The 288,358-nt window shown below is 47.4% G+C and overlaps 2 protein-coding genes across 2 annotated transcripts in view; both read left to right on the plus strand.

Annotated features, from left to right (window-relative positions):
- Window positions 1–56,569: 56,569 nt before the first annotated feature.
- On the plus strand, window positions 56,570–196,295 carry IQCA1 (IQ motif containing with AAA domain 1). Its single transcript, XM_039228605.1, has 18 exons — window positions 56,570–56,893; window positions 60,685–60,804; window positions 64,065–64,256; window positions 66,830–66,901; window positions 82,295–82,500; window positions 112,113–112,197; window positions 124,521–124,649; window positions 134,099–134,174; window positions 140,092–140,198; window positions 140,367–140,465; window positions 144,239–144,297; window positions 147,771–147,853; window positions 154,827–154,934; window positions 159,240–159,439; window positions 172,257–172,343; window positions 183,094–183,271; window positions 189,938–190,176; window positions 195,771–196,295. The coding sequence occupies exons 1-18, from the start codon at window positions 56,570–56,572 to the stop codon at window positions 195,897–195,899; spliced, it is 2,493 nt and encodes an 830-aa protein (XP_039084536.1). The 3' UTR covers window positions 195,900–196,295.
- Window positions 196,296–234,370: 38,075 nt separating this feature from the next.
- Window positions 234,371–288,358, plus strand: part of ASB18 (ankyrin repeat and SOCS box containing 18) — a 62,009-nt gene continuing 8,021 nt past the window's right edge. Inside the window, exons 1-5 of the mRNA XM_039228509.1 lie at window positions 234,371–234,575; window positions 237,762–237,771; window positions 253,276–253,388; window positions 257,059–257,326; window positions 275,787–276,291. Coding sequence (XP_039084440.1) covers window positions 234,371–234,575; window positions 237,762–237,771; window positions 253,276–253,388; window positions 257,059–257,326; window positions 275,787–276,291 — 1,101 coding nt within the window. The remainder of the gene's footprint in view (window positions 234,576–237,761; window positions 237,772–253,275; window positions 253,389–257,058; window positions 257,327–275,786; window positions 276,292–288,358) is intronic.

The raw sequence follows: 288,358 nt of genomic DNA on the forward strand, positions 1-288,358 counted from the left end.
GAGCCTGCTTCAGATTCTGTCTCCCTCTCCTCTCTGCCCCTCCTCCACTCACACTCTGTTCTCTCTGTCTCTCAAAAATGAATAAACATAAAAAAATTTTTTAAAAGAAAGTTGCAGACATAAAGCAACACCATTTATTTAAAGTCTTAAAGCACTCAAAGTCCTTATTATGTATGGAAATATACAAAAAGCCTACCTAGAGGTAAGAAAGGCTATAAACCAACTTGAAGGCAGGAGTTACCTCTGAGGAGGGAGAAGAGAAAGGTGATGGAGCAAGACACACAGGAGTATCTACACGGCCTCTACGGTATTTTTATTTCTTTAGGGAAAATATCTACATTTGTTAGGTGTTATTGATTGAGCACACGGATATACTTTATTTTACTTGCTGCTCTCTGTGTTTGAAATGTTTCATTCCAGCTTTTAAATTTTAAGAAAAGGGGGGGAAATTTTGAAAGTTCTGAGTGAAGCATTGCTTTCTCTCTGCTTCATTGTGAAGTTGGACACAGGAAAGAATGTTTTCTGATCTCTGAGTGAGTCCAGGAAACTTCTTCCCCAAGAGTCTATCAAAGCCCGGAGGGGCCTAATGAGACAGACACCAAGCATGATGGCTCAAACCTAAGTCTCATTTTCCTGAAACTCTGGCAACATCCTCAAGTACTGTGATTTCACACTCCTCAAACTTCAAGATATAGATTTTAGCTTCAAAGCCTAAAAATGATTCAGCCCAAAAATTTCTAACCTGAAGATGATGAAGAAATATCTGAACACAGCTAAGAAAATTACTTCAGCTGATGTGGGTTTTGAAACCACAAATTTCATATAGAGTTACACATTTTCATTTCCACCTCTGTCTATGTTTGAAGATATATCTAAAGACTTTAAAACACCACGTAAGGTCAAACTAGTAAGGGAGACTCTTCTATTTTCCTCCTTTCCTCCCTTCCTTCTTCTTTCCTTCTTTTTATTTTTAAATACTTGTAAAATCTCCAAGTGAAGCACAAACCCCTTTTTACCCCCTCTGAGCCAACTGAAAGTTGTTGGCATGATGCTCTATCACCCTTAAATACTCAAGTGTGTGTCTCACAAACAGGAATATTCTCTATCTTCACCCAAATGCAGCCACCAAAATCAGGCCTCCGAGCCACAGATCCCATTCAGGTTTTGCCAGTTATCCCAATAACACCTTTTGCAGAGAAAGGATCCTCTGAATCGTGTGCCACATTGAGCTGCTACATCGCTTCCATTTCTTCCACACTTTCTCAGCCTTTCCTTGACATTTATAACCCGGGACTGTTTGAAAATAACAGGTTGGTTGTTTTATAGCTTGTCCTTTCTTTGGAGTTTTTCTGGTGGTTCCTTTTGATTAGACTCAAGCTGTATGTTTTTGATGAGAATTTCCAGAGGTGGAGGTGTTTTTTCATTGCGAGCCATCAAATGGTGAACGATGTCGATCTGTTCCATTACCACCAGTGTTCGCTCTGATCTCTTGATTAAGAACCATCTGTCAGGTTTTTCCACTATAGTTACTCTTTTCTCCTATTTGATTTTTCAATGAGATCGTTTGAATCTGTGCAAATATTTCATTCTTCCTCAAACTTTCCATGTCTCGTTTACTTATATCTGCATGATCTTGTGGTTTCCTGTCTTATTTAGTAAGTTATAATTCCTTACTCTGAGCACTTATTTTGCAGCTCAGATTTTCCCTGATTTGGCCAGTGGTAGCTAGCTTTTGCATCCTTTTAATATGCCCTCATCATTTTTTGAAACTTCTGTTGTTTCCTGGCACAAGAATATGGTCCAGACTCATCTTGCACTTCCTCTACCCCAGCTTGGACTCACCCTTCCAAGGAGCCTTAGTAAACTGTGGTATTTAGAAGCCAAGATCTGGGTGCCAAGTGTGCTTATAGTTAATGGGTATTGCAACTCTGAGGCTCACTCAGTGGTCCAAGCTAAGACACGTATGCATGCACGTGCACACATATGTATAACAGTGGGTTCACACCAGCACCTCTGATTCCAATCCCATAGACAGATTTCATCCAAGTGTTCTCACTTTCCATATTTGTACTCCTTTCTCCTTAGTGACGATTTTAGCCTCCATTAACCTTATTCCAGCAGTGTATTTGACCACTTCCCTTGTATTAGTTTCCTGTTGCTGCTGTAACAAATAGCCTTTTCTTTTCTTTTTTTCTAATGTTTTTTATTTATTTCTGAGAGCGAGAGACAGAGAGACAGCATAAGCAGGGGAGGGTCAGAGAGAGAGGGAGACACCGAATCTGAAACAGGCTCCAGGCTCTGAGCTGGCTGTCAGCACAGAGCCCAACATGGGGCTCAAACCCACTAGCCATAAGCTGAAGTCAGACGCTTAATCGACTCAGCCACCCAGGTGCCCCTGCATCCCTCTCATCCTAAATGCATTCCCTCTAGCAAGCGCCAGGGTCGGAGACAGCCTTTAGAGCTCATAAGGTCTTCGCTCCATCACCGGATGTGAACAGAGACTTGTCTTTCCTACCACCATTTTGAGAAGTCCCATTTCTGACATAGGTCAGGCGTCACTCCTTCGATCAGTCACTGTAGCCAAGGCAAGGTCAGTTACAGGTGCTCCATTCTGTACTATCAGAGCACACTTGGAACCCGTTTGGGGGCAGATATTACTGAGTATTGAAAAGAGACCCAGACACACGGAAGTGCATTCACCCCTTTCTAGGTAGGGTGAAAAGGCTCCGAATTCTCAGGAAGGTCATCAAATGTACAGTTGACGAGAGACAGAAGCGTGGGGGAAGAAGCAAAGCAGAAGGACCAAGTTCATGTATTAGAAGAACTTCTCTCAGTCAGGGGTGGATGTAAGGTAATGCAGAACCAGAGGCAGAGATGCAAGAGGGCTCATCCTTCTGACCACCCCGGGGGGCGGTAAGCGCCTTGCTGTGGACGTCTCACAAGCTTGGCCACCACTCCATGGGGATGTGAGGACCGGGATGCAGTAGGGCTTTAAAAGCCCTTCCGAACTTGACATTCGGTGAAGCCCTGCTGTACATTTACTGACATACAGCCTCTCAGCTACAAATTCACTTTTTTTTTTTTTTTACTGTTTTGTGAAAATGGGTATGAGCTCCTTAAATATCTCACTGTGCCAGTTGGCATGATGTTTAGTTTTGGAAGTGGAGGGGACCAGAGGGGCGTGGCAGAAGGAAGCCTTTCGCTTCCTATTTTGGGTATGCCAGTTACAGATTTCCCTGTGTGCCTGGCACCCGGCAGCTTCCCCCCAGCACCCTGCATGGTTTTGTAGCAGAAACTTGGGTGGTTTTTTGTACAAAATCCATGTTGCCTCTAATGAGACATTTCAAGAACACCTTTCCCCAGTGGTCTGGAGGACAGAGTTCTGGTAAGTCCTGACCGTGAGTCACCACAGCAGCATCTCTGGCGTCCTGGAAGCCATGGCCATGCCCTGTGCCAGGAGGCCTGGGTCTCAGCCCAGCAATGACGGCTGCCTCTCTGTCTCCCGGTTCTGTGTTCCTTAGAGTTCTCCTCACTTCCTGCTGACTGTCCCCTCCCTACTCTAACCCTCCGTTACAGTGCGTGATGTTTTACGTCAGAACTTCGCTGTTCAGGTTACCGTGTGCTTTCTCTCCTGTTAGACTCTGATGGATGCGTCTGCCTCGTTCCTTGTGTTGTCTTCCCTCTCCCTCCCCTTCAGAGTGTATCACACCCTCGTGGATCCAACCTTTGCTGTAGATCTGTGGGCACAAGCCTTCATCATAACTCATATTATTTATGTAAAATGCACAACCGATTAATAACCCTTCAAGGGTAAGAGACTGTGTCTGAATCACCTGTTTTCCCAGAATGGAAGAAAGGAGAAGGGGCAGGTACCAGAATGACCTGGAAGCTTTTCCCAACTACGCTTTCCTCCCAGAGAATAAGTCGCACTGAAGATGAAGTGCGTCTCAGACTCCCAGCTGTGGCTCAGAGCTGCTCTTTCAGGGCATGGTGTCCTGCTCTTCAGAAACGAAAACACCTTGTGAGCCTCTGCACCAGACCCTGTCTAGCAACGGTGCAGAGGGCAGGCATGAAAGAATCTTCTGACCAAAGATCCGTACAAATGGGATAATGATGCAGGACAAATCTCCCCGAATGGCTGGAACAAGTTGAGATGAAATAATTAAAATATCACCAAAGAGGGGCGCCTGGGTGGCTTAGTCGGTTAAGCGTCCGACTTTCGCTTAGGTCACGATCTCGCGGTTCGTGGGTTCGAGCCCCACGTCGGGCCCTGTGCTGACTGCCAGCTCAGAGCCTGGAGCCTGTTTCAGTCTGTGACTCCCTCTCTCTCTGACCCTCCCCTGCTCATGCTGTCTCTCTCTCTCTCTCTAGAAATAAATAAAAACCTTTAAAAAAAATTAAAATATCACCAAAGAAATCACTTTCTTTTTCTGAGGGTCGTATCCTTTTTTGAGGCTCTTCCCACTCCCTTTACCATTACAGGTGCTTGCAAAGCAAACCAGCTCACTCCACAAGCCCAGCCCAGGCTCCTTCAAAACTGCTCTGAACACGGGCCTCCCAGGGCCCCCAAGACGAGCTTGTCCCTCAGCCCTCCAACCATCCGAGCCTCACGCGCTGGCCGCATAAGTGCTCACAACCATGTGCACAGATGAGGGGTTTCCTTATCCATCTCAGAGTTTAACCAGGTGCTTCTCTATCTGTGCCTTAGTTTACTGAACTTGCAATTGCGTTCCCAGCTACTGAGCCATATTTCAGCTTAGCCAGTGCTCCCTGGACTGAGACCCTCTGGAACCTGTCCTCTCAGATCTGGCTCACCTTTCCTGGTGTCTCCAGGTCTCGGTCTTTTCCACATCTACAGAGCTCTCTGTAAAGGATCGAAAGCATAAATATGCCCAAATGTCGCCAGTGGCCTTCTCTATGTGGGGGATTTAGCTCCACGCCCCTCCCTCCTCCACCTGCTCCCAGCCTGAGAGGCTGAGCCACTGGACATGTCCACAGGCTCCAGGGCACTCTGGTTTCCAGTGGGATTTTGCAGTAAATAGGAGGGGAAGGTCACCCTGCTCTCCACCCTCACCCCAGCGTGCCTCACAGAGCCACCAACTCCACGCAACTCTGTCCCCTCTGTAATGGTGGGCCCAGGTGCTATGGGCTGATACAATTGTGGCGGGGGGGAGGGCCCTTTCAGAAAAAGATTACAAGGGACACCAGTTGAGTGTCCGGCTCTTGATTTCAGCTCAGGCCATGATCTCATGCTTTGTGGGTTCAAGCCCCACATCAGGCTCGGCACTGACAGCACAGAGACTGCTTGGAATTCCCTCTCTCTCTCTCTCTCTCTCTCTCTCCCCCCTCCCCCCACCCACACTCAAGCGCTTACTGTCTCTCTTTCTCAAAAATAATAAGGAAACATTTTTTAAGAAAAGGAATAGAAAGCTATGAATAGAAAACACTGTGCCCCGTGGGGGATGGAATATACCAAGGGGAACTTGAAATTGTAATGGAAAGAGACATATGTTTATCTGATGGCGGTTAAAATGTGTTACTTCTACAAACGTTCCAAACAGTGGGATGCTGTGAGCACACCGTGAGAGCCTCCCCTCTCCCCTAGCCTGGGAATAGTCTGTGAAGTCTCATTGACTTTATTGTGACCCCCTCCTTCTGGCTCTGGGGGCCACACAGCGCTGTCTGCTCCATGTCACCCACTACTTTGCCTCATATGCCCTTTGTGGGCAAATATGCTTCCTCTAGTGTCGTCGCAGCATACATTTTCTTTTTTTTTAATGTTTCTTTATTTATTTTGAGAGAGAGAGAGCATGAGCAGGGGAGGGGCAGAGAGAGAGGGGGAGAAAGAATCCCAAGCAGGCTCCCCACTGTCAGCACAGAGCCTAATGCAGGGATCAATCCCATGAACCGTGAGATCATCACCTGAGCCGAAATCAAGAGTCAGACGCTTCACTGACTGAGTCCCCCAGGTGCCCTTCACAGTATACATTTTCTAATTTATTTTTTTGACAAGAGCAGACATCTACGACTTTTTCCCAAATAAAATCACCCTTCCACCACCAGAAGGAAAGTTGTTTTGAGTCACAGCAGCCCGCGGAGGTCCCCACTGTGAACAGAATAAAACAGAGGAGGAGAAATCTGGGAAAACACCCCAAAACTCTCAAGGTGGTTTTCTTTGAGAGGTGGGGCCAATGTTGGTGCTCCCTTACTTCTGATTTTAGTAATTTCCCCAATTGTTCACCGTGTGAAACAGAAACGACGTGAATGAACAGAATGGACAACAGAGAGGTGGAGAGAGGCCCTCCCGCTCCTGCATCCGTCCCCGTCACCTCCTCCACACTAGAGGACATGGTCGGCGGCGGCACCTACCAGGAAGCTGTCCCTCCCTCCTCGCCCCTCCCCCTCGGGGTTTTGCTTGCTCTGGGAAATTCCCCTGACTTCCCTACAAAAATGTAAATACTGAATCAGGGTATCAGCCAGGAAACCCACAGAAAGTCCCACCAGGGGAAAGGACCAGGTCCAGTTACTCACATGGGGATAGAAAGAGGTGTTTGATATAAGAATCAAGGCCAGAGTCCAAATACTGGTACCTGAGTCCCAGGGCAGGTGGGACCCGCGGCCTCTCCCAGACACCGGCCTGGGCGCCCCAAGGTGGCAGGAAGGGCAGGCTGGCCAGAGCCAGGTGGGCACTAGCCTCCCTTCGGGCCTCAGCGGCACAAATCAGAGGACCTGAGCCACAGGATCCAAGCAGACGGAGGTCTTGGAGATCTGTGCTCAAATATACACCCGCATCTGTGGACTCGGAAAATGAAGGGACCATAATTTCCAACGATGCAAAGCACATTTTCTTGTTTGCAAATATCCCATTTTGGCCTCTTAGAAGCCATTGTTCTGTGGATGAAGGTTGGGGAGGAAGAGCAGGCGGGCACCGGCCTGTGTTGGTGTTGGGGTCGGTTAGTACATGAATGGGCGGTGGCTGGATCCACTGTCCCACGGAGATCGTGCGCTTTGGGAGCTCAGCTCGCCGGGCAGCCCCTACTGTCGCCCGGGCCCTGCATGCCTGAGTTTCACGGGGCGATGCTTTCTGAGTTCCTCCTGGAGGGGGCGGGGGGGGGGGCAGAAGCACACTTTCCATCCTGCAACCACAAGGCTGGCCTCAGGAGCAGCCACCGTCAGCTCAAACGTCACCAACAGGGGCTCCAGATACCTGAGCAGGGACGTCAGCCGGCCAGGCGGCAGGAAGGGCGCAAGGGCGCCAGGCAAAGGGGTCGGCATCCTGGCTGGAGCCCCGGCTGGAGGCCTGACTGCCGAGGGGATGAAGGAGAAGCAGGGAGCTGGCCATGAAGCCCGGCTTCGGGGACCCAGGCTCCTCTGAGACCAGCCTTCTGGTGAGATACGAGATGGTGGGTGCCCCACCCCCACCCCCAGCAAGAGACCCGGAGAGCAGGTGCACGTACAGTGCCGGGAAGGGGGCGACCAGGGCGGGACAAGACACTGCGTCTGCAGCAGGACTGAAGTTCAAGGGAAGGCTTAGCGATAAGACATCAGAAGCACAGGGCACAGGCTTCCGGCCACGGCCGTGGGCAGGTGCCGATCATTTCAGTCACCCACTAGGACAGCCAGATACGGGCGCACATCACATGTCAAATGGTTTTATTCACAATAAATGCAACGACAGCAACAATCAATAAATATTGACGCAAGTAGTTACTCCTTGACAAAGACTGCATTTACCTTTGAACGTGGTAACTGTCGGGCAGAGAATATTAATCTGAATATTAACCATTTTACAGATGAGTGACCTGAGGCTCAGGGAGGGTCTTTGCCTTGCCCAAAGCCGTGCACAACTGTTAGGTGTCATTCAGCCCCCAGCCTGCTACGGGAGGCTGGGCACCTCGTTGTGGGAGGACGGACCCTGCCTGGAGCGGGTCTGGGGCTGCGGGCTCACCTTCAGCTTCACCCCTGGCAGGTGGCACTTTCCTGAAACACAACAAAGCAGTCACAGTGGCACGGATTTCCTCAGAAGGTGACGCCATGAAGCCATGCACATCTCACTGCCCGGTGACACGGAGAATGCCAGCTCTCCCCTGGAAACAGAGACGTCAACCTGGCTCCGCCACACCGTGGCCAGACAGGTGCAGAGGCGGCGGGCGCCCACCCCGCCCCCACGGCTGCTGCCAGGACCTCGTCTGGCAAAGATGCGTCCTGGCGATCCAGGGCCACGAGGGGATGTTATGGATTTCTCCCCATCACCCCTCCATCGCCGGGGGAAGGCCAGCCCCTCCCATGACCACGGGGATGAGAAAAAGACAGTGTAGGAAGGAGGAATCCACACCGCTGTGCTTTGGCGCCTGCCGCAAAGCTGGAGCCCTTGGTCAGCCACGGTCAGCCACGGTCAGCCACAGTCAGCCACGGTCAGCCACGGTCAGCCACGGTCAAGGAGCGCTTGCCGAAAGGCCAGTAAGCCTCCCCGGCAGACAGTGCTTCCTGCGCAACAGCCGGTCCTTCCGGCCACACGTGCAGGATTACATCAGGAAGGCCAGGGAGGAGGGAGCGTCTCAGTCCCACGAGGGAAATCGGTGGTTCGCAAATGCTATTTATTTACCCATTGATCTTCTGGAATTCGAGTTGATCAGGACATGGCTCACAGCCAATTTTCTTCTACCAAATATAAGACACGGTGTCCATATTCCCAAAGCCCTCCTCGCCCCCGGGGAAGTACTGGGGACTGTGGGAACTGTAGCTGCCATTACACGGGGGCACCGCAGAGGAGCCCCCTTGCAGACGCAGCATCGGGACCACGAACCGTGCACCCATCTCCCGGCCGCAGCTTAGACCCTGCCTCTGTCCTTAACCCAGAAACGCCGCCAAGCGGGAGGATGCTGCCATGTTGAACATCTTCCCTCTGTTATAATTTAGCTAAACATGATGACACCTGTCGGGGCGCCTGGGGGGCTCAGTCGGTTGAGCGTCCGACTTGGGCTCAGGTCATGATCTCAGGGTTCGTGTGTTCGAGTCCCGCGTCGGGCTCTGTGCTGACAGCTCGGAGCCTGGAGCTGCTTCGGATTCTGTGTGTCTCTCTCTCTCTCTGCCACTCAGGCTCTGTTTTTCTCTCTCTCTCAAAACTAAATGTTAAAACAAAAAGAACGCCTGAGGACCTACCAGCAACATGCCCCCCCCGCGATCCAGATCCAACAGTTGGTCAAGACACCCGTGGAGACAAGCCCTTAGGGGGAGGGACATGCCAGTGTGCTGTGTGGGGACCTCAAGGGTGCCCACATGTAACAAGGTGTTACAGCGACCATTCAAGAGGAGCTTAGGCCGGTGAGAAGGAGCTGGTAAAATGGTAATGTCCACGGTATGAATCAAGGAGAAATTTCGGCCCTAAATGAATGCAATGTTAATTGAGACCAACCCTTCTGACTCAGGGGCTGCTGCACCCTCTGCACTTGTCTGAGACTCCAGCCCTTTGTCACACTGGTATCCCCCGGGGCCTGGAGGGTAGAAAGTTCCGTGTAAGGATTTGTTTGCCAAGCTCAAGCAGGCTTTAATCCATCTTTTATTTGAAAAGAATTTTGAACTCACACAATGGATGCAAGAAAAAGTACAGAGAACACCTGTATACTCTGGACTCTGATTCACCCATTTGTTGGCATTTGCTTCACCCGGGCCTCTCTCTACCCTTCCCCTCCTCCTCTCTGTACTCCTAATATTGTTTTTGTCCTGAATCAACTGAGAATAGGTGTTCTGTGTCACGGCCATGTTCCTCCTTCTCACTGAGGAGGATCACAAGGTACCTGGAGTCATCACCCTCCTGACAACTCGCCCAGAAAGGTGGCCGAGCAGGGACCCATGTAAAACCAAGGGCAGCCTTACAGAGACCAAGCAGGGGAGGCAGGGCAGGGATGAGGGGAGACGCTGAGCCCAGCGGAGCTAAACCCACAGGAGAAGCTTGCTCTGTCGGCGCTGTGGGCTCAGACAAAGCCCCATCAGACACGGAGAGAACCGAGGAAGAAACACCCCACCCTCTGGAAACATCTCCGCTCAATCTTGCTGGAAAAGGGAAGAGCTTATCTCATTTTATACAAACAAAATTTACCAGTTTGTCGTGGGTTCTGAGTAACTCACTGAAGCAGTCTCAAATTCCCCTCCAAACAGAACTTAGATAACTAAGGTTCTGTGTTTAAATGATTCTAATTTTTCACCAAGAGATGCTCAAATTGAAGCCTTAAGAATAGCAGAAAAGTCTGTGCCCTTGTGTTCGTTCAGAAAGTATGTTCCAGAATGATAATGTATCCTCTTTAGATGCATGTAAATGAGCTTTTAATAAGCTACTGGCAAGAAACTTATCCAGTAAGTATAATTATAATTAAATAAATACTGACTGTGCTGATGTGAGTTTTCGTTGGCTGTGATGTCAGAGAAAGCTGACGTCCGCAGTTCTCAACGGCTCTCCCTGATCTTCCCGCTCACGCGTCGCACGGGCCCCCCTTCCCAAGCCGAGCAATCGCTCCTGCCCAGAGTTAGGCAGTGTCCCCTCATCTGTCCTCTAGCTCGATTGGTTTGTTCACGAGAGATAGGACAAGGGCCAGAGCCGAGAGGTCAGAGCGAGTCCTGCACACACAGCGCCCCCCCCCCCCACATGGGAAGGTGGACACAGATGGTGAAGAATCTCGGTCCTGGTTAAAGGGAGAAAAAATATTCGCTGACAATTCGTCATAACGGGCCAGACCTTATGCAGGTTTGGGGACTAATTTCAATCCACTCCGTGGTCCACAAACATCTTGGCTGAGAATTTGGTAGAAAGCAGACCTTCCTGCAGCCGGCGGACTGAAGCACGGACACGTGGTCCCCGGAAGAACGCAGGTGCAGGGCTTCCTGAGATGAGGGGCACCGGCATGAGTTCACCATCAAAATAAACTTAGAAAAATCACAAAGCTCGTGAGGATACAAGGTATCATGAACATTGATTGAGTCAGCGGAAAAAACCAAACCCGCTAAGACACAGATACTGGAGCTATTGGATATAGACTAGGAAATAAGATGTAGAAAACCCCAGACATGGGAAACGGGAATGACAGGTGCTCCTGGGGGGCTCAGTCGGTTGCCCGTCTGACTTCAGCTCAGGTCATGATCTCACAGTTCGTGAGTTTGAGCCTCGAGTCGGGCTCCGTGCTGACAGCTCGGAGCCTGGAGCCTGTTTCAGATTCTGTGTCTCCCTCTCTCTCTCTGACCCTCCCTGACTCATTACCTCTCTCTCTCTCTCTCTTTCCCTCCCTCTCTCTCTATATATATATTTATAGTTCAAAAATAAACAAATTTTTTTTTTTTACAAATAGTTTATTGTCAAATTAGTTTCCACATAACACTCAGTGCTCATTCCCACAAGTGCCCTCCTCCATGCCCATCCCCCCTCCCCCCCACACCCATCAGTCCTCAGTTTTTGTCAGCATTCAAGAGTCTCTCATGGTTTGCCTCTCTCCCTTTCCCCCACCATTTCCGCCCTTCTTCTCCCCCTTGTTCCTCCGTCAAGTTCCTCCTAATCCTCCTATACGTGCAAACATATGATATTTGTCCTTCTCTGCCTGACTTATTTCGCTCAGCATAACACCCTCAAGGTCCATCCATGTTGCTACACAGGCCAGATTGCATTCTTTCTCATTGCCATGTAGTATTCCATGGTATAGATAAACCACATCTTCTTGATCCATTCATCTGTTGATGGACACTTAGGCTCTTTCCATGTTTTAGCTATTGTGGAGAGTGCTGCTATGAACATTGGGGTACACGTGCCCCTATGCATCAGCACTCCCGTGTCCCTTGGGTAAATTCCTAGCAGTGCTATTGCTGGGTCATAGGGGAGTTCTATCGTTAGTTTCCTGAGGAACCTCCACACTGTTTTCCAGAGGGGCTGTACCAGTTTACATTCCCACCAACAGTGTGGGAGGGTGCCCGTTTCTCCACATCCTCACCAGCATCTCGAGTTCTCTGATTTGCTCATTTTAGCCACTCTGACTGGTGTGAGGTGGTATCTCAGTGTGGTTTTGATTTGTATTTCCCTGATGAGGAGGGATGCTGAGCATCGTTTCATGTGTCTGTTGGCCATCTGGATGTCCTCTTTGGAGAAGTGTCTGTTCATGTCTTCTGCCCATTTCTTCACTGGGTTGTTTGTTTTTCGGGCGTGGAGTTTGGTGAGTTCCTTATAGATTCTGGATATTAACCCTTTATCTGATATGTCATTTGCAACTATCTTTTCCCATTCCGTTGGTTGCCTATTAATTTTCTGGGTTGTTTCCTTTGCTGTGCAGAAGCTTTTAATCTTGATGAGGTCCCAACAGTTTATGTTTGCTCTTGATTCCCTTGCTTTTGGGGATGTGTCAAGTAAGAAGTTGCTGCGGTGGAGGTCAAGGAGGTTGTTTCCTGCTTTCTCCTCTAGGGTGTTGATAGTTTCCTGTCTCACGTTCAGGTCCTTTATCCATTTTGAATTGATTTTTGTGCATGGTGTGAGAAAATGATCTAGTTTCATTCTTCTGCATGTTGCTGTCCAGTTCTCCCAACACCATCTGTTCAAAAGGCTGTCTTTTTTCCATTGGATATTCTTTCCTGCTTTGTCAAAGATCAGTTGGCTGTATACTTTTGGGTCCACTTCTGAGTTCTCAATTCTGTTCCATTGGTCTATGTGTCTGTTTTTGTGCCAATACCATACTGTCTTGATGATGACAGCTTTGTAGTAGAGGCTGAAGTCTGGGATGGTAATACCTCCCGTTTTGGTTTTATTTTTCAGGATTACTTTGGCTATTCGGGGTCTTTTGTGGTTCCATACAAATTTTTGGATAGTTTGTTCTAGTTTTGAGAAGTATGCTGGTGCAATTTTGATTGGAATTGCATTGAATGTGTAGAGTGCTTTGGGTAGTAATGACATCTTAACTATATTTATTCTTCCTATCCATGAGCATGGAATGTTTTTCCATTTCTTTGTGTCTTCTTCAATTTCCTTCATAAGTTTTCTATAGTTTTCATCATACAGATCTCTTGTATCCTTGGTTAGGTTTATTCCGAGGTATTTTATGGTTTTTTGTGCAATTGTGAATGGGATCAGTTTCCTGATTTCTCTTTCTGTTGCTTCATCGTTGGTGTATAAAAATGCAACCGATTTCTGTACGTTGATTTTGTACCCTGCAACTTGGCTGAATTCTTGGATCAGTTCTAGTAGGCTTCTGGTGGAGTCTGTCGGGTTTTCGATGTAGAGTATCATGTCATCTGCGAAGAGTGAAAGTTTGACTTCCTCTTTGCCAATTCTGATGCCTTTGATTTCCTTTTGTTGTCTGATGGCTGATGCTAGGACTTCCAGCACTATGTTAAACAACAGTGGTGAGAGTGGACATCCCTGTCGTGTTCCTGATCTCAGGGGGAAAGCTCTCAGTTTTTCCCTGTTGAGGATGATGTTAGCTGAAGGCTTCTCATAGATGGCTTTGATGATGTTTAAGTAGGTTCCTTCGATCCCAACTTTCTCTAGAGTCTTTATTAAGAAGGGATGCTGTATTTTGTCAAATGCTTTTTCTGCATCTATTGACAGGATCATATGGTTTTTATCTTTTCTTTTATTGATATGATGGATCACATTGATTGTTTTGCGAATGTTGAACCAGCCCTGTAACCCAGGAATGAATCCCACTTGATCTTGGTGGATGATTCTTTTGATATGCTGCTGGATTCGATTTGCAAGGATCTTGTTGAGGATTTTTGCATCCGTATTCATCAAGGATATTGGCCTGTAGTTCTCTTTTTTTGCTGGATCTCTGTCTGGCTTGGGAATCAGAGTGATGCTGGCTTCATAAAATGAATCCAGGAGTTTTCCTTCGATTTCTATTTTTTGGAATAGCTTGAGAAGAATTGGGATTAATTCTGTTTTAAATGTCTGGTAGAATTCCCCAGGGAAGCCATCAGGTCCAGGGCTCTTATTTGTTGGGAGATTTTTGATCACTGATTCGATTTCTTCACTCATAAACAAACTTTTTAAAAAAAATTTATGTCTTTATTTTATTGTAAGAGACAGAGACAAAGAGCAAGCAGGGGAGAGGCAGAGAGAGAGGGAGACAGAATCTGAAGCAGGCTCCAGGCTCTGAGCTGTCAGCACAGAGCCCGACACAGGGCTTGAACCCACAGACCGGGAGATCATGACCTGAACCGAAGTCGGATGCTCAACTGACTGAGCCACCCAGGTGCCCCCAAAATAAACAAATATTTTAAAAATTAAAAAAAAAATAACAATGACAGATGAAAACCCAAGAGGGCCAGGGGAAGTGACTGTCACAGGTCTACTGGAAAATCCAGGAGACACAGAAGAAAATGGAGATGGCACAATAATTGGGGGAAACAGTTCTGAGTTTTCCAGAGCTGATGAAAGACTCGAATCCTCAGGGTCAGGAAGCACAACGAACCTCAAGTAGAACACACACAAAAAGCTCAACACCAACTACATTCTGAAGAAATTTCAGAGCATGAAAGTCAAAAGTGAAGATCTTCAAGGTGGCCCCAGAGAAAAAACAGACGAGCACAAAGAAAGGGCAGTCGGGCTGAAATCTGACTTTTCAGACGCCAGAGGAATGGAAGCCAGAAGTCAGGGGAATAATACCTTTAACATGATGAAAGAAAAGAGCTGTGGATCTAGAATTGTAAATGATCATCTATTAAGAATGAGTGCAAACCTGGGACACCTGGGTGGCTGGTTGGTTGAGTGTCCGACTTCAGCTCAGGTCACGATCTTGTGGTTCGTGAGCTCAAGCCCCACATCAGGCTCACCACTGTCAGTACAGAGTCTACTCAAGGTCCTCTGTCCCTCTGTCTCTCAGCCCTTCTTCCGCTTGTGTTCTTTCTCTCAAAAATAAGTAAGACATTAAAAACTTTTTAAAAGAATGAGTCCAAAAATAAAGCTTCCTTGAATTACATAAAGTTCATCTATTTAAGTATACAGTTCATGATCTCTAATGCATTTATAAAGCTTCAAAACAATCACCAAAATCCAATTTCAGAATATTCCCATCATCCCAAAAGATGCATTGAATTTTAAAAATTGGTTTCAAGTACTCATTTTCCAAAGAATACTTTGACAATAGCATATCATATATACATACCATCTAAAAAGTCTTTGGAGGGGCGCCTGGGTGGCCCAGTCGGTTAAGCGTCCGACTTTCGCTTAGGTCATGTTCTCACGGTTCGTGGGTTCGGGCCCTGCATCGGGCTCTGTGCTGACTGTCAACTCAGAGCCTGGAGCCTGTTTCAGTCTGTGGCTCCCTCTCTCTCTGACCCTCCCCTGCTCACGCTGTCTCTCTCTCTCTCTCTCCTAGAAATAAATAAAATAAAATAAAATAAAATAAAATAAAATAAAATGTCTTTGGAGCCATCAAAAACTGAGTTTTTTAACCAACAAATAAATCTTTCTTAAAAGATGAAATAAAATTGTCCCAGAAAAACAAACAAACAAAAAAGATCTGATATACAAGAAGAAAGGATGAGCAAGAAAATAATAAACAGATGGGTAAATCTATTCCATTTCTGATCGTGTATTTGTGGAACTTATTCTTCATAGATGAGGGTATATATTCCTTTGTAGGTAAACACAGAGATACACTGCTTCCCTTCAGAGCACCTATCATTTAAGGCCAGAACTTTAGTAACTGTATTTATATGTTTACAGCCAATGATTTGAAATGTGGTAAAGAGGGGGGTGAAATGTATTTTTAAAGAGTCATTATCTCGATATGGAGATGCTGTCAGAAATCTTTACTTCCTTATTTACACTTTAGTAGTTTTCCCATGTTTTCTAGAATCATCATTGCTGGGGGGTGAAATAATGAAAGTAGACATCCCTGACAGTGGGTGTCTGCAGCCGGGGACAAGGGATTCTCCCTAAGGGAGGGAGAGCACCACGTGTCTGCCAACCCCAACTTTCAGGCTCCAGAAGCTGTACCCCCAGAACCATGGCAATGGTGGGCCCACACTTCTGGGGCCAGGCTCGTACATGAAAAGCCAAGAGGGAACTGATGCGATATTAATTTACAGTGAGAATAACCAGCTCCGGGGCAGAGCGCTTTCTCTCCCTGTAAGCAACTGGTGGAGAGAAGCCAAAACGTAATGAGAGGGTTGCCCTGTGAGGGAGGATCGAAAGCAAAGGGACACTGAGTGAGCCAGCAGACTGCGTGTGTGACTTGCTCGCCATAGGATGAGGTGCCCCAAAGTGTCCCATCCAGGGCTCCCTGCCCCCAGCACAGTGTCTGCACGGCCACTGCAGGTCTGCCCCTGGACCCCCACGCCCCCGGGCTGACCAGTGTCCCCTCTCCCTTGAGTGTGTGTAATCCTGACTCAGGACGGGGCCACGCCAGTGGTCCAGGGCGCCCTCTCCAGGGTCAATGGTATCTGCCCAGCTTCGCACATTACACCTTAGATCTAAAGGCACACTTACTCCCTTAACTCCAGGACTGACTCGTTTTATTACATGTACAGTGGAGAAGTAGCTGTGTATTAATCAACAGACGAATGGATCAAGAAGATGTGGTTTATCAGGGTGCCTGGGTGGCTCAGTTGGTTAAGCATCCAACTTCGGCTCAGGTCATGATCTCACAGTCCGTGGGTTCAGGGCCCGCATCAGGCTCTGTGCTGACAGCTCAGAGCCTGGAGCCTGCTTCAGATTCTGTGTGTCTCTCTCTCACTCTGTCCCTCCCCCGCTCGCTCTCTGTCTCTGTCTCTCAAAATAAAATAAAAAGACATTTAAAAAAAAAAAGAAGAAGAAGATGTGGTTTATCTACACGATGGAATACTACATGGCAATGAGAAAGAATGCAATCTGGCCTGTGTAGCAACATGGATGGACCTTGAGGGTGTTATGCTGAGCGAAATAAGTCAGGCAGAGAAGGACAAATATCATATGTTTGCACGTATAGGAGGATTAGGAGGAACTTAACAGAGGACCGTGGGGAAGAAGAAGGGGGGAAATGGTGGGGGAGAGGGAGGGAGGCAAAACAGGAGAGACTCTTGAATGCTGAGAACAAACTCAGGGCTGATGGGGGTGGGGGGAAGAGGGGTGATGGGCAGGGAGGAGGGCACTTGTGGGATGAGCACTGGGTGTTATATGGAAACCAACTTGACAATAAACTATTTGTAAAAAAAAATTAAAAATAATTTTTAAAAAATAACATGAGGGATCGCCCCACCCGTGCACACAGACACTTAGAGACAGAGAGGATATCGCTGTCTCCTGAAGCCAAGGGGCCTCGACAGATCAGCCCTGAAGGCCATCCTTCCAGAATGAGCCACAGGTGGAGTCCCATGGTGCCCATGCCAGTTATCAGAGCACCCGTTTTGCCTGTGGCTCGGCTAGAAGCCGTCTTCACATCACCAATTCCCTAGTTTCTCCTGAGACCAATGACAATTCTCCCGTAACAACAAAACATCTCCGTTGTCTGACGCTTCACAATTCACAGAGCGCCGCCATGGATTTTCTCGAGTTTTCTCCAGCCACACGCGCAGTGCGCCTCTGAAAAGGAAGCAGAACTCTTGTGGTCAAAGTACAGCTCCCCGCTTTGTAGTCACGCTGAAAAATAACCCAGAGAACAGCTGTTCCAGAACCTCGTTTCCGTTCTCACACACTCTAAACCTGGGGCTTCTCAGTTCTCCTAACACTGTGAGTTCAAGGCATGTGAAGTTCAACAAGGAGAGACTACGCCATGCAAATAGCTTCATAAATAAACATGACTTCTCTTTCTAGTAATAAAAACGTATTTGGCTGGGAAAACACCATGAACTTATAAAAAATGTATTCCCACGGGTTTTACTTTCCATCCTCTGAGAGAGGAGATTCCATATTACATGCCACGAAATCTGCCTGTTTGATAACCAAGTAGTAAAGCGGAGCATGAAGAAGTTGCTGGCCTGAGACGCAAGTCCATAGGGAATCCCCCCCCCCCCCCCCGTCCCCTGTGCACCGGTGGAGACAAACCTCAGGAGGAAAGGGAAGTAGAAGATCAGGCCCCGCTGAACTTCCTGACCTTGAATGGTTTTGAACCACACTCAGAAGAGAAATGTATTGTTTCGGTTTGCCACCATTTTCCCGTAGGGACACTTTGCACGGATTCCTCATATTCTGTCCATCTTACTACCGTACCTTGAACATCATTCTCAAACTACTTAGTATATGCCCACAGCACCCCGGCTTTACAATCGTGGGGTGTCAACTACATTAAGTAGCCTCTTCCTCTTTACTTACAGCACTGGTGGGGGGTTCCAAGGACCTAAAGACATGCGCAAAATGTTAAAGAAATACGACATAGAAACGCTGAGTATCGGTAAGACCACGAGATGGTGCATAAAGTGGAAAACACGGTGGTCGTGTTTCTGGGCAGGGTGAGGAGTGGGAGGCTGTGAGCAGCCAGCATGGTGGGCATTCTGGATTTGTGAGTGGCTACACAGCAATCCCTAACTTGTGGGGTGGCGCCAGAGCCCCTGCAGGTAAGGGTCTTTCTCTTACATCCTTTAGTTGCAAGAAATGAAGGCTCTCTCCCCATCGCTTACGCTTCCATCAGTGAAGAGTGTATGGAAAGGACCCAGGGGGCCCACGGACTTCACGGGAGGCAAAGACGGGCATCCCGAGGGACTGCGGAGAGTAAGGAACGTGGGCCCCTGAGGGGCTGGGCTTCGCAGAGGTCGTATGTGTCCCCTCCTCTCGGCTCTGGTGGCCTGCCACCATCTGTACACCAGACTCTTCTTCTTTGGGGTGAAAACCAGTGTCCCCATTCCCCTGTAAGTATGTCCCAATGTCTCCAATTAAAATAATGCAAGATCCACATTGTGTCTTGTAGATTTCTGCCATGATTTCTAAGTTCCTTAAAGTAATTGCCTACACTCTGTGCCTCTACTTTCTCCCAAATCCAGCCCAGCCCTCTCTCCTGAGCATCAAGCCTATTTACCCCTTTCTCGATGTACCTCAGATCCCTGTGTTGAGACAACCATCTTCCCCTTAAAATCTGCTGCTCCTGCTCAGTCATAAGCCCATAGTCCATCCGTCCAGACACAAAACCCACCCACTGGAAGTCACCTTCACCCCAGTCTCTTTGACATTCAATGTCTGCGCAGACCCTCTTCCCATCCATCCGTCCTTCCCTATGTCTCCCTTATCTGCCCTCAGCTCTACACCCCCAGTGGCAAGTGGTCCTCACTGCGGGGCCCTGAAGCAGCCTCCTCACTGATCTGCCTGCCTCCAGACAGCCGCCCTGGCAACAAAGGAAGCCATCAAAATGACAAAGCTCTCCTGTGATGGCTCATAACACACCTGGGTGACTTCCAGTATCCACAGGTGAAAACCTCTCTGAATCCTGGGGCCCCTGTGTCTATATGAAGCTATAGACCTTTCCCCCAGAGTCCAAAAAATCATACATAACCTGTAACCGTTAAGTTGAACTAACACAATTCATAGATAGAATAACACGGCATTTTTATTTTGGGTGCCACCGCCCCTTCAAATTTGCCTTGCCCTTGGATGGAATTTAGGTCGTAAAAATTTAGAACAATCACTATTCTGGTCACTTCCGACCAATACAAGTGCCCATACCAGTCAGTAATTAAAATGCCCAGTGTAGCGATTTAATCACATGTGGGATTTCATTGAACGTTACCCCTCCTCGCCAGCCTGCACCGGCCCCTGGCTGGGCACCTACCTACCTGGGAGGCTGGGGGCTTCATCCCTCTTTCCACACAGTGTGTATTTGCCCATCCCTCCCCCAGCGGTGCAGTGAGGACACGCAACACATTAATAGCCCCAAAGCCTTCTTCTCTTCATCTCCAACTCCTTGGCGGTAACCTCAGTGCGGCTGAAGAGGTGAGAGAAGTAAGCCAGCTTTCGTCTTCGCTACCTCCGCACGCAGGCCTCAGACACCGCTTTCAAAATAAGCCATCTGTTTTTGGGTCATCATTGAATCTGAGCCAAAGTGTTTCCATCCATCTCTGAGGGTCCACGTCTTCCAGACGGGTCCCTGCCACGCTCCAAGTCTGGGGCCCTGGTGAGATCCCTGAAAACACGAGGCTCTTCCTGTGCACTTTCACTCCCTCTACCCGAGCAATTCCCTTTCTTATCCACCGGAATAACTGCCATCCACCGTTTTCCCCTCCAATCAGCAGCTGATGCAGAAAGACCTCCTGGCCAATCTGTTGCTTCGGTAAAGCATTGCTCTTTAGAGCAATAGACTATAATGGCTTTATCTCTCTCCCTCCTATAAGAGACGTGTATTCCCCGAGGCCAAGAACCAACTTCTCCATAGCCTCCACGGTTATCACCAGGTGTTCACAAGGGGTCTCGACTGGATAACTCAGGGACAGAAACTGTGGCCAAGAGGGCGAAGCTCTATGGCCTCCTCTGGGTTTTTACAGGACTCTCGCAAGACGCAGGGGAAGAAATTCCACGCCGGATTCTCACACACGAGTCCTGTCCCAGATCAATGCTGGTTTCCTTTCGGGGATGCACTCTGTCTAAGAAGTTTTGCGTACTTGTTCACTTACGTGTAAACTTGACCCAAGCTGAACGATACTTCTCTTAAAGCACCACAATGCTTCTCGGGACAGAACCCAGGCTACTCCTTCCTGTCCCAAACTCTGTAAATAGGATTACAAGTCTCTTACCGTAGATTTGCTTCCATGACGTGGGAGACCCGAGAGATGGTCCAAACGCTACGAGGTAATTATTGAACTACAGCAGAGTGGGGAGTTTTCCAACACTTCTTTACAGTGTGTCTCTGCGTAAACAGACTTAGTAATTTTGAAAGCAGGGGACCCTTACCTTTTGCAATTGCTGGAGGAAATGAGTGGCGTGAAGGTGGGCGTGGACAGAGACGCAGAGCCAGACGGTGGCCCTGTTGATCACGCCCACTGATTAGACACCAGGTCCAGCGGAGCCCCCTCTGCAGACTGGCTCCAAGGTTGTTCTGGGGCGGGTGCAAATTATTACGGCGCACTCCATTCGCACGGTGTGTGTGGGCAACCCTGTCTAAAGCAGAAGATTCCTGTCCCTAAGACAAGTGCCCAAGGCGATGGGGGCCTTTCCTCACCCCACGTGGACAGCATGTGTGAAAACTCAGTCGCTGCCTTGTCTCCCCACCGGCAGGAAGTTTGAACCCAATGATGTGCTGGTAAATGTTGAACCACTTTAGTAAGAGAGTCCTGATTTGAAGCTCTTGCCCGTTTCCAGGATGCAGATGCCCCCATCCCTGCTGACTGCAAGCTGCTAACCCGAGGTCACCAAATGTGGAACCAGAAAAAGATGAGGAGAAGCCACGGTGGGCGGGCTGGGCAACACTGGATGGGTCCTAAATTGTCATCACCAAGAGGTACCAAGGACTGGCCTGTCACTCGTTTGTGTCCTCTGAGAGCACCATGTTCTCGGTGTGCTCCTGGTACCGAACTGAGTCTCACGAAAGACAAAGCAGCAGATCTTCAACGGGTGATGAGACACAAGCAATCTCTCACTCATGATGAAGTATCAAGGTTTTCAAGGATTGACCATAGAAAAATAGAGACTTTCCCTATGATAAGAGGAGTCTGTCGTTTTCATCCAGACACACATTTCTGAGCAGGAGAAACCAGGTTGGAATCCGAGCCAGTGCAGAGATGTGGCTCGGAAGGCGAACAGGACTATGGAAGACAAGGGCACCATTTGCTCTGGCGCTCTGACCACACGCTCCAGAAAAAGAAAACAAGGCTGAAAACTGCTGGGTTGACAAAAATCACTGGCATTTGTCTGTTGTGGTGATATTTTTGCAGCAAAAATTAGAGAAGACTGGAAGGTAAGAAGTTAAAAACGCCAAGTAAATTTTACTCGTAAGAACTTTCAACAACTCTTATTTTTATATCATGTAAAGAAAAAAAACTATTGCAGGAAGGAAGGGTAAAGAACTTAGTGATCTTGAATGACCTGTCTAAACACGGCCAAAGTCAGTGCTTGGTACGTTACCAGTCCGAGGTCTATGCAGGAGAAGATGCAGGTTTCAATAAAGGTGTAGACGAAACCAGAGGTAGACGCACCAACAAAGACTTGGGCGGAAGGTGTCCCCCAGCCATCCTGCTTGGCTTCCCCCAGAAGGCAGAGTCATCAGTGATCGCAACTCGGGCCCCGGTGACCTCAGGACTCACTGTAAAGCTACAGTAATAGGGACAGCGTGGCATCCTGGTAAAGATAGACATGTAACGCAGACAAGCAGAATGTGCTAGAAACACACACATGCTCAATTAATTTTCAGCCAAGACACCAATGTGATCCACTGGGGAAAGGGAAGTCTTTTCAGTAAAACATTGCTGAAGAATGGATGATCGCATGGGACAGAAGGATGCTCCCCCCTTAGGTTAGACCATAACACAAAAGTTAATTCGAAACGGGGCATGGGCTTAAACCTAAAGGCTTTTATGTTATATATTATTTTATATATACAAGTTGTATAAGAAAATAGGAGGGAAATTATGTGACTCTGAAGCAGGCACAGATTTCTTTTTTTTTTTTTTAATGTTTTTTTATTTATTTCTAGGAGAGAGAGAGAGAGAGACAGCGTGAGCAGGGGAGGGTCAGAGAGAGAGGGAGTCACAGACTGAAACAGGCTCCAGGCTCTGAGCCGGCAGTCAGCACAGAGCCCGATGTGGGGCTCGAACTCACGAACCGCGAGGTCACGACCTAAGCGAAAGTCGGACGCTTAACCGACTAAGCCACCCAGGCGCCCCTGAAGCAGGCACAGATTTCTGAGGAAAAAAAAACACCATGAAAATAGTCGATAAAGTGGATTTAATCGGAAGTAGAGCCTCTTGCTTTTCCGAGGACGTCATTGAGGAAATGAGAGGCAAGCCCTACATGGGGAGCAAGTATCTAAAAAAGACTGTGCCCAGAATGTATAAATAATTAATAACTCAGTAAGAGGACAAATGGGCAAAAGAATTGGACAATTCTTTGAGAGACAGGAATGGCCAGTAAGCATTTTAGAAGACGCTCTACCAAATTATCACCAGAGAATTACAAATCAGAACCACAATAAAATACTATTTTACAACTACTAGAATAACTCAAGTTTTATAAAGACAGTTTCAAGTGTTGGCAAGGATGTGGAACAGGTGCACTTCTCACAGGCTGCTGGTGCTGTGGTCTGAGTGTGTCCACCCTGGGACTCGTGCTCAAGCCCTAACACCTGGCGTGATGGTGTTAGGCGGTGGGGTGGTTGGGAGGTGAGCAGGACATGAAGGCACAGCCCTTCTCATTAGTGCTCTGATAAAAGAGTGCTCACCAAGCCGCCTGGGTGGTTCAGTCGGTTAAGCGTCCGACTTCAGCTCAGGTCATGATCTCACGGTTCATGAGTTCAAGCCCCGTGTCAGGTTCTGCTGACAGCTCAGAGCCCGGAGGCTGGTTTGGATTCTGTGTCTCCTCTCTCTTTGCCCCTCTCCCGCTCATGCTCTGTCTCTGTCTCTCTCAAAAATAAATAAACATTTAAAAATTTTTAGTAAAACAATAGTATAAATGAAGAGACTTCTCAGGCTTCCCTAGCCCTTTCTGTTCGGTGAGGACACAGAGAAAGAGAAGGGCCCGGCTATGAACCATTATAAGAATGCTCACCAGCATGGGGCCATCTTGGCCTTCCAGCCTCCAGAACTGGGAGGAAGGAAAAAATCCATTGTGTATAAGCCACCCAGTCTGTGATATCTTGTTACAGCGGCTGAACGGACCCAGGCAGTTGGTCCACGTATAAAATGGTACAGTCATTTTGGAAAACAGTTTGGCATTTTCTTATATAGTTAAACATACACTTAGCAAAAGGTCCAGCAATTCCACTCTTAGAGTTTTGCCTGAGAGAAATCAGAGTATTTATGTCCACAAAACAATTTTGCACATCAAAACACACACACCCAGCTCTACTCACAATAGATGAGAAATGGAAACAACTCAAAGGTCCTTCTCTCCGAGAGAGAGAAGACATAAGACATACTGCCCGATTCCATCTATGCAAGGTTCTAGAACCCGAAAGCTTACTAAAATAGATATGATCAATCAGGAAAACCGGCAGAGCCTGTCTGGGCCTCCTTTGCCCTGAGTGAGGGTTGCCTGAATCAGCAAGTAAAAATATAGGACACTTAGTCAAGCTTCAGCCTCAGATAAACCACGAATAATTTGTTAGCATAAGTATGTCCCGTGCACTGTTTGGGATATACATGGCACACACATGCACTGGACATACTTATACTAAAAAAGTATTCATTGTTCTTCTGCAAAATCTAAATTAACTAGACATCCTGTTTTATCTGGCAACTCCACACTGTCGTTTCCTGTGGCCTTTCTAAGGGCAAGGCCTCTGCTGACGGAGAAATCCACAGGCCAGGTCTTACCGCCCATCACTTCTCAGAGAGGGGGACAGATAGAAACCCAGGCTGCCCCAGGCCCCTGTCACACTGCACCGGTCTTGACCTTGATTTCTCAAGGTGCAGGAACCCAAGACTAGGGGCTACAAGGCGGGGGGGGGGGGGGGCACACCCCAGCGAGGGCTCAGAGCTACTCCCACTGGGTGGGGCAGAGCCCAATCTCGGGCTTAAATGAATCCTTTTGACCACATTTTCTTTCTTTTTTTTTTTAAATATTTTTTAATTATTTCTGAGAGAGCGAGACAGCATGAGCAGGGGAGGGGCAGAGGGAGAGAGAGACACAGAATCCAAAGCAGCTCCAGGCTCCGAGCTGTCAGCACAGAGCCCGACGCGGGGCTCAAACCCACGAACCGTGAGATCATGACCTGAGCCGAAATCAGAGGCTTAACCGACTGAGCCACCCAGGCGCCCCCCTTTTGACCACATTTTCATTATTTCATACTGTGAAAATGTGTCATTACTGGGTCGCCGTCTTATTTGGGTTATTTGTGTCCTGCTTTTCCTCTCTAGCCACGTCTGCAGCTCCGCACAGAACACGCTCAAACACAGCTCTTCAAAGAGGGGATTACAGCACACACGATTTTTAGCCAGTTTCCAAGAAGTCAAACCCCAGGTGTGACAGCCCTGATATTAACAAGCAAAGGGAAGCCTGATCTGTTTATGCTCCTTTTCACACTAGTTACAAAAAGAGCTTTTTGAAGGGAAACCTGTTAAGAGTTGTTCGGGGAATTATTTTTTAAAGAACCATTTTTTTTTAGAATGCCTACTTTGAACATAAACGCTTTCTGAATAGGGTTTTTCCCCCCTAGCCTGGCAGCAAAAAGAGGGTGTAATTTGCAAGAGTGAATTCCCTGAAAGAAGCACATTCACTTGCTTGAAAGAACATGAATATATATCAGCAAGAGAAACTGAATTTGACAAGAAAATTACACCTTTTAGGGAATGTGCAAAAAAATAATAAAGGTGGTGGAAGGGAACATTTGGATCGTAAAATTAATATGCATTTTTCCCTCCCTGCACTTCTCTGTGAAAAAGAGCTAACTCGGGCTTATAAATAGTACAGCATAAAAGAGAAAAACCTTAAATGGGAAAGTAGAAGGTGTGTGCATTGAAAAGCAAAAGGAGGAATTTAACCTGCTGTACAGGACGCTCGGCCGAGCTCGCCGTGCCCTCGCCCCGGACGCTCCGGGACCTTCACAATCACCAGGATGGCCCGGCTGAAGTCGTTCTAGGAGGTCGGGGTCATGGACCATTAAGAGCCTCCTAAAAATTATAAACCCGCTTCCTGCGACGCGCACATATCCCCGTGTGCACACGGCTTTACAGACCCCTGCCAGAGCTTCAGACAACGCCCCCCGGTCCCCTCGCCAAGCCCGGGTCAGGAGGCCCTGAGCTAAGCACCACCAGCGGCCTTCGAGCTGCCTGCGCCCTGGGACGGGCCCCTCTGGTCTCTCGCTCTTGGAGCCGAGGCGGGCTGCTGGCGCAGGGCCGCTGGCGCCTGTCCCCCCACGCAGCAGCCGGCAGCTTCAGCGACCCACCCATTGCTTCTAGTCGGATCCGATGAATCCTAGGATGCCGGTCCCGGTGTCACACGCCGGGCGACACCACGCGGTGAGAGATTTGGGGCAGGAGGCAGAGACTGGACGGCAGAGCCTGGCTGTGAGCTCACCGTGTCTCTCTGAGCTTCTGCGTCCTCGCCTGTAAATGGGGATGATAGTAACCACGACCTTGACCTCACGGGCTGCAGTGAGGACTGAATGTTCACTATGTATATGCTGCCTGGCCTGTAGCGGGCGCTCCGGAAAGCTGAAGCAGTCTATTCCAACTGCCAGCCCAGACACATCGAAGCGTGTCTGTGACTCTCAGTGCTGTTTTACACTTGGACACTGATTTGTGAAGTGCAAAGCATCTCCGTTGGAAACTCATTATTGGGAATTTATTATTACCCCACAATACCCTGGATGTAGGAACATCAAAGTTATTGCTCCCATTTTACAGGTGAGAAAACTAAGCCTCGGGTTAAGAGGGCTGCTTTTCTTAATTCCCAAGCCCAGTACATTCCTCTAGAACCAGACCCCTGAGCAAAAAACCCCAGGACTGAAGGTCACCACGCTCACCTAGATGAAAAGGCACAGGCCACCCACAGCTGCTAATGAACTTCACGGCGGCCCAGGAGGCTTCTCTGTCCTGATACCAAAGGCCTGGCTTGGGGTCAGGCCCTGGAGCTGCATCAAGGCCCCTCACTGAACCCATCTCACATCCTCCTCACCCACCTTCTACTGTAGCCATTCCAGCAGTCCGGCTTCCGGCAGGTTCTAGCTGTGCCTACGCACCTGCCTGTCGCCCACTCGCAAAGGCTTGGGGGTACAAGGCAGTGATGCCCGTGCAGTGGTCTCTGACCTTGGGGAAAGATAACTGCCCTTCTCCTGTGCCCAGGGAAGACCATCCTCGAAGGCAGACTCTGTGCGGCTCCCGAGAGGGTCCCAGTGAACGGAATCCCACAGCCCACGATGGCAGCCGCGGTGAGGAAACACCTTCTGTAACTTTCTTGCCCTCCCTCCCGTGTCGGTCTCCACGCACCCCCCCCCCCCCGGCCTTGCTGCTGCTCTGTGCCCACCTCCTCCCAGCAGCCTCCGGGCCACCATGCAGTACCTGCTCCCGCAGAGGCTGCCGTGACTCAGGACTTAGAAGATCGCCCTCCAAAGGGCTTGGATTCCAACATGGAGATCCAGGACCCCCGACTGCGGGAGATGGCATGTCAGCCTCCCTTCGCCCACAACGTCCCAGCCGAGGCTGGGCTTTCCTCAGTCGTGGCCGATCCAGTGCTGGAGAACGAAAACGCTGCCTCTCAGCCGCATCCCAAGACTGTGCGAGGAGGGTGCCGGGAAGCCAGCAGCCTCCGATGGCTTCTACTCGTGTCTGTCTTTCCGTGCCTTGACCATTGGTGGGTCCCCTGGGAGGGTGTCGAGTGGGGACAGCACAAGGAGAGAGCATCACTACCCCCTCAGGAGATGCTTTTCCACTTTATCATCTCGTCTGGTTCCAAGAAAAGGTAGTGGCTGCCACGGCCCCTGTCCACAGCTGGAACCTGGGCATCTGGATGAAGCTTTGTAGGGCTTCAGAAGAGGAGGGGGAAGGGGGAAGATCTCTTTGACTTCACAGAAGGGAGACAGCGCTGTAAGGAAGTGCAATAGGAAGCCATTTGTGGTCTGGGAGTGGGGACAGGTGACTCGATCTCAGCCGGGGACAGCAGCTGCCCCTGCCTTTGGGCTAACCCTCCTGAAGGAGCCGGAGCTGTGGCAGACACCTGTCCCAAGCAGACGAGAGAGGAGCACATCAGGGTGCCCACGGAAGCCTTTCTTCCCGGCTCCATCCTTCCAAAATGGATGCGAAAATTTTATAAAGGGCAGGGGGGTTCCTGGGTGGCTCAGTTGGCTAGCTGACTTTGGCTCAGGTCATGATCTCACAGTCGGTGAGTTCAAGCCCCGCGTCGGGCTCTGTGCTGACAGCTCAGAGCCTGGAGCCTGCTTTGGATTCTGTGTCTCCCTCTTTTTCTGCCCCTCCCTGTCTCGTGTTCTATCTCTCTGTCTCTCAAAAATGAATAAACATTAAAAAATGTTTTAAAGAAAAACTTTGAGTAATGCAGATGGCAATGTATACACACAATTTGGTATGAAGCACTGGGTGAAAAACAATTTCATCTTGTTGAAAAATGATCAGTAATTTAAACTTAACATATATTAATTTCCGTTTCATATTATAGACTTGTGTCGTTCTTTAGTGCATAACACATTAGAATGTATATTGTGTTTTATCTTGCATGGATTCACTTGTGAAAAGACTTGAAGTGTGACAGAAGAGAACAGAGGGAGGGACAGAACAGATTGGCAGAGGAAATCATCTCCATGGAAAAACCGAGCCGGATGGAGAATCCAGTGGTCCTTGTTGCTGGAAGTTTCTAGAACTTTGGCCCTTGTAAGGTCCAGCTACCTTTGAGTTCTGGGGATGTCCCTAAATCTTCTCACCAAATCCCTCTTTCTGTGTAAGTTAATTTGATGGGATTCTTTTGCTTCTATAATGTGGTTCCAGTGGGAACTGAACCAGGCTTTCTCAAATTCAGAGACTAACGTGTGTGTGTGTGTATAAGTGCAGAGTGCTTATCAACTATAAAATACCACAAATAAGGGCACCTGGGTGGCTCAGTTGGTTAAGCATATGACTTCGGCTCAGGTCATAATCTCGCGGTTCATGAGTTCAAGCCCCACATCGGGCTCTGTGCTGACAGCTCAGAGCTTCGAGCCTGCTTCAGATTCTGTCTCCTCTCTCTGACCCTCCCCCACTTTCACTCTGTCTCTCTCTGTCAAAAATAAATAAAACATTTAAAAAAGGTTTTTTAATAGAAAGATAAATAAAATACTACAAATAGCTTTTTTTGATATTATTTTGTCCACAAAACAACCCTGAATGTTTTGTAAGGAAAATACCATCACAGCTATTTTCTGGATGAGGACTCGAGTGGCGTGGAGCAGGGAGGCACTGAGCCCTGGCCTAGTTCACAGCTCGGTCCACCAAAGGGTGGCCCGGCCCAGATGCAGGCTATTTCTACACACCCACATTGGTGGGATTAGAAGGGCAATGGAGACGCTGAGAGGTCTGAGAAGTCATTTGGGGCTTTCCTTTCTGGAGAAAATACAAACAAAACAGTGGTTGTAGGCATGGCCCCAGATTCCCACATCGGACTCTTCCAGATGGAGATTCAAGGCATTCCAAGGCACTTCTCGCCTATCCCTGGCCTGGGCATTTAGACTATTTGCGTTTAGTGCAATTATCCATATGGTTGGCTTGGGGTCCGCCATCTTGTTCTGTGTTTTCTGTGTTCTCTACTTTGTCCTTCCCTTCTCTTCTTGGAGACCTATAAACACCAGTAGCAGAATCACCTCCAACATGGAGGTGCCCTGTGAAGAGGTCCCATCTCAAGAAAGGAAGACCATGAAGGGTTGGTGCACCTTCAGAATCTTAGGACTCAAGCAAAACACAGAACACCTGCACTCTGCCTTTTGCCACCCAAACGAAGTTTATTTGATAAAACTAAAAAAGATACTTTTCACTTTAGTAAAAAAAAAAAAAAAAAAAAAAAAGAATGGTTTTAATTATGGGGAATTTTTCTGGTTGCATGGGGAAAATGTTTCATTGGCAAATGCCTTGAGGTCATTTCATTCAAGTAAATATTTATAAAAATTCAAAAGAGTGAATTGTTTCTTCCTTGTAAAGTGGAAAAAAGACAGGCTATCATCAGCACAGGTCAGGTGCTATCATGTGAATACGTGAAAACACCACACTTTGCAGGTTTTGAACGGACCCGGCGCCTGGGGATTTGAAAACTCCAGCCCAGCTCATGTTTGTGCATTTCAGAGTGTTTTGCAGTGAGGTCGTCACACTCACATTTGTGAAGGACGCTGTGCCTGTGAGCAGGCTTGGAAGACTCAGGGACAAGGCGTACAAACCACACTCCTGTTGTGCCGACTCAGGTCAGTAAGAGACTGGAGCCTCTCAACGAAATGTAACGATAACTTTAAAGTAAGGCACGTCCATTAGCCACAAGTACTAACGTAAAGCAGTGAAGCTGTCAGTCAGTAGTAACATAAGTCACTAGTGCGTGTCCCCGGGCGAAAAGAAGCAGGAAAGGGTCTCTAGCACTCACACCTACTAATCACACATGGGGCAAGATGTGCGCATTCACACACAGACACAGAAATAAGTCAGAAGACACAGATAAGTACGACAGTGATCCAAAGGAAAACAATATGGGTCCTGGAACCCTCCAAATTATTTGAGTTGGGCAGAAACGTGGCCAAGGAAGAGTCTTCTCCGTGCACCACCACGCAGGGACTGAGGACATGGTCCAGAGGCTGGGACACCAGCACGTGCGACAAAGAGCACACGGCCAGGCTGGCTTTGCACGAAGTCGCCGCTGACCCCCACCTCTTCAGTTGGCGGGCAGGTACGCATCCCTTTCCGGAAAGCCGATTTGAGTTGGTTTTCAGCCATTTACAACCAAAAAATAAATAAATACACAGCAGCCCTGCAGGGGTGCAGATGAGGGAGGGATGGCTGGGACAGGGCCGGGCAGAGGGGGGCTCTGGGACACCTGAGGGATCCACGGGGTCCCCTGTGGCGGAGATGGGCGGAGGGAGGAAGCAGGGAGGGGGCAGCCGCTCTCAGCTTCGAAGCTGCCAGCAATCCAACGTGCGGTTATAAAATAAGCCAGTCATGGGCATGAAAAGCCCCGTAGGGAGAAGATAGTCGATAACGTCGTGATGACGTCAAATGGGGACGTGTGGGACCACACTCGCCTGGGGAGCAGCGAGGACTGCAGATTGTATGTCAACTGGGGCACCCGGGTGGCTCAGTCGGTTAGGCGTCCGACTTTCGCTTAGGTCATGATCTCGCGGTTCGTGGGTTCGAGCCCCGCGTCGGGCTCTGTGCTGACTGCCAGCTCAGAGCCTGGAGCCTGTTTCAGTCTGTGACTCCCTCTCTCTCTGACCCTTCCCTGCTCATGCTGTCTCTCTCTCTCTCCTAGAAATAAATAAAAATATTAAAAAAAAAAAAAAGATTGTATGTCAACTATACTTTGATTAAAAATTTGAAAAAAAAAAATTAAACGCAACAAATCGTTTATGACCCTGGTCTGTTGTGTGTCCCTCAGGAAAAGGTAGTTTGGTGAAGATGAAACAGAACGAAATTTTTATTTTCTGGGAAGGAGGCGTCAGTATCGAGAAAGAGAACGCGGTGTATTGGCTAAGCGTTCAGTGAGGAGGTTACAGGAAGCCCTAGTCTGATAAACAGCTTGAGATCCACGTGTGCCATATTGCAGGAATTCTTGGTATAAATTTAGTTTTAATCATTGCATCAAACAACCCAACCAAGCGGGAGATTTGAGCCTCGGCTGAGACATGGTTGGCAGTTGTTATTAGAAGCGTTCCTAGAATGTTTACGTTTCAGTAAAAGGTAACCCTCTCTGAGCCTGGAGAACGAGGAGAGCCATCAATAACACCTCTTAACTCGCGGCAAGTTCATACCAGGTCAATGTGCCGCTAATAATTCCTTCACCCCTGATTTATGTTTCCACCTCCACTCATGTGTATCGTGAGCCCTAACTCTACCTGCCAGCTCGCTGAGCAGGGCAAGTGGCCTCTGCTCTGCTCATGGTCTCTGTACCCCACGCCACCTGCTTCTGGAAAGCACCATCGCAACCCTAGATTTACCGGCAAGCCCAAGGCAGCTCTGCTTGTGAAGTCCGCAGCTAAGGGCGCATGCCGCTCACCCTAAAGGTCACTGGTTACTACCGTGCACTTTTAAAGTCTGTCTGATCTCAGTATCTTCCTTTCTTACAGTAAAGCAAATGTAATTCAAAGTGGTATTTTGGGCCATTATGAAGACCTCATGCCCTGCTACTCAGGGTGTTTTGTTTTGTTTTGTTTTGTTTTGTTTTGTTTTGTTTTGTTTTGTTTTAATGGCGAAGTGGCTCTGGGAAGCCAGAACCCCTGGAGGGCAGCCCCACTTCAGCGACGTTTTTCCTGGTTGACCGCAGGCACTCAGTCGACGCTCGATCGAGGACTCTGGCCTTGATCTGCTTATAAGGGCTCCTTGCTGCACGAAGACCACGCTTAGCCTTATAATAGGTCATGTTCATGACGGATTGTTTTCACCTTAGTTTTTGGTGACACGGAAGTGAAACACAAAGGTGAGCAGAAGACAAACTCTCCAGCAGGAAACTTTCTAAAGTGGCCGGAGCCGCTACAAAGCGCAAAAGGAATTGCAAGGCAAGCTGGAAGGCGTCAACCTCCTAAAAGAAGCGAAGGTGGAAAGGTGATGGATTCATCTCCAGTGAGGAAGAAGGAGGCAGCTGATGTTTTACTGCACGCATGTGCGCGCACGCGCACACACACACACACGCACATTCTCACACTAATGCTATCACACTCCCAGAGCAGTGTCCATTCTACAGAAGCTTTAGACATATGCCTAAGGCCCACGTGACCAATCCTGCATCAACCCCAAATACGGCATGGATTCGGCATAGTATCTTCATGTTTTGAGGCTGGACATTAAGAGGCCCATCTCAATTAATGTCTATTGATTATTTTCTCTATTAGCAGAAGTGGGATTTTTTCCTAACCACCTGATTTCATAGCCTACAGGGGCTAGAATTTCATAAGAAGGTTCCAGAGATGCCCAGCCCTTGGCAGATATGCCTGCATCCTCCCCTCCCCTGGAGTGAGGGTGAATCTACACCGGAGATGGGTAAGTGGCTGTGTTGATTGACTTGCAGGCTATAAGCTCGTCCACTGCAGCCCCCGAGCGAGCTCTCGGGCTGGCTTTGCAGAGGGGATTTGCAGTGTGCATTGAGAAAGCCGCAGAGCTAGGACCTCAGCCCTGCTACCAGAAGCTGAGTCCTGGGGGCCTCAGTCCCACACCATGGGAGCTGAATTCTGTCAGCCGCCTGAATGAGCTTGCTGGAGGAGGAAATCCAGAAGGGAATGCAGCCCAGCCGGCATTCAATGTCAGCTCTGCAAGCCCCCCGAGCGGAGAACCCAGCAGAGCTGCGCTGGGATTTCTGACCGACAGAAACTGCGTGATACTAGGGGGCTGTGCTCTAAGCCACTCAGTTTACAATGAGTTACAAAACAATAGAAAATTAATACAGACTCATCTTCTCGGATTATAAAAAAATTTTAGTGTTTATTTATTTTTGAGAGAGAGAGAGAGAGAGAATGAGTGGGGGAAGGGCAGGAAGAGATAGAGACACAGAATCCAAAGCAGGCTCCAGGCTCTGAGCTGTCAGCATAGAGTCTGATGCTGGGCTTGAACCCACAAATGGTGAGATCACGACCTGAGCTGAGGTCGGAAGCTTAACCGACTGAGCCACCCAAGCGCCCCATCATCTTCTAGGATTTTTGTCTCTTTCTCTCTCTCTCTCTCGTTTTTTTTTTTTTTTTTTTTTGCCTTTCCTTCACGTCTGATCGTTTCTCTTCTCCTGTTACCTCTGCCTGAATTCTGCACCCAATATATTTTTTAATGGCAATATAGCCTCCAAGTCACAATAAAAAGGGAAAGAGGATCTAAATTCAGCTCCTTGCCAACTCATCCAGGCCTTCCAAGCAAGCAGAAATAGAGGCAACCCCACTCTCACTGCTGGTTCCGTGGAACTTCTTCCTCCCCAGAGACCCCTTCATTGCTCAGCAGATGAGCTTACAGAATTGGGTTTGGCAAGCGATTGTTCCAGGCTAGCACATGGGCCAGTGTGAGAATGAGGACAAGGCCATCATGCTAGACTCTGACCATGAAGAAGCCAGAGCCACTTTCAGAGCCTGAAGACATTGAGCAGTGATATCTAGGTTATAGGCAATTATTTATTAAAATAAAAATAAGTCTAGTTCTGTCCGGCCCTGATGAATGAACCAGTACTATGCCAGCCCTCCCGCCATAAACAGCTACACAGTTGGATAAAAATAGTGCATTAACATCTTTCGGGCATTTTTAAACAATGGGCAGTGTAGAACCCAAGAGAAGACAGAAGCATAAGTGATGCAATCATTTGCGAGATTAGGGTGAAGAAAGACTTTGGCTGCTGTCTTGCCCATCCTCTCTCACTTGCTCACTCTGGTGGAGTTGGGCTTCCGTTCTGTGAGTCACCCTACGAAGAGGCTCATATGGGAAAGAGCTGAGGGAGGCCATCAGACGACAGTCAACCCAGAATGGAATTCCCCAGTCCAACAGCTCATGATGATTTTAGTCTTGCCAAAAATGTCCCAAGTAAGCTGGATGCCAACTCCCCCCCAGCCAAGCCTTCAGATGAGACCATAGCACAGCTGCCCCCATGAGTGTAGCCTGCGTTGAGCCTGAGGATAGAGGCACCACTGTGCTGTGAGCAGATTTTGGATCCATACAGACACTGAGACAATAAATATATATTGTTGTAAGTCACTAAGTCTTGGGATAATTTGTTATGCAGTAATAGAAAGCAATTATAGAAAAGAAATAACAAAGATATATTATTATATTATTGTATTATGTATTATATAACTAATTATTAAAACCAAAGTTTGCCTCTTTGACTATATTAATAAAAATAATAAACCTCTAGGCAAGACTAATCAAGGAAAAAGAGAAAACACAAATTACAAATATTAAGAACGACAAAAAAAAATACCATCACCAATCACACATATTAAAAGGATGGTATAGGAATATTACAACCAATTTACTATCATAAATTCCACAAGTTACATAAAATGATCAAGTGGCCTGAAACACACAACTTACGAAAACTAAGAAGAAATTGAAAATCCACACTGTATCTATTAGAGACATTGAGTTCTTAATTTTCAAAGTCTTCTCACAAAGACTCAGGTCCAGATCACATCCATCGAGCATTGCAGAAAGAAATAAAAGCTGTCTTATACAAACTTTTAAAAAAAAGGGGCGCCTGGGTGGCTTAGTCGGTTAAGCGTCCGACTTTCGCTTAGGTCATGATCTCGCAGTTCGTGGGTTCGAGCCCCGCGTCGGGCTCTGTGCTGACTGCCAGCTCAGAGCCTGGAGCCTATTTCAGTCAATGACTCCCTCTCTCTCTGACCCTCCCCTGCTCATGCTGTCTCTCTCTCTCTCTCTCCTAGAAATAAATAAAACATTAAAAAAAAATTTTTTTTTTAAATACAGAAGAAAGGAACATTTCTCACCTTATTTTGTGAAACTAACATAACCATGAGAGCAAAATCTCACACAGCTGTCAAATAAAATCACAGACTCCCATCCTTCATGAAGGCAGGTGCAAGCACCTTCAACAATATCTAATATATAAAGAGCAGCACTGCATGTTATGGATAATCTATCAGGGGAGGGAGGTTCCCAGCGATGCATTCAAAAACCAAACAATGTACTTCCCTGCATTAACAGAATAAAGGGGGAAATCATATGATTGTCCCAATGATTCAAAAAACATCCAACAAAGGTCCACACCCTTTCAGAAGGACATCTACACTTGTACAGACCCTGGGTGCAAGAGAGAGGTGCCACGGAAGACGGGGGAAAGGACTTCTTCTTGTGAACAGGGCTGGTAGATTTGGATGTTCCTACAGAAAAAAAGAGAGAGAGAGAGAGAGAGAGACAGAGTGGGAGTGGGAGAGGGGCAGAGAGAGGGAGACACAGAATCTGAAACAGGCTCCAGGCCCTGAGCTGTCAGCACAGACCCCAAAGTGGGGCTCAAACTCAAGAGCTGTGAGATCATGACCTGAGCCAAAATGAAAATCTTAATTTTTAAAAAAATTTTTTAAATGTTTATTTATTTTTGAGAGAGAGACAGAGTGCGAGCAGGAGAGGGCCAGAGAGAAAAGGAGACACAGAATCTGAAGCAGCTTCAGGCTCTGAGCTGTCAGCATGGAGCTCAATGCAGGGCTTGAACCCACAAATGGTGAGATCATGACCTGTTCCAAGGTCAGATGCTTAACCGACTGAGCCACCCAGGTGCCCCAAAAAACTAATTCTAGATAAATTATAGATCTAAATGTGAAAAGTAAAATCGTACAGCATCTGGTAGACAACATAGCGGATATTTCATGACCTTAAAGTAGGCAAAAAGAAAGTTCTTAAACAGAACACAAAAAAGCACAAATCATAGAGAAATAGATGGATATATTAGGCTTTATTAAAATTAGGAAATTCATCAGAAGACATCAGCAAGAGAGCGAAAAAGCAAACCATGGGGTAAGAGGAGGTATTCTCCATAAGTATATTTAACATGGACTGATGGCAAAATGTGCAAATATCTACTAAAAATGAGTAAGGAAAAGACAGGAATTTTCATGGAAGTTTGGTCAATGATTTCCACCGGTGTTTCACAAAAAACAAACAAACAAAGGATATCCAAATCGCCAGGCAGGCACGTGAAAAGGTTCTCAGCACCATTACCCATCCGAGAAACGCCAATCAAAACCACAAAGAGATGATAACACCCCAGTTTCAAAGAAAAAGACAGAAAATTGCAAGTGTTGGTAAGCACGTAGAACAACAAAAACTGCTATTAGAAAAGCTGAATAAAATGCTAGTACAACCCCATAGAGTCTTCCTTACAAGGGAAAAGGCAATTTTGGAGTCAGTGGGGTACTGGGTGTCTTTAGGATAAAGACACAAGATGAGATTAGGAAGGGCTCAGAGGAGCTTGGGGATTCTGCTTTACTGTGTCTTGATCTACGTATTTATAATAAGAGTGTTTGCAGACTGAGAGAACTCCTTGAGCAATATGCTGAAGAGATGCACCCTCTTTTGGACTTACTCTAATAAAAGGTAATCTTATGTTATTTTAAGTTTATTTTATTTATTTTGAGAGAGAGAGAGAAAGAGCTCGTGAGGAGGACAGGGGCAGAGAGAGAGGGAGAGAGAGAAACCCAAGCAGACTCCGCACTGTCAGCACAGAGCCGGACGCGGGGTTCGAACCTTCGAACCGCGAGATCATGACCTGAGCAGAAGTTGGACGCCTGACCGACTGAACCACCCAGGTGCCCCATAAAAAGTAATTTTAAAGGTTGTAGCTCTCACCATGTTTATCTGCATTTCATGTGTTAGACAACTAAAAAGCCTGAAATAGTATCCGTAGCGTAGAAACGGGGAAGCCACAACACACTGAGTAGACGAGAGACGGGCCCCTTCCCTGGGGTGGCTTTGCCACTTAGGCTCAGCACAGCATCAACAGGCTGCGCTGGGTGCTTGAACCAGGAAGGTGCCTCGTGGGGTCTGCCGGATGACACCATCCTGAGCTGTGAGGTCCCTGGTACCCTGTCCTGGTGCAAGGCAGCACCCTCCTCAGTGATGCCCCATTTGTAGGGAGAAGGGGTAAACAGAAGACAGGCAGAGAGGTGGCTGGAAGACAGATGGAGTTCGAATGTGCCTGTGAACATCTTATGAGGCTTCTGCCTGATTTTTAAATTTTTTTTTAATGTTTTATTTATTTCTAGGCGAGAAAGAGAGACAGCGTGAGCAGGGGAGGGTCAGAGAGAGAGGGAGTCACAGACTCTGAAACAGGCTCCAGGCTCCGAGCTGGCAGTCAGCACAGAGCCCGACGCGGGGCTCGAACCCACGAACCGCGAGATCATGACCTAAGCGAAAGTCGGACGCTTAACTGACTAAGCCACCCAGGCGCCCCCTGCCTGATTTTTTTACATGGAGATTATATTTCTCTTAAGTCCAGCCTTGGAGTATGATAAATGAACAGATTAACTAAATATTTTCTCTGCTGTTAAACTGCATCTTACTGATGCAGTCAGGGCCACGGGCATTTTAAGTCTCCAACTACCTCGCATTAATGCAATCACTTGTTTTATGAACAATGCAGCTGTTATTTGCAATTAGCTTTCCACCCTGGGTATCAAGAACTATTGTGTTACTGTGAGCATTGTGAAAATCTCACAAGAGGAGGGAAATGGTTTGAGAGTCAAACAGACACAAAACAAAACAAAGCAAGTTGGATGAACACGTGCTAGTTATTCAGAAGTAGTATCAAAATACAAGTCATTTCTGAGGTGGTTTTAAGACTGAAATTATCAATGGCTTGTGGAAATCGTGTTCATTTTAAAAGACAGCAGGTGTTAAAACAATGAGAAGTGACCTCCTTTGCACCTGGGTTACAAAAGTTGCCTCAGGGTTTGTGAAAAAAACAAACAAACAGGATAATAATAATAATAATAATGAAAAACATCCTGTCTTTGGCTAGTTCCTTTTCATTTTTTTCTCACGCTGGACAGTTTTATTTATAGAAAATAAAGCAGCTTGTAAGAAACACACACACACATGCACACGCACACACACTCATTTCCCAGTGGAAGTGATGCTTATTTGACGTAAAATAGCTTTGCTGTTTGTATCGTCCCGTTATCTTTGGAATTCCATCCAGACTATAATGTTCGGATTACTAATATCCATTTTAAATCTGTTTATTAGCATATGCTCAACAAAATCCATCAAATAAGACTCATTTCCAGTCCCATGTCCTTTGATAGGTTACTATAATAGACTGGAGAGAAGCCAAGATTCACAGCTAAATGTTCTGCTGTGTTTGGGCATGTAGATTTCAGCTGTCAGAGTCGAGTTTTTACCTTTCCCTGTTATTAAGCCAGTATCTATGCTACGAGCACTCCAGTGAATGCCCCGTATGGAAACAGCTCCTTGACATCTGGGGTTTCTCCCACGATCACTGCAAACCCCCAAATCAGGAACACTGCTAATTGAGATGTGGATTTTGAGCAGACACCTTGGCAACTCCAGTAGCTTAAGAGATTAGCTGCCACATAACAGCAGGTGGGTCCTAACGTGTGCCAAGTGCCCTACATCCATTATTCATTGAATTCTTATAATAGCCCTTTGAGGTAAGTAGAATTGCCCCTGTTATAAATTATAACATGTCGCTGACACTGGAGGTTGGTCAGGAAGAGTGAAGGGTATCAATGGCAGGTCTTGGGGCGCCAAGGGTCTGCCAACATTTACTTTCATAACTATGGACAGAAGAAAGGAATGCCCTATTCATTTCCAGCTCTGTATGCGAATGTAAAAAGCTCGGTGTGCCACCCATTAGCTTTTGTACAGACATACGGACAGACATAAAAGGCGGCATGTCACGGCAGAGAGCTTAGCATCCGACACGTCAAGCTACGCCTCTTCTGCAGAATGACATTTTATACTTAGAAGCCTAGAAAACGTGTCTTCACATTTGAGAGAAGTCCTTCAAATGCAGTTTGAGCCTTACACCTTTCCATTCTTATCTGGCCTGCCTTCGTTCGCCTCCCGCGGGCCCGCCGGTCTCCCCAGACGCCTACGGGAGCTGAGCAGAGGCCGGTGCTTCCTGTGCCCCGGCCGTGAAGTCCCATGCGGCGAAAGCGAGTCTTTGGGGGACGCGACTCCTCTGCCGGTGCCGGTGGGGAAAAGACAACTGCCACCAATGCTCAACTGCTGAGCTGGCAGAAAAACGCCTCGGGAACTAAGTGTGAGCACACGGCCACGTACCACCAGTTTTCTAGCGCGTGGCAATGTAGGGCCACTCAAGGAGCCACACCACGCTCTGAGCATGGGGGGGAGGGGAGGGAAGTGGCATCCTCACGCTGGGGCGATTTCAGGAAATCTGTAATTGGGTGCAGAAGGGTTCCTGGACCCAGTGACACCGCGTGGCTCCCTGCTGGAGGAACACACGCGTGCTGGTCAGTAAGCGGCAGATGCGCTGCCTTCCATGGGGCCCCGGGGGTGTCCCGGAGAACCTTCCCAGACTTACCCAAGCTGTGCCCTGCTGCGGGCTCCGCCGCTCCGGTAAAGGCCACAATCTGCCGCCCTGGGGCTCAGGCAGGGTCCCGTGTGCTGTGAGGTCGGAGGAAGACGACGGTGACCCAGAAGAGAAGGAAAGACGGCGGCACACAGAGCCGTCATGCACAGCGTCGGGGAGAGGTGCTTCCAGACCAGGGCTGAGAGATCAAGTGCATTTGGCTGAGGAATAACGGCGTCTGGTTCTTTCTTTCCATGCCTCCTAAACGTGAGCTCACGCCTCCCTAACTCTACAAGCTTGCGTGTCCCCAGGGCCACTCTGGGGCTGCTGTTCTGTCCTGTCTTGTTCACTAAGCTCTGCCTGTAGTCACACTTGGCCACGCGTGCCCTCTCCTCTAGTCATGCATGTACCCCCAGCACCCCGCGTGAAGCAGGCTCGCCACCTCCCGTCGGCCGGCAGCCCGGCCTTCCTTCCCATCACAGGCACTGAGCCTTCAGCGTCATCTCAGGTGTTCCCTCAGGGCCACACCACGCCTCCTGTGACTTATGCTTCCTCAGTGCCTCACATCTTCTCCTCCGCTCTCGGCCTTCTGCTCAAAGTCCAGGTCCTCATTGGTATATATGACATAAAACGTGCCATTTTAAGTGTGCGGTCGGGTGGCATTGACTATACCCAGAATGCAATGCGACCATCAGCACTGTCTCCAAAATCTTCCATCACCCCAACAGGAAACTCCAAACCCTTCGGCACGAACACCCTATGCCCTCCTTCCCCAGCCCCTGCTAACCTCAAGTCTACCTCTGTCTCTCTAACTTTGTCCGGATACGTAATTCATATGAAGGGACACCACGTGGCATTTGTCCTTCGGCACCTGACCTGCTTCCCTAAGGTCCTCAGGGTTCCAACACGTTGCTGAAGGTGTCAGACACTCGTTCCTTCGTGTGGCTGAGTGTCACTCCCTGCTATGGACACCCTGCACCTCGTTTATCTGTTCACCTGTGCTCCCCGGCTCTCAGAGTCTCTGTGCTCAATAATGAGACCGGCTCTCCTGCCCAACTAAACCTCAGCAGCTCCGGAACAGCCGTCTAATCTTCTGTCTAATCTTCTCTGCCCGCCATCGAGCACACACGGCACTGGCCCCCATCTGTGCTGCCAAACCCGTCCCGGGTCAGACAGAAATACCAATTATCGATTATCAAATGAATGTGTCTCCACACTTCTGCTCGGATGCTTCTCCTCTGCCTGGAATGTTCTCCTTCTATCTCCTCAGGCCACGGCCCTGCTTGTCCGCGGCATGGCCAGCTCGGGTCCCACCTTCCACTCCCCCAAGGGCCCCTGGACCCTCTCCGTTCTAAACCCACAGTCGACCCGACGCTGCGGCATTGGGCCACCTCTGACCTATACCTCCTCTGCTCTACTCTTTGAAGGCAGAATTCGTATCCCAGTCGTCTGTTTCCACGGCACAGTGTCAAGTACGGGGCTGTGTACAGAACTAGCACCAGTAAACATTTGCCCGACGGACTTCGTACATGTCAAGACCGCTGGGAACGTGGACTTGGCCAGAGGCCTAGTAGTTAGACTATGAGGCTATGTCGAAAGCCATTTACATTTTAAATGGAATCAAAGATCAATGATTAGGACAAAACACAGTAGCTGTGGAAAAGATAGCGATCAGCTTAGAGGAAATTACTGGAAAGGTGAGTCAGCCTTGGGCCTCAGATGTCTAGCAAAGCATAGAGTATACTCACTAAACAAAATAAAGGAAGTATTTTCATGGAGAAGAGAAGAGAACGTGAGACGATGGAGGCAGGTGGGACGCTGGGATGGGGCGGGGCAGACAGAGCCCGGAAAGGGGTGGGGGGGGGCAGGACAGGGAGCTAACTCCTGGGGGCAATGTTGCCACATCTGTCCCCTGCCCGTGCCGCCAGGCTGGGAGCTCAGAGCCTCCCCGGGCAGGGCGCTGGGCCCGCTGTGTTTGGTGCGGACAGCTGGGTCTTAGGGTACAGTGCACGCTTATCTTGTGTTTTCATCTTGCTGTCACTGGAAAGGGTGAGGGGGTCATAGGGGAAGGAGGAGGGCGGGGGTTTGGGTCCCTGAGAAGGTGGGTCCGAGAAGCGTTAAGTGGCGCCCCAACTTGGTCAAGCGGCTTGCACGCCACCCTCTCCTAGGAAAAGGCGGAGCTCAATCCTGCAGCCGGGCGAGCTGCTGCTCCAGTAAACCCAGCACCGGACCTTCAGGGAGACTCAGGTGCCAGTGAGGACCCAAGCCCCCACCCCCGCCCCCCGCCCCCTGGTCTGGTTGAGCTGTCACCAGCCGTCACCGTTCAGGGGCGAGGCTCCAAGTGGCAGGTGACTCCAAAAAAGAAAAGCAGCTCAGGCACGGATCCAGTGAACTTGAACTTCATGTGGAGCCAGAACAGATCATTAAAAGGGTGTGTGAGTTCTTAGGAAAGGAAGCGGAGATCGCAAGCGTTCTCTTGGGTTCCCTAAAAACAAGGCGCAGCCGCCGAGGCTGGTTCTAACCCCCCAGAGTCACTCGCCTGGCACACGAGGCCGATGCTGCAGGTGCCACAGAGCTGCATGTTACAATGCACGGGGCCGGATCCCTATTCACGAGGACGAGGAGCAATGAGAGCCCGAGGCCGGGGTGGCCCAGCAGGTCCGTAGCTTGTCGGCTCATAACGCAGACGCGTTTCCCGAGCTGCGCTCAGGGTCCCCGGCGTCCGGGAAATGGATGGGGCGGCAAACAGGCTGAGAGACCCGGTGGGCTCGGCGGGAGACAGCGGAGGGAGAGTTGCAGGCTTGGTCGACGGCGAGCGCTGCCTGAATCAGCAGCGTGACGCTGATGAGGTGCTTCCCAGCCTGGGAGGCTCTGCTTCACGCGGTTAAGTCTGGAGGACACCGGCGGGAACAGCGCGGCAGAGACAAGGGTCGCGAGGGAGCTTACCACCTTGCCGTGGCAAAGAACTTGAGCGTGCGCGCCCTGGAATCAGGGAGACCAGGCCGCGGGTACAGGGGCTTAACATGTCACAAGGCTAATCCCACGGGGAAGCGTCGCTCTGCTTGGCCTGGAGCCTCGATAACGGTGAGCGGCGCAGAACCAGAATGGACCGGGCGGTCCCCCTCTCTGCCAGTGTGTGGGCCGAGCAGGGACACTGCAGAGACAGGGATGTCCCGCGGCTTGAAGCATCCGACAGGGTCGAGCGGACACTGCCTGAGGGCTCTTGCGGATCTGCCATTCCTCCAGGAAACGAGTCTGTGAGAAGGAAGCCTGAGCCCTTCTAGAAGGTTATCACCTCTCTCCCTTGAAGGCAGAACACAGCCAGATCAGTCATCTTTTTCAGCTGCACAGGGGACAATCGTGCTCTGCTCAGAAGGCGCATCAGTGAATTATTTGCCCAAATGACTGCATATGTGAGAAGATACTTTTTCCCAGAGACCATGAAGCCCCATAAATTATCTACTACTGAGGACAAAGTCACCTTCTCCACTGTATCTACCTGATGAGACAGCAATGATTTTTTTTTTCCTTAAAGGATAAATGATTTGAGAACCACTATTTTTAATAACAGAAAACAACTTTTTGACAACTATTCATTGAGAGTTGTTGCTACCAACAAACGATAACAGTCAACGGCATAGCCTTTGAAGCGAGGTTATCAGGTGGTTTGAAGACAACTCCGCCATCTATGCGGTGTGGCCTTGGACGTGCTTAACCTCTCAGACTCAGTTTTCACATGTGTAAAATGGGGATGAAACTGTTACCCACTTCATGACGTAAATGGGAAGGCTAAATGAGTGAATGTATGTCAGGTCCTAAACAGCCTCTGTCAGAGAGTTACGTGGTCAGTAAGGGGTCTGCAAAGCTCGTGGGATATAATCGGAGAATAAATGTATCTGGTCTCCTGCTACGCAGACTTTGAGAGACCTTTTCCACCGCCTTCCCACACTGAGTACTTGTTCGTCCTTGGAACGTGACTTCTACCTTTGGATTGCTGGATTTCCTCATCAAGTGGTTTATTTTCTAGAAGAGCCCGAGTTATGTTGCTGAATGTTGCCGCCACAACAGCCCATACTGCCTGCTTCCAGGCCAGCAGGATCCCGATTTGGTTCTTTTATCCACTTCCCTGTCTCTCATAATGCAGGTAAATCCTGATTTCTCTAAGTAACGATGGTCACATTTCCCAGCCGGTCCTCTTTCCATTTCGAGATGCCACAGAGTGAGGTTGCAATGTCTGGAGCTGCTGCAGACATTTTATGACCATCAGGAAAGTCATCCAACATCTTAAGGATGACAGCTCCAAAAGATGGAAAGACCGTCAGAGACTGATGATGACACTGAGTCACTGAAATAGCTACACTCTCACCTGTATTCTTGTTAAGGGAGACTATAAATCCTCTTATTATTTTTAAGTGTATTTATTTATTTTGAAAGAGGCTGAGGCAGAGCAAGTGGAGGAGGGGCAGGGAGAGAGGGCGACAGAGAATCCCAAGCAGGCTTCACACTGCCGGCACAGAGCCTGATGTGGGGCTCGAACTCACGGAACCCGGAGATCATGACCTGAGCTGAAACCAAGAATTGGACGCTTAACCGACTGAGCCACCCAGGTGCCCCGAAATCCTCTTATCATCTAAGCCATTAGACATTGGGTTTTCTGTTACTTGTGTTTGAAAACATGCCAGTTCACACATGAGTGCTCTATTTCCTGCGGAGTTGCATGTTTGGGAATATCAGCTTCAGTGAGGAGAAATATCTTGGGTCACATTTTCCCCCAAAACCTTTGTAAATGTTGCTACCTTTCCATCTTATAGTGAGAGCTGCTGTGGAGACATCTGAGGCCACCAGATCCCCCACCACTTCTCCTGAAGTTCAATAACATATCCAGGATATCTCTGCTGTTAGTTGTTTTATACTAGTTTTTCCTGGGACACAGTGAGAACTTTGATCTTATTTCAGATATATTTCCTTCTACCTTTGAAAAAAAAAAAACAATATTGGAAGGCTCTTTTAAAGAAATATCGACCAACCCTTTTCTAATTGCTTAAATGGTGCAGCCTTTTTTTCCCTGTACATTCACTGTAGTTGAGTCAAGCTTTTCCTGTAAGTCTCAGGTGAATTGTGCCCAGTATGTCTTGGTCTTTCTAATTTGGTTTCTCTGGCGGATGTTTCTGATTTTCATTTGGTTCCTTAGTTGTATAATCTTTCTCTTTTTGCTGTGCCGTTTTACCTTTTCTTTTAGCCCTTATCCCGTTCAGTGAATGTTCATATTAATTTCTTTTTTTTTTTTTTTTCTAGGAGAGAGAGAGAGAGAGACAGCGTGAGCAGGGGAGGGTCAGAGAGAGAGGGAGTCACAGACTGAAACAGGCTCCAGGCGCTGAGCTGGCAGTCAGCACAGAGCCCGACGCGGNGAGATAGAGAGACAGCGTGAGCAGGGGAGGGTCAGAGAGAGAGGGAGTCACAGACTGAAACAGGCTCCAGGCGCTGAGCTGGCAGTCAGCACAGAGCCCGACGCGGGGCTCGAACCCACGAACCGCGAGATCGTGACCTAAGCGAAAGTCGGACGCTTAACCCACTAAGCCACCCAGGCGCCCCCATATTAATTTGTGCTACAACATGGGACACACGTGAAGAATTTTCTTCGATTTGGTTGCATTTTCTTCCAGACGAGGTCCTTCATCTGTCTCACCCAGGCCGTAATTCCTTTTTATTCTTTTTATTCCTTCCTCCGTTACTAAAGTCTTCAATTTGGACAGCGGACATGCTTCTTCTAGCTTATTCATATTAAAATAGATTGCTCTTTGTAAATCTTCTCTTTGTTCAAATATGTGAACAAATTCTCGTTGCCTGTTTTCTCCCTCCATCTGAAGGAGTTTGAGAGCTGGAAGACTGCGTTTCTATCTACTTTTCCACGACCCGTATATGCAGGGAGGATTAGAGCTGAGCTGAGCCCCTGCACGTGTGCAAGCGTGGGCTTTGCCTTCTCCTGAGATTCCGGGAAACGATGCCACCACCCCCCACCCTTGTTAGAAGTCTACCCTGTTCCTGGGACGAAAATGTCCTTGGACTTTGGATCTTTGCTTCGACTCAGTGCAGAGTCCTACAAAGCGGCTCGGCCCTCGTGATTCTTCCTAGCTCCGGCCGGGTCCCCGGCCAGCAGGGGTTATTTTCTACTCATGATAGCTGTGTCTCGCCTGCGTTTCCCCGGTGGCTTGCGTCTGGGCTCAGGCCCTCACTTTGTGGATTCATGCCTTCTTCGTATCGACAGCATTCGTGAGAATTCTTGGTATTTTGACAACTTGGTTTCCTTCCCTAGTGGGGATTTTCTGGGGAATAGAGATGAGATTCAGACGCCACACCCCACTGCAGGCGTCTAGTTCACGGAGTACAGTTCTTGACATTTATAGCACAAAGTTGTACTTAAATGCTTAGTTCTTTCTTTCTTTTGCTGACTTTTGCTATTGATTTATTCACGTCACCAGTGGTTGTGGACAGAGGGTCTATGATCCAGGCTCAGGCTGTCATTTTTATGTGGGTCTCTTCTCCAGGCTCTTTCCACCGCACTGGTCCTGAATATATTCCTGCAGGCATTGCGGGTTATAGAGTTTGCAAATAAATCTCAACCGTTCCTAAAGAGGAAGAAAGAACGAAAGCAGACACTCATGGCGACTTGCTGAGAACTAACATCCACACAGCACGTTCCATTTACAACATACTAGCTCCTCGTCTCGTTTTCGTTCCGTCCCAGGAGGACGGGACTGCTTGCCCTGTATCCCCGGAACCTACGTCTGCGCGTGGCCCAGAGGAGCCCAGTAAAGGCTGTAAGAAATGAACGCCTGTCATCCCATTGTACAGGTGGGAGACTGAGGCTGCAGTCATCGAGGACCTTGTCCAAGGCCGCCTATCTGAAGGTGGATGAAAACGGGGCAAACAGGGAAGCGGGAAGACGACGTGGAGGGCGACGGGACGGGGGAGGGGACCTGGGTGCCCCCGGGAGACCGGCCCCCACCGCGGTCCCTGCCGGGCGGCGCCCTCCCCCCGCGGGACCCGCAGCCCTCAGCGCCGCGGCGCGGTTGCCACGGAAACCAGGCCGCAGCCGCGCAGGCGCCTGGGGCTCAGGGGGCGGGGAGCGCGCCGGGCCGGAGTGAGCCGCACTGCGCATGCGTAGCGTCTCGGTTGCTAAGTTCCGCCTCGCGGCGCGTCCAGTGGCTCCAGTGAAGTCCCGGAGCCTCAGGGAGGCGACGGGAAAGTTCGAATTCCTTTCGGTGCCCGCACGTTCTGCAGGTTGTCGCCTCTTCCTGCCCAATCCCTGTCCCTCTCCTCCAGAAGGACCTCTCCGTGGCCGCCCCGGGAGGTGTCCCGACCCCTGCAGCCAGCCGCCCTTCAGGAGAAGGAAGAGCTTCCAGGCGGGCGAGGGAAAGAGGGAAAGTAGCCAGCCATGTCGAACGCGTAAGTTATGGCCTGCCGGGTTAGAGACATGGGGTGGGCGTCTTCAGACGGAAGGACAGCTTTCTCCGCTTCTTTTCTTTTTTTCTTTTCTTCTCTCCTCCCCTCCTTATATTTTAGCAAACAGGCCCAGGATACAGTATCAGCTTCTTGTGGACAAGGGATGTCAGCCACTTAGGTGTCCCTCCTCCCGGCCCACTACCTTCTCCTCCCATGAAGATGCGCTCCCATAAGCCCATTGGCTCATGCCTGCAAAGCCCTTGCCGCTGTATTTCTGAGGAAGTAGTACCTTCAGTACGTTCAGTACATTACCTGCTTTTCCTTAATCTTGCTCAGTAGTAAATGGATTGCTTTGTGAAAACACCCAGGGCCCCGATTAAGTCAAGAAAGACGTTATGGAAGCTTTAATACCACCTTGCTTTCCACCAAGGATCCCCAGGCAGGTGGTAGGGGTGCGGAGAAGTGAATGTACCTAGCACTGTTCACACAGCACTTGCTCGGCTGTTATTTCATTCGGTCTTCATGAGGACTTGCTGATTCCACGGGCTCTAAGTGTTTGAAATATAGCAGCGCTTTGATGTTCACAACACCCCTATAATGTAGGACTTGTTACTATTGGTTTTTTTTTTTTTTTTTTTTCCATTTTACAGCGGAGGAAACAGGCACAAAGGGGCTAAGTAGTTCATACACCGCACGCAGACGATCCCAAGCCGGGTTCTATAGCTCCGGCAGGCATGCAGGCTATTTCTAGCCCTATTTTTAGGTGAGGAAGTAAGAGCACAGAGGTCAAGGGCCTGCTGAGATTTTGCGGGGGAGGAAGCTCCATTGTGGACGTGTTGAGTTTGAAGAGCCGATTGGACATCACATAAGGGTCAAGTAGGCAGTTGGAGGGTCAAGCCTTGAGTTCGGGAGAGAGGTCTGCCTTTGAAATGTAAACTCGACAGGTGTTGGTATGTAGATGGGCTTTATTAATGAGGAATGAGGGTGGACCTAGAGAGAAAGGGGCCCGAGGGCGAGGGCGAAGCCTCGATGACTCGAGCCAGCCAGTGGCAGGGGACTGGGGACCAGACACAAGCAAAGGGGTCAAAGGTGTAATCAGTGACGAAGAAGCAAAACTGCAGGGCCCCGGAAGCCATGTGAACAAAAAGTAATGTTTCTCCGAGCGGGGAGTGACAGACTGAGGCACTGCTGTGTAGTCAGAAGAGAACAAAAAGGGACCATCCATTTAGCAGCGGGTGTGTGTGTGTGTGAGTCAGGTGGTACCCCTGACCCTCAGTGGCAATGGAGCAGGAAGGTGGCCAGGAGTGGAAGAGACCAAGAGGAGAGAGTGGCAGGCAGTGAGCACCGCCAACTTTTTAAAGGAGTTTTGCCATAAGGGGCGCCTGGGGGTTGAGCATTCGACTTCGGCTCAGGTCATGATCTCACAGTTCGTGAGTTCGAGCCCCGCGTCAGGCTCCGTGCTGACAATGCAGAGCCTGGAGCCTGATTGAGATTCTGTGTCTCCCTCTCTTTTCTCCCCTTCCCCTGCTCATTCTCTGTCTCTTTCTCTCTCTCAAAATCAAATAAACATTAAAAAAAAAAAAAGGAGTTTTGCTATAAGTTGGTGCAAGGCTGTGGGGCAGGAGACAGATTTTTTTTTTTAAAGATGGGAAGCGATGGCATGTTTGGTGGCTGCAGGGACGGGGCCGGTGGTGAAGGAAACGGGATGGTGTGGAGGACGCAGAAGTGGGGTGATGTTACTGGGGGGGAGGGCATGAGCCCCAGCGGGCGGCTCAAGGTCCTGGCCTCCAGGGAGGAGTTGAGTTACTTACCACAGGGGAGTGAGGAGGGTAGAGTCCATCGCTGTTCTTGGGGCAGACGTCTGGGGCCTGAAAGATGGTGTGGGCGGCAGACCAGGGAGACACTGAGGGGCGCGGTAATACCCCCTGATGAAATGAGGTTCACAGCTGGGGAGTGGGGAGGCGGGAAGAACGGGTGAATGGTCTGGAAGTGGCAGTGAGGAGCAAGGACCTTGACCCTGTGCCCCTACTATGGTTAGAAGTCTGGGGGGAAGGGAGGGTCTCTTGTGAAGCCTGCAGGGGAGAACAGCTGGGCCTCCCTTAAGCAAGAAAGCCTAGGGAATATTCTGGAAACAGGACAAACAGAAGAATTTGAAGACTTACCCTGAATAAAATATGTTGGGGAGAATTCCCAATTTTACAAGATTTAGATTTTCCATCCAAGTACATGGTATGTCTGAATGGCCAAGTCTTCCCCTCCCCCACCCACCCAGTTACAGAAAAACTGCCGAAACCTGGAAATAACAAGCTGGTGGTTATCAACTGTCGAATTCCGTCTTCTCTACCCACAATCCTCCCGACCTCAAAATCCGTAACATTTCTTGGTCATGCGCTCAAGCCTGAAACCAATATCGCACTTAAAATTCTACATAGTCTCACGGATAAAATGCCACCTTCTCTTTACAAGGCTCCTTTTGAGCTTCCTAGAACAGCTTCACATCTGTTATCCTGGCCCACAGCAATCACTGGGGGCATCCCAGGGGAGGCATTGTTATCCATGCTGGCCACTTGAGCAAGTAAAGGCACAGGGAGGTTCAGTGACCAGCCCCCGACCAGCTACCTCAGGAGACAGATTCTGATTCTAAACTTAGGGCACTTTTACCTTGAAAACCCCGCTTGCCATGCCCAGGAGATAAAAACACTGGTCCCCACCAACACGGGGGTAGGAATGCCCTTAGTGGCATCATCCACAATAACCAAAAGACAGAAGCAGCCCCTGTGTCCATCACCTGAAGAATGGGTCAGCAGAGGGGGTGTACGTCCACCTGGAGCGTATGGGGCAGCCAAGAAGGGGGTACGATTACGTGACAGCACCCGTGAACTTGGGGAACACTGTGCTGAGGAAAAGGAGCCGGTCAGCAAGGGCCACCTACTGTGTGGGTCCATTTACATGAAGTGCCCACCCCAGCAGGCAAACAGAGACAGAAATCAGATTAATGGCCCCCCCGGGGCTGGGAGGAGGGACCGGGAGGTGACAGCTGGTGGGTACGGGGTTCCTCTTGGAGACGAAAATGTTCTCGGGGCCCCTGGGTGTCTCCGTCACTTAAGTGTCCGTCTGACTCTTGGTTTCCACTCAGGTCATGATCTCAGGGCCTCGTGGGTTCGAGCCCGTATGGGGTTCTGCGCTGACAGTGCAGAGTCTGCTTGGGACTCTCTCCCCCCCCCACCCCCCGCCCCTCCCCTGCCCGCTCTGTCTCTGTGTCTCTCAAAATACACAAACGAACTTTTAAAAAATGCTCTCAATTTAGAGGTGGTGGTTGTGAATATACCAAAAGCCACTGGCCCGTGGGCTTTAAAGGATGACTCGATGGCACGTGAATTTTAGCTCGCTGATGTTCTTATTTAAATAATCATCTTGCCACAGCCCTCACGTCACGCAATATTCCCGGGCGCTGGCTCAGCGGCAGGACGCAGGGACTGAGGGCGGCGAGGCTGGTGGGCTCCAGGGGTCGTGCGGGGTCCCCAGGCTGGCCTGGCCAAGGCGCCGAGGCCGGGCCGCTGGCAGCCCCGAGGCTGTGACCAGTCGGCCCGCGCAGGAGCGTCAGGACGGCAGGGAAACTGGGGGGCAGGGAAGCCGAGGGCGCCCTCGGGAGGAAAGGCAACGGTGCGGAGGTGGCCCGCTCCCAGGGCCACTTAGTACTTCCCAGCAGCCAGTGACCCTGCCTGGTCTCCCTGACCGGGGTCGCCTGAAAGGCGGCAGGTGACGGAGGAAGGCGATGCCGCCCAAACGGCAGGACTCGCTCGGAAGGCTCAAGAGTCTTCGGCCCAGAGTTCCACTCAGGGGTCAGCTCAGCCATGGCCTTGGAGGGAGTTCTGCCTCCTTGACCCTGGATGGAAGCCGGTGAGCGCACGGAGCTAGGGCAGCGAGGCCTCCCCGGCTGGGTCTGTCCCACAGTGGGGTCCAGGCTTGCTTACATTCCAGGCGTGGCGTCCATTAATTTAGGTGCTCTCACCCATGACGGAGGCCTCCCCACCCAACGTCCCTTGCTCACGATGGGTGATGTCTTGTGGGAGTCAGGTCACCCCACCTGCCCCCACGGAGGCAGCCTCCCTGGCGTGTTGCACGATCTTAGTGCTTACTGGCGTGTTAAGTGCTTTGAAGCCTGATGAGCGCCCCGTATCTTTTACTGCTGACCCCGCCCCCCACTTGGAAATCACCACTGCCTCTATTTGCAGAGCCTCCAGGGTCTTATTCCCAAATTCTTGGAATATTAAATCTGCATGTGAGTCTCACGAGTCTGCTTTCTTTTTGTCTGGTCTCTGCCTGTTCTGAGCCACTGCAGCTGGCCTTCTAGAATTTTCTTCGGTTACATCTTGTGTGGCTCCCACCGTATTCATTTTTAGATGTTTAATCAGTACTGGGAGTGAGGTCTCGTTTTTCATATTTTTTTCCTGCTAAACGTTTAGTTTTTGTGGCTTTTATCAATGATTTGCAACTTCATTGTACCAGTTGACATCTAATATTTTGTTACTGACTTCCTTGGATTCTGTAGCTGTGTCATTTACAAGCAGTTTCTTATATCTTTTGTGTTAATACCCTTTCATTCGGCTTTGTCCGTTTTTTACTCCTGCCTTCCGGATTTCTAGTGTGTCTCCCGAAGATAGTTTTGGTTTCTGGTGTTCAGTGTTTTCAGGGGTTTTGTTTTGTTTTGTTTTTTAATTTTAATGTTTATTTATCTTTGAGAGACAGAGAGACAAAGCATGAGCTGGGGAGGGAGATACAGAATCTGAAACGGGCTCCAGGCTCTGAGCTGTCAGCACAGAGCCCGACGCGGGGCTCGAACCCACAAGCCTTGAGATCATGACCTGAGCCGAAAGTCGGACGCTTAACTGACTGAGCCCCCCGGGCGCCCCTGGTGTTCAGCGTTTTGAAGCAGCGTCTGCTTTCTGAGTATGGGCACCATGTTTCCTAATCAGGCGTCTGCATAAATTAAATTTATTGAGCACGTTCCTGGCCTCTGTGGACATAATCTTTGGTTTGTACTGTTCTGTTGCTGTATTTAGCTCTGCTTTGCTTTTTGTGGAATTCCCGAAGATTCCGGGGGTGACTCCTCCCCTGGTCACAGGGAGCCACTCTTTTGATCCCGCGCTGGCTGCCATCCTAACTGGAATTTTAGATCTAGGTTCAAAACAAAATTAGCCTGTAATTGTCGTTGGTAATGTTGTCCAGACAGGTGTGGCCACAAAACAGACCCTGCGGTTTTCTGTTTTATGTGCACATTTGTTCTGCAGCCGCCGTCACCCGTCAAGTCAGGGGACGCGGGGATCTGCCGTCTCCCCTCGGTGACTCTGAGTCTGGGCCCTGGCCAGCTGAGAACCTGCTCGGCCTCCCGGCACCCTGCACAGCCTCACCTCCCCCCTGCACAGCCTCACCTCCCCCCTGCACAGCCTCACCTCCCCCCTGCCCCAGGAAGGCACTGGATAAGCCACCCTTGACTGTTCCACATGGTTCCCCCCTCCCCGCCACCGTCTCGTTTGCCTATTGTTTTAAGGCCCAGTGGCCACGGTGCCCGGCGCTGGGACCAGGCAGAAGGGGCCGCTGTTCTGTTATGGGGCAGCGTGTCCAACAAACAGCCACTTCTTCTGCAAGGAGCAGAATGTGCTAAAGCGGAATCTAACTTTCCCCTAAAAACATTCCTTCTTCATCGAGTCGTCCGGCAGAGCGTTCCTTACGGGCAGAATTTTTTAACGATGGCCAAGTTTGGACACGTGCGGCAGGGCAGCACTCAGTTTCAAACTTGTCGGCGTGCCGGGGAGTGTGTTTTCCACCGCAAATCCATGTTTTCTTGTGCGCCCATCAGAACTATGCCCCGTGAGGTGTCACCTCACTTGCTTCACCCCGAAGACCAGGGGGCCACAAAGTGGCTCAGAGTATGGACGCAGGAGCCACATCGCCCGGCCGTGGGCCCTGCCTTCAGCTTGCACTGCTTTGGGTGACTTCGCTGAGCCTCTGTTTGCTCATCTGCAAACCTCAGTGATGATAGTACCCGCCCCAGAGGGTTGTCGGGTTTATATGAGCAAGTGTGTGGAAAGCACTTAGGACAGTGACCAAGATGACATCCTTGTCACCATCATCATCGTCGTCATCATCATCATCATCATCATCATCATCTGAACCTGGAAGACTTCACACCAAGTGAACTTCTGACTTTTGGCCAGAAAGATGTAGGTCTCTCATCTCTGCTCCAAGAATAGAAACATAGTGGGTTAATGGAGCACCTGGGTGGCTCAGTCCGTTCAGCCTCTGACTTTGGCTCAGGTCACGATCTAGCCGTCTGATGAGCCCGAGCCCCGCGTCGGGCTCTGTGCTGACAGCTCGGAGGCTGGAGCTGCTTCAGATTCTGTGTCTCCCTCTCTCTCTGCCCATCCCCTGCTCGTGCTCTGTCTTCTCTCAAAAATAAATAAAACATTTAAAAAGGAGGATTAAAAAATGTTTTGGGGCGCCTGGGTGGCTCAGTCGGTTGAGCACCTGACTTTGGCTCAGGTCATGATCTCACAGTTCATGAGTTTGAGGCCCGCATCAGGCTCTATGCTGACAGCCTGGAGCCTGGAGCCCACTTCAGATTCTGTGTCTCTCTCTCTCCCTCTGCCCCTTCCCTACTTGTGCACATGCACACATGCATACGCACTCTCCTCTCTCTCTCTCATAAATAAACTTCAAAAGTGACCATTTCCCCATATTCTCCTTTTAAAAAAATAATAAAATAAAAAATGTTTTATTTTTAAAACATTTTTATTTTTAAAAATGTTTTCAGTTATTCTTTTAAGTTTATATGAACTGATAACATACTAATACATATTTATTTAATAGTGTAATATTACATTTTAGAATAAAATGAAGATATTTTAACTTGAAAAATCAAAGAACTGGAATTTTTTAATTCACGGTGAAAACGTGTGCGCCAGGGCCGGAGCGCACAGCGGCGGGAAGGCCAACAGGCCCCAGGGTGAGGATGGGCCCTGTGCTCGGGGACTGCCGCCCCGTGGGGCCTCGCTCCGCCCGGCAGGGACGACTGCGGGGGGCCCCCGTGAATCCTGGTGGGGTCGCCCTTCTCAGCAGGACAGAGGCGTGCGTGGTGAGGCACCCGCTTCTCTGCTGGGGGGCAAGCGGCAGAAGGCATAGACACTCAGAATGTATAAAGAACCCCCAGAAATTAATGGAAAAATAATCCAACATAAAAACAAGCAAAGCAAATGAATAAACAACCCGAGGAAGAGAACTCGCAAACGACCCACGTGCGTCGGGGTTACTCAGTCTCACCTGCAGCCAAGTAAACGGAGGTTCAAAGGGGAAGATCCGGTTTCTCCCCCGCCATCTTGGCGAGAGTTAGGGGTATGTGCTCTCTGGTGGTGGTGGTGGTGGTTCTTTTGTTTTTGGTCAACATACAGGTGGCCGCATCGTGCCGAATCCTGGTCCGGAGCTCAGACTCACGTAGCCTGGGCTCAGACACCCACCTCCCTCTCCCCCGCAGGCCGCTTCTGGCCTCACCTCACAGAGGCACGGGACCCCCATCCTGGAGTGTCCGCTGCGAGCATCACACCTATCACAGGTCACTGCCTGTGGTCACCTCCAGTGCGTGATGTTTACGTCCTCAGAGGACAGTGCAGAGCAGGGGTGACGGAGAGCAGAGAGCAGGGCCGGAGCAGAGGACGTGGAGGCGTGCCTGGGGATGACCTTGGGAAGGTCGATGAGGGGCTCCCAGGTAAACAAGGTGGACTGAATGAGCATTTCGATCTCCAGCTCTTCCCAAATCACCTCCAAAACGGGAAGAGAGGATTTCAAAAGCCGTACACGCACGAGGGCCAGGGGAACATTTGAGCACTCGGAAAAGGATGTCAGGACAACACGGAAGGAGGGAGAGCAGATGAGATGAGAGGGAAGAGGCAGCCAGAGAACTCAGTACCTGCGGGCCAGCAGGGGGTGGGGGCGGCCAGAAAAAGCCCACCTTCCAGCAGAACCCTGGGGAGAGAGAGAGCAAGGCCTGGTCCTTGTGAGTGGGGCTGACGGCTGCATGGCTGCATAAGGGGCCTTCCGCCCCAGAGAGCGGGTCCCCAGCCCCTCCCACGCTGGCAGAAGAGGCCCCGTGCTGGCAGCCCGGACCCAGGTGAGCGTGGAATTGTCCTTGCCCCGCCCCCTTGGCCCACTGGCTGCATTCTGGCAGAGATGGGAACCTTCCTGGCCAGGACAGGAAAGACCTCATGGGTCTTTCATTCCAGGGCAGGGACTTGGATCCTGCCCACCTACCCCCCACCCTCTGGGAAGCCCATCAGTTCATAAGCCTCTTCCCAGACACTGAACTTTCCGTTAGCGATTCATCTGGTTCTTGTATATAAAGAGACCTGAAGATCACTCACGCTTTCAGCAACAACAGAAGTCCGCCGTGGATGCATGGGTCAGGGTCTGGGCAGGGAAAGGATGGCACCCTCAGCACGGCAGATAATAAAGGGGCTGGTGGTCGAGATGTGGACAGAGTCTCGAAGAACCGATGAGGGACGGCGTGGTGTCCTGGGGCTCCGCAGCCCAGAGTGGCCGCCATCCTGAGCCTCTGCTACAAGCAGGCTCCCAGCCACCCGTGTGCTGAGTCGCCAGGGAGCCAGCGGGAGAAGACACAGCGCCATGTCACTCTCCTCCTGCCCCCCACCTCCTTCCATTGGCTCAGACAAGGGCGAGGAGCCTGCTGATGCCCTCGTAAGGGTCGGCCTCCCTGGCCAGCCGCACCTCACTTTTTATGCCCGACGTTACTGCTCTAAGGTTCCTAGTCGTTGCTACAAGTTGTAAATCCTTAATTCTCCACCGCTGGGCAGTAGTCTGTTGGTGAACACAGTGCAATTTATGCACCCATTCTTTTATTCATAAACTACTGGGTTATCTCCGTGTGTGGACTCTTAACGAAGTGTATTTGTTCATTCTTGATGCCGATTTACAAGAGTTTCTCTAGGGTGTAATTGTTCCTTCATAGCGTCTGCTCACGTTTGACTTTATAGGATAGTGTGGAATGGCTTTCCAAGGTGGCTATTCCAGTTTGTACCCCACCCCCAGCTGTGACAGATCAGTTGAATATTCTGGTTATCAATTTATTCATCTTTGAAATGAGTATAATAATGCAAGCTTTATGGGCATAGTGGGGAATCGCTTTGTATCATTCAGGTGAAACATCTTTTTAGCAATGGTCACGTCCAAAAATCACACGTACCTCAAAACAAGACATAAATGCCTTGTAATTACATGCCGTGTTCTTAGCTCACCTTTGATGCTGTGTTACTATTTGTTGTACCAGATGCCCGTTTTGCATGGCTTACGAAGAAATTTTTGCTTATTCTGTCTTCCCTCAGAATGTATAATAAGATGTGGCATCAGACCCAAGAGGCCCTCAATTCTTTGCTTGATAACGAATCTGAGAATGTGATAGAATCACAAAGAAATCAAGTTTTCATCTTCCAAATGTTGGCCACCTTCTACATAAAGTACGTGCAGATCTTCAGAAACCTGGAGAATGTCTACGACCAGATTGTCCACCCGCAGAAGCGACTGCTGATCCGAAAAATCCTGGACGGGGTGATGGGTCGCATCCTGGAACTGAAGAATGAGATGGTTGAATTGGAGTTAACCGAGTTTCATTATTTCGATGACATCCTTCAGGACCTAAAGTTAGCTCCTGTAAGTACTCAGCCTCTTTTCTTCTCAGTGTCTTGCTTTAAATCAGATATTTAGGCCTGTAACCAATATTCTACGGACTTCCTAGACACATTGCTGGTTGTTGTATGAAAAGGTGAAGCGTTGCCCTTCAGCGGGGCCATACTGCCCATGGACAAGGATTGGGTTCCTGTAGCCATAGGCACAGACAAATCTTTGCACAGTCCTTGGGTCCAATGTTGTGGTCTTAATTGTCATGATGGTGTCTGCCCAGGTCTGTTGGATGGAGGAAGCCAACCCTTTCACAAATACCCTGTGGCACAAAGCCTCCCTACTTTTGTTTCCAAAGGAGAGCTCCTACTGGCCTTTGTTTCTCCCCATCTTCTTCAGGGTAAGCACCCATTGGCAGCAGGTTCTTTATTTACCAGGTGGATGTGTCTCCTCCTCTCCTTTGGGTCTTTGGTGAGTTGGGTATTTATGGCAATAGGCCTCTGTGACTCAGACAGGAAAGAGAGGCATCCTCTCTCTCTCTCTCTCTCTCTCTCTCTCTCTCTCTCTCTGATGCCCTGGAGCAGAGGGCCTTCTGTCTCCCCACCACCGCTCTTCTGACCCCCACTACCAGATGCCCAGAGTCCCTTCTGACGCTCTGGCCGAGTCTGTCAGAGACCGGTGGACAGCCCATTGCAGTGTCACGGTCCTGTGAGCTCAGTCTGCATTTCGACAGGAACATTTCCCTAAAATAAAATTAGAAGGAGACAGTGTTCAATTTTCTACATGGCGTATAATATTTCTTCCTTTTGAAAACATTCGAGATTCTATAAAGGCTATGTTTCTTTCTGGAATAGGCCTTTCTAGCATTATTATTGCACGTTATTAGAAAGGACTATAAAGGATAACTAAAATGATAGAAAGTGTTGAAGATCAATCCTGAACGCTCATGTTTGCTGTATTCACTTATAAGAGCATGTCTTAAAGCACTGGATTTTTTTCAAAAGGTCAGGTGGATTTTACCTACCTGTGTGAAAATATCAGGAGTAACCGGGGATCATCATGAAATAAACAATCATTAAGTCACATCCCTACATCGAATTAGTGAAGTCATATTAAATGTATTGATTCCTAAGATATGAAATAATACGCTTGAAGTTGAGGAATAAGACATCTGTGAAATCGGTGTGGCGGGCTCCTTCAGGCTTTCCCTCCTGCTTCACGCGTCGCCTCCCTGGCTCAGCTGGTCCATCCTTTGGACGCTCGTGACCACTAAAGGGGGCGATGAATGAGCGACATCATCCAGGAAGCCTTCCTCATAGGAGACTATCAGCTGTGTTGTCCGGCAGCTCCGGAGGTACAGACTGAGCCACATGACGACGACACTAGGGTCCAGGTGGTACCAGTAGTACCACGGAGCCCAGGAGCACTGTGGGGCCAGGGGGGCACACGTAGGCCAGCTCGGGGCGCTCCCGCATGGCTCAGTTCTGCAGTCCCCATTGGAGGCCTGACCAACCGGCACACATGACGACTCTGGGCCCCTGTGGCCGCCACCCACATAGCACGCAGCTCCTCTATTTCGTTAGGCCAGCACCCAGCCACCTGTGCAACTGGCCTGCAGCCCGACCGCAGCTGATCAGACCAGGGATGGGTACTGGCGGCTGCACCAGGATACCCTCCCCTGAGAGATTCTGAAACTGAGACAGAGAGGCTGGTTTCTATCTTTGAGTCAGAACTGTGTGGCCCAAATTTGTGAGTAGTTGGAGCCTTTGTTCATCAGCTGCTCGGAAGAATGGAGAAAGCTGCTTTTCAGAGTCAGAGGGAGAGAACACGAGAGAGAGACAGAGAGAGAGAGGGAGAGAACACGAGAGAGAGAGAGAGAGAGACAGAGACAGAGAGACAGAGAGAGGGAGAGGACACTAGAGGGAGAGAGAGAGAGAGACAGAGAGAGGGAGAGAGGGGAAGAGGGGGAGAAAGAGAGAGGGAGAGAGTGAGAGAGGGGGAGAGAGGGAGAGAGAGAGAGAGGGAGAGAACAAAGAGCCCTCCCCCACAGGAACAGAGGTGAATGCAGAGCCCTTCAGGCATCTTCATCCCTGGACACAGCCCTGCTCATGACAGACTCTCAAGTGCGTTCCTCTCCTGGCCACAAAGTCCCAAACCCGTCCCTCAATGTCCCCCTTCGGCTAAACTCCCCAGAAGAGTTTCTGCTGCCTGTTATGTAAGGAGCCTTCCCAGTAGACCCCTAAGATAGAGAACATGCAGGGCAGAGAGAAGGTGTTTCTCTGCCACAAGACGTTTCCTTGATTGCACCCCTTAAAGAACGGGGAACCCCGAAGAATGTGGGGTGGATGTAAAATGTTTTGTGGACGGAGGTCTAACAGCCGCCCAAGCAACTGTATTTGTATTTCCTTCCCTTCCCTTCTCAGCTGCTCTGTTTCCTCATCCTCAGACTCTTCATAATGGACCCCATGGAGCCATGTCCATGAACAGTTGACTTTAAAGTTGGAAAAGTACAACATTTTAACACACTTAGTAATAAATAAAATCTCCATGTTAAAAGAAAGTGTAATCACTCTTCTCTGACTATCCTCCATCCCCCGACCACACTCACTCACGGGGTCCTAGAAACTCACTTTCCCCAATTTACCCCAAAATTCCATTCGTCAAAGAGAATTTTGGTTTTCAAAAGCAATTGCCGGGGCGCCTGGGTGGCTTAGTCGGTTAAGCGTCCGACTTTCACTTAGGTCATGATCTCGCGGTTCGTGGGTTCGAGCCCCGCGTCGGGCTCTATGCTGACTGTCAGCTCAGAGCCTGGAGCCTGTTTCAGTCTGTGACTCCCTCTCTCTCTGACCCTCCCCTGCTCACACTGTCTCTCTCTCTCTCTCCTAGAAATAAAAAAAAAAAAAAAAAGCAATTGCCATCTGGTATGGATTGATACCATCTCACCAAGTCCTTAAAAAGGACACTCCTTTCTGTTACAGTGCTTCTTCAAGGGAAGGCCTGGTTAGGGGAGAGGGTGTGGAGAGCCACACCAGAGTCAGGAAAAGGGGTGCTGACCCTGAGGACCGGAACCATAGCTTTGCCCAGCCAACTGGTCTACCAGAGGGCGGCCAGGAGTGTCTGAGAGAGTGACTAGCACAGTGTTTCTCATTGGGGGTGGCCAAGGGCCCACCCCATACCCCCAAATGGCACTTCTACCCTTCTGATTGGTGAACTTGGGCTGGTAAGTATTCATGTGACCTCCAGTAACTGAAATATTTGTTAATATGCACAAGCGAAAAAAAGAAGTTTATATTTTATTGCATATAAAACAAGTTTCCTAGTGAAGCAAATGAACTTTGCCAATAATTTTTGTAATTTAGGGTAGTTTAGGTAAAAGTCAAACTGAATGTGATCATTTACAGGCAAATAGTTAACAATGCTGATGATAAATTATGAGGTTTAATTCAAAGATCTCTCCATCGCAATACTTGGCTATCTTAATTTGCATTATTGTTTGAGGCAGGCTGAGATGATATTCTATTGCTTTAAAGAAATTCATTCAGTTGTCATTTGTTAATTATGAATTAATTGATGTGAATTCTTAAGTTTTACATAATGATTAAAATAAGGGCCACGGTGATTATTTTTCTATATGACTTTATTTGTGTCTCCTTAACAGTAATAAATTATCTTTATACCTCTGGCCTCATCACCTCTTAAATAAGGATGGGAGGTAAAATGTGTCTCTTTGATGTACAGTCCTTACTATATATTTTAGATGGATTTGAAATGTGTCCTTAAATTGTGACAGATTTGCCCTTTTGCTTATTTTTTCTCTTCTCTAGCAACAATTAGATATTCCCATCCCCAAGTATTTTTTGAAGGAGAAGTTGGAAGTAATCAAAGGAAGAGAGAAAATCCTTGCTCAGATATTAGCTGACTCTGGATTAGATATGGCTGAAAAGGTTTGTATACCATTTTAACCACCATCATTCCATAATCTACAAATTATGGATTTATAATTTATAAAAATTATATATAAATTTATATATAAATTATATAATTTATAAAGGAGCCTCCTTTCCCTGTGGCTCCTGATTGTGTGAGAGACAGGTTATTTTCAGTGAGAGGAAAGCAGCACCCATCCCTCATGCTATCGGGATGTAAGAAGTTGCTTACCTTCAGGATGTGTTTTTGACAATTCATAACCATTATTTTTCAAGAACTTAGAAACAGAGATCAGAACATAATGCTTTGCTGGTGGAGCCAGTATCTCTGAGATTGAGTAGATCATTGACTCTGTAATTTTGCATCTCAGGTTCCCCTAACCTAAAGTCAGAAGCTGAATGTTTTCACAGGAAATAATTGCTGAGATAACCTACTAGGCAGTCATTTCACTTTAGACCTTTCCACATGGCGTGGCCATAGCCACCTCTGGCCAGTCTGCATATGCGTTTTGGCGACCCTCGCTGCGTCCCAGATCAGGGCCTCATTACCCTGGCTGGTCACAGCCCAAGCGGGAAGGCAGCAGTTGGCTGTCCAAACTGGGACAATTCAGGGTGAAAGGGCCGCTGTCGGTAACTGTGCTGAGGCTGCAGCTTCAGCCCAAGGGCACAGGGGAAACCAGCACGTGCGGGCTCCCTACAGAGAGGCCCCATCGGGTGTGTCAGCCTGGGTCATGGCGCCACGGAAGATTCTGAGCACAACCCAACCGGGAAACAGCAGCGGGGAGACCGAAGGATGTGGCCTGTCTGCCTGCCGTGGGGAGCAGGTGGGCGACACGCACTATATGTGGCGGCTCCGTGCTGTCTGGCGTTCACGGTCGTGGTGCATGCCGCAGAGAGGGCTCGCGCTTCTCCCTCCTTCTCAGCCTGTCGAAATGGTGCTTATTCAGCTGGGCCTGGCTCGATGTAGCATCCCTCCCAAACCTGTCCTGACCCCGCAAACTCAAGACTGTCCCTCCTTCCTCCACCTCTCCCTTAAATGGCCCCCCTTCCTCTGCACTGCACATTCCTGGAGGCCGGTCCCAGGGCTTTTTAAGTGGGGGTCATCTAGCCATCCTTGCACTTGTTCGTGCCTTCAGCCCGTGCATCGTTCAGAGGGGAGCACTCAGCACCGTCCGGCTCCCACCCGAAGGAATCCCCTGGCACAGAGCACTGAGGAGCAGTGCAGAGTTCACTGAGCATTTTTTATAGGGGAAACAAGAAGAGAGATGACGTCACACAGTACAGCAGAACCCTGAAGATTCCTCTTTGCTCCTTCTCCAGCTTCTCCTCTCTCCTGTCCCTCTTCACCTGTGCGGGGTCAACAGCAGGGAATGTTCTTTCCCAGCCCCAGCCCGAGCTGGCCCACTGGATCCACTACATAGAGTCATCTGTCTCTGTCCCAACCCCTGCTTCAGATGGGCTGAATGTCAGGAAACACCGGACTCCGGGCAGCAGCCCTTGACATCCGTGTGACTTTCCCTTGGCCTTCAGTGCCTCTCTAGACCCCATTTCCACCCGAAGCTGCCTCTTTCCTGAAGATACATGTAATATACATCCCAAGAAGGATTCTGAGAGACAAACGTTACCACCCAGTCCTCCATCTTTCACACTTCGTATTCACTCTCGGGCCTCGGGCCCTCCATAAATGCTCAGAAATCTTTGTCGTATTGAATACACCACGCAGACCCTCAGAAGTATTCGTAAGGGCTGCGATGATTTTCAGAGTGATGATGCCTAAAGGAAAGAAGTACGATAATAACAAATGTGTGCTGGACACCTGCTTTCTGCTTGAGTGATTGTACAGGCCTCATCCAATTCAATACCAGAATGGCATTCATTCTACTCTCGCATGCCAAGTGCGTTATTGAAAACGTGTGCTCCCTGCACATCTCAGATGATGAGGTGTCACTGAAAACAAAACTCGGAGGGATTGGCATGTGAAAGAGCTTCCTCTAAGGGAGCCAAGGCGCCACGCTGAGGCACGGGGGATGGGCTTTGTCAGGGAGATGGCCAGTCTTGGCTCAAGTTGGCTCCACCCTTACTAACCACAGGAGGCTGTGTGAATTATTTTTCTTCCGTGGGGCTCTGCCTTCTTCTTAACTCTGAGTGGTCACAACAATACCTGTCTCAGGTTGCTTTGTGACTTTGCTGAGGATATCTAAGAAAAGCATCTGGCTTCTGTGGGGTCTCGGGGAATGGCCCTCCACACCCCTTGCTCCTTCCTGGGCAGAGCTCCCCCCACACACATACCATCATCACACAGAGAAGAGGCCATCACGGGAAACAGTGGCCCCAGGGGTGAATTGGGGCACCCCGTACTTGGGACCTCATTGCTTGGCACCGCGTCCTGGTAAGTCGGCCACACTGCCCTGACCTGAGCAAGGATTCAGCCCATGATTGGGTGTTTTTCAGATTCAAAGGGTCTCTCCCTTCTGCTTCTGTCCCTGCGTGAGGCTCCACCCAAGCCAGGCCCACGTGCCCAGCTTCTCCCTCGCCCCAAGGACAATGGAGAGCCTCACCCCTGCGCCCACTCAGAGCTGACACGGGGCTCTGGATGGCCCAGCAGCCTTGTTCTGGAAATGGCTCAGCCCCTACCCCGGCCATCCCCACCTGACATCTCCACAGACGGCATCTTCCGGCACCAGCCCTCACCTTTCTCCAGTCATAATCTTCCCATCCCATCTGGATGTTTTGAAATACAAACTTGTAGGTACTAGAAGACATTGCATGTATAAATCAAATACTCCTAAAATAATTTTACCATTACCCATATTTACTAGATCATCCTGTAATTGGTTTTGAAGTTAGCATTTTACAGCATGTGCACTTTGCATTTCAAGTTCTCGCATTCAAGATGTGTTTTTAATTTGTATGTTTCCACTATTAAGTTAATCAAACATTGATAGCGATTTTGAGTTTTATTGAATCCATTTTATTGGCATTCCTGGTATAATTTGCTGCCAACCTAAAATATTGTGGAACTAATCAGTATTTTGTTCGGAAGGGTAGAGGAAAGCTTATGAGATTCTTAAATGTGGGACCAGAGCACAAGTGTGGCGCGTTATCAAAATCCACATAATTAATGAGTACGATGATGGAATGAGACAGCTATCAGACTCTTTACCAACAGTTGGGGGATTTGCAGCGAAGCTGTGTTAGGAGTAAGCTTGTGAGGCCCCCAGGATCAACTGGTGTAGTTACCATGTTTAAACCTTGGTTTACCTTGAATGTTTTTGCAGAAATACTCTCTGAAGAATATCCCCCTGGAAGAAGCCATTAAATTAATCCAGGTCGCTGAGAGGGCGCGGCAGGGTCGCCTACGAGCCATGTTCATGAAGCAGATCTTCCTCCAAGAATACAGAGCAAAGCAAGCCAAGATCTTTAGCGAGAAAGTAGTGGATCTGGAGGTTGCCGCGCTGCAGATTCAGAAGGTGCGGGTGAGGTGCTCACGGAGCTGGGGCGGTGCCTCGACACAGCTAGAAATGCACACGGGGGTCAGGGGGAGCTCTGGAACCCCAAATTCCAAAGCCCTCCCTTGAAGAGAGCTGGATTTCAAATTCTGGAAAGGCTTATTATCTTACCCTGGGGAACCCTTGAAGTAAGCTTGGTCATGTTTTGTTTTTGTTTTGTTTTTTAATTGTACTATAAATAGTTACAACATGCAGGACATTATATTCAAATATTTTTAAAGATCACTGATCATTGTTGGAAAGAGGGTTGCTAAACATTCAGTGAGGATACGCATCCCTCATGAATTTTTAAAAGTGCGTTTACAGACAGACATGATCACAGAAGGGGAGAAAAGGTCAACCCCTCTGGCCCACGGAAACGTGTGCTGTTCACGGTGCCAATGACCAAGACATTGAGGTTCCTTTAAATGTTTATTAATTTATTGTGAGAGAGAAAGCGAGAGAGAGCAGGGGAGGGGCGGGGGGAGAGAATCCTAAGCAGGCTCTGTGTGGTCAACGCAGAGCCCAACACGGGGCTCGATCCCATGAACCATGAGATCATGACCTGAGCTGAAATCAAGAGTCAGATGCGTAACCAACTGAGCTACCCAGGCACCCCGATGTTCCTTTCTGAAGTGGGCCTGAGGTTCTCCCCCACTTTGTTGGATGCGCACCGGGGGTCTGCTCCAAATCCTTTTCCAGATAGAAGCTAAGGTTGCTTACAGTAAATGCAGAAGACGGCAGCATGAGGCAAATTGGAATGAGGAGAGACAAGGAAAGCATAAGGACACAGACCCCAGACGGAGGGTCAGGACCCCCTCTGTTCCAGGGTCTGGATGCGGGGGGAGAAGGGTGCAGGCAGACCGCTAGCATCACGTGTTCTTTATGTTTATGTGATAAAGTTCTAGACAAGCATCTGCGTTCAGAGCTTGAGTCGTATCAGCTGTGGACACATGACCGTGTTATATCTCCCCCCCGTGACAGTGGAAATTTTTCCTTTTAATACTATGAAGTGCCACCCTTCAATCTAGCCCCACACTCCTGCAATCTGGAAGTTTCTCTTGAAGAAACCCAAGATGGGGACACTCACTAATGAGAATTAGAAGCCCTTTCTTCTCTCCCTCCCCCAGCTATATTGCAGTGCGCTTGACATAAAACATTGTGTACATTTAAGCTGTACGATGTCGTGATGTGATATATATATATATTGCAAAGTGATTATCACTGTAAGGGTAATTAAAACATCCATCACCTCACATAATTACCAGTTTCCAATAGTGAGAATACTTCAGATCAACTCTTTTAGCTGCTTTCAAGGACGCATCACTGTGTTGTTGAACAAGGTGAACTCATTCATCTGATAACTGGAAGTTATCTGGCCACTTTCACCCATTTTCCTCACCTCCCAGCCCCTGGAGATCCCAAACCTACTCAGATACCCAAACCACTAGGAACCTGTTTCTGTAGGTTTGGTATTTCTAGATTGCGCGTGCAAGTGAGGTCATATAGTAGTTGTCTTTCTTTATATGTCTTCTTTCACTTAGCATGCCCTCCTCAAAATTCATGCGTGTTGTCACAAATGTCAGGATTTCCTCCTTTTTTAAAAAAAATTTTATATGTTTATTTATCTTGAAAGAGAGAGAGACAGAGCAAGAGCAGGGGAGGGGCAGAGACGGGGGAGACACAGAATCCAAAGCAGGTTCCGAGCTGTCAGCACAGAGCCTGATGCGGGGCTTGAGCCCATGAGCCATGAGATCGTGACCTGAGCTGAAGTTGGACGTTCATCCTACTAATGCACCCAGGCACCCCGGATTTCCTTATATTTTTTAGCTGAATAGTATTCCATTGTGTCTATATACCATACACCACTGTTTTTATCCATTCATCCACCAACCAACAGGTGGTTTCCGTGTCGTGTCGATTATGAATAACACTGCGATGAACATGAGCGTGTATGTCTGTCTTCGAGGCAGTGACTTCAGTTCCTTCAGATGGGTACCCAGTAGTGGTATCGCTGGGGCGTAGGGTAGTTCTGTTTTTAATTTTTTGAGGACCCCCCGTACTGTATCCCCAGTGGCTGCCCCGGTTTGCATTCCCACCAACAGGGCAGGAGGGTCCTTTCCCCCACACCCTCGCCAGCACCTGTCGTCTGTCGTCATGCGGATGACAGCCCTTCTGGGAGCTGGGAGGCTGTCTGGGCCACAGGCGGCCTCTGCGACGGGCAGGTTTGCTTCCAGGGTCTTGGGCGAGTGTGGCTCCTGTCCAGTCCATGGGCAAACAGGACTATGCCCGGCTCCTCTTGTTCAGTAGGGTGGCTCTGGGTCCACAGTCGGATGCTCAGGCAGTGAATAACCCATTTCTGTGATTTCTTCTTTCTTTAAATCTTCTGCCTATGATCACAGAAGAAAAAATATCCCATCAACATGCACACAGGCACGGCCTTGACCACATAGTCATTATACCATTTGAAATGGGAGAAAGGGTAGGGCGGCGTTTTGAGTGTTGTTTATGTTTTTTTTAATGTATTAGACAAGTAACCATTGATCTGTTTTCAGGTCTGGCGAGGTTTCCATCAATGTAAGAAAACCGAAAAACAGAGAGAGGATGAGATGATATTCCTGGGTATGGTAAGTTCTCTTAATGGCAGGATATGCATGTGGCTTTCTTGGAACTCGTGTCTTAGTGAGTTTTTGTGGGAAGAGAGGAAAGAAAAATAAATGACCAGTGACTTAAGAGAATGGAATCGCCAGTGCTGTATGGAAGCGTGCCCTGGGGATCTGGACAGAGCAGGCGCACTTACACATCCGTGGAGCATTCCAAATGTGGAAATGAGCTCTCAATTGCTCACAAATTGCCGTTCCTGCGTGATGTCTGCACTCCTCTGTTAGTATTTGTGACCAAGAGAATGGGTTTGCATCGAGCCAGCTGGCTTTGGTGGGGAGATCTCCGTGGCGATGACTGGGTATGTATTAGTCACCGACTGCTGCATAACAATATGACCACAGCTTAGCCACTTAAACACACACTCATCAGCTCGATTTCTGTGGGTCAGGAGTCTGGACTTCACTAAGTCTCCTGCTCAGGATCTCACAAGGCTGCAGGCTGTCATCTGAGGCCCACGTGGGTGAACTCCACTTCCAAGCTTGTGCGGTTGAGAGCAGGATTTACGCCAGGACCTTATATTTAATGCCGGGATAAAAACACTGCAACACTAACATTGATAGATACTGTGGCCAAGTCTTTGAAAATGCTAATCATGTACCAAGCTGTAGTGGGCTAGAAGAAGAAAAGAAATACAAACAACTACAGATACCAATTTGCTTTAAAAAAAAAAAAAAACAAACAAACCTATTAGATAGTGTCCTGAGTGACTAAGGTAATAAATTAGAAAATACTGAACAGAGAAGATGATCTAGGGAAATACAAAAATCGAAACAGACCAAAGATGTTAAAAAAAAAAAAAAAAACCTACATAAACTAATCACTGCAGTGAATGCTAGAAAGGTTTGCCAAGTCCCGGGGTCCATTTGGGCCTGTAGATGCAGGTGTGAGGATGGATGCAGTTGGACGTGTAGGACATTTACTGGGAGGAACGGAACGGAGGGCGGGGAGGCTGGGGTTGCTCCATGGGGAGGCAGGGGTGACCAGGTGGGGGCACGGGAGAGGGATGGAGAGGTAGAGCCAGCCTGGTGGTACACTTCCACCATTTTTAAAAATGTCTGCTAAGAAAAGAAAAAAGAGCTGGGAATGGCAATGCCAGGTCTGGGCAAGGACCCAGGGGCGGGGGTAGTGTGGGGACACCAGCCAGGGTTTACGTGTGCCCACCCTCCTGAGGGCAGTTGGTCTCATTATAAACAGTAAAGCACAGGAGCGCCTGGGTGGCTCAGTCGCTAAGCATCTGACTTCGGCTCAGGTCATGATCTCACAGTTTGTGAGTTCAAGCCCCACGTTGGGCTCTGTGCTGACAGCTCAGAGCCTAGAGCTGCTTCGGATTCTGTGTCTCCCTCTCTCTCTGACCCTCCCCAACTTGTGCTCGCTTTCTCTCTCTCTCTCTCAAAAATAAATAGACATTAAAAATTTTTTTAAACCACTTATGCCTATTTGCTTAGTAATCCCAACCCTTGCAATTTCTTTGCTTAAAAACTAAAGAAGGATGTGAGCAAAATTTACAATATATAGATATTCATGTCTGGGTACTCTCATACATGTAGACTGGTGCCCAGAAATAGTTCATACAGTTAGAACAGGCCATCGTGTGGCTTCACAGGTGATGGTTAGCATTTCTGTGTAACGTGCCAACTGTAAAATGTGAGCCCCGTGGTCCTCTTTTTAATGCTTTCTCTTATTCTTACATTTTTCTGTAGTAAATGTATATTTTATGTCTAAAAAATGTACAGATAAAATACACGTTCAATATTTTATCTGAGGAGAAGATGATAGGATTCATCGTTTAAACAATTTATAGCTTTTTTTTTTTTTTTTTTTTTTTTTTCCTGGGTTATTTTTTTGTTGTTGTTGTTGTTTTTGTGGTTTTTTTTTTTACAAATAGTTTATTGTCAAATTAGTTTCCACATAACACCCAGTGCTCATCCCCACAAGTGCCCTCCTCCATGCCCATCCCCCCTCCCCCCCACATCCATCAGTCCTCAGTTTTTGTCAGCATTCAGGAGTCTCTCATGGTTTATAGCTTTTTTTTTAACTGAAACTTTAAATAATACCAATTCACAAGGCATTCTCCCAGGTCTGCGTACTTCTTACCAAAGTATGTCTCAGTAGGAAAAAAATCAGGATTTATGATTTTTCTTTCTTTCTGTTTATAACAATTAATAAACTCAGAGGGGCACCTGAGTAGCTCAGTCAGCTAAGCTTCTGACTTCGCCTCAGGTCATGATCTCACAGTTGGTGGGTTTGAGCCCCAAATCGAGCTCTGTGCTGACAGCTCAGAGCCTGGAGCTGCTTCCGATTCTGCCTCCCTCTCCCTCTCTCTGCTCCTCCCCCCCTTGCACTCTATCTCTCTCTTTCAAAAATAAACATTAAAAAATTTTAAAATATAGATACACTCAGAGAATAATATAAGAAGTAAAAAAAAATAATAAAGGTTATATATACTTTTGTAACCAGTGTAAAGATGTGGGTTTCATTATATTAGTCTTTCCTTTTTGTGTTTAAGTTATATTCCCGAATACTGCACTCCACCTTCTCACTTTTAGAGAAAAGAAATCAAGTGGTGACCAGAGTGTGGTTGATACAAGAGCATGAAGCACATTCGCTCTCTCAGCTCTGGGATCAGCCACAGACGTGTTCGTTTCATCTGTGTTTCCATCAGGTCTTCTCATATAAAAACATTAGTTTTTTTCCGGGATTTTGGGATTTAAATAACTTAAAAGATCTTATCAGTGATATTATTAAATATAGAAAACAACGTAACTGAGTCCCACATTAGGGATATGGCTATATAATTTTCATCAATGTTGCGATGGCGCATTCTAAATAACCAGTGGCAGGGTAAATACACTTTGTGTTGGAATATCTTGTATCTCTGACCCTTCGGCCCCACATCGTGGACCAACCGCGCCAGCTGCCGCCATGGCCTCTGGGCACCACCTCCGTTATCAGCACAGAATTGAAAATATGAATTATTTTCCTTGAGGAAAGTATTGGTCTCCATCTTCCAGATACTTGGAAGGGAAAGTCTCCCGTGGAGGAGCCTGATACCCCTGCACGTGTTTATAAAGCCTAAATTGTGACGTCCAGCCTTTATTCTCTTAAAAAATATGGTCAGTCATCATACCTGAGTATGTACATATGATTTAAGAAATACCTTAATCTTCATCACCTAATTTCTTGATTTTCATTTGATATTAGAATTAAAAAAAAAATGATGTGTCACCCAGGTGGCTCAGCTGGTTGGGCGTCCAACTCTTGGTTTTGGCTCAGGTCATGATCTCGCCGTTTGTGGGTTCAAGCCCCACATCGGACTTCGTGCTGACAGTGCGGAGCCTGCTTGGGATTCTCTGTCTCTCTCTGCTCCCGCATCCCCTCAAAATGAATAAATAAACATTTGGAAAAAAAAGAATTGGTGAAATAGGCTAAGTTGTTTCTATCTTATAAGCAAAACAAAAAAAAGTTTTTTCAAGTTGTAATTATTGACAAGGGTGGAGGGAGACACCACGAGTTACATCGACTCCACCTTTCTAAAAGATGGTAAGCAAAGTACAAGATCGTTAGGATGTTTATATCCCACCCCTCCCCCCAAAGTTCTATCTCTGTCTTGAGGAAACCATCCGAAATAGAGATTTATGTGCATGGAAGTCTTCTCCACTGTTCTTTTTAATAATGACAAATTGGGGATAAAACTGATTCAGAGTAAGGACGTAGTGGACCTACATTAACACAGTAATATGTCACCCTTGAAAACTATGTTTATGATTAGTTTTTGATGACATGAAAACATTCAAAGTAAAAATTCAAGGTTTGGAATTACACATATAATATGATTTCAACTAAATACATGCACACATCTATGCACTTGAAAAAGAAAGAAAGAAAAGATACCGTGTTTAGTAGCATTCCTTTTTTTAATGTGGGACTTTGGAAGTTTTTTTTTTTTTTTTCTATCTGCAATTGTATTTTCCAACATGCTTAAACTTTGCTTCATTAACTGGAAAAAAGTACACATTTAAAATGAAAGCAAGTAGCCATAGAATCATATCAATTTTTTGTAAATCTGTTTCCCTCTCCCCTGCGAAGAGACACCCACATGTACAATATTGTGATAAAAATAATAGCTAACTCCAACTTTGTACTTTCCCAACTCAACTAGCAGTGAAAAGATTCAGTCTAAGACCATCTAAGTTTGACATGAAATTTTATGTTAGCAGTTTGGCTCAACCATTTCCCTTTAATATAATTCAGCACTCATGTACTCAACGTCATCTGCATGTAACACGCAGAAGCCCAGGAATAGCCGAGCCCTCTTTTTCATCCTAGAGTCTGAATTGCTTACACTGATTGCACACAAAGACAGAATTACGTGTTTATTACTCTCATTTTTCTGTTTTACTTTGGAGTGTATATCTGCTCAGTCAAATCAGAAGTCTGTATTAATTTTTCAGCAGTACAGGGTTTGAAGAATATAAAGAAAGCAACTTGTCTGTTTTGTGTTAAATGTGACTTTCTCTGGTTTGCCCTTTTTTTTTTTTTTACACTCCTCCTGGTAGGGTGTGTTCTACTGAAATTTCACACCATCGAGAAATATATGGATTCAATTTTTAAAAGAATGGTATCTTCTGTCCTCTGGCTGATAACCATGAAAATCCATTATCCCAAACCCAAGAAATGTTTTCAATTGAATATATTTTCCACTATATCGCTAATGAAGATATTGTCTTCAATAGTCTTCAAAAATTTCATTTTTCCGTTATTTCACTTCGTTATATCACACCAGCAAATAAACCATTGACTTATCTGATCAAAAACAGTATTTTTAGGTTTGGAGAAGCTTGGGCTATTTCCAGGTATTTAGTAACCGAAACCAGAATTAGAGCAAGAGACATCATTATGCCTTCCTTTCCTGACCAAATGTTTCCTTTACCATTGTCATATAAATTTTTTCTTGATATTGCCATTTTAAATATTTCTATTCTAAAATCTACAAAAGAAAATAAATAGCACTCTAAAAATTCATGCACAGTTATTTTAATTGGCAGAGCCAATGGGGTGGATCAAGTGGAAGGAAAATTAATGAATGTAATATATTTCATTCCGTGGATCCCCTTGAAATAATTTGTCCTGTGGTCGAGCCCATCATATATTTTATGTTACCCCGGAGCTAGCAATGTTTTCATTATAATAACGCTAGGGGACACATATTAAAGAGGAAGAGCCATCACTTTAAAATGAGTCAACTAAAGCCTCAAAGCACCATAAAACCCTGCTCACCTTCAGATTCTAACGTCAAATGAGCTCTATTGTAAATTATCTGTTGGTCAATTTGGTCTCCCTTAGTAGCAAATAATCCGGGACACCTGGGTGGCTCAGTCCGTTAAGCATCCGACTCTTGGTTTCAACTCTGGTCATGAACTCGCAATTTGTGAGTTCTAGACCCACATCAGGCTCTGTGCTGACAATGCGGAGCCAGCTTGGAATTCTGTCTCTCCCTCTCTCTCTGCCCCTCCCCTGCTCACTCTCTCTGTCTCCCTCTCTAAATAAATTAATAATACAACCCATAGTTGGAGCTTGGGTGCCCAGTGAGCTCCTGCAACACAGCCCCCTCAGCGGCCCCACTTGGGAAGTTGGTACTTCCGGAGCCCTCTGTGGGCCTGGGCTCTTCCTCGGGAACTGCTCTCAGAACCAAAACGAGTGAAGGATCAAAAGAAGCGCTCTTTGTGGTCACAACTTCAGTTCCAACCAAAACCCATGTCATCCAGCTTGCTCATTTTTATTATTCATTACAGTTGGCTTCAAATGACGTTTGTTTCTAGAAACCTATTCTCAGAAAGAAAAAAAAAAGATTTGTTTTGATTCGTGGGGGGTTGTTTTGCTTAGTTTTAGTTTTATTTTACTTTCTAAAGGCAAAAGAGCTGTCCCTAAGTGTCCCTGAGGGAGGCAGCATCTTAGAAATGAGTGCATGTCTCCAGGCACCAGCTTTAAAGAGTTTGCTCCGCCATATTGATGAAGACAGGTTTCTGGGGTGGCCCACTTGTGCACCCAGCTCTACCACGGGGGCCTGTGGGAGGTCTTTGAGTGACATACCCTCCCTCGCTCTGACCCTCAGTGTTTTCAGCAAGAGCAGGATACTGCTACCTATTTCACAGAGAGATTCCAGGTAAAGAGCCTGACCTACAGCTTGGGGCAGGATACGCCTTCGAGGAATGGTGGCCAACTTGAACCGTCTTGGAAAAGTACAGTACGTTGTCACGGTAACAGAATCGTGAAGACGTGTGAGAACTTGTCTCTGCAACAAAATACAGTATATTCCAAAATAAGTCGCTGCATAAAATACACACGCCACCAGTTTCAAAATACAAACTCTCTTGGCCTTTGTTTCTTGCAACTCAGATTTATGAACTTAAAATTAGTCTGTTAAAAGTGGGATCTCAGAAAGCAATGGGCTTGGAGCAGCCTAGGGGATCTGAGTCTGATCAGCGATTACACCCCCCTGCAGCCACCCCACGGAGCTGCAGGCGGAGCGCAAGTACTGCCCACACACACACACATGGTGTGTGATGCACCAGAAAAATGTTCGCAGACCAGGAAAGGCTGCGGCCCTGGGTCAGGTGTACACAAAAGGCTCTTAGGCTGAGCAGAGAGATCAGAGCTTGAGGGAGGTCACCATTTTCTGTTAAATGGCATTTTACAATCTACTTACTCAGGAGCCTGTATTTTGATATTATTACTGTTTTAATTCTGCTTTACTCTTGTTCCAGACCATCAGAAATTACATGACAAAAAGAATTCTCATCCTTATGCTTCCTTGGTTGCCTGATCCCAGGACTTCTTTTTTTTTTTTAATGTTTATTTTTAAGAGAGAAAGGGACAGAGCATGAGCGGGGCAGGACAGAGAGAGAGGGAGGCACAGAATCCAAAGAAGGCTCCAGGCTCTGAGCTGTCAGCATAAAGCCCGACTTGGGGCTCAGACTCGCGAACCGTGAGATCGTGGCCTGAGCCGAAGTTGGACACTTAAATGACTGAGCCGTCCAGGTGCCCCTGATCCCAGGATTTCTTAACCTACACCCCAGGTCAGAATGTTCGTCTTCATCTATAGATTTGGGCCCATGACCCAGTCTGTTACTGCAGCAGGTAGAACGGTGAAGGCCGTTAGCTCCAGAGCCAGCCCGCCTGCGTGCATTCAGATCCTGGTTCTACCATTTCCCGGCTACAGGGACTTCCGGGGGTGGCTTGACTTCTGGTGCCACAATTTCCACATACACAAAATGGGGATGGTCATAGCACCTCGCTTGTAGATTTGTGTTAATTCCTAAGGAACTTGCTGTCTGGAAAGCATTTAAAATAGTGTCTCACATACAGTGCACAGTAAGCACTATGTGGACGTCAGCTGTTACTTTTCTTCAGATGATTTATATCATGGGTTTAGATGTTCACGTCATTCATGATTCAAAAATGCTTGCTAAATTGACTTTTTTTTTTTTTACCTATTTAAGTTAGCCGCGATCAAAAGGGTTCAGGTCACCGTGCTGGCAAAGTATGGAAAGATGGGCTGTGTCATACACTGTTGTGGGAAGAGTAAATCTTGCAACGTCTTTGCGAGAAGGATCAGCAATATCTCCCACAATTACAAATGCACGTTTTAAAAGTGTGATCTAGCGTACCCATAAAAAAATTTTTTTTTTCAGACAAACTGGGATAAGCGGGAGGAAACCTGTGAGGGGAGAGACCTGCTAAGCATAGAGGGTACGAGCAGAGATGCCAGAAATAGGTGGCCTGGGCAAAGCTCCAGATTGCCACTTTGTGGCTGTGTGATCCTGGCCAAGCTCCCTGACCTTCCAGTGCCTCAGTTTCCTCCTATATAATGAAGACAGTAATTCCACCTACTCATAAGATTATTTAGGAGGAATAAATTAGTATTTGTAAATCACTTAAAATAGTGCCTGACAACCTGTAAGAGGCATCAAAGTGTTTATTTGAAAAACTTTCAAAGAAGGTCACCTGGGTAGTTCAATCGGTTAAGTGTCTTACTCTTGATTTCTGCTCAGGTCACAATCCCAGGGTCATGGGATTGAGCCCTGCATTGGGCTCTATGCTGAGCATGGACCCTACTTGAGATTCTCTCTCTCTGTGTTCCTCTCCCCAACCTGTGCTCTCGCTCGCTCGCTCTCTCTCTCTCTCTCAAGAAAAAAAATATATTTAAAGAAAGTAGGACATAAACGTGGCAAATTAAGCTTCTATCACTTATCAGTTGTAAACCCACTTGACTGTCTTAACCCAGCTCCTAATGAAGCAAATCTTAAATCTACTAAACAATGTTTAGAAGTTGGGCTTAACAAGCTAGAAAATTTTTTATTATCTAATAGTTTTGCATGCACTAAAATTGTGGCATCCTGAAATAAGGCCCTACGATAACTACTCGGGGCAGAGGGCGAGAGAGACCCGTTGGCTATGGGTCTGCTTAGAATTTTATTCCACTTCTTCTCCTGGGTTCATCTTTATAAGTAGGGGTATTTGTATAAATGCACACAGATAAATATAGGTCTATTACTCTGAAATGAAACGACGGAACAAAATGGCTTATTTTCATAAACTAAGGAGCACACACGCACGCACGCGTGCACATGCACACACAATCTTGAAATGGACCAGCTGAAGAGCAGTTTCCTCCCAGCGTGAAAGGGAGTGGGGAGCCGACTGAGCCCGCCTCTAGATGCTTCCTAATGAACACCAGCGCATGCTGCGTTCAGGAGGCACTGGAGCTAATTAATCTCTGCGTTGACGACAGCAAGAGATTTCACAGGATGGTCATTTGCTCAGAATGGATGCTTTCCCCAACCCCTTCCAACTTCGCCTTCAGTGACAACAAAGCACCAAAAAGCAGCGACCCCCCCCCCACCCAACGAGCTTCTGGAGAAAGTTGCCAGCATTAAATCACTTACTGCAAGTGTATTTGTGACTGATAAATTGAACAGATTTTCATTTGGACAAATGTCCATTTTATCTGACTAATTTGAAAGAGGATTTTTAAAGACAAAGCCCATCAAACATTAGATAAGCATTTTAAGTTAATGGACCGTGGAGTCCTATTTCCCCACAGACCCGGGAAGCGTCATCAGATGTCCTATGTTTACAGCAACATCAATTATTAATATGTATATTTTTGCTGACAGAGGACCTTGCTATCAATGTAGGTTTCGCTCTACTGTTCCGGGTCATTAACTGTGGAAAGCTTGTAAATATAATGGTTTATTCACATGGGAAGCCTTCATTAAGATGCATTATTCTACAGCTGATGTATTTCAATATATACCATATTATCATGTTCTCTATTTCCCTTTAATATTTGTAATTTATTTTTAAATGAGTTGCTGTTTACGCGGTGAGTTAACAAATTTGAATTCCATATGACCAAAGTTGCTAACGAGGAAAAGATGTCTTAGCCCAAAGGAAAACTGCTCATTAACATAGGACCTAAATATATTATAACCTTTAAATTCAGAAGCAACTAGAGGAAGAAGCTACAAATGACCCCAAATGTATTTTTGTCAGAGAAAGTCTATATCACGAAACATGCATGAATACACACGTATTAACGGCACAGCATGGTGTAATGGAAGGAACACAATGGAAGGAATTGGGAAACCTTCCTGCCGGCTTCTTCATTAACGTGGATGACCTGGGAAAGCCACTTAGGTATGATCCTCAGTGTCTTCATCTGTTCAATGGGTAGTCACATCCTCATATCTACCTCCAAATGGACGTGGACGCCAGGAAGGGAAAGCAGACGAAGAACTCTCAGGACCGAGCGCTTGCTACTCCCCAGTAGAAATCCAATGAGAGCTGAGAGATTTCTCTGCTTTGCTCAAAGATCCCGGAAGCGCAAGGAAGTTGGCTGAACACTTTGTAGAGTTCTAGAGCTATTGCCAAGACCCAAACCAGAGCCACCTACCATTGTTTCATTTTCAGAGACAACAGGGAAAAAGAGCAGCTAAAAATGCATTTTGCACATATGCATCTGTGAAAGAAATCTGCTGTAAATTACCAGAGGAACAATGTAATGGAGGGTAAAGCAAGATCATGTGATTGGCTGATAGAGAATCAGAAAATTAATGCAAGATTTCTGAATAATTCTACACATTGATCACAGACAAAGAAATATGGGTACAGATCTATTTTAACCTCTTCATGGAAATAGTGAACTTTAAAATAATCATTGAAGAGAGCAAATCAGAGAACTCTAGATGCTGGCGAGGATGTGGAGACACGGGCACCCTCCTACACTGTTGGTGGGAATGTAAACTGGTACAGCCCCTCTGGAAAACAGTGTGGAGGTTCCTCAGGAAACTAACAATAGAACTCCCCTATGACCCAGCAATAGCACTGCTAGGAATTTACCCAAGGGATACAGAAATGCTGAGGCATAGGAGCACATGTACCCCAATGTTCATAGCAGCACTCTCCACAATAGCTAAAACATGGAAAGAGCCTAAGTGTCCATCAACAGATGAATGGATCAAGAAGATGTGGTTTATCTATACCATGGAATACTACATGGCAATGAGAAACAATGAAATCTGGCCATGTGTAGCAACATGGATGGACCTTGAGGGTGTTATGCTGAGCGAAATAAGTCAGGCAGAGAAGGACAAATATCATATGTGTGCACGTATAGGAGGACTAGGAGGAACTTAACAGAGGACCAATCGGGAGAAGAAGGGGGGAAATGGTGGGGGAAAGGGAGAGAGGCAAACCATGAGAGACTCTTGAATGCTGACAAAAACTGAGGACTGATGGATGTGGGGGGGAGGGGGGGTGGGCATGAAGGAGGGCACTTGTGGGGATGAGCACTGGGTGTTATGTGGAAACTAATTTGACAATAAACTATTTGTAAAAAAAAAAAAAAAAAAGAATTAGCATATTTAATACTTGACATTTAACAACATAAATTAGGTAAAATACAAACTTAATAAAACCATAGTATTTCTTGTCAAAAAAAATAAAATAAAATAAAATAAAATAAAATAATCATTGAAGAGATCAGGCAAAAATTTTTATGTGAATTATAAGCTCCTACTTCATACATTGAAAATGTAAACACTAAGAATAAAAAATATTATCTGAAAGGTACAAGAATTTGGATAGTTTTTAAGATGATTAAATAAAGGAAATTTCTATCTGTTTTGGTACAAGATGCAGAATATAGAGTCAAGGCCTTTAAGCACATGCATAGCAAGGAAATTTAGATCATTTGCTTTTAACATTGTTCTTGAAAGTGATCCTATAGTTTTCATTTTAGATTCACTTTTAATGTGGTTCTAGGGTTTTTACCTACCACAAAAGTATGTTTTCATTATATGAAATTCAGACAACTAGATTATTTCCTTAGACTTTCCAATGCATATTTTTAAAGTATTGTATGTGTAATTTCTTTCATCTTTTTTCACTGACTTTGTGTTGTTAAGTAGGTGCTCTATTCTAACAGCATCTTGATTGTATTTCTCGTTGAGAAATCAGTCCTAGAGGTTCATGGGTATTTCTCAGAGACTGTGTGTGTGTGTGTGTGTGTGTGTGTGTGTGTGTGTGTGCGTGCGCATGTTTCAATTAACTATTTCATCCATTTGGAACTATTTCAATATATGGCATCAACCAAGTGCTTAAGATTATCTTTTTTTCCAACTAGTTGGTTTAAATTTATAATTTTGTTAATGTCTTTTGTAAACAAGGCAAAACTTTGTTCTGTATTTGAACTTTATCCTGTATTTGTTTTGAGGCTTTTGAAATGAACTCTAATGTTTTTCTCTTATCCCTGAAATTGTCTTTACATGGTGTCCCCCTAGCACTCCTGTATCGCACACACTGAGACCTCGGTGCACCAGATGATAGGCGACAGCCACAGGAAATGCCCCGAGGGGTCATTCGGTGCCAGGCTCTGTAGCAGGGGCTCACACAGAGCATTCCGCTCCATCTTCACAGTCTCACCCTGTGCCCATTAAAGAGGAGGAAACTAAACCTTAATGGTATCAATGGCTTTTTACAAAATATTCGAGGTAACAAGTGGCTGAGCCTCGACTTACACCCGGTCTTCTGCTGGAAACCCCCTACCAATGGCTTTGGGTCAGATAAGCCAGGGAGTGATTGTTTCCTGCCTCTGCCATTTGCCAGCTGTGTGAATTGGGGAAAGTTAATTAGCCTCTCTGGTTCATTTCTTTATATGATAAAAATACCTGCCTGGCTGGATTATGCTAAGGGTTGAGGGATTACCTTTGTAGAGTGAATGTGTACTCACTCGGGAAATGATATGTGCATCATCTTCTGTGATTCTTCTTTTACACACCCCCTCCTCCTCCGTCTCCCCCTCTCCTCCTCTCCCTCCTCCTTCTCTGTCATCATTTTAGGCTTTGCAAGGCCAGACAATGTCTGCCACAACTATTCAACATTGTCCTTGTACTCAAGCAGCCACAGACAATAGGTAAAGAAATGGGCTGGGGCGCCTGGGTGGCTTAGTCGGTTAAGCGTCCGACTTTCGCTTAGGTCATGATCTCACGGTTCGTGGGTTCGAGCCCCACGTCGGGCTCTGTGCTGACTGCCAGCTCAGAGCCTCGAGCCTGTTTCAGAGTCTGTGACTCCCTCTCTCTCTGACCCTCCCCTGCTCATGCTGTCTCTCTCCTAGAAATAAATAAAACATTAAAAAAAAAAAAAAAGAAAAAAGAAATGGGCTTGGCTGTGATGCAGGATAACTTTATTGACAAAAACATGCATTTGAACCAGGTTTGACCTGTGGGCTACAGGCTACCAAACCCTGGCCCGGATAGTTATTAGCATCACCTGAGGATTTTCCAAAACTACTAGTTTCTTGATTCTTCCTCACCTCCAGCATGAAACTGGGAATCTTTTTTTTTGTAAGCTCTCCAGAATTTTGAGGAAAGAAAAGAAAATGTGGAAAAATAACTCACCAGTAGATTTGAGGATATGTTCCAAGTAAAAACACTTCCCCAAACAAAATGACTATTAAGAAGGAGCAAATATAAAATATAAAGAAATTCTGGGAAAATAAAAGGCGTGCCCCCAAAGGCAAAATAATAATAACCCCCCCTAAAATGTTAAGTAAATCCAAATAATAGAGGTGTCTGCATGGCTCAGTCAGTTAAGCGTCTGACTCTTGGTTTTAGCTCAGGTCATGATCTCAAGCCACAAGTCTGGATCTGTGTTGCGAGCCTAGGGCCTGCTTGGGATTCTCTCTCTCCCTCTCTCTCTCTCTCTGCCCTTCCCCTGCTCTCATATGCTCTCTCTCTTCTCTAAATGAGTAAATAAACTTTTTAAAAAATAAGTATAAATAAATCCAAATTAATAAATGGACATAACTGGAAACCACATTAGTTCTGGAAGATAATGTTCAGGAAACCTCCAATAACACAGTGCAAGTAGATAAAGGGGAGATGGAACATATAGAAGAAAAGTTCAGCCTTGCAGAAGATTAATCTGGTGGTCTGGCAATTTTATCTAATATTTATTGCAGAAAGAGAAATGGGTGGGAAAGGAAATAATAGAAGGGAAATTTTCAGAGCCAAAAACACAACTTTTTATATTGAATGGACCCACCAAATGGAGAGTATGACAAATGAGTAAGTGTCCACACCTGCGCACATTTTGATACATGTTCAGAGCTCCAAGTGTACAGCCAGAGGGAGAAGACCTTATGGACGAGGAGCATCCATGTCCAACGAGCAGTCACGGGCGGCTCTGCATGCGGGAAGTCTCCTCCAAGGACACTGCCAAACTGCCATTCAGGTGGGAGGGATCCGAGAAAACACCTGCAAAGTGCAAGTACTTGGAAGATTCAAGGCCACACGTATCCAGTCTGAACGTTACGCTCGTGGGCGTGTGTCAGCAAAATGAAGAATGAACACACGAAAGAAAACAGAGAAACCAGAACAACTTATGGTTCAACTTAACTAGCGTTTGCTAATTTCCACGGTGTAACTATTCCCATCGCCCATTCAAGCTGCTAGCCGATCTAATGCAGTTGGGAATGTAGGCACCAGGGCACACCATTAAAAAGTATTTTCACCATAGAGACACAACAGATAGAAATAATGCCAAAAGCATCAATGATATAGTAAAATCCAGTCCAAAAATTAGGAAGTGATGAGTTTTGAGTATTAAGAACTTTGTGATATAATTTACTTGATTGCAAGTTTATACAAATCAGCATTTTAAAATGCTAACAATTAACAATGCATTTAACAACCAGCTTGCACAATTCTAGAAAATGTGTCAGTTGGATCTCACGAGCCATCAAGGGCTGACTGCAGCATACCACTGAATATGCTCTTTATTTGCTCAATGGCCTGGGCCGACTCTCTAAACGCCTTGGAGCTCAGATCCTCTATCTGTGAAGGAAACAGTGCTTCAGCTCACAGAGATATAATTCCAGGTTCAAACTGCCCTGTGGTGTTTTCCTTCTCCAAATCCCTCTTTAGTTAGAAATTTCCATCCAAACCCATGTTGTAAAACGTCTTTGGGTCAGCTGATATTGTTCCCTACTATGTTGTACATTACTCTCACCTTGCCAACTCCATTTTAGAGATTCTAAAGAGCAGGAATTATGTCTCAAAATATTTGGTTGGTTTTTTTTTTTTTTAAGTAAGTACTACATCCAAAGAAGAGCTTGAACTCATGATCCTGAGCTCAGGAATTGCATCCTCTATGGACTGAGCCAGCCAGGAGCCCCGCAAAATGATTGTGTATTTTCTTTCACCACGACCCCAATGATGGTGGAGCAGTGCTGAGCATTTGACTGGTACTTACTAGCCGACTTCTGTTGACTTGCTAACCAGCAGATTTTGAAGTAGAACATTATACCAAAAAGATGTAATATCAGAGTGAATGTCCGGAGTCAGCTGAGAGTTTCCTCCTTAGGAGGGGTCTTTAACAACAGAAGAGGTGTTTGTGGAATTGATTTGGGGGTAGTTTTTCTTGAAATCAAAGTGCCCAAACTTTCCACCAGTCTTGCTTCAAGTACTTTCTTCCTCTATAATCTTTGCTCTCCCATTAACGAAGATTTGGAAACATTTTACCTTCCATAGCATGAACAGTTTTTTGTAGTGTTGATTGAATATGCATTTTTCAAGCTAACTGCCCCCCAGCTGAGAAATGGTGTGAAGTGATCCCCATCTTTCCTCCCCATGGTGGTGAATCACTTCTTCAGACTCTCCTGCCAGACCTGATTCGCTCGCTCTGCATGCGTGTCTCATGAGCCTTGATAAGATGCCACTGGAGATGTTGACATACTTCATGAGTGTCTGATGATCTTTACCAGCATGAGAACGTTTATGATCTTGTGTTTTCAGAATCCACCTCCTCTGTTTAATGAAGTCAGTGCCACCGTAATCCAGGCCGAAAAGGTGACCTCCCTAAGGAACGAGGTACAGGTAAAGCATGAGAAGAAGTACAGAGAAGCCCTGGTTAAAATCAAGGATGACCTGAAATTAGTAGAAGGTCCAGATATTAAGGACAACCTACAAGACCAAATCCGGCATTGGTTCATCGAATGCAGGTAAGTGTGAGCGGCCCAGTGGTGTGTCCTGATTATCTTTTCTATAGGGATTGAGGCTCCTGTATGTTTTTAAGCACAGAACCATGTCCATATAAATAGAGTCATGTTTTTTTTTAAGTTTATTTATTTTGAGAGGCAGAGAGAGCAGAGGAGGAATGGAGAGAGATAGAGAGAGAGAGAGAGAGAGAGAGAATCCCAGACAGGCTCTGTGCTGGCTGTGTGGAGCCTGATGCAGGGCTCGAACCAAAAACCTGAGCCCAAAACCAAGAGTTGGACAGCTTAACCGACTGAGCCACCCAGGTGCCCTTGATTCATGGAGTTTCTAGGACTCATCTTAGAAAGTGAAATGTCAAGGCTAAGAATTCAGGAAGGAACTTTTTTTTTTAATGAGATTACTTTTTGTGCTGGTGTTTGGCTTGGTTTGGTTTGGTTTGGTTCAAATAAGGTCCATCTGGTACTTCTGTGACCACATGGAATTGTGCATCATGAGCAGATGACACAGCCCCACCATGGTGGACTTCCCAGGCCAACTTTGGCTGGAAGCCAAGGGATCCAGCCACAAGCAAGTCCTGGGGTCTGACCACCTCTCTACTTGCATGAGCTCGGGACTCTCAGTCTCAGCCCTTCTCTGTCACAATTCTGAGGCAGCTGCTCAATGTGCGACCTGAGACCAGGGCCCTGGGCCTCCTCGAAATGTTGGGTGGCTCACTGTTCTGGGAACCAGGCCCCAGGGTCCGCATGAACGGTCTTCCTTAATACTCTTGCATGCAATGTTAACTGACTTAAAGCTTGCTTTACAAAAGAGGGTTTTTGACAGGTATTCATTTTTACAGAATCACGCATGGCTAGAACAAACACCTGTGGAACACAGAAGTTTCAACAGCAGAACAAACACTTTGGAGGCAACCTTACGAGAGCAGTTTTAAAAATCTGTTTTATTTCGAGAGGGCAGAGAAAGAGGGCAGATTGTAGTGATCAGTCCCAGAAGCCATGGAGGCCAGACTTGGCCATCTGTTTCCTTTAATGGAGACCGTGCCATATTATATTGCATTCAGAGACGCTCAGACACCCACTTTGGTTAGCTCTTCAGAACCGGAGAATTTAACCATTGGCGATAGAAAATCAAACTTCCTCTCAAAAAAACACATTAAAAGATATTTATGTCCATGGTAGGCAGCCTCTAAGATGACCTCCAGTGACTTCACCTCTTTCTTGTCATGATGTCCTTCCCTTGACTGTGTCTAGACCAAACACTTCACTTCTAAGGGAAGAACAGAGGCAAAAGTGAGGGGGTGTCATTGCCATCCTGCCCACCTCCCTTGCCCTCTCTTCCTCTCTCCCTCGCTGCTCTGAGAAAAGCCAGCTGCCCTGTTGTGAGCTGGCCACGGGAGACTCCCACATGGGAAGGAAAGGAGGGCCTCAATCCAGCAGCCTGGGAAGAACTAACTTCCACTCACAGCCACGCGATGACCCTAGATGTGGTTTCGTCCCCGGAGAGCCTTCAGATGAGACCATAGCATGGTTTTCAGCCTGGTGGGAGACCTTGAGGCAGAGGCCCTCAGTGCAGCCACATCTGGTCCCGTCCCCACAGAAACAGTGACAACATAAACGTTGATCATTTCGATCGCCAAGTTCTGATGAAACGTTACGCAGCAGTAGATTTCACATATACATCGAGATATAGGGACATGTCGGCCATCATAAACTCCTCTTGTGTTAACTCTATGTGGCAATTCTGATACAGTTTCCTCAATACTTAAATTGTATAGCAAACTTTCTTTAAAGAAGGCAATTCAGGGGCACCTGGGGGGCTCAGTCCGTTGGGTGTCTGACTCTTAATTTCAGCTTACATCATGATCTCGTAATTTGTGAGTTCGAGCCCCATGTCAGAGTCTACGCTGATAGTGCAGAGCCTGTTTGAGATTTTTCCCTTTCCTCTCCCTCTGTCCCTCCCCCACTTTCTCTCTGTCTCTCTCTCTTAATAAACTTTAAAAAATATATTTTTTTCAAAGAAAGCAATTCACTGAGGGCCTGGGTGGCTCAGTCACTTAAGCACCTGACACTCAGTTTCAGTTCAGATCATGATCTCATGGTTCATGAGTTCGAGCCCCACATTGGGCTCTGTGCTGACAACAAGAAGACTGCTTGAGATTCTGTCTCTCTCTCTGCCCCTCCCTCCTCCTCTCCCTCCCTCACTCTCTATCTCTCTCAAAATAAATAAATTAACTTCAAAATTATTTTAATGCTCAGAACACCTGGATGGCTCAGTCAGTTGAGTATCCCACTTTGGCTCAGGTAATGATCTTGTAGTTCGTGAGTTTGAGCCCCACATTGGGCTCATTGATGTCCATGCAGAGCCCACTTCAGATCCTCTGTCCCTCTCTCTCTCTCTGCCCTTCCCCACTCGCCCTCTCTCCCTCAAAACTAAATAAAACATTTTTTAAAACAAAGAAAGAAATCGATTGCTTTTAATTGGGAAGCTCTGTCCTTTACTATGTGAATGCAATTTGAAAATACTGATGATTTTTTAAAATTCAATATCGAATAAATTTGTAAACTTTTCTTTTTATACCTTACTGATCAAGGCTATGTTATAGCAAAATGAGGTATTTTTTAAAATTTCTTAATGTTTACTTATTTTTGAGACAGACAGAGCATGAGCAGGGGAGGGGCAGAGAGAGAGGAAGACACAGAACCCGAAGCAGGCTTCAGGCTCTGAGTTGTCAGCACAGAGCCCGACATGGGGCCCGAACTCACGAACCACGAGATCATGACCTGAGCCGAAGTCAGATGCTTAACCAACTGAGCCACCCAGGCACCCCAGTGTTTTCCATTCTTAAAAAAGGCATGTCTTCTGTTCTTCAAATATCAAAACCCAGTATTCTTATCTCTAAGTTTGCCCTCGGACCCGTCTCCTGCACACAGTCTAAGCAAAGCTTAAATTTGCCAGTTGTAGGTAACTCAGAGTCTTCCAGTTTAAGAGAGCGTCCTTCAGGCTGTCTATTTTGAGCACACTTGGAGTCCGTTCAGATGCCTACCAGGAATGTTGCCCCACTTTTCTTCCCCTTATGGCCCCTAATGAGAAAGGGAAGTGAAACCTTCATGCCGACAGTTAGGGGTCGGACAGGTGTGACGACGTCTGGGCATGTGCTGTTGTCACTCCCTGACCAGGTCCCGTAGGTGAGCAGTGTACTTACCTGGTCCAACAGGAATGGCAGCCCACTCGGTCCCTGCGGCTTCCTCCTGCAGCCTGTGGTTTCTGCCATGCGCCCCCGATCACTGGGCACCTGCAGTCCTGGCCTCTCATTTCTGAGCGCACCCTCACTGCGATGCTGGTTCTCTTGGGAACTCAATGCCCCAGGGGCACAGACCCTCACCCACCAAGCCCCTCCTCCTCACTGCCACCCAACCCCTCCAACCCCATCCAACCAAGCTGCACGGGGAAGGAAGACAGACACCGCCCAGATGTTCCCAGATTCTCTTCAGCCACCTGCTGGGATCTCAGCAGTGACCCCCTCCTTCATTGACACCCTTAGAGTGTGAGGCTCAAGGACTCAGGCAGTGTCCCCATTCATGCACCTTCTGCTTCCTCCCACCCCCCTCTGCCTCACTAACTTCTCCTTCAGGTCAAGACTCTATGAAACCCCCCTGAGGGCTCTCCCTTGAGAATCCCTCCTTGTCCCCTGCTTGAGCTCCGCGTCGCCCCACACCCACCATCCCTGCCCCTGACAGCTGGCATCATGATTGAGAGCACAGACTGGACATAGCTGTGTAGGCTTCGTTCCTCTTCTCTGTGGTCAGTTTCCTCATCTATGATGTAAGGACAAGACTCAGCACCTGCTTCATGGGGTTGTTTAGACACGCGGGGTGCCTAGACCTGTATATCAGGTCATGACTGTCTCTCCCATCCTGTAACCACCTGCTCACTCACATGCCCCTCCCCCAACCACTCAGCAAGCCCCGTCAGGACCAGGCTGGCACTGAGGAGGGAGTGGCGTATGAATTCCACATGGAAGGGATGAATTGTGCAGGCGATGCTATCGCCATATTCCATTCTTAGCCAATTGCATAATTGTGTCCAGAGCAAATACACTTGGGATGATTTTGTGCAGTTGTGGACATTTAGGTAGAAAGGCATAGTTTCAAAAGAATTGAGACTTTAGATGATACCACGTTGGTTTATAATTAGAATTCTCATTTTTTACAAAATGTTTTTAGAGAGAAAGAGAGAGAATGGGGGGGGGGGGCAGAGGGAGAGAGAATCTTAAGCAGACTCCATGCTCAGTGCTGAGCCCAATACAGGGCTCGATCTCAAGACCATGAGATCATGACCTCAGCTACAATCAGAGTCCGGTGTTTGGGGCACCTGGGTGGCGCAGTTGGTTAAGCATCTGACTGGCTCAGGTCATGATCTTGCGGTTTGTGAATTTAAGCCCCACATCAGGCCATCGGGCTCTGTGCTGACAGCTCAGAGCCTGGAGCCTACTTCCGATTCTGTCTCCCTGTCTCTCTGCCCCTCTCCCACTTGTGATCTGTCTCTTTCTCTCGCTCTGTCTCAAAAATAAACAAACATTAATATAAAAATGAGTCCATTGCTTAACCTGCTGAGCCACCCAGGAGCCCCAAAACTCTCATTTTATAAAGAGAATGATATGTCCTGTGTTCACAAATCTCAGTTATCAGGAATTTTCCACCGCTTTCTCCAGGGCTGCAGAGAATGGTTTCCACAAGCCTGTCTTCTATAAATGGAATGATTCTCAATTTTTAAATAGATATTTTAAAATCCAATTTACCATTAGGCGACAAAACCAAGTTGAAAGCTCTGTGTACAGTTATAACCCAGAATAAGCTGAAACATATTAAACATACCCACACACACATATTCATACACACATTTAACTTATTAGATACGTGTCTGTACGTGCATGGAAAATTTCTGGAAGGATACACTGGAAACTGTTTGCTTGGTTATTTCTGGGGACTAGAGTGGTAATGTTATCTTTTACTTTATACCCTGTGCTGTTGGAGGTCTTTTTTTTTTTAATAAGTATTATTTTTATAACAAAAAGCCTCATTAAATATATTAGAAGACAAGGAAAGATAAGCAATAAATTTGGGATAATTCAAAATAAATATGTAAAATTCTAAAACCCTAATTTTCAAAAAGCAGGTTAACGAAATGCGTGTATGACACTCTTGGAAATCATCCTCTGGTCAAAGGATGGGGAGACACGAGACTGGCAGTAAATGTGAGTGGTCTCCCGGGAGATTCGAGGGAGACCTTGGGGGCCCCTGCTGTCTTCCTGGGAGGGGCCCCTTGCGTTGCTCCCGGGGAGGCAGGCTCCTCTGGGGACCCAGCCCTCGCTGGCCAGTCCCTGAGAGCAGTCCATCCGGGTGTCACTGGCCTGACAGTCTGGAGACCGAGTTAGGGTCCCACGGGTATGCTGAGCATCACTCACAAAGACATCAAGACTCCTCTTTTTGAAGTAATGTAAGGTCAAGGGCAAATTCATTTTCCTAATTGGATTACATGAAACTGATTGACTTTGATAAAAATCCTTTCCCTTGCTTTTTTAAAATCAAAGACAAATAAAAAGCAAATATTGTCTTTGGAAACATGAAACATGACCTGTCCTCAGGCTAAATTCCAATAAGACATAACATGTCATCTTGAAAAATTACCAGAAGTTACAATTTATATATACTCCCACGATTTGGAATACGCACTTGGAGCTCATTTAATCAATACGTATAGCTGCCAAATTATACTAGGATTTGTTTTTTTAACTCAATTTTCAAATTACTTTAAAGGAATCCTGTTTTTCCAATGTTAAATGCAACACATGCTCATGTAGAAAATGTGCAAGGTAAGGGAGGAGCTTAAAGAGGAAGATGAAAATCATTCCTGATCTTGGCACGCCAAGGTGGCTATTGTAAAAGTTCTCGGTAAATCTCCTTCTGTCTTTTTCTCTCACGCTTGTATTTAATATCAATTTTACAAATCTTTTTACATTTTTAAACGTTAACACTGGGTTTTCCATGTCCATAAAATATTTTCCAGAAGATGTTTCTAATGATTGGTTAGCCTTCTATGAGGTGGGTGCACTGGTGAAGGCAGTGATTATTACCTTTTTGATCTTTCATCAAATTGATAAAAGAAAAATGCTCTTGGTAATCTTTCCATCTGCACCTATCTCATTAATGAGGGTGGGGGTGGGTTTTGTCTGCAGCATCTCCACTGTGAACCACCCCCCACCCCCCGACTTGTATCCACTTCTCTCTGTGACATCATCTTTCTAAGTGATTTCTAAAAGGTAGTCATGTCTGTTACTGACACTAAAGCTGTTTTGGATACATTATTGCAATAATGACTTCTGAGTTACCAATTGCCTTTGATTTTTTTAGCTGGACTATAAGAAAGCTGGAAAGAGAGGAGGAAACACAGGGAATGAGAGAAATGAGAAATAATGTAACTGTTAAGAACCCATTGCTCACTTTCTGTGCCCTGGGCACCTCTGAGCCCCACCCTGGCCACCTGCACGAGGCGGACACCACACCTGCTGCCTGCGGTTGTCATGGGGGTTAATGAGGCGGTACAGATGAAATACTGGGGCCCCAGAAGTTTCTTGTCAGGGTTATGAGTATTTTAGGTATTTTTGTATTTTGTAAGATTTTCTCTAAAGAGTATTTTCTACTGTTATTGGTTGTATATTTCACTTACTGATTTATTTATTTTTCTTATTGAAGCACAGTTGACACAGAACACATTATATTAGTTTGGTGTGCAGCACAGCTGCCCGACCCGCCTGCACATCATACAGCGCTCCCCACGGGTGTCGTCCACATCCGTCCCCGCTCAGCACTGTCACAGTATTACTCACTGTTTTCTCCACGCTGTTGGTCGTGTGTTTTAGATAAGCTGCACCATTCGCTAAGTGACTCTCAGGTTATTCCTAGTAGCCCTTTCCTTGATTCTGTTGAATTTTCTTGGATGTGGAGTCATGGTCACGACGTGGCTGGTACTCTCTCCCCGACCCCAAAGTTACTGTTCTGGCTCCTTCCCCACCCAGTGGAGCAGGGGGAGGCTCGAGCCTCGCTCAGCTCACCCCAACACCTCCTCTTGTACTGTGTTCCCCTTCGCTTTATACTCGGGCTCCAGAAGCCGAGAGTCTTCTGGAAACTGAGGCAGTTGTGTTTATAATCCTTTGTACAGGCCCAACGATTCGAAATAGCTGTTTTTGTCAAATATTGCAATCCTGGAAACGCGATTTCGGTTGGCAGGTGCTTCACTTGTTCATCAAGGGAACACAGCTTCCTAAACGTCCGTCCTGCCCCAGAGCCCTGCTCAAATGTGGGCGCTCCATGTTCTAACACCACTGGCCTCCTTTGGTGACTGGATACATTAGGTGTGTATTAGTCTAAAATAATAATAATGATGATAATCAGAGACTAACATTTACTGAGCGTTTATTCGGAACCAAAAATTCCCAGTACTTTACACACTAAATAACTTAACCCATGCATTAACCTGCTATTGCTTCTGTAACAAATGATCACAAACATGGTGGCTTAAACCAATAGAAGTTTATTTTCTCCCTGTTCTGAAAGTCGGAAGTGTGAAATCAAAGGGTCCACCATCCAGAAGCTCAGGGGACAGTCTGTCGCTCGCCTCTTGCAGCTTCCGGAAGCGGCTGGCATTCCTTGGCTTGTGACTCCGTCCCTTCCCTGCTGTGTGGTCACACCACCGCCCCCCCCACACGTGTGCTTCACCTCCCTGTGCTCCTCGGTCCTGAGAACACCCCCGATAGCAGTTGGGGTCTGTCCAGATAACCAGGGTAATCTCCCTGTCTTACATCCTTGCTTTAATCACATCACACGTACGAAACCCCTTTTCCATATAAGTTAACATTTACAGGCTCCAGGGATTAGGACCCATTATCCTTGGGAACCGAGACCCAGCCCTCAACGGCTACGAGATAAGCACTGTGCTTTTCATTCACTGGTAACACCGGTAACACCCCTGATGAAGGACACGAGACCCGTGCCGTCCCCGTCAGCCTTCCTTCGGTTCTGGAGATGACCTGGATCCACACTGTCCAGGGAGGTAGCCACAAGCCGCATATGGCTCCTTGCAGGTTAATTAGGGTAACTAAGGATCTGAATTTTGAATTTTATGTATTCTAATAAATTTAGATTTTAAGTTTCAATCTCCACGTGTTCACGAGGGGCTACTCTGCTGGACAGTGCAACTGTAGGGACACTCGTCTCCAGAAAATGTCTTGCTACGGTTGATATTTCTCTTGGCTTGGGCCCTGTCCCCAGCTGTCTTGTACATTTCAAAATCCATCAATAAGCCTTACTTTAATTTTTTTTAATGTTTGTTTATTTTTGAAGGAGAGAGACAGAGTGGGGGAGGGGTAGAGAGCGAGGGAGACAGAATCCAAAGCGGGCTCCAGGCTCTGAGCTGTCAGCACAGAGCCCGACACGGGGCTCAAACTCACAAACCATGAGATCATGACCTGAGCCCCTAGGACCAGTTCTGGTTTTCAGGGGGGCTGATGCATGTGAGGGCAGTGAGGCAACAGTGCATATTCAGTGCCAGAAGCCCACGATCCCGTGGGCTGGGGGGCGGGGGGCCGGGCAGGCAGCCTGCCTGGGCTCCAGGGCTCTCTCTTATAACCCGGGGGGGGGGGGGGGGGGGGGGAGTTGGAGCAGTGTGCCACACATTACACCCTCCAAAATTATTTCAAGCATAGAGGACGGCCATCACGTTCCAGACACAAAATGTGCAGCCTTCATTCCTGAGCATGGAACCTTTGTATTCACAGCTGTAAGCATCCTTCCAACGTGCTGCATTGCGAAGCTCTAGAAAGAGAGCCTGGCTGGTGGCGGAGTGGGGGGGGAGGGGGGCAGGGCTGCGAGGGCTGGAGGGCAGGGATGAGGCTGAGGGGCTAATAACAGGGCAGACAAACAAAACTGAGACAGCGTGGAATGTGCGTCAAGCCCCCTGGGGCGCAGAGGTGACAAGCCTGCAGATCACCAGCAAGTGCGCATTCTTCCTGGAAGAGGCCTTGGAATGCTTCATTTGGGGAGACTGTTTTCTTTGTTTGCTTGTTTCATTTTTAAAATTAAGACATCATTGAAATGCAGTAAAATTCACCCTTTTGCGCACAGTTCCGCGAGTTAAGCCTGGTCCTTGGAAGCTATGTGGACGCAGAGGGACTCTTCTCTCACCACCCCTCCCCGACCAGTTTATGCCAATCCGGGCTCCGGGAACTCACCCTGGAGGGAACTCTAGGACTGGTGTGACCATACCCTCTGCCCGGCAGAGCGCTGGGCCACGAGCAGAAATTCCCTGAAGATGAGTGGTTTGGGCGGTCAGGTTCCCGGTGCCGTGGGAAAGTGAGAGTCCGGTCCACACGGAGAGGGCTGTGCGGGCCTCCAGCGGCCCCCCGCCCAGATACCCTAAGCTCCCGGGCCCACACCGTCTTCCACCAGGATTCACTCCTTCAGAAGCACGTCCTTTCTGCTTAGCCCCTGTGCTTCTCCACGGTTCCTACAAGAGAGACCACCCAGCTGCTTCCCAAGCCCCAAAAAGGCTGCAGTGGGGACCCCTGTTCGGGGCCCATGGCTCATGGAAGCAGAGCCAGAATTCATACCCCGGTCTCCCATCCCAAAAGCCATGATGCTCCCACGACACCAAGCGTGTCTCCCTGTTCTGAGCATTCCAGAAGCAAAAACCTTGCTCTGGGTCTTGACTCCGTTGTGCAGTCAAGTATCATTTTGTAGGAAAAGATGGAGGTTGTCCGAGGCCGTGTGGCTCATGAGATACCCCTGGAAACCCCAGGGCTTTCCTCGTTTCCCAACCCTTCTCTTTCTGCTCCTCCAAAACCCCTGCATGAAGAGCACAGTGACGGTTCAGTGTAGGGAGAGGGGAGCAGGAGAGGCAGGAAGCGTGGGATTCGGGAGACATGGTGTGGCCCCAGTCATTTCACAGGCTTCAGAGTGGACTCAGAGAAGTTGGCTAAAAGCTGGCTATTTGCTGGCAGAACCGAAACCCGGCTGCATCAAGACTTGCAGAAATGCAAACAAGTTGTAAAGCCAGAACAGGTTTCAGGACAGGGTTCAGAATTCGTGCCTCAGAGGACTTCTGAAGACGTCAAACCAGAAACCGCTAGAATGTGCACAGCAGATACATCTGGGTAGTGGGGCCACAGCTTGTTTTTTCCCTTCATATTCCAAGTTTTCAACCGGAAGCATGCATGCCCTTCAGAACGGAAGAAGAGGTTTCAGGAGGACGGAGAAAGGGTGGGCCTCACAGGGGGAGGTGAGTTAGGGGCTCTTGATTTGGAATTCTGTCTTGAGCAAATCCTGAAGGGCAGCTGTGGTCTGGAGACGGGCTGTGAGCACACGCAGGCTACTCATGGCAGGAGGCGAATGACTTTCCACCACCTATTTTGGTGGAAAGTATATTGGGTTGGGCACAGGGCATGAGAAGAGGTGGGATGAGAAACTGAGTGCCCAGCATTGCCCTCCGAGGCCTCGGGGACAGATGTGCCCCCATGTGACATCAGATGTTATATGCCCATCGTTAGGCTCAATCAAATTAAGAGCACCCAGCAGCCAGGGGCACCCATGGTCCATGCAGGTGCGGAGTCATGTTGAAAGATGGGCCCTGAGGCTCTTTTGTGAATATGCAGTGGACAGACTCCCTTCCCATGGGGCGCAGACTCTCCAGCTTATATTCCCGGCCCCCCCTGTGCTCCCCACTGTGCTGTCCTTCTCCATCTGTCCCGCTAGACCACAAGCTTTTGGGTGACACCGCAAGCAGTGATGTCATCCTCTGGTCCTCTCCCGACCAAGCACAGGGCCTGGGATTCAGCAGATGCAATACATGTGCTGAACTGAGCTGAGCTAATAGGCAGAGAACGGCTGAAGCTCCACCCAAACATTGTGATGGAGATCGGACCAGACCTCATTGCCTTGCACACTGGGGTCTGGGGCGCCATTAGCGGGAAAACCTGTTAAAACACACGTTGCTGGGCCTCAGTCCCAGAAGGTCTTGGGTGGGAATTGATTATGCGCATTTTTAAAAATTTTAATCACCCCCCCTTTCTACTTTATTATTTTGTATGTGTGATAAAATCACTTAAGATAGGATGTTCCCTCTTGGCAAATGTTTAAGGATACAGTGCAGCTGTGTAGGCCACGAGCTGTGTGCTGAACGGTAGATCACTCGTCTGTAGAACCAAACTCTGTGCTCTTTGGTTAATACACCTGTTTCTCCCTTACCACCCCATCCCTGACAAGCTCCATTCTCCTCTCTGCTTCTACGAGTTTGACTATTTTAGATCGCTCATACAGGTGGAATTGTGTGCTCTTTGTCCGTCTCTGCCTGGCTTATTTCACTCAGCATAGTGTCTTCCGGGTCCATCCATGTTGTTACAAATGGTAGGACTTCCTTCTTCCTTATGGCTGATTAATATTCTGCCAAATGTATATACCACCCTTTCCTTCTTTTTCCTTTAGTTTGTTTATTTTTGAGAGACAGGGAGAGAGGGAGAAAGCAAGCAGGGGAGGGGGCAGAAAGAGAGGGAGAGAGAGAATTCCAAGCAGGCTCTGCACTGTCAGCACAGAGCCCAACACGGGACTCGATCTCATGAACCATGAGATCATGATGGGAGCCGAAATCAAGAGTTGGATGCCCAACCAACTGAGCCACCCCAAGGTCCCCAACCCCTTCTTGATCCACATATCCCTTAACGGATATGTAGTCGGTTTCTATATCCTGACTACCGTAAATAATGCTGCAGTGAACACAGGTGTGGGTAAAAGAAAAACTCACTTCCTCCTGTGTGCTTCTCCCCACCACGCACTACTACCATACTCACAAGCGTTCACTTCATCAGTGACACCAGGTGTGTGGGGCTTCCACACAGGGAAGAATTTCCTCAGCGCCAGCTGGGCGCCTCACAGTTCAACGCTGTCCCGATGCTCCCCGGAGACAGCCCCAGACCCCGCAGCTCAGGGGCTACGAGAGCACTCCCCCTGCAGGCGCCAGGCACAGGACTCTGGTTCTCACCTCTACGTACTTCTGACTGATCAGCTATAAGTTGGGATTCCAAGAACTCCCCCGTCGGGTTCAGTAATTTGCTCAAAGGCTCACAGAACTCCTGAGATCTACCAGTGTGTTATGAAAGGAGACAGGTGGACGCCCAGATGGAAGAGATGCGTGGGGCAAGGGACTGGGGAAAGAAACCACTGTCCCTGGCACTTCCATATGTTCACCAGCCCGGATGATCGCCAAACCCTGTACTTTGGGGATTTCTATGGAGGCTTCATCACAGAGGCATGATTGATCATTAACTCAGTTTCCATCCCTTCTTTGCTTTCGGGAAAACAGACAGTGGGACTGAAAGTCCCAAGCTTCAAATCGTGGCTTGGCCTTCCTCCTGATGAGCCCCCATTCGGCAACCCCCAGACATGGTTTCAGTAGAACAAAAGGCACTCCTGTCACCCAGAGATTTACGAGCCCTGTGCGAGGACCTGGGGTCAAAGACCAAATATGAGAACAAAGGGTTCTCCTAGTGCTCTGATCAATTAGGAAATTACGAGGGTTTCAGGAGTCCATGCCAGGAACTGAGGGCAGAGAGCAATATATATACTTTCTATTATTTAGTGTGCATATAACTCTGCAGTCCTCAGTTTATTTCCCAAAAATGGAAAAGCGTTTTCATAATGGCCTCACCAATTTGCATCCCCACCAACAATGCACAAGGGCCCCCTTTTCTTATTATTTTTCATCTCTGATACCAGCCGTTCTGATAGGTGTGAGGTGCTATCTCATTGTGGTTCTGATTTGCGTTTCCCGGGTGATGAGTGATGGTGGGCATCTTTTCATGTACTTACTGCACATCTGTAGGTCTTGAGAAATGTCTATTCGGGTCCTTCACCCATTTTTAAAATCAAGGTTTCTGTGTGTGTGTGTGTTTTTGATATATTGAGTTTTAGGAACCTCCCCCCCCTATATTTTAGGTGTTAACCCTTTGTCAGATGGATGGCTTGCAAATATTTTCTCCCATTTTATTAGGTCAGCTTTCATTTTGTTGATTGTTTCCTTTGCTGCACAAAAGCTTTTCAGTTTAATGTCATCCCCTGTGTCTATTTTTGCTTTTGTTGCCTGCTTTTTTGGTGTAGAGTTTGAGTTTCTAACAAGCTCCAAGCAGATGCGGATAGTTCTGCCCCTGGCATGGTACTTTGAGTGGCTCTGGGCCAGTCACTGCCATCCTCTGTATGCCCTCTAGGGAGGGGGGGCGTGTAGAGAATCCCCGTAGGGAGTGGCAGAGCACCACTGAAAAAATTAAAACCAAAATTATCTTGGGAATGTGAAAGCCCCCCAGTCCACTGACTCTCCACCAACTGGGAAAGTCAGACGACTCTGGGCCATCTGCTTTAGAGTGTGCATAATACGTCGTGACAGAGGACTGGCTGATTCTTCGGACACAGAGCCTTTAGGTTTGTTTTCACTCGCCCTTCGTTTCTGAGTCTTACAGACATATGTCGACATGGATGTGTTGCTCTGGACAGAAATTATCCCGCCTTTGTGCTTCATAAATTCATATTTTCCACTCGATCCAATAAGGACAGAGAATCTTGGGAATTAACCTTTGTGCCCTAAAGCTACCCTTTTCTGCATTCTGTTGCTGTGTATCCGTGATTATTTTTAGAAGTCACACTTAAGAAGTAAGTTTACAATGCACATATGTGACTGTTTCACTAACGTACACTCTCCTTCTAAGCCTGCTTTCCCAGGCTTTCTGGATTCTTGAAATAGATAAGGGGATGCCTTACTCCTTTAAAGGAGGAGAGGTGGGTGGATGAATGATGGCCGAGGTTTCGAACCAGGAGTGCGTGAACAGAAGCCGAGGGCAGCCTCTTTGAATGTGAAATCTCTCCATTCCTTCCTCAGGTGATCTGCCCTTGCCCTTTGTCAATTGTCCTTTACAAATATTTAAGACAGAAAGGTGCAGGGGCGCCTGGGTGGCTTAGTCGGTTAAGCGTCCGACTTTCGCTTAGGTCATGATCTTGTGGTTCGTGGGTTCGAGCCCCGCGTCGGGCTCTGTGCTGACTGCCAGCCTATTTCGGAGTCTGTGTCTCCCTATCTCTCTGACCCTCCCCTGCTCGCTCTGTCTCTCTCTCTCCTAGAAATAAATAAAAATATTAAAAAAAAAAAAAGACAGAAAGGTGCAAGGAAACCACATGGGTCATTTTCCCAATGGGAGAGTTACTGAAATCAAACTGACCCACTTTGTGATCACTAATATGTTGTTTCTTTTAATAAAATAAAAGCAGGCACTGGAGGTTCCGATAGAATTCAAGCACGAGCAAAGGTATTACTTTCGAATCAGGAAGGAAGCTTCCATCTTGAGCGGTAACTGCTCATACTCTCGCACTAGTAAGGAGAAACATCGGTGAATAAATCAGATTTCGTGATGTGCCACTGTGAAATTGTGCACCACTTTTCCCTCCTCTCCTTTGAGAAATGGTGAGCCCCTCAGTTTCCCAAGGAGGGCCGTGGTAATTAAGTCCATGTGCAGCCAATTGCCTTTATTGAGTGCAAGTGAATTTATAGGCAGCAAGTGACACTTTTGGAGGCTTCTGTGCAGGGGTACAAGCCGCTTTCTTTAGAACACAGGAGAAATTTATGAGCCTGCTGACATTAATGGAGGTAGCTGGATGACTTGGGGGGGTGGGTACCGGCCGGAAACCCCTCCACCCATATATTTTTCATACTTGATGAAACACAGATAAATCTCTGCCCTGGGAGTCTGAAACAGTGGGACCTGTTGAAGCACAGTGTCAGACCTCAAGGGAAATATTTATCATTTTACTACTTCTCCTTTCTAAATCACCGCAAGCTCTCGCACTGGTCATTTTCACATTTGCGCAAGAATCTTTGACAATATGCATAAATTTTTAATAGGTCCTAACTTTACCAAATGTTCTGTACCCCCCGTTTCCTAGGCATGAGTGTTTTTCTCCCCCAGCTTCCTCCATAAAAGCACATAAAGACAGAGAGCTACGTCAAATATCTTTTTATAAGCAAGTAACGTTAATCACTGAGTAGATTCTGTAGGAAATTAACATTGTGTTTCCCCGCCAACTTCTGTCACGTATAAATCATAGAACTTCTAGACCTGAAAGCAACTTTGGAAACGGTCTAAGAGGCACACCGTACTTGTTTTTGAACAACTGAGTGGGTAAACCCACTTCGGCTACACCGTTTGGCAGAGTAAGCGAAGCCCGTTCCCACAGCGACAGAGCGCTTCCCTCACCCCTCCCGCCACACGACTAATTAGCGGCTGTGGCCCCGGCTTTCGTCATTTCCAGGAAAATACTGTTTTTGCGATACATCCAGCCACCAGATGCTTCTTTACTGGGTCTAAAGCTTTATTCTATGTTTTTTATTACCGGGACCTAAACCAACAGTTGCTTCCCGAGACCTCCCAGCCCCACGTGGCTCGCGCGTGGTGGCCTCAGTGGACCTGAGCCCGCAGGCCGTGGAGCGGATCTGCGTGGACAAGTCACTGAAAGCCTGGGTTTTCTCATCTGAAAACCACCGACAACAATGACAGTACCTACCTTGTAAGACTGTTGGAACCATTAGAAGACACAACGGTATCAAGTTCTGAGCACATAAGTGTTAATAATTCCTTTGGGGCGCCTGGGTGGCTCAGTTGGTTGAGCATCTGACTTCGGCTCAGGTCATGATCTCATGGTCTGTGAGTTCGAGCCCCACATGGGAGCCTGCTTCCGATTCTGTGTCTCCCTCTCTCTCTCTCTGGCCCTCCCCTGTTCATGCTCTGTCTCTCTCTGTCCCTCAAAAATAAATAAACATTAAAAATTTTTTAAAAATAATTCCACTACTGTAGGGGCACCTCAGTGGTCCAGTCAGTTAAGCATCCGACTCTAAGTTTCAGCTCAGGTCATGATCTCACAGTTCGTGAGTTTAAGCCCTGCCTGCATTGGGCTCTGTGCTGGCAGCACCAGGCCTGCTTGGGATTCTCTCTCCCTCCCTCTCTCTGCCTTTTCCCTGCTTGCTCTCTGTCTCTCTCCCTCAAAATGAATAAATAAATATTAAAAACAGTGAAAACTAATCATAGTAATTCCACTACTCTGGAAGGTTCATCGCAAATCATTTCAATACACTTACTGGGTCAGGTGATCCAGAAATGACACTGCATTTTCAACGACCATAGGCTGTTACGTTTAAGGCGTTCAGGGTACCGGCGAGAAGCGGCAGCCGACGTAGGGAACAGATCTGCCGCCGAGGACCAGAAATATCCATCTTTTCCTGCTGGAAAGGTCGCCTGACTTGAAGTCATCTCTGCCAGTTCCGTGAAATCATCTGCTTTGTCCAACAACCCTCCCGTCTATTGAGACTGACTTTGGTCACGATGAGTTTGCATCAGACGAATGGCAGTAGCATCATCTGACGAGAGGGGAGGATCCTGGGTGGGAAGGGCTGACCGAAGCCACCCACACGTGCTGCTCTCCCTCCTGATCCCTCGCACCTTCTCACCTCAGCACCGCAGGCTCAGAGCCCAGGCCCACGTTCCCATCCCCTCCTTGTCTCCCTCTGACATGTGGCTTTTCGTGCCATCCGAGCTGCGCTGACTCCCAAGTGTGAGTCCCCAGCCTGGAGGGACGTGGAGGTGTGGCGACCCACTCGGTATCGGCTGGCTGGGGGACCTCTCAGGTCCACATGCCCAGAACCTCCCTCCCTCAGCGCTGTCCCCACCCCGGCGGATGGAGAACCCACCCTGCCCATCCCTGAGCCACGATCCTGACGCCTCTCCTTCTCGGAGCCCAAATTCCAGTCCATCAGAAAATTCCATTGGCTTTAACTTCAGAATATGCCCCAAACCCTCCCACGTCTCAGGCCTCCGTCTTTGCTGCCAGCAGGCCTGGTCTGAGCCGTGTGAGCCCGAACCTAGACGGCCTCGTAGCTCGTTCCCACCACCACCCCTGCTCCCCCGAGTCCATTTCGGCGTGACGACAGTGGATTCGCTCTCCATTGCTGCCGAACCGTGTCACTGGCTTACAAACTCACTGGCTTCAACCCACAGCCCTTGAGGGTCTCACGGTTACGGTGGATCAGGGTGCTGGGCTTAGCTGCCTCCTCTGCTGAGGGTCCCCCAGGGCTGCCGACGGGGTCTCATCGGCTTCCAAGCTCCCGTGGCTGCTGGCGGCGGGCAGCTCCTGGGGGGCTGCCAGACCCAGGGCCCCAGGGCTTGCTGGCTGTTGGCCGGAGTCGCCCCCAGCTCTGGGATAGGGGGGCCCGTCGGTCTGGCAACTTGCCTCATCAAAGCCAGCAAGGGAGGGGGTCTGAGAGCAAGGTGGGGATCAGTCACAAGGTCACCTCCCGTGGCCGTGCTGGCTATTCCGTGGGTTACAAGGCAGCGTGGGTCCCGCCCACACTCAAGGGGAGGGAAACACACAGAGGCCTAAACACCCGCAGGCAGAGAACACAGGCTGCGCGCAGTCTGTCCGCCACACGGACGGTGAGCTGTCCTATAAAACTCTATGGCGGCCGTGACCCTGCAGGGCTCCCCAGTCCCCCCGGGCTCACTGACTGAGACCTGCCGCCCCCAGACGTCCAGATTGGCCCAGGGACCCGTCCCTCCTCAGAGCAGGTGCTGTGACCTCACGCAGGAGCCCCCTCGCCGGGAATCCCGGCCCCCAGACCTGCCCCAGGCGTGCGCTCTGTTGTGGCTGCCAGCGCGATCTGGGAGAAGGCAAGTTAGGGGATGTGATTGGGGGCTGGACCCTTATTTTGTAGGATTTTGCAAAACTTACATGTCGTGGGGCGCCTGGGGGGCTCAGTCGGTGAAGCTTCCGGTTAGGCTCAGGTCATGATCTTGCAGTTCGTGGGTTCGAGCCCCGCGTCGGGCTCTGCACTGACAGCTCAGAGCCTGGAGCCTGTTTCAGATTCTGTGTCTCCCTCTCTCTGCCCTGCTTTACTCATTCTCACTCTCCAAAATAAATAAACAGAAAAAAATAAAGACAGAAATACATAAAATAACATAAAATTTAAAAAGGGAAAGACAAGGATTAACTCTTAGCATAATAAAATGTAAGCTGAATAAAAACAGACTTTTATATGTTCTGTTTACTGCTGTCTCCCGGTGCCTCAGTGTGTCGGAGTGGAGACTCACTGAATAGGTTCTAAATGAGCGCGTGAATGAGCAAACCACCCAGGATTTTTTAAAACAAAAGAAAGCCATGCGCTTAATGAGGAAACGCTGCAGGCCTTCCCATGAAAGGGCAGTATGGATGGCTTTTGCCCCTAATATTAGTTAGTTCCATAATATAATTTATTTTCAGTATGATGACATGAAAAGGAAATAAGAATACATATTTTCAAGAAAGTGGCAAAATGTACTTTTTAAATCAACAATAGACTCAATGTGAAAGAAAAACATGTGAAAATTTAAGACGTCTATACATGTTCAAAGGAAGGGATGAAAAAAGACTTGAATAACCGGGCAGACACGCCACACTCCTGGTCAGATGGAAAGAGGGCCCGTCTGCTCTGGGTAATTTATAGAGAGAATGCAATTCCAATTAAAACCCCAACAGGATTATTTATTGAACTCGCAAACATAATTATTAAAGCCATTAGGATTAAAACAAGAGAAGAACAGCAACAGGGCAGGACAGATGGCACTGTGTTTTCAAGTATATTATAAAGAAAAATAAGGTAAATGCAGTTTACTAATCTAAAAGTATACACGTAGATCAGCGGAGCAAAGTAAAGGGCCCGGGAAGTGACAAACAGCGATGGAAATAAACAGCGTATGATAAATTAGGTAACAAGAAGTAATAAGAATGCAAACAGCGTAATTGCAAGAGCTAGGTTGATTTAGTTACTACAGCCAGCAGGGGGTGGAAAGCAGAGTGGAGAACTCCACTCTCCTAGAGATAGGTCACAATCTTCTGATTTACAGAAATAAAAATATATTCAAAGAAAATTGGATTGATGCCCTTGCAACATTTACAAAGTGTGTATCATAGCCAAACCCTAAAATAAGACATAAAAGGAAACCAACCAGGGGCACCTGGGGGCTTCAATCGGTTAAGCGTCCGACTCTTGAGTTTGGCTCAGGTCATGATCTCATGGTTTGTGAATTCAAGGCCTACGTAAGGGTCTGTGCTGACTGCTTGAGTCTGCTTGGGATTCTCTCTCTCTCTCTCTCTGTCTCTGCCCCTCCCCTGCTTGCTCGCTCTCTCTCTCTCTCTCAAAATAAATAAATAATAAAAACAACTTGAAGGGGAAAAAAGGAAACCAGCCAAATACAATATTTATTTTTATTGGAATTTATTTTCCTTTGTTGTTTTATTTAATTACCAACGTACTTCCTATATGCTGTACGAAGGGAAGCAATACTAAAATGCATAGGGAAGAACTTACTGGTCTTCCTCCACCCATTCCCGCAGCTGTGAGTGAAGCCAGGTGCACACGGGGGCACGGCCTGTCTCCACGCACCAGTCTCCACGCACCTGCACGCAGAAGCACACGCACCTGAGTCTCTCCTCCATCCCGTTTTCTTTCTATACGCCTATCACTTCCCAGCCTGGCCTTCCCCGGTGAATAGTCTACCATTAACATCCCCGCTGTTCCTTTAGAGCAGTTAGTCTTTGTGAGCGTGTCAAGCGTTTACAAAGTGCCCGTGGCGAACAGGTAAAGAAGACAGATGAAGTCAAGTCCAGAAACAGAGTTCTACCTCGAGGCTTCACCACAATTATGTAACATTCCCCAGCGGGTGCTTATTTGCAGGGTCTTATGACAGCTTTTGTTGTTTGCCGTTTTTACTAATACAAACAGTACATCACAGAGTCTCTCCGCTTTCGCTCTGTGAGGATTGCTAATAGCAGAACCAATAGGGGCAAAGGGCGTGTGGGTGCAGAAGGGCATCCGGGGCAGACGTGCACGTATTAGGAATCCATTGTCTAATCGTTCGTGCAAACACAGCAAGTGGCTGTGATGAGTGGGGGCGCCCTGGGCATCCAGACCGAAGGTCACGTTCAAGTCAGAATCCAGGCTCTTCCCCATTTGCCTTAGGATAAATCACTTAAACTCTGTCGCATTTTCAAGTTTCCTCCTTTGCAAAGTGGAGAGAAATGCTTATCTCACCGAATTTCTGCAAGGATGAAATGAGAAAGTGCTTTGTGAAGGGCAGGTGTGAAAGTGCTTTGTAAACCTCCGTGCAACATGCATCCTGTGAGCTGCTGTAACTTCTGCTACATCCGTGGATCCGAGGAAGGACGAGACACAGATGCACAGGGCGCGAGGCAAAGTGTCCACCTCAGTAGCAGCTAAAGAAATTCAAATTCACATCTGACCTCCACTCTACAAATGGTGAAGCCATCAGAGGAAGAAAAGAGCTAACGTTTCACTGCAGCAGGTGAACAGGGCTCCCGAGAAGCCGTGCCTCCCACGGGAGAAGCGGCCAGAGTCAGGCTGGGTCTCCTCTCTCGGCTCTTCGCCCAGGGCTTCCTGTAGGTCTCTACAGATCTTCCCGACAATCGGCACATGTCCAGGAGTGGAGTCCTCGCACGGACAAAGTTCAGCATGAGGAAATATTTAAAAGAATATTTGTATGATCGGTAAGCACACCTCCCACAGTTATTTCAGGTCTGGAAAAACCACATTTTCTCGCCAACAGTGCTCCGGGCGGACAAAAGATCTTTTTCCGTCTCCTGGTTTGGGAAAACAGACTGCAGAGGGAAATCGGAACCTCGTGGAGTGTCTGAGTGTGAATTCTCTTCTTTCTGGGAAATGACCAGTGCTTCTCCCAGCAAGCTGCCATGACCCTGCCTCCCCGGGGAGAGTAACCAGTTGGGGACTCGGGGTCATGGTTATAACAAATTACAATCCTTCCCATTGAAGATAACGAAACACGGGCATCCTGCGTGGAACGTCAGATTTTCCAAAACAGGTTGGGACTGTTAGCGGGAGATGCCTGTGAGCTGTGGACTTAGGTGACCTGGGCTGGGGTGGGTCACAGTGCGTGGCAGCTCTGGACAGGCCACGTCAGCACCTGGGGGTCGAGGCAAGTTCTCAGCCTCTCTCCACACTGTGGAGCCCTGGTGGGAAAATATTTCCGGCGCAATAAGGAAATGGCTGGGATGCCTGGTGGCGTCAGTTAAGTGTCTAACTCTTGATTTCATCTCAGGTTAAGATCTCACGGCTCAAGAGTTCAAGCCCCACGTCGGGCTCTGTGCTGATAGAATGGACACTGCTTGGGATTATCTCTCTCACTCTAGTCTGCCTCTCTCTCTCTCTGCGTCTCTCTCTCTCTCTCTCAAAATAAATAAATAAACTTAAAAAAATGAGGACATGCCAACACCATTGCCGGAGCCACCCTGATACCAGGCAAACACTATTTGTACAAAAGAAAATACAGGATCCTTCCCACTTCCCCTTGAGGAGATGAAGAGTGGGAAGGAAGGAGCAGTCATTCTGGGGCCAGGATGGGGCTTTGTTTCCATGTGCCTCAGGCAGGAGCCTCTGTCTTAGGTCCAGAGAAGCTGGGGGCAAAGCGTTGGGCCAAAGTCAGGGATTGCAAGCAGGGAGCATGGACCAAGGGTCTGGGTGGGGGCGGGGCAGAATTAGGTGAGAATTAAGTATTGGGTCAGGACCACACAGTGGGATGGTTTTCCACACTTGAAGCCCACGTGGGTGCTCGGTTAGGGGAGAGGGTGCGATGGGTGCAGGCCTCACTCAGGAGCCAAGGGGTTGGAGGCTGTCCCCTTAAATAACTCTGATCGTGCAAATGGAGTCAAGAGCAGGATTGATAGAAGAAGCTAGAAGAAATATCAAACTACTGCAGGTATCCAACCCCAGAACACCTACAAGACAGCATCACCTAGAAGATGAATTCCCTGCAAGGACAGGGACTGGTTGGCTCCTCGGGTTCTTTCCTTTGTGATAGTCCCAGAGTAATGTGGACTTGGTGATTCGCAGGTGCCTCTAAGGTGTGGTACGTCCTATATTGCGTGTTCAGTGTTCGCGTTCAGGTCTGTCTAAATATTTTTTAAGGAAAGGATTAAATAAATAACTTTAACCTCTGTCTTCTAGAAACTGTACTTAATTTAATATGAATTACCTTTGTTCCCCAAAGCTGAATTCTTACTTTAAAATAAACGCAGAGGCGCCTGGGTGGCTTAGTCGGTTGAGCGTCTGACTTCGGCTCAGGTCATGATCTCATGGTTCGTGGGTTCGAGCCCCGCATTGGGCTCTGTGCTGACAGCCAGCTCAGAGCCTGGAGCCTGCTTCAGATTCTGTGTGTCCCTCTCTCTCTCTGACCCTCCCCTGCTCACACTGTCTTTCTCTCAGAAAAAATAAATAAAATAAATGCAACCCCCACGGGATATGCCAGCATTTGTTTGCAGGTGACTAAATGGTAAGAGCTCAGAAACACCTAATGAATCCAGTCTTAACCAGCTCCGTGTGCCTTTCTTAAGCTTCGTGTCCTTGGATGTTTTTCTCCTTTCCTGCTTTTCCTTTTCTGTTGTGTTGTGTAGACTTGGGTGAAATGAGAGAGCCCTCATCTGCACGTTCAGGTGATCTTTCATGCCGCCCCACGACGAGTTCCATTTTCCGTATCACTTGCCCCGCTAGGTGGCCCAGGTGCCTGGCTGAAACCCCTGCTGCCACGACTGGGGGACAAATGGAAGGTGGGAGGGGGTCCGGGAACAGTGTCGAAGCACCTACAGCCAGTAACTTTGCAGATCAGCGAAATGATGAAAGATAATCAAATGTCTTTGGAATCGAGACTCAAAATCTAATTGAGGGAATGCTGTGATTTCAATCATTATGCACAGAGGTAGAGTATTTAACACAGCAATATTGCAGAGATTTTTTTGGTGCTAAAATCTAAGTAGAGAAGATTCCCGCATCTCTGAAAGGAATTTCCAAACTGTAAAGAGAAGCTGAAGTAATGATCCGAAAACAACTTTACACGCCCGTTCTTCCCTACCCCACATACACCTACTGGGCCGGGGCCGTCAGATGTTGCATAACAGGGAACATATATTTTATTTGGCTGAAGAACTTATTTTATACAAGATGGTCAGGGAAGACCTCTCTGATGCGATGCCGTTTGAGTGTATTATCTATGCGAGAGAGCTTGTCTCTCAGGAGGGAGAACCCAGCTGGAAGCAGGTGAGTAGGGGAAGGTGATGAGGGCCAAGCCAGGGAGGTAGCAGGCGAGCGTTACGAAGGCCATTGCAAGTGGAGGAACCATGGAATTTAATGTCCAAACCAGGACATGTAAGAGTGAAAGGGGCTGTCGTTACGGATTGCATGTGACGGTACCTGTAAGCAGGTACCTAAGTTCACCTGAGCCCAAGGCCATTGGTTTTCATTTTGAGTGAGAGAGTTGGCAATCTTGGAGCAGAGAAGGGGTGTGTTATGGCTTCTGTTTTAAAAGGGTCGCTCTGGCTGCTGCAAGGAGTGTAGTGAGAGCCTGAGCAGCGGAGCAGCAAGCGCCCGGCGCCTTATAGAGAGGTGAGTTGCAGGGATGACGGTGGCTGGGCCAGCGCGGGAGTGACAGGGGGTCGGGCCGCAGGTGTGGTCGGAAGGCAGAGCCCACAGGGTTTGCGGATGGATTGAACAGAGGCCTGAAGGAGGTCTAGATTTTTGCCCCTCTAGTCAACTTCAAGAGGAAGAGGAGGTTGGGGGACGAGGTGAGGGCAGGGGCTGAGCCTGCAGCATCTGGGCTTGACGAACTCACTGCACTTCCGAGGAGGGTGCAGGGCAGGCATCACATGCAGGTCTGCAGCCCAGGGGACAGACGGGCAGGAGACACGGTGTGGAGAGGGGTGGAGCGCACGGTGCTGCTTGAAGCCGTGACACTGGATGAGACCCTGATGAACATGCACAGAAAAGAGCCCAAGAACAAAGCCCTGTCTCCCCAGCACCTAGAGTCTGGGAGACGAGGAGACCCTGAGCCAGAAGGCTGAGCGGGTGGCCATGAGGGACAGGAGAGCGTGAATAGATCTTCCTCCTGAAATGAAGGAAGGGACAGTCAAGAGCTCAGATACCGATTATAAGCCTTGCAATCTGAGCTCCTGTGTGAGGCAGAGGAGGGCAGCCTAAAAGGATGGCGGAGGGATGAGAGAGGCAGAAAGAAACAAAGAAAGAGAACCTCCCAGAAAAGAGGACTCTGCTATCTGAAAGATCTCAAGAGAGTGGAGAGGAGCAGTAAACCATCCACAGAAGCTGCCAGCATCAAACTCATGGATTAGCTTGCGAGGGTGACCATAACAAGTACCACAGCCTGGCGGCTGAGACAGCCGGAGTGCACCCCGTCACAGTCTGGGGCTGCAAGTCAAAGACCACCATGGCGCTGGCTCCTTGCACAGGCTGTGAGGGAGAAGCTGTTCCAGGCCTCACCTTGGCATGTGGATGGCCACCTTCTCCCTGTGTCTTCCCATGGTCCCTTCTCTGTGTGTGTCTGTCCTGCGGTCCTAACTGTCCCCTGTTTATAAGGACACCAGTCACATTAGATCTGGGCCCACCTGGCTCCCTCCAGTATTACCTCCTCTCAACTAATGCTCTCTCCAATGGCCCCATTTCCAAATGAGGCCACGTTCTGAGGTCCTGGTGGATAGGACCAGGCTGGTCCATCTGGGGAGTGCTGGTCCCTTCTACCAGTCAGAGAGGGGACCAGCTGTCTCTGCATAGTGGGGGCCTCCACTCCCCTCCCCGGGACACATCCAGGCAATGAGTAGCAAAGTCCTGGGGAGGGGCGGGTAGGAGAAATTTCCAGGCCAAGAACCCATCACCTTGCAATTCCGGCATCTTGAATGATACCGATGTTCACACCATGTGTCACTAAATACAGTGGCAGGTTTTCCGGACAGGGGGCCTGGATAGGCACCAGGGGTCTTTGGGCACCATGGATGGTGACCATATACCACATCTGTACCCAAGTGAGAGGACAGCAGTGCTCCTTGTGATCGTGGGACTGCGGAGAAGGTGAGGACAGAAAGGAGGTGCCCATGGGGGGAGCAGAGTCTGCCAGAAACCATACATGTCATTTCTACCTGTAATCTCTCCTGACGCCATGTCAGTGTAGGTCTTCAGTTACTCCCCCGGAAGTCCCCAGGTGGCTGTCACCTGCAGCCGATGCTGTCAGCCCCCAGCTGTTTCTGCCAGGAGCACAGTGGGAGCCAAAATCATATTCTCTTTAGTCGTCCCCAAGTCTAAGCCAACAGTCCCCTGCAGTCTTCACACCTCACAGTGTGACAAAACACTCGTCACCTTACAGCTTCCTTATGATGAGCAGCAGGAAAGATCAAGTGTACCCTGGCTCTAAGCACCCTGAGTCAGGAGAGAGGAGGCCATGGCCCCACAGCTGAAAATGTGAGGGTGAAACCCACCAGCCGAGGAAACAAAGTAAAATTCAAAACCTGTCATCATTCCCTAAGTGACTGAGTCACAGGACACACGGGACAGGGCTACAGAGAGACTCCCGGTCTGTGCAAACCCGGGACGCACTTGTAATATCCAAAGGCTGGGAGACAACGCCTATGGCGTCAGAGGACTCCTTATGAGGGAGGAGGAACATGGAGGTGGTGTGAGCACAGGAAAGTGTGTGTGTGTGCACGTGCAAGTGCACATGTATGATGCATGTGTGTGCACACGTGTGTGTGCACGGAGGGGTGAGCCAAGGCTATCAGGCTACATTGTCGTATCTAGGTAAGAATTTTAAAATATATCTTTTAAATGTGTGCCCTGCAACAGTTTTTGCAGTTTTGCAGTTTTTAAGGTCAAGACATCCAATTTCAGTTTATGGTTAATTACTTAAGCTAATGTGACTTAAAGAAACTAAGTATGTCCTTTTATCTGTTAAAAATAGACATATTTGATCCTATTTTTGCAAGAAAGTATTATGAAAACTCTAATGCGTGCATTATTAAATCTTACTGTGACAACTGATGTGTAACATAATTATGAATTCTATTTTAGAAATGGCACATGTAAATCCTTTATGTTTTTAGTTTATGTAAGTTTCTAGGTTTGTTCTGCATCCTTCAAAACACACAAGCTTTAAAGCGTGGAAATAAAATTAGACAATGGAGCTGCATGTAAAGGTGGCCATCGGGGGGATGGGTGGGTGGGTACACAGAAGAGAGAGTGCTCAAGCTTTTAGTCCAAATGTAATCATACTTTTTAACCTGTCAAGGCCAAGTGAGGCACAGAACAAGACAGACTGGTGGTCAGGCAGTTTAATAGGATTTGAGATTTGAGTCTTGTGAACAAGCAGTGTCTGAGGTCAAACAAATGCATCAGGCATGTGATTGTGGAAGGTGAGAGCCTCAGGGCAATCGCTGACATTTTAATCTTCAGATCACTGTCTCCCAACACTACATCCAGAATCTCATTCATACTAAGCAGGTGTTTGTTGATTGACTATATGAATACATGGATGGTTGGATAGATTGGATGGATGGATGGATGGTTGGATGGATGGATGAGTAGATGGTTGGATGGATGGATGATCGATGGATGGATGGATGGACAGGTGAGTGGGTGGAGGGGTGGGTGGATGGATGATGGATAGATGGGTGAGTGCGTGGATGGATGGATGGATGGACAGATGGGTGGATTGATGGATAGATGATGGATGAGTGGATGGGTGGATGGATGGTGGATGGATGGATGGATGGGTGGATGGATGGATAATCAATGGATGGATGGATGGACAGATGGGTGGATTGATGGATAGATGATGGATGAGTGGATGGGTGGATGGATGGTGGATGGATGGATGGATGAGTGGATGGGTGGATGATCAATGGATGGATGGGTGGACAGGTGAGTGGGTGGAGGGATGGGTGGATGGATGATGGATGGATGGGTGAGTGCGTGGATGGATGGATGGATGGACAGATGGATGGATGATGGATGATGGATGAGTGGATGGGTGGATGGATGGATGGGTGGATGGATGGATGGATGGATGGTTGATGGATGGTGGATGGATGGTTGATGGATGGATGGATGGATAGATGGGTGGGTAAATGAGTGCATGAGTCCACCAAGGTAGCTACGACGATGGTGGCTCCATTGACAGAATGGCACACTTAGCGTGTGATCCCCTACCATCACCCTGCCCCTGCCCCCTCACTTGGCTACATATGCTCCACTGTGTTCAGTTCCTTTCATAGCAAAGCTAAGGAGCTGAGTCACATTCCAATTAAATGAGCCCAAAGCAAGGATTCAAGAGACCTGAGATGTTTTGTGCAGACAACGATGTGACTGTTTCTAAAGGTTTTAAGAGCATCCTATGGAAACAATGTGGCAACAGCAGCAGGGGATGTTGGCTCCTAAGCACGAACCAAGCAGCAGCCCCAAGTCAAAGTCAGCGTGGCCCTCAGCACCATGCATCTGCCTTTCAAGAAAAGTTTCATTAAACAGTATCTTTGAGGACACAGTAAAAAAAAAAAAAAAATTGTATTAAGAAAACTTGACCCTTGGGACACCTGGATGGCTCAGTTAGTTAAGTGTCCAACTTCAGCTCAGGTCATGATCTTATAGTTCATGGGTTTGAGCCCCGGGTTGGGCTCTGTGCTGACAGCTCGGAGCCTGGAGCCTGCTTTGGATTCTGTGTCTCCCTCTTTCTCTGTCCCTCCCCCACTCACACCCTCTTTCTCTCAAAAATAAATGAATAAATATTTTTTAAAAAGACTTGACCCTTGACTACACAGCTTTTTAATTTTTTTTAATTTTTTTATTTCTGAGAGAGAGACACACACACACAGTGTGAGCAGGGGAGGGTCAGAGAGAGAGAGGGAGACACAGAATCTGAAGCAGCTCCAGGCTCTGAGCTAGCTGTCAGCACAGAGCCTGATGCGGGGCTCGAACCCATGAACCGTGAGATCATGACCTGAGGCGAAGTTGGACGCTTAACCAACTGAGTCCCCCAGGCACCCCTCACAGCTTTTTAATATTCTGTGTGATGAAATCAGGAGTGTACTGAATGCCGTTGGCCCCACGCCGAAGTGGGCTTGCTGTCTCAGCCCACACCCGTGGGGTTGTCTGCTTTCAGCCACACCAGCCACTTTTCACAAAACATTATTCTTAATTGAGCAAACAACTGCCAAACCCTCAAAAATGAACAAAATGAGCCTGAAGGAAAACCTCTGACAGCACAGAAATTAAATTTTTGGAAATCTTGTGATCACCCCCGTGAGCCTGAGAGCTTCCCAGCACTTAGACATTTGGTTTTGAGGCCGGTGGAATTATTAATGAGTAATGAAATGCATCAAATGTGAGGACAGGTTTTCTTCCCAAACTTCAACCGAAGCAGAGTTTGGCAACAGAATGAATACAGAAGCAGATAGGAGCGGCCGGCTGACGCCCAGGCCCTGCATTAAAAAGGCTTCAAAGATGCAGAACAATAGCGCTCTTCTATTTTTTGTTTTTGTTTTTGGACATATATTAAAGATGTTATTGATATGAACATATCAGGGGTTTGTCAGTGTTGTTATTTTTAAGCAAATGTAAAGTGTATGTTTTAGGTATTTCTACATTTTAATATCTAAGACAGTAAATCCCAATAGCTAGAACTCACATACACAAGAGCTCACTGAGATGCTCAAAAGTTAGAAGAGCATAAAGGGCTCCAAAGGGCAGATGTTTGCGAAGCACTGTGGTAGACCCATCTTCAGCATGGCTCTCTCCTCTAACCCTTAGATTCCCCGCTTCAGTGGACCCCTGGCACTTAGAAATAGTAACTACACGTCCCTGCAATTCCTCAGTATTCAGTTGCAAAGTCTGTGGGGTACCTGGGTGGCTCCGTTGGTTGAGCAGCCAACTTCACTTCATCAGCAGTCCACTGATGGTCATGATCTCACGGTTCGTGGGTTCGAGCCCCACGTAGGGCTCTGTGCTGACAGCTCAGAGCCTGGAGCCTGCTTTGGATTCTGTGTCTCCCTGTCTCTCCCCCACTCACACTGTGTCTCCCTCTGTCTCTCAAAAATGAATAAACCTTAGGAGAATTTTTTTAATAAATTGCAAAGTCTGCTTTTTAACAGGTAAAAATTATACGGTGACACAAAAACTATTTGGGACCCGTACAAAATGGAGCCTGAGCCTTACAGAAACTTTAAAACACATCCGTGTATTTCGTGCACTCACTGCTAGTAAATTTGTCATCTGAACAGCTCCGTCCTTCTGTTTAGTTTCAAAATCCTGTGTTTATTCTAAATTTTAAACAGGAAGAAATGATTTGTGCTTCTGTCTTCATTCCTAACTTAAGCACACAGTGTCTCAATAATTTTTAAAAAGGGGGAGGAGGGAATACAATCTGTTTTAAAGAGAGGGGTGTCTGTCTCAGAGTAACAATTACGTAGAGGAAGCAAACCTCTAGCAACATCTCCCAGCTGCCCCCTCTCCTCAGAGGCAGGGTGTCCGGCCGCCAGGGGCCTGACATCTGTCACTCATTTAAATGAACGTAAGCAGAGCCAGCTGGTGGGAAATATTACAGAGAGGACAGAGTTCATTTCTTCCTAATCTCCCTCTTTTGCTTCCTCAGGAACTTAACAGGCACGTTTCCTGACTACCCTAAGGTAGAAGAAGGAGGGTCAGCTATTATTTTTTCCAACAAGACCCCACAACAGGTACGAACAAGCTTGAGAAATGAAACAGAAAGATATTGTACCCCTAGCCCTTTAAACTATAAACTGGATGGGTTCGTGGTGTCATTGGGTTTGGGCTATTTCCCTGCACACATTCACAGGGAAATACTTCCGGTGTCTCACCAATGAGGTGCTTTTAAATTGATCTCAAAGCGAATTTGTCCTTTCTCCCGTCTTACCTTTGAAAGAGACGTGACAACACGTGGGGCTCACTTTCTTGGTAAAGCCTGAGCAGTTCGATTTCAAGGGCCCTTGATGTTGGCCCCTCCTGCCTCTCGGGGTCCTCTCCTGCCCCGGTCTTCCTGCCGTGGACCCCAGTGATCCACCCGCCCAAGCCCCCATGCCTCGCATCCCGGCATCTGCAGTGCCTGTGTGCGTGTTGCACACACCCCTCATCCCAGGCTGGCCTTCTGCCCCTCTGCCCGACCCCACTCCTGCTCACCCATCCAGGCTCAGCTCTTTGCCGTACTGATGACATTCGTCCAGAGAAACATCTCTGTAGATGCTCTAGGGACATCTGATGCAATTGACTTCTAAGGCCATTTTTATCTATTTACTTTTAAAGTTTATTTTGCACACGAGCAGGGGAGGAGCAGAGAGAGAGGGAGAGAGAATCCCAAGCAGGCTCCATGCTGTTAATGCAGAGCCCGATGCACGGGGCTCAAACTCAGGAACCGCAAGATCATGACCAAGAGTCAAAACCAAGTCAAAACCAAGAGTCAGACCTTAACCAACTGAGCCACCCAGGCACCCCTAAAGCTATTTTTAGAGATGTCTCAATAATCTAGAAATAGGAAAAACACTTGTAACCTCAGAGTATTTATCTTAAAAACCAAGAGAAGATTTGCATCATACCCAACAGTGGAGTACTACAAGCATTGCCATTAAAAGTGAAACTCATACTGAGATACTCAAGCTGATATAATTGACTACATAATGCTTGAATGGCAAAACATATATATCATCACTGAAATTACAATCATATGATAAAACTGGAAAAAAATATTTGCAACATACGTGACAATAGCTCTCTTTCATATATAAAGGGTTCTTAGAAAATAATAAGAAAAATCTAAACACCCCAGTAGAAAAGAAGGGGGAGAAACATTGCCTTAAATGTAAAAGATTTTAAATATCACTAGCAAAGAAACTTACATGTAAAATACTGTTACTATATCTCTTTTCACCTATAGGGTTGGTAAAAATTTTAAGTCATGTTAATCACTGGAGTTGGTGAGCATGAAAAGAAAAGCCACTCTCATACATTGAGGCTGGACACATAAATACATAAATTAGCAGGACATTTTTGAGGGACATGGACCAAGTAAATATGAAATGTTCAATGTGTAGACTCTTTGGCCTGTAAGTGCTATTTAAAGAATGTATACTAAGCACAGTATAAGACAAGTTGCCATATATTGGAGACAACAAACTCTTTCCATAAAGGACCAAATGGTCAACACTTGAGGCTGTGGAACACACACTGTCTGCCACAGCTACTCAGCCCTGCTTCTTTGCATGAAGGTGGACACGGACAGTAGGTAATGAATGGGCATGGCTGTGTTCCAATAAAACTTTATTTACAAACTGGGCAGCAGGCCAGATCTGGCCCATGCAGTATGCTTTGCTGCCCCCTGCTATACATGATTGAAACAGCTGTACTTGTCTGCCCCATTTATAGCCTTGACGAAGAAAACAGACTGATGCTCCGTAGGCGAGAACCAGTTAAGGAGCATGAAGCACTACACAGCAGTTAAAAGCCATGCGGCAGGTCAGGGTTCTCTCCCTCCGCACTACTGACCCCGTGGCCAGCCTCCCATCCCCCTGTGCTCCCCTGAGTGAGCCCTCAGGGTCAAAGGGAAGGGCTCATCCCCCAATCCCCTATCAGAAGCTGACATCACCTCCCCAACCTTCACTCCACCCTCCGTCAGACCCCTGTCCTCCTCAGAACTCAGCGACCACATAACACCCACGGTCCATCAAACCCACCCTTGAGTGACCGTCATTTCGACTTGGTGCTGTTTGTCTTTCTTACATGATTAGATCTCGTCTCTGTAGCTAAACTTTCAGGCACACGCTGTGTCCTGAAAGCCCATGGGCAGGCACCAAATGCATTCCGTGTTAGTTTAGAAAGAGAGTGATCACAGGATGAAGGATGTTGGTGCCGTGTCCAAATCATGTACAAGTAACACTCAAAAGTAGAGCTGATGTCTACTAAACACAAAAGAAACTGAAGGTCTCTAGGTAATATTTTAAAATAAAACAAAGGAGGCTGCAAAACAGCATGTCTTTTTTTTTTTAATGCTTATTTATTTTTGAGAGAGCACGCGAGCATGAGCTGGGGAGGGTCAGAGAGAGCTGGAGAGAGAGAATCCCAAGCAGGCTCCATGCTGTTAGCACAGAGCCCGACCCGGGATTCCATCTCATGAACCGTGAGATCCTGACTTGAGCCAAAACCAAGAGTCAGATGCTTAACTGACTGAGCCCCCCGGGCACCCTGAGACAGCATGACTTTTAAAGACAGGTGAGTGAAGACTGGGGAGAATGTAGTGACAATGTACCACAGTCCCACCACTCGCTAGGTCCGCAGCCTCAGGTAGGCCCTCCCCTTGCGCCTCAGTTCCCTCCTCTGCACATGGAGATCCCAACAATGCCTCCCTCCCTGGGCTGACATGATGGGTAGATGAGGTGACGCCCGCCGAGTAGCTGTGGCAGCACACATGGAAATCTTTCAGAAAGTCATAACAGTTGTCACTAACGAAGAAGGACGATGGAGAGACACACCGAGCACACACATGGTGGCATGTACATAAAAAGCTTTATATCTGCAAAAAACAAACAGCACAAACACTTGCTATGAAGTGAGCTGAATCTCAATGACACCAACTCCCCAGAAAGACTGAATACAAATAGAAGCACAGATCAGTCTTTGTTACCAGTTTCAATGCAAAAATTCAAACTGACATATTAGCACGCCAAAACCAGCAGCACGCTAAGTAAGGAAAACACCGCAACCAAGTGGCCTTTCCTCCCGAATGCAACAATGTTCGGGGTCTAGGCTACCTGTGAGTAACACTGCATCCTATAAAAGAGATCCAAAAGGGAAAACCACAAGTGCACCTTCTGTGGATGCTGATGCGGCACTTTATAAATTCCACAGCCATTTCAGGACGCCTGGGTGGCTCGGTCTGTTAAGCGTCCGACTTCGGCTCAGGTCATGATCTCACGATTTATGGGTTCGAGCCGTATGTCGGGCTCTGTGCTGACAGCTCAGAGCCTGGAGCCTGCCTCAGATTCTGTGTCTCCTTCTCTCTCTGCCCCTACCCTGCTCACGCTCTGTCTCTCTCTGTCTCTCAAAAAAAAAAAAATAAATGTTTAAATAAATAGATAAACATAAAAAACAAATTCAACAGCCATTTGTGATATTATAAAATAAAACAAAAAATCAGAATATAGGGATACTTCTTTAACATGACAAAGTATTTCAATATTAGATCATCCAAGATCTAATATCATGCTTAATGAAATTGACAAGAAACAATTGCACCAATGTCATGAAAAATACAAGGATGGCATTGTCACCACTGTCCCCTAGGATCTATCAAACATGTGAGACACAAGAAAGAAGGTAGAGATAGAGAAATTGGAATGGAAGAGACAAAGTGATCCCTTTTTGCAGGTGTGCTCTACACTTAGAAGAGCAAAGAGAATAAACTGAACAGCTCCTTTACGCAGTATGAGAATGAAGGGGCGCCTGAATGGCTTAGTCGGTTAAGCGTCCGACTTTCGCTTAGGTCATGATCTCGCAGTTCATGGGTTCGAGCCCCACATCAGGCTCTGTGCTGACTGCCAGCTCAGAGCCTGGAGCCTGTTTCAGTCTGTGACTCCCTCTCTCTCTGACCCTCCCCTGCTCACGCTGTCTCTCTCTCTCTCCTAGAAATAAATAAAAACATTTTAAAAAAAAATATGAGGATGAAGATGGGGAGTTGCATAGAGCAGAAGCGTTTTGCGTGTGAACGGCAGCTAGATAGGAAATGGAACCAAATGGTCTGTTTACAACAGCAAGAGCAACACAAAGATAAAGCATCCAGGAACAGACTTAATAATCAATGTGTGTTCCTGTGTGAAGAAAAGTTTAAAACAATGTGAGGGATGCAAAAGACAAGAGTGAAAAGCACATTGTGTTCTTCGGTAGGGATACACAGCGTCGTAAATACATCAGTTCTCCCAAACATCATCTGTACATGTATTATGATCCAAACAAAAATACCAGTAGCATTATGGTGGAGGTGGGGGTGGGCAGGCCACAAAGAATGTGACCAACCTGAATTTTTTTTAATTTTTATTTATTTCTTTTTGAGAGAGAGAGAGTCAATGTGCGGGGAGGGGGAAGAGACAGAGGGAGACACAGAATCCAAAGCAGCCTCCAGGCTCTGAGCTGTCAACACAGAGTCAGACATGGGACTCGAACCGTGAGATCATGACCTGAGCTTAAGTCAGATGTTCAACCGACTGAGCCACCCAGATGCCCCATGACCGACCTGATTTTAAACTTGAAATAGAAAGTAAATACCCAAAAATAACTGGTAAAATTCTGAAAACACAATGTAATGAGAAGGAACTAGCGAAGTACTGACCCTTGTCATTAAGAGCCCACTGCAAGAGGCAAATAACTAAAAAAGACATCAATGGAAAAGAATATAAAATCAAGAAATATGCCCAAATTTATGCAAATTTAGTACATAGTAAAGATGTACTGTGTACATCGCCTTTCTTGGATAAGGGAGGAAAAGACCATTTAATAAATGGTATTAGAATACCAGATGGTCATCTGACAAAAAGAAGAAAATTAAAGCTCTATTTCTTTATAGCTTATACCAGAATGCTTCCAGATGATCAAAAATTTAAATGTCAAACAAAACAAAAACACAAAAGAACAGAGGAAGCCAAGAAAGATGTGTTATAACCTCAGAGAAAGACATTTCTACCTCTGTTGCACAACCCAGAAATCATAGAAGAAAAAAAATGAAACTTTAAATGACACACACACAAATTTTCTAACCTGTGTGGCAAAACCGACCCCCAAGTGAAGTCCAATGACCAATGACACAGTAGGATAATTACTTGTAATGAGCATCACACAAAGGAGATCATTTTTCTCATATATAAAGAGCTCCTACAGCTCTATAAAAAAAGATCAATAACCTGATATTTTAAAAGCCAAAGGATATGAACAGACAGCTCTCAGGAAAGAAAATGTAAATGAGTTTGAAACATTATAAAAGATGTTCAACATATGAAAAGATGATCAACCCCACACATATAACAGAAGCGCAAATTGAAACTACACTAACAGATAATATTGCTCAATTGAACTTCATCAAAATTCAAAAATTTTGCACTTCAAAAGATGCCATTAAAAAAATACAAAGACTGGGGCGCCTGGGTGGCTTAGTCGGTTGGGCGTCCGACTTTCGCTTAGGTCATGATCTCGCAGTTCATGGGTTCGAGCCCCACGTCAGGCTCTGTGCTGACTGCCAGCTCAGAGCCTGTAGCCTGTTTCGGAGTCTGTGACTCCCTCTCTCTCTGACCCTCCCCTGCTCACGCTGTCTCTCTCTCTCTGCTAGAAATAAATAAAACATTTAAAAAAAAATTAAAAAAAAAAGAAAAAAGAAAATACAAAGACAAAAACAGATTGAGGGAAGATATTTGAAAACATATACCTGATAAGGGATTTATATCCAGGATAAACAAAGAACTCTTGCATCTCAATAAAAAGACTATTCAATCAAAAAATGGGCAAAAGACTTGAATAGACAATTCACAAGGGATCATATATGAGTAGCTAATTATCACATGAAAAGATGCTCATTAGGGAGCATTACTCATTAGGAGTAATTACTCATTAAGGAGTCATTACTCATTAGGGAGATAAAATTCAAAACTGCAATGAATCCACAACTGTATATACAGTTGCTTCAACAAAGCAGGAAAGAATAACCAATGGAAAAAAAGACAGTCTCTTCAACAAATGGTGTTGGGAAAACTGGGAAGCAACATGCAGAGTAAAACTGGATCCCTTTCTTACACCATACACAAAAATAAATTCAAAATGGATAAAAGACCTAAATGTGAGACAGGAAATCCTAGAGGAGAATGTAGGCAGCAACCTCTTTGACCTTGACCATAGCAACTTCTTACTAGACATGTTGCCTAAGGTAAGGAAAACAAAAGCAAACACAAACTACTGGGACTTCAACAAGAATAAAATCTTCTGCAGAGTGAAGGAAGCAATCAACAAAACTAAAAGGCAACCTATGGAATGATAGAAAATATTTGCAACCAACATATCTGATAAAGGGTTAGTGTCCAAAATCTGTACAGAACTTATCAAACTCAACAACCCCTCCCAAAAAAACCCAGTTAAGAAATGAGCAGAAGACATGAATAGACACTTTTCCAAAAAAGACATCCAGATGGCCAACAGACTCATGAAAAGATCCTCAACATCACTCACCATCAGGGAAATGCAAATCAAAACCATGATGAGCTACCACCTCACACCTGTCAGCATGGCTAAAATTAATAACATAAGAAACAACAAGTGTTGGCAAGGATACAGAGAAAGGGGAACCCTCTTGCACTGCTGGTGGGAGTGCAAGCCGGTGTAGCCACTCTGGAAAACAGTATGGAGGTTCCTCAAAAACTAAAAATAGAACTACCCTATGATCTAGCAATTGCACTATGAGATATTTACCTAAAAGATACAAAAATACAGATTCAAAGGGGTACATGCACCCCAGTGTTTTATAGCAGTATTATCAACAATAGCCAAACTGTGGAGAGCGCCCAAACGTCCATCAACTGATGAATGGATAAAGAAGATGTAGTATATAGATATCTACAATGGAATATTAATCAGCCATCAAAAAGAATGAAATCTTGCCATCTGCAATGATGTGGATGGAGCTAGAATGTATTATGCTAAGTGAAATAAGTCAATCAGAGAAAGACAAATACCATATGATTTCACTCATATGTGGAATTTAAGAAACAAAACAGATGAACATTGGGAAGGGAGAAGAGGAGAGAGGGAATCAAATCACACAAGACTCAATTATAGAGAACAAACTGAGGACTGATGAAGGGAAGCAAGTGGGGGATGGGCTAGCCCGGTGATAAGCATTAAGGAAGGCATTTGTTACGATGAGCACTGGGTGTTGTATGTAAGTGAAGAATCACTGAATTCTACCCTGAAACCAGTATTGCACTGTATGTTAACTAAAATTTTAAATAAATAAATAAATAAATACTGCAATGAGACCATTCATACCCACTAGGATGGCCACAATCAAGAGGACAGACAGTAACAAACGTTGAGGGTGCAGAGAAAAGGGAGCTCTTCTGTGCTGCTGGTAGGAACACAAAATGGTGCAGCCACTTTGGGAAAGTTTGTCAGTTTCTTAAAATACCCAGGAGCGCCTGGGTGGCTCGGTCTGTTAAGTGTCCAACTCTTGATCTCATCTCAGGTCTTGATCTCAGGGTCCTGAGTTCAAGCCCCACATTGGGCTCCATGTTGGGCATGAAGCCTTCTTTAATAGTTTTTTTAAATGATTTTTTATTTATTATTTTTGAGAGAGAGAGAGACAGCATGAGCAGGGGAGGGGCAGAGAGAGAGAGACACAGAATCCGAAGGAGGCTCCAGACTCTGAGCAGTCAGCACAGAGCCAGACGTGGGGCTCAGACTCAAACTGTGAGATCATGACCTGAGCCAACGTCAGGCACTTAACCGACTGAGCCACCCAGGCACCCCGAAGCCTACTTAAAAAACAAAAAAAAAGTTTAATATAAACATGCCAAATGACCCATCAGTCCATTCTCAGGACTCTATCCAAGAGAAATGAAAGTATGTCCACACAGAAAAGCTTAGACATGAATATTACTCACAAGAGCCAAAACTTTGGAACAACTTACATCCATCACCTGGTTACTGGATAAGGCAAATGTGGTGCATCCATGCAAAAGAGTATTATTTGGCAATAGAAAAGGAAAAATCAATTGAGATATGCTGTGACATGGGTAGACCTCGAAAACACAATGCAGTCAGAAAGGCACCAGATATAAGAGACCACACATTGTATTATTCCTTTTACGGGAAACATCCAGATAAAGTGACTGTATGGAGGCAGGAAGGAGATAAACATTTGCCTGGCAAGGAGTGAAGGAAAAGCAAAGGGACTGACCACCGACTTGAGGGGGTCACACTGGGGTGATGGAAAAGTGCTGAATCTGATTCATGGTGACGATTGCACAACTTGGTGTGTGTACTAAAAATAATGTGTGAATGTGTACTACGTAAAATACACATCAATAAAATCATATTATAACATATTATATGTTTATAAAGGAAAACAGGTGGTGGGGCCAGATTTGGCCCTCAGGCGCCACCATTTACCGGAAACATGGTGACTACCTCAACAGGATGATAAAGAGCCTTTCTAACTTTGGGAATTTTTGCTATAGTTGAAGAGCATGAGCAAGATAAATTCAGCACTGGTATTGAAAAACAGCCTATAACAACCACAACGACATACCACTTTCTCAGCCGCTCATGTGGTAAACATGACACACGGTGTCTCACCTTGTCAGAGCATCTTGGGGGGGAAGCACTCCCTCACCCTCCGGGCACAGTGTAAATTGGCACAGCCCGATGGAGGAGGCAGTGGGACAGCATTACAAATGGACATGCCCTTGATCCAGCGTTTCTACTTTTAGGACTGTATCCGGCAGCAAGGCACACACCCCTGTGCGATGATGTCTGCCTGCACTTATTTGTGCAGCACTGTTAGTAACAGCAAACGATTAGAAACAACCTAACTCCACTGGTAGGAGAACAGCCAGATCATCTACAGGACACCTATAAAAAAAAGAATGAGCAAGCCCTTTATGTGCTGCTGGGGAAAGACAGCCAGGACGTTCTTAGGAGAAAATGTCACAATAAGGACAGTGTGTCCGATACACTGATGTGTGTGTAAAATGACCAATCTATGTTTATAGTATGTGTTTGTGTGTATACCTGTGTACACATTTTTGTACTTTGGAAGATTTTGCTAGGGTTGAAAATCAAGAGGAGGGGTACCTGGGTGGCTTAGTTGATTGAGCACCTGGCTCTTGATTCTAGTTCAGGTCGTGATCCCGGGGTCATGGGATTGAGACCCACGTCAGACTCTGGACTGAGCATGGAGCCTGCTTAAGATTCTCTCTCTCTCCCCCTCTCTCCCTCTCTCTCTCTCTCTCTCTCTCTCTCCCCCCTCAATAGCTTGCTCTACCCCTCTCCCCCCACTCTCAAGCACACTCTGTCTCTCACTCAAAAAAAAAATCTTTAAAAAAAAAAGAAACAAAAACCAAGAACATAATAAATGCAACATTGGCTTTAAAAAAAAAAGACAAACCCCAGTCACCCACCATTTTCACATGTGAGATTGGCAAACATAACACAGTAGCATGTGTGCTTGTGTGTGTGTGTGTGTGTGTGTGTGTGTGTGTGTGTGTCTGTGTGAGCAATATATTTGCATATAGCTATATAAAATGTCTCTGGAAGTTTCTCCAAGGAATTGAGGCTGGCTTTAGAAAGCAGCTCCTGCTGGCTGGCTCACAGCACAAGAACAGAACATCACTACATGCGCTTTGTCATTCTTGAATTGTGGGCCCCGTGAATGTATTTATCGATCAAGTTAATAAACTAAAGATATAGAGGAAATAAATAATACAATGGAAAAGGCTTTCAAAGATACACTGAATTGTATGTTCCACAAATAAGGACTTCACCATTTTGTAGCTGCTCACAATTGATAGATCAGGCTATTTTTTAAAAATTGTCATTACACGGGGCGCCCGGGTGGCTTAGTCGGTTAAGCGTCCGACTTTCGCTCAGGTCATGATCTCGCGGTTCGTGGGTTTGAGCCCCGCGTCGGGCTCTGTGCTGACTGCCAGCTCGGAGCCTGGAGCCTATTTCGGAGTCTGTGTCTCCCTCTCTCTCTGACCCTCCCCTGCTCACGCTGTCTCTCTCTCTCTCTCCTAGAAATAAATAAAACATTAAAAAAAAAAATTGTCATTACACATTTCTGAAAGCTTCCAAACACTCAAGGACAAAAAAATATTCATGCTCCATAAGTGTTCCAAACACAAAAGTCCTGAGCGACCACGATTTAGTTCTAGGAGTTGAGGCGAGCCTGGTCCCCAAGTAGAACTTTGCTACTTGGACGAGAGAATGTTAATTCCATCCACAGACGCCCTTTTTATTATCGAATAATGTGTACAACACATACGTCACCTCTCACCCTCCCCGGCACCCTTTCTCTGAGCCTCATCCCACCGAGAGCTTCACGAGAGCCTCGGGGACGGGCAGACAGCTGGATAGTGGGAAGGAGGGCACATGACTAATGACTAAAATGGTGTTGTTGTTAAGTCCAGATGAGACCAGAATATCCTGCCTGGTTCACGGTAAAGCTATATCGTTAATACTTTTAAAGGTATGAACTAAGCTCCTAAGAGCAACATAGGTATAAATAACAAATATATAACATAGAAAATAAACCTCAGCAGTGTCATAAATCATCAATAAGGCATAACAAGTGCACTTGGTCCCAGAAGGATGGTTTAGTACAACGTAGCAGAGGTGAAATGATACTAGCCTTTTGGCTTAGTTTCATACCTTGCTCCCCAGAGGTAACCACTGTCCTGGATTTAGTGTTTGTCATTCCCTCATATGTCTTTGTATTTTGACAAAATATGTATGGATCCTGAAACTGTAGAGTATTATTTTTTTATTTATATGCGTTTTGTACAATAGGATAAGTTGATGGATGCTGTGCACACCTTTTCCCTTTCCTTTCTACGCTGTGAAATTCACTCTGGTTAGTGCCCCTTTGAATCCCAGCTGTGTGTCCTTGGCCACATGACTGAACTCTTTGTGCCCTGATATACTGTCAATAAGAGGTTGGTGACAGCTCCCATCCCTGGGCTGCATTTAGCAGTAAATGGGTTCGTTTTTATGCAGCGCTTAGGGCCATGCCTGGCTTATCATAAGTGCAATGGATGGAAGTATCAACTTCATTTCAGAACATGAAACTAGGAAACTAGGTCCCAGGGATGTCAGGTCCCTTGTCTCCATCACATGACCGGTGATGGGCAGAGCCCCAGAGTCTAACAGGAAATGGGTCCGATCACCGGCACCCTCGTATCTCCCAGAATTCATGGCTGTCCGCCACAGCAAATGGGAGCTCAGCAAACATCTGTTGTACAGAATGGATTGTACAATTTTCCACTAACCTTTACTAATTCTCCAATGAAGCTAATCTGATGTGAACCAGGTACTTCTTAAAATTTTAAATTTTGGAAGAATAAATGGGTTTTGTCACTGTAGGAAATAGAAATTAAGTCACGGGTGAAAGAAACCAATCCTGAGGGATGCCTGGGTGGCTCAGTTGGTTAAGTGTCAACCTCAGCTCAGGTCATGATCTTGTGTTTCATGAGCTCAAGCCAGTGTCGGGCTCTGTGCTGATAGCTTGGAGCCTGGATCCTGCTTCAGAGTCTGTGTCTTCCTCTCCATCTCTCTGCCCCTCCCCCATTTGCACTCTGTCTCTCTCTCTCTCTCAAAAATAAACATTAAAAAACATTTTTTTAAAGAAAGAAACCAATTCTGAGAAGAGATGCATGACCATTTATGGAAAAGCAAGGGCACCTGGGCTCAGTCAGTTGAGCGTCCAACTTTTGATTTCCGCTCAGGTCTTGATCTCGCGGTTCGTGGGATCAAGCCCTGCACTGGGCTCTACGCTGACAGTGTAGAGCCTGCTTGGGATTCTCCCTCTCCCTGCCTCTCTGCCCCTCCCCCACGCTCTCTCTCGCTCTCAAAATAAATTTTTTTAATTTTAATAAAAAATTAAAATTAAAGAAAAGTTATTGTTAAGAGCAACTGCCCCACAGAGTCCAGGCGGGAAGCCAGGATATCTTCAGCTCCGCTGGGAAAAGTGTGGGTGGATCTGCACTAGGAAGCTGGGGCTCCCCTGCATTGGGACTGGGTTCAGAAAGGTCCAGCCGCCCTTCATCTGCCCCCTGAGATCCGAATGCTGCCTGATGAATCCACAGAGGCGGCCGGCAGCCAGTGATGTCCCCACAACTGTCAGCCTCGGGGCCCAGAGCAGGACAGGGAGGGAGCAGGGACTGATCAGCACGCAAACCCCCTCCAGCCAGGAAAACCAGTCTGCATCCTGATAGCGCGATGCTTAGTTTGTGTTTCTTACCAGGTTACTGAAGACATTATTGCAAGCCAAGAAGAGGAGGGGAAAAACAAAAAGAATAAAAAGAAGAAGGCAAAGAAAGCCAAGAAACCTAAACAAGATAAGGAGAAGAAAGGCACAAGGGAAAAAAGCAAGGTAAGAAGTTTGGAAGTTTAGAAATGTTCTTTTAAGTGGCTCTTTTGCTTTCAATCGGTGGCTTGATCCCCTCCGGAGAGTGCAGTCATCCGTTTCCTAGGCAACCGTTCTCTTCTACCTGCTGTTTTCAGTATTTTTTTTTTATGTTGCTGCATCACCCGTCACCATCTCTCTGTGACTTGCAGTAAATAAATATTAGGATAAAGAGTGGTTTTAGGGACTCGGATCCCTTATGTGTTTATTCACATATGTGGCCCCTTTGAATTTTTATTCCTCAAAATCATCGATCCGCCTGGTCTTTCCTCAAGGGTAGAGATCAGGGACAATTGCTTGCGAACCACGTGACCAGTGCAAAGTCAAAATAATCTTTTTTCTTCAGTTGCTTTCTTTAAATTTTATTTATTTATTTTTAATGTTTATTTTGGGGTTTTGGGGGGTTTTTTGTGTTTTTTTATGTTTTTCATAGTTTATTGTCAAGTTGGTTTCCATATAACACCCAGTGCTCGTCCCACAAGTGCCCTCCTCCGTGCCCGTCACCCCTTCTCCTCCCCCTCACCCCCCCTCCCCACCGCCACCCTCAGCCCTCAGTTTGTTCTTGGTATTCAGGAGTCTCTCATGGTTTGCCAAAGTCAAAATAATTTAACTACTTTAACCAAAGTGTGTTTGTTCAAATTTATCCCTTCACGTTGACACTGTGGATATATTTTAATGGAAGTTGTGGGTTCCTACTATCCGAAGGAAATCAGAGTTCAAACAGGGTCACTTTGGGCCAGGCCTCCCCTTGTGCAAGGGGGAGGAGGTGGTGATGGGTGGATTCGCCAGGTGCTGCTGTCTTGGAGAGGCAGATGGTGGGGTCTTCACCTTCGAGCACGTGGAGAGGTGGGCCCCCAGGACGGTGTTCTCCCAGCAGAAACCCCTCTTCTGGGAGACGGAGCTCCAGCTGGAAGCTCAGCTCATCCTGAAGCAGGATCGTGCTTCCAGAAGCATTTCCGCACAGACACTTCTTCCTTCACGGCTGACCAAACCCCTCATCTGAAGCAACTCAGGAGAACGGATCCTAAGGGTTATAGTCCTTCTGTGACTCTGTCCAGAGGCAGAGACCCAGCTCTTGCTCAGGTAGCAGGGGCCACACTCTTCATGTTCCAGGACGTGGGTTCAGGAGAGATACAGGACAGGCTGCATAGACCTAGACAAGTGACTGGACCAAGGCGCCAGAAACCGTGAGCAGGGGAGAAAGGAGGCCGACGGTGGCTGTGCGATGACAATACCCAAATTCCGCATAAATGCAAGGTATGGGCGATGGTGATGAAGGCCAACGTTTTGTTCCAAATCACTTGCACGGGGCACCGGGGGGTGCTCAGTCAATCATCTGAGTCTTGATTTCAGCTCAGGTCACAATCTCACAGTTCGTGGGTTCAAGCCCCACATCGGGCTCTGTGCTGACAGTGCACAGCCTACTTGGGGCTCTCCCTCCCTTTCTCTCTGTCCCTCCCCCACTCAAATAAATAAGTAGACTTTAAAAACACTCCCTTGCACGATTGCAGCCAGCCAGGTGGAGACAGTTGTCCCTTCTGGAAGGTTCTTCTCCCGCACTGTGGTTAACAGAACCTGCCCCCATCCGTCTCTGTCCCTCTCCTTCACCATGTTCCACTGCTGTGAACAAGAGAAGAGAGACCTCTTACAGCTCGTTCTGGGCACAACTCGCCCCACCGTAGTCCCCAGCTCAGTCCCCAGCTACCCTGCAAGTTGTGCTGGCCCCTCACCTAATTCTGCCTCAGGAATTGCTCTGGGGCTCAAGGAGCTGCTTCCTGCGAGGTCACACTACCCAGGGACAGCCACCCCCCTCAGTGGGACCATTCTGAAAACACTGTTCCGGCTCCCGGGCTCCCTCTGGGGCCAGCTGACAGCTCACGTCCAGGGGTGTCACGGCTCAGCTACATCCGGTTCTCTTCCGTGCAGCTCCCTCCCTGTGGGTGGTGAGCCACCCCCTGGGCCTCCATCTGAGCGTTTCCAGGGAACCCAACCCACGAGGCCACCTGTTGTCCCTCCTGCTCTACTTGGGCCCCAAAGCTTTAACGTGTTGCAGAAGAACATTTAAAAAAATAAATAAATAAGAAGAGAGCTTACTTGATACAGTTAATTTTGAGAGACCCCCTCACACTCTGCAAGACAATTTTGAAGCAGTGCCTGAGAATAAGGACAATTGGAAGGATTTCAATTTTATTCTAAGCATTCTCTTGTTCTAAATATACATTAAAGAGTTTGACACTTGCAAATTAAAAATTCACTGTTAATGAAGCATGTTCCATTAAAAAAAAATCTGAAATTATCAGCTACACAATCTGGTCTTTGTTGAGTGAAGGTATTTTATTAACTGCCAATTAAAGAGTCACTTAATGATGAAGAGTTTGGAGCAAAAAGCAAAGTCTGAGTCCAAAGTCAGGGGAAAATTCTTCAGAGCTACTTAGAACTGAATCTATTTGTGAAAAGTACAGGTAGGTGACCTTTTGTATTGACTTTTAAGAGTCTTAATTTAGAATCAATGCCCAAGCATCTAGAAGCATTCCCGTGTGTGAGAACTGCCACTTTGACCTGTAGAAAAGGCATCTCACATTCATCCTGGTTCAAGAGTAAGGCAGGGGAGAGAGGAAACTGGTTTCACTTAGCTTGCGTGGGTGCTGACTCACCCCTAACTCCTTCATGGTGGCACAGCTGTGGGATTATCCTTCAGGTATTTTTATAAACTTTGTCATTTCTCTATTGCCTATATATATGTGTGTATATATAGATGTATATTGGCAACATATATATGGTCAGAAAACTTGGGAAAGACATCATATTTAAAAAAAAATAGAACCTGAGGATTAGCTAAATATTTCCACTCACCTCTTCAAGTGGAAAATAGACTCTTGTCAAAATAGCGCACAAGTACAAGCTTCGTCAGTTCACAAGAAAGCTACAAATGAGCATATGTGGCCACAAAGGAGCTGTTGACAAAGGTCTGGAGGTGAGTGGATCAGAAGGCTGGGTGGTTCAGATTAGGGACTCCAGGCAGGATTCCACTCCATTGCTGAGCCAAAGAACCAAAGGACAACTTCAGAGCAAGAATGACAGAGGCCACAGATGGTGTATGGTGTAGGGCCAGGAAAGCCCGGAACAGCCATGGATGGGGCCTTCGGGTGCTGGGCAGAACCTTCTGGAGAAGACAAGAGTCATCCCTGGGGTAGTGACTTGAGCAGACCTGAGTTGTGCAAGCTGTGGTCTAAGGTCTGTGGTTCATGACCATGGTTGGGATGGCCTATGGGTGAGGAAGTGACCAAGGCAACGAGGCTGTTAGGTACAGGTGGGGAATTTTGGGAGACAGGAAGCAGGGTCCACACAAACCCAGGTCCCACCCAAGGACAGGAGTGGGGGCAGGGGTCTGAGCTCCTCTGAAGTTTGCATCCATCCCCATGGGAGGACGCATTTAAAGCCAAACATTATCCACAGGGCTGAGAGTGAAGTAAGTGAGTCCTGTTTGCCTTATTGATTTTTTCTAAAAATAATGAGGAAAGAAAGGCACATCCAGCTGGTGGGACAAAGATCTGGGCTCATAGTCAGCAATACAGTGACACCCTGACCTGGCTCAGAAATACCCATGGCCATCCTTTCATGACCACCTCCTCTCCCTCCTCAGCCCTTCCTTGGGTCCCCTCTGTCTGCATAAATGTGTCTCAGAGTGACCTGCCTAAAACACCTCTCCCCCAACCCTAGTGCAGCAGGAGAGAGCTCCTTGTAGACACTCTGTCATTCAGGACTCTAAGGATTCATGAGTTCCCCTGCGGTGTCTTGAGATATTTGAACCTGGAGATGAGCGGAAGGAAGTTTAAGGGGCTTTGGTGTCCCTGCTTGGGTTTCCAACTTCCGGGAGGGCTGATGGCATGAGAAAAGAGAGTGCTGTTAGGGTGGGTCTTCATAGATCATGCACAGCATTTGAAAATAATTGTGGCGGGTCGCCCTACGTTCATTTGATCATCGCATCAAGAAACTTTGCAAACAATTGAACATGTAAAGCGTGAAAGTTTTCAGTTTCTTATTTGGATCCATCTGAGACCCTCTCTACTGAGATGCTGAAGGATGGAAGCAAGGAGATTGATTTGGGGACCGTTCACCTTCACCAGTGTGAGTAAAGGGAAACATAAAACACCATAAACACCTTCAAAAATGAGCTTCCAAAAATTAATCTCTTCATCCCCCAGACAAGAAAACGAACTTATATCTTGTACCTTTTCTTACACAAAAATTAACTCAGCACGGATCATTAATTTACATGTAAAACTGTAAAAGTTTTAGGTAAAAACAGGGAAAACAAATCTTCAGGGTCTCAGGCTGGACAAACAGTTTTTACACTTGATGCCAAAAATATCCATAAAGGGAAAGATTGATAAATTGGACTTCATCAAAACTAAAAATTAAAAATTAAAAGCTTTTAGGGGTACCTGGGTGGCTGAGTTTGTTAAGTGTCTGACTCTTGATTTTAGCTCAGGGCATGATCTCCCAGTTCGTGGAATCAAGCCCTGCATTGGGCTCTACACTGTCAGAATTCTCTCTCTTCTTCTCTCTCTGCCCCTCTCCTACTTGTGCTTGCTCTCTCTCAAAATAAATAAGCAAGCATTTAAAAAAATAACAATAAAAAAATAAAAAACATTTGCTCTTGGAAGAGGATGAACAGACAAGGAGAAAATAGTTGCAGGCTACAGATCTGACAATGGACTTGCATCTAGAATACATAAAGAATTCTCAAAATTCAACAGTAAAATAAAAATTAGGCTTTCTTTTGGATCTCCAGTTTGAAAACCATCTCTGAAAGTGTTAAGGATCACAGACAAGGACATACCCTGTTAAGAATATGTAACAGAGGACAGTGCTAGTCCAGTCAGGAGAACGTTCTCTGCAAGCCAACAGCCAGCTTTGCAAACGTGCTTTCAATGTCAGAATCACGCCATTTGCCCAACAGTCGGCTATGTGGACCTCACATTCGCTTTAGAAACAAAAACTTAGAGAAGGAGCATCATGCGATCCATCCCTACGACACTTTTCTCTTTGTTATCTTTCAAGCCATATGTTAAGCCATTTGGAACTATCTTAAATGGATTTTACCTGTCCAGACCACATGGTCATGTCAGAATCTTCCCTGCATTCACGTAACTTTGTGCTAAATCCTGGAAAGAGCCTGGTACCCAAATGCAGCACCATTAGCCTGAAAAGTTTCTGCTTATCTCCAGTGCCACCCAGCCTTTCTGTGACCACAGTGCCTCTTCTCCAACCGCTTGGCCCAAGGAGGTGCTCCATAGTGAACCATTGAGCCAACCATGCTCTTATGTTATTTTAGGGTATTTCAAACTAAATTTTGTACTACTTCACAAATATGGAAAAGTGAGTGAATTTCCAAAGGCTAATATCATGAATAAAGGTGTCATCATGGAAATGTCCATATTGAGCATCCTCTATGTCCATTAAGGACATTGGGAGAGGAAGATAAGAAACTGCGAGCTGTAGTGACGGGAGCCTTCACCCAGGAAACAGAGACCCCAAGGATAGACTCCCCGCAATTGTACATGAACTTTTATGTGAAAATACATTCCTCTGAGAAGAAGGTATGTGCATTTTCTCCGTGCTTCCTCCTATCTAAAAAACTCAAAAACCACCACTTACAGAAAGATACCAACGGCTGTATTGAAGGGCCAAGGGAAGCACCACAGATTCAGAAAAGAGCGAGATCCACCAGCCCTGGAGACAACAGAGGAGGCTTCCCTGAGAACATGGCCTGTCAGCAGCCTTTGGGGAGCTCACTCTCATAGCCCAGGTCTGCCCGGGTCTCCCTGTCCCCGCCGGGGGGGCGGGGGGGAGGAACCACAACAGCCTCCTGGCCACCATTGCCCCCTCCTCTCCTGCCATTCTGCCACCTGTTACCCACCCCCAGCAGCCAGAGTGACCTGATGAAACCAGGACTCCAATCAGCACCTGAACAGCGCTTACAGCTCAAGAGCTGTGCGGTAGTTATTTCCAAAGGAACACTGGATGCTCATCTGAAGGCGCTGGGAAGAAGTCGTGGGGTACAAAGACGCACTAGATGCGAGAGACAGCTGAACACTGGCCTGGGCTGGGTGTTTGAGGACAAGAGGGAGGTCAGGAGTCAAGATGGACGCCAGGTGTCTCCGCTGAGACCCTGTGGAGTATGAGGGACAGAAGGACAGGAGCTGGCTTCAGAACGACACAGATTTGAGGGTGGGACACCCACGCGGAGGCATCACACGGTTATCTGGAAATTCAGACAAACTCTGGCAAGACGCAAGAGCTCTCCCTGCATAGAAAGCCCCCATCAAGGGCAGGAGAATGGATGGGTTGTGGGAAGACCAGTGTGGGGATAAGTTGAGAATCTGGATGGTGTCCACAGAGGAGGGCAGGAGGAAGAGGGGAAACCAGTGAGAGAGGAGCATCCTGGGAGGAGGGAGACGTTCTGCACACTGGAGACACTGAGGCTCCTATTTCCTTTTCCAACTGTGTGAATTTCTGGAAGGGTGAAAGGAAGGTTCTCCTTCTGTCCCCACCGCCCATCTACCCAGAGAAGTGAGAACTAATAATATGAGGGAGACAAGTCAGAAGGTTCTTTGAAGGGAGGGATGTTCCAGAAAAGTCAAGGAGGATGCTTGAGGGAAAGATGCACTGGTGAGCACATCACTGGGACGCAGAGCTCCTTTGGCTACACAGGAGCGTGGGTCAGCAGATGCAGAAGGCAGGTCGCTAGCAGAGAAGGGACTGAGACTTGGGGGTATACAAACCTCTTTCAGGAAATTGCAAAATGATCAGTGAAGTCGAGAGAGGATTTTATGAATGGTTAGAACCAAGTGTACAGGGACGGGGGGTAAGACGTGCCAGGGATGTGGGCTGGGGGAGGTCCCAGGGTAGCAGGCAGGGAGGAGATGTTGCCCAATAGAGTAAGACCAGGGTTCTCAGCAGCAAAGAGCCCTGGGGGAGAAGCAGAGGATTTCAGGGGTGAGGAGAGTGTGGAGGGGAGAAAAGCCATTTCACCCAAGTGGCCTCCACTTTCTCAGTATGAAATGAAGCAGACTTAAAACCCGTGTGACTCTGCTCAGCTGGGAATGGCTGAGCGCTCAGCCAGGTGAAGAACAGACGGCCACACAGGTGGAGAACCCACCTGGCCCCGGATCCAGCTTCAGCTGGCACAGCTGCCCTCCCAGCCAGCTGGCCAGAGCCAGACTGATTGATGCTTGATAGAGTGGACTGATTGACTGAATCAACCAGAATGATCCAGGTGGAGTGTTTTCACTGGACCCTGATTTCCCAAAATGCGAATTTCTGTGAAGATAACAGAGATTCCTTCCATGAAGAGTCAGAAATAAAGACAGAAGGACTCCTGGATGGTCCTTTGCTGGCCTTCCTTTTCCCAGACACGACCCCCTGAAGGCTCATCCGATGACCGCATCAAGCAATATACAACATCTATCACTCAAGCAACGCAAGGTCAACACAGAGGAGGGCAGGTTGGGTTGATTTAAAAAAAGAGAAAAATAAGCAAAGATCACGTGGAACCCACCACCCAAAGTTAACCATCATTAACATAGTGGTATATATCCTTCCAGACATTTCTTTATGCATAGATGTATACAAATTGCTTCTTATGCCCCATGTTTCTAGTGACCATCAATTGTGGCATCGCCAAATGGCATCTTGGAGTCAGGATAAAGGTTAGGGACAAAGAGAAGCATTTCAGTTAACCCTCTGGAGGTGAGAAAGCTGGGCTTTTCCCTGAGTTAAATCTTCCAAAGGACAAGGAGCTGAGCCGGGTGCAGAGATAAGTAGGGCTTCCCAACAAAGAGGGCCCCCGCTGGGAAAGCATCACTTGTGGGAGCTGCAGCGTGGGCGTGGAGCCCGGATGGTGCTGGGTGGGCTCAGAGGGAAGATGTCAGCTGGCAGTTTGGAGGGACCATTGTGAGAAACCTGGTATGTTTCTTACCGCCCTAATAATGGCCAGGACAGTTTTTCTGACAAAAATTAAACATAGGTACCAGCAGAGAAAATCAGGACAGATGTACATAAGACATAGCTATACATTTTTTTACTTCACATGTGGGTTATCTCAGATTGCTTGTATACCTTCTGTGTGGGAAGGAACAGCAGTCTGAAGCCCGAAAAAGCATGAGTACTTTAGATTCTTAATCTTGATGGAATTGAGAGAAAAGTGTGAGCAGAAAAATAAAATGACATTCTCAATTAAATGCAGACTTGAAAATAGTTATGAGATGCTTATTTTTTTCTTTTTTTGCAAAGAGCTATCATATTATTTTGGTGCCTTTTTATTTTAAAATACAGTTAGTAATGAGAGCTCCCAGGCTGATTTTCAGTGTGGATCTAGAATCTATTGAGTGGGAAATAATCAGTCTCTTCCAAATCACAGTACCCTCACCTCCACCCCTACCCTGAGGACACAGACCCTAAAACAATAATCAGATTATCTGAAAGCCACTGCGTGACCAATCTGACATTTGAACCTATATGTTAAGAGGTATATGCCAATGCATACCCCCATTTTTTTAGAGAGAGAGCGAGAGCATGCATGAGCAGGGGAGAGGGGGAGAGGGAGAGAGAATCCCAAGCAGGCTCCACGCTCAGCATGTTCACACTCAGCCTGGGAGCCCAGCGCAAGGCTTAATCCAATAACCCTGGGATCATGACCTGAGCCAAGATCAAGAGTCAGGCACTGAACTGACTGAGCCACCCACCCCCCTCTTTGAAAAACGTAACAGATGTGGCCCTAATTGATATCTGCCACTAATTCCTGTTAATGTGGAGGATCTGAGGTTCTCCTGGACCGGGATTCTTGGACTCTCACTGACCCTGCTTCCGGACCTCTGCCCCATATGTCACACCACGATCTCTCTTCCCAGTGTCTTTTTCGCCTGGGAGATTCCAGCACGGCTTCACAGAAGGTGACACATTTGCCTCGGACCTCAGAGGAATTTCCCACAAACAAAGATGGGAAAATGGGATTCTGATCAGAAAGAAGATGGACACTTCCGCCTCCCCTCTACATTCCAGGCAGCTTGGTGTCCCAACAAGCCAATGAGGGGAGGCGGTAAGACTCAGTCTGGGAATCAGCTCTCAGAGCAAAGAAGGAACCAGAATGTAAGATAACAGGATCAAGGAGAGGTGACTGAAACAGGGGTGCTTTAGTGAGCCTAGAATCATCCATGCCCCGATTGGTGGACACAGCACCCTCTGCTCAGACTAGCCAGGTGGGTGGGCAAGGGGCTAGACCTTCGCTCATAACCCAGGAAAGAGCCTGTGTGCCTCATCACAGTCCAGTAACCAGAATGTGTGCGCCTCGTACTTCTAATCTCAACCGATAAAGTAGGGCTGTAATTAACAAAAATATTCTTCTTTAACAGGAAGAAGATGAGGGGTGGAAAATGTCACCAAGTGTTTTCCTTCCTACGATGGAGGAAGGAAATAACGTATACAAAGGTTGGTTTAGGAGAATATATACCTGTTACCCTGTCCACACAGCATGACCCCTGACCCTAACCCCCCCGCCTAGGTAGGGAAGAATTTGGTGCTCTGTCACGAGGCTGAAAACCTGCAGCTCATAGCATAGCCCAGATCTTCTGTCCGTCTCTACTGCAAAATTCCTTTGAGTCGCTTAAAAGGTTTAAAATCAGCGAAAGAGCCAGATATGAATACCACGAGAACATTATCGCTAAACCTCCATTCTGGTTTTGAACCCCTAGGACTTCAGCTGAGCATTCTCTTCCTGAGAATGAAAGGGATTGTCCTGTACTGTTCAAATTAAGAAAAGCAATACCGTATGCACATTAAAGTGTTTTAATCCTCTTAGACCAAGACAGATACTCCAAAAACCCACGCATAATTCTCTTGCCCACCGTTCAGCATAATTAGCACCACGATAATCTGACGAGACCTGCACCTCTATGAATTCGTCTTTCAAGCATTTCTATTACAATTTGCTAGAACAATTATCCAATTCCTTTGGCTCCCCTCCGTCCTCAGGATGAATCCCAACACAGAATGACCGGTCATGATGACCCTGGTCACTGGTGCCCTTTGGCAATTCCTGAAAAATGCAATAAGCTTGTGAAGTAGAATATTTCCACACATCATCCATGCATGTGGTTCCTTCCTAATTCTGGTCTTGTCCAGACAGCACTGGTACTTTTATTTATTTACCACCTTTTTTTCATTGACTTATGGTTTTTACCCAACAATAAATTGAGCCTCATCCTGACCAGCAACCCGAATGCCATTTCAGGTTTGAGATGCTGGTTACAAGACATAAAAATGTCCAGGTACCACCCGAAATTCCCTCCCTTGACCCCAGTGGCAGGGGTCCCACACTGCATGGGATGCTGAACGAAGGCGGAAGCTCAGGGGAAAGGTGACCTCCGCAGACTTTGGCATCCGCTTTAATAGGGGAGGAAGGAGGTGAAAGCAGTAACCTCGTTGTGTTATTAGGTGCCCAAGACACGCAAGGCTTTGTGTTTTCGGTGCCCATCTCGTTCGCCCTTCCCAACAACCAGGGGAAGCAAACAAAGCCATCGCCTTGTGAGAAGGAGCCTCTGCTGCCTCGCAAGTTTGAGAAGTCATCAAGTCCTTTACAAACCCCAGTGCAGAGCCATCGCTATCAGAAACACTCACGCGCTCATGCATTCATTCAACAAACACTGCCCCCAGGGCCCCAGATGCATGCTCCCGCAGGCACATGCTGCCTACATGCTTACAGCACCCGGGATGGGGCCGTGGATGGGGTGGGGCAGTGGCCCAGGGGGCAGGGCTTCTGCAAGTTAGGCTGGCAGCGACCGCATCCAAGGCTAGCTAGGGACCTGGGAGGCGCAGGCATCAGGCTGCAAGGTCACCGGCCAGCTACGGGTGCCACCAGAACTCAGGGTGTGTCTGCAGCAACAGCTGCTACTTGTGGGGACATTTCTTTTGGTCTTTACGGCCCACCCACCCACCCCCGCCGGCCATACTCCACGTGTCTATCCCCAGCCTCCAAGAGCGTTGTTCACAGCTTCCAACTCCTACGATCATTTGCCAGTCGTGTTCTGCTCAAGCCCTCCGTCTTGGAGACCTGTCATCTGCCATCCTGGGGCTTCTTTCACTTTTGCTGATCATCACTCCCTCATTTTGGTGGAGCCCCCCAACCCCCCAGGATATCCAGAGAAGGAGCTGCCGCAGGGCGGCTCTAGAGGCCAATACATCTAAATATGGTCTTCCGCTTACACTCAACAGGACCATTTCCCTCGGCATCTGGGAGGCCCTGCTCCCTTCTCCTCTGAAATTAATGATCAGGAGAAAATAAGGGGAAGGAAAGGAAGGTGAGAGACGGCAAACCTCTCATCTGCCATAACAGGAGGTCAGGGGCTCAAGTCTGAAACTAATAAGCTGAGAAGCAGCAGCATGGGCACATTACAGACATAGAACAACAGAGAAACAGCTAGACGTTCTCACACCTGACTCTCGTGGGCTCTGCGCTCGGCCACCAGCAGGCCAGCCCCTCCCTCCTCAGGGACCTTGTGCTGAGGGTTCCCCTTGCCTGGAATTCTGGCCCCTGCAGGCCTTGCTTGAGCCCCATGGGGGTGACAGTCCCCAGCCTCACCCTGTGCCCACCCTGCTTTCCCTGCCTCCGGACGCGGGTCTTCCCCGTCTCCCCACAGAAGGACGTGGGTCCCAGAAGGCAGGGCCCTCCACTGTCTGCACCCTCTGATAGCAGAGCCTGCCCCGTACTCAGGCTCAGTCAAGTCCTGAACTAAATAACATATGAATAAATGGCATTTGTGGGTAAATCTGAATCGATTCAATGCATTTTTTAAATGAAGGAATGAATGCCATTGGGCAATGTCACCGGAAGGCAGAATTAGACAGCTTTTTGTTTATCATCCTTTCCATACTCTCCGACTGCCTAAAACGATGCGCGCGTATTATTCTGATACAAACAAACATGAGTTTGGGGGAAATCTCACGTTCCCGTGGGAAGCCAAGTCTTAACAACCTGCGGACCCACTCGGGAAGGTTCTCGAGACTTTCCACGCCGTTTGTGTGATATCTGTTTCCATGACGCTGTTTGTATCGTATCTGTTTCCGTTAAGGCTAAGGAAACCCCCCGGCACTGGTCACTGGGAGGGGAACCGTGCAGGGCCGTTTTCCTCTCTGGATTTGTGGCGTTTCCTGTGTTATCTGCCAGGTCTCTGGTCACTGAAAGAAATCCAATGTCTTCATCCGAGAAGTCTTTTCTCAAAAATCAAAGGTTTCCCTTTTCAAATAAAACATTAGCATTTTAATCACCGCCCCCTATGTGAGAAACTGCCCCCGCCTGCTTTTCACATTCTCGGGATGAAAGCTCTTGGGGCAGTTGTTGCGCTTTGAGGGCCCTGAATAGCTTCCTGCATTTGTAAATGTCCATGAAATTCTTGAAGGGATTGAGAAGTGCCCTGTGCAGAAGTGTCATGAGAAAAGCAAAGTTTCCGCGCAAAACCAGGACCCTTCGAATGGTGGCGGAGGTTCAGGGATCGCCAAGCGCACATTTGTGTGCGAGCCACAGTTACAAGCCCAGAATGAGAATCTGTTAGGAGGTGCCGTCGCTTCTTCATAAACAATCACCTCGTGTTCCTTTGCTCAGTATTTCTGTGTCCCTTTCCTTAGGAAATACGGCTGCTCCCGGAGTATAGTAAGTCCGTCTAGTGAAAAAAAAAAAAAGCAAAGTAGCTTCCCGGCAATACCAAAGCTATTTCGCTTTAAAATATCCTTAATAAAACAGGTGAGTTTTGTGGTTGGAGATTTAATCATCGTGCAAGGGGGAGATCGTTGGATAAGACGTGTTAGTAAAAGGCACATCTTGCTGCATTTAAACCTTTTCTAGTATTTTCAAGGGAGAAAGTTCACAATTTCAAACACATAAGAAGAAGCATTATATTAGTTTTACATTTTAAAGCTTCAAGCTCATGAACATTTCAGAAAATGCACTGAGAAGGAACAGTTACCTTCAAATGAAGAAGTTACCTTCAGATGCCTTGGGCATGCACACACCTTACAAGCCAACCACAAAATCCACCTTGTCAGGTAAGGTTGGAGACGAAGAATAAACTTTCAACTAATGACCAGCTTAAAACAACAAAACACGTTGGTGGGCTGGTATCAACAACCTATGTAATTTTTCCTGTAAAACACAGGATGGACCTCTCCGCCTGACGCTCGGTCACAGGGGTGATTATTTAAAATAATAAAAGCTCAGCTTCTAGCCTTACAGCAATTTCCTGTGTGCCCACTGCTGCCACAAGTGGCCCCCATCAGTCTGTTTTGGGTCTTCTCCCTCTTGGTCTTCATAGAAGCATGAACTCTCTTCAAGGCTGGTCAACCGCCCTGCTTGGGTGATGACATCCCTTGATATCCTTACCTCCGGGGTCACCCTCTGACAGGCAGGCATCCAGGAGACACGGCCAAACCCGTCCGGGCCCCATCATCCCTTGCCATCATCTCTGCCCCAAAGGTAGGGCCACCTGTCACACGGCCACCCTGATGGGAGAAGACACCGGGGTGAATCAGCTCTGTGAAAACTGCACCAGCTCTGTGACCTAGTTCCTGTCTATTTCTTGCAAGTCTACAGTAGCTACCCCAGGAGAAATAGGGGTCTTAGCATCATTGTTGTTTCCCAAGGTCTGTCCCCCAAAATTTGCATCACCACAGGTTGTGGCAGGGACCCTGGCTAGCCAGGGCTGACAGAGCCGTGCCTGCACACCCCCCTCGGTGCCCAGGTGGGAAGCTGGGGAGGCTGAGAGCCCTCGCTGGAGCCGGACTCCACACAGGCTCTGCTCTGGGCCCCGCTCTGCATTCCCACAGTGTGGCTAGGGAGCGAGGTGGACCTGCCTGACCCGTGCATGGCGACATCTTGCAGTGACACTTCTGCCTCCAGAAGTTTCCATGCCAGCCACTGGGAGCACTGCCGGGTCTTCAGCCTGGGGCTAACACGCTTTTGGAAAACTGGAGCTGCGTTTCCGCAGCTCTTCGGGATGTGCAGCTCTTCTCAGGTCACACCATATCTTGTCCTTCCTTTGTCTCTCATCTCTTTTGCTGACCCCGGACCCCTGTGACGTATTTGCAGATTTGACCCTCTCTTCTCGTTTGTTTGCCCATATGTCTTCCCAGGCTCCCTCTCTGCTCTCCGTCTTCATGGTTGACACCTCTTGCTCTCTTCAGCACCCGGACGTATGTTCCCGTCTGTGACTGTGACTGTCCCTCCCTTCTCAGTCAGCTGCGTCAGGGGGACACACCGCTGGCCAGACTCAGGATCCCCAGTCTGTGCCCATAGGGAAGACGGAGGTTGAGAAGAAAATTTCTCAACCTTGGCCCATCCGTGCACACCCTCACCTGCCCACACGGTCTCCTTTCTCCCCAAGTGGAGCCGTCACCTGACCAGTGTGGGGAAGCCTCTGTCTGGCGCCTGTGGCCCTTAGTTGACTCCCCACGTTGAAGAGCATCATTGTTCGAAGGATGAGGTCCTGGTGACATGGCCATGCTGGGTAGTGGTTGCAGGTTGGGTTCTGGTAAGTTTCCATCACATTCTGATGACAGATTCTGGGAAAAGATCTCACTTCCCAGACTGACCATCTCATCTTCCGTGGGGAGAGACCAGCTGACCTGATTACCTCGGCACACATATGGAACTCCCCCTCTGAGAAATGGGCTTCAGTTCAATTTACCCCAGTGATGAAAAATTTATCCTTGTTTCTTCTAAGGTCACATTTCTCCAACTATCCTCCTAACCCTCAGAAGAAGGCAAAAAGGAAACGTAAAGCATGTATGATTTCAAAGACATCCAACAAGTAATTCAAAAAATATAACTCTCAGGGGAAAGCCATGGGTGTTTGCATGTTCCATGTTGTTTTTTAACAAGGGGCTGTGGTAAATCACTCGTGAGTTCAGCTAGCAATAAAATCTTTCATATTTTAGGCAATCGTTGGAATAATGAAAGTAATCTAAAACATGTTACAAAAACAGTCATCCCACAATTGCATAATTATATTATATATATTATATCCCGCAATTAGTATATTGTTTTTTACATGGTCATAATCATTAGAAGAATACCATTGTATCATACTTTTTTATTTTATGTTTTCACATTAGCAGTTTCCCTCTCCCTTTTGTAGGCATTATACAAGCATATTTTTCCCATTTGGGAAGGGAAAGGAAAGAACACAAGAGCCACATTGCTCTCACATCACTAATCTCTTGATTCTTCTGTTCGAATTTGTATTCCACACAACAGAATCGAAAACTAAACTTGTGTTTCATATCACTCTGTCTTCACTCATCTTCATGTTGAAAAACACAAATTGCTTTTCTTTTTCTTTATCCTTCTGGATTGCAGACATGTGGAAGAATAAAGACGAATCGTGGAATTTCCCCCAGATCTATGACCCGGAACTGATCAAACAGGAGAAACGGAAGGAACTGGAGTCAGAGATCAGAATACAGGTAACAGGGCACTTAAATTACCAGAAACCCAGTCAGCAGAGGAAAAGCCACTGGGCTTTTTCACAATTTCCTGTCAATGACCGACCCAGATTTAACACTATTTTTAAACTTCACAAGGAAAACAAGGCACACAGTCGCTCGAAAGTGGCATGTTCTGTCCTCACCTAGGTGGACGAGCTGATGAGGCAGGAACTAAAAAACTTGAAACTGGCCGTGAACAGAGAAAAGGAGCAACCACTCAAAGCAGGAAAGAAGAAAGACAAAAAGGTGAGTAGTAGCAAGTGAGCTCAGGAGGAATGAGGTAGATATGGATTCAAACCAGGTCCAGGAGTGCTGCTTGGGTGCCCAGTGCTAAATCCCCATGCTGCCTGGCTCACCGGCCGGACCCAGGTTGCTGCGCACGGAAATGCTTCCTTGGGTGGCTTTGCCTCATTCCATCATGTGGGTCCTCGGGGATACGGGCCCACAAATGGGATAAATCCAAGTCTGAGAGTGACCGGCCCTGTCCCCCCACCGCTACAGATTCGCATTCCCCAAGCCCCACAGATGCAATGTGGACAGTCAGAGGAGCCAGCGATGTGCCCAGATCTAGGGGAGGCCAGAGACAGTGCACAAGCACTTTGTGAGTAGGGGAATCAGGCGAATTTTATTTTAAATTGCCAGCAGTGCATCTCACAGCATTCTGTTTGAGTCGCCAATTAGATCCCAGTGTTCAACATTCACTTACTGGGACTCTGTGAGATCACGGGGAACATATACATAGGTCCCTCCCTCGAGTTGCTGACACAGAGCCCCAGACGCCCTTGTGAACTCTGAAGTCATGAGAGCACTCGGAACATCTTCTCTTCCAATGAGACAGCTCTGGATGGGCTCTCAGGTGGCCCCTGTCTAGGGGCCAGTCACCAGGAAGACCAAGGCATGATTAGAAGCTTAGAATGTTCAGTCTTACCCCCTCATCCTCCAGAGAGGGTAGAAGGGCTGGAAATTGGGTTAATAATGAATCATGCCTGTGTGAGGAAGCTTCCGTGGAATCCCAGTAATGTCAGGAGGGTGAACACACACATGTACCGGGGGTTAATGTGCCCAAACTCACTCTTGAATTCAGTACCCTCCCTGACCTCACCGTACGTGCCACTTCATCTGGCTGGTGGTCTGTGCCCTTTCTCACATCCTTTCATAAGCCAGTAAATGTGAACTGTTTCCCTCAGTTCTTTGAGCTGCTGTAATAAGTTAATCAAACTTGAGGAGGGGGTCATGGGAACCTCAGGTTTATGTCCAATGAGTCGGAAGCACAGGGAACACCCCAGACTTGAGGCTGGCGTCTGATGTGGGGGCAGGGGAGCAGTCGTGTGGGACCGATGCTATTTCCAAGTAGATAGTGTCAGAACCGAGTCGAATTGTAGGACAGCCGTTTGGTGTTGTTTGGTGGGGGAACCCCCCACTCACGCTTCTGGTGTCAGAAGTGTTGTGTGTGTGGCAGTCACGTGAGAGCTGAGGACACACACACAAGAGGGAAGAACTGGCTTTTTCCTAACCTAGACCCCGACTTCGACTTTCATCCCACAGCCAGTCCCACCACCAGGGCCAGAACCCTCCAGGGAGAGGCCACACGTGCCCTCCCTGGCCGTGTCCACAAGTGTGATGGCTTTCTCAGGGTTCCATTGGCTGATCAGCCCCTTTTGCAATTCACATCCTGTCCTGGAGCTTTTCATACATCCAGCTATGTGAGTGTCTCGTTCTTCCAGCCCCTTGAGGATGATGCTCTCTTGATCCATCTTCTGTTGACTTCACAGTTTCACAGTTTAACCTTGACTTTTCAGTGTGATGCCTGAATGTCCTTCGTGGCCCTCTTTGAGGATACATCATTGTATAGGTCATTGTCTATAAGTCATTGTCTCATCAGTAGACGCCACTTATTGGTGACACCATTGACTCTGTTAATGTCTTGCATATCTGCATGAAAAAGTGATGCTCTAGGGGCACCTGATTGACTCAGTTGGTTAAGCACCTAACTCTTGATTTCAGCTCAGGTCATGATCCCAAGGTCATGGGATAGAGCCCCGTGTCAGGTTCCATGCTGAGCCTGGAGTCTGCTTATGATTCTTTCTCTCTCTCCCTCTGCCCCTCTCCAGTTCTCTCTCTCTCTCTCTCTCTCTCTCTCTCTCAAATAAAATTTTTAAAAAACAATCAATTCAAAAACGGGCAAAAGACAAGAGGCACTCACCTATGTGAGGAGGAAGCACAGGAAAAGACATTCAGTGCCATCAGTCATTAGGGAAATGCAAATTTAAATCACAATGAGAGATCACCACCCACCCATTAGGATGGCTAAAATAAAAAATAATGGCAACACCAGTTACTGTAAAGGATGGGAAGAAACTAGATCGCTAATACATTATTGGTGGGAATGTGAAATGGTATGGGCACTCTGAAGGCCATTTGCACTTTCTTTGCAAACCAAACTCCTGTGCAACCCAGAAGTGACACTCATGGGCATTTATCCCAGAAAAACAAAGAAACACACACACACGCACACATTTATGGCACCTTGAGTCATAATAACTCAAAACTGAAAACAACAATAAAAAAGAACAATCATTGATACCTACCATGACCTGGCCAAGTTTCCTGAGAATTATAATGAGTAAAAAGCAAAATGATACCAAAAAAATCCAGTCGGTGATTGTGTCGATACAAAATCCTCAAAAGAACAAAATTACGGAAATAGCAGGAGATATTCATGGTTTCTGGAAAAGTGAGTGGGTCAGGGAAAGACATCCTGAGGCCCCTGGTGGAGACAGACATGTTCTGTATCTTGACTGTTCCAATGTCAATACCAGTGTCTTGGTTGTGACCTTGTAAGATAGTTCTAGAAGATGTTACCATTGAGAGAAGCCAGGTGAAGAGCACTCAGGATCCCTGTATTATTTCTCATGACTGCATGGGAATCCACCATTTTCTCAAGATAAAAGTTCTAATTTTTAAAAACCTGAAAAACATGAAATCTAGCTATGTGCAGCCATGTCAGTGGGTCTTGGCAATCATAGTATTGAATGAAAGAAGCCGAACATACGGAATCCATATTGTACGATTACATGTACAAGAACGGGAAACATGAATCCACAGTGAAGTCAGAGGAGCAGCTACCCATAGACTGGAAAGCGGCTTGAGAGATAGGCCAGGGACAAGATGTTCTAGATGTTGAGCCAGGAGGTGTTTATTTGGTTATATGTAAAATTTGAACGCAACAGGTAATCAGCCTGGATGTGGGTATACTTCACTGCACATAAATTATATGTGATAAAAATAATGAACGAATGAATGAGGACATGGACATGCAGGAGGGAAAGATGCTGGGACATTAAGAAAGTGTCCAACATTCAGTCTGCGTGACAGCACGCGCAGGCGGCCCAAGGAGGCCTGCGATGGAAGATGAGCCAGGGAAGGATGAGAGAGCCAGGCTGAAAGGACTTCATGCACCATGCTGGCGAACTTTAGCTTCATCCTGTGGACAAATGGGGAGATACCAGTGGATGCTTCAGACAGAGCAGTGAAGCCATCAGCTCTGTTTGGAAAGATCACATCCCAAGCCCTTCCCTCCAGCTGTCCCAGTGGTCAGAATGCAGAGCCCTCTGGGAACCAGATCTGGGGCCGTATGCTAACAGAGCGGGAGACAGGGTGTCAAAGACCAGCACAGCATGATGGCCTGGGCACGCGGCGCTCTCCTCTGCACATGAGAGCCCACAGGCAGAGAGCCAGAGTGCTGGGCGCCTGCTGGGAATCAGGCCCGTGCAAGTTTCACAATGATGACCTCACTGTCCACCCAGGCAGGGAAATGCCACATAAGCACGCTGGGGGTTCCCAGGCCAAGCCCTACATCCAGGAAAATTTTACAATCACCCGCTCTGTGCACCACAGTTGACACTCCCATCCCGTTCCCCGCCGCCACCACCAAAAAAGGCTTCCCTAGCTAATCACTAGAGCTAATTGGCTCGCTTGTCTTTACTAAATTGGTGGCTTTTTTTTCATTTTTTTTCCAGAAAAAGAAAGGGAACAAAGGGAAAAAAGGGAAGAAGGATAAAGATCTGACAGCTGACAGGTGAGGTGTGCATGAGCGTTGCTGTACTGCACGGCAAGGGGGTCCCCCCAGAGCAGAGCGCAGGGCGCAGCCAAGGACGGCAGCCCGAGCCAGCGTCTCTCTGGGCACACCGGCTTCACCCACCAGGTGCTGGGACCGCTCTGGCCTCCCGCACTAGAACCGAGGCCGGGCCCCATCACTTCTGAGATCGTGCGACTCCTTTAAGTTTTTAAAATTCATGGGGTTCTTAAAGAATTGTTTAAGAAATAGCATCCTGATCCAACTTTTGAGGGAATGCTTAGACTCCTCAGGGGAAAGTCAGCTTCTATGCCCTGCCTTATCCTGGGCTGGGCCCACTGGGCACTTCCTAAACGCTCACTGAAGGAAAGGATGAGGTTTTATCTCATCAAGGGGTATTTCCATTTCCTTGAGCTCCACTGGCCAAACTTTGATACTCATGAATCATTTTATTTTTAAGTTTATTTATTAATTTTTTTTGCGGGGGAGAGAATCCCAAGCAGGCTCTGCACCATCAGCACAGAGCCCCACGGGGGGCTTGATCCCATGAACCGTGAATCATGACCTGGTCTGAAACCAGGAGTCAGATGCTTAGCCCACTGAGCCACCCAGACGCCCCTTCGTGAATCATTTTAAATGCTCGTTTTTTTAAGCTGAAATGGCCGTTCAGTGCTTTAACATTGGAAATAAATAGGACATAGGTTTTCTTTTTTTTTTAATAGTTTATTGTCAAGTTGGTTTCCATGTAACACCCAGTGCTCATCCCCACAAGTGCCCTCCTCCATGCCCATCTCCCCCCTCCCCTTCCCCCACCTCCATCAGCCCTCAGTTTGTTCTCAGCATTCAAGAGTCTCTCATGGTTTGCCTCCCTCCCTCTCCCCCACTATTTTTCCCCTTCTTCTCCCTCATGGTCCTTCGTTAGGTTCCTCCTAATCCTCCTATACGTGCAAACATATGGTATCTGTCATTTTCTGCCTGACTTATTTCACTCAGCATAACACCCTCAAGGTCCATCCATGTTGCTACACATGGCCAGATTTCATTCTTTCTCATTGCCATGTAGTATTCCATCGTATAGATAAACCACATCTTCTTGATCCATTCGTCAGGTGATAGACATTTAGGCTCTTTCCATGTTTTGGCTATAGGACTCAGGTTTTCAGATATTTCCAAAGAATGTAGTGGAATCTAAAAACTAGATAAACAAAACAAATGCAGCAAAACAGAAACAGACTCACTGACACAGGAAACAAGCTAGTGGTCACCGGATGGGGGAGGGCTGGGGAGTCACATAAAACAGATGAAGTGGATCCAGAGGTACAAACTTCCAGTTATAAATAAGCCACATGGACATAACACACAACACAGAGAATACATTGCATTAACTTCGTATGCTGACGGGTGGTACCTCGACTTATCATGGCGACTGTTTTGTAATGTATATAAATATTTAACCACTATGATATGCATATGAAACTAATAAGATAATATATGTCAATTATACTTCACAATTAAATAAACAAATAAAAGTAAAGTTGAATTAAATTAAATCCCTAATAAGTGAATGTCAGAAATCATTTTGAGGGGCGCCTAGGTGGCTCAATCGGTTGAGTGTTCAATTTCGACTCAGATCATGATCTCAAGGTTCGTGAGTTTGAGCCCCACATCCGTTGGGCTCTGTGCGGACAGCATGGATTCTGCCTGGGATCCTCAATCTCCCTCTTTGTCTGCATCTCTCCTCCCCCAAAATAAATAAACATTAAAAAAAAAAAACAAAAGAAATCCTTCTGAAGGAATGCCTTTCTTCCCGTGGGTTTTGTTAACGTGCACCACGTGTTAACGGATACAACTGTTTGGGGTGTTCCCTAGTCCTCCCCTGGGTAGCAGGGACACAGTCCCAAACTCTGCTTGAGAGACCATGAGAAAGGAAGCCAGCTTAGAACCATCCAGAGGGAAGCAGATGCCCCGGCACGTGCCTGGAGCCCTGGCACCAAAGCCCAGAAATAGCCCATCATCTCGTTCCTGGAAGATTTTTCATTTCAATCTTGAAGACCTTGTCCTCTAGACGAGGCCAGTTCTGCCACGACTCCGGAAGACAGCTTCCGTTTCTCTCATAAAGTTAATTTAAACCCAAAACGAACACTTTCACCATATTTAAGGTAGTTTTAAAGTTGAAAATGTTTTTTTATTCCATAACAGTAGTTCGTTTCACCGGAAAGATCGAAATATGGGCTTGTGTTCCAGGCGTCTTAATATATTTTGTTCCGATTTTTTTAGAGAATCTTCTTCAATGTTATGTTGAATATTTTAGGCGTATGTTACATGTTTATATCAAGTAAGTATTCTAGTTAGAAAACTAGTTCGTACCTCCTTGATACAGATCAGGTACTGTTATCCCAAGTCCCATTACAGCCTTAATTCACAGCAGAATTTTAAACACTGTTTTAATTTAAACACTATTTTAAATATATTTGAAAGAGTAAAATTGCAGTCAATCAAAGATCGAAGTCATTAAATTAACATGTATCCCAATGGTATTTGGCTTAAATATAACCGATATTCTTTATCACACTGACCTGGATCATAGAACTAGTTAAATATAGTTATATTTACAATTCTTCATTCTGAAGAAAGACTAGGGTAGAAATAAAGAGTAAAGCTCTAGAAATGAAAATGGAACAGACGAAGCATCTCAAAGGATTGTAGTCAGTATTTAAGCTCGACCTGTCTGAATTCCTAGAAGCCAAGCCCCAGTTAATTTCACTGGGACTTTCACTTATTCAGTGGGATACTGTCTTGATTTTTTTTCTTCAATTAGTCTAAATTACCAGTGTGCTGGCTATATGCCCAAGGCCCCGTTAGAGTAGTGGTTTTGACATCTGTAAACACTATGGAAAAGTATAACATCCTCCTAAAAAATCATCACACACACACACACACACACACACACACACACACACACGTGTTAGACATTTTATCTTTTGGGGTAGAATTAGTTCCCCTATGAGCCTTTGTTCTTTATCAATATTTCTTTTAAACCATTAAGCTATTGGGTTAAAAGGAAGCATCCATTGCACAAAGGATTGATGATCTACGGTGGTTTGCACATGCTAACTGAATATATAATTGTGAGCCCATTGCACTGCTATTATAGGGCAATTTCTAATTCATATTTGTGCCATCACAAAGATTGATGAAAGGGCAGGCTGCAGGAGCTATAGCCGGTCTCAGATGCCCACGGATATAATTCTTATTAATGGAAAACGTCCGATGTACATGTGGGTGAGCGAAAGTATTGTTTTTAAAGTCTAATATGTCCCTAAATTGTAGAAGTGTTTCCAAAAGCCAACTTATTTGCATCAATACAAATGTGCATAGGAATAGATCTGGGGAAAGTTCTCTGCATATGTGATGATGAACAGAAATGCTGACATTACGCGTCTGCTCACAGACTAGCTGGTCTGTTTTGTTACCAGGACCATTGAGTCTCTGTATAAGGAGCTGGTGGAAGAAGGGCTGCTGATCCGGGCTCTGAACGTCAACCTCTCTGATTACATCGGTAAGCTGCACCAAGAATAACGCATATATGGGCCACATATGCCCCCGCCCTGGGTGTTGAGGTCCCAACAGCTGGAAATACGTTTTATTTGTGGGTTTTGCCCCAATCAAAATCTGGCCCAAGGCTTGTAGTGGAGTTTTGTTGGATGGAATGAATTTGAATTCATTCTGTGCTTTGAACTAATACGTCCAGCTCCCCCCCCACCCCACCCCCCCACCCCACCCCACCCCACCCCTGTCACGTGGCAGAGGCAGGTTTTTGAACCTACTGGCAGAGTTCCTCGGGGCAAATTGTCTGGAATAAGCTAAACTGAGGAAATGAATTGTTCATATCTTCACGTTGAAACAAAATGCCCCACAGGATGGCACCCGGAACTTGAACGCACAGTTCTTACGGGAGGAATTCCTTCCAGAAGGGACCACCACACAGGCCGCTGGAAGGAAGGAGGAGGGACATTCTCTGACACCATCTTCAACAAATGTTTTTTCTTAATTTTTAAAAAACAACACGAAGACCTGAAAACACACTTAAATCTTAAAATTCCTTGTAATGCCAGCCCCCTAACACAGGTGTGATTTTCACTTTCCTGTACCTGCCGTGAACTGGGACATTCTCCCACATAACCACGAAAGGATAATGACACTCACACAACTTGGCATCACTATGATGCTGTTACTTAACAAGTAATCAACAACCTCTCCCTTGCCCCCATTGTCCCAATGGTGTCCTTTATAAGATTTTATCTTTCTGAATCCAAAATCCAATCAAGGACCGTGGATGTGGTGTTCATAACTGCTTCATCGCCCCTTTAATCTGGAGCAACTTCCAACCTGACGTCCTTCACGCCACTGACCGTCAGAGTCTGAGCTGTTTTACAGACTGTTTTTCAACAGAAGTGGTTTGATGGTTTCCTCATGACTTGACTCGGGTGAAGCTATTTTTGGTAGGAAGACTGTAGGTGACAGTGTGTCCTCAGAGTTGCACGTGGGGGCACCTGTGTCCCATCACTGGGGGGTGTTACGTTTCATCACTGGCCAAGGCGCTGTTCCCCAGATTTCTCCACTGTCAAGCTTCATGTTCCCCTTTGTTAGTGAACAACCTGTAAGGGGGATCTTTGAGGCTCTGGAGATTCTGTCCCCAACTGGTTTAAAGGTTTTATCAACCCCTGATGATTTTTGCCTGCATCGATTATTGCTAGGGCAGCTGTAAAATGGGGATGTTCTATTCTATCTTCCCTTCTATGTTTAGAAGGTGCCATTCTTCTAGGAAGAAATTTCCTTCCCACCCTTTTTTGAAATTGTCATGGTATCAATGTAAAAACCTGGATTCTCTCTTGTTTATTGAATTATAATCAGTTTCCATCTTATTCATTCTGATGTTATACATTGACCTAGTTTTGGCCCATTGGAACAAGACGGTTGACATTTCCCACTGATCAAAAAGTGATTAATTTAATCCCTTCGAAATAAAACCACATGGGGCACCTGGGTGGCTTAGTCAGGTAAACATTCCACTCTTGATTTCGACTTCCAGTCATGCTCTCACAGTTGGTGGGTTTGAGCCCTGCATCGGGCTCTGCACTGACAGTGCAGACCCTGCTCAACATTCTCTCTGTCTCTCTCCCTCTCTCTCTCTCCCCCTCTCTCTCCCTCTACCCCTCCAGTTCATCCTCTTTCTCAAGATAAGTAAATAAACTTGAAAGAAAGCGGGGGGGGGGGGGGGGGGGGGAGAGAGAGAGGAAGGAAGGAAGGAAGGAAGCTAGCTAGCTTGAGAGAGCATTCATATTCCCTAATAGTATAAGAATTTTACCAGAATATATACTGAAATGTGTATTGGGTTTCTGTTTATTTTATGGTTCTTGTTCAATTACCAAAGGATTTTTTCCTGGATTCCCTTGATCATGTTCTGTTAATTCTGTTAATACAAAAAAAAAAGACATTTTTAACAGAACTCTGTCTCTTTACCTGTGGTTGAGATCTCTGACTTCTTGTCTGCTTTCTCCTGTGACATTGTGTCTTTCTGTCATCACTGAATTTCTAGTGATTAGACAGGCACAAGGTAGAGTCTACAAAAATAACTTAATAGACATATCTCTCATCTTCTTATTGAGTTCCTGTCCCTCCTGGACTTTGCAATGATCTCTCTGTCAGTTTCCAGGCAACACCTTTATGACACCTAAGGCCAAAGTGAATGCAGTCAGACACTTAAGAGTGACCTCAAATGACAGTGACACAGTCTAACAAAATCAGTCGAATCTCAAAAGGGCTTTTTCCATGTTTTCCTTATTTTTTCCCAGTTAAGATCTTTAGCCTGAAAGATGGCAGTGGATGGTCCCAAATCCCTGCATAAAAATAGCAGCCAGAGAGCAAAAACAAAAACCCGCAGACATTTACACCAAAGCAAAGTGAGAGGTCTCCCCTCTGACCCCAAAGTAGGAGCCAACCGGGGACACAGAGCAGAGGAATGTCAAAATACCCGCGGGCACTCGCGGGGATGCACAGAGGGCCAAACCAGAAGGTCTGTACGCGACTCAAAGCAAGCACACCATGATTTTAATTTATATAAAAACAACAGAGGGGGGGCTCTGTGACGTTTGAAAAGCTATGCTGAGCCAAGCACTCCTCTAAAGTAGAGAAATGTTGTCTCACATAAAAGGTCAAAGCCCATGCAAAGTTTCTAGCAAAAAGAAAGAATAAGGAACAAATTAACACCACAAAAAGACATGTCTGAGGGTCTGGGTGGCTTAGTGGGTTAAGTGTCCCCTTCCGCTCAGGCTGTGCGCCTGACAGCTCAGAGCCTGGAGCTGCTTTGGATTCTGTGTCTCCCTCTCTCTGCCCCTCCCCTACTTGTACTCTGTCTCTCTCAAAAATAAATAAACATTAAAAGAAATTTTTTAAAAAAAGAAATGTAAGAGGGGCGCCTGGGTGGCTTAGTCGGTTAAGCGTCCGACTTTCGCTTAGGTCATGATCTCGCGGATCGTGGGTTCGAGCCCCGCGTCGGGCTCTGTGCTGACTGCCAGCTCGGAGCCTGGAGCCTGTTTCGGAGTCTGTGACTCCCTCTCTCTCTGACCCTCCCCTGCTCACGCTGTCTCTCTCTCCTAGAAATAAATAAAAATATTAAAAAAAAAAAAGAAATGTAAGAATACATAGCATGGAATTAGAAAAAATCAGAAGTGAGATGACAAAACTCAAGGAATATTAGAAATGAAGAGAATAAATTATAATGAATACAAAAATGAACAAAGTCACGAAATAAGGGGTGCCTGGGCAGCTCGGTCATTCGAGCGTCCGACTCTTAGCATCAGCTCAGGTCATAATCTTGGGGTCGTGAGATCAAGCCCCACCTAGGGAATCTGCTTAGGATTCTCTCTCTCCCTCGTTCTCTGGCCCTCCCCCACATGTACATATTGTAGGCCTGCACTTTCTCTCTCAAAATAAATAAATAACATTTGTTTAAAGTCCGCAAATATGGCTTTAAGAGAAATAAGATGTGGAAGACAGAAATGCCTCTTCCCCCCACCCCTCGTCCTCTGAAGGAGGTGTGGCCTTTCTGTAATTCTTCTGTGCCTCAGTTTCCACAATTATGAGAGAATTAACGGCAGTTGCCCCGTGAAATCACTGTGAGAATTTCATGAGTTGGGAGAGAGGGCATTTGGGCCATGCTTCGCGCAGAGCTAGCTAGAGTCCTGCCCGTCTCTGGCAGGCTCAAGGGCTGCCATTCGGAGGGCTGGTGACTCCGTGGTATCTCTGTGCCCCCCCCCCACCAGTCCACGTCTCAGAAGCACGAAGCGCTGAGTGGGCAGCCACTGCTTGAGGGCAAGATATAGGGAGAACAAACACAAATTAATACTCCCCTCAATTAAGTTATCCTGTCCCACTCGAGACCAGAGGTAGTGTTTCTCGAACTCGCCTTGGCGCTCAGAACCTGCCCTACGGATGAGAACACCCAACAGCTTCTCCACGGCCCGGCTTAGAAGGTACAACTTAAATATTTACATAGGAGACCCCCCCCCCAGCCCCCACCCCCACCCCCAAAGCTTCGGAGCAGGTGGGAACCCAGCAGGTGCACAATCTTGGCCCGCCTCTGTCACACCACGAAGTCAGCCTGGAGCAGTCTGTCTGCTGACCTCGTTCCGGAAGCTGGGCGGCCTGTGTCCGACATAACAGTTATGAACAAGTCAGTTCCCCTGAATTTTAACCACGTAGGAGGTGCCCCCATCCTTGTCGTTGGGAGATGGTGCCATGTGCAGCCCTGACGGGGGGGGGGGGGAGCAGGACATCCTTGCAGTCGGGGGTGGGGGGACGGCCCAAACACCCACCAGCAGCGTCTGTTCCTCAGCCTCCACCCCTTGCCCCTGAGGAATGTATTTAGGAAGCTAGAATTTCTTAGAAATTACTCTGTTCTTCCTACCCTTTTTTTTTCTAACTTGATTCATTTATTTTGAGAGGGAGAGAGGGGGAGCAAGTGCTCAAGAACAGGGAAGGGGCACAGAGGGAGCGAGGATCTCACGCAGGCTCCGCACGGTCAGTACAGAGCCCAGTGCAGGGCTCGAACTCCCAAACCCTGAGCTCATGACCTGAGCTGAAACCAAGAGTCAGACACTTAACCGACTGAGCTGCCCAGACACCCCTTTCATACCCTTTTTAATGCTGTGTGGGGTAAAATGGAAAGTTTCGAGGCTGATCCCACCTTCAAGATTTTTTTTTATTTATCGTTATTTTTTTTTACTGCTGTTATGCCCATCTTCTCTTCCATTATTTTACTCCTTCCGCACTGGTTTGCTACAGCTGCTGTGACAGCTGTCACAGGCCGAGGGGCCCCAGCAGCAGACACATATCCCCTCACTGTCTGGAGGTCACTAGTGCGATCAGGATGTCATCGGGGCTGCTTCCTCCCAAGGGCACAAGGAGCTGCCGCTTGCTCTGCTGGGACCCCCCACACCCACCCCTCCCCAGCCCCACATCTGTCCTGCTCCTGACCCCCAGCCCTCCCCCTGGCTGCTCCGCCTCCCTCGCCCTCCCTGACCTGATGTGACCTCATCATTTCCTCCCTCATCATGTCCCCGGACGATTTGCTGTGCCTCTGGCGTTCCTTGGCTTCTGCTGCGTCTCCCCACGCCTGCGTCCATCTCCACCGCCCTCCCTGAGTGCACGTCTGTGTGCACAGTTCCCCAGTTTATGCAGGACGCCAGTCATCTGGGACTGGGGCCCCCCTCACGACCTCGCCTTCACCAGTTCATCTGCAACAGCCTTATTTCCAAACGAGGTCACATTCTGAGATACTGGGGATCTGGATTTCAGCATCAGAATTTTAAGGAAACACGATCCCGCCCGTAACACATTCCCTGGGTCTTTTCCATCCACTGTTGTAGGTTTGATTACCCTTGCCCCTGTCTTGTGTCTAACACACCTTTTCATCCACCATTTCCTTCTTCCCTCTCCGGAGAGAGACCTGATACCTGTGCAGGGAATCCTGAAGGTTCTAAGTTCTGCCTGAATAGATGGGCAGGGTTTATGTCTTCCATGCTGGGCAACCACAAAACACGGCGAAACACTTTCGAGATGAGTCTTAACATTTGGCAGGCGGCCGGGGCTGGTGTGTCCTTCGCTCCATCAGAATGAATGATCACTAATTCAATTTAATATGATGCGTCTAAATAAAATCTGTTAGGTTCTAGGAAATATGGTGCATCTGGATAGTAATATGGATTTATTTAAGCAGGAAAATTGGGGTCACTTTCAGATCACCTCTAATGTCATGTTTACAGCAATAAGCACTGGATTTAATGGTGGCTACAGGATCTCTTTCTGCTCTGGTGAAGGTGAAATTAACCACTCTTCTCTTTATTACCTGCTCATTAAAAAGCTCGGGGATCGGAAGCCACAATAGACGCTTTCATTATCGCTCATTCCCTCCACCAATACCCACTGTCCTTGCCAAGCACTGTTTTTCCTGCGGAAGCTTTGAAAGCCTGCCTTCCACAACAAAACCACCATCATTAGCTGGTTTTTAACTCTGATTTTCTTAGCATCGAAAATGCTTGTTTAAAGCTTCTCTCATTTCACATACACGGAAGTGCATTATATTTGACACACAGGTATCACATCCAAAGCTCTGTAAGACCCATACTTCTTATAGAAAGAAAAGATCAGAAAAAAACGATCAAGACACTGTGACTCATGCACTGAATATTTTTCCTTCAGACTCAGGTACAAATCAAGAGAGAACTGCATGAGCATGTAAAGGTCCTTCCTCATGACAAATGGAGACGGGCAAACTAATTTTCCTGGTGACCTTATCCAAATTAGTTAGAAAATAACACTTCAGATTTATGACCAGTTACAATTAAGACCTTTGATGCCTTCTAATTAAACCTGTAAAGATTTATTTCTATTATTATTCCTTTGGTAATCCTTCGAAAATGATAAAAATGTAAATGAATATTGCCCTCCAAAGGAGATGTTTCTATTTATCCTAAATTAGACTCCTAGCCTTCCTTCCAAATGATCGCGTTTTAGTTCAGATGTACACCTGCTCCAGTACAAATTCCACATTGATCTTAAATAATTTACTGGTAAAGTCTGTGCAGATGTTGGACAAAATCGCTTCGCCTATAAATCGAATAAAAACCCATCATATTTTAGTGTACTTTGTATGTCATGCATTTTGGAACTTTGTGCTACTTCACATCTTTAATATTCAAAGATTATCTTTGGAAGTACTAGGAAGTCAGTGTCAGATTCAAGGGAATCCACAGTCACCATAGCCGGGATAGCCGTGTTTACACGACTGGAGCGTTTTTCTCAAGCTTCTGTCTGAAAAAAGAGGTGCTCTTCGTTACGACTCCGTAAGACCATCATGTTTGCTCAGAAACGTTGAACGTGTATTCTGCGTTAGTGCCGCAAGAGCCAAAATGATGCGGCTCGGCCCCGCGCAGCCCCCCATGTCCTGATCCTCTGTTTCTTTCCCCCAGGAGAGTACAGTTACTTGGGGACCACTCTTCGCCAAGTGTCCATAGAGCCCATGCCTTCCCTCCTGGATGTCAGACAGCTCATCGCCTTGTACGGGATCTTGCCTCTAGGTAAAGACTCCACTTTTCTTAGAAGCAGGGGCACACTGCTTGCGGGCGCTGGCAGTATCTTCCTGGCTGAACTCTTCCTACTGAGAATTCTGAGTGAGGGTCGCTCTGTTGCACATCCCAGACAGCACGGGGGTGGGGGTGGGGGTGCCCAGGGAACACTCGCCTGCACTGCTATGGAGTGCTGCTTGACATTCTGGGCTGAAAGTCCTGTCATCCGGAGAGATGATAACCAAAGCCAGCACCTGCAATTAAAATTAATCAAATTAGACAAAGGGCTAACGTTAGGCTTGCCTTTTATACACAGGCTTCCGTTACTAGGTCCTTAACAAAGCCGGCCTTTCATGAGTCAGGGAAAGTGAATTTCATGGATCTGAAGGATCAAGGCTCTGCCAGTTTTCACTGATGTCGGCTCCAACCGCTAAATAGGACTCGATCGCGATTGTTCAGACCAACGGACCAGAGTTCTGCGGTGTGTGGGCAGGTGCAGAAAGTCAGCAGAGATAGCTGCTCTCATTAGCTGTTATTATTTTATGACTTTTTTATGTGCATGGCCTGAGTCATCTGGGGCAGAGGTAAGAACCCCAGCCAAGCTTTGCTCTGGTGACAATTCTGAAATAGAAGCCATGTTTCATTTAACTAGTTTTTAAATGGTATGAGAGGAGCACCTAGGTGGCTCAGTCAGTTGAGCGTCCAACTCTTGATTTCGGCTCAGGTCATGATCTCACGGTTCAGGAGATTGAGCCCAGGAGTTGGGCTCCGAGCTGAGCATGGGGTCTGCTTAAGATTCTCTCTCTCTTTCTCTCTCTCTCTCCTGCTGTCTCCTGCCCCTCCCCCATGTATTTTCTCTCTAAAAAAAGTTTTTTTAATAAATAAATCAATGGTATGGGAATAGTTTAGGCACTTATAATATTATTCCATTTTGACTTAAATGTACTGGCAAGAAATAACTCATTCTTCAATGAGAAGTAATAAATGGTAGGGGCGCCTGGGGGGCTCAGTCAGTTAAGCGTCCAGCTTCGGCTCAGTTCATGATCTCACTGTTCGTGAGTTCAAGCCCCACGTGGGGCTCTGTGCTGACAGCTCAGAGCCCGGAGCCTGCTTCGGATTCTGTGTCTCCCTCTCTCTGTCCCTCCCCCGCTTGTACTATCTCTCTCTCAAAAAATGAATAAATGTTAAAAAAATTAAAAAGAAAATAAAGTAGTATATGGAATTGGAGGAGCCAACCTAAATTTCACACATATAAAATTTATGTCATAAATAAGCGTATATACTTTAGGGTCAGTGTCATTTGGGGTCAATAAAAAAATATGCAGTATTTACGAGGCCCACGCAAATCTCATGATGAGCCCTCAGCCTCCATCACGTGACTGAAGGGCTGGAGAGCAGAGAGTGCCAAGAACCTGCATGTTTCTTTCAACGGGACTCCTAACAAATGAGGGGAGGTATGTTTGAGCCGTGGCTCGAGGACAGAGGTGACAGAGGTCGCTTGCCAGGTGGCGCAAAGGCATCAGAAGAAAGATGCTCAGGAAGCGTCCCACCCGAGCCCCCCTTTGTCAAAGAGGGGGCTGGAGTCCCCACAGGCCGCCAACCTCCCCAGGCCCCAGATCGGGCTGGCGCTTGTTGTCATGACCCGCACGCCAGTGTGCGTGTGTATGTGTGTGTATGCAAGACACAAACAGGCCAGACAGGCAAGTTCGCTCACAGATCTGCCTTCCAGTGCTTCATTTAAATGTCACAGACCTGAAATAGCTTCCAGTTTCAAGAAGGAATGTGTCTGTTGGCCCTGGTGGTCAGGTCACCACAGCCGGGACTGGTCAATACGGCCACCCTGCAGAGGGCCCTGAGGACCCACGGTGAGGCGCCTCTGCACGCCTGGCCCCCAGGGCCTCCGCCAGTGACCCCGGGGCGAGGTGTGAGCTTTCCAAGCCCCTTGGGCAGATGAGGGAGTTCCCAGGATGCAGCTGGCCACCACTCACCCACTCACCCTCCCAGAAATATTACTGTCCCTCAGAACACAGAGGGAGGAGAGGAAGAGGGGAGGGCGCCCCTGGAGCAGAAACATCATTTTACACACGTTTCAGTCCCCGCGTTTGCAGCTGAGTGAGCCTTTCCAGGTGCCGAGGAACTTTCTCAGGGTCCAGGGTAGGGAGTGAGCCTTTCCGGGGTGCCGAGGAACTTTCTCAGGGTCCAGGGTAGGCAGTGACAGGGCTGGGTTTAGGAAGGACACGGACCACTGGCCAACTTGTGATTCTTGAATCCTCCGAGTGCTGGAAAGGGTGAATGCACAGAAGCCTGGACTCTTAGTGATTCTGCGTTTTTTTTTTTTAACTGCTATTAAAAGACCATATAAGCAACGAAGAGCCGTGAACACCGAGGCAGGTGTGCCTGCCCGTCTGATGGGCTGTCCAGGGATCAGCCCCACGTGCAGAGGCCTCCCCTGACCACTGCCTTCCCTTCTCTGAGTGACCCTGGTGACCACCCTCTTCCTTCCAGAAAGTCACTTCCCTGGAGTAAACAGCACACGTTCTCCTGGGTCTCCCCGTCCCTGTGGCTTCCCTCCTGCTGCCCCCTCCTCAGAGTCTGTCCTCCCCCACCCCTCCCAGGACCTTTCCCTGCTCCCTGGCTTCACCAGCCACTTTCCAGGAACCCTCTACGGCTGGCGTCAGGCCCCAGGCCCTGCCCCTGCCCCGTGGCTAGTAAGAACTATGTGCCACTTCCCAGTACCTGCCCGACTTCCCACTCCGGGCCTACAGTCACGGGGCCTCTGTCACCTGGCTTCTTCTCACGTGTCCCCATATCTACACGGTCCAGCTCTGCCCCTTCCGAGGCCGCCCTCTCCCGGAAGTCAGACCTGAGCCCCCCATCCCCCGAGGTGGAATTAAGCTCTTCTCTGGACCCTCTGTGGCTTACATGGATCTCAGCACTATTTGCCTCCCTTTCTGGCTGCCTCCACCGAGGTTTAGCTCCCGTCCTGGCCATAACCCTCTGCAACAAGCTATGACTCCCCCACATGGGACCCCCACCGGCCCCAGCCAGGGCCATGAAGGGAGCAGCCCCCAAGACCAGGGACTGAACGGACCACTCCATGAATTGCGTCTCTCTCTATCATGACAAACAGTATCTCCTTTATCATATTATGTTACCATATCCCCCACTGACCACCGATAAAGCATGCCTATGTGATTGCATTTTATTCTTTTTTTTTTTTTTTTTGAGAGAGAGAGAGAGAGAACATGAACTGGGGAGGGGGAGAGAGAGGAAGACAGAGGACACAAAGCAGGCTCTGAGCTGTCAGTACAGAGCCCGATGTGAGGCTGGAACTCAGGAACCGATTGAGATCATGACCTGAGCCAAAGTCAGACACTCAACTGACTGAGCCCCCCACGCACCCCTGTAATTGCATTTTAAACAGAACTTGCTCAAAACTGGGTTCCAAGTTTATGTTAGGTAACCATAAAAAACGTTTCTGGTTACTTGGTGAATTCCCTATATCTTTTCAATGACACATGGAGGGGAAGAAAGGCACAATCATAGTTGCAACATGGGTCTATTTACAGCTGATCAGAAAGTGCCCAGTAGTTGACCAAAGCAAAGTCACATGATATGGGATGTTTTGATCACAGTCATTCCGTTCCTGGTATAAATCACTTAGCGCCAATGTGCTCTCTGCGTGTGTTCAGAACGATAGAAGATGCTCAAACCCAAGTCCCGCTCTGGCCCGGAGGAGGCGGACAGTGTGGGGGCTTCTGATGCCTTGCAGAGAACTCGGGTCACTTCACCAACCAGTGTCAGGCTGATGCTGCCCCTGCTGCAGGCGGGAACCCCAGGCAGAATGACGAAGTTCCCCCTCCCCAACCCTTCTGAGAATCGCTAATGAACATTCTCAGCCTTCCTTACCGGCCGTGCGTCCACATTCTTTTCCCTAAGCTTTCAAAGAATGTAGCACCACTGCTGACAAGCAGAGAAATCCACACACACACACACACACACACACATACCCTAAAAAAATGCTAGAGGTGAGTTATTGCAGGAATATCCTTTAAAATGATGAGTTGGGGGGGGCTGGAATTCTAGGGTGAGGGGCAGCAGAGAAGCAATGTATGGAGACCCTCTGGCTCCTCCTCGAGCCCTGACAGACAAATCAAAGGTATCACAGCCTAAGACGGAAGGGGGCCTCCGGGAAGAAATCCTCCAGACATGTTCTTCCCTGTTGCGGAATCCAAGGTCACACGGTGGCAGAGCAGCCTTGAGGGTCTAAGAGGCACTTACGTGGGATTTTAGAGCCTATGCCTCTGACTTTTTTAGGTTCGGCAGCAGTGCATGAGAGCGCCCCTTTGGTGAAATCCCTGCTGCTGGCGGGGCCATCTGGGGTAGGGAAGAAAATGCTGGTCCATGCCATCTGCACCGAAACAGGGGCCAACCTCTTCAACTTGTCTGCAACCAACATTGCCGGGAAATACCCCGGCAAAAGCGGCCTCCAGATGATGCTGCATGTGGTCTTCAAGGTATTTCTTGCATTTCTCGGTTTCTGATGCTCCTCCCTTGTTCGAATCACATTTTCAGACCCTGCAGTTAATTCCTGCAAGCTCGCGAGCATGGACCCTCGCAGACGATTTCCTCAGTCTGACTCGCACACCTCTTCTAAACTCCCCCGGTGCGTCGTCCTGTAAAGTACTTCATCCCTGCATTTGGCTGGGCCTCCGATGGGTAGAAACCGCAGCTTCCTTTGCATAAACACCCTACGGTGCCATCCAGGCCAGCCCCCGCCTGCCCCCGCCTGCCCCCGGTGGCCTTCCTGAAATGCCCGTATGCGTCGCTGTAATTGAAAGCCACAATTTCTGTTTCCAGCCCGTTCAATAACGGCATCAGTCATTCACATTTTGGGGGGATTCTTCCACACGTGGCCTGAACTGCCAGGGTGTGGTTCCTTGGGCACATCCACGCATCACACAGGTGATAAGAAGGAAGCTGCAGGAGCATTTACCCCATTGATAATGGGGGTGGGGGGTAAATATTCCATGATATCTGGCTGAGGATAGGGTTTCCTAAAAGATCCATATACCAGCCAGCTCCCTGATCTTAGACGAGTTCTGCACCTCCCCCGGTCTCTGTCTTATATCCTCAAAATGAACCAGTCAAACCAAACGGTACTGAAGTGTTCTGTCAGCCCTAAAAGCAATGAGTCTCTGATATCATTTAGATATGAGTTATGGTGGTAAGAGTTGATAGGTAGGTAGGTGATAGGTAGGTGATGGATGGATGGATAGATAGATAGATAGATAGATAGATAGATAGATAGATAGACAGATATAAAATATGCATATAAACAGACAAGGATTAGCAGGTTTTCAAACATTGTGATACAGAATATTTCTATTTAATTTTAAAGATTCAGGAGCTCCTGGGTGGCTCAATCGGTTAGTGTCTGGCTTCAGCTCAGGTCATGATCTCTCAGTTCATGATGTCAAGCCCCACGACGGGCTCTGTGCTGACAGCTCAGAGCCTGGAGCCTGCTTTGGATTCTGTGTCTCCCTCTCTCTCTGACCCTCCCCTGCTCGTGCTCTGTCTCTTTCAAAAATAAACAAACATTTTTAAAAAATTTTTTTAGAAACTTCACAGGATTTCACTTTTATTTCGTTGAGTGCCTCAAGGTTAACTTTATGCTGTTCAATTCACTCGTAGTTACTAGAATGCCAGACAAGCCAGCTTTAGCTATGTGACACGGACACATTGTCCCATGCAGCACGGACGACCCCATACCTGGGGAAGCATCATGCTGACTGCCAGAGTGAGAACGTGGTGGTGGTGGCATCTTGTTCCCTTTACCACATGGCCCCTACCACTCAGTCGGGTCAGAACATGTCCCATTCTCCTTTTCTCCCCTACTTGTACTGCAGAAATTCGTGGAGAGAGAATTGTCCAGAGCTGGGACACGGGAGAGGAAGAAGGGGGGTGGGAAGGGAGACCACTAAAGGGTTGAATAGGGCACCTCATTCGGACCAGCTGTCTCCCCTCTTTGTGTTGTATGTTGGATCATCACCATGGCCTTGGGAGGAGTCCATCAGCACCCCATTTATCAATAAAGAAACTGAGGCCCTGAGAGGTTTAGTAACTTGCTTGAGGCCACCGAGTCATGGGGCCGAGCTGGGGTCACCTAGGTCCTTCTCTCCTTTGCCCTCCGGCACCATTTTTATCAAGGTCAAAATTATATATGGTGAAATGCACAGACTTTAATACATCTTAAGTGCAAGCTTTGGAAAATGTGCACAACTCCGTGGCCACCGTTTTCATGGACCTTTAGTCCTTGTATAATTTCTTTTTTGAAATATCTGTTCAAGATATTTGCCTGCTTGGCCCTACACGGGGCTTGTGATTTGCAAGAGTTCTTTATATGTTCCAGATACAGGTTCTTTGCCAGACACACATATTTCCTCTCATTCTGTGACTTGCGTGTTCATTTTTTACTTTTTTGTTGTTTACGTGTCCTATCAGTTACTGACATAGGGTGTTACCACCTCCCGCCATGATCCTGGAAATCTGTATTTCTCCTTTCTGTTCTGTCGGTTTGTGCCTCACGGACGTTGAAGCGCTGCTAGGAGATGTGTCCACATTTAGGATTGGTATGTGACCTCCTGTTTGGTTATTTTATCATTATGAAATGTCTCGTTTTGTCTCTGGCAATACTTCTTGCTGAAGGCTACCTGGCCTGATACTAATAGAGCCACATCAGCTTTCTTGATGACTCTCGCATTTTCAATGTCTTTATAGTTAAAGTGCATTTCTTGGGGACAGCACATGGTTGAGTCTTGCTTTCTTATTCAATCTGACAACATATGCCATTTAATTGGAGCCTCCCCTCCGTTTACATTAAATGCCGTTATTCAGACAGTTGTGTTGGGTCCGCCATTTTGCTGGCTGTTCTGCATTGCCCCATTTCTTTTCATTCTTCTGTTTGTCCTTTCCCACCTTTTGGGCTAACTCAGTACTTTTTATTACTTTATTTAGATTCCTCTAACGTCTTTTTAGCGATTCCTCTTTCTTATTTTGTAGGTACCGATCTGTGGATTACAATAGTATTTTCAACTTAGCGCAGTGGACACAGAATTCATCTTGTACTATTTTACCTAAAATGTGAGAAAAACAGAATCCATTTATTATCCTTTATCTTTTGTGTTTTTATCATATATTGTACATGTAGAAGTGTTATAAACACCACAAAAGAGTGGTATTATTTTTGTACTAAGTAGTCATTTGTCTTTTAAAGAAACTAGGTGGGAGGAATTAAGTACTTCACACTCATCCACATATTTACTATTCTCAGTAAATATGAGTATTCCCCACTCCCTCTCACCAATCCAGGCTCCCATCTGCCGTCATTTCCCCTTCGGCTGAAGGACTTCTTTAGTATGTTTTTCAGTACAGGTCTGCTGGCAACAAATATTTTTTAGCTTTCATTTGATTATTTTTTTTTTCTAGGAGAGAGAGAGAGACAGCGTGAGCAGGGGAGGGTCAGAGAGAGAGGGAGACACAGACTCTGAAACAGGCTCCAGGCTCTGAGCTGACAGTCAGCACAGAGCCCGACGCAGGGCTCGAACCCACGAACCGTGAGATCATGACCGAAGCGAAAGTTGGTCGCTTAACCGACTAAGCCACCCAGGCGCCCCACATTTGATTAATTTTTAAATATTTATTTATTTTTGAGACAGAGAGAATCCCAAGCAGGCTCTGAGCTGTCAGTGCAGAGCCTGACACAGGGCTCAAACCCGCAAACTGTGAGATTGTGACCTGAGCCCAAGTTGGACGCTTAATCGACTGAGCCACCCAGGCGCCCCATCAGTTATAGAATTTAAATTTGCTTATTTTTACAGTTTTTATTTCTCTCTTGCAATTCTCCATCTGTTCAAGATGACAATCATTTCCTTTAAGTCTTCAAACTTAAGAGTTGGCTTACAAATTCTTACAGATTTTAAGAGTCTACAAGTTCCAATATCAGAGCATCTTGGAGTTTCTGTTTGACTTTTTTCCTTGACTGTGTGTCACATTTTCCTGTTTCTTCACATATTTAGTAATTTTCTCTGCATGTTAGACATTGTGGGTGATATGCTGTTAACATGCTGGGCTTTGAACTCTGACAGGCTTGAGCTTGCAGAGGTTTTGGTTTCCATTTTGCGACTGTGGGTCTATTTGGATTTTTGCCCTTAGTCTAAGGTGAATCTCTAAGTCCTAGAACATCATCTTCACTTTAATGAACCTTAAATGGAAAGCCTGAGGTGTATAACAAGCACCTTTAACCTGGCACAGGCTAAGGTATCTGCTTAGTAATTTTTCAGCTGTTGCTCTCCACTGAGCTCAGAATCCTCCAGCATGCAGGCACATTTCTGAGGTTAGCCAAGGATTTGAACACGGGTTGGAAGTTAAAGCCCAGCAGCCTGGCTTGTGGCCGCCTGTCCTTACCCACCAAGCTCTAAACACCTAGTGCTTCAGTGGAAAAGTAAAAGAAACCTATTCTCTTTCCCACTCCCCTAAAAACACGTACTTTCATTCACCCTAAACACCTAATTGTGTTGATATTGTCAAGTCACAGGCAGAAGCACATAAATATTAAAATATTGGCATTTCATAAGCGTCCTGTTTTACCACTTCTCTATACGTTAACTCCTGCAAGCCTCACAACAATCTCATGAGGTAGACACTAGCTATCATGATCCCCATCTTACTGAGGTGAAAACTGAGGCACAAAGCATTTCAGTAATTTTCCTGGGTCGCAGTGCTGCAATGTGAGCATCCAGGTGTGATAATTGCATTATTCTTTTTTTTTAATATTTTTTATTTATTTCTGAGAGAGAGAGAGAGAGAGAGAGAAACAGCATGAACAGGGGAGGGGCAGAGAGAGAGGGAGACATAGAATCGGAAGCAGCTCCAGGCTCCGAGCTGTCAGCACAGAGCCCGACGCGGGGCTCGAACCCACAAACCGTGTGATCATGACCTGAGCCGAGGTCGGACGCTTAACCGACTGAGCCTCCCAGGCGCCCCGATAATTGCATTATTCTACCTCTCACTGAAGTAGGGCTAAAGGACGCCTCTTCTCCCTCCTGCCACATGGCTCACCTGCTCCTGGTACGACCCCAGGACAGAGCCAATGACATGATCGTGATGTTTTCTCTCTCAAGAAAGTATTTCTTCTGCTACCTAAAAGTTGCCTTGATATCAGGCAAGCTATCTCTGCATTTATTAAAATCATTGCGAGCTGATGTTATGGAGGCCACAAAATACCGAATGTCCAATTATCAAAATGTGGCACGGCGTATTTCTCCACCTAGTCCACTCCGTGTCACACGGTGCCTGACGCACACCTGGTGAAGCCTCACCTTTACTGTGTGTGTCACTGATTACTGAAAGACACAGAGGTCTCCAGAGTGGCAGTCATTCAATTAAAACTCGTGCGCGGTGAGGCCACCGTGTCCTGGCATGGCAGACAGAGCGGCTACCTGCATTGCAAAGAGGCACTTGGTTCTCATTAACCAAAGAGGCGGGAAATTATACCCGTGCGGGAAAATCCAGGGCGGGAAGCCATGGCGCATTCCAGTGTGACGTGAGGCGTAGACTGGGCTGTGGCTGGCACTCGGCAGGATACGGCTCTTCTGCATTTGCTGGAGAAGGTGAAATAACAGAAGGGCCCGTTACTTATCGTGTCTCCTTATATAGAATTCCCATCCCTGAATTAGCTTCTAGAAGCTCAAGGAAGCCGATCATAACTACACTCTGGCTGTTGGCACTTTGGGCTCCTTCCACCACTCTGCACCCGTGAAAACTCTGCAAACACGTCTGTGGTTTGTTGCGTGGGCACAAATTCCTATCCGTTTGGTTAGCATTATTTTTGGAGGTCTCCTTTGTTTTACACAGTCTTTCTAATAGACTAACAGCTTGGATAACTAAATTCCTTGATGAGTTGATTGTACAAGCGAGCCACTTATCTGAAGTTCCCTCTTATCCTAAAGCTATATGCGGAAAAGAATATACATCAGTTTAACAGGGAAATATTAGAAGTGTATCTAACAATTAAGAAATGTGATAAATGGGGGCACCTAAGTGGCTCAGTCAGTTAAGCATCTGACTCATGGTTTGGGCTCAGGTCATGATCCCAGGGTTGTGGGATCAAGCCCTGTGTCAGGCTCCACATTGAGTATGGAATCTGCTTAAGATTCTCTCTCTCTCTCTCTCCCTCTGCCCCTCTCCCCTGCTTGCACTCTCTCTCTCAAAAAGAAAGAAAGAAATGTGATAAACAATTACTATTTAGTACATTTTTCACGGACCAAAGAACTTACCGAGGCAAGGCAGCAGCCTCCTCGGGTCTTTATAATCAGGGGATGGAGAAGCAGGAAAGTCTCCACTGGCCCGGGGCCTGGCACGTGCTAAGGTATTTTACACACACTTTCACTTTTACTGGCACTAGTCCCTGACGGAACAGGAATTAAAGTCTCCATTCTACAGACCAAAAAATAAAACAACAAAAGAACAACAACAACAAAAAAAAAACGAAGCTCAGAGTGCTTAATTTGACCCAAAATACAGAAGAACAAATAGTCTGGCATCTGGATGGAAGCCCACGACTGACTCCAGCACTGTCACGTGGCCCCCGTCTGGCCTCCGGGAGAGGGAAGCCTCCGCCATCGTGCCCAGCCTGGGGCAGCCATGCCCTCCCAGTGACCCAAGGGCAGGGGCATTCCTGGGACAGAGGGTCAGCTGGGAACGTTGCAGCGTGAGCAGGTGAGGAGCTGGAAGCTATCGCACGCACACTGCTGGCACCCCGAGAGGATCCCCCTTGGCCAGCACCCCTGCTCCCCGCCCTCTAGACTTCCCATGACAAGGCCAAGCAGAGGTCGGCAGAGCCGGGAAGGCCATCCAGGCAGAGGACTCCTTGTCTGGTGCTCTGGGTCTTGGAGGAGATACCTTCTCTGCCGTGTGGTCCTTGAGCCCTCCCTGTCCTCCAGTGAGGGCCCCACGCGGAGGGAGGCCGCCCCCCACACGCCATCTAGACCACGTGGCCCACGCTGGCCTGCAAGTCTGGACAAAAAGAAGCCGTGATGCTGTTCGTGCTTTGGCACCACCCACCAGGGGCTCCTCGTTGGGCTCACAGCCAGCAGCCTGTGGCCGCATGCCAGGGGACCTCGCCCAGATGTGCGGGCGTAAACAGCTGGTCCAGGAGTCAGGCAACGGAGAGCGCAGGCAGTTCCGTTTCTATAGCTCGTGGAAGCTTATACGCCTCCCGGTGAATAATGCAAACAAAGACACAGTTGCTATTCTGGGACGATTTCTTCTAAAACACACAGGTATATAATAAATGTAATAAATATGGGAGTGTCACCCTCATAAGGTGAAATTCAATACAGATAAAGCAGACCTGACACCTGACCCCCAAAAGCAGAGTTGCTCACGGGAGAGAAGGGGAGGAGGGGGGGAGGCAGAGGAGGAGAGAAGGGAGAGGAACAGAATCTAGGAGCTCCGGTACAGCACCAGGTATGAAAATCAAGGAAGGGAGGGGCTGGTGACCTTGATCTTGAATGGCGAGGTCACCTTACACTGTGCTGTGGAGACAGTTTCAGGCTGAGGAGTGGAGTACACATGCATATCAAAGCCTTTTTTTTTCCAGCATGAACTTTACATTTTACAGCAGTTTTAAGTTCACAGCAAAATTGAGCAGAAGCTGCAGAGCGTCCCCACATCGCCACGGAAGGGGGGCCCCAGACCACAGATGCCCCAAGCACTGTCTGTCAGTCAGGGACGTGGAGGCATCTGTGGGCTGTAAACCACCATAAATCTAGGGTCCATCTGCACTTGTTCTGTGGCTAATGGGGACGGGCTGCAACCAGGGTCAATCCACAGGCATTAAAGAATTGTTAGCCAATTTGGAAACACTTAAAGCAAGGAAGGCCTTGAATGTGGTTAAACCGTGCCGCATTTTAGTGGAAGTTGAGGATGGCTTTGCACATAGCCATTAACCCTTGTGCTGCCCAAAGCTGGCTCAGTCAGTGCAGTTTGGCATGAGGCCCTTAGCCCCAGCGTGGATGGGGTGAGCAGAAAAGGATCCAGATGGAATCCCAGGTGACTTGTAAGCCTGACACCTGTCACCATTCAGACACCTTCCCTCTGACTACAGCCTGATAATCAGCAGTAGCATCGACGTGTTCCTGTTGCTGCCACTGACCTGACTCCACCCACGACACCTGCCATAGTCTATCAACTGTGCCTGCATCCCAGCTTCTCCTGGTCTTCTCTTCTGCCTCAGTTTACCTTCCTTTTCATACAAGGCCAGCCCAGCTGGGCTCCTGACTCTTTAGTACACCTTGGCTCTGCTTTTGAGTATCATTTACAGTGTATCCCAGCTAACACCCAGTGAGGACTTGAAGTAATTTCTGCCATCTCATAAAAGATTGTAATGCAAGGAAATTGAGATTTTAAATATTATTTTTAAATAGTAGAAATACAGAACAAAATGTCTTCGCATTTTAAGTGTTTAAACAGAATCCAAGTGACCACAGACTCGGAATGTGAGCCTCCCCCTCTCCCTGAGTAACTCACGACTATCCAACTCCTCCCTAGCAAGGCAGCAGCTCGCTGGTGGCTGCCTGCCTGTGCCCAGCAAGTCTCATTCAGAGACACTATACACTCTCCACCATGTCTCTCGGTTCCCAAGCATTCCTGCATCCCACCACTGAGCTTGATACATCACAGATGCTCAGCAAATAGGCCTGGGAAGGGTGGATGCATAGATGGATTGATGGATGGATGGATGGATGGAAGAAAGGAAAGGTGGGTGGGTGAGTGAGCAGATGGATGGATGGTGGATGAGTGGATGGATGGGAGACTAGATGGTAGGAAGGAAGGGTAGATGGATAGGTAGCTAGATAGATGGATGATGGGTACATAGATGGATGGTGAGTAGAGGGGTGGTTAGATGAATGGATGGTAGGTATGTAGATGGATGGTGGGGGGTAAATGGATGAATAGATAGAAAAAAAGAAGATAGGGTGGGTAGGTGGGTGTGTAGGTAGATGGATAATAGGGGGAAGGATGGATGGATGGTGGGTGTTTTCAGTTTGGTAAACTGAGATTCAACCACTGAAAAAAGTAAGCTGGCTTTTCGTCCATTTCTCTCAAGCAAGCAAAATAGGACGCTTTCAGAGAGAACTTTAAAGGCTTCCAGGAGTCATTTGGGCAAATCATATTAGTAATTCAAGCGTGCCAAACACAAACAAGTTTTCACGGTGGAGCCACTATACCTAACCCAAGAGAAATTCTGATGGAGAATGTTTGATAGCGTTTCTTTAGAGATTAAAAACTATCAAAGCCATAAAACTCACATGGAAGGAGTCTTAATTGTTTGATAGAACTTCCCCGAATTTGAAAAAGCACACACTGATGGAAATTCGTCTTCATTCTAATCTGACACGTAACTGAAAACCTATAGTTATATTTGATGGGACTGAAGAGCCCCCTACTGGCCGCTGAAGTCAACTATCCTGTGACAACTTCTGAAAAGTTCAATTATGAATTAATTACATCTAATTGCCCATGACCTCAAACTATCTGTGGGTAATTTAAGTGAAGGCTTATCATTGCTAAATGAAAATTAAAAAAGCAAAGGACACCATTTTTCATTAACAAATTGGCAGAGAGTTTTTTATTGTTAATACTCGTTAAGGAGAGGAGTGTGGAAAAACAAATTCACTTATCGACAGCTGAAGAAAGTGCAAGCAGAGAATCTCTGTGAGGGCAGGTTGACACAGTGGCCAGAAAAAAGAATAACATAAGCCCTGAGGTCCAACCGCCGCGGGTCTGGCCTCGATCTAAGGGAATGACCCGTCACGGGCCCCCAAAGCTCATCGAAGCGCTGTTTGATTTCGTGAGAAGGCAGAAACCTTCCAAATGTTCAAACTCAGAAGGTTAGATCAATAAATTATGGGACATCACGCTAAAATGATATTGGAGAAATAAATTTCATGCTGCATAAACCAGAATGTAAAGCAGCGTATAAGGAACGATCTCATTTTGGCAAATCTGGGTGTCGAAGATGGTCTGTAAAGACGGGAAATGTTTGACAATTCACTCGTATGGAGGAAGCAAAGGGTGTTGCTTATGTGTCTGAATACGTATTCTGAAAATTGTGCTCATGAGTACTGCTTGACATGTACATGACAATAAGGAAGGGCCAAATTTCCAGGAATTTCCATGTTTTCGAAGCTTGGCCCATCGCCTTTTGTGTCTGTGAACGTCCCTTGTCTCACGGATGCCCAGCCTGGGCCAGCAGCCATTCTTCCCTCCCGCTCCCTGGGGAAGGACGGCAGCCGCTCTCCCTCCAAGGTCATCCTCTGCTGACCTCCCTCCCATCCCACACTGCCTCAGATCTCCGGGCTCCCCACGCTTCTAAAAGAACGCTCCCTGCCTCAGTTTCTGACTCTTTCACCCTTCAGCCCCATCACCTGGCTTCTGTCCCCTCCACACCCCACCAAGGCCACCAGTGACCTCCAAGTGACCAGCCCCGGCTACCGTTGCCCACTCTCTTCCTGCACAGCTGGCTCCCCTGGGCTGTGGGGACAGCTCTCTCTTCTGTGCCCTTTGTTCTACCCAGTGCTGCTCTCCTGCCCCACCAGCATCTCCACCCGTAGCCCTCGCCAGGCCTCCCCCACTGCCCTCCGCTGGTGAGCCCCGCTCTCTACTCCCAGTTCCCCGAGAACAGCCCCAGCAGGCCCTGCGCCCTGCTCCCGTCCCCAGCACGGCTGATGACTCCCCTTCTTCGGGCTCTGTGTTTTCACACTTCATCTGCAGCCTCCACTCCCGGTCACCTGCCTGACCCACTTCTCCCTCTTTCTGTCATTGGTGGTCCTCGCTGACGCCCCATTTTCCTCGGACCACCCTCACAAGCTGCCCTCCCTTCCCACGGGCCGGTCCTTGAAGGCAGGGACCCCAGTAATATTCTCCCTGCTGGAATGAAAAGGGACAGAGGAGGAAACAGGTCAAGGGTAGTGAGATGCTTTGGAACGGGCATCTTGTCTACCATGGAGACAGGGCAGTGTGACGCCTGGTTAATAAAGGCAGATCCGGGTCTGACTCCAGGCAGACTGACTCCAACATTTCTCCAGTGCAGGGCGGGGGGTGGGGGGGCATGTTACCCCTTCTCTGCCTCAGTGACCCCATGTGTAAAGGCCGAGACACTGGGGCGAGCATGGCAAAGTAGGCACTCAGCGAGCGAGGGAGACGTGGTGTCATGGAGATCAAGGCGCTTTGCAAATGATCATTCCTTGTACTGATCGTTATCGTCAAAGAACTCGCAGGGGAAACGTTTTCTGCTTCATTTGATAAGAACTGAGCCCTCCCAAACCACGTCACCACCAAGGTCCCCCACACAGCCCCGTGTGCCCCACAGCAGGTGTATGGTCCTGGCAAAGCCATTCCTTCACAGGTGTGGGTGAAAAATACAGGAAGCGCGGAATTCCCCCACCAGCTCCGAAGGTGCACACGAGTTCAAGGAACAATTGTTGACTTTCACATTCAGTGGAATGCCACGACCAACACGATTTTAAATAAGATGCTGGAAGTATGACCGTTGGTCTGAAAACCATCCCAAGCTGATAAGACTTGTGCGTTTCAAGACCACTGATGCAACTTACTTAGAAGCAGAAGGGTCCAAAGGCTTGGGGCTCCCATCTGCAGTCGCCATGGAGAAGAGTGGATTGGGGAAATGGAGACGCGAAAAACCTGGAAAAGATGCCTCTCTAAAGCTCTAAAGCTTCGATTTTTAAGAGGGGATGAAAAGAATAAGATTCTGCCTTTGTCATTATAAAGTGTGTCTTTTCTAAGAAGTTGAAAACCCGGTATCTCATTTTCTTATTTTCTTTGGGGGCTCAAAGTAGGGAAGCTTTTGACTTAAAATAGCTTTCCTATTCCAGCAGAACAATGCTTTCTTGGACCCGCCGTCTGTCTGCATCGAGGGAGGGGGAACGGGTCACGTAAAGTCGGGGGGCCTAGGGCAAGGAACCCAGAGATCGGACAGCTGAAGACGGTGCCCGAGAGTCTGGCAAACTCTGCAGCCAGCAGCCTGGTCTTGCCTCCTGCTTCGGCCATTTTCCAGCTTGGACAGGTCACCTCGCATGCTTCAGCCTTGGTTTCCCCATGTGTAAACCTGATTGAGCCTTGCGGTAGCTGCTTTGTAGGGCTGTGGCGTGAACAAGGGTATTAAGTGGAAGACGTGCTGAGCCCGTGCTGGGTTAGTGCTGGCCCTGACCGTGACTGTGCTGCCGTGTGCGACGCGGGTGGCCCTGGCCAGGCACACGGCTGCTTGCTACCCGCTGGCGCTCCCCGTGGTTATCACACCCCGCCGCTCCGCCTAAGAACTGGGATTACAATTTGCAATTCTGAATTCTTAACCGCTGTGGCTCTGGGTCCAAAAACTAATGCGTACCAAACAGTGGTTGGTGGGTCACACCTCCTCTCTGAAGGTGCTGGTGAGTGTGGGACCGTGAAAGCACACGGCCCAGGTGTCACACTGGCGCCAGAATCGAGTCCCGTCACCTGCATAAGCTGCTTTGCTAGATACATAACTCTGGGGAAACAGCCGCCGTGTGCCTAGCGGCTTTTCCATCATTTATTAGATGCCCGTCTTGGTTAAAAATCACGCCTGCTGCCTTAATGAGGTTTTAGGAAACAGGAAAATAGGAGTACATAACGTTATATTCGCTGTGGCGGGAGGCGGGCTTTTATCGGTCACAGTTTTGCACAAAGCACAGATTGTTGCACAAATGCCGGAACTTTGCTGTCGTGGGGGCGCTTTGAAGAGATTGTGAGGTGTGTGGCAGTCACTCACAGGCGCCGGTGAGTCCCAGCCCCGTCGCGCAGCCCCACCCGCCGTGGAGGGGCTCAGAGCCACGTTCCAGGCAGAACCTCAGCCACAAAGGCACAGCCACACAGAGGCAAACAAATGGCGTTACGGGGGCCCTTGTGCTGAAACAGCCTTTCTCACGAAGCGCAGGTCTGAATAAACCCGGGAGCAGCAAGTAGGCTGTAATTAAAACTTGAGACCCAGATGCCCATTGATTTTGTCGCAGCAGAAAACTGTTGGTTTATTTCAAGCCAAACTGATTCCAGGCTCCAGGTCCTAGAGCAAAATGTGTGGACCGCAAGGGTGTCCTGCCCGTAGGTGGGAGAGGAGGCCATGGTGGGGGCCCCGCGCTGTGGCGCAGGAGGGCCAGTCGTGGGGTGGAGAGCCATCGGGCCCCGCCGCTAGTCAGGGACCAAGACAGAAACGCATGTCATTTCTCCTCGCAGGTGGCCCGGCAGCTCCAGCCCTCCGTGGTCTGGATTGGGGACACGGAAAAAACCTTCTACAAGAAAGTTCCCAGCACAGAAAGGATGGTAAGGGCTCCTTCAGCATTTTTTCCTTTGGCCTTTTCTTTCCTCCGAGGGGACTCTCACCAGGGACTGTCTCCACTTCTCAAGGTCTTTTTTAAGGGAGGAAGAGAATGAAGGGGCCAGTCTCTCCCTGCCATATACATGTCTGTATTTGAAAAAATTCAGTGGCCTGCTTTGATGAGGAATAATTTAGACCAAAAAAAAAAAAAAAAAGTGTGGAAGGAGGGGGTAGGGAGAGCTTTGGACCCAAACATGTGACTCAGAGGTAAGAAACAATTCAGAGAATTTTGCCGGGTTAAAGCAAATGGCACACAGAGGAGTTATTATTAGGATTTCCTATTGTTCATAATAATAAATAGCAAGGGCCTGAAATTTATGAACAAAGACCTTCTATAGAACTGCTAAGTGCCTGCATTTGTGGCCTCCAGGGAGCCGGCTTTCAACTGCTTCCTTCCTTCTTTTCTCTCCTTTAAGCGGCCCCCCTCCCCCGAACTTCCCCCCACAAATCACCAGCAAATTTCCCACAAGTTAAAAAAAATTTGCAGATACACATAATTGTTATTCCACATCAATTTGCACCAAAGCAAATAGTGGTTAACTGTGAATTTCTGATTAAATTCATAAGGATTTTAATCACTTTCGATCCTTATGTATTATACATCATTTTTAGCAGGTAGAGCTGATTTGGATAAAGAATGGAAGCTCAATCTTTTCTTCCCCCCAAATGAGCCTTGATTGCCCTGTCATTTTTAGAAGCTGTTAAAGAGATCTCATTCATGATTTACCGGAGTCTGGGAGCTAGCCCCCTCTGCTGGCCATGCGGCTACATTGACGAAAGTCCCCACCTACGAACGCGGGAGGACAGGAATTAACTAGGAGCCAGATCAGAGATCTAAAGACACTGCAGGGTGTGTGAGCCAAGGGGTCACACACCCGACATCATCAGAAACCCTGTCTTGATAAGGAGCAAGTAGGACATCAGCCTGGAGAGTAGGAGACGTGGGCTCTGGGCTCGCCCTGACGTTCATCTTAGCTGGCTGTGTGTCTGGGAGCAAGTAACTTAACCTCTCTGAGCATCCAATTCCATACCTGCTTAATTAAAGGGTTCATGAGGCCCCCTTGCACCCTCTGCCATGACCCCCTCGGGCGGTGGCCTTGCTATGAGCAGTGACAGCCATCGGCTCATCTGCACCCTGAGTCTGTGGGGACGGGGCGAAGGTGCAATGCTCGTGAGTAAGAGAGCCAGAGGGGCCCTGTGGGGGCGGGGGGGGGCTAGCGGCGGGAGATGAAACACGGGCTCCGCAGACACATCCCGTGTGCCAGGCGGGAGGGACGAGACGCCGGGGTCCAGACCTCCCTCTCTCTCGCCTGGAACTGCCCTCCTGTTGCTGAGCCCCAGGGATTCGCACGAGCTGCACTTCCCACAAACACGGCCACCGACTAGCCTGATGCCAGTGGGAAACGAAGTCCTTTGGTGGCAGAGTCTTTGCAGCGGACAAATCGACCTTAATTCTGTCCAGCTCTGCGTTCGAAGAGTCCGCCGTCTGTCAGGGGAATTAACTGCACTCAAGAGCGTGGACCAAGCGCTCAGATAACTCCCAGGGCGCCTGACAGAGAAGAAGCAGGACGTCCCCATCGCCGGGCGTTGGAGCCAGACAGCGGAGGGGGCGTGCAGGTCCCACCCCCCACGCGGGAGGGGGGGGTCGCCGTGTGACCCGCTCACCCCCACGTCCTGGGCCCGCCCCCGTGCTGCCCCCACTGCCGTGCTGGAAATCTGGGCCCACGGCTGGTCCGGCTGTCCTCTGCTTCCCCCGCACGCGGACACCGACTTCACGCTCAAGGGTCTCGGCCACCAGGGTCCGGAGCCGCCTCGAGCGTTGGCCGCCTGCCTGCTGAAGGTGACCGCTGAAAGCCAAGCCACCGTGGCAGCTGCATCCACGGGGGCCAGGAACCCAGAGGCAGCCCGACCAGCTTCTCCTCGGCGCCATTGGTCCCTCGGCCGAGCCGGGGACACCCAGCAGCCTTCTTTCCACCTTGGTCCCGCCTCTGTCCCAGACGCTCCTCAGTCCCAAAGGCACCGAGGCACAGAGAGGAACGGTGGCCCGCAAAGCAACGGGGGGCTGCCTCGTCCACGCCCCCAAGCACAGCACAAACAGCACCCCAGCTTTCCACTTCCTGGATCTGAGGGATTCCAGAATCTCCCGCTCGATGTGACTGCTAGTCCTCGATGCCTCAGCCTTTAGGGAAAGGCTCCCCGGGTGGTGAAGTGCATGAGGGTCACCCTGTTGTCAGCAGCGAAGCAAGGAAGAGGTCCAGACAGGCCGCGATGGCTACTGAGCTTGGCTCTGCCCGGGGAACCCGGGCTCCCTGGCACGGGGACCCCAGACCTAACACGTAAGACAGCTGCGAACAGGAAGAAGAGGTTCCCAGGGGCACAACTCCTCTGTCGGGGAAGCTCCCAGAAGGAGGCCGCCTCCCCCTGTTTTGCACAAGAGAACAGAGGCTCCAGAAGAGCCACAGCAGGTTGGGGGCAGTGCTGGGACCCAGAAGCAGGCGTGTCTGAATGCAGCGGGCGGGGGGGGGGGGGGGGAACACCACTGAGTACCCATTGTGCCGCCCTCCTGCTGCCTCATCTACGCCCACCTCTACCTGCCACACCTCTCCGACCCCCCCCCCCCGGACCACAGCCTGAAAACGGCCGGGGGGCCCTGCTCCGGAATTCCCACGCTCCTGACCGCACCCCTGTCCCCTGCCTTCGTCCTCACTGCCCTGAGAAGCCCTTCCACCTCCAGACTCTCAGGAGCGTCCCAGCTCCCGGGATGCCCCCCCCCCCCGCCGCCTTCACAAAGCCCCCTTCCCCTCTCCCCCTCCCGCGGCGAAGGCGGTAAAGAATGAGGCAAGACAGGCTGCAGCTGCATTTTCTGCACCATTAGCCTTCGTCACTAGGTCCAGCGGGCGCCTTGTCGACTCGGCGACAGACCTCTTGCTTTGCTGGCGCTCTGCCGTGCGATTTTGCGGAGCGGACTGTAGCAACGCAAGTGGAAATTGCTCTGTGGATGTGACTAAGCAATAATTTGAAATCACCCGCAATAATGCAGTGGTGTGGGGGCCGGCGGGACCGGCCGCGGAGGCGGTGGCTGCCGAGGTTGCCAGGTGACTGTGGGGATGTTGGCCGGTGTGATGGATGAGCACCAGGGTCTCGTGCATAATGGACAGGCCTCTGAACCGGAACAGGGGTGGCCCGGGTGCAGGGGAGTGCTGATGGAACGGACTTGCCTTTCATTTTCGTCCCCTGCTAATGGGACGACCCCTCCCCATCAGCAAGGATGTCACTCTGGATGCAGCCCAGGAACAACATTTGTTATCCAAACAGGCTAATTAAGTTCAGATATCCCTGCCATTTCAGGGCACGCAGGTGACAATATCATCTGCCTCGGAACAGGCAGACAGCACTGCCATCACCATGGCAACTAGGCTTCTGGGGATGGGCTCAGACCACACAAGCATGTCTCTCCCCACACAGAGTGGTGGTCTCCGGCTCCACTGGGACCCTGGGATCAGCCTCCTTCCACCAGCCTTTGGGCAGCTCCCCTGTGCACCCCGCACATCCCAGTCCCCCCTGCCACCCACTTTGTTCTCCATCAAGCTTCTTTTTTTTTTATTTTTACAAATAGTTTATTGTCAAGTTGGTTTCCATTTAACACCCAGTGCTCAAACCACAAGTGCCCCTCTCCGTGCCCATCCCGCCTCCCCCCCCCACATCCATCAGTCCTCAGTTTGTTCTCAGCATTCAAGAGTCTCTCATGGTTTGCCTCCCTCCCTCTCCCCGACCATTTCCCCCCTTCTTCTCCCCCTTGTTCCTCCGTCAAGTTCCTCCTAATCCTCCTATATGTGCAAACATATGGTATCTGTCCTTCTCTGCCTGACTTATTTCGCTCAGCATAACACCCTCAAGGTCCATCCATGTTGCTACACGTGCCCAGATTTCATTCTTTCTCATTGCCATGGAGTATTCCATGGTATAGATAAACCACATCTTCTTGATCCATTCATCCATTGATGGACACTTAGGCTCTTTCCATGATTTAGCTATTGTGGAGAGTGCTGCTATGAACATTGGGGTCCATGTGCCCCTGTGCATCGGCACTCCTGTATCCCTTGGGTAAATTCCTAGCAGTGCTATTGCTGGGTCATAGGGGAGTTCTGTTGTTAGTTTCCTGAGGAACCTCCACACTGTTTTCCAGAGGGGCTGCACCAGGTTACATTCCCAGCAACATTGTAGGAGGGTGCCCGTGTCTCCACATCCTCGCCAGCATCTAGAGTCTCCATCAAGCTTCTTAAAAGACCAGTCTATTCTCACCATCCGCACTTACTCCTCAACCTGCTGCTGTCTGTTTGCTGCCTTCCACCTCCATAGAAACGGCTCTCAAAAAGTTCTTCTTTGACATCTATTTTGCCTGGCTCTCCCTTTATGCCATGTTCAAGATGGTTAAATTCCATCATTTTGTAAAGCTCTCTCTTCCCTTGGCTTCTATCGCCCTGGCCTCCTCATGCCCCACCAGCACTTTTTTCTGTATCTCCCCCTTCTGTGTCTTCTGTGTCTCCTTGAGTTTCTACCCCGGGTCCATGGCCCATTTCTGTCTCCTGGCCCTCCTTGGGCACCATCTCATGGCTTGAAAACTCACACCCAAACCAATGACCGCCCCACTCTGTCCCCAGCCCAATGCTCTCCCCAATACTCAGTTGCAAACACTCATGGGACACTTCCTCCACAGGGCTGCAAAGCCTGTCCAAACTCTTCTCCCTCCCTACCCGTTACCCAAGCTGCTGCTCCTGTATTTTCAAAAGGTTGGTTTTATTTAATATAACCACTCTTCATAAGAGGGTTTGGATTCATTCTGACAAAATGAATCCTGTATATCACCAAACTCTCCAAACCTCATCTAAGTGCTGTGCATTATTTCCTGGCACGGGTGTAGATATTCCTATGAGGTCTCTCCTTCTAGAATCTCAGCACAAGGCTTTCTTCAGTGGCATGGGGCCCAGAAGGCAGCTTCTCAGAGCTGAGCAGAGGAAGACGTATCATCTAATATAATGGAAACCGATGGGAGCTTTTTACATGATCGTTTTGAGCTCTGTTGGCAAATCACTGGTTTCCTCCAAATTACAAAGCCCCCAGTTTTTCTGTCTCTTCCCTTTAAAACTCTTGCTCCTCAACAGAGCAGACCTGGCATTGTTTCCCACCAGCACTTCTATTTCAGAATGAAACACAAATCATCCCTAAATAAGCACTTTGTCAGACAGACACATGCCATGCAATCCTCACCACATCTCAATAAGTCGGGCTCTCTGATTATCCCCATTTATCAGATGTAGGGACTAAGGCTCAGGGAAATTAAGCAACCTGCTCAAGGTCACACACCTGTCAAGAGCAGAGCCAAAATTGCAATCAAATCTGTCTGAACGAAAATCTGTGCATTTAACCATTTGCTATATTATCTGCCTGTTATAATGGAGTTTCTTCCTTGGGCTTTTTTTGGGGGGTGGAGGGAGTTGCTTCACAGCCTGGTTCGGTATCAAAGTAAAGTCCCAACAAACCCCCCTCCCTGTCCCAGGCCAGCCCAGAGGCTGGGTCTCAGAGATGACAGATTTCTGCACAGACCTGAGGTGGGAGATTAAGGAGCGGCCCCTTCAAAGCCTTTATCCTCATTGTCAGAGCCGTCCATTTCTAGGATTCCAGGAAGTCTCATTCCATCATCCCTGTTTTGTGCTTTCCCCTCTTTTAAGCTCCTCTGTTCCCCTGGGTGGGATCACGCAGGGCCATTGCTTCCTCATGATGGAGCCAAAGCAGGCTCTGGATTCCTGTGGGCGCAGGAGGAAATGAGAGGAAGATGCCTGGTGGTCTGGCCCCAGGCTCGGCCTACGGGATTTATTTTGCTGTAAAAATTCCATCTCTTCTTCTGCTGTGAATTACTTTACAAAAAGCCTCCTCTAAACTGAATCCAACAACACAGAAAAGGGATTACCCACCATGACCGAGTGGGATTTACCTTGGGTTTAACATCCAAAAATCAATTAATGAAATATGCTGTATCATTGGAAGAAAAGACAAAAATTACATCATCCCAGTACATTCAGAAAAAGCATTTGACAAACCAAACACCCCTGCATGATAAAAGACTCAACAACATAGAAAGTGAAGGAAACTTCCTCACCTGATAAAAGGCACGTACTAACCTCCACAGCTAATGTCGTACTTTTGGCTTTTCCCTTAAAATCACCTCTTCTCCCCAGCGTGGAGAATTGCCAAGCAATTAGGGGGGAATGAAATAAAAGGCATTCCTATTGCAAAAGAAGAAGTAAACCTATCTCTATATGCTAATGGCATGCTCTTATATAGAGAAAATCCTAAGGAATCCACTAAAAAGGCATTTGAACTAATCAACAAGTCCAGCAAGGTTGCAAGATACAAGATCAATATACAAAAAGCAACTTCTATACATTTGCAATGAAAAATCAAAAAATTGAAATTAAGAGGGGCACCTGGGTGGCTTAGTGAGCGTCCGACTTTCACTTAGGTCATGATCTCGCGGTTCGTGGGTTCGAGCCCCACATCGGGCTCTGTGCTGACTGCCAGCTCAGAGCCTGGAGCCTGTTTCAGTCTGTGACTCCCTCTCTCTCTGATCCTCCCCTGCTCACGCTGTCTCTCTCTCTCTCTCTCTCCTAGAAATAAATTTTTTAAAAACTTGAAATTAAGAAACAACCATTTATAATGGCATCCAAAAAAATGTTTAGGAATACATTTAACAAAGGAAGTATAAGATTTCTACTCTGAAAACTATAAAAACACTGCTGAAAAAAAGTTAAAGAAGACCTAGATAAAAGGAAAGATGAACTTGATGAAGTTCATGGCTGAAAAATGTAATATTGTTACAATGGCAAGAATTCCCAAACTACCTGCAGATTCAACATAATTCAAATCCAAACGCCCTCTGGCTTATTGGCAAAAATTGACGAGCTGATCATAAAATCCATATGGAAATTGAAGGGACCTTAAATAGCCAAAACAATCTTGAAAAAGGAGAACAGAGTTGGAGTACTCAACATTTCCCAGTTTCAAAACTTACCACAAGCCTGCAGCAATCAGGAGAGGATGGTGTTGGCATAAGAGGAGTCATAAAGATGAGCGGAATAAAATGGAGAGTCCAGAAATAAGCCCTTACATTTACAATCAATTGGCTTTTTGACAAAGGTGCCAAAACAATCCAATGGAGAAAGTTTAGTATTTTCAAAAAATGGCGCTGGGACAACTGGATAACCACCTGCAAAAGATGAAGCTGGACCCCTACCTTACACACTATTCAAAAATCAACCCGGGGCTGGGGGGCCCCTGGGTGGCTCGGTCTGTTGGGCGTCCGACTTCAGCTCAGGTTGTGATCTCATGGCTCGTGAGTTTGAGCCCCGCGTCGGGCTCTGTGCTGACAGCTCGGAGCCTGGAGCTGCTTCACATTCTGTGTCTCCCTCTCTCTCTGCTCCTCCCCCACTCACAGAGGTCTTTCCCTGTCTCAAAAATAAGCAAACATTAAAAATGTCTTAACAAATCAACCCATAATGCATCAAGTATGAACTAAAACTCTAAACCTTTGAAGAAAATGGAAGCACAAATATGTGTGACCTTAAATAAAGCAATGATATCATATATATGACACCAACAGCATGAACAACAAAAGGAAAATTAAGTCTCCCTCCATCGAAGCAAAAAACCTTTTTGCTGTAAAGGATATCATCAGGAAAGACGACCCACAGAAGGGGAGAAAGTACTTGCAAATCATGCATCTGATAAGGGACTTGTATCTGCAACATATAAAGAACTCTTACAACTCAATAATCAAAAGACAGTCCAATTTTAAAAAGTGGGCAAAGGATCTGAATACGCATTTTTCCAAAGACGATTACAAATGGCCCATAAACACATGAAGACAGACTGAACATCATCGGCCATCAGAAAGATACAAATCAAAACCACAAGGAGATACCCTTTCACACCCACTAGGTTAGCTAATATTGAAAAAAGGAAAAAGAAAGAGAAAAGAAAAATACATAATAACAAATATTCACAAGGATATAGGGGAATTTGAACCTTTCCATTCCGCTTCCGGGACTGTAAAATGGTGCAGCCACTTTGGAAAGTAGCCTGACATTCCTTCAAAAGGCTAAACATAGAGTAACTATATGATCCGGGAACTGCATTTCTGTGTGCCCGGGAGAAATGTTCACAGTGGTGGCACTATTCACAATAGCCAAAAAGTAAAAAACAACCCAAATACCCATAAACTGATGAATGGATAAATCAAATCTGGTCTTTCTGGACCATGACAGTGGTTCAGCAATCAAAGTGAAGTATTGACACATGTCACAACATGGGTGAACCCCAAAAGTATGTGAAATAAAAGAAGCCATGGACACACACACACACTGACTCCACACATATTGTATGATTCTGTTTATGTAGAATGCATATCCAAAATTTCTGTAGATACCCAGTTGCCTAAGTCTGGAGAAAGGGGTTAGGGGTTGGGAACATTCAGTGACTGACTACTACTGAGTACAGTCTTTTGGGAGTGATGAAAATGTTCTAAAATTGACTGACGATATTTGCACAACTCTATGAATATACTAAAAACCACTAAGTTAGACAGTTAAAATAGATGAATTGTATACTATGTGAATTGCACCTTAATAAAGCTGGTGTGGATGTATCATAATAATGATATAAATCTAATAATAAACTATAATACAATATAATAATAATAAACATGTATTTTAAGTCTCCTTTGCAGCCCTCCACTGGGATAGGCCCTTCCCCAGGAAGGAGACTTGGGGGACACCTGAGACCCCAGCACATCCCCTCGGGGAGAGAGGGGACCCCAGCAGAGCAGAGGGAGGAGTGCCAGCCTGGAAGTCAGGATCCTGCTCATTAACTCTGGGACTCAGGATGTCACACAGCCTCTCTGGGCACAGGTCTGGAGGACTGTCCCCTCCCGGGGAGGTTGTGAGGTCCATGTTGAGCAGAGAGAAGTACCTAGGACACAGTTAGCTCTCACAAACTGCTCCTTACTAGGAATACTCAGCTGGAAGACACAGCACCAGCCTGGACATGGAAGCGCCAAATACGAGGGTCAAAGTTGGAGATCAGCTCCCTGCCTGGTCCTTGGGCATCAACGGAGGCCCCCAGTCTCATGCCTTGTTGGGGCCAGAGCTCCCCAAGAGATATTTCTTCTTCTAAATCTTAAAAGAACAATAAAAAGTTGGCTTTCCAAAAAACAAAGGCTCCTAATGGCGCCGTGGCCTCCAGGCTCCTGCCTTTTCCCGCCCCGTCTCCCTCCTGCACCTTGTCAATCCAGACATGGGAACTGGCCTTCTCACCGCTGTGCACACTACACGCCAACAGCCACACGACGCACAGAGGACACCCCAGGGTTTCAGAAGAAGCCGGTGCGGCACCCCTGGGGAGCCCCTTGCCCTCTCCGGAAGGACTCCTCTCCCACCCTTCTCCGCTGGGCACCCCTGCCCTCCAGGGCCCTCGGTTGCACCTAACTCCCCCTCCCCTGTGCAGAGCACATGGCGGGCCCATCCCTGACCACCAAGAGCCTCCTGGGGAGGAGGGCACCGCCGCACGAGTGTCCCTGTCCCAGAGGCCCTGCGCTGTCACCCCACCCGCCAGCTGTGGCTCCAGGACCCTGCCGTTCACCTCTATTCCTGAGGGTGGGATTTCTCAGACACCTGCTCTCCCCCAGGGGTCACCGGCCCTCCCTGCCTGCAGAGCTGTCTCTGGGCTGGCTGTGCAGTGACACACAGGGCTGGACAACAGAGGCCGGTCTGCTGGGTGTCCACAGTGGGCTGGGGTCTGCTCTGCTCCAGGAAAGCCGTGTGTGGGCATCTTTCCCTCCCACTCAGCGTCCAGATTCTCACTGGCTCCATGGCCCCCAGCTAAGGGGGAGCAAAAATGGCCAAGACGGCTCTTGAGGCTCCTCCGTGGAGGCTCTCTCCATCACCCCAAGTGTCCTCCGCCTCCTTCCTCCCCACGTGGCTGTGCGGTGGAGACTAATTGAAAGCTGGTGCGTTGCCATGGTGACGTGGCCAAATCTGACCCCCAGAGCTGAAGTCATCCTCCCTGGGGTACCTCGCATCTTGCTCCTCTCCCTCATTAGTGCCGGGACTTTACTAGAATCATACAGGTTCAAACCCCTTCCAAACTGCTTCAGAGAGAGAAGTTTCATGCTCTTTTGTAACCGGGTGCCTTTCAAACACGAGATCCAGACCTGCGGTGGCTCCCTGTCAGGACCGCCGGCAAAGGCGGTCTCTGGTTCACCCTCAGAACCGCTCAGAGGGACGCGCATCACCACCGGCGAGTCCTGGCAACAGCCAGCTTCCTTCCGCTTGCACATCGGCCCTGCGTCCCATTCTGGGGGTCGAGGTGCTAGAAAGATCAGTCAGGTGCTTCCTTCCTCCCTCCTCTCCAAATCCCAGTGTCAGATGTGGAGGAAAGGAAGGGTCTGGATTCAAACCACCCAGGCCAGGAAACGCATCACGGCCTGGGCTCAGGGCCTACTCGGAGCATGGTGTCCTCAGGGCCTTGAGGCCGCTGTGACACACACTCACTCACCCTGATGCTTCTAAGAGTAAATGGCTTCCGGTCCTGGCTCCTGTCTCCGCGCATGGCCTCATCTCCCCCTCTCCCCCTTTCTCCCAGATGGAACCCAAACGCCTGAAAAAACAGCTTCCAAAAATCCTGAGACTCCTGAAGCCGAACGACAGGATTCTGATCGTGGGGACCACGCAGCGGCCTTTCGATGCGGAACTTCAATCCTTCTGCAAAGTTTACCAAAAAATTATCTTGGTTCCCAGACCAGACTATGCTTCCAGATTCGGCAAGTACCCCCCAGACCCTTCCCGTGCACTGAGGGAGGCGGGGCCAGGGTGCCCCTGACCAGAAGGTGGGTGCACCCGAGGGGCCCCGGACGCCCACAGAGCTGGGCCGTAGATGCAAACCGCCGGGCCATGAGGGCAAGACGGGCGTGTCTCTTCTGTTGTTAACTTTGTTCTTTTTACCCAAGACAAAAGGAAACTGGACAGGGATGCTTGTTTTGGGCCCTGAAGGTGACAGAAGTCTTTGTAGGTGTGAATTTTTCTTTCGGCAGGTAGATCAATAGTAGTCATCTAGGACTCATAGTGATGGCGTGTCTCTGAGAGAGCATTGTTCTTTCCACAGATTGACTTTTTTTTTTTTTAAGTTTTCCAGGCTTAAAGTATTAGCCCAGGAGCCTGTTCACTTACTTATAATAACCATTAAGATAAAAAAGAGCTTCTTTTTCAGTTTTTTCCTCTTGAATAGGCGAATTCCAAATATACTTGTGTTGAGATATATTTTTAAATGGGAATAACACTAAAAAAGTACCCTGGAGGCAGCGCAGGGAAACCATAAAGGGTCATGAGATAAGAGCTCTGAGGAGACCTGGTTCTGAGTCCCAGCTCTGCCACCGGATAGCCGGGTGACCTTGACGGCTCAGCCGACCTCCTGAGCCTCCACTGTTTCATCTGTAAAGAGGACTGTTTCGTCCCCAGGACTGTCGTGACCCTTCTCTGAGGGCCAGCAGAACACACAGCACCGTCCCAGCTCCCACGAAGGAGGCAAAGATGGCGGCCGTGGTTACGGGGAGGGAGTACATGACTGGGCAGCGAGTGGCCATGGTGGGGGCTGGTGTTTTCTGTTATCTACTGCTGTGTGACTAGCCATCCTAGCCGCTTAAAACAACAGATTATTCCATCTCAGGGTTCAGAGGGTTTACAGGCTCAGCCATAAAGTCCTCTTTGAAGTATCTCAGGATGTTGCAGCCAGGTGTCAGTTTGGACTTCATCTGAAGACTCAACAGGGCTGGACACCTATGGTCGTTCACTCCTGTGGGTGGAGCTGATGCTGGCTATTGTCTGGGATGAGCCAGCTGGGATGCCAACCAGAGAGTGTACACTTGGCCTTTCCATGTGGCTTTGCACAGCACAGTGGCTGGGCCCCACAAGACAGCATCCTGAGAGCAAACGTTTCAAGGGAAGCAGACAGAAGCTGGAAGGCGTCTTGTGACCCAGCCTCAGAAGTCACACAAAATCACTTTCACCAAACTCTGCTGGTCAAGAGGAAGTGCCAGGCCAGCCCAGATTCAAGGGCAGTGGGCCCCACTAGGGTGTGAATACTATGGTGTGACTCATTGAGGGGCCATCTTTACCTCTCGTGGTGGTGGCAATGGTGGGAGTGGTAGTAGTAGATTTGGTACAGAGATGGTGGTGGGGGCGTCAGTGTTGCAAATGGCAATGATGGTGGTGGCATCCTGGTGCTGGGGAAAAGAAGATGGTCATGTGGGCATTAGTGGTGGGGGGTGGGGGAGGTGGTAGTGTGGACAGGAAGGTGGGCACGTGGACAGTAGTAGTGATGGTGGTTGTGGTGATGGTGGTGGTGATGGTGGTATGGATAAGAAGGTGCCCATGGTGGAGCAGTGGTGGAAATGAGGCAGCAGCTGAATGATAGTGGATAACATTAATAGAAGTAATGAAAATGACGAGGTCAGACTTGGTTTCTAGTCATCCTTCCCCAGTCACAATAGCACCCCCAAAACAGAGGGGCTCTGTGGTCCTTTCTGGTTGGTCTTAAGCTCCTGGCCAATGTTATCTGCTAAAGAACAACCCTCTACTCCCCACACAGTATAAACTCCCAGCTTGTCAGCCACTCCACGTGCAATATGCACTCATTTCTATCTTGATGAACTGGGATCCTGGCTTCACAAATCAATGTTATCCACAAAGTACAGGAGGAATTTGGTCTCGATTATTTCTCTGTCATATTAGTGGCTTCTCCATCTTCTAGAGCCACGAGGCCCTCCGTGGGGACCTTTGCATTCAACTAGCATGAAAGGAAAAGAGAGAAGACACTAGAGAGTATCTCACAGGAAGTTTTAGGGACGAGACCCAGAAGGGCCCGATGTTGTTTCACTGATGTTGCATTGGCCAGGATGACTCCCGTGGCCCCACTGAAGTTCAAGGGCACAGGGATGTGTGGCCCTGCCCAGAAGGATTCACACACACTGGGATGGGTGCCAGAGGTACTTGAGCCAGCATGGAATGTCCCATACCCCTGGCCTTCTCTGAACTTCCCCGCTCTCACTCTGGTTGGTCAGACTTCCTCTCCCAACCTCACAGGCTTTGGGATGGTAGATATGTATTTTAAGCTACCTGAATGGAATAAGGTAGGGTATTATTAATTTTAAGCGACCAGAGCATTATTCTTGACTTTGGATTGAATAGTTTCTACTGGTTGACAAAACCATAGGCCCTTTAAAAATGAAGCTGTTCGTGTATAACAAGGACAGTTGTGTGGTTTTTTGATAAAACGTCAGGCCTGTGTTAGGACACAGATCACATTACAGTTTCCAATTTGAATCTCCCTGTGGCGGCATCACAGAGAAGGAAGGAAAAAACATCCCTTCACCTGTGGGCAGATGATAAACTTGCGTACAGAACTTTCCTCGGGCCCAGGGCTCTGTCCACTAAACCACGGGCTTCTCACACATTTCTCCCGTGGTGGGTGATTTGTTCAGGCTGTCATTCTTGCTGACATCATAAATGCTGTCCAGCATTTCCCCTGGTGACCTTGAAGTTTTCATAGCCCCAGTGGCTGGGACATCCATCTTAAAGAAAGACTGTCCTATCTTTGCACTGATCAAAAAATGGTCTCTTCCAGCCTGTAAAGCATGAACTGCAAATCTATAACTTGGGACTCTGGTTGGCCATCTCTCTACCAGCAGCGGAGCATGGAAGGTCTTTGGGAACATTCGTGATCCCTCCAGGCAGGGCTGGGGAAGAACAGGGCTGAGAAGGGAAGGGTGGATCAGCTTGGGGAAACACAGTCGTTAAGGTTTACAAAACAGAATTCAGTCTCTACCGTCTTTCCCCAAATCAAACTATTTCCTTCTAAATGTCTGTGAAGAAAATCTACCCACAAGGTTGATTAATGCCTTGTCTAGTCCCCAGAAATCCCTCTGGGCCTCCTCTCCCCATGTTCCTAATGCCTCCCTCTCTGGCCTCTCTTCCCAGGGATCTGTTTCACTAATATTCCGATTCATCACAGGCCCCCACCCCAGACCCAGCGTCATGTCTTCCGATTTTTCTGGCATTCTAGTCTTCAGAGGCCAGAAGCTAATCCAAATCATATAATCACTTCCTGTGCTATTGTAAAACCGTAAATTAAAGAGTGAATTTTAAGATACTACATCATCTCAGGCAACAAGTGGGGAGCCAGTGTAGAATCGGTCTGGAATGTCAGAAACCGAGAAGGGGATCCAGAGACCAGATTCTTTTCAGCCTGAAAAAGGAAAAGGGAATGTAGATTAATCTGAAGAACTGAGGAGCCTTTCACATCCAGGAGAAGGAAGATAAAATATGGCACTCGGTCTGGGGAACACTTCAGCGTGGGGAGCACCTCAACTGCCCTCCGTGCACTCATCTGCTGGTCTGGCCCCCCGACCACCACCCCCGCGGCCAGTCCCCACATCTGTTGTCTTCTCATCCTCTCCACCTGCGCTCCTGGACCAAAGCCTCAGCAGCTGCGGCTCAGAGCTCACTGTGGCATTCCCATCTCAGTGAAGCCCTCAGGTTGTGACTCACTCTGCATCTGACTCCCCCTCTTAGCCCCACAGCTGGTGGCTTTGTGACAGTAGAGCTCTTTTTTTTAATGTTTTTTTTTTTAATTTTTTTATTTCTAGGAGAGAGAGAGAGACAGCATGAGCAGGGGAGGGTCAGAGAGAGAGGGAGTCACAGACTGTAACAGGCTCCAAGCTCTGAGCTGGCTGTCAGCACAGAGCCCGACGCGGGGCTCGAGCCCACGAACCGCGAGATCATGACCTAAGCGAAAGTCGGACGCTTAACTGACTAAGCCACCCAGGCGCCCCGACAGTAAAGCTCTTTTAAAGGCAAGTCCAGTTCATCAAATATGAGAAGTCAAACTGACCTCTTTCCCAATCTCTGGCTCTTGAGAAGGCTCTGGCTGCCATAACTGTGACTGCCTCCACTGTTCCCTTATTGTGCCTCCATTAACAAATGGTGAGCACTGGCGGGAAATCGACGATTTGTGAATTTGGGAGAACCTTGATCAAAATGCTACATAAATATCAAATATCATGCATTTTAAAGGGTCAGTTTTGTGTCCACATATACTTAATAGACCAGCATAATTGTAGTCTTTTGCTCTGTTCGTGAAGAGTCTTTACTCGTAGAGAGGCCCGTCGTGGTGACAGGCTGTGACTGTCGTAGCCTAGCAGGGTGGCAGGGAGGAGAGCCGGGCTTGGTTTCTGGGACCCTAGGCCTTCCCCATTTACTGGCTGCTTTCTGATTGGTTCACTCCGTGCCATGGGTAAGAAGTTTGTCTGGGGGCCCACCTCTGAAGCTGTCTGAGTTTCCAGCCTGGGACACCTACTGGGTGCTAGCTTTAGGAGCTATGTCCTGTGACTCCCCTTAAAGCACGCCCTCTTCTCAGCTTCCAGTCACTCTTCAGACCAGTTCGCACCTTTTTTTGACGTTATCATAAATCTGGACAGGGGACACACTAGATCCCAAGGGATGATGCTAGTGGTCATTGTTCTTATTTTTCCCGTGAGTTGTATCTTCTGATTTCTAATGTTTCCTCACTTATATCTAGCTAAGGGCAATCCTCACCTGCTATGATCTGTTCTACATAAACATTCTTTGACATATTCTGTATTTATTTCATGCTCCCTTTTATAATTGGCGTTTTAATGAGCATTAGGAAACTTTGGTACAAAATGGAATGACAAACGATTATAATTATAATTACGATAACAACAGTAATGCAGCTACAGAAAATAAAGTGCCCCCCCCCCATATATTACAACAGCACTCTTCCAAGTGCTTTGTCTACAGTCTTGTATGTGTTTTTCACAGCAGCCCGAGAAGTAAATCTACTCCCATTTTATAGGTAAGCCGAAGATGGATTAGAGCCCAAACCCACCACGGAAGCAGCAGAGTAGATCCAGGTGGTCGGGTGTTCCTTTAGGTCAGCCTGGTGGTCCATGTGGCCCATGACACCTAACCTGGCACCGTTGGGTGACACTGCAGACCCCAGGGGGACATGCGCCCCTTCCAATAACTCAGCTCATCCCAAGGCCAAAGACCATTCACCCTTCACCATCAAAGAGGACAGTGGAGTTGGGTTGTTAAAAAGACTCATGACCCAAAATCAGACTCTATGATGTGACTCATAGATACACTGAAGGTTATTTTATTCCTGGACAGTAATTAGACGTTTTCATTTTATCAGGTATTTTTGGATCAATATATTTGGATGAGGTAGTCATTTACGAGACCTGACAGTGCTCAGATTATATAATAATGGTCATTTTTAAAATTTCTTAATGTTTATTAATCTTAGAGAGATAGAGCATGCATGGAAGAGGGGCAGAGAGAGAGGGAGACACAGAATCCAAAGCAGGATCCAGGCTCCAGGCTGTCAGCACAGAGCTTGATGTGAGACTCAAACCAATGAACCGTGAGATCATGATCTGAGCCGAAGTTGGATGCTTAACTAACTGTGCCACCCAGGCGCCCAATAGTGGTTATTTAAAAAAAAAAAAAAAAAAAAACTGTTTCAAATATTCCTCGAAGAAAGTCACAATGCTTGGGAGACATTTGACCAGATCTTTCCAGCCCTGAGAATGATTCTGAGACAGGTGGTCTTGGCAATGCATCACCTTTCCTCACTGTCTGGGTACAACTAATGTGAAAACGATATAGGGCTCTAAATGTTACAGTATTTGAAATGCTGTGTGGGAGCCCAGTCTACCTCTAAAGTTCAGTAATTTCATAATTCATTTTCACACCCTCCCTATGTTCTAAGCGAAATAGTTCTGTTTCCCAGGTCACACTAACCTGAAGAACAACTGGGCACCCACTGGGGAGATTTCAGTCAATCTCTGCCCATTTACAGCTGTTGGGGGTGGGGAAGAGAATATGGGTCAAACTGTACCCTGAGGAGACTGGACCCATTAGTGACAAATGGAAATTGGAATCTCCATTCCAATTCCACATATAAAAATAATGTACAAAACCTTTGTAACTAAAAAAAAAAAAAAAAGTTCAAACTCCTCCTCATATAAACACTTTGGAAAATGTAATATTCTGATGAGCAGAGATCCCATACATGGCCTATCTGAATTTCCGATTCTGAAAGATCTTGAGCATCGTTGAAGGTACTGCACTAAAACTATACTGAATGTGGTTTAATTTTTCCTTGTCTTGTGGATGTAGGACCTCGGGGCCCTCAATATGTATGTCTTATGGTTGAAAATCACTCAGAGGGAAGTAAGTATTTAGCTATATGGCTTCCTGCTCATTTGAATTACAAATAAAATGGAATTTTCCCTCCTGTGCGTCCCTTTCTTGGTAAGATGCAACTTTGTACCAAGATCTAGAAAATCCTGCTTTCTCTGTGGTGATCCTAGTTCTCTGTGTCTTTTCCACCACCTTGGATACAACAGTTTTGTGGAAACAGATCATTCAACGCAATGGAGGCGTCATTACGAATGCCTTGAATGTAAGTTGCCTGGCGAAGGTCACCGATGGCTTCACCCAAGGACACATAGTCCAGGTGGTTAAAGGTGTGCTCACGGACCGCAGAATCCACCGGCAAAACTACAAACCACTCACAGCGGCGGAGTTTATTGCAGCACTAGCCAGCATGAACCCGGTGTACCAGGAGGAAGAAGAGAGCTTTAAGGTAAATGGCCCATGTGGCCAAGTCTTAGCCACAGACGCCTGTCACATGGTCTCCTCCCTCTGGTTCCTGAGTTTCATGAATTTGTCATATACAATGAAATTTGAAAACTCGAAATGTTTGGATTACAAGTTCTTTCCAGCCTTGCCCATAAACATGTGTCTTCCAAATTTTAGGGGGAAATGTGGCCTATGATCTTATAAATTAACAGCCAAATTGCAGGATTGAATAGCAGCTTCAAATTTTAGGGAGAAATGTGGCCTATGATCTTATAAATTAACAGCCAAATTGCAGGATTGAATAGCAGCTTCAAAACCACTGGATTCGAACACGCACACACACTCACATGGATGCACACACATTCACACATACGTGTGTTGCGTTCTTTGTATTTCATGTAATGGAACAAGTTGTGCGTAGAGAACACTGTTCCCTAAATAGTGCATCTCAGGCCCATGCTGGTTTTATTCCATATTTTATCCCATTCTGTGATGTTCATAGAATTTTTTAGATCTAGAGGAAAATGAGAAACATCTCTTCCAAATCCCTCTTTTACAGGAGAAAAGGAAGTTTCAGAGAGCTTTGTGCCTTACTGATGCAACCAAATCAACAGTAGAGCCTTGGATGCCCAGGCCAGCAGGCACACCTCACACTCCTTTTAATCAAAATGAATACAGTTGTGTTCACTTTCTGGACTAGGAGGCAGTCTCCTTGGCCAACTGGGAAAAAAGAAGGAAAATTGTATCCATAAGATTATACCACAACATTGGCCGTGCAATCATCAGAAAAAGAATTAGAATTCTCATCTAAGCTGTATTGTGTCTGGAAACCTGCTTGAGATTAGGAAAATGTCCCTTTGCAATGTAATACTTTTCTGCCAACTCTGAAAACCATGTTTCCCTCCTGCTTTGCCACTAATGTTTCAGCACAAAGTAGAAAATAGTCACAATACTGATCACCACAATAATAATCTAGAGCAGGAATTGGTAGATGTATCTATAAAGAGCCAGCTAACAAGTATTTTAAGCTTTGAGAGCTCTGCAGAGTCTGTGACAACTATTCAATCTTGTATCATAGTACAAAAGCATTCATACACAGTATGTAAATGAATGGGCATGGCTGCATTCTAATAAAACTTTATTCGAAAAAAAAAAAAAACACGCAGTGGGCCAGATTTGGCCCATCAGCTATAGTTTGCAAAACTGAAAAGAGATATTTCCAACTCCAAGCTGGAGTTTCCGCCAAGGATTTGAATCAATGCTCTTGTTGACTGTTTTAATCTTCTTAGAATTAACTGCAAATATTTAGCCTCTTCCTGTGATACATCGCATTCTCTTCCGAAATTCCCAATTCCTTTTTGCCCTTCTAAAATAATCATTTTCCTCCTTATTCTGAGGAGCTGAGTTTAGGGTAGCAGAACCTGTGCTTTCTCTTAGCTGGCTTTTTAACTTTCCAAAGTGATTTGTAGACGTTTCTCTGTTCCAGGTGCTTGAGGTCTGGTAACTATAAGTGATCACACTATTCATGGGAAAGACATGCTGCCATTGCATAACCTGGATGAGAACATATATGCTTTTCCCTTCCATTCTTGGCATATTTGATCACATTATTCCTTTTTTTTTTTTTTTGAGGAAACTAAATCATTTTACCACCATTACTACTAATCCCCTTGCCCCGTCAATTTCTGCTCCTTATCAATACCTCGAGAGCTTGGCCCCAGCGCCAGGCCCCAACTACAATTTCAATGAATTTGTTTAGTGGCAAATTTATTGAACAGATGGACAGATGGACTTGTTACATCACACTGCTTAATAACATGATGCTGTGACTGTAGCAGCTTGTGATCAGGTCAATCATTTCTGCCCTGTGAAATTTGACCTAACTGTGCTTCTGACATCGTGTCAGACCAGGGTCTTGAGGATTCTCCAAACACACTGCACCCTGATCTGTGAACATGATGGAAAAAATGTTTAAGGATAATGGTGGTACTAATCCTAATAATGTTAGAGGTACCTGGGTGGCTCAGTCGGTTAAGCCTCTGGCTCTTCATTCCGGCTCAGATCATGAAGGTCATTGCCTCACAGTGTAGGTTTGAGCCCTTCATCTGGTTCTGTGCTGACAGCGTGGAGCCTGCTTGGGATTCTCTCTCTTTCCCTCTCTCTCTGCCTCTCTGCCACTCATGCTGTCTCTGTCTCTCAAAATAAATAAGTAAACATTTAAAAACTAATAATAATAATCTTAATAAGGTTAGCCAATACTTGCTGACTATTTTTGTGCCAGGCACTCTGTTAACTCATTTAAACCTCATCATCCCTTCAATTTACAAATGAGAAAATGGAGTCATAGAGAGGTGTGGTGGACAGGATAGTGCCTCCCGGAATGATGTCTACATCAGAGTCCCTAGACCTGTAAATAGGTTAGGTTATATAGCAAAGGGGAGTTAAGGTTGCAGATGGGGTAAAGCTGTTCATCTGTTGAACCTAAGACAAACTATCCTGACTCATACTGGTGAGTCCAATGTAATCATAAAAAAGTGGAAGAAAAAATCAGGAGAGAGACCAAGGAAGTTGAAGATGAAGTCTGAAGCCAGTTTGAAGATGAAGGAGGAGCCACAAGCCACGGCAGCAGGTGGTCTCAGGAAAATGCAAACGATGGGGAAATAGATTCTGCCCTGTTGTTCGGGAAAGGAACACAGGCTGCAGACACCTTGATTTAGCCCAGTGAGACCCATTTTTGGACTTCTGAACTTGAGGACTGAAAGATAATAACTGTTTTGTTTTACATCACTGAGTTTATGGTAATTTACTACAGCAGGGGAAAAAAAGAGTCAAATGACTTGCTTGTAGTCACACAGCTAAAAAGGAACAAGGCTGAAGTTCAAACCATAGTCCAGACACTTTTATTAACCATAATCTTTTTTTATAAAGTTTATTTATTTATTTTGAGAGAGAGAGAGCATGCAAGCAGGGGTGGGGGAAGAGAGATAGGAAGACAGAGATCAAGGTGGGAGGAGCAGAGAGAGGGAGAGAGAGAGAATCCCAAGCAGGCTCCACACTATCAGCACAGAGCCTGATGCTGGGCTCAATCTCTCGAACCCTGAGCTGAAATCAAGAGTCAGACTCTTCACCGACTGAGCCACCCAGATGCCCCAAAACTGTGTATAAATAAATTGGTAGGAGTCCATCACCTGAAGTACGTGGCCACCTCACCTTATATTGAGAACAGAACCAAAGCTAAAAGAAAGATGAGAAAAATCCCCAAGTGCCAGAAACAAAGATAAATCTCAAACACAGGGACAACTATATGCCTGGCATGCGGCACAGAGAAAAACCAGGGCTGGGAAATGAAGAGACTAAACCTTGCCCTGTCCACCATATCTGTGGCAGGTGAACATCACGGCAGATGTGCTCATTGTAAGATGTGCTTCTGGATTTGGCTTTAGAGGATTGTGTGGAAGCACTTGAGAGAGGGAAAAATAATGAGAGAGATACAACCAAAACACTCCCACTCAAAATGAACCTGAAAATAAAAATTCCAAAACATTTTAGGAAATCTAGAGCTAAGTACGACTTGATAAAGATGTTTAAATTGATATAATTCATACGTTCAAAAACGTAAATGAAGGCTTCACTTCCATTAGAGATGTACACAAAGTTTTGAAACAAAGACAGGCAGAAATGGAGTAAGAAGAGATAATTATGGGAGAAAAATCACAAAAAGAAAGCTTAGAAATAAAAAAATATAGGGGTGCCTGGCTGGCTCAGTCAGTGGAGTGTGTCTGTCTTTATCTCTGGATTGTGGGTTCAAGCCCCACATTACTTAAAAATAAGAGGTTTTTAAAATGGAGATTACTTAAAAATAAGAGTCTTGAAGAAAAGATTACTTAAAAATAAGAGTCTTGAAGAAAAGATTACTTAAAAATAAGAGTCTTGAAGAAAAGAAATTTAAAATATAATAACTTAAAATAGCAAAAAAAAGAATAAGAGAGGTATGAACTCTAGACTAGACATGGTCAAAGAGCAAATTCATGGATTGGAGGCAGCACAGAAAAACAAAAAGATAAAAATCTATAAACTATATATACTGTATATATAGTATATATAGATTTATATGGTTTCTATTTATAGTTTTATATAGTTTATAAATCTATAAACTGCAATTAAGACACCCAACTTACAGAAGTTCTAGAGAAAGAGAATAAAAGAAATATCAGAGGAATGATGATTTAAAGAAATACTTTGCTGAAATTCTTCTTGAATTAAAGACGTAAGTTCTTAGATCGAAAACAAACTCCAAGTGACTGATGGGACAAATAAAAACACATCCACATCACATACATTATTGTGAATCTAAGAACAAGACAACAACCCAGTCTTTAAAGATGGCGGGTTGCCTACAAAACCCCAACAATGAAGAGCTCAGGCAGCTCCTTGACAGCAGTCCATACCAGAAGATAGTATGATCATTTCTGCAAAGTGCTGCGGAAGAGTAACCGTGGACCTAACATTTATCCCCAACTAAGCTAGCACTCGGGAGACAGGAAAAAATAAAGACATTTTAAGACTTACGTAGACTGAAATAGCCTCCCACTCACAGCGACTCCAGGGAGCAGTTAAGAAATAAGCAGCAAAATTGAAGATGCGCACACCCTACCAGCCCAGGAATTCTACTTCTCTGGATATTCTCCAGAGAAATTTTCTCATAAGTTTACAAGGAGATATGTAAAAATTGTGCATGTCAACATCGTTCCTAACAAAAAGTTGGAAACGGCTTATATGTCCGTTAATAGGAGAATTGATAAACCACTTGCAGGATAGTCACTCAGTGAAATATTATTACTACTCTGAAGTTTATGAACTAAAAATGTTTCTCAGCTTTCAAATGAAAAGTGAAGGTTGAGAAAATGCATCCTCAGGACCAGTCGCAGCCACAAGGTGGTATGTCGGTCCCAGTATTTCTGCCATGTTTTCAATAGTCCCCCTCGGTGCGTCCGTGTGGCCTCTTCGTGGCTCCCATGTGGCCGCTAGAAGCTAGACTGGTGGCCATGTGTGAACCGGGCAGGGCTATTCAGGAGACCAAGACAGCCCATGCCCTCAGGATCGGGTAAGATCCCCGGAAAGCTAGGAGACTCATTGGGAAGGGCCGCTAGTCAGATTTGGTCTGCGATTCTCTGATACTGTTAACTCCTTGAGGTAGAAGTTGCAAGTTGTGTCAAAACACGGCTTGGAAAACTCACTGAGAAAGAATTTCTATTTAAAATACATTAAATGTCTAAATTTTAATGGCTGCTTGCCTCTTCCTTCTTAGCAAGCTTTTCTCTATTTTTAAAAATATTCCACTGAGGGGCCCCTGGGTATCAGTCAGTTGAGCATCCAATCCTGGATTCGGCTCAAGTCCTGATCTCACAGTTTGTGAGTTCAAGCCCCACATGGGGCTCCATACTGACAGCTCCAAGCTTGCTTGGGATTCTCTCTCTCCTCTCTCTGCCCCTCCCTCACTTACTCTCTCTCTATCAAAATAAATAAACATTTAAAAAAAGAATATTTGAGTGAATATGTGTCATTTTGACATTTTCCTAAAAATCTGTTTTATTTCAGGACTGGTATTCCAAAACCCCTATGGGTAAAAAGCGAACCTTGGCGCTAACAGGAGGAATCGCTGAAAAAGAAAAGGGGAAAGGAGAAAAGAAGGAAAAGAAAGGAAAAAAGGAGAAGAAGAAAAAGTAACACCTTTCTCAAGAACCATCCTTGAGTGTATCAGGGATGGAGGTGGCCCTGGCTCGCCAGGGAGAAGGCTCACCGTCGCCTGTCTAAAGAAGACCCAGGCCAACACCATGAGCTCGTCAGCCCCTGCATTCACTCAGATCTTTGCATGCTGTACACCAAGTTCAATGTCCATAGCAATTGTTTCTAGAGCTTATAACTACCTCTTAATCTATGTAAATCTTGTATATAACTGAAATCCACTCCTTACACACTCCACAATCTTTCCAGCTCACCAATACAAGACACCAAATTTAACACGTAATATTTAGAAAATACACTGATTTGACAAACTAGTAAGTAGCTTGAATCTGTCACCAACACTCTGGCTTTGTAGTAATCCATATATACTGTATATTATCTTGCACATATTTTAATACATTAAGTCTTTGATCAATTAATATATTTTATATAATGGAATAAAACTGTTGTCTTTGAACTGACTCAGTAATTTGGCTGCTGAAGCTAAAAAAAGATGCTTAAATTTCACGAGTTTAATCTACTGACTTTGAAGTTGGGGAAACTAAGGCCCAGGGTCACACAGTGGACATCTGGGACAGTGGGACCAAAGTCCTTCTCACTCCCAGCCTGCTGCCCTCGACAAGCATGGGAACACGGGCAGACTGATGGTGGGAGAAAAGCATTATGGGAACATAAAGTAAATGTGGAAAAGAGGAAGCCTAAATGAAGTAAGAAATGCTAAATGAGAACAAGACTAGGGGCGCCTGGGTGGCTCAATCAGCTAAACATCTGACTCTTGGCTTTCGCTCAGGTCATGATTTCATGGTTTGTGAGTTCGAGCCCCACATAAGACCCCACACTGACAGTGTGAAGTCTGCTTGGGATTCTCTCTCTCCATCCCTTTCTGCCCCTCCCCTGCTTGCTCTCCCTCTCCCTCTCTCTCTAAATAAACTTCAAAAAAGAATAGAAGAATAAGGATCAAGAGATAAACAAATTTTGTATGAATGTGAAAGGTTATTTGGTGGAAGACAGTAAGTAACTCACCTCAGAGCCGTGGTGAGAACGCCATCAGAGGACACAGACTTGAAATGAATTTAATCTGAAATTTCAGAATACCCTATCTGATGGTTCTGGTCACAGCACAGGAAGTTGTAGAATCTCCCTCTCTGAAGACCAAGCTGACCTCGTTTTCCCGGATTCCTGGTAGATTAGCTCTTCAGTGCCTAAAACCACGTGTGCTTTCTGGGTGTCTTCTTCCCTCAGCCTGAGTCTGCACAGGCATAAAGTAGGATGGAGAGAGGAGGCCTACGGGTCCACTCGCTGGGGATGTGCCCTACTCACACTGGAAGGCAGCCTCCCCAGTCTGGGTGCGTCAACAACCCCAGCTTTGGCCTGCAGTAGACTTGCCTTCTCTTCCTGAAGGAACTGGTTTCAACAGAGTGTGGGCCTGCCCCCCACTACCTGGGTCACCCCGTGTCTGGCCAAGGCTCAAGAGTTGGGCAGACTCCCAGCTCAATCCCACTCATGGAGAGGTTCAACTTCCATGTGTCCTGGGTGATTGTACCAAGCCCCTTGGTACAATCTCATCGCATGGGAAACACACCCTTGGCTATGAGCCAAGAAGAGACTTCAAGGCTCTAAATTTGATGTTCATTACAAAAGATTGGATCTGGCTTGTAAAGAAATGAAAATCACGAGGATTGTAAATAAGCATTATGAAAATGTTACAAGTAGACAGTACCACGGACCTTGGTTTTAATTTCATGACAAGTGCATTTGACCAGAACTCATAAACTCTGTGTTGGTAAAGCTTAATAAACCATTAATAATTTGGGGGCACCAGGGTGGCACAGTCAGTTAAGCATCTGACTCTTGATCTTGGCTCAGGTCATGATCTCAGGGTTCTTGAGTCTGAGCTGGTTCGGGCTCTGCACTGACCGTGTAGAGCCTGCTTGGGGTTCTCCCTCTCCTCTCTCTGCCCCTCCTGAGCATTCTCTCTCTCTCTGTCTCTCTCTCTTTCAAAATAAATAAATAAACCTTAAAAAAGCAGTAATTAAATGGCAGAAGTGGAACACATAAACGTGTGTCCCCGAAGCTCCCATCCAATGGAACCTCCCACAGCAATCAAAATGGTGGTTGAGGTCTGTGTTCACTCACAGGAGTGGCCAACAGTCCCACATGGCTATTAAGCACTTGAAATGTGGCTGGTCCAACTGAAGAACTGGGTGTTTTTTTACCTGCTATTAATTTAAATGGCTTCATGTAGCCAGTGTGACTAATGTATTTAATAGCCCAGCTTTAGAGTAACCAGTAAGGATGCCCTAACTGCATCCCAATGTCTCCTGCTCTTTCCCACGGCACATTCACACAGAGACGTGATCCCAGTTTGAGCCCTGATTCAGGCTCTGTGCTGACAGCTCAGAGCCTGGAGCCTGCTTCAGATTCTGTGTCTCCCTTTCTCTCTGACCCTCCCCTACTCATGCTCTGTCTCTGTCTCTCAAAAATAAATTTAAGAAACAACATTAAAAAATAGAGATAGGTAGGTAGGTAGGTAGGTAGATAGATAGATGATAGATTATAGCATAATTATTTCTTTTTACAGCATACCCAGTCTTTGAGATTACATACACCCTTTTGTGTTCCATCAATGCCAGAATGAATACCTTTTTACCTTCATCTTGGGGAAAAAAAGTCTGTGAGATAAACTTTTAGCAGGAATGTCACCAGATCACATTACCTGCCCATTTTCATCTAAATGGCTCTTGCTGGGTTGCCCTCGGAAGAGTTGTCCAGCACACATGTCCTTCAGGAAGAATGCCCTTTATAGCCTCATCCACCGGGAAGGTTCTGGAACTATGAGCCTGTCGGCAGTGTGTGAAATCCCAAATCCCCTGGAAAGGTAACACTGTGTACATCCACGGACATGGGAAAAATGACGTGAGGAAGGGAAAATAAGAAGTGTGGAGTGGAGGGCAGAGGGGGCTGGCGGAAAGAAGGGCAATAGACTCTTCTAGGGAGTTCTGCTGGGGCCTGAGCTATTCCGGGGCCATTATTTAGCTCCTCTTGACCACGTTCTTAAGTGAAGAGGACAGTAATTAATGCCATTAACCCTCATTAAGGGAGTGTTCTATGGAATGGAATCTGATTAAAGTGGAATTAAAGCTCTTGGTGGTTCTGCACGTGTCCTGCCCTGGGGAATGAACAGGTTTTGGGTTCAGAACCCGAGTGTGACAACATGACATTTCTTAAAAGATGTTCCCAAGGCCACCGGGGCCTACACAAACATCTCCATTTAAAACAAGTCTAGAACCCCCTAATGCCATCTGGAGTCTCCCTAAGCACAAGTCCACATGTAACAAAAAAGCAATACCTATGGTAGGTATCACATGGCCATTTCACAAGCGTGACACTTAGTTGCAGCCACTAATGACACTAGGGGACACAAACATCTGAGAGAAGTGATTCCCTATGTCCTTGAAAGTCAAGGCCTCCAGAGATGAACAGGGTGATACTAACAACGGCAGAGGAAGATAAGAGGCAATGGGCTTGAACCAAGCTAGCAGCAACCTGAGCAGTGAGATTTGGAAAACCTTAAGGACCTCGGCCCAAAACAGGTCTCCAAGCACCCAAATACCCTCCATTAGAATCATTCCTTAATGCACGGTTCTGGAATGATTCCATCTCATTAGAATTCGCAGCAGCAGCAGAGCTGTGTTTTCTTGCTCATTTTCCAAGTCTTGTATTGAGTGCCTTCTACGTACCGGCAAAGGGATACAGAGCAAGGTGCTTTGCAGTCGAGTCAAGGAGGAGACATTCATAAAATGGTGTACAACGAGTGTGCAAAGCCAAATCACACAGTGGGTGTGTGTAATGGAGAACCTGAACTGGTCCCTGGAATAGAACTGGCCGCTGTCTGGCTTCATCCCTGCGGAGGCCCTTCTCACATGGAGACTCTGAGACTCCCTACACAAGTGGCAGGTCTATCTGATTCTTTAGCCCTTCGGAACGGCTCCTCCTAGTGCTGGGTAGTTACCGAAGACAGTGTGTTTAGGGCCCTGGCACAGCGGGTGCACTCAGTAAGGGTTTATTGCCCGGTAGCTGTTCTGGGGTACACTTCTTCCTGTGCACTTTGGGGAGGGAAAGGGAGCGCAGGAGTCTGGGGGCATTCTGGGCTCCCCCACACTCCAATTTGTTGTCACATCACAGTCTTCTGGCCCAAAACAACTAACCCAGTTCTTCCGCATGCCAGGCGCAGTGCCCCACTCTTTCTTTTAGCCCAGGGATTAAGATCTTAGAAATCAAGTCCCTACAGGGACTCCTGGGTGGCTTAGTCGGTTAAGTGTCCGACGTTCGCTTAGGTCATGATCTCACGGTTCGTGGGTTCGAGCCCCGCATCGGGCTCTGTGCTGACTGCCGGCTCAGAGCCTGGAGCCTATTTCAATCTGTGACTCCCTCTCTCTCTGACCCCCCCTGCTCACGCTGTCTCCCTCTCTCTCTCTCTCTCTCCTAGAAATAAATAAAACATTAAAAAAAAATTAAAAAAAAAAAAAAAGAAATCAAGTCCCTACAGTCAATTCTGATGATGGTTTAAAGCAAAGGCTTTGGCAGACCCAGTGCAGAGTCTGTCCCCAGCTCTCGCCCTTACCGGCTCTGCCTGCTCCCAGTACCCAGTGGGCATGCATTTAGTCTCTGCCCCGCTGTGAGGCCGCAATGAGGAAGCCCAGCAATGACCAGGGCACAGGTCACGGTGCCCAGCACCACCTGTATTCTCCGTGAACATGAATTGCTGCTTGATTACTCTTAATGCCCAAAGTAGACCCACAGAGCAGGTGTGTGCCTTCATGAGCTAACAGTGCTGCTGAAATAAGTCGGGGAGCCCCTGCCTCCTTGGAGTCAGGGTGCAAGGGTCTTGTGAATAAACCAAGACTCTCTGCAGGCCCCCCCCCCCACCAGCCTCCACCTCTAACCCTTTCCCTCGACTCTGTTTCCCTCGTTGGGGGCCAGTTTTGGGGTCTGGCTCTACCCGAGCCCCAGCCTGCCTGGGAAGGAAGACCAGCCAGTGCACTGTGAAGGGGTGTGGCTTCTCAGGAGGCAGTGCAGACCAGGTGGGCGGGGTCCAATTCCATGGACCAGTCCAGCCACACACACAAACACACATGCACATACATGCACATACACACACCGCATGTACACACAAACACACACACAGAGCTCACCACACACACAACACACATACAGACACACAAACACACATACAAAGATACACATATATTGATGCATCCCACACATGTGAACAAGTAGATATACACACGTACTCGAACCCCACATGTACACATCCACATGGATGCACACGTGTGCACACACACCTCCCACAAGCCCCCATCTCCACAGTAAGCCTGATGGCATATGCTTAGAGCCCTCACATCCCTGAGCCTCACCCTTCACCCGGAGCTGCAGCAGGGACGGGAAGCAGCAAATGGGGGAGATGACCAAGCAGGTGCTCCTGGCCCCAGAGGGGCGGGACCAGGCGCTTACGTGGAGCCAGTATGTCATGAAAACATCCGCTTCCTGCTTCTCACAACAGGAAAGGCTGCCGCACACCCCCACAGCTCCCACATGCAGCAGGGAGGGGCAGGAAGGGCCGCTGCTGCAGGCCAGGATGGAAGTGCATCTCCACCGAAAACCAAGACTGTTTACCCCACTCTACTAGCAGAGCTCAGAGAGGTTCATGGTCTTCCCAAAGTCACAGGGCTGCCCCCAGCACCACATGACCATGCAAGATGGAGACTGAACAGGGGTGATCTGGGGCCCGTCTTGTGAGCCCCATGTGTGTGTTTCCCCGTCCATAGAAGCCCTGGGGTGAACTCCATAAACATCCTTCTAGCTCTACATTCCCAGGGGCCTCAGGAAAGAAACATCCCAGAGATGAGGGATTTGTAAACCTGGAACCTAACAGTCATGGGGGACATGTGTGATATGAAGACCGTGGCCTCACAAACCAGTGGGCTCCAGATGCAGCCTTGAGAAGGCACCCAGAATATCACAGCACAGTGTCCTTCACACACCACCAAACGCTCCGCATCTACCCAGCAAATGTCACCAGAGTGCCCAGGTTTTTATCCTAAGAGATGCAAGTCCCAGTGCTTATGAAAAGGTAAACAGCTGGAGCTCAGAGCTGCTCACCCCAGAGCACCCTCAAGTGTGGGGGGCACTGCCAATTTCCTCCAACGTGGCGCAGCTGGCCCCTTGGGCAGTCACCCATCCAGAGTGGGTGTCACGGCACCCCACAGTGACTTTAACTTCCTTCTTCCGGCTGACTGCCAAGGCTCCTCACCTTTTCATGTGCTTAGGGATCGTTTGGATCTGCTCTTTTGTAAAATGCCTGATAATGTCTCTTGCCCGGTTCTCTGCCATGTTTTCTATCTTCTCTTTACTAGCTTTAGCGTTCTTTCTATGTTCTAGAAAGAAGCTGTTTGCAGGTGCGTGGGCTGCCAATACTGTCTCCCTCTCTCCAGCTTAGGCTTTCAGGTCTTCGTGGGGTCCTGATGAACAGTTGTGTTTTTTTAAACACTTTTATTTATTTTTGAGACACAGAGAGACAGAGCGTGAGTGGGGGAGGGGTAGAGAGAGAGAGAGAGATGCAGAATCCGAAGCAGCTCCAGGCTCTGAGCTGCACAGAGCCCAATGCGGGGCTCGAACACACAAACCGTGATCATGACCTGAGCCGAAGTCGGACCCTTAACCAGCTGAGCCACCCAGGCGCCCCTGATGAACAATTCTTAATGTGAATGTAACTGAGCTTACCAATTTGTTCTTTGTGGTTACACCTTGCTGTGTCCTGGGTAGCAGCTAGTTTTTCCTTTGTGTCCTTGGCTACAATTTTTCTGTCACATTTGGTCCTGTTACCACCAGGCTATAATTTACTTGTTCTGACCCATGTGTAGTAATCGACGTTTGGAGTGTTAAACCCGCCTTGCATGTTCAAATAAAAGGTTGCATTTGAGGGGTGTTTTTTATAAGCATATTATCTTTGGTAACATTTTGCATAGAACATTTCCATCTACCTTCTTAAGTAAAACTCCTCTATAACTTTCTTCTCTTGCAATGTTCTTGTTGGCTTTTCATACGAAGACCTCATTGAATCAGTAGGAAAGGATTCTTTCTTTTTCTATCCTCTGCAAGAAGTTTTGCAAGATCAGCATACGTCTTCTTTAAAGTCTTGGTAGCCTTACGGGCGAGTTGAGTTTTCTTTGTGGAAAGGATTTCGGTTTCCAATTTAACTTCTTAAAGCATTGGAAAAACGATTCAGAATCTATTTCTTCCTGTATCAGGTTGGTAAGTTGTATATCTTGCAGAATTCCTTTGATTTGTCCAAATGTTCACATTGATTGATGCTGCCAATATCCTCTTACAATCTTTAACATCTGGAAGACCTGAAGTGGAAGCCCATCCTGACCCCTGATGTTGGTTATGTACGCCTTTTCTTCTTTTCCATGATCAGTCCCTTCAGGGCTTCGTCATTTTCCAAGAATCAGCTCCTGTAAGGTCTTTATTGTATTAATTTCTGAGCTTATCTCTACCATTTCCTCTTTTCCACACTTCTTAGGGGTTAATTTGCTATTCTTTTTCTAACTTTTTGACTACAATTATCTCATTGATTCTTAGCCTTTTTTTCTTTTAACTATACCCTTTTAGAGCTACAAATTTCCCCCTGAAAAATCTCCCTTCGTATTTACCATGTTTAAAAATAAAACAGTTCCAAGGATGAACTATGATCAGGGAGACCCATTTTGGGGGGTAGTGCTGACACGTGGCATGAGAAGAGAGGGCTCCTCCAGGAAGTGGGGTGCCAAGAGTGCTTCTGCCCTTGACATTCTACATTTTCCCGGACTTCTCTCTTTCAACACACTCCACAATTAATTAACTAATGCATTCGCAATTAGAACAAAGTATTTTTTAATTTTTTTAACACTTACTCATTTTTGAGAGACAGAGTGTGGGGGGTGGCGCAGAGATAGAGGGAGATGCAGAATCCGAAGCAGCTCCTCTGAGCCCTCTGACGTGGGATGGGGAGAAACCGTGCAGCAGCATTTCTACCCTTGATGTTCAACCACCCCCCGTGTGATGAGGGGCTTCACCCCACCAGCCACGCTCCACCATTTGTGAGACTCAGAGAGCCCCGGACCCACACAGAAGCTGATACCAGCCAGACACCCTGGGTGGGCTGTGCTCAGCAGCCCAGACCTGCGGGGCACCTGGGAGCCCCCAGGCCCCAATGAACACCGTACCTCATCCCCACAGGTGAGTCGGTGCTTGATTTCAAACAGCCAGAGAAAGGATGACATCCTCCCTCTTGAAAGATAGATTTCACTCCGCGTGGAAATTAACTGATCCTGCCTGAATTCTACAACTGGCAGCTCAGCTGACCGGGAATATTGCCTTTATAGAAAACAGTCAGCCTCCCACTTCAAAGTGTTCTCTAAAGGAAACGTAATTACATCCTCCCCAACGAGACATCCGAAATACCCGCGCTCAGCTTTTGTGCGGGTATTTATTCTAAGCACAATGCCCACGTCCTGTGGCATTAGTATTTCCCTTCACACCATTGAAAATATGAGTACTTTGGAACTAGTTGGAGCAAATTATAATGCACCCAGCCAGGCCCTTTTGTTACGCAGCTCTTCAAAGGGGGAGGGGCTGGTGTGGACCTGTGAGGGCTGTTCGAGCACGCTCTAACCCAGATGGGCCTTGCAAATGATTTCTGCCCTATGCAGAGTTTTTATTTTCCTCATGGCATCAAGTGACTTTGGATCCTGCATAATACATATACACACACACACACACACAAGGGAAGGAATGTGGAGCCATCGGATTAAATAACGCTTATGGTAACGAGCTGATGGAAAACGGGTTTTGTGTTCATCCCCGGAGCATGGTGGAGGGGAGAACATGAGGGCTGCCGGGCCTCTGTTTGCTGCTACAGAGGCTGGCCTGTGCCATCCTCCAAATGCTCCAAATTTGGATTGGGGTCACTTCTGCCCTTGGTGAGGCCCATTCCTCATTTTCCTCCTCTCTCTTGAAAGCTCCTCCAGAGCTCGGCTGAGGCTGATATGACACCAGGCCACACAGGATCCCACTGTCACTTTGGGTGTGGCTTCCTGGGCCAGGCACTCCACCCCAGGCCCGAGGCCCCATGAGAAAGGTAGATCCAGCCTGTCTCTCACCCGCAAGGGATCGATCTAGGGAGAGAGAGACTGGAACACTTCTCCCCACTCACGTGCCCGCCCCCAGTGGTCAAGGGCACCCAGTGTTGTGTCCGTGCACAGACAGCAGGCATGCCAGTCACTTGCCTCAAGGACTCCATCCTTGAGGAAATTGGAAAATCCTTTCCTTTCTCAACCAGCACATTGAGAGTTTGATCATGAAGAGTGGACCAGCGGGTCACCAGCCCAGGGGCCCAGTTGAAGGGGACCGAACAACACTGGGATCACAGTGCCCTTGAGTGGAGATCTGTAAGCACTGCCCTGGTTCACGGGGCAGAGCCCTCACTAAGCAAGCTCCACCCTTACCCCCTCCAGTTCCCCAGATGGGGCTCCGCCTCCCCATGTGCAGCTCTGGCTGGTGCTCCATGGGACAGAGAGAGGGTGCTGGAGATGATGACACAGGGGCCCCTCCCGTGCTCGATGCTGACGAGCCAAAGCCTTAGCACCAAGAATCCAGGAATAGATGACCCCATCTTAATGTCTCCCCTTAAGCCCGAACACCCTCAGGGACTAGGTGCTCCTGGTAGACAGGACAGTACGCACCAGGTGGCAGGAAGAGAAGACTCACCTCTGAGAACAATCATTTCTGCTAGTCGAGTGAAGACTCCATTGCAAGCTCGGTCCCCATCCCTCATAAAGATGCCCCACTTTATTACAGGGGCATGTGTTTTAATGGTGGAGAAAGCAGGGTGCTAGATGGGAGGGGTAATTCAGTGAGGAAAGGGATGTAACCTATTTAATGTCAATGATAACTTACACACAGAGAAATGGTAGCAAGTTAAGACCTGATATTTCAAGAGATGTAATATTAGCCAGGCTTTTTTGTTAAGTTTATTTATTTTATTTTGAGAGAGACAGAGACAGCATGAACAGGGATCAGGCAGAGAGAGAGGAAGAGAGAGAGAGAGAATTCGAAGCAGGCTCCACACTATCAGTGCAGAGTCTGATGTGGGGCTCAAACTCATGAAACCGTGAGATCATGACCTGACCCAAAACTAAGATTGGAAACTTAACCAACTGAGTCACCCAGGAGCCCCTAACCAGACAGGTTAATATTCAAACAGATTTAGAGGATATGCAGAAGAGTAGAAAACTTGACACCCACCCCTTCTCATTCTCTTCTTATCAGAACTAGGATTGGACAGCTTTTCTCCAAAGCTAAATGACTGTGTTGGCACATGATTTTCCTTTTGTCTTGGCCACTTGTACTGGAATGTGATCGCTGCCCTTACCTGATCACACCACCGTCACTACCATTTGCAGATGCACGTGCACATGTGTGTGCACACACACACACGTCTCAGCTGATGTACGTAATTTGGAAGTGTTAAAGCCTAATGACTTCCAACACATGTGGAGGGAAGAGCTAAGTCGCCTAGAACAGGATGCATTTTTCAAAGCCTCCTTCCCTGTTGCCTTGATGAATCTCTACGAAGTGGAGCTTGTCTTGGTGAGAAGAAGGGAGCCACACCAGGCCAGTGGGGGGGGGGGGGTTGTTAGTAAATTGGGGCCAAAAAAATCTTCTTAAAAGTTGGTCACTTGGAGACATGTAGGTGACCCCCAGTGCTTTCATACGAGTGTCATGCTGGCATTATTGGGTCAACAAACTCTCCTAAGCTTCCCTCCTGCACGTCGTTCCTGGAGCCCAGGGCCTGACTTCTAGGAAGGGGGTCTGGAGGTGCTGGCAGCTGAAACTAGATGCTGGTGTCACGTGACTCCTCCAGGGTGCCTTGGGGTGGCTAGAGGTCAACAAAATGTCCTCAGTCCCTGCCCACCAGACCCCGTCTCTGGCTGGGGTCCCTGGAATTTTAGGGAGCACAAATAGTAAGGTGGGGAGAAGGAGGCCCACTGCACAAAACAGATGCCTGTTAAGTAGGAAGAGTTCCTAGTGGACCACAGCAGAGTTGGAAAGTGTTTATGCAACAGGAAACAGCAAGGCGTGGTGGATCATCAAAGTCACCTGTAAGAGAAAAGGATGAATGATCCAGACTGGTCTGGAGGAACTTGCACGGGCTCCGGTGCATGAGAGAGCTCCCCCAGAGCCCAACGCAGCTGCTGTCTGTGCAGAGTCACCTGCAGCCTAGGTCTCCTGCTGTGGCCGGCACTGCTTGTCCCTGAGCAGTGCTTCTTCATGTTGGCTGTGCCCTTGAATCCCCTATGAGTCTTGTTAATATGCAGAAAATGTATCAGCAGGTCAGGATTAGGGCCCAAGATTCTGCATTCATGACAAGTTCTCCAATGATACCGATGCAGCTGGTTCCCAAAAGCATTATTAGAAATACATCATCTTGGGCTCCACCCCAGACCTACTAAATCATAATCCATAGTTTATTACATCCCAGGTGACTCAAGTGCACATGAAATCTCAGAAGTTCTGTTCTAGACAACACTTACGCGCTGAGAATCAGAAAGGGGGAAAATCAGACAAAACTGTGGGCATTGTTGTCATTAGCTAAATAGCCAAATGACCACAGGCGAGGACCCTGCCCAGGAAAACCTGAGACACCACATGCACTGCCTCCTGAAGCACCTATTCATGTCCAGTTAGACAGCAACCTGCCTGGTGGCATTGAGGATGACAGACTCACCCCCTAACAGAGGAAATCCCAAGGATGACTCCGTATGTTCCCACAGGGTGCTTGTTTCAAGATGACCAAGTCATGGATCCTCAGGCATTTGCCAGATTGAAGACAACCTGGAACCCAATGGAGATGGATCAGTGGCCAAGAAGAAGTGGGTTCTGCCAAGCTTGGTACCACGTGACATTTAAGACAGGTTTCCTAGGTGACAAGGGCCGAAGGAAACTGACACTCTGCTCAGGAAGATTTGGACTCACAAAAAAAGGCAAAACCTTCGGAATCCTCAGATCCTCCCAAAGATCACCATTGCGGGGGACAGAACAGGAGGGGCTGCATTGCAGGCTGTGACAAGTGACAAGGTGCTAGAGGCCACTGGCCTATGGGGCAGTTGGAGACCAATGGCTTAAAGGAAACTCTGCGGCTCTGCCTGGTGGAGCTAAGAGCTCATGATTATTTTCATGATTGAAAAATGTTACCGAGTTGGTGAAAGAAAAGGGGAAAATGGGTGAAGATCAAAACATGCAAACTTCCAGGTATAAATAAGTAAGTCCTGGGGATGTGGTGCACAGCACGGTGACTCTGGTTAACAAGACTGTTCTGCATATTTGTTCTGCATATTTGAAAGTTGCTAAGAGAGTAGATCTTAAAAGTTCTCATCAAAAGAAAAAGACTTTCCAACTCTGTATAATGATCAGTGGTTACTAGTCTTGTGGTGGTGATCATTTTGCAAATGTCACATCAGCATGTAACACGCCTGAATATGATGTTATGTGTCACTTATATTTCATGAAGGAGGAGGAGGAAGAGGAGGAGAGGAAAGAGCTTGAGGAGGAAGAAATCTTAGGTGACAGCTCTGCTTCGCCTCCACCTTGGCACAAAAGCTATAGGCAAAGTACTGTTTGTCCCCTGAGCCCAGCGCTGCAGGCTCAAGGTCACCTTTCTCCACTCCCATGCACAGTATATCCCATGGTATCTTTTCCTCCCTTGTCTTCCTCCCAGCTGGGAATACACGAGGTCAGAAATTTGAAAACAACTGCTTGGCCCCTTATTGCATCTCAATAACACATTTTTTTTATAATTCAAACCACGTATGTAATCTTAACTTGCATATGGCTAATGGTTTCTAGGTGATATGAAAAAATATGGAAAACTTTATTGGGAATACGTATAATTTATAAATCTTTTTATACACTTCACCACTCAAAGATGATATTTGAAGATCAAATAATAGTTATATCTGGAAATTGTGTAAATGAAAGCCTATTAGATTGAACCCTAGTATATGGGCTATCCTCAATCACTTTCACCTACGAAAGCACCGATTTCATAGGACAAGACCAAACAGGTGCTGTAAGCTGCAGCAGAAACATCCTTCCCCCTTCCCCCATCTTCACCAAAGAAATAGAGAAAAGTGTCAGGAAAAGGCCAGACTTCATAATACTGCCAATTAAAACATTATATTAAACGAGATGTAACAATGCACTGTCAAAGGTAATCACAAGTGTATCATGGTGCATTCTCTCCCAGTGTTTTCCTAGTGTTATCCTATCATTTATCTGTTTATACTAATAAACATATCTCAACAAAGCTGTTTATAAATGAACGAATACCATGGTGCCCCAATGTTTGTTTTCTGAACTTTGGAATTGGTACTTGACACGTAAGAAAGAGAAAGGAGCCAAATGGTGAACAGATAGCTCAGTGCGTTTTCACAAACCGAAGCCCCTGCGTAAGCAGCACCCAGAAGCCCTCTCTTGTCCCTTTCCAATCCGCCCCCCCCTTCCAAGCGTAATTGCCGCCATGGTTTCTAACACCACCACTTACTTTTGCTTTGTTTTGAACCTCATACAAAAAAGAATCACAGTCTATGTCTTCACAGCTCTGGCTTCTTTCACTCAAATTTTCTGCAGGGCTCGTTCCGTGCACGTAGCTGTGGAATTGTTCATTCCCACTGCTCCATACCATTCCATTGTGTGAAAGTGCCCCCTGCTCATGTGACCCTGTTACGTGAGTGTGTGTCTGTGTGCTTTCCAGTGCTTTCTTCGTGCCACAAAGAGCATCTTTTTGTTGTCGCTTGTTGCAAGTTTTCATTTAAATTCCAGGTAGTCGACATACAGTGTAGTATTGGTTACAGGAGTAGAATTCAGTGATTCACCACATCAAGTGCCCTCCTTAATGCCCATCACCCATCTACCCCATCCCCCACCCACTGCTCCATCAACCCTCAGTTTGTTCTGTGTCAAGAGTCTCTTATGGTTTGCGGCACCTGGGTGGTTCCACTGGCTAAGTGTTCAACTTCGGCTCAGGTCATGACGTCACAGTTCATGACCTGCATCAGGCGTGCTGCTGTCAGCACAGAGCCTGCTTTGGATACTCTGTCCCCCTCCCCCTCTCTCCTCCTCCCCTGCTTGCACTCTCTCTCTATCACTCTCTCAAAAATAAATTTTACAAAGTCAAACTTTAAAAAAAATTTCTTGTGGTTTGCCTCCCTTTTTTTTCCCTTCCCTTAAGTTCATCTGTTTTTTTCTTAAATTTCACATATGAGTGAAATCATATAATATTTGTCTTTCTCTGACAGACTTATTTTGCTTAGAATTATATTCTCTAGTTCCATCCACATCATTGCAAATAGCAAAATTTCATTCTTTTTCATGGCTGAGTTATATCACATTGTATACGTAAGCCACACCTTCTTTATCCATTCATCACTCAATGGACATTGGACTCTTGCCATAATTTGGCTATTGCTGATAGTGCTGCTATAAACATTGGGGTGCTTGTGCCCCTTCAAATCAGTATTTTTGTGTCCTTTGGGTAAGTATCTAATGGTGCAATCGCTAGGCTGTAGGCTAGTTCTATTTTTAACTTTTTGAGGAAACTCCATACTGTTCTCCAGAGCGGCTGCACCAGTTTGCATTCGCACCAACAGTGCAAGAGGCTTCCCCTTTCTCCACAATCTCACCAACACCTGTTGTTTCCTGTGTTGTTAATTTTAGCCACTCTGACAGGTGTGAGATGATATCTCATTGTGGTTTTGACTTGTATTTCCCTGACAATGAAAGAATGTTCTTGTAGAAGACTTTTGGTTAAAGTGTATGTATAGAAGGACATACACCCTGGAGGAGAGTTGTTGGGTGTATGTTTTATTATATATTTCAGTATTCATAGATATTATCTAATGGTTTTCTAAAATGGTTATTCCAATTTGCATTTGACCAGAGAAGTATCTGAGTTTCATGTGCTCCATATTTTTACCTACACTAGGATTTTGTGTATGTGTGTGTGTGTGTGTGTGTGTGTGTGTGTGTGTATGCGTATGGTGTGTGTGGTTTTTTGTTGGTTTGAGCCTTTTGGTGGCTTGTTATTTGCCATATTCTTTTTTTTAATGTTTATTTATTTTGAAAAAGAGAGAGAGAGAGAGAGCACAGGTGTCCAAGCAGGGGAGGGGAAGAAAGACAAGGAAAGAGAGAATCCCAAGCAGACCCACGCTCGGTGCAGAGCCCCACATGGTGCTCCATCTCACAAGCATGAGCCCGTGACCTGAACTGAAATCAAGAGTCAGACACTTAACCAACTAAGCCACCCAGGGGCCCCTGCCATATTCTTTTTTATTAACCCCGCATTCACCCATTCGGGCTATTATAACAAAGATAACACAGATTCAGGGGCTTATAAACACACCCTTATGAACCAACCACCTCTCAAAGGCCCCACCTCCCAATACTGTCACATTGGGAGGTAGATTTCAACATAGGGATTCTGAGGAGACACAAACTTGCAGTCTATGGCAAACCCCAATTGGTAGAGTAATATAAACAACTTCACCAAGAACCTGAAATGATCCCCAAGGTTCTCTAAGATCTTCCTCTGCATTAACTGAGGTCATCAAAAGCTAAAGAAGTGGACCAAAGGGCTCCAGCTCCTGCAGACATGATAAATCCACAGCCCTTATAAACCTCTGCTTGGTCCACGTCTGTGTACAGAGCTTTACCTGTTTTTCATTACACAGCAGTGACACCCCCACACCGCTGTTTCAGACGCTTTCTCTAACGTATTTTCACTATCCTTATATGTCCTGTTTCTCTAATGTGCAATTGCTTAGGGAACCAGACACATGCCGGAGCTTTGACTACGAAGAAAGTCACATGGCTTCACTTTCGATTACAACACATTCAAGACTCTACATACCGGGCTTGCAGATGGTTTTACCTCTCCCTTTCCCCCTAAACATCTGCAAGCCTGAGAGAAGAAAGACCCCATTCCGGGAAGTTTTACCCATTGGTGTAACCCGCCCATGAGCATTTCCTTGTCTACTGAGTCAAATGCTGGTGCTGACCAGGCTTGTCCCGATAACTTGGTGACTTTTCAGGCACCATGAGCATCAGAACGGGTGGAGACCAGCTTGGAACACCAGGAATCCAGGCTGTGGATTGACAGAAACATCTCCATCGGTGTACAGAGACAGCTTGGCAGGTCAGAGGTGCATGTACGTGAACTGGGAAAGGTAAAACGGACGGCATAGGCATGTAGGGGAGGGGAACCCCTTAGGTGGGGAGACAAAAGGAAGAGAAAGGGAGGGTGTGAAAGCGTGGGGTTGTGTTTGGACAAGAGAAAAACTTCTCCAGACCATGGACCAGGGAATGAAAAATATGGAAACAGCCAGTTTCTACCTTGCAAACAGCCTTAGGAGAGAAGATCCGAGTTTTCAAGGTTGTGCGACCTTCTTCAGGCCGGAGCTGCCAGCGTGCACCCCTTGGGGGGAAGGAGCCAGCCGCGGAGCGCAGTAGCGATCTCGGGGGCACACTGGGAGAAAGCAGTGCTGTGGGAAGAGGGCGTATTGTCCCCCACCAAGGACAAAAGACCCTGCCGGCACCAGCCACAGTCCCTTTGTCTTCAGGGTGGATTGGCGCTACCCCAGAACCAGGTCTGTGCAGAACAGGATCCTTTAAGACATCGGGGTTTGAGTCCCAGCCAAGCACCTGGGAGGCTCCGGAAACTGTGGAGCAGCACAAGCCAGCCACCCGCGCCACTCTGTGAGGGCCACCTGGACAGCGTGGTGTGAGACACCCAGTCCGGAGAGACTTGGGTGTCACAAATTTCCCCCCATCACCAGGATGGTGGGGCTGCAGGGAACAGGATAGCGGGCCGCAGTGGAGGTGGGACCCACTTACACCAAACCCTGCCCCTCCATGCCTGGTAAGTGCTTATCTACTGGAGTGACCCTGACACTGGCCGAGCCAGACGGCTTCTCCAAGTGCAGCCACTGGTCCCAGGAACCAACAGACACTTGTCCTGTGGTTTTGCCTTTTCTGATTTGATTTTTGGCCAATTCTTATTATATATTTATTTCTCTCTTTTCTCTTTCCTTCTCTATTCTGTTTGTTTGTTTAATCAGGCATTTTTACTCTACTCTTTTTACACCTTTTTTGTATCTCCCTCCTCTTTGTTTTCCTCTCTATCTTTCTGGATTAAGCCTTATAGTTTCTTTGATTCTCTGTCTGGTCTTTTTTTCCCCTCCCCTGTCATTTTTCTCTTTGTATGGCATAAGGCTTCTCCCTCCCTCCCCCTTTTCCATTTTTCCAGGGTTACTTCAATGAACAAATCAAAGCACATCTCGTGGAAGGTCCAAACCACCACTATAAGTAGGGAGATAAGCAACCAGAGTCACAACAACAGAATGAATACAACACACTCCAAAAACACTTCCTGAGGTGCCAGAGCCAGGACAGAGTATGACATCTTTTTAATGTAGTAGTACTCACAGGTGCAGAACGCATAACAACCTAATAAAATGCATAAAAGACAGAAAACTAGCCAAAATGATGAAATGGAAGAATTCTCCTCAAAAGAAGTTCCAAGAAGAAAGGACAGCTAGAGAATTGCTCAAAACAGATATAAACAATATATCTGAACAAGAATTTAGAATAGTAGTCATAAGAATAATAGCTGGGTTTGAAAAAAAGCACTGAAGACAGCAAAGAATCTATTGCTGCAGACAGCAAGGACCTAAGAAATAGTCACAATAAATTAAGAAATGCGTAAATGAGATGAGACATAAACTAGAGATGCAGGTACAGCAAGGATGGAAGAAGCAGAGGGGAGAATGGGTGAAATAGAATATAAAATTATGAAAAATGATGAAACTGAGAAAAAGAGGAATAGGAAATTACTAGACCACACGGAGAGAATTAGAGACCTAAATGATTCAATGAACCATAATAATATCCATATCTTAGGAGTTCTAAAAGAAGAAGAGAGATAGAAAGGGGCAGAAGGTTTATTTGAACAAATTATAGCTGAGAACTTCCCTAATCAAGGGGAGGAAGCAGCCATCCAAATCCAGAAGGCACAGAGAACTCCCTTCAAAATCAACAAAAACAGGTCAACAGCATAATATATCATAGTGAAACTGGCAACATACAAAGATAAAGAGAGAATTCTGAAAACAGCTAGGGACCAGGGTAACCTACAAGGGTAGACACATAAGAGTAGTGGCAGACCTGTCCACTGAAACTTGGCAGGCCAGAAGAGATTGGCAGGAAATATTCAATGTGCTGAATAGAAAAAATATGCACCAAAGAATCCTTTATCCAGCGATCCTGTCATTCCAAATAGAAGGAGAGATAAAGGCTTTTCCAGACAAACAAAAACTAAAGAAGTTCATGACCACTAGACCATCCCTCCAGGAGCTCCTACGGGGGAAATCTTAAGCGAGTGGAAAGCAGCAAAGACTACAAAGTACCAGACACATCACCACAGGCATGAAACCTACAGATAACACGGTGACACTAAGTCTGTATCTTTCAATAATCACTCTGAATATAAATGGACTAAATGCCCCAATCAAAAGACGTAGGACATCAGAATGGATAAAAACCCAAGATCCATCTATATGCTGCCTACAAGAGACTCATTTTAGAGCTGAGGACACCTGCAGATTGAAAGTGAGGAGATGGAGAACCATCTTTTATGCCACTGGATGTCAAAAGAAAACTGGAGTAGCCATACTTAATCAGACAAACTAGAATTTAAACCAAATCCTATAACAAGAGATGAAGAAGGGCATTATATAATAATTAAGAGGTCTATCCATCAAAAAGAGCTAACAATTATAAATGTTTATGTCCCCAATGTGAAGCATCCAAATATATACAAATCAATTAATCACAAACATAAGCAAACTTAATAATAATACTGTAATTGTAGGTGACTTTAATACTCCACTCAGGGCAAAGGACAGATCATCTAGGCAGTCAAGAGGGAAACAATGGCCTTGAATGATACACTGGACCAGATGGACTTAACAGATATATATTTTTTCACTTCAAAAGCAGCAGAATACACATTCTTCTCATGTGCACATGGAACATTCTCCAAAACAGGTCACATACGGGGTCACAAAACAGCCCTCAACAAATATAAATAGATTGAGATCATACCATGCATATTTTCAGATCACAATGCTATGAAATTTGAAATCAATCACAAAAAAAAAATCGGAAAGCCTCCAAATACATGGAAGTGAAAGAACATCATTCTTTCTAAATATCTAAAGAATGAATGATCAACCAGGAAATTAAAGAAGAAATTTTAAAACATAGAAGAAATGAAAATGAAAACACAACAATCCAAACCCTTTGGGATGCAGTAAAGGCAGTGCTAAGAGGAAATACATTGCCAACCAGGCATATCTCAAGAAGTAAGAAAGACCCCAGATACAGAACCTAACCTCATGCCTAAAGGAACTAGAAACAGCAGCAAAGGAAGCCCAAAGCCAGCAGAAGAGAAATAATAAAGATTAGAGCAGAAATAAACAATATAGAATCCAAAAAACAGTAGAACAGATCAATAAATCTAAGAGCTGGTATTTTCAAAAAATAAACAAGATTGATAAACCTCTAGCCAGACTTCTCAAAAAGAAAAGAGAGAGGACCCAAAAAGATAAAATAATGAATGAAAGAGGAGAGATCACAACCAATACCACAGAAATATAAACAATTATGAGAGAATATTATGAAAAATTATTTGCCAAAAAACTGGACAATCTGGAAGAAATGGACAAATTCTTAGACATCCACACACTACCAAAACTCAAATGGGAAGAAATAAAAATTTTGAACAGACCCAAAACTAGTGAAGAAATTGAATCAGTCATCAAAAGTTTCCCAACAAATAAGAGTCCTGGGCCAGACGGCTTCCCAGAGGAATTCTACCAGACATTTAAAGGAGAGTTAATACCTATTCTTCTCAAGTTGTTCCAAAAAATAGAAATGGAAGGAAAGCTTCCGGACTCATTCTATGAAGCCAGCATTACCTTAATTCCAAACCATACAAAGACCCCACTAAAAAGGAGAATTACAGGCTAATAGCCTTGATGAATGTGGATGTAAAAAGTCTCAACAAGATAGTAGCAAATCGAATTCAACAGTATATTAAAGGAATTATTCACCATGATCAAGCGGACTTCATTCCTAAGCTGCAGGACTGATTCAATACTTGCAAATCAATCAACATGATACATCACATTAATAGAAGAAAGGATAAGGGGCTCCTGGGTGGCTTAGTCGGTTAAGCGTCCAGCTTTCGCTTAGGTCATGGCCTCGCGGTTCGTGGGTTCGAGCCCCGCGTCGGGCTCTGTGCTGACAGCTCAGAGCCTGGATCCTGTTTCAGAGTCTGTATCTCCCTCTCTCTCTGACCCTCCCCTGCTCACCCTGTCTCTCTCTCTCTCTCTCTCCTAGAAATAAATAAAAAATATTTTAAAAAAATAAAAAAAAAATAGAAGAAAGAATAAGAACCATATGATCCTGTCAATAGATGCAGAAAAAGCATTTGACAAAATACAGCATTCTTTCTTAATAAAAACCATCAAGAAATTTGGGATAGAAGGAACATACCTTGACATCATAAAAGCCATATATGAAAGGCCCACAGCTAATATCATCTTCATTTCCCCCTGAGATCAGGAACACGACAGGGATGTCCACTCTCACCACTGTTATTTAACATAGCATTGGGAGTCCTAGCCTCAACAATCAGACAACAAAATGAAATAAAAAGCATCCAAACTGGCAAAGAAGCCAAACTTTCACTTCTCTCAGATGATCTGATACTCTACGTGGAAAACCCGAAAGACTCCACCAAAAAAACCCTGCTAGAACTGATACATGAATTCAGCAAAGTCACAGGGCATAAAATCAATGTACAGAAATCAGTTGTGTTTCTATACACCAATAATGAAGCAACAGAAAAAGATATCAAGGAATCAATGCTGTTTACAATGGCACCAAGAATCATGAAATACTTAGGAATAAACCTAACCAAAGAAGTAAAAGACCTATGTGCTGAAAACTATAGAAAGCTTATGAAAGAAATTGAAGAAGACACAAAGAAATGGAAAAACATTCCATGCTCATGGATTAGAAGAACAAGTATTGTTAAAATGTCAATACTACCCAAAGCAATGTACATATTCAATGCATTATCTATCAAAATAGCCCCAGAATTCTTCTCAGAGCTAGAACAAACAATCCTAAAATTTGTATGAACCACAAAAGACCCCAAATAACCAAAGTAATATTGAAGAAGAAAACCAAAGCTGGAGGCATCACAATTCCAGACTTTAGCCTGTACTACGAAGCTGTAATCATCAAGACAGTACGGTACTGGCACAGAACAGATACATAGACTAATGGGATAGAATAGAGAACCCAGAAATGGGCCCACAAATGTATGGCCAACTAATATATGACAAAGCAGGAAAGAGTATCAAATGTGCTGACAGCTCAGAGCCTGGAACTTCCTTCAGAATCTGTGTGTGTCTCTCTCTCTGTCCCTCTCATGCTTGTGCTCTTCTCTCTCTCTCTCTCTCTGTCTCTCACTCTCTGTCTCATTGCCCCTCCCCGCTTGCTCTCTATCTCTCTCTCAAAATAAATATAAATAAACTTAAAAAAAAAAAAAAAGAAATTGTCATACTGTTTTCCAGAGTGGTGGCATCATTTTAAATTCTCAGCAGTGACGGCTGAGCGACCCAGCTTCTCCGCATCCTCATCAGCATCTGGTGTCGTCACTGTTCCTTACGATAGCCATTCTGATCGGCGCCCAGCGATACTTCACTGTCGTTTTAATGTGCGTTTCCCTGATGGCTAATGATGTCGAACCTCTTTTCGCGGGCTTATTTGCCATCTGTATCTCCTCTTCGGTGAAATGTCTGTTCGTATCCTTTGCCCACTTTCCCTCCTTCTAACTAGTTGAATTAACTAAAAAACTCAGTGCTGCTTTTAGAGGAATAGGAAGCATGCGTCTGTGCCAGAAAAAGAAATAGTCAGGAGACGTGCACCCTCAAATGTTTACAGAAAGACCTGCAGAGACAGCCTTTAAAATAAGCCGCACTTATGGGAAACTATTGTCAGCAAGAGCATCCAAACACATAAGCCAAAACCTCAGTTGCTCCTGCCAGATTTCTGAAGGTTCTGGAAGAGTATTTCTATGCAATGTTCTTTAATAGATTAATGTCTGTACTTACGTGAAGGGGGGTGGGTGTGTTCACAACGTGGCTAACGTGTCCTGGCGGCTCCATTATGATGTGGTCCTAATCTTTATCCCCAGTGCTGATGGTGCTATCACCAGCATATTAAGATTCTATTTTGGTAGAAATGGACATTAAGGAATCCTGGCTTCACGTTTTTCCAGACCACAATCATTGCTTCCCTGCTCTGTGTTGTAGCATTTGGGAAGACACCTGGGTATGCGAGAAAGTAAACAGATTGGAGTTCCTTGGTTTAAGAGCTTAAGAGAAGCCCCAGCTCAGGGAATAGGAACTTCTTCAGTCCCTCTGGGCAGGAGTGAGGGCCCGCGGTGAAAGCAAGGCCCAAAATAGGCTCTTGGCACGTCCACACCCGTATTCACAGCGGGGTTATTCACGATAGCTGAGAGGTGGAAGCAAGCCATCAACAGAGGACTGTGGTCTATCCATACAATGGAGTACGACTGAGCCTTAAAAAGGAAGGAGATTCTGTTCCAAGCTACAATATGGATGAGGCTTGAAGACATTACGCCCAGTGAAATAAGCCAGTCACAAAATGGCAAATACTGTACAATTCCACTCACATGAGATCTCCCTGGTCAAAGCCATAGACACAGCAAGCAGAGAGGTGGTCACGAAGAGCAAGGGAGAGAGGAGTGGGGAGCTAGAGTGTGCTGGCTTCGGAGCTCCTGTCTGGGAAGATGAGAGAAGTTCTGGAAATGACAGTGGTGTCATGGTTCAACAATGTGAATGTGCTGGAAGCCACGGAGCCACACCCCTAAAGACGGTTAAAATAGCAAATTTTATATCACGTCTATCTTACCATAATGTTTTAATGTGCTATTGACCTTCAGACACACTTTGATCTGCTCTTCCTGGTTACTGCCTTGTTTTGATTCCCCAAACCTCCAGGGAAGAGCGAAGCGTAACAACCTGGCGTCTGCTTCTCATTACCTTATGGAGCAAAGATTGTTGTCCCGTCTGCCAGCGCTTGGGTCCAGCTTGATTAGGGTCTAGCTGGCAACACTCCTCTGGCCTTCAGAGCAGCAGGAAAAGCTGGCCCTGGAGCAGGGATTTAACAAAAATTCAAGTCCTGTTGGCAGAGGAGATATTTGCTGATGTTTTTAGTCTTCGCCGTACCCGGCGGACCCTGCCTTGGGGGATGCGAAGTTGGTTCAGGTATCGGGGGCTTCCAAACTACGATGGACCCTGGAGATCATTGAATCCACAACCACTTGGGGAAACACACCACACATCACAGCAGAAAAGGACAGACCCAGCCCACCACCCTCTGTCCTACAACCAGCTTTCGATAATTTTGTACTTTGCTTGTGAACACTGTCCTCTGGCAAGATGGTCACTATGTGGAGGAACCTTGGGGAGGACCATGGCTGGACTTCTTACCTGCGGCCACCCGGGGTAAGGACTGAGCAGCGTCATACACATGAGCTACCAGCTACTTCCTTGTCCCCTGTGAGGAAGGGGAGAGACCCCCATGCTCCCAAAGGTCCTGACTTGTCCACTGTACGCACAGGGTGCCACATTCACACCTAAACAATGTTTGCAGAATCATAAAGGAACATTCACTGAGCCCTTGCCATGGGCCAGCACTGCCCACAGATCAATGCGCTAGAAAGCACTACATTCCTCCCATGTTATGGATGAGACAACTAAGGCACAGAAAAATCTGGTAACTGCCCCAGGCACACGGCTGGTAAAAGGTTAACCTAGACTGCCTCCAAAGGCTAAGAGGGCAAGGGGTTCTTTCTGTCCCATCTCCGGGGACCCATTTAAATCCCACATCCCTGTAATTCCAACTCCCACGGCAAGACCCCACTCCTCCTTCAGACGGACCGACAGCATCTGCCGCGTGTCCCCAGTCACCACCTCGAGAGCCTCGCGCCCGGTGTCCTGAGCCTGGGTGTGAGCGGACTCTGTGGGCCAGTTCGAGGACTGACCACTGGCCGCTGCTGCCCCCTGCTGGATGGCCTGAGCTCAGCACCCCCCATCATGGGTTCCCCAACCCCAGGCAGCTGCTGTGGGCAGGTCGGTGTGCGGCCAGGGATGGGGGGTCGTCTCTCCCCACTGCTGGTCCATGGCCTGCCGGGGCCTGGGTGAAGGAGCTACGAACGGCTTTCGCACACCCTAAAAGTGTCCCCCCCCCAGCCCTCTAGTGAGGCTGCCCCTCAGGGAGCCCTGGACGGGAGCTCTCTTTCATCTCAGGGGAGGGTTTCCACCTCACATCTCCTCTGTCTTCCAGATGTATCCAGATTCCAAATTCCTGCCGTCTCGTCCACTACCGATGCCTCTGGTATCCAAGCCATCGGCTTTCTCCTGAATTGTTACAGCAACTTCCTGCATGTCTCCCAGGTTCTATCCTCACCCCTACATTCCGCCCAAGCTCAGCAACTGACACACTGAGTCACCTCCCTGCCCGAGACCCTCCAGTAACATCCCATCTTCCCCAGCAGAGCATCCAACGTCCTTCCAGTGACCATTAAGCACACCCATGACACAGTCCCCATTCTCTCTGCCTCACTGCACTGCAGCCTCCCCCCCCCCCCCAAGGTCTGCTTGCTCCTCGCACATACATGGCATGTCCTTGTTCAGGACCTTCGCACCTGCTGTTCTGCTAGCCTGGGATGCTCTTCCCTCCGCTGTGTGCGTGGCTCTCTCCTCTTTCTGTGTCGCTCAATGTCACCTCGTCAAAGGAGCTCTCCTAACCACCCCCGGCAGACACAGCACTTCCCATCATCTTACCCTCCGCGGGGCACTCTGCACCTCGGAAAGCTTTGTCTGCCCACTGTCTCCCCGCACTACGTACACTCACGCCGAGTGCGAGGACCTTGCCTCTCTGGTTCCCAGCTGTGCCCCCACCACCAGGGCCTGGACCGGAGGGTCACTGGGTTCGTTCATGAATTCATCAGTCCTGATCACTCCTTCACCCTCCCCCTGGGCTGCTTCTGCCCAGGCGTCCCTACGAGGAAGCCCTCCCCTCGGTCCCTCCAAACCACACTCTGCTCTAAGGCCAGGTTCACTCTCACCTCCACCAGGAAGTCCTCAGAATAAATCCCCAAACCACACTGATCTTTCTTCCTATGAACTCTTTCACTCACATGCCATCTCTACCACCTTTCCCTCTACGTTGTCCAGTAAAAACACTCTCTCTCTAGATTTGTGACAAGTTGTCTAGTTGTCTTGTGGACACATTATGAAACGTAGGGAGGAAAGATTGTGTGGTTTTACTGTCTCCACCCTCTTAAAAGGCTGGGTGGGAACACAGAAGGCATTGAGCACACATTCATTAAAGGTGATAACTTTATTTTGCCCTGACCTCCACACATGGAAAAGTCCCAAACCCAGAGGGGACGGACCCCCACTCAGGGACAGTCATCCTCAGCAAGAGTGGCTGGGCTCCCTGCAACCCCAGGCCACCTGGCAAGGCTCCAGGGAGAGAAAGCCCCCTCTTCTTTCCGGGCACACGTTTCTCCCCACAATGGCAGAACCGGCGAAGCATGGGACTCCCAGCGCATGAAGGACTAGCCCCATAGCCCGTCGGTCTGCAGGGAGGGAACACATCAACAGAACTGCAAGTCCCCAAACACACCAGCTGCTCTCGCACTTTTACATGAAACCGGTGTCTCCTCCTTTCTATGTCCCCTCTTTGAATGCACCCAACTCTCCCTTTGGGGGGTCTGAAGCACCCACAGCGGCTCCATGGCACTGCTCTCTCCCAGCCCAGCTGGGTGTGGACATCCACCTCCCTGACTGAAAGATGTCCTAGGTGACCTTGGTTGGTGCCTGGAGATTCTTCTTGGTGACCCTGGGCTTTCTAATTGTCTCCACACACCGAGGCCCCAGAACCTTTCCGTACTGCTCTCCAGCTGGACCCCATTGTGCTCTCCTCCAGCACCCTTGCCGGCCGCAGACCCGGGGGTGCAGCTGAGAACACAGTCCGTGCCCCGGAATTGTAGGTCTCAGAGAAGGTGGGAGGCAGTGAGAACGACAAATGGCAATAGCGAGCCAATTTAGAAGACAGGCTACCTGGGGAACAGCCACTGGCCTCGGGGGTCTGGCAGAGAGTCCGGACAATTCTGATTGTTGACTTGCGCTCACTTCCCCTCCGCCCTCCTCCCCTCTCGCCACCAGCGGAGAGGGGGGCTGCGTGCCAGAATACATTTGAATGGCAAAATAATTTATGCTTAATTAGGGTGCTGGATTTAAAATTAGAAGTTTAAATGCATAATCACATGGATTGTTTAATCTCGTTGTTTTGCCACGCGTGAGGCAGCCCTTTCAGACGTCTGTGGCACCGGGCCCTCCTATTCTGAACCTCCCTTTCCTGCCCTTGCTGTAAACTCTGCCAAATTAATCTTCCTAAAACACCACTCTGGTCATTTCACCAACGTCCTCTCAAATAATTGAATAGTTGCTCATAATGGCCAGTCCCTGGCACTTAGGATCCTGCATGCAATTCTCGTAACACCATGTCCGCACACACCTCCCCACAGCCTGGTCTACACAGCTTGCTCCCTCTCTTCCTCCATCTGGGAGGGAACCTTGCTACCTACCGATATCCTGCCCGTTCCATAAGAATCCATTAGAAAAGCCACCTGTCTGTGAATCCTCTGACGGCTACAGCAAGAAGTCATCTCCCCCTGCCCCACCGCCACCCCTAATTGGGCTGATCAAGTTCTATGTTATGCATTCCACCTAGCTGGCCCCGGAACCAGGAGTCACGCTCTCCAAGCCTTTCCGTGGCCTACGATAGGGGCTCCCTGACAATGCTTTTGGATTAGGGATTGCTGAAAAAGAAGCCATGTTCCTGCTTACCCCTTCCTGATCGATCAGAGGGGAATGAGACGCGACGGGCTCAGAGCAAGATGCGTCCCCCACTGTAGGTGCCACAAAAACCCACGGGCCCACGGTGCCATCCACCAACCTTCTCTTTGCTCCTGATCAGCCTCTCCCATTGGCCATAACAGATACTTCTAATATTCATTGCTGTATTCACACTCCCTCCCCAGCCTCCTCTTCCCTCTCTCAGCCATGGATTCTCACTGTTATTTCCCCCAGAGACAAGACACCATTAGACCTCCTCCCCCCATGAATCCAGACTCTGGGGACAAACTTCTCACATCTTTGAGGCATCTGTCCCATCCTCTCCCACCAGCCCATCATCAGCTCAACTCGGGCCCCTCACCAGCCCCTCTGCTCGGTCATCAGCCCCGTCTCCATCACTTATGTCCCTTCCTGGAGTGTCTTCCCTCCTAGAATATAAAAGGCTCACATCTCTGTATCCCACAATTACAGGCCCATCCTTGTGAAGGTTAATTTTCTGTGCCAACTCAGCTGGCCCCAGATATCTGGTTAAACATTACTCCTGTGTGTGTCTTTGATGGTCTTTTCAGGTAAGAGTAGCATTTGAACCCAGAGGCTGGGTAAAGGCTGTCCTTCCCAGTGTGGGCGGGCTGCATCCACTCTCCTGAGAGGTCGTGAATAGAGCACAGAGGCACAGGAAGGAGAAGTTATTTTCTCTGCCCAAGTGGCTGAGCTGGCACATTGGTCTCCCCACCCCACCCCCACCCCCACCTGTCATTCTGGAACTTGTCCCAGTGGATCTCCAGGCTATCAGGTCTGGACTGGAAACAGAGCACCAACCTTCCTGGGTCTCCAGCTTGCCAACCATGGATTGTAGGGCTCTTCGGCCTTCATAATCACATGAGCCAATTCCTCGCAATAACTCGAGAGGCTAGTTGGGTGATTGGAATGTGCAATGGCACCGGGCGAGGGTGCCATCAAGCTTCCATCTCACCAAGTAGACGGTATGACCTGTGGGTCTTCACTGTCTGGAGCCCAGAGGCCAGCAGCCTCCTTCCCTGGGCAGGGCTTGGCATTAGCATTTTGCCTCTTGTCTTTTGCTGATCAGCCCCCTTCTAACTGACTCCTTCTTGGATGTATTGCTCCATCCAGTCATTTTAGAGCTTAATTTTGCTGACCAGAAAACCATTTTTATATAAACTATATAAAAACAAGTGTATATAAGCATTTTTATATACACTATATCCATTGTGTATTCACTTCTGAAAGAAATAGGTGTGCATGCCAAAACACACAATGAAGTGAGCAGAAGAAAATAAAATGCATCCTTCGAGTCTCTAAATAAATGCATATTTTTATAAATATTAGTTCCCCATATGCAATTGTTTTGAAACAAGATTTTCACTAACAATAAACCGTAAACAAATTTCCATGCCATTAAATGTTCTACCATCACAGCATTTTTATGGCTTTGTACAACTCCACTGAATCAATGTACCATAATTTATTTAGCCAATTCCTGATGGTTGGATATTTGGGCTGTTTCCAACGACCCTCCCAAAGAGAAATCCCACTACAGAAATGGCTTGCAATTCTCCAAGTGACACTATTTCAGCTTCAACAATTTTAAGATCTAATATCCACTGAGGACTATTTCTCCACTGTCTCCCTTGCTCTCTTGGCCTGCTAACTCCCACACAGTACATTTCTAATTACACTGCTCCTTTGTACCTTCTGGAGAAGCTCTCATTTCTCACGCATCTCTCCAAGTCTTCTAAACCAGCTCACACATGCATTCTTTTAAAAAAAAAAATAGCTTTTTCAGGGGCACCTGGATGGCTCAGTTGGTTATGGAAAATAGAAAAGTCTAAAACATCTTGTTTAGATAACCACTGTGAATGCTTGAATTCTCTTCCCAATCTTTCTCTAAGGATAATATCATACATACTTTATCAAAAATAAATTTCACGCTAGACATCCTGACCGCCAGAAATTTTATACCCACCAGAAGTGTTTGCAAATGCCTCTTTTCTTATAATCACCTCAACACACAAACACACATGTTTTTGAAACTTTGGCAATCTAATATCATGTTTTAATTTGCATTGTTTGGAATATTCATGAAGTTTAACACCACTTTAAGTGATTTATTGGCATTTTAACTTAATTTTTGTGAAATTTCCATAAACATTCTTGGCTCTTTTTGCCATTGGAGAGTGGATTGTGCTTATTGACTCTTAAGATGCCCTTTAAATATGAAGGCTTGTTCATCTTTCATATTTCCCACAAGTGTTTTTCCCATTTGTTTTTAGGGCTTTTTGATATTTAGAAATTTAAAGTTACCTGTTTCAGCAAATCTATCTTCTTCTAGATTCTACCTTCTTTTTAGTATTTAGGGAGACGTTCTTCGTCCCAAGATAATAAAAATATGCATCTATAATCTCCTTTAATGGTCACATGGTTTTATCTTCCTTATTGTTTAATATAATTTATTGTCAAATTGGCTAACATACAATGTGTACAGTGTGGTCTTGGTTTTGGGGGTCGATTCTGTCGCTTACTCTTAAACACAGAGAACAAACCGAGGGTTGATGGGGGGGGGGTCGGGGAAGAGGGAAAGTGGGTGATGGACATTGAGGAGGGCACTTGTTGGGAGGAGCACTGGGTGTTATTTTCCTTATTTTAATTTTTAAATCATTTGGAGTTTCTCTTGGTGTGTAATTGTACAGTTTTGATGTCTTATTTTTCTAATTGTCTCAGCTCTATTTATTGAATCCTTCTTTTCCTGATGCCTTAAGTGCCTGCATTTCATGTTCTAAACCCACTTGTTGGCTCTGCTTCTGAAATTTGTTCTGAGCTTCCTTTGATCACTGCCACATTTCAAGAATTACTGTACCTTCTTGGACATTGTAATGAATTTATTTTTCTAGGACTCTCCTCCAGACCCTGCCCAATTTTCTAACTGCAGGAATATAAAAAGTTATTAACTGTTTTCATTTAGGAGGGCAATAAGCCGGCTTACTGAACATTTCTAGAAGTTCAAATGAATATTTTTTTCAGTTGGTTTTCTTGGGTTTTCCAAATAGCTGCACCAGCTGCAGATAATAATTGTTCATTCTCATTTATTTTAAGGTATTTATTGTTCTTATTTCTTTTTCTGTTTATCGCACTGGCTAAAACTTCTTGAGGAATGTAGAATACGGTCAGAGGTCCCCTTGGCCATGTGCTTCCGTATGCAAAACTTGTTACTTTTTTTTTTAAATTTTTTAACGTTTATTTATTTTTGAGAGAGAAAGAGCAACAGAGAAAGCGCAGGGGAGGGGCAGAGAGAGAGGGAGACACAGAATCCGAAGCAGCTCCAGGCTCTGAGCTGTCAGCACAGAGCCTGATGCAAGGCTTGAACCCCACAAACTGTGAGATCATGACCTGAGCCAGAGCCGGATGCTTCGACTGAGCCACCCCGGCGCCCCTCCATATGAAAAACTTGAACTCATGTGGTGCTTCTGGCCTCCCTCTCATCTTGGATCTTTTTCCTTGGGAGCATTTTATTGAGATCTTTGGGGAAAAGAACTCACTTCAGTGGCTCAGCCCCTTCTGGATTCTCTTTGGGGCTGCCTATCTGAGAGGGTGCTCTTTGATCTCTCTGTTTCCTGGGAAGGGTCAGTGCCACTTGGGTGTGGGTGGAGAAAAGAGGGTCAGAGTTACCAGTGACTATGCATCTTGCCTAATTCAGGGATAGCCAGCAAGCTTCTCTGGCTTCAGATCTGAAGCCACCTCCCTAAGTAAGCGTTATCATCATGAAGCTGACATTTTGAGCCGCATCTGTTTGATGTCTCCACTCAACAGATTCCAAATGGAGACAGGGAAGAAGTGATGATAGTGAGCTTGCCTGTTTTGTTCTTGACCATGGTAAAAATATCTCTGTTTCAGCATTAACCATGAGGCTGGTTATTATTTTTAGAAAAATAATCCCTCCCGTGTAGGAAAATGTTCTATAATTCTAACTTACTAGAAGTTTTAGTAAGAGATGGGTGTTAGATGCCATAAAATGTTATTTTAGCATCTATTGAGACAATTATGTTGTTTCCCTTCTGACTTATTATGAAATAAAGTATATTAGTGGATTTTTTAAGTTAAACAAAATTTGCGATCTACAATACACCCTACTTGGTCTCATGTATTACTTTTTCAATACATCAGTGGGTTGGATTTGTTGATATTTTACTTGGAATTTTTACCATTATATTTGTAATTTACGTTGGTCTACTTTCGTTTGTTGTTCCTCTTATGATTGCTATTATGTTTGTTGTGCTTTATCTAGGACATTTCTTTAACAGAATTTTTTTGGTTTCATCAACAAAATTGACATGCTTTGGTATTCTACCCTTTCCTTATTTCACTTTTATTTCTTTTCATTTTCCCAAAAAAATCACTCATTGCGTTAAGACTCTCAGATGAGTTAAAATATATTCTTCTTGAAGATTTAAAACTATGTTCTTTATCTAGACGTAGCCTCTTTCTCCCTAAGGTTATGTATTTGCACTTGTTTTCTTGGTATTTTTATCGCTCTTGCTAAAGGTACATTTTAATATTTTCTTTTCAAAATAATGTTGAGTTTTCAAATTATCTTGACTACTCTTCTGTTTATTCTGTGTCATACTTTCCTAAATCTATTCACCTTGTTTTGGGGGGCTTATTCTTATATTGCTGTCGAAGTGAATGCTGAGTCCTAGTTCCCTTCTTTTTTTGTTGGATAATAAAAGCACTGAAGGCTACAAATTTTCTTCTGAGGATGGCTTTGGCCACCTCCAGTAAACTTTGCTATACCCTGCCCTTGTTGTCATTCATCTGAAACATTTTCTCATAGCTGACTATCACCTGTCAGCCATTCATTAACAAATGCTTTCGTTTGTTTCTAACACCCAGGTTCTTCAACAATCTTTGTCCTAAAGATATTGTTATGTTTGCATTTTATCCACTTTTGTGGTCAGAGAATATAAATATACTCCTCTGGAGACTTATTAATGTTTTCTGTATGGCTTTCTTTGGATATGAGCAAATGTCTTCACAACACACGTTGCTGGGACATTTGGAGAAAACCATGTATTGTCGATTTATACACTACAGAGTGCAATATGGATCTACTGTAACTATTTATTTATTATAGAATAGTGGACTGCCCAGGACATTGGGTAATTTCCTACTGATTACTGTCCAGTCTCATCTTGGTTGAGAAATATTTATCTTCACACCACGATTCCATCACAAAGTCTCATGTCCACTTTTCCACGAGGCTGCCTACCTTTTGCTAACTGATTTGCAGGGGCTCCCTTTTCAGTAGGATTTTGAGCATTCAGACCACTCCAAGCGAGTTTCCCACAAGCTGCAAGTCAATGAGAGGACAATCTTGGAAACACCAAATATCATCCAAGCCAGATGCTGATTGGCTGACAGGTTGACCTTTAAAACATGGGATCTAGAAGATGAGCGAAGGGACCCTTCAGCTCTGACTCGGTCCCCATGGAGCTTCCTGGCCTTCATAATGGAAAATCCAGTTCTTCTTCAACTGCCTGGAGTGGAGAATACTGTCATCCATACTCCACCTCTCCCAGCCCATTGTTTTTTGGTTTCAAAGTATGAAGAAACTCTCAACAAAAGCTCTTCGGAATATTTCTGTCTTGTATCTGTTTCAACTGCTTTTTTTTCTTGGAAATGGTCTATTTCTATCTTTTTTATATTATGAGGTACTAGACGCATATGGAAAAGTTCTCACACACAGCAGAACAGCTCAATGAATTACCACAAATGTCCTTGTAATCACCAAGCAGTTCAAGAAGTAAAACATTGCCTGATATTCCTCTGTGTCCCTTTCCAATCACTACCTCCTCTTTTTCCTGAAAAGGCAATCACTGGGGCGCCTGGGTGGCACAGCCGGCTAAGCGTCCAACTTTGGCTCAGGTCTTAATCTCACGGATCATGAGTTAAGCCACACATCAGGCTCTGTGCTGACAGCTCAGAGCCTGCAGCTTGCTTCAGATTCTGTGTCTCCCTCTCTCTGCCCCTCGCCTGCTTGCACTCTGTTTCTCTCTCTCAAAAATAAATGATAAACATTAAAAAATGTTTTTAAAGAAAAGGCTATCACTGTCTTGATTTCCATTTGTATAGTTTACCTTTGCTTATTTCTAAATTTTACGTAAATGGTGTCTCATGGTATTTATTCTTTTATATCTGGCAACTTTCATTTACTCAACGTTACGTTTGTGAGAGTCAAGCACTTGTTGCAAATAATTGTGGTATATCCTTCCTTGTTACTCTGCCATTTCCCCTTCAGGAAATACATCACATTTAATCCATCCGTTCTACTATGGATGACATTTGCATTGTTCCTGGATTGAAATGACTGATGCGGGAACCCTTTCTGAAACAGGCATGACTGTCCTCCTGAGAAGCCACCGTTGCCTCAGGAGCAGAGGCTGACATGAGATGCTGGTGTTCTGGGTGCACTACTGTTCTCAGGGCCCCTCTCTAAACGTGCTGATGAGGCAGGATCAGCCCCATACTCCACCCAGGCTCCTCTCTGCATTTCCTTCTACGCACGCCCACCGTGAGCCGGCCAGCCTTCCTCGATCTCACCTGCTCTATTTGTCACTGGAAATGCTCAAAACTTTTGCCATTGTGATGCACTCTGCCCTAAGTTCACCCACCAACAGATCTTCTCCACTTTTCTCCTTTTCCTTTATTTCTAAGATTATCTGAGATGGGAGGAGTTAAAATTTGAAAGCAGATTACTGTCTCAAACTGTCCTTCTGCAGCCCCAAAGTGACTCTACACTGTCCGCTTTCCGTCGGGTGGATTTTCACATTTACTTCTCAGAGGGCAAACTTTCAGTTTCCGTCATTGTGCTTGACAGATGCGTCAGTGTCACCCGGTCAATGACACTGATGCACGTAATTAGCTGTAATGCTGGTGGTCCGGTCTCAACACAATGTCTTACTTAGGGGAACACCATCCAACAACCAAAGATTTTGCCTTTGTTTTCTTTTTTTTTAAGATGATGGCTTTCTTTATCCACTTCTCACATACATGATAGTTGCTCCTAGACCTTTTTCTCCCAAAGTCCCCCAAATACTCCTGGTGCCTGCCTTGCCCTTGTGCATTTCTTCTTCCCTCCCACTGTTTCTTCATCTTTTCTCGTAAGATTGCATCTCGAGAAAAGACCAAAGAAAAGAAAGGAAAGACGAGGAAGAAACAGACTTCCTGCAGAGAGGGGGCTGGACAGCTGAGACGCTCGACCACGGAGCTGGAAACACACCTAGATGAGACACCTGGGTGATTAAGCATCTGACTCTTGCTTTTGGCTCAGGCCATGATCTCATTGTTTGTGAGTTCAAGCCTCACATCGAGCTCTATGCTGACAACACAGAGCCTGCCTAGGATTCTCTCTCTCTCTCTCTCTCTCTCTCTCTCTCTAAGCCCCTCCTCCACTCTCTCTGTCTTTCAAAATAAATAAACTTTAAAAATTAAAGAAAAAAAGAGGCACACCTAGACTCCACGTGTTTGCATCTTAGCTTTGCCACTTAGCAGCAGTGGGACTTCAAGGAAATTGTCCCACTACTTGATTTCCTCCTCTGCCAGGTGATGATAATTGTAGCTCCTGCCTTGCAAGACCGTTGTGAGGAGGACACAAGTTTACACACGCAATACCTCTGGAAGAGTGCCTGGTGTGTGTCATGAACAAGATGATCGGTGTGCAGAAGATAGTGCCCTACACTCCCAGCGCATCGAGAAGGGTCTCACATATGCTAGGGCTCAAAAAGTGTTCATTGAATGAACCTCGTTGGTTTGTTATCTTGTCTGTGAGGGTTGCGTTAGTGGAAATGTCTGCACCTCCAATTCTACAACCTCATTTTTGTGCCATCATAAATCATGCCCCAACAGAAAGAAAAAAAAATCTTGCAAAAGTTGTAAATGGCTTTCATCACATCTCGTTTGTGCCCATATCCCGTTGTGTTGTTTCAAGCCTTCGAAAACACAAAGGAAATGAAAGGGGCCTCTGTTTTCCCCTTGCACAAAGAGCTGCCCGTAAAAACCACATAACAATGCCACTTTACAAAGTGGCTCCCCATGGCCCAGGAGGTTGATGGGCAAGCCAGTCCCGCCGCCACACGATGGTAAATACATTCACACAAATGTCCTGGCTGAACCCATCAAGCCTGAAAAGCTATGAAAAACCCATTAAAAAGGGATAGAGAGGAAACTTCAGCCAAATTAAAAAGCTTCTGACTGCAGGGACAAGCAAGCATCTGTGTTGCTGGAGCCAGGAAAGTGGGAGACCTTGGAGTCAGGCTGCAGGCACCAGAGAGAGGATAAAACGGAACAGAGGAGACACCAAAGCATGGCCTGGAGGGGGCCCCAGGGCAACCCCGAGCCAGGAGAGTCCACAGCTGGATTTAAAGGTGAGGTACAAGCCAAGAGCCCTGGGGACCTGATGTGGGGAACTTGGGTGTCAGAGGCGCAGTTCTCCAGAACCTCATGAACCCACAGGGGCATTTCAGGCTCAAAGAAGAAATCCGTCTCAGAAGTAGGTTCATGTCATGGACACCTCAAGTTCATCTGCACGTGCCCTGTGCCTGTCCCTTACCCCGAGTTCACCAGAGGTCTGAGCATTTGGGGCCTACTGGCTCTCCCACACCGTGTCCCTCCATCAACAACTAAGTCTCACTGATGTTCAGCCCTAACATGGCGCTGAGATCAAAGGAGACCCAGGCTGCATCCATTTATTCATCAAGCATTGTCATTTAGCTGCAAAAGAATTCAAAACCAAACCAAAACCAAAACCTGATTTTTTTTTTTAAAGTTCAATGGCTGACAGTCTCTGAAGGCATGCCAGGGGGCTTCACAGAGTCCAGCTTCTGTACCAGCCTGACCTCATTTGGACGCAAACCCGCATGATGTAAAATATCTCCAGATAATGTTTGTGCTTTTCTGTGAGGATCTGTCTTATTAGTTCTCAACTAAACACATGTGTAAACACATTGAAGTAAGTCACATACAGTACATCACTGAAAATACATGAATTATGGGACCTCTGATGATTCTTTCAACATTGAAGTAGAGCAATGGAACGACCTTTATCTGATCCAGAGAAAGCCACAATCTGTCTACCATTGATTGCTTAAATACATTCTGCACTTTTCAAGGACAATCATTGAAGGAGGCAGTCACATATAAGATTTCCAAGAAGTTAAGGGGGGAAGTATTGGTGCCAGGTCCTTCCTCCTCAAATAACGGTCAGGCTGTGTAGCACTGAGGTATGGTGGGCAGTGGAGGGGGTGAGCCACATGGGCTAATCAAAAAAGGAAAGATAAAGAGGTTCAAAGAGCTCACACTGAAATAAAGAAATTCGTGTTGCCTTAAATACAATTTGTGTTAGTTACATTTCAATTCTTAATTTATACATAGCGGGGTTGATAAAGAATTACATTATAACAAAATTAGCCAGAATAATTAGCATAGTGTATGTGCTACTGATTAAACACCCAGCAGATAGCTTGGTAATTAAGATCAGCAAGTGCCATATTTTGAGGTTTTGTCATCTTATTATCTGCCTAACAAGTGCTTCATCTTTACCTCCCTTCTGATTTGAAGTTTGGTAGCAATCTCTGATAATTCTCAGGTTTTCTCTTTAAGTCCCCTTACCCAAATTCCAATAATTTTCCTATGGCCGCTTTTAACCTCCTTTGCTTTGTATTAACACAAATGGTGTTAAATTTCTTTGTAAACGTAAGGCGTTTGAGGCTGCCAAGCATTTGTGCTTGCAGATTCAGGTTCAAAAATCTATCTCAAAACCCACAAGTCTTTGGATGGAGAAGGAGCCAGAGGCCAACCACACTCTCTGCAGCTTGCTCAGACATCTGAACTGAAGACTTATCCATTGAGTGAGGATCTTGCTTCCAGGCAAAGTCCATTGCCAGGGATTTCCAGGATGTCTCCATCAGGGTTCATTTTCAGTCCCTGTGATACTAGATGGCAGTTCCTCGAGTGGCCATGACTCCTTCCTCATTGAGGACTCCAGCCCACAATGCCACTGCTCCCTGGTTGAGCTGCTCCCTCAACACACAGTGAGATTTTATCATGGAAGGCAAGAGTTCAATTGCCAAAGACCAGAAGGCTCGGAGGACTCATCCACATTCTTTATTACAGGCTGAGCCACTTCTGCTCCTTCTCTTCAGATTATCAGGACATGTCCGCGATTTTAAATGGAGAGTGAACATGCTACCTACATCAACCAGGAACACTTTCAGCTGCAAACCACTGAAAACTCATGAACAGTGCTTCAGGAATTGAGACAGAAAGTCCGGTGATTGGTGGCCCAGAGCTGAGGCAAAGGTTCAGAAATGTCATCGAGAAGCCATCTCTTCCTCTCCTTCTGTTCCATTCTCCTCAATTGATCCTTCATCTCATGACTATCTCCTGGCTGTAAGATGGCGGCCATGTCTCCACACATCATATCCATGTTCAAGGAAAGAAGGAAAGGGGAGCGCCAGCCACTACTTCTTTCAATCAGTTTTAGGATAGAATCTCACTTTTGCTAAAAGAAGAATGACATTGTTCAACAGTGCCTTGAGTGTTTTCTTTTTAAAAAGTGTCCTTTTGAGCACCTGGATGACTCAGTCAGTTAAGCATCTGACTTCAGCTCAGGTCATGATCTCACAATTGGTGGGTTCCAGCCCCTCATTGGGCTCTGTGCTGACAGCTCAGAGCCTGGAGCCTGTTTCAGATTCTGTGTCTCCCTCTCTCTCTCTCTACCCCTCCTCCACTTGCACTCTCACACTCTCTCTCTAAGAAATAAATAAACATTTAAAAAAATTTAAATAGTGTCCCTTTCCAGTTGTCAGGATGAGCACTGGGTGTTGTAAGTATTGAATCATGGGAATCTACCCCCAAAACCAAAAGCACACTGTATATACTGTATGTTAGCCAATGTGACAATAAATTATATTAAAAAATAAAATAAAAATAAAATAGCATCTCTTCTTCTTCTCCCCCCACTTACCAACATGTCTACTGCCCCATCTCTAGAATAATCCTTAACTGAGGCCTTCGGGAAGACTGATTCCCATCGCCCTGTGAAGGAAGAGGCTGCCAGCCAATGACCCTCCCCAGCCGCTGTAACGGGAGCCAGGTTTGTTCTATTTATAGCAATGCCACAGTCCTCTGCAAACAGCTGTTACCCTTGGACTCAGTTGAGAAGAAGAGAAGTTTGGTCAATACGCAAACAACACAACAATGGCCAACTCTGATCGCCTTCCTGATTACCCACTCGACTCAGATTTAGTGAAGAGATTAAAGTCTGCTCTGGACACCAAGGATGAGGAGAGAGTGAGCCACCTGATCTGTGCTGAAGTGAGGCCCGTGGACGCCGTGATAGAATTGGCCAATGACGACTGGATGAAAGACCCCTCGGCCCAGCTGCCCCCCAGCGTTCTCATAGGTAACCAGAATGCATCTGAAACTAAATTACACGTCATGAGCACGTGGGAGGGCTGGGCTTGGAGAAGGCACGTGATCTCTGCTTGGCTGTCTGTTTCTTGTTGATACACATACACACATGCTGGGCATACTGTGTGTATCCGTGTGTGTTGCTATACATCAATTAGCACACAATTCAAAGGATTTAAAAAGAGGAAACGTATCCATGGCACCCCCATCTTCACAGGGCACCTGTTTTCATCTTGCACTTACTTTGCATATGTAAATTTCCTCTACTTACAACTATGTTGTAGATGTGATCTTGTGTTCTGCTCTGTTGAGTTAATATATCTAAAGTATTTTCTATGGTGCTACATAGTCTTAATTTCCATCACCTATTGAGGTGATTAATCACAAAATATTAAACCAAATGCCTACAAGAGAGGAATATTTGCTTACATTTTCACTACTATCAATAATGCTGTAATTAGCATCTTTATTAGCATTCATATGGCTTTTTTCTTATTCAGGTTATATCCTTAAAATAAATTCCTAGGAGCAGTATTACTGGAATGAGGACAGAAAAATCACCAAATTATTTTCTGAAAGGTTTTCTACTCCCCCTGACAAGGAGTGTGTGCATTTCACTGCTCCCTGAGCATTGCTGGTGATGAATATCTATCCTTAAGTCACCAACAGAAGAGTGCCCTGGTCATGGCCACAGCCTGCCTGCCCATCCTTTCTTTACTGCTCAGGACAAAGTCTTTTCCATAGGGTTTTGTTTTTCTTTGTAGACTCCTTCCCATGTGATTTGTCTATTCAGGTCCTTGGGTGAATTCTCCCTATTTCTTTGTATTTTTTCCCGTCATTTCATGGAACTTCTTTGTATAACATATGAGAATATGTTCCCTCATGCAAGATTTTCCCTCATGCAAGATTTAATTGCATGGTGCTGTGTTCTGCCTTGTCAGATACACTTGGCCCCTGTAAGATCTACCAAGCTTTCCTCCACCCACTAGACATAGTCCCTCCCAACACACACGTGTGCGTGCACACACATGTACATGTGCACATGCACACATCCACGGGCACACACGCATGCACGCACATTCACACATGCAGGAAGTATACCGAAAGGGAGCATGTGGGAGACATTGGTGCCAAACAATGGGACTGTCATGTGATATGGAGGAAGATCCATATTGGAACGCAAGGGGGTGACCCCCGTCCACTCCCTCATGGCGTGGGGGAGGTGTACTCCCAGGTGTACTCCCAGGTGTACTGCCTTTCACTGGGGACCTAAGCAAGCTGCTTTAGGCTTTAGAGAGAAACTATCTCCTACGTCCTCTTTTCCTTGGTTTTCCTACTATCTAAGGCCATGGTCAGGGCCAGAGCGAGGCCTCAGGAGCCACAAGCCCAAAGAACAACACATTTTTGTTCTGACCTTAGCTTTATACAGACAGCTGCTGAGGCCTCTCAGCAAGCCAGCGCCCTGTACGCTCACCAGTGCAGGAGATTGTCCTGGGGTGTGGGGAGGGGATCTTGTGATCATAACCTACTGTTTGGCCTGGAGCTTTGAGCTCTGTGCTTTGCATTTGTCCTCCAGACACCAACACCCCCACCCACCCTCCCACCCCCCCCACCCCCACCCCCCACACACAGCCTGACCTTATGAACTATATACCTGCCACATGCTCTCTGACTCCTGTTGGGTGCAGCTAATGGAAGGTACTAGAAGAGCCAGGAAGGTGGGCACTTGCTTCCAGAGGCCCCCTCCCTGACAGATCTCTGATGTGATTTGGCTTCATCTTTATGCTGAAGGCTCAACTCCCAAGAATGGGGGTTCCCATTTCGGCTGTGGCCACCTCTAACTGACTTCCCCGAACCCTGTCTACATTTGTTACACTGATGGTCACGTCATCTGTTTCCTGCTGTGCTTAAAGGCACGTGCCACACCCCTCCACATCCGTTTTACCAAGCCATCATAGCTGCTTGGGGACCTGTGTATTTGCAATCCCCAATTTAAAATATTATTCCTTTCACATTCATAATTGCCCTACACAATCTTCACTGTCCATCCCCCACTCCGACTTGGCTGAACACTTGAAAGCAATGAAATTTGTGTTAGGAGAATTTCCTTCTTTCCCACAATGAACCCACTGCATTCTATATCATACATGTATCTACTTCTCCCCGCCAAACGGCACCTTTCAGAAGGGCAAGAACAGTTCCTTGCTGATGACATATTTTAAGGACTTGGATGAGCCCTGGATTGTTTTCATTTCAAGATGATAGCACACTGAATGATTCAGTGTGTGATCCCAAGGCACATCTTGCTACCAGTGACTCTATTATAGGGAAGCAGGCTGGCCTTGAACCTGAAGGCAGACGGTGCAGCACGTTCAGACTTGTATTCTGGGTATGTCACTCTGGACACAATGTAAAAGCAGGATTTGAAGGAAACGAGAAAGGGGAGGAGGTGACTGAAGGCAGTTTCCTTCCAGGTGAGAGATGACAGGGTCTAAACCAAGAGGGCAGGATAGACACAAAGATAGATGACAAATAGGGGAACTGTTGGTGGGTCCGTGGGAAGGTCCTGGTGACGAGTAGAAGCTAGTGTCACCAGCCAAAACCAAAAACAGAGGGACCTGATTGTCACAATGTGCTGGCCTTGTGCTGTGTGCCTGGCAGTATGGAGAGTGGAGAATGTAAACAGAAGTAACACATGTGACCGCCTCCCAGGCTCGCCGCCCTCCCACGGGGTGCTTCTCAGGGGTCTGGAGAAGCTCCTGCCATGGAGTGGGATACTCCAGATGGAAGCTTGGGGTCTGCCACCGACGACCTGTGTGACCTTGAGAAAGTTGCTCTCCTTTTCTGGGCCAGTGCCTTTACTTAGTAGCTCATACATGAGATTCCATTAAGGCTTCCCAAACAGAGGTCCATGATGGAATGAGCTTGAGAGATGCTTGTCGAATCACATGCTCTGGGATTGGCACAATGGTTTGTGAAAGGCTCCGTGTGGTTTTGCCACTAGGGTAATTGGAGCTTGTAGATGTTTTTTGGTAAGCTCCGGCTTGGATCAGTGTTGAGGGCCTGTCCATCTCCATGCTCCTCTGAGGCTATTGTCGCAAAGATTCATTGTGGCCGCCCGAAATGGCACGCGGGTTCCTTTTTGCTGAGTGTGGGAACAAATGGGTTCTTTCTCAAGGTAACTGTGAGTCCTTGGGGACCATCCTTGGTGGGAACAAGAGCTTTTGGATTCAAATACGCATGCGGGGTCTTTAGAATCCTTGAAGAGTGGCCAGAACTTATGGCAATACTTTGAAATGCAGCCCATACCGGGAATGAATACTGTGAAAATTTTAAATTTTTAAATAAAAAAAAAAAAGGGAAGGAAGATGAAAACAAAAAACAGGGTTGCAGCCAGCAGGGGTCAGAGCCAGGAATGCTCACTGAGGCCCAGAGAGGCAGGAGCCATGCACAATCTGGCCAAAGTATCTGGGGAAGATGGGGAAAGTTTCCACCCCAAGGACAACTTTGGTTGGCAGGTTTTTGAGCATTTGGCTCCAAGATGACAGTTGGCCAAAAATAAGAAAAAGTAATCGTTTTCTCTGCTTGTCGACACGAAACACAAGGACCTTGTGTCTGTCAGTGAAATCCCCATGTTTGTTGCTCTGTGAACTTGTTATTTCACCAAATGGAACAGAAAAAAAAATAACTTATTTCGATGCCTCTATCTCAGTGTCACAATAAGTTTCTCACCAGCTGAGAAAATGGTGGGAAGGGCTTCTTCTGGAGAAGTCTCCCCAGGTGTACGTGTCCCCTCTTAAGAAGGACAAAAATCAGAGGAACTTGAAATTTTAGCCCCAGCCGATCATGGGGCAAAGTGAAGAACGTATCCTCCCTGCGTGGCCCACAGAGAGGCAGGGGAACTATCATTGACTGGGATTCTCCTGAAGACACAATGTACCTGTGCCCTCCCAGAGCCACCTGCACCCCTGCACTGATGGACTTGGGATGGAGCACAGTCTGTCTGTCCATCTCTCTCTCTCTCTCTCTCTCTGTGTGTATGTGTGTGAGCGCGCATGCGTGTGTGTATGTGTGTGTGTGTGTGTGAGAGAGAGAGAGAGAGAGAGAGAGAGAGAGAGAAACTGAACAGGGCTGAGCACACAGCTCACCCATAGTCAGCTCCAAACACCCCATTCCAGAAGGAACCTCCCTACCAGGCCTGCACCCAAATTCTGAGGCACATGAGGACCTCCTCTGCTCCCCTAAGCCACCCCTTCCTTCCAGATCCTGCACGGCAGATGGCCTCCGCCAGAAGGCCAGCCCTGCCCACCTGGCCCACAGCCTCCCAATCTCTCCACAGCGGCACAATGCCCTCAGTCTCCATTAGAAACCCGTGGCCTTGCTGGGCTAATTGTTATACACACCCAATATTTCAGACTTAAAAGCAACTCCTCAGGAGTGAGAACCAGTCTTACACTTGGTACCCAGAGCCAGTACAAGGTCTTTGCACCGAGGAGCCCAAATTCTGAGTGTCGTGCCTGGTATGGGCAGGCCGAGCTCCTTTGCCGACAATGAGGTGGGAGGGCACAGATTGCCTTCCCACAAATACTATTGGGGTTACTCCTTCTGCAAAGAAATATTTAATTCTACTCTCTGCTAAGACCAAGTCTCTACTATTTAATATTAGTGACAATTGTGTTATTTGCCCTTGCGCCTTTTCAATGCCTATGAGCTCCCTAACCACCGAGAACATGGGAAGGAAGAAAGGTTGGCTGGGGGCGGGGTGGTGAGACCCTTCTTGCCCCCAAATGCATCAACGGTACAATTTGGTAACTGGCGTAATCAAACTACTTAAGAAACAACTGATTACTAATTGCTATTATTAAGGATGTCAGCATTCCGTGATTTTGCTGCTGATATATCATATACAAGTCAAGATGCTACTTGAATTCTTGATTGAAACAGAAAACTAGAGGCATTATGTTGTGTTTGGGGTAATGGTATTTAAGCATCTGGAGGCAAGTTAAAGAAATACTAATTGGGTTTTTATTAAGAGATCGCGCCCAGCAGCATGTATAGGTGGAGCATGAGTGTGGGGAGCGTGTGCTAGGCATGTGCGTACACGTGAAGGTGGGGCTGTTTGGGGAATGCAACCTCTCATCCAACCAGCACCCCTGCAGGCTTGACACTGAGTTCACCATCACACGAGGACCACATCCACCGCTCCTTCCCTATGCGTGGAGGAGAACATCACCCAGGGCAAACCGGACAGTCACATAACCGTCTGGTAAATGAGCACAGCCCCTCCCTTATAGGCATATTCGAACTAATGACAGGAGCGTGCAAACTGCTGGTGGCCCTGAGATGTGATGCAGTGGGAGCGGCAAGAGACTCACAGCGAGGTGACCTGGGCTCTTGCCCCAGTTCCACCACTGCTCATGTGATCTTGAACTTGTCAGGCTGTCTCTCTGAACCTCAATATGCTCATTTTATTTTTTTTAATTTATTTATTTATTTTGAGAGACAGAGAGTATGGGAGAGGGGAGAGAGTGAGGAAGAGAGAGAATCCCAAGCACAGAGCCTGACAAGAGGCCCGAACCCACAAACCGTGAGATTGTGACCTGAGTCGAAATCAAGAGTCGGATCCTTAACTGACTGAGCCACCCACACACCCCTTAATATCCCCATTTTTTAAAAAATGGGATTGGTCAGGTCATCTCTTAGGGTCTTTATAAATTGGACTCACTAAGATTTCAAGGCCAATGACCCGTGTTTCTGGAAGAGATGAACAAAACTCCATTGCCTTCGAAGTGTAGTGCATCCAAACCGAGGTCTGTGCAGACCAGGCCCTCCCTTCAAAGGGATGGCTGACTCCACGTCAACCAGGGAGGTGAGACATCTCCTGGAAGGCTGGTGGGAGACTGGTTAATGAACTTGAATTCACCAAATAAGCAGCAGCCTGGCACAGGGCCTGTCTTGTTCTAATTTTCAGACAAAATAGCCCCCAAACCAGAACATGTCACAACTAGAACCAGACCTCCATGGAGGCAGAGAGAGAGGAATCACAGGTGGGAAGGACCTTCACCTGTTTCCCCAGGGCTGATCTTTCCCGCTTACCCCGCTGAGGGAAAAAAAGACTCTAAGAAGTTGAACTTCACCCCTGGGGTCCCACAGCTGGTAGAAAGTGTAAATCCAATTCTCTTCCTGGTCTTCCACAATGCCCGTAGCTGCACTTTACAGATGGGGACACTGAGGCTCACATTTGTTCTTTAACTGGCCAATAGCCAGTTAGCAGAGGTGTGTAAACCAGTATGTTTCCCAACTTTAATCAAAGGAGGTTGATGCCTACCCACCCAGACCCATATTGTAGGAAGATCCATGAGAAAATTTCCCCACTGAAGCAGTGTACAACCCTTTGACACTACCTTACACACACACACACACGCGCGCAAACACACACACCCCACGTCAATAGCATAGAGATTTTGACTTTAAATAATACAATTAAGAGTATTAAGGAAAAACACGGATGAACGAGTGAGGTGCTCGAGTGCAAAACAGAAACAGAAATGGGAAGCAGGAGGTCAGCAGCGACAGGAAAGGAGAGCGAGGAAAGAGCTCCGCCATCTCAGCTGCACACCCTGAACCCTGAGCAGAGAACGTGGGGGCAGGGAGACCCTGCTCGAAGCAAAATGAAATTAAACCTTTCTAAGTACTTATAAATCAGCACCTAATGACACTATCCCACCACCAGCCGGAGCATTGCTCTTATTACTTTGATTCACAAGCCAGGAAAAGATCCGGAATTATGCACAAATTATTGTCCCATCTTCTTAATTAACACTGATTGCAAAATTCTTGCTAAAGTCCTTGCTAACAGACTCAATTATGTGCTGCCTGAATTGATTCACCCAGATCAAGTGGAATTTATTAGAAATACACTTTCCTACAATAACATCAGATTATCTTTGAATATAGTTAAATTATTTAGGAATAAAATGGTTCCAGCATCAGCCTTCGCTTCAGATGCAAAAAATCTCTCCCCCACCACCTAGAATAAAGACATTTATTTGTTTTCAATGAGACACATACCCTATGTTCTTTTCTTTCCCAAAAGAGGTCGAATCACTGTGAGGAGATGAGATGCATGCCTTAGAGCTAATAGGCCAGCTTCACGGCATACAGGGCATAAAGAAAAATCTTAACAGGGTGATGTCTCAGCTCCCCCCCTCCCCCAGTATGAATTGTCACTGCCTGTGGAACACAGTGAAATTGCAATTAGACTAAATCAGGATATTTTCAGAATCAAAATTGAGAAACAGGCTAATAAAGAAATAATGTATGCTGATGACATACTTCTATTAGCATCACTCCCAAGCACACTGGAGAGTTTTGAAGGAACAAAAAAGAAATGAGGATGATAGCAAAGAGGTTTTTCTCCTTCCCAGGACGATGATGGCTCCTGCAATGGTGTGCTCTGCTGATAAAAATCTTCCTCAGGCACTCACTGGAAGTGGCAAACATACTACCTGTAGCCTGGTGTTACCTCCCAGCCCCATTGTCCATCATCTTCTAATACCAAATTCAGCAACTGGATATGAACAGGGACTGGGTTTGTCCTATTCACCAGAACCCAGCACACAGTAGGCACATAATATTAACAGACTAAATAGCACAGGGAGGACACTAAAATTCTCTTGGGTTGGCCCTTGATAGATGAACACGTTCTTAACAGGCTGCAATTGAAAGAAATGCAATCCAAATAAAGGGAGTAGCAAGAGCAACCGTGGAGCAGACAGGGGCGTGCTGCCTTGTGCAAGGAAGAGAGACCCATCTGAAAATGAGAGTGTGTATACCAGAGCGGAGGGAGGGAGTCCAGGCAAGTACACTGGGAGAGGATTCCATAAGGCCACAAATCCTTGACATAGGTCTTTACACTTATCCAGAAAGGCAGTGAGGATCCATTCAGCAGTGGAAGGAGATCCTCTCATTTGAAAAACAAAACAAAAACTCTTTTATATAAGACAGACGGAGGTGGAGAGACATGTCTCAAGAAGGTGCCTCCTTCTTTACTAATTGAGTCCCCAAGGCAATACAACTCTTCCCGCCTCCCTTGAAGCTTGTGTTGACCTTGTTTTAGTCAACAGTGGGCTTCACAGAAGACCCGAGGTGACTGAAGAGAGTCCATCAATTTGAAAATAGGTCAATGGAAAGTATCCAATTTGAAGAACAGCAAGCAAAATGATTAAAAAAATAAAATAAAAAGAATAGGGACTGTGGGGCAATTTCGAAGGTCTAACATACCCAACTGGAGTCCAAGAAAAAAAGAAGGAAGATAACAAAGCAGAAAAAAATATTTAGAGAAACAGTTACCAAACATTTTCCAAATTTGATGAAAGACATAAATTTACAGATTCAAGAAGTTCAGCAAACAGGAAGCAGGATATAAATGAGGGAAATAAATCAAATGTGCACCTAGGTTTCTGGCTACTCTGCTGAGTTTTGTTGAGTCAAGTTTGCCTTGAGAATAAAGAGTACGTTCAGAGATGGTAGAGTGAGAGATGGACAGGCACACAGAGAAAAGGGTGCAATGACAGTTTCTTATTCAGAGGTGCGTGTCTCTCCCCTTCCTATAAACTTGCAGTGGCACCCCACTGCCTACAGCAAAGGTCAGCAAACTATAGCCTGAGGGCTGGCTGCCTGTTTTTATAAGTAAAGTTTTATTGAAACACAGCCAGGCTCATTCATTTACATAATGTCAATGACTCCTTTCATGCTATCATGGCAGAGCAGAGTCATTGCCACAAAGACCATATGACCTACAATACCTACAATATTTAGTATCTGGCACTTTACAGAAAAAGTGTGATGATCCCTATTGAACAGCTTCCAGTTCAAATTTTATAGCATGTGTTCAAGGGCCTGAAAGATGTGCCATAAGGTAACTTGCCTTGCCTCTTCTCCCAGCATCCTTTTATCCACCCTGTACTCCAGTGAGTGATGGATAACAGCACTACTCAGAGCACCGTGGGAGGCAGGGGAGGGTCTGCCAAGCATTGCCATGGAAATCGACAGTGAGCATTTAAAAACTTTGATAGCAACTTGGCAATGACGATGACAAGGCTTTTTTCCCATAGTATTTTTTCTTGTAATAAATTTTAATTGTATTTTTAAAAAGACTCAGTCCATGGAAAATTGAAACAGACAAACAAAGATTCCCAGTCCTTGACCTGAAGGTGTTTGAGAAACTCTGATCCAAACCACACCCCAAAGACACCATCAATCCCCCATACCCTTCTTGGCTCTTGAGCAGGCCATCTCTCTGCTCTCCTATCCTATCCTGCTCTGACAACACATCTACCCAACTTTCCTGGTGGCCCCGGAGCCTCAGGGGCTCTCAGTTTGACACAGAGTGGAGTTTGCCTCACAGGACATTTGCTGGGCATGAACACCTGTGAAGAAAGGGAGAAAATCAGACTGGCAGAGGGGAAGCCGATCTGTGACACAGGCCGCACAGTGCCATGCGTGGCCCACCCTAGGGGAGCTCTGGAGCGAGACCCCTCTCCCAGGTGTCCCACACTGGGTCCATGTGGCAGGACCTCTCTCCACACCTGAGTAATCATGGGATCGGCAGCCCCCTGGAGATGTATTTTGGGATGAGGCAGCTCTCAGCAGCTGAGGCAAACCCTGCAGGAGGTGGCTGCCATCTGGGGCGACAAGTCCTCCCTCACAGTGGGGTCTGGGCAGCCCATCTCCATGTCCACCAAGGGTCTAGTCCCTGCCACTCACCTCGGCTCCAACCTCCAAGGCCTGATGACTGCTGCTTCTTTCCTACCCACATCCCCCCTTTGCCTGGCCCTGCCTTCCAGGCTGCACCCATGGCCCCATCTAACACCATCCTGAGGCCACACCTTGCCTCTTGCTCAGCCAAAAACAATAGGATACAGCTCTTCACACCCATCGTAGGTCAATGGAAGGAAACAGACACCTCCAGGGGACATGAGCCATCCTTGTCTCTCAAGAACCTCGTGCTTTGCTCAGATGCCCCCTGTGGAGCCAGCCTGTCCCATCCCTACTTCCTGTCACTATAATGCTCTGCTTGACGCATGCTCCCCATCGGACCTGTGCCTCTGGCAGTGATCTCGTCCCACTCACTAGTTACTGCTTGTCTCACCTATGTCTCCCACCCAGCACAACACTTCCTAGAGGCAGGGACTTCTACTCTTTGCCTCCATAGAATATTTCCAAATTGTACAGAAATTTACCTTTCCACCTGCAAACTAAGAAGCATTGTTTTCACCAAACTTTTCCAAAATTCAGCCCTTTAAAAATCTTGTTATTTTAACTTGCTTTGAAGTTAATAAAATTGTAGATTGCATATGTTTTAATAGTCATTTACATTTCTGATAACGTCTTTTCCCCATCTTTCTGTTGGGAGTCCACGTTCTCATTTCTCACCAACAGAAAAATAAGTAAAGCTAACTTTAGACCACCAGACAAAACTGGCTTTCCATGCAGGGCTGCAAAGCAACCAAGTGAGCTCTCCAGGAGCCCTCCCTCCTCAACCACAAGATCAGTAAAGTCCTCGTTTCTAGAAGAAATATGAAGGGTGACAGGACATAACAATCAGATCAAAGCAACTTCAAGAGAGAAGTATTTTGCTCCCTGTGTGAGGTTCATAAAAAACAATCAGTCTTCACATGCAATTTGTCTCAAGAGGCAGGAGCTGCTATTTTATCATGTAATTAAATCCCCATGACAGTCATAAAGAAACTTCGTCACCTTTATCAGGGAAAGCTTCAATAATATGCTTTCCAGCAACGTCCCCAGAGTCTATAAATGTCCTTCCAGGGCTATTTATTCGTGGTTGTGCATGCAGAGAATCTGGCTTCTCTGTCCCACAGTGGGCATGCAGCACTCAAGGGCACCTTTGTTTCTGAGCTTCCAAAAAAGCCCTCCTGGGCGATGGATGAAAGCAGCACTTGACCTTTGGATAAGATCGCATTCATAATGAGAAGTGACTGTGTTGTTTTGCATGATCCATGTTGGGTAGCAATGTCAGGAAAATAGGTTGGCGAGGTGTTCCCCCCACCACCGTATTGTGTTCTTCCACACGATGGGAATGAGATTTCTTAATAATGTGAAATCAGTACAGACAATTTAAGTCATTATTAATAGATACACTTGATCTGAGGAAGTAAAATGTTTTAATGTTTTGTTAAATGAGGTGTGCTGTGCTAACATTGTTATTCAGAGAAAAGGTTGAGATATTTTAACATTTTTTATATTAATGTCTGTGTGACTAACTCTGGTAGATGGGTGAATGTGTCCTGGTGCTCTTAGAAGCAGAGCCGTACACACCCGCCCAGCTTATTATTCTAAAACTTTTTTTTTAATTTGAAAAAGCTACAGGGAATGGAGATGAAGGAGGAGTGGCCTTTAAAATTAAATAGGGAGAGTGAGGACCAAAACAAGATAAAAATGATTTACAGTGAAAGAAAGACCTTAGCCAAGTGGTAGTACATGTGAGTATCCTAGGGTCTGATTGGATTTAAGTTCATGGCCGTTTATAGAAAGAATTCATGTAGGAAGTATGAAACTGACCAGGCTAACAATATACATTGGCATATTTGAGAGAGTGCTCAGAATCTCACGATGTCCACATGGCGAGTTACTTTTGCTGTCCTAGCTTGTCCGTTTATTTGGACAGTTCATCCCAAAAGGAAGCAGACGTTTGCCCCATGGCCCAGGAAAGAATCCACACATTTGGCTCTCTCCAAAAACACAAAGAAATCGCAAGGTGTCTTGCTGGGAAACCCTACCCTGTGGCTTGAACACATGGAAAGTCACTGTCCTGGAGAAACAGCCTGATCCTGTAATGACACACATTTCAGGCTCACCAGCAGGGCTCATCCTCAGACACTTCTGAAGAAAAGAAGATCGTTCATCAATTCAATAGCAGGATGCAAAGATCCCGATGTCACTTGAAAATAATAATTACCATTCATTCAAACACTACCGTTTGTATATCTCATTATAATTTCAAGGTGGATTTTACTTCTTCAGCTTATGCAACCCTGAGGCAAAAACTCCCTCTCATTGCTACCTCCACGCCAAGACTCTATATAGAAAGCTAGTTTTTGTGTCTTCTATGGACAAAATTTTACATTTATAATTTAAGTCCCAAAAGATATTCTTTGCAAAATTATATTCAAATTCAGTTGACTACCGTGGCACCTGGGTGGCTCAGTCAGTTACGCATCCGATTTGGGCTCAGGTCATGATCTCACAGTTCGTGAGTGTGAGGCCCGCGTCGGGCTCTGTGCTGACAGCTCAGAGCCTAGAGCCTGCTTCTCCCTCTCTTCTCTGCCCCTCCACCCACTCATGCTCTGTCTTTGTCTCAAAATCAAATAAACCTTTAAAATTTTTTTAAAAAATTTCAGTTGACTACCTGGATAGTTACTGGAGAGATTTTGTCCATTCACTGAGTCACTGAGATAGAAGCTGGGTATCCACCCTCTTTGGATTTTTGTCCCTCTTTTCCCAAGCTTTCGCCACCATATGCAATAAAAGTCTACCACAATTAAATTTGTGTAGTACTCTGAAATGGTCCACAGATACAAGTGAAGTTTGACAGTTCTTCTAAAGGACTGAAACTGTTAAGCACACTGATTTGGAGAAAGTTATTTTCATCAGAATCCCTCTCTTTCAAGAAGGGTGCCATATTTATTCAGAAGAAGTTACTGGACCAGGTCCCTGGAGTAGAAGCTGAAACCAGCAGGGCCTGAGAAGGGTGGAGCCACAATGAAGGGGTGGGGGGACTTTCATGGTTGTGCCAGAGGCAGAGGAAATGGAGATGGAGGAGATAGGTGGGGTAAGATCCCTCACCCCACGGTGATGGACACTTCATATCTTCAGGATAGTTGGCAGTCTCACTATGTGATGCCGTTAGTGGGATGGCCTAAGACCGAACAAACCAACCAAAGAAATAATAATTCAGGAGCGAATGTTATGCCCCAGAGTGGGGGCAGGACAGAGCATACACAGTCTGAGCCAACAGAGAGGTCAAGCAAACCATGAGGGAGCAAAGCACAGGTGCCTCCAAGGTCCCAGGGAGAGTCCGGGTCCTACGAAGCCCAGTTCTCAGGGAGGAAGGGAGCTCAACTTCACACCCAACCCACACAAGTTACTCTGCACCAAAATGCTCTGAATGGTTTAAAATAGTGTCAAACAGTTGCTGCATTTATGTCACCTGAATTTGGGTATAAACATGCACAACAGCATCACTAACCTCTAGCCTTAAAAACAAGAAAAAGAACCCTCTAGTGCCACAGACAGGACGTGCGGCAGGCTCGGCCACTTGACCCACGAGGACAGCGGGACCCTATGTGCCTGGGGTTTTAATGTTGCCGTGTGGCACTGGTTGAATCAGCCCGTTGCTCTGGCCTGTTGCCTTCCTTTGGAATTGTGACTGTGTCAGGCTCCCTGTCACCCAACACTGTGAGATCCCCCCCTTCCAGGTGTTCACCCAACCCCTTCAGAAGCATGTGTTGTACAGGACCAGACCGAAAACCTTGGCTGCACTTTGGACACACCTGTGGTGTGAGGGTGGGCGGTTCTAACAGACAGACCTGACGCCCAGGGTGCACCCCACCCCAACCCCTGACAACAGAATCGCTCAGGTTGGGATCCAGGCATCCATATCTGTTCAACGCTTTCCAGGGGGTTCCATTTTATAGTCAAGATTTGAACTGCTACTCTGCAGGTGCATTGGGTATTATCTCTCCAGCTGGTATTGTTAGCAGGCTTTTCCTAAAAGAAGATCCAGATTTTGCCCACCTTCTCTAAAAGGCTTTCAGAAACCCTTCCATGCTAGGTTGAAATATGACCCATGCCTAGATGCCCTCTACATATTAATGAAATAACCATGTCACCAAGGAAAATCATTTTATCCAACCTGACTTGTTCCTAGTGACCCACAGAGAACCCAGGACCCCCACTCCCTTTTCTAAATGTGCCCAAACCATCTTTTCACAATCTGTTTAGAGATCTTACCCAACACTGATGTCAATTCAGACTTTGGAAAATCAAATTCTTTACTTATTTAAAAACTAAAACACTGGTTTTTCTGGTCCTTCTGTTTTATCACAATTCCTCGAAGATGTTAATAATTGTTCAGCAACATCATACACAAATTCACTCTTAGAAGAAGTTGAGTTTCTCATATGGACTGAAATAGTCAGAGGAGGTAAGGTTTGAGTGGTATCTTGAAGCTCATGCCTGATTAATCTGAGTAGGGTGAAGGCAGTGAAAATGAAATTAAAACGGCCTGAGCCGGGGGTGCCCGGGTAGCTCAGTCAGTTAAGTGTCTGACTTTGGCTCAGGTCATGGTCTCGAGGTTCATGAGTTCGAGTCCCATGTCGGCCTCTGTGCTGACAGCTTGGAGCCTGGAGCCTGCTTCCGATTCTGTGTCTCCCTCTCTCTCTGTCCCTCCCCCACGTGCACTCTCTCTCTCTCTCTCTCGAAAATGAAAAAAACAGGGGCGCCTGAGTGGCTCAGTTGGTTGAGTCTAATTATGTCTCAGGTCATGATCTGACAGTTCATGAGTTTCGAGCCCCGCATGGGACTCTGTGCTGACACTCAGAGCCTGCAGCCTGCTTCGGATTCTGTGTCTCCCTCTCTCTCTGCCCCTCCTCTGCTCACGCTCTGTCTCTCTCTCTCTCAAAAATAAATAAACATTTAAAAATATATTTAAATAAACAAGCAAACATTTTAAAAAATTAAAATGGCTTGACCCAAGCAAGGTATGGACACACAGAACTGTGCTGTGGGCAAGAAGGAACTCAACGTTGGGTCAGGAAACAGTGTTATTCACCTGTAACTTAAGGACATTGTTCAGCTGGTGAGAAAGGAAGACTAAAAAACCCCTTTTGGTCGGGGTCCTGTGGTCACTGCTTTATCCCGTGTGATTCGTGGAGGCAGGATTATTGTATTTTTTGTCTCCATACTCCAAAACCAAACGATGCACCCTAGAGCGTAATATTCCACAAATGCTTGTTGAATAAACAGATGATCGAATGGATTTGTTTACAGGTGTTTATGGGGTCTTTTGTTTTTCACTTTGTCTTATTTTGTTTTTTAATGTAATAATCACACATATGGCTATTGTATTCTTAAGGCATCGCTGCGATTCTCCTGAAATGATCTACATGTTCTACTTGTAAAACGAGTGCTGTCTCCCACGAGCTATTTTTGAAGCTCTCATAAAGAACCATGTCTGTTTCTGACTACTACTCCCTAGCCACTGAAATCAAGCTTGGACATTTAGGGCACTGTTGACAAATATAACGCCTGGAAAGCTAAATTTAGCAAAGGACACACTGCCAGAAGGGCCCTTCTCCCTGCAGTCGCATCCAGTTTTCCCACTCCTTTTAAAAATAACCCATGACAAAATATGTCGGGGACAAAGGAATTCTTCAATCTAAAGTGAAGTGCAAGTTGGGTCATGTTATAGTTGTGTATGAGTAAGTCCTTCAGAAATGAACTTAATCACAATCAGTCTGAGAAAAATACATGGCAAAATGACTAAGCTTAGAGAAATGACAAATCTGAGGAACTAATACTACTGCTGAAATTGACAAAGCAACTGCCTGGGATGTAGATGAAGTGGAGAGAGTTGTTGACTTTATTTCTGTGCAGTTGATAAGGAAATGGTCTAGGTAGTGTTGCCTTTCATCATTTTCTGCATGCACTGCTTCTTGTGTCCATTGGAGGCTCTGCATTCCTTGCAAACACGGTCTATATATTCTTCACCACGGCATCGTCCATAGCACTCAGCAGTGTTTTATGTGCAGAAGGGACCCTTGAAAAAAATCTCTGCTGCTCCACTGATGACATTGATTCTATCTTTGCTGCTGCTGCTGCTGCTGCTGCTGGAAGCAAGGGAAGTCAACTTTAAAACATGCGATATGAGGGTTTAGAGAGCCCTCACAGATCCATTCTCATGGACTGGAAGAACCAATTCTGCTAAAATGTCCATACCACCCAAAGCAGGCTACAGATTTAATGCAACCCCTATACCAAACATATTTTTTTACACAGCTAGAACAAATAATCCCAAAATAGAGAGGGAATCACCAAAAAAAAACCCTAAATAGCCAAACGAGTCTTGAAAAAGAACAAAGCTAGAGTGGAGATATCAGACTTCAAGATATACTAGAAAATTGTAGTAATCCCAACAGTATGGTAGTGGCACAAAAACAGACACATAGATCAGTGGAACTGAATAGAGAGTGCAGAAATAAACAGAAGATGCTTATATGGCATATTAATCTTTGACAAAGGAGGCAAGACCATCAAGTGAGAAAAAGACAGTCTCCAACAAATGGTCTTGGGAAAACTGCGCAGCTACATGCAAAAGAATCAAACTGGACCGCTTTCCTATACCATACACAAAAATGAACTCAAAATGAATTAAAGACCTTAATGTGAGACCTGAAACCATAAAATTCCTAGAAGAAGACATAGGCACTAATTTCTTTGATATCAATCATAGGAACATTTTTCTAGATAGGTGTCTTTTGGCAAGGGAAACAAAGGCAAAATTAAACTACTGGGATTACACCAAAATACAAATCTTCTGCTCGGCAAAGAAACCATCAAAGAACAAAGAGGCAACATACTGAATGGAGGAAGATATTTGCAAATGACACACCCAATAAGGGGCTAATATCTAAAATATATAAAGATCTTATATAACTCAACACCAAAAAAGCAGTAATAATAATCCAATTAGAAATGAGAAGAGGGGGGCTCCTGGGCATCTCAGCTGGTTAAGCGTCTGACTTTGGCTCAGGTCGTGATCCCATGGTCCGTGAGTTCGAGTCTCGCATCAGCCTCTGTGCTGACAGCTCAGAGCCTGGAGCTGCTTTGGATTCTGTGTCTCCCTCTCTCTCTGCCCCTCCCCTGCTCACTCTCTGTCTCTCTCTTTCTTCCTCAAAAATAAACATTTAAAAAAAATGAGCCTAGGACCTGCATCGACATTTTCTCAAAGAAGACATTCAGATGACCAACAAACACATGAAAAAAAATGCCCAACATCACTAATCATTGGGAAACGGAAATGAAAACCACACAGAGATATTACTTCACACTTGTCAGAATGACTAAAATCAACAACACAAGAAATAACCAGTGTTGGCGAGGATGTGAAGAAAACGCAAACCTAGGCACTGTTGGTAGGAATGCTAACCGCTGCAGCCACTGTGGGAAACAGGCCGAGGGGCTCCTGTTGTGTCTGTGTTGGTTACAGCTACAAAATCCATGTAGCAACAGGATCCCACAGGTGTGTGTCCCTGGCTGAGGGGACGGGGGCTGCTGTTACTACCCCTCCCTCAGGACCCCTGTGTGTGTAACTGTCCTGGACATGTGTTCCGCTGCTTCTGCTCTGCGCATCCAGACAGCACCCTCCTGAGCCTCTGTCCTCCCTTGAGCCTTTGGTCACATGTTTTTATTATAACTCACATGGACACCGCAAAGGATGCTGTTGCTCAATGACAGTGGTCCATTCTAACTTCTTAAGAGGAGAAAAAATAAGAATAAGAAAAAAGAGGGGCGCCTGGGTGGCTTAGTCGGTTAAGCGTCCGACTTTCGCTTGGGTCATGATCTCGCGGTTCGTGGGTTCAAGCCCCGCGTCGGGCTCTGTGCTGACTGTCAGCTCAGAGCCTGGAGCCTGTTTCAGATTCTGTGTCTCCCTCTCTCTCTGACCCTCCCTTGCTCACACTGTCTCTCTCTTCAAGAAATAAATAAAAATATTTTTAAAAAAAAGAATAAGAAAAAAGATGTAAGGATTGCATATTACCTACATTATAAGAAAAAAATGATTTCATTAATGTTCAGACAATAAAATAAAGCCCTACACTAACTGTAACAAATAATTAGGAAGACACCAACAAAAAGCTATTACCATTCATTTAAAAACCAGAAATTGTGGCATTTCCCATCTTCAGCAAGGGATGTGCATTTGGGGATCAGTTCTGAACAACTGGAAGAAACTTGCGCGCACCAGGTCACAGGTGATGCCTTTGGAGATCTCTGGTCTGCCCTATGAATAGAACCTGGTCCTTTGTAGCATCCAGCTGGGCCTCCATACGTGCTCAGGGCTGACACAGCCCTTGGAATACACATCCACCCACCCTTGTTCACAGCGGCAAAGAAAGTGACGGGCCAAAAGGAAGAAGACATCCTATAGAGCAGGAGAGAGAAGCCCCGCCCATGTTAGGGTGTCTGCCCTTGGGTGCAGAGCTGTCTTGGAGATAAATAGATGTGTGTGTGATAAATAGATGTGTCTGTCTCTGGAAGTCGAATCTATATAATCACAAGGTTGAATGCTCTGGCATCCCAGTGGTCACACGATGCTGGTCATATCAAGTAACCATGATCACATCAGAGCCCGCAGGAGTTATAAATACACCACCACCGAGCCCCAACTGGATAACAATTGAGTAATGACAATAGAAATAGCTCACACTCCGTAAGACCGTCTTTCCCCTTCCTGAAGAACTCTCCTGAAAGAGCAGCATTGCAATGGAGAGATGGGCAGAGCCCGTTAGAGGAGAACTTCAAATCTTTCAGAAGATGGAAAAAGAGCTTCAAGCTAGAGCTGGGCCCCCAGTGCTCGAGTACCATGCTGCCTTGGTCACGGGCAACCTGAGCCGTCTTGAGCTGCTCACAAACCAGTTCTTCCAGGATGCCAATGTGGTGTTTGAGATCAAGAAGGATGAGATGGAGTGGCAGGTGAAATCCCCAGCCACATTTGGACTGTCAGGTACCCCTTTTCCTTTAAAGCTTGGCTGTTTATTTTTAAGGAGCTACTAACACTCCTCTGGACACGTTAAGTCCAGGGTGTAGACCACTCCCAGAGGAGCTGCATTTAACACACTGGAGCAAAGGACTTCTATAAACGAAATCTGGTTTTACAATGTTTTAAGTGATGATGTGTGAGAAATCAAATTAGAAAGGCCAAAATGATGGTAAGAAGTGCTCATCTGAGCACTGGAAGTGTCTGTTGTCTTTAAAAACGGGACCTTGGTTTGGGTGATGATCTACCAGTGGCTGCACCTGGCAGCTGGGGAGGCAGGAGACAGAGTGCTCCCGGAACTGTCCCCTGGCATGCAACCCTGCTCACGGGCCTTCTAGGAACCTGTGAGCACCACAGCTAAAACAGGGGGGCTGGGGCCCAGCCAGTGTCAGCAGAGGGAGAGCCCTTAGCAGGTGCTCCTCTTGGAACCCAGGGGAGCCCGAGAATGGGGGAGGGAGGGAAAGAAATCAGGGGTCCCTAAGTCATATGTCTAAGTGCATTCTTGTAGCCTGAATACTGCTCTGTGCTGGGCTGGCAAGAGACACGCCCGTCCAAGGAAAAGACACCCCTTCACCCCACTTGGGATGAAGAGACTTGCTGACCACCAGGCTGTTACCGGCGCTTTCTCGTCTCACTCTCTGCATTGGGCACCCTTCCCCCAGAGCATCCATATGCAACACCTTTACCATGAGGGTTCGTGTGTTGGCATCCATAGCAGCTCTGCCAGACTAAAAGGATTTGAGACGCTGTGGTCAGTGGGCCAACAGCCAGTGTCCCATGCCCCATGTGCCTGAATTGTGGGCTCCGGCAGGCAAAGAATGCAGAAGGTCAGGGGGCACCGGGGTGGCTCAGTCAGTTGAGCATCTGACTTCGGCTCAGGACGTGATCTAGCAGTTTGCGAGTTCGAGCCTCACATCGGGCTCTCTGCTGTCAGCACAGAGCCTGCTTTGGATCCTCTATCCTCCTCTCTCTTCCCCTGCCCTGCTTGACCTCTCTCTCTCTCTCAATCTCTCTCTCTCAAAAATAGATAAACATTTAAAATTTAAAAAAAAATTGCAGAAGGTCAGTTTCCAAAGAACTGACACGGTCCTCTTTATACCTCACCCAGGGAAAAGGAAATAAACCCAAAACACTGTCACAGGGCTGTACTCATTTTCCTGAGCTAGAAAGTCTACGTGTGGGGTTGGGGAGGGCTCGATTCATTGTTGAACGCTTGATTAATGCCAGTTTTCTTAATCACATACCTCCCAGCCCTGGACACACTCAACCACACTCAACTGTTGCTGTTTCAAATAGGTGTTAATGTTAACCCATGGTCTGATTCCAAAGGCTTCTTCCTTTTTTCTGCCTTAATCTTTCCACCCCTGAATTCTGCTGGTTTTCTCTGGCGTGCCACGCCCAAACAACAGAAAGGGCATTCCGGCCACAAAGGGGGTGAGCTGTTCCCTCGGAAAGGGGCAGTCCTTTCCGCCAGTGCTGGCCTCCCTGTAGACTGGGAAGAGACAGCGGGTGGCGCTCAGGGCTGCGACTCTCCATGCTCCCTGGGCTCAGCCACTCGACTTTTCTTGAAGCTGACCCCGGCAGCAGAAAGGACCAAACACGGCTTGCAAACAGCACCCTGTCTCATATGAGAACTTGCTGGTGGCCAATCCCAGCTCCCCCTGCGAGAACACTAGCAGGTTCGCAGTGCAGGCCTCCAGTACCTCAGTGTGTCCAGGAGGAAACACCAGCCCCACCCAGCTCGCACTCCAAGGCGAGCGTCGGCATGGAGAGCTGGCATCTGGAGGCACGTGCCACATGGGGAGAAGCCTATGTCCATGTTCCTCCTGGCGGCAGAACCTGGACCACCGAGCGGGGATTATAGGCGACTGATTCAGGCTTTCTGATCCACATGGCTGCCTCAGAACTTGGGTTTTCTTGAAGACCTAATGGAAGCTTACCACCATCTCCCAGGACCTGGACAGAGGTGCTGGCCCTAAGCTATGGCTGAGCTGAACGCCCAACCCAGACTCCTTCCTTCAGTCCTTGGGAAGACTCAGGGATCCAGGAGTGGGTGATCAGAGCTGCTGGGGGTGGATGGCGTTGGGTTGGGAACTTGGCGTGCCCAAGAGCATGGAGCACCCCATTCCTTGCCCTCCCCAACCCAGTAAGTAGACTTCCTAGCTCAGGAAAACGGGTACAGTCAGAGCCAGGCGCTGGCGGCTGCAGGAATGTAGACCACTGTTTCATCAAGGACCATAAGCGTCCATCCCCCTCCAAATCACACCCGGTCTTCACTGGGAAGGGCAGAACAAACCCGTGCAGACCCACATGCCAGGGCCCTGGCCACCACCATCCACCGCCAGGACGACAGGCCCCACACCCCCCACCTAAGTGTGCAACAACCTTCGGGCTGGGCCTCAGGGACACAGGGCAGGCTGGAACCCTGCACCACATGCAGGTAGGTAATTATGAGTGGTCTTTCAAAACCTGCTCAGCATGGGTCCCAGGAAGGAGGTGGCCTGTGAAAAGGGTCTCCTCTGCAGCTCATTACAGCCATGGTATCGATTCTTCCATCATTATCAGAAGGCATTCCTGCCATGTGAAATCCAGTCCCTTGAAGTGTATTCACCAGGGACTGCTTCCCCCATTTCCACGAGCGCTCCTGGCCGCTAACAACCTTCCATGGGCCTTTTGAAAGCCCAAAGTTTTCAGAGAAGTACAATGTGTAGCACCTGCTCCATTCATCCGTCAAGAAAGAGCAACCCTATACACACATGCGCACACACGCACACACACAACCCTAAAAAGCGCAAAGAAACAAACCAGAATTGTGCTGAATGTGGACATCACATCAAAGGGAGCTTCTGAAACCCAGCGGCTTCCAAGAGCACTAAACTTTCTAAGGCCTTTCCTTGAGCAACCTTGGTGCCGGGGGTCAGTTTGTTTCGCCCGCTGTCTTCTCCGTTAATGATAAAGGGATAAGTTTGGGGTTCAACGAGAGAGAGAGAGCTGGATTCCAGAAAAATCCACAGCACACTTTCCTCCCTCAGGCTGTCCCTAATTCAGAGCCTGGAAAATGTGAATCCCTGGCTTACAGTCTCCCGCCGTCCACCCACTTGGCCAGCTTCTCATTCCTCACATTATAGCCGAGTCCTCAGGGGCCCCCCCGGCCCCGCCGCGTATTTGGCAAGGTTCTCTTGCTTCTCAATACCCTCCATTCCCTCTGGCTTGGTTTTGGCCCTAATAATCTCCTTTTTATTCCTTTTCTCCCCCTTGCGTCTCCATCTTCCTCTCCGGTGCCTGTGAGGCTCTCCTTTCCGCTTCCTACACTTCATTTTCCTGGAGAGCTCTCTCTGCCCCTCTCCGCCTTTGTCTCTGCACGTGTCTCCCTAGAATGGGAGACAGCTCCCCTCCCCTCCCCTCCCCCTCCCCTCTCCTCTCCTCTCTCCTCTTCTCTCTGTGCGTCTAGCTGGACATCACCCGCATTCTTGGTTCAACCCTCTGCGTCCTTATATGCCTCTATATGGCCCGTCTGTCTTCATGTAGCTACATGCCCACCTGGTAGCTACTTCTAAGAGATGGTTTCACCCTATTTGGGCCTCAATGGCCACAGCCCCCACCGGTCTCTCCCTCACTGCACCCCTCCTCTCCCCAGGCCTCTGGACCCTGGAGTACAAGCGTGAGCTCACCACGCCTCTGTGCATCGCCGCGGCCCGCGGCCACACAGCCTGCGTGCGCCACCTGCTCGAGCGCGGCGCGGACCCCGACGCCAGCCCCGGGGGCCAGGGAGCCCTGCACGAGGCCTGCCTGGGGGGCCACACGGCCTGCGCCCAGCTTCTGCTGCAGCACGGCGCCGACCCCGACCTGCTCAGCGCCGAGGGCCTGGCGCCCCTGCACCTCTGCCGAACGGCCTCCTCGCTCGGGTAAGGACACGCGGCCCAGCCGGGGGCCACAGACCCTGACCCGCCGGGGCCGAGGCTCCTCGGGAGGCCGGCCACGCCCTGGGCCCCTGGCCCCGCCCCCAGGCTCCGCCCCTAGAGGCGGCAGCCTCCGCCCCCAGACCCCGCGGCCTCCGTGGTCCCTCAGGACCCAACGGGTCCCCCGCCCCATCCCTGGACCCTGCACCCAGACTCCGCCTGTCCCAGAATCCGGGACCCCGCCGCGGTCACCGCCCCGGGACCAGCCCGCCCCAAGCCCGCTGCGGACTCCGCCCCCCCGCCCTGTGCACCCCCACGCAGCAGCAGCACCCAGCCGGCCCCGGCTCTGCCCGCGGATCTCAGACCCCGCGTGCGCCCTGACCCCACCCACACGCTCGCCCGGGCCTCGGCCACCCTCTCGGTGACCCCGGACCGCGACCTACCCTCGGTCCCCTCTCCCCACCACCCGCCCCAGACCCTAAGTCCCTGACCCGGGGCCCGGGACGGACTGGCCGGAGCCCCTACCCCGGCCCTTGCCTCGCGACTCATACCCGGAGCCCCTAGGACCCCAGACCCGGACCCCACCGCACCCCGAGAGTACTGGATCCTCCTGGCGGCCAGGCCTCGGAGCCCGGGCCCCAGTTCGCAACCCCAGACCCCGACTCCCCGGACCCTCTGACCCCAGTGCGCAGCCCCGGACCCCGACTCCCCCGGACCCCAGGTCGCAGTCCCCGGACCCCGGACCCCAGTGCGCAGCCCCGGACTCCGGACTCCGACTCCCCCCGCCCTCAGGTCGCAGTCCCCGGACCCCGGACCCCGGACCCCGACTCCCCCGACTCCCCCGGCCCCCGGCCCCCGGGCGGGTGTAATTAGCGCTTGATTGCGAGCGCGAGGCGGGAGGCGCCACACCGAGGTAATGAGCGGGGTGATCACAGGCCCGCAGACGCCGGCGCTGACGAATGCTAAAAGGCCACTGGCGGAGTCGGAGGCTGAAAAATTAGGGTTTTTAATGATAATTTTATGCAGAATAATTGTCACAGTGTGACATAAATGGTTAGCGCCTCGGGCGGGGCTGCGGAGTCCCACGGGAAGCCGCGCTGCGCCCCGCGTCGTCGCGCGCCTGCCCGGGCGCCGGGGCTCGGGGTTCTGGAAGCTCCGCGGCTGCCCCCCCCCCGCGGCCCCCCTTCCAGGGCGTCTGTCCCCGCGGGGCCCCCGAGTCCCGGGGGGAGGCAGGCGGCGCGCCGCGTCGTAGCGCGGGGTTCTGCTTGGGGTCTCGGCTTGCATTGTCATCGTGACACTTCGTGAGTCAAGATGGCCTGGTCCCTGCCCTTGGGGTGTAATTGCCGGCCTTCTCTCGCTGCGGCGGGGACTGAATCACAGCACCGCGTTAAGAACAGGCAGGGCCACGGGGCTCTCGGGGACCCAGGCTGGGCCACCGCCTTCCAATGTCACTCGAGAGAAGAACAGGGACCAAGAAGGGCATGAGGACTATTGGGTCCTGAGAGTGACTACAGGAAAAAATATTCTAAATATATATGTATTCTTTTTAAGTGTATTTATTTTGAGAGAGGGCGCACCTGCAGGAGCGGGGGAGGGGCAGAGAGGGAGCGAGAACCCCAAGCTGTTTGGGGCGCGGGACCTGATCACACCAGACAGGACTCCATCTCACCAACTGTGAGATCATGACCGGAGCCCAGATGGAGTCCCATGCTTAACCCCCTGAGCCACCCAGGCGCCCCCTAAAAATAGGCTTTTTAAAGCAGCTTCCCTCAGTGTCACTGGCATACGGTAAGTTGCACTTGTTTTAGGTGTGCAGTTGGCTACCTCTGGACCGACATATGCATTCAGGAAATCAGCCCCACCATCAAAGTGGTGAACATGCCCCACACTGTCAACAGTTCACGGTTATGCTGCCTCCCCTCCCCCATTATCATCCCACTAATCTGCTTTTTATTCACTATCATTTATCTGAATTTGCCAGTATTTACATTGTGTCTGACTTCTTTCATGCAACACAATTACTTTGCGATTCATCATATTGTTTGGTGCATCCATAATTCACTCTTTCCCACTGCTGAGCGGTACCCCCGGTATGGGACCACAGTGTGTTTATCCGTGTGCGTACGTCGAAAGACATTGGATTGTTTCCAGTTTGGGGCTATCACAAATAAAGCTGCTATGAACATAAAGTTCTAGCTTTTGTATGGGTCTATGCTTCCATTTCTCCTGGACGTGTGCCTAGGATTGGAATGGCTGGCTTGCATATGAGTAAAAGGTAACCTTTTCACGCCAAACTGTTTCCAAAGTCATTGTGGCAAGTTGCATTCCCACCACCGGTGTATGAATGTTCTAGTTGTTTCACATCCTTGCTAGTGGTCGGTTTCGGTCACTCTTTAATTGTAGGCATTCTAATAGGTGTGTGGAAACATACTATTGTAGTTTTGATTTGCAATTCCCTAAAGACGAGTGATGTTGAGCATCTTTTCCTGTACCTGTTTGACATCTATAGGTCTTCTTAAGCGAAGTGCCTGTTCAAATCTTGTGCCCTCACCCTTTTTTGACATTGGGTTGTTTTCTTCTTAAAACTTGAGATTCCTTTATGTATTCTGAATTCAAGTCCCTCATCAGACATATAATTTGAAAATATTATCTCCCAACCTATGGGTTGTATCTTCTTTTCTTTAAAATATGCCTTTTAGGAAAATAAATGCCTTTTAGGGGCTCTTGGGTGGCTCAGTGGGTGTCTTCTTGATTTCAGCTCAAGTCATGATCACACAGTCATGAGACTGAACCCCACCTCAGGGTCCACACTGAGCATGGAGCCTGCTTGGGATTCTCTCTCTCTCTCTCTCTCTCTCTCAAAATAAATAAACACTTTTTAAATGCCTTTTGAAGAAGAGCAATTCTTAATTTTGGTGGAATCAGCTTATCAATTTTTTTCTTTAGAAATTACCCTGGGTTATAATATCTAAAATAATAATAATAATCTTTGCCTAACCCAGAGTCACAAACATTTCCTCCTGAATTTTCCTCTATAAATGTAGTAATTTTACTTTTTGCATTTAAGTCTGTGACCCATTGTTTGTTAATTTCTGCATATGGTGTGAGGTATAGATTGAAGCTTTTTCTTTGCATGCAGATGCCCAAGTGTCCCATCGCCATTAGTCAAAGGGTCTTTCCTTTCTCCACTGAACTGCCTTTGCACTTTTGTCTAAAATCAACTGACCACACATGAGTGGGTTTCTTTCTGGACTCTTCTAAGGGTATACACGGGACAAAGCCTGACTGATTCAATTGATACAGAGCCACTCTTAAACTCAGACCATTTATCACTTATATAAACGGTGAAAAGAGGAGTAGCCAAAGGTGCCAGTGCCTCATCCCACACGCCCAAGAAGGACAAGTCCTGCCAAGACTTAGATCAACGGTGGCTCCAGACCTTTGCTTACATACTCTGTGTGGAAACATGCAGGGTTACCAGGGCTCCGCGGCAGAGCCATTCCTCTATATTTGTATTCAATTTTATTGGCCAATTTGTCCATTTTGACACCAGTACCACATTGTATTGAACACTATAGCTCTACAAGAAATCTCGAAGTTAGCTAGTGTAAGTTCTCAGGTGTCGTTCTTTGCCAAAGATGTTTTGGCTATCCGAGCTCCTTTGCATTTCCCTGTAAGTTTTAAAACCAGTTTGTCAATTTCTATTTTTTTTTAAAAAAAGCTGCAGGGTTCTGACTGGGGTCAGAATCAACCTTGAATCTCCTCAGTTGGCCTATAGATCAACCTATAGATTTGGGGAGAACCGACATAATAAATACAAGAAAGCTCTCCATTTCTTTGGGTCTTTAATTTCTCTCTGCTGTGTTTCTTAGTTTTCAGTGTACAAGACTGGCACATATTAGGTTCCTCCTTAAATATTTTTTGGTGCTTTGTAAACAGTATTTTTTTTTTAATTTTTTATTTATTTCTAGGAGAGAGAGAGAGACAGCATGAGAAGGGGAGGGTCAGAGAGAGAGGGAGACACAGACTCTGAAACAGGCTCCAGGCTCTGAGCTGGCAGTCAGCACAGAGCCCGACGCGGGGCTCGAACCCACGAACCACGAGATCATGACCTAAGCCAAAGTCGGACGCTTAACTGACTAAGCCACCCAGGCGCCCCTAAACAGTATTTTTTAATTTAAATTTGTGATTGCGTGTAGCTGTTATATAAAATTAATAATTTATTTTTTCTTATTGATCTTGTATCTTGCAACCATGTTAAAGTCACTCATTGTTCTCATAACTCATTGTAAATTCCATAAGCTTTCCATGCAGGCAACCATGTGATCTTTGAATAAACCCAGTTTTCCTTCTTCACCTGATGCACTTTATTCCTTTATCTTCCTTTATTGCACTGGCTAGAATCTCTAGTGCAATTATGAAGAGAAGTAGTAAGAGCAGACAACTTTTCTTACTCTTGATCTTAGAGGAAAGCCTAAGTCTTTCACTATTAAGTAAGATATTAGATATTGGATTTCTGTAGACGAACTTTTTCAAATTGAGAGAGCTCCCCTCTATTTCTAGCTTGCTGAGAGTTTTTATTATGAATTGATACTGAATTTTCTCAAATGCCTTTTCTGCATATTTAGAGATGATCATACAGTGTGTTTTTAGTCTGTTAGTATAATGATTTACATTGATTGTTTTTCAAATGGTAAACCAACCTTGCCATCTTGAGATAAACTACAGTTGATCAGGAGTATATCCATTTTAATAATTATTGGGCTTGATTAGCTAGAAAAAAATTTTAATCTGTACTTAGTGTTCATGACAGATACTGGTCTGTAATTTTCTTTTCTTGTAATGTCTTTATCTGATCTTGGTATCAGAGTAACACTGGCCTCAAAAATGAGTTGGAAAGTGTCTCTTCCTCATCCATTTTCTTGAAGAGCTAGTATAAAATTGTTATTATTTCTTTCTTAAATGTTTGGAAGTGGGGCACTTGGGTGGCTCAGTCAGTTGAGCATCTGAATCTTGATTTCAACTTGGGTCATGATCCCAGGGGCATGAGATTGAGCCCCATATTGGGCTCCAGGCTCAACATGGAGCCTGCTTAGGATTCTCTCTCTCTCTCTCTCTCTCTCTCTCTCTCTCTCTCTCTCTCTCACCCTCTCCCACACTCACACACTCTCTCTCTAAAAAAAATAAAAAATATACTTGGTAGAATTCATCAATGAAGCTATCTGGGCCTCGAGTTTTCTTTGTGAGAAGATTTTTAACTATTAATTCAATTTCTTTAATAGCTATAGTACTACTCAAAATATTTCTTCTTGCATGACCTTTGATAGCTTGTATCTTTCAAGAGATTTATCTTTTTCAGCTATATTGTTAAATTCATTGGCATAAGTTGTTCTTTATTAGCCTTTTAATCTGTAAACTCTATAGTATTAACACCACTCTCACTCATGATATTGGAATTCACCACATTGTTTCTTTTATTTTCTTCCCTGATCAGCCTTGCTTTTGACTTCACTGATTTTTGTTTCTTTGTTTTACTGTTTTCTATTTCACTAACTTCCACTATGGTCTTTATTATTCTCCCTTCTTTGATTACCTTGAATTTCATTTGCTTTTCTTCCAGTTTCTGAAGATGGAAACTAGTGTCTTTGATTTGATGATTTTTTTTTATTTTCTAATATAGGCTCGTTTTTGGTGTTATACATGCCCTCGTATGTATTACTTTAGCTAAATCCCACAACTTTTAGTGTTATATTTTCACTTTCAATCAGTTTTAAATTCTTTCTAATTTGCCTTCTTATTTTTTTCTTTGAACCATAGTTATATAGAAGTGTCTTATTTGGTTTTCAAATATTTGGGTATTTTCCAGATATCTTTCTAGTATTGATTTCTAATTTCTTCTACCACATTATTTTGATGTGGTAGGAGAACTTATTTTGTATCACTTTACTCCTTTTAACTTTGAGTCTTCTTTTATTATCCAAAATATATTCTGTCTTTACAAACGTTCCATGTACTCTAGACAGGAACTTTTATTCCACTATTATTGAGAGGAGTGTTCTATAAATGTCAATTGAATCAAGTTGCCTACCACTGTTGTTTAAGACTTCTATACCTTACGGTTTTCTACCTGCTTGTTTTACAAGTTATTGAAAAAGAAGTGTTGAAATCTCTGACTATAATCATTTTGTCTACTTCTCTCTATAGTTTTATCAGTTCTTGCTTCAAATATTTTGAAGCCTTGTTATTAAGTACACAAATGTTTAGCATTATTGTGTCCTCTTGAAGAACTGACCTCTATCATTATGAAAAGATATTCTTTATCTCTGGTAATATTCTTTGCTCTAAAATCTACTAAGTCCCCTATTAAAATATCTAGTCTGATGTTAATATGGATTTTCTATATTTCTCTATATGAATAGTAGTATCATAGTTTATATATTTTCCATCTGTATTAGTTATCTATTGCTACATAATAAATCGCTGTAAACTTATAGAGTTAAAACAACACACATTTCTTATCTCAAAGTTTCTGTGGGTGAAAGTTTGGAAATGGCTTAGCTAGGTTCTCTTCAGTGACTTCAGAGTCACTCACAAGACTGAAATCAAGATGTTAACAAGGGCCAGGGTCTCATCTGAAGGATCAACTGGGAAAGAATCTGCTGCCAAACTCATATGGTTATCAGCAGGATTCAGTTCCTCAGGGATTGTGAACTGAAGGCCTCAGTTTCTTGCTAACAATTGACTAGAGGCCAGCCTCAGTTTTTGCCTTTATTTTTAAAGTAGATTTCTTGTTGGCAGCCTATAATTGGATCTTTTCTTTAATCCAATCTGATAGTCTCTGCCTTTTAATTGGATGTTTACATCATTTACATTTAATGTGATTTTGAGATGGCTAGGTTCAAATCAAACATCCTGCTGGGTTTTTTCCAATCCATTCTTTATTTCCTTTATTTTCTTTTTTCTACCTTCTTCTGTATTAATTGAGAAATTTTTATGGTTCCATTAAGCTCTTGTTTTTTTCTTTTTTTACTTATTCTACACAACATTTTATTGTGTTATCTTAGTAGTTGCTTGGGGGTTTAGAGTACGTACAGTTTTACTGTATCAGTCTGCTCTCAAGTAATACTATACTACTTCACCTATAGTACAACAGTATGCTTCATTTCTCTCCTCCTAGCCTTTGTGTTAATAGTATCATATATTTTACTTCTACACAAGTCTAGCAATAAATTGACTTTGTTTTGTCTAATAGCCCATACTCTTTTAAATATATTGAAATAATAAGAAAAAAAGTTTATCTGTTTACCCAGGTAGTTCTTATTTTCAGTTTCCTTCATCCCTTTGTATAGATCAAAATTTTCACCTCGTATCATTTTCCTTTTGCTTAAAAGGCTTTCTTTAACATTTCTTGTAGTGATGAATCCTTTCAGAGTCTGTGTGTTTGAAAAAGTCTTTATTTCACCTGAGTGTTCGAAAGGTGCTTTTTTAGGTAGAGAATTCTGGGTTGACAGGGGCTTTTTTCTTTCAGTGTTTTAAACACATAGCTCCATTGTCTTTTAACTTTTTTTAATGAAAAGTCTATTGTCTTCTTTATTTTTGTTCTTTTGTAATAATGTCCTTTTCCCAGCTTAAAAACTTTCTCCTTATCACTGATCATAAGCAATTTGGTAATGATGTGTTTTGATGTGGTTTTGTTCACATTTCTCATCCTTGAGATTCATTGAGTTTCTTGGACCTGAGGGCTTATAATTTTCATCATATTTGGAAAAAATTTGGTAGTTATTTCTTCACATTTCTTCTGTATGATCCCTTCCTCTCTTTCAGGGACTCCAATTACATGTATATGACACCATTTTACGTTGTTCTACAGCTCACTGATGCTGCTATTTTTCTTTCTTCTGTAATTGGTTTATCTTTTGTTCTAAAATACCTGATCTGCCATTATTCCTATATAATGTATTTTTAATCTCAGATATTATGGTTTTCAACTTTAGAAGTCCAATCTCAGGCCTTTTTCGTATCTTCCACAACTTTACTTAATATGTTCAGCCTTTCCTCTAGCTGCTCAAACATACAGAAATGGTCTTAACTATTTTAAAGTCCCTGTCTACTAATTCTATCATCTGGGTCCGTTTTATTTGACTGGTTTTTTTTTTTTTCCTCTTTCTCTTATTAGGTGTTGGACATTTTTCTATCCTTATCAATATTCTTGATCTCTGCTCTGGAATTTAAAGTTACTTGGAAATAACTTTGATCCTTTTGGGTCTTGCTTTTAAGCTTTGTTAGGAAGGATCAGAGCAGTGTTTAGCCTAAAGTTAACTTTTTCCCTATTACTGAGACCATTCCCTTCCTAGTACTCTAACCCATGCACCATTATATATTTGGTTTTACATGCTGGCTGTTAAGAACAGACACTATTCCTGAACTTGGACATACTATGGGTATGATTCCCTCTCTTTTGGGGTGCCATTTCTCCAGTCTTGAGCAGTTCCCTCACACACATACACTAATCAGTACTCAACTGACATTCCGCATAGTTCTTTCTCTGTGAAGGCACCTCCTGCCCATCACTCTGCCTTGCAAACTATAACTACCTTGGCTTCCCCAGACCCCTAGATCCATCTCCTCAACTCTGAGAGTCCACTGGGTTCTGCCTGGGACCTCTTCACTGTGTCCCAGGCTGGGAGCCCAGAGGCCCTTTGGGAGGTCAAGAAATTCAGTGTTTGCCAAGGTAAATTCAAATCTTGTGATCCATTTCTGTCCTCAGCTGCAGGCATTCTTACTTTCTAGCTTAACTTTAGTGAAAGCTGGGTGAAAGGCATTTGGAAATTCTCTGTGCTATCTTTGTAACTCTTTCCATAAATCTAAAATAATTTAGAAAGAAGAGTTTTAAAAACCAAGTTTGCTTAACAGGCTCCAGCCTCCCACTTTACAATATCAGAAAAACACTGCTTTTTACTAAGAAGTGAGAAAGAAACTCCTACTCAGAGCACAAATATTGTGAATTCCATCAACAGCTCTTCTAACTAGCCAACACGCTCACATTCAGATGTCGTAAAGAGCTGAGCTATATGCAGACCATTAGGGCTACAGCTTATACGCTGTGTGATAGAAACTAATTTCCTGGCTTCAGTTGGTTTTTCAAAAATCATACAGGTCCAGGACACTGTTTAACAAGGACTTTTTAAATGTCTTTGTATTAACATGGAGCTTTTTAAATCCCTTTTCTTTTGTCTTCCTCTTTCTCCTCCTCTTCTCCTCAGTCCTCGCCTGCCTCTATGTGTCCCTCTGTATGAATCTTTCTCTCTGGTGATTTAATTTGACAGTCTTGACTTATTTAAATCCTGGTTATTGGGGGAAAGTTTGAGGTAAGTGATGAATATACCAGAAGTTCAGGCAGAACTATGCAACAGCTGACTTAGAATCCCTTCGATATCAATGATTATAATGGAAAATGCTGGCGGATTCCATTGAACACCTCTACAATAACATAGCCAACTACCTTGAAGGATAAAAAGGTAATAGATGTCAGAAAGGGCTTGGGGTTTCGACCACAGCTTTTCAGCTCTAAAGAGTCCCCCTAAAGTTAGACTCCGAGGAGGTCTGGCTTCGGGTAGTATAAACATATTATCACTTTGACAAGAAAGAGCTACCTTCTCCAGAATCTTTTTATACATAGTAGATTTTAGGTCATCCTTAATTTTTTTACCTTACAGTAGAGAGGGGGTCGTTGACCTACATACAGAGCCATTTCATTTTCTTACTCTTGATGACAATGGTCTCCACACCTAGGGACCCACTTCTGCTCCAACCCCTTTTAGTCAGCAATTCACCATGGGTGCAGGACTTTAAAACCTTTGAGTCTCTGAGTTCCTGGGATTAAAAAAGAAAAATTATCTGTGCTTCCTTCCAACCAGCAAGCTTCAGAATTCAGAATTCAACACACAAAAAGGGATATCAGAGCTTTAATCTAGGAGCCTTTTGAAGAGATTTTCCCAAAAAGAAAAGTTCCAGTAAAGTTACTCTCTTCACGTTAGTAGCCTGCATGTCAGCCTCGCCCTATTTATTATCAGACTCCTCTCCTTGACCCTTTTTTTTAAAAATCTGAGATAATTAAAATAAGAAAAGGATTAGTAGAATCTTGATTCTTTTTTTCATCTAAAGTTATCTTGATTTAAACAGAAGTGAGGAAGACTTCCTTCCTTCATGAGCATATTAGTAAAGAGCATGGATGTTTGCTTTTTTTGTCCCAGTCCAATTAATTTAACTTGATAAAAAAAATCATTCAGAAGCCAGCACTGGACCTGTGGAAGCAGCTAATTTCCTTAACAATCACTGAAGAGAATCATTGGACAGTGCTTTTCTAGTTCAGAGCAGGCAGGCTGAAATTCAGGCGGAGAGCAAGAAAGTATTACTTTTCCTGAGGCAAGAAAGGCACTCTCTGGCCAGGTTCAAGCACAGATAACTGCTCAAAGTCCTCAGACCAACCCCAAAAGTCTCCGCTGGATAATAAGAGGTTTACCTGCCCAAGGTACCAGCCTCATGGGCATTGATACATGATCCAGAAAACTGTCTGCTCTTTCCACACCCCAGATGAGTGATTGATTTACTGAGGGGAGAAAACATGGCCTGATTTAACAGAGGTCTGAGGCATCAGAAGGATACTAAAGAACAGGTGCCAGGGAGGGGCCACCCCCATTGGGTGATTTGATATTTGTAGAACTTCACGCCTTCCTGAGCACTTTCAACTATCTTACTTCCTATGGTCCTCCAGCAGGCCTGCAAGGCATGGCTATCCCCAGTCTACAGACTAAGAAACTGAGTCTCATTGAGGGCTCATGTCTTGCCAGTAAGGTGCTACACAGCGGAAACTGCCAAAAGTCAAGTGTAAGAGAGACCAATGCTGAACGATCACCTAAGTTCTTTTCAAACACCCTGTATAGTCAGGAAGTCGCTCTGCTCATCTCTAGCCACACCTTCCGGACATGTTCCGTCACAGGTGTCTATGCCCCTTTCCTGACCCTTGATGTCCTCTCAGGTAGATTTCTCAGCAATCTGGTCACTTGCCAAGTCCCATTCGAACACCTACAACTCATTGTCAGGAATTAAAAGAGATAATGGAGGCCAAATCAAACCTTTACCCTCTGGGCAAAAGCCTTGACCAGACACTTCAGGAAAGATATACAAATGGCCCAATATGCAAATAAAAAGGCGCTCAACATCACTAATCATCAGGGAAATGCAAAGTAAAGCCACAGGGAAAATTTTACTGTTTCACACCCATTAGAGTGGCTAAAGTCAAAAACACTGACAAATACTGAGTATCGCCAAGAAGCGAGGCAACCACAATTCTTGAATGCTGCATAATAATATAATCACTTCAATAACATGTTTGGTAGTTTCTTCTAAAATTAAACATACACCTGCCAGCTATTCTGAATTCTGCATATTTACCCAGGAGAAATGAGAACATACGTCCACAAGAGAAGACTTACACAAAGATGTTCACAGCAGCTTTACTGACGATAGCAGAAAACAGAGACACCCAAATGCCCAACAATACCAATAGAAGAGGACATTTGGAAACTGTGATATATCCAGACAATTAAATATGACTCAGAAATAAAAATGAACAAGTTACTCATGCACACGACAGTACGAGGAATGTCAAAGACACTGCTGAGCAGAAGAAGCCAGACGCCAAAAAGGAGAAAATACTAGAAAACTAAACCATGAGAGAAACAGAATCGTGGTTGCCTGTGGGTGATGACTGGTGGCAAACACAAGGAAACTTCTGGGAGAGAGTGAAATATTCTACATTTTGACACGAATGTCATTTACAGTTGTATTCCTTTGTCAAAATGTATACAACTGTAGTCTGAAGACCTGTGCATTCCTCTGTGTGCAAAGTTCACCTCACTTTAAAAATTCATACACACCTACATACATAAAACTTTTCTCTCATCCAATTCCAAGCTCCCCCACCCTTTCCTACCCCCACTTAAAGAGGGAGTAGAGTCCTTTTTCTTTTGCTCATTCTTCATTTTGTTCGTCATTCTGATGCCTCTGGGTCTTTCTCTTCATGCATTATATTGATACCAGGGGAGGAAAGAGAGGCTGCCCATTTCTTGTTGATGAAGGGACACTGGTGAAGCTTCTAGAAAGTCAGACACTACTTCAGGGGCCAGTGAGGCAAACCGTGGAGATGGCTTCACAAAGTTTGTTCCTTAAACCGTTGCTCAGTTTTGCCAAAATGCAGGGTTTCACTTGCAGTCTGGGGAGAATTTGCCCAAAATATCATCACCAGCCACAACCATCCATCACTTCAGAAGAAATGAAGTGGTGGCCATTGCTCAGAGAGAAAGCATAAGGATAGAAATGGCCAGCCGGTTTCTCTCTCAATCTTCCCGTACCCTTAAGGATTTGTCCATTCACATCAACCATTTCAATTGTAAACATTCGTGCCTGATAGTCTCGAAGCTTAGCATCCCTGAAGAAACGGAAAGGGAAGAAAATACAGAACAGAAAGGGGCGGGTGGCAAGTCCCCAAAGGAGAGCCTCAGCAGAAGGTCCGGGGACTAACGTGGAACAGCTCCTCCATCAAAGTCTTGGGGCAATGGCTTCCCCATCCTTCATTCGGAGTCGGCCGGGAAGTCCATCCACAGGAGGGAAACTTCGTGCAATGGCTTCATTAGAAAACACGCCTGTGTTTTCTGCCCCAGGCTCTCCCCCACGTCCCTTCCCCCAGAGGCTGGTGCTTGCCCAGCGCCCAGAGGGCCGCGTCCACCCCCACCCATGGACCCAGGCCCGGGGCTCCAGTCACCCTTCTCCGGGGACGTGTCTCCAGCCCATCAGCCTGCATGTCAGCTCTGAGGAGGAAACACAGCAGCAACGATGATGAAACCAGACTGATTCATGACACTCACCGAACACATCATCTAGCGTGACACCCCTTCTGCCTGTCAGAGGGACTGGATGGCGATCACGGAAGGAGATGGCAAAGGGCAGTCAGGATGGTCCAAGGACTCAAGCAACCTCCGGCAACAGGAAACACGGTCCCACTTTTTGGTGAGCAGCTACCTAGTGACAGCCGGGATTCCCATCCCAAGCAGGATGTGCTGGCTGTGGGGTCACCGTCATCTCCCACGTCCCTACGCTTGAGATCATTGCCCAGACCTCAAAAACTGAATCCAGCTGGGGAAATGGGATCTCGCGTGCAGAGCTGCTGGCGTGACTGGGTGAGGAGCGGGCAGCTGCCACCTGCCCCACAGTACCAAGTCCATGAGCCTGGCGACCTCCCCTGCCTTGCCCTGCCTTCCAGGGCCTGCAGCAAGTCTATCCAGAAATTCGTGTGAAGCACTCAGAAAAGACACACTTCTCTCCGCCCTGAGGGGCTGACTCTCTACTTCCTAAATGAGTGAACGAAGGGATCAACGACTGAACGAAAAGTTCAGAAGTAACTTCTGGAAAATGCCTAGCACGGTGCCTGGCTCACAGAGAGAGCTTCACAAATGACACAGCAGGCAGGTGGCCTGACCGAGAGCTCTGAAGCCAGAGTATCGGAGATCTCCACTTTGCCGCTTCCTGCCTGCACGGCCCTTCTGCAAGTCACCGGTCTTTTAAGCCTCAAGTTTCCCACCTGCAAATTCCACCTACCATGCAGATTTGTCACAAAAACTACAGATAACCTTTTTTCAAAATAACTTAAAAGATCAAGTGCTAGAGACCTCTCAGCTCAGATCCAGAGGCTGTGAAATACCTCTTTTGAAGGCTTTGTATAAACCAAGTAATGCGGGGGGGGGGGAGGGAACCTGGGTGGCTCAGTCGGTTAAGCGTCCGACTCTTGATTTTCGGCTCAGGTCACGATCTCATGGTTCACGAGTTTGAGCCCCAAGGTGGGGTCTGCGCTGACAGTGCAGAGCCTGCTTGGGATTCTCTCTCTCTCCTTCTCTCTCTGACCCTCCCACAGTTGTTCTTGCACACGCTTCCTCACTTGCTCTCTCAAGAATAAATAAACTTTAAAAAAAAAAACAAAAAACAGGCAATGGGGAGGAAGGGGGACAGATGAGACAAGCGTTGAGCAGGCCCAGCCTCATGAGATGCAGGGAGGCTTGGCAAGTGGTGTCAAAGGGGAAGAGAGCAAGCAAACAGCAGAAAAGCCCAGGCTGAAGTATCCACGTGGACTTCCGCACCTGGGAGATTCCCAGGCAGTGCCTCCAGAAGATGCTGGAAGGTGGATGGGAGCCATGTGTCGGATGTGGGCTCAGAATCCTGCTTCCCCACTTAGAAATAAGTTAAAATGACGTTAATTCAACAGCCCTTGATGGGCTCGTCTTTATTAACTCCTGCCTCGTGGCTCAAGCTTCTTTTTCTGTGTACTGTCAACCTGAGGCCCCTGTAACAGCCTGTCACTACGATCATCATCAAAGATGGCGACGAGGGTTGGGGGGTGTTAGCGTGTGCCCGAGCCGCTGTGTATCAGAGGCTGTTCGGACAGCGCCGTGTCTCCCCAATCCCTGGAGGACAGAGACAAGTCATTGTAGCATGCCTAGATGGGAATGTACCCATGGTCCTGATAGGAGGCCATTCTCCACCGGCCCCAGGCCTTTGTGACTCTCCCGTCAAGACAGCGAGGGACCTGCTCACCAGATCTGCCCTCAGAGGAAAGGCCGAAGCCGAAGCCGGGCCCCCCACACAGGCGTACAAGCTCGGGTGGTGCTGTCCTCATAAGCCATTTCTTCTTCACTAATGACACGGACGCACGCGAGGTCAGGCCTAGCAGGTCCCCAAGACCGCTGTCACTCATCACGCTTCTTACCCCTGCTGTCCCTCCTTCAGACCCGCCTTCTCCGAGGTTCTCCAGCCATACTTCCTGAGGTCGCTGCTTGTACCCGGACGGGCCAATGGGAAATGTGAGCGCATTGGGCACCCGGAAAGCTAGCCATTTGGACCCTCCACGAACTGCTGTTGTGGCCGGTGGGGGATGGGTCTGTTGTCCTCAACCGCCGTTGTTCCTCTTTCGAACTGTAGCTCTGATTCATTACGGAAATTTTGAAAATACGAGCAGGCCGAAAGGAAATGAGAGTGTCCCTCGCACCATCATCCATAGGTAAACACACACTGCCCTATACATTTCTAGGCATCTCTCGATGCCTGTACGTCTCTGGTTTTTTAAGAAACAAGCCTGTTCTGTGCCGTCTTGTAACCCAATCTTTTCGCATAACCACCGCGAATGGCTTTCCATGTCACTGCACAGGCTCCCACACCTTCATTTCTGATGACCGCCCAGTGAGATGTGCCTCCATCAATTGTTTGTGTTGTTTTCTCTCGTGCCTGTTGGTCTGCAGCCTACGACGCTACCTGCTTGGAGCAAGTGCCCAGATTTAGCCAATTAGAGGCTCTTCATTAAAAATGAAAAGAGCACCCACAGCCCTCCAGAGGGTGGGCCGGCGCCCTCGTTCTTCTGAAAGGGATCTTCGTTGCAAATAGCACCTTGGCCAGCAGCCAGTTAGGCTCTGGACGGGGAAGAGAGGCCTGGTTGTCATTTCCCAGTGGACTGCTTTGAAGAGGCTGGGCTGCTTTAAAAACAACAACGACAACAGTAGAAGGAAATGCTTCTGCGATTGTTTGGGAGCGCACAGGCTCGGCGGCAAAATGAGACGGAACCCTTGATTCCTAACCTCCTGCTGCACCGTTCAAGATGCCTCCCAGAGTGGCAGAGAGGAAGCAAATCTGAAGCACTCTGATTGTAAAATTTGCATCCTCTCTTAGCTGGCTATTGTCCCCAGGGACATTTCACATCAAACTGTACTTGTTTGTAAAGATTTTTCACCCAAGACAGGCCACCTCTCAAGGTAACTGCTGATACGGAGACTGGAGAAATAGAAGGAATTAGAAATGCTGAGAGTCCCGGGGCAGAAATACAAACGGATTTAAGGGCAGCCGCTTCCAGCCTGGGAAACCCTCGACAGATGATCTCGTTTCGGAGCCCCAGCCAGGTGAATCACGGGAAAGAGAGCAGCGACTTGAAGGAAAGCTGAAAGATGTTCATTAATGAGATGCGTCAGTTCAAGGTGCTTTTAGGGAATACCCATCGCGGGCTAGGTCTGCAAGAGGCACCGAAGAGCGGAGACAAATACCCCATTTCCACACTCAAGGAGCCGACAGTCTCTAGAGAGGAGTCAAACATGCTAACGAACCCTGGAAACGTGGTGTGATACACGCCCTGCCCCAAGCTAAATGACAACACAGGGGTATGAACCTCTGCTGGCAGTGCTGGGAAGGTGTCGGAGAGGAAGAGGAGGGGAAGAGAGGGGGGTGTGGGCCATCCGGGCAGGCAAGCATCCCAGCAAGGAGGGGCGGGTGCAAAAGGCATGGGGACATGGCACAGCAGGTGTGTGGTCGGGACAGGATGGAGCACCGGGAAGAACAGCTGGTGAGGTCCACGGGAGGGAGCTGGGCGAGGCCGCGTCCTGTGTCGGGGACAGAGGAGCCTGAGCTGTGTGCAGCAGGCACTGGGAGGAGGCCATCGGGTTCTCAGCAGGCACATATCACCCGGCTCGCACCGGAAAGGCTCTTTCTGGGTAGTTAGGCTGGAGCAAGGGGCAAACTTAGAGTCTGAGGTGAAGGCTCAGGCAAGAAACGCTATGGTCCTCCACAAAGGGCAGCGAGATTGGGGATGGAGGGAGGAAACAGTGCCCGGGACGATGAAAGAAGTCAAGCCTGTGGGGCCGAGTGACCCGTGGAAACGCGGGGCAGCTGGGCGACAAGGAAACGGCAAAGCACAAGTCACTTACAGAGCAAGACCCGGACGGAGGCAGAAGAGAACGGCACCCGGGGCCGGATGACGGAGAGGGACCCCCTTCCCAGGACACACAGCAGGACAGAAAGACCGTTGCAGAAACAGATTCTAGTAAATGGCTGTCACGGTGGACTCACGGGCCGAAGGCAGGACGGGTGGCTGCTCCTGAGAGAGCTCGCGCTCTGGGCGAAGCGGGGCTCGATGGCGGCCGGGGAGGAGAGGAGAACCGCGCCTCCAACACTGAACTGTTGGCGACCACAGCTCCCCGAGGCCCGGGCAGCCTGGGGGCCTGGATCTGAGAACAGGGTCTCCCCACGCAGCAGCCAAATAGGGCAAGAGAGCGGGTGGATGACAGCAGGGCTCAACGTGGAAGACACGGCCACTTGGGTCCCCTCGGGTCCAGGAAGCTAGGGTGCTGACGGAGTGAGCGCGGCACCACTCGGCGGGGAAGGAAGGCAGGCCGGGCTCAGAGATGAGTCCCCTAGGACCCAAGTCTCGGCAGAGCAGTGATGAGAAAGGGACCCACGGGCATGGACCGGCCAGCGGGAGCAGAGGCTTGGCCTGAGGCCGGCACGCTGGGGCAAAGCTGCGGCAAGCACATCACTGGCCGTGTGCGGGAGTGACCGGGAGCAGGGGTCGGAAGTGGGGCTGGTGTTTTGGCGGTGTCCACGAGCGACCAGGCTCAGCACAATGCGGGAAGGTCGAAGGCCCAGCGTGAGCCTTGCCTGGTCATCAGCCTGCCGCCCGCCGTCAGGTAGGAGTCTGGGGTTCTCCCAGCTGCAGAGGAGGCTCCGAGGAAGCCTCTCTGCTGGGAGGGGCAGTGGTGCCCGGGTAACAGGACACTCTGGGGACCCAGTCCGTGGACCTGGAGGCAGCAGCAGACACTCACCCCGGGGGGGGAGACCCCAGCGGCCTGTGGGAGTCTAGAACCCCCAGGAGACCACTGGGGTCTGTACTCACACGGGTACAGCCAGGGTTCACAGTCTCCAAGGCAAGTCTGATGGAAACAAAGGAAGCCCCGCCATTAGACATGTTCCACCCACGCCTGCACCCCAGGGCCAGTCTGTGTCAGGGCCCCGAAGGGTGGATGGGTTCCCTCTACGGGAGCCGCGCGAGTCTTGCCTCCCACCATCACCAAAGCGGAGCAGTTTACAGCAGAGTTACCTGCGGGCTGAGGAAGAGCCCGCCGGTCTAGGGGGCCCTCCTTAGAACCAGGCCTCCCAAGCCCTCTGTGACCGCCAGCCATGACCAAGAGCCCAGGGAATTAGTGCTTCCGGCGCTGTCGTTTGAACCACATTCCCTTCCAGAGTAGCACCAAGCACTTCCAGGTTCCTCCTAAACTCTAACTCTGCACGTGCATTCTTAGGAAACGTTGCTAGCGATTTCCACCGTTCGTAACCGGTTGGCCTCAAACCCCACCCCACCCCACCCCACCCCGGGTCTGCCAGCTTCTCATCTTTCTCCCCGGCTCAGTCTCAACTCCCGCAGCCTGGGCACCCTACGGCCGAACCCGGGTCCTTTCTCGCAGGGCCGCCCTTGCTTTCCACGAGGCCAGCGGGCGCTGGGGGCGGCGGCGGGGCGGGGCGGCCGGGGTCGGGGTCGCGTCCCCCCCCGCCCCCCGCCCCCCGCCCCCCGCCGCCCTGACCGGCCTTGGCCTCCCCGCAGGTGCGCGCAAGCGCTGCTGGAGCACGGCGCCTCGGTGCAGCGCGCGGGCGGCGCGGGCCGGGACACGCCGCTGCACGTGGCGGCCGAGCGCGGCCTGGACGAGCACGCGCGCCTCTACCTGGGCCGCGGCGCGCGCGTGGACGCGAGGAACGGCCGCGGCGAGACGGCCCTGAGCGCGGCGTGCGGCGCGGCGCGCGGCCCCGACGAGCACGCGCGCCGCCTGCGCCTGTGCGCGCTGCTGCTGCGGCGCGGGGCGGCGGCGGACGCGCGCGACGAGGACGAGCGCAGCCCGCTGCACAAGGCCTGCGGCCGCGCGCGCGCCGGCCTGGCGCGCCTCCTGCTGCGCCACGGCGCCGACGCGCGCGCGCTCGACTACGGCGGGGCCTCGCCGCTGGCCCGCGCGCTGCAGACCGCCGCCTTCGCCCCCGAGGCCGCGCCGCAGCGCACGGTGCAGGCGCTGCTCAACCACGGCTCCCCCAGCGTGTGGCCCGACGCCTTCCCCAAGGTAAGGGGGACCCCCCCCCACCCGGGGACGGGCCCGCGGCGGGGCTCGCTCTGCTGCCCTCCCCGCACCTCCCCGTCAACGTGCAGCTCCTGGTTCCGGGGTGGAGGACGGGGAGTGCGTGCCTCACCAGCATCTGGGACCACGCTTGGGACCAGAGCAGGGCCCAGAAGCCCCCTGGCCGGAGTCACTAGAAAATTAAGTTGCCCGGGGTACTTGGCTGGCTCAGCCTGTAGATCATGGGATTCAGATGGGATTCAGCCCCGGGGTCGTGAGTTCGAGCCCCACACTGGGGAAGCCTGCTTAGAGAAGGAAGAGGGGCGCCCCGTAGTTCAGTCGGTTGAGCATCAGTCTTCAGCTCAGGCCATGATCTCACGTTCGTGGGTTCGAGCCCCGTGTCGGGCTCTGTGCTGGCAGCTCGGAGCCTGGAGCTGCTTCGGATTCTGTGTCTCCCTCTCTCTCTCTCTACCCCTCCCCCACTCTCTCTCTCTCTCTCTCAAAAATAAACATTTAAAAAGAAAAAAGAAAATTAAGTTGCCTGCCTGACTATACCCTTTCATAGTAGTTACCTGGAGATGCCAGGCACTAAGTTCGCGGTCGTCATCATGGCTCAGAATATTTTGGCAGCTTACCTCGTGGTGTAATTGGTAAACAATGAGTATCAGTCTCCTGTTGGATCTGAAATACCGAATCTGACCACCTGCCTTACTCATGAGCTTAATGAAAGCACTTCACACGTTCACAGATCTGTCATTCCGTCTAAACCACACTCCTGGGAAATACACCAGGCTCATTATGGTCTCCCACCTGAGTTTCAACCAGGTGAAATGCCCCGCGCAGGGTCAGGGCCCTGCTGGGACCTTAACCCCACTCTGCAGACTTGACTGTGAGCGGCGTGTCACTTTTCCCACGTGTCAGATCCACCCTGAAATGATAAAGATGAAGACTAAAGATTTCCCATCAGAGAAAATACTTAGAAGACGGAAAAAGTTTCCTCCAAAAAAGTTCCCCAAATATTGGTTGGAATAAGAAGACACTGCCCTCCCCCAAACAAGACTTCACTGAAGGGAAGTCATACCACGTTAGATGTCAAATTGAGTGTGCTCGATTTAAAAATTATCCCCAGGCCTGCCAGTCATAAGCAGGAGACATACTTTGGCCTGGTAAGTTTTGAACAAATAGCTGAAAAGCTACTACTTTTAAAGGACAGTCCTCTGGGTGGGCTGGAATAGTGAAATTCACACATTTCTCGCAAATGCCAACTCTGCAGCGTAGATGCACCCAGAGGAAAGTGTGTCTAGCAAAACATAGGTGAAACGTGGAAAACCCACCCACTCGACTCCCTGAGTGTTTCTGCGCCTCACCGTCACGGTGCCAAGTAATTCTCTCACGGCACCCACTGTTGCAGGATTTCAGTACGACAGGCTCTTGAAAGCGAAGGAACACCCGCACTTTTATTTTCCATAACACTTACCTGAGTCATCATCTACATTGTAATGTTGGCCTTAGTTCATCGACCAATAACACGGAAACAAGACCCACCTGCTGCCCTTCCAATTCACGCTGCGTTTGCATTAAAGGAGGATGCTTCAGCCCTCGTGGCATGAAATTGCATGAAGAAGGAGCAAGAAACAAACAAGACAGAAGAAGTGACTTTACGTGATGGGCCAAAAGTGAAAAATATTTGTGGCAAATGCTTTAAAAGAAAAAAAAAAGGTCTACATGTCTCAATATTTCAGTAGTGGCCAGTACTAGTCCTTTGGTAGTGTTGGAATCAGGCAATCTTTGCAGGTTTCCAAGTCCTGGGCACAACCCCACCGACCTCGCCCCTGGGGGCAAGGCCTCTGGCCCCTGAACTCTGTCTACAGAGCTGTCAGAAGTACTCTACCTTGACCTTGAGATGCAGAACGGGGCACAGTGCCTCCCCTCTGGGCTTCAAGGGGCCCTATCCTGGGATCCGCCCCCCCCCAGTCCGTCAGCCCCACAGAAATACAGCACGTCAGTGGGGCTGCAGGCTGCCAGCTGCAGGTGGGTTTGAAGGTGGAGGCCGTCTGTGAGAGCAGGGAATCAAAAGGCCCTGGGAAGTTCTTGGCTCCTCGAAGAGACAGTCTGTCTGCAATTTCACTCCATTTGGGAAGGAATTGGAGCTTCCTTGAGAAATCTTAACACATGGAGGCATTCACAAAAAAAGCATCAACACCGTGGCCTCCCCTGCGCGGACCACTTCACCTGCACCTGCAAATCTTCAGTCCGTGTTTGAAGAATGAATGAAGGGGACGCCGGCATCTCCGGGGCGCAGCCGCCCACGGGGTCAGTCTTGGGAGATGGGGATCTGACTTCTGTGCGCTGAGGTTCCCCACGACTCGAGGGGACGCCCCATGAAGGAGCGCTGACGGGCTCCACAGCCACCAGCCCCGGGCACCGCGGTCAAGGACAGGTTTCAGAGGGGATCGCATTCACCACCCCGCTGAGAGGCCTCGAAGCAAAGCTAACAGGCGCCCATGTTGTGGCCTTGCCCCGGGACAAACAGGGCGAACTCCGGAAGCAGCAGGCGCCTGCAGCCAGGCCCCTGCCAGTGGTCCGCGGGGGACGGGGTCTAATCACCACGCAGGACATCAAAGGGACAGACCCGACTCCGCTCGGCAGACTCGTGGAGTGTGCAGCAAACGCTGCAGCGACTCTGCAGGCAAGACTCCTCGCCACGGCGGGGCGGACACAGAGGCACCCGGGAATGTCACAGAGCACGCCGTCCGTGGGCAGCAGCCGTGCTTTAAATAGATGTAAAGAGACACCCACGGAGCTCAGAATTACTGAGGCAAAGGTTTCACAGCGAGCTTATGACATAAATCACAGCTCCCCCGTGCCCAGACAAAGACGCCGGCGCCGCGGCAGGCGGACGCGAAGCATCCATCCGAGCCGCGCGCAGTGCTCTGCCCCGAAAATCAAAGTGGTGTCACAGCATAGGAGGCAAGCGTGTTGACAGTGCCAGGCCTTTCTGCCCGGCTGCCCGCTAGTTAACACCAGAGTCAGACGTCGGGGCTGCAGGCAGGTTCGGATTCTGGAAGGCTCCAGGGTAGGTGGGGCCCGGCCCGCCGGAGCGCAGGGCAGGAGGGCAGAGAAACACACGCCTGCGGACCTGACTTGTTCTGCAGCCCTCGCCAGTTCACTGTCGGTTGCATGAGGCCTGGTCTGGGATCAAGGGCTTGGCTCCCGTCTCTCTCTCTCCTTGTGCCCCTGAGCCGGGCCGTCTCAATCATTCAGACTCAGCCCAGAAGCCGGGGAAGCACAGGGACGGCATCGGCAACGTGCGAGCTCCCCCAAACCGCAGACCCAGGCTGTGATTCCCACAGGCAGCCCTTAAGCTCTCATTCACTCAGCAGGCATTTCAGGGAAGTGCCGTGCTCCGTGTTGGAGTTGATGTTGAGCCGTGGCATCTATGTTTCCTGCCCTCACAGAGCTGCGCATCACAGGGGTGGAGGACAGCCTTGACTCAGACAACTACACACTCAAGGTGAAGTTACCGCAGTGAAAGAGCTGCTAAACCAAGGCCCCGCGATACCTTGAAAGTGCCAAAAAGGGGACCTGGCCTGGCTGGGGTCGGGGGTGGGGCGAGAGGCTCCCCAAGCAGGTGCGGAGTGAGCCTAGACCTGAAGGCTAAAGACTCCGCCATGTAAAGGATAAAGGAGAGACCATTCCAGGCAGAAGGAACAGCACGGGCAAATGTCCTGGGGCGGACGGAGCACTGCAGTGTGTACAGTTGAAAGACGACCCAGCAGCTAGGAGGAGCTGGCAAGAGGGAGGAAGAGGCAGGGGCTTTAAGGGTTAAGGGTTTTCACCTTTGTCTTGAGAACAATGGGAACGTATTGCATCATGTTAAGCAGGAGAGGCGACCGGATCAAATGAGTATTTGGGATGATTTTTCAGCTCGAGTATAGAGAACGTGCCAGGCCAGGGTAGGGCACTGGTGGAGAATCCACATGAGGCATGCAGGTAGCTTGAACAAGGGGAGAGAAGGTTGGTGGTGGGATGGCAGATTCTAGAAATGTGTGCGAATCTCTGGCCTTGACTCACGTTCTGGGCACTGACCATGCTGAAAGTATGGGCCTAAAGTTTTTGTGTTTTCTTTTTTTTTTTTAATGTTTATTTATCATCGAGAGACAGAGAGTGACAGAGCATGATCATGAGAGGGCCAGAGAGAGGGGGAGACACAGAATCGGAAGCAGGCTCCAGGCTCTGAGCTGTCAGCACAGAGCCCGAGGCGGGGCTCGAACTCACAAACCTGGAGATCATGACCTGAGCCGAAGTCGGATGCTTAACCGACTGAGCCACCCAGGCGCCCCTTTTGTGTTTTCTTTTTACCTAATTACAGAATGAGGTGACGTGACCTCACCAGACTCCCAGCTGCACCAGACGTTTAGTGGGAGAACCCCGGGGTAGCAGTAGCCAAAAACCAGCCCCCATTTCCTGTCTTCACAGAGCTGGGTCCCGGCGGGAGGAGGGAGGGGGGCTGTTGCAGAGAGCGCACCTCTGTTTTCCTTGCTCTTGTTTTATTTCTCCATCTACATATAGAGCAATGTGCCTGTGTGATTTTCCCCCTTAATTTTCTTTCTGCCGCCTCATTAGCCGAGGAGAGGCTGCGTGGGCCCTAATGACACCGGGATGTCAGAGCCGTGTGGCAGCCGCGTCTCTGCAGACAGCAAGGAGGCAGCGGAGATTTTTAAACTGTGTTGGCGTAAAAATAATGAAGGCAGCCAGCTGCCTGGCAAACGTGAGGGGGCACGCGGCTGGGGGGCCGGGGGGGGGCTGGGGAGCCCCGGAGAGGTGGAACAGAGGAGAGACAGGAAATGAATTCCCAGAGACAGGCAATAAGACTTGGTCACAGTCTGTGACCCAGGAAAGGAGGGGCCCAGAGGAGGGGCGCTTCTACAGGGGGAGGGCAGCTCATCCTGCGGGGTTGAGCCTCCCTGGCGCATGCAGTCGCTGGGAACCGTTTAACGTTTTGCAGAGAGAAGTTTGAGGGCCAATCGCAGGGTCAGAGGACGGATACGGTTAGCCCGGGGAGGGTCTGAAGAAGCAGGGATGGCTTAGGACACCGTGTCAACATAATCAGACTAGATCTGGAGGGGTCCAGGGTGAACCACTCAGCTTAATGGTGTGGTTTTCTCCCAGTGCAGAAGGGGGACAGTTGAAATCAGAGACCTCCGTGTTCCAGGAACCGGCACGTAGGTGGGGGCTTGTGGAAGCCAGGGGCACGCCGTGCGCTGCTGACGGGATAAAGGCGGGCGCGCAGCTGGGGTGGAAGACGTTTGCCTGCCCGGCTCTCTCTCTCTGACTCTCCGTCTCCAGGATTCACCGTCTGTCTCCTTCGCGTACGTCTAGCTTCGTAACAGTAGTGAACCGGGACAAAGAAACAAGTTTTCAGGGAGGGAGGCGCCCAGACATGATCATTCTCACAGCGGTGATGCGAGTTCCAGCCTTTAAAGTGCAGCTGCTCTTATCTTCCTGCTAGAATATTTGCCAAGACGGACGACAGGAGGGAAGGGAGGCAGGAAGGGAGCCCGGAGGGAAAGCGGGTCCTCGGCACCCAAAGACAGCCTCCTGTCCGGGTCAGGAAGCCCGCGTCCCTCTGCAGCGCCGCCCTAAGTTTTCAGGCACCCGTGACCAGGCAGCAGGGATGCGTCCTAGGAGATGCAGCAAAGTGCAGGGGTGGAGCCCAGGGAGCCCGGGTGCATAGCAACCTGCTACCCGTGCTGGGAATAGGGTAGGAGGAGGGGTCCCCGGTGGGGCGCAGTCCCCAGGTGAATGTGCCCACACAGCAGGGCTAGGCGTGGCCTCCCAGCCTTCCTCCAGTCTCCCAGGGGGAACACAGCATCCCGAACCTTCCCTGCGTCTTGTCAGACCTCATGTCTGCGTCTTGCCTTAATCGGTGGTGAATAGGGAGACACATAAATGGACTCATGAGGGGGAAGGGGGCAGGAAAACAAAAAAGGCGGGGACGGCATCCAGGAAATAGAAGGGAAATCCGTACGTCTCACCAAAAGACCTAGAAGAAAATCTGAGAAACCGTGTGCCACACGTGCCGTCACCCACAGAGCTCAAGAAGACACAGCCTTTACGTCCCCAAAACAGAGTCGGTTAAGGGGACAAGGCAGTAGCATGAAGTAGCATGACGGGAAAGGGAGACGGGGAGACAAGGTTATGCAGCGGCGGGTCGATCGCACCTGACGGGAAGCAAAAAGCAGGACTGGCCCATAAAAGGAGCCAAGTCAGTGACATAAGTGACGGAGCTGTGCCGTCGGCTGCACCCCTTAGGGCCCCTGCCTTCTGCTCTGCGTGTTGGGAGCAACGCAGCTAGACCCTTGGAGCTGAACTTGGAGCCCCATACCAGCCGGCTGCTGGCTGGCTCCAGCGAACAGAGACACCACGAACATATGGACGTGGAGGAAAGAAGAAGCCAGAGTTTCCTCCTCCTGATTCTCTGCCTTGGCAGCTTCGCCAGCAGCACCTGCATTTCCAAGGCCCGGGCACCGCTGACGGCCCCTCCCCCTACTCACAGCCCCCACTGGGCAGACCTGGTCCCAGCCTCCACTGTACCTCGTAGAACAAGAACTCGAGAAGCAAGGCTTGGATGGATGGTTGCTGTGTCCCCAGGAGGTCCTCAAGGGCCCAGATGCTTTCCAACCTCTGAGTCAGCTTCACCCTCAGCGGGGCTCATCTCTTGGTCATAAAATGGCTCCCAGCACCAACTGGGCCAGCCAGCTTCCTCGTTCACATCCAGTTGCTTTTCTCTTATGTTTCACGGGCCCCGGGTGACTTAAACCTGCACTTCCCCAAACCAGTGACGGCCAGGAGAATGGAGTTATAGGGGCTGAATTAAGCTAATCCTTCACAGTGTTGGAAAGTCAACCACAGTGTGTTTGCTACAAAGGAGAAATACTATTCAAAGCTCTTCCTGGGGCGCCTGGGGGCTCAGTCGGTTAAGCGTCCGACTTTGGTTCAGGTCATGATCTTGCGGTTCATGAGTTCAAGCCCCATGTTGGGCTTGGCGCTGACATCTCAGAGCCTGGAGCCTGCTTTGGATTCTGTGTCTCCCTCTCTTTCTGCCCCTACCCCACTCTCTCTCTTTCTCTCTCTCTCAAAAAAATAAATAAGCATTAAAAAAATTAAAAAACAAAAAGCTCTTCCAAAGTGCAAAAGAAAAAACCAAAACCAAGAAACTAGAAGAGAAAATGGTGGTCACGAAGGACAGAGGGTAGAAAGCCAACCCACAGATAAGTGATGTTGCTGAAGAAGAGCCTAGAACAAATGGATCAGAAATAGTAATCAGGGGCACCTGGGTTGGCTCAGTCGGTTAAGCATCCCACTCTTGATTTCAGCTCAGGTCATGATCTCAGGGTTGTAAGATTGAGCCCTGCTGAGTCAGGCATGGAGCCTGCTTAAGATTCTCTCTCTCTCCCTCTACCATTCACACACACACACTCACTCTCTATCTCTCTCTAAAAAAGAAAAGAAATAGTAACTTAAATGACATAATAGAAGAAAACTTAGCTGCACTAGAAATCTTAACTCATAAAAGTTGAATGGATAGTCTCTTCAAATCAGTGAAGGAAGGCACACTCCTATATACATCCTTGCACGAGGGTTCTAAAACAGCATGGAAAAATCTTGCAAAGTATCTGAGTATTCATAAAGGAATACAAACCAGTCTAAACTCCAATTCCTGTACTGCAATATCATAATACAATGAAATAGCATCCTCAGATTTTTTTTTAGTAATCTCTACACCCATGGTAGGGCTCAAACTCACAACCCCAAGACTATGAGTCACATGCCCCACTGACTGAGCCAGCCAGGTGCCCCTCATCTTCAGATTTTTAAAGTAAAAGTTTGGATGCTAGCATTTTAGACTCAGTCAAGATGGTTTTCATTTTGATGATAAAAGTATGACACTGTGTGTTACAAACCATGCCTTCCTAATGCATTTAAAAAATATATATACTAGGGATTCCTGGTTGGCTCAGTCATTAGAGAATGCTGTTGATCTCGGGGTTGTGAGTTTGAGCCCCACTTTGAGTATAGAGATTACTTAAAATCTTTTGAAAGAAGAAGGAAGGAGGGAGGGACGGAAGGAGGAAGGAAAAGAGGAAAGGAGAGAGAAGAAAAGAAAGAACAAAGACACTTCTACTTATTTATTCAGTAAATATTTATGGAGCAGCAGCCATGCATCAGCAACATATTAACTGCTTTGGATACAGTTCAAGGGGAAAAAAAAGTATTCCTGCCTTCATGGGGCTTACATTCGAACAGGAAAACAAGCTTTAAACAAAGAGCATTGTCAACGGGCCAATAAAATGATAAAGACTATGGGGGGACAGTTGAGGTTTTAAGTGCAGTAGCTAAGGTACGTGACTTTTTTTTAACTTTTTTCATGTTTATTTATTTTTTAGAGAGAGACAGACAGAGCACGAGCAGGGGAGAGGCAGAGAGGGAGAGAGAGATGCAGAATCAGAAGTAGGCTCCAGGCTCTGAGCTGTCAGCACAGAGCCCTACACGGGACTCGAACCCACAAACCGTGAGATCATGACCTGAGCCGAAGTCAGATGCTTAACTGCCTGAGCCCCCTAGGCGCCCCTAGGGTGGGTGGCTTTGAGTGAAGACTTGAAAGGTGAGCGCATCAGCTGTGCAGGGGTCTAGGGGAGAAGAGGCCAGCCTGTGGCCTGAGGCAGGAGTGAGCCTGACCCGTGTGTGGGACAAGGGAACCGGTAGAGAAAGCTGGTGACAGTAGGAGATGGGACCAGAGGTGGGGGAGGGCCACAGATGGTGTGGGGTCTTGCAGGACACTGTCATGACTTTGGCCATCAGAGGGGTTTGAGGCAAGTGGCAGGACCTGACTAGCATTTGACGGGGACCTTCTGGCCTCCGTGCTGAGAACACACATCAGGGGAGGGGCACCGAAGTGGAGGGGCAAGTTAGGAGGCTGTTGCCAGGACCCGCTCTGATTCTGAACCTGCTTTGAAGATGGAGCCACCATAACTTGTTAACAGACTGCATGAGCAACGAGAGAGAGAGAGAGAGGAGCCACAGATGACTCCACGCATTCAGCCTGAGACACTGAAAAGATGGGTTTGCCATCAGCTGAGACGGAAGGTTGTGGGTAGAGGAATAGAACTGGGGAGTTGGCTGTCCAAGCCCAGAGTTCGAGAGGCGGATGGGACTGGCCGGGAGGTACACTTGTGAGCACCAGCAGCACGTGCATTCTCTTTATTTCTCTCTAGTCAAGTATAGTCAACACACAGTGTTGTGTTAGTCTCAGGTGTACAGTATAGTGGTTCCACAGTCGTGTACATTCCTCAGGGCTCATCACGATGCGTGTACTCTCAATGCCCATCACCAACTTCACCCATCTCCCCACCCACCTCCCCTCCGGTAACCACCAGTTCATTCTCTTTAGTTAAGTCTGGTTTGTTTATTTGTTTATCTCTTTTCTTCTTTGTTCATTTTTTTGTTTCTTAAATTCTACATACGAGTGAAGTCATACGTATTTGTCTTTCTCTGAATGACTTACTGTGTTCAGCACGGTACTCTCTAGCTCCATCTGTGTGGTTGAAAATGGCCAGATTCCAGTCTTGTTTATGGCTAAGTAATATTCCATCGCATGTACGTACCACATCTTCTTTACACATGGATGGTATTTAAAGCCAGGAGACCGGATGCAATCACCAGGAAGTGAGACTACATAGAAAAAGAAGAGGAAGGAGGGATGATTGCAGGGGTGTCCTCACATCAAGAAGGAGGCGAGATGAGAAGGCAGCCGAGGAAACTGAGGACAAGCAGCTGCTGAGGGAAGTTGAATGAGAGCCTGGCTTCCTGTAGCCAAGTGAAGAATGCCATAGAGGAAGGCCTGACTAACCGGGTCAGATGTGGCCCACACAGCCCAAGGAGAGGAGAGCACCGAGCACTGGATTAGCCGCCCGTTGGGGCGCAGAGCAAGGGCAGGTTGTCTGGAGAGCCTGGGGCTGAAGATCAATGGGATGCAAGTCCTCCAGTGGACAAGGGACACGATGAAAAGTCATCTCAGGGTTGGGGATCTCAAGTCTGCAGATTCCCTCAAGTCTACTCCTCTTTCCATCCTGATGGCCACCAGCTGAGTTTTGGCCTGGCCTTTGGAAATGTCCCCTGGACTGGGTTCCCTGCCTCCAATATGGCCCCCGGAAACTGTTCACAACATTGTAGCCATGGTGACATTTCTGAAATTAAGATCTCACCCTGTCACCCTCCCAGAGCCATCCTGGGCCCTCCAGGTCGCCCAGCCTCACCCGGGGCGTCGGCACCCTGCCTTCCTCCCCGGTCTCTGGCTCACACTCCCCACGTCAGGCTCCGCGCCCCGGCCAACACTTTCGGCTCCCCCTCACCTCCCAGGTTTGGTCACTGTCCCTCCACCTGGAACACTCTTGCCCTCCGAACTCTCCCTACCTTCTGTTCCTCCCAATCCTTAGCGAGGTCTTCGCTCTGGAGGAGGCCACCTCCTCCAGCAAACTTCCCCTGACCGCCCACTGCAAACCCAGGTCTGACCTAGGGACGACTTCTAGCACCTCGTGACTCCCCCCCCACAGTTATTATGGCACCTGTTGTCGTTATTGATGTTTCTTTTATTTGGGACTGTGTAGTTTGGGGCTGTAAAATTCTGTGAGGGCAGAGTTTGCCATTGCAGCACGCAGACATGACACAGCCCCCAGCTTCTCCTAGGAGCTCGGTAAGTATCTGGGGTGAAGGACTTAATGGACAGGTGGTGAGTGTACAACTCAGGGAAGATAGAGACAACTGGAGTCCTTGTAAGGCAGGCTGTAAAACTAAACACTGATAACCAAAAATTATCTCTGAAGGAAATATATAACATAACGTATGATCTTGTAATAATCATAATCTGGAACAAAAACTCCAGATGTTATTAAGGAAGGAGAAGAATTGGTTAGGAGAAGACGATGGCACATCTAGAACAAAAGATACATTTAAAAAAATTTTATGTTTATTTATTTTTGAGAGAGACAGAGACAGAGGGTAAGTGGGGGAAGGGCAGAGAAACAGGGAGACACAGAATCCGAAGCAGGCTCCAGGCTCTGAGCTGTCAGCGCAGAGCCCAATGCGGGGCTTGAACCCACGAACCGTGAGATCATGACTTGAGCCAAAGTCGGATGCTTAACCGACGGAGCCACCCAGGTGCCCCACAAAAGATATAATTCTGATGCTTAGAAAATATAGGCCATTATTTTTTATCTTGAAGGTAACCGCTAGGAGAATTTTAAATAGGGTACATACTTCCAAAATATAAAAATAAACACAAGGAAAATACAAACTTTGAGACAACAAAGGAACAAGCATAAAAAATCATAAAGACTAGGGGCACCTGGCTGCCTCTGTCAGAGATGCGTGAGACTCGATCTTGGGGGTCATTAGTTTAGAGCCCCATATTGGGTGTAGAGATTACTAATAGGTAAATAAATAAACAAACAAACTTTTAAGAAATCATAAAGAATATAATAAGATAGAAGTAAGCCCAAATAGATTATTATAACAGTCAACATAAATTTCTTAAACTGCCCTATTACCAACACAGAGACACTCAAAACAAGTTAAAACAAAATGGGGAACAAGAGGGTTAAAATGAAAGAGTGGGCAGAGGTAATTCTAGCAAAAACGAAAAATAAAATGATGGATCGATATTAACATGTAGCAGAGTTCCCAGGAGGTACAGACACGGAAGTGATGAGGGGAGACCCTGACAGTGATAAAGAATACAGTCCATAGTGAAGAGGCAACCATCAGGAACCTATCCGCCAAAGAAAGATGCTGTCAAAATGGAGACACTAACTGAAAAATAATAACTGTAGGTGATTTTAAATTCATATCTCAGTCTTTCATAGATCAAGTGGGCAAAAAAAAAAAAAAAGTAGAAGCTTGGGGTGCCTTGGTGGCTCAGTTGGTTAAGCATCCAAGTTCAGCTAAGGTCATGATGTCATAGTGCGTGAGTTCAAGCCTCGCATCGGGCTCTGTGCTGACAGCTCAGAGCCTG

Source organism: Hyaena hyaena, unplaced genomic scaffold, assembly GCF_003009895.1.
Source record: "Hyaena hyaena isolate Hyena2069 unplaced genomic scaffold, ASM300989v1 scaffold_31, whole genome shotgun sequence".
Classification (NCBI taxonomy): Eukaryota; Metazoa; Chordata; class Mammalia; order Carnivora; family Hyaenidae; genus Hyaena; species Hyaena hyaena.

Excerpts from the sequence above, each read along its gene's own strand:
- IQCA1 (XM_039228605.1), top strand. The coding sequence starts at position 56,570 with ATGTATAATAAGATGTGGCATCAGACCCAAGAGGCCCTCAATTCTTTG. Across the intron at positions 124,650-134,098 it reads GCACAAGGGAAAAAAGCAAG|GAAGAAGATGAGGGGTGGAA; the intron begins GTAAGAAGTTTG and ends CTTCTTTAACAG. Across the intron at positions 183,272-189,937 it reads AGACTATGCTTCCAGATTCG|TTTTGTGGAAACAGATCATT; the intron begins GCAAGTACCCCC and ends TGGATACAACAG.